This window comes from Myxine glutinosa, chromosome 1, assembly GCF_964187855.1.
Source record: "Myxine glutinosa chromosome 1, kmMyxGlut1.1, whole genome shotgun sequence".
Taxonomy (NCBI): Eukaryota; Metazoa; Chordata; class Myxini; order Myxiniformes; family Myxinidae; genus Myxine; species Myxine glutinosa.
This window is the reverse complement of record NC_136261.1, coordinates 276,564,683-276,797,371: the sequence shown is the minus strand read 5'-3', so window position 1 is coordinate 276,797,371 and position 232,689 is coordinate 276,564,683. Positions and strand designations below refer to the sequence as shown.

The 232,689-nt window shown below is 46.1% G+C and overlaps 3 protein-coding genes, 1 long non-coding RNA gene and 1 other non-coding gene across 7 annotated transcripts; 4 read left to right on the top strand and 1 right to left on the bottom strand.

Moving 5' to 3' along the window:
- The first annotated feature begins 30,232 nt into the window (after positions 1-30,232).
- DESI2 (desumoylating isopeptidase 2) lies at positions 30,233-72,270 on the top strand. 3 transcript variants are annotated; one of them, XM_068132820.2, is made up of 6 exons: positions 30,255-30,502; positions 55,419-55,491; positions 55,743-55,836; positions 63,649-63,790; positions 70,091-70,229; positions 71,373-72,270. In XM_068132820.2, the coding sequence occupies exons 1-6, from the start codon at positions 30,464-30,466 to the stop codon at positions 71,492-71,494; spliced, it is 609 nt and encodes a 202-aa protein (XP_067988921.2). In that variant the 5' UTR covers positions 30,255-30,463; the 3' UTR covers positions 71,495-72,270. The 3 variants fall into 3 exon arrangements, with proteins under 3 accessions (XP_067988912.2, XP_067988921.2, XP_067988902.2); XM_068132811.2 differs by lacking the exon at positions 70,091-70,229 and having other exon boundaries at positions 30,233-30,502; XM_068132801.2 differs by lacking the exon at positions 55,743-55,836 and having other exon boundaries at positions 30,283-30,502.
- Positions 72,271-73,393: 1,123 nt separating this feature from the next.
- CCDC97 (coiled-coil domain containing 97) lies at positions 73,394-103,192 on the bottom strand. The gene is made up of 6 exons (XM_068132681.2): positions 102,907-103,192; positions 100,445-101,073; positions 94,391-94,461; positions 91,907-92,223; positions 75,361-75,505; positions 73,394-75,158 (listed from the first exon to the last, which is right to left on the bottom strand). The coding sequence occupies exons 1-6, from the start codon at positions 102,959-102,961 to the stop codon at positions 74,996-74,998; spliced, it is 1,380 nt and encodes a 459-aa protein (XP_067988782.1). The 5' UTR covers positions 102,962-103,192; the 3' UTR covers positions 73,394-74,995.
- Positions 103,193-104,025: 833 nt separating this feature from the next.
- On the top strand, positions 104,026-111,074 carry LOC137437661 (uncharacterized). Its single transcript, XR_013620949.1, has 2 exons — positions 104,026-104,084; positions 110,881-111,074. It is a non-coding gene; the product is annotated as an uncharacterized LOC137437661 (long non-coding RNA).
- Positions 111,075-111,951: 877 nt separating this feature from the next.
- Positions 111,952-156,947, top strand: ZFYVE1 (zinc finger FYVE-type containing 1). The gene is made up of 12 exons (XM_068132128.2): positions 111,952-113,076; positions 124,580-124,861; positions 125,013-125,235; positions 125,472-125,695; positions 125,903-126,009; positions 131,979-132,087; positions 141,454-141,551; positions 141,668-141,785; positions 145,514-145,684; positions 150,231-150,411; positions 150,502-150,666; positions 153,782-156,947. The coding sequence occupies exons 1-12, from the start codon at positions 112,525-112,527 to the stop codon at positions 154,015-154,017; spliced, it is 2,466 nt and encodes an 821-aa protein (XP_067988229.2). The 5' UTR covers positions 111,952-112,524; the 3' UTR covers positions 154,018-156,947.
- An 18,141-nt stretch (positions 156,948-175,088) lies between these two features.
- On the top strand, positions 175,089-175,195 carry LOC137419698 (U6 spliceosomal RNA). Its single transcript, XR_010982997.1, has one exon. It is a non-coding gene; the product is annotated as a U6 spliceosomal RNA (small nuclear RNA).
- Positions 175,196-232,689: the final 57,494 nt, after the last annotated feature.

Sequence of the window (232,689 nt, the reverse complement as noted above, 5' to 3'; positions counted from 1 at the left end):
ATATAAAACACTGTGTGTGTGTGTGTGTGTGTGTGTGTGTGTGTGTGTGTGTGTGTGTGTGTGTGTGTGTGTGTGTGTGTGTGTGTGTGTGTGTGTGTGTGTGTGTGTGTGTGTGTGTGTGTGTGTAATATGTTACCGATAGACTCCGAAACGGAGAGGCTCACGTGCTTGATATTTGGCATAGACATGGCCATTGAGCCTGGGACGAACATGGCTGAGACCATATTTGACGAGATCCATATTTTTTATTCATATTTACCTCAGCGCATTTCAGCGAAGTACCCGCTAATCTCAGCCGGCGCCAGAGCTCGCTGATTCGCTCAGAGCGATCACATGATGTTCCATCCCGTCACACGTTTGCACGTAATTCAGGGCGAAAAGCGATTACGGTTTTTCACCTTTATGCGACCGTGTTTTGTGTCGATTTTGTGCGATATGAATTAAATTTTAATTCATATTTCGTGTTTACGAATTCTAATACGAAGGATTTCCCCTTTCCCCTTTCGATTTCGAATACGAATCAAATACGAGCTTGAGTCGAGAGGGCGAATGTACGGGTCTCCCCTCCCCCACCCGGCAATGCCGGGTACTTCTGCTAGGATCACGTGATGTTCCAACTTTGCCGCCATAATCTCACAGTTATGCGTTCGCACATAATTCAGTTTTTCCACATTTCAGCGAGGAGCATTGCCATTCACACCACATAGGTTTTTGGTCACTTTCATCTGATATTTGTGATTTATTTCAAACAAACTGAATTCCCATCTACACGGCCATGTATTCCTATTAACGTTATGTAAAGTACATAAATTGTGTGGATTACATCATTTCTGGATGTGATCAATTGCCAGTAACCATCTATATCCCTCCCCTCCCCTTCCCTCCTACTCCCTTCCCCCCTCCCCCTCCCCCTACCCTTCCCCCTCCCTTCCCCCTCCACCCCTACCCTCTCCCCTTCCCCCTCCCCTTTCCCCTCCCCCCCTCCCCTTTCCCCTCCCCTCCCCCTCCCCTCCCACCTCCCTTTCCCCCATGCCCCTCCCTTCCCCCCCTACCCCTTCCTTTCTGCCCTACCCCTTCCCCATCCCCCTCCCCTCCCTTTCCCCCCTACCCCTTCCTTTCTGTCCTACCCCTTCCCCACCCCCCCTCCCCCTCCCCCCTCTCCCCCTCCCCCCTCCCCCCTCCCCCTCCACCTCCCCCACGCCCCTCCCCCTCCCCCTCCCCCTCCCTCCCCCTCCCCCTCCCCCCTCCTCCCCCCCACCCTCCCACTCCTCTCCCCCCTCCCATCCCTCCCCCTCCCCCTCTCCTCCCCTCCCCCTCCCCCCTCCCCTCCCACTCTCCCTCCCCCCTCCCCCCACCCTCCCACTCCTCTCCCCCTCCCATACCTCCCCCTCCCCCCTATCCTCCACGTTCCCCTCCCCTCCCCTCCCCCACTCCCCTCCCCCCCCCCCACTCCCCTCCCCCTCTCCCTCCCCTCCCCCCATTCCCCTCCCCCCATTCCCCTCCCCTCCCCCATCCCCCCTCCCCGCCCCCTTCCCCCCCTCCCCCCCTCCCCCTCCCCCTCCCCTTCCCTCCTCCCCCTCCCCCCTCCCCTTCCCTCCTCCCCCTCCCTCCCTCTCCCCCTCCATTTCCCCCCTCCCCCTCCCCCTACCCCTCCCCCCTTCTCCCTCCACCCTACCCTCTCCCCTTCCCCCCTCCCCTCCTCTCCCCTCACCTCCCCCTCCCTTGCCCCCATGCCCCTCCCTTCACCCCTACCCCTTCCTTTCTGCCCTACCCCTTCCCCATCCCCCTCCCTTTCCCGCATGCTCCTCCCTTTCCCCCCTACCCCTTCCTTTCTGTCCTACCCATTCCCCCCTGCCCTCCCCCCTCCCCCACCCGTTCCCCTCCCCTCCCACCCGTTCCCCACCCCTCCCCTCCCCCTCCCCCCTCCCCTCCTCCTCCCCTCCCCCTCTCCTCCCCCCCTCTCCTCCCCTCCCCCCGTTCCCCTCCCCCTCCCCTCCCCCCGTTCCCCTCCCCCTCCCCTCCCCCTCCACCCATTCCCCCCCTGTTCCCCTCCCCCCGTTCCCCTCCCCCCCTCCCCTCTCTCCCCCCCTCCCCCCTCCCCTCTCCTCCCCCCCTCCCCTCTCCTCCCCCCCTCTCCTTCCCTCCCCCCCATTCCCCTTTCCTCCCCCCCATTCCCCTTCCCTCCCCCCCATTCCCCTCCCCCCATTCCCCTCCCCTCCCCCCACTCCCCTCCCCCTCTCCTCCCCTCCCCCCACTCCCCTCCCCCCACTCCCCTCCCCCTCTCCTCCCCTCCCCCCTCCCCCCACTCCCCTCCCCCTCCCCCCACTCCCCTCCCCCTCCCCCTCCCCCCATTCCCTCCCCTCCCCCCCATTCCCCTCCCCTCCCCCCCATTCCCCTCCCCTCCCCCCACTCCCCTCCCCTCCCCCCACTCCCCTCCCCCTCCCCCCACTCCCCTTCCCCTCCCCCCCATTCCCCTCCCCCTCCCCCCACTCCCCTCCCCCCACTCCCCTCCCCCCTCTCCTCCCCTCCCCCCACTCCCCTCCCCCTCTCCTCCCCTCCCCTCCCCCCACTCCCCTCCCCCCTCCCCCACTCCCCTCCCCCTCCCTTGCCCCCATGCCCCTCCCTTCACCCTACCCCTTCCTTTCTGCCCTCCCCCTCCCCCTCCCCCCTCCCCCCACTCCCCTCCCCCGCCCCCATGCCCCTCCCTTCACCCTACCCCTTCCTTTCTGCCCTCCCCCTCCCCCTCCCCCTCCCCCTCCCCCCTCCCCCCACTCCCCTCCCCCCTCCCTTGCCCCCATGCCCCTCCCTTCACCCTACCCCTTCCTTTCTGCCCTCCCCAGCCCCTCCCCCTCCCTTGCCCCCATGCCCCTCCCCCCTCCCTTGCCCCCATGCCCCTCCCCCTCCCTTGCCCCCATGCCCCTCCCCCTCCCTTGCCCCCATTCCCCTCCCCCTCCCTTGCCCCCATTCCCCTCCCCCTCCCTTGCCCCCATTCCCCTCCCCCTCCCTTGCCCCCATTCCCCTCCCCCTCCCTTGCCCCCATTCCCCTCCCTTCACCCCTACCCCTTCCTTTCTGCCCTACCCCTTCCCCATCCCCCTCCCCCTCCTCTTTTAACAGCTCCTCCCTTTCCCCCCCTACCCCTTCCTTTCTGTCCTACCTCCCCCTCCCCCTACACGGAAGCGGCCGCTACACGTCTTTCTCAGTCGCACGTTTGTGTGAAGAGTGTGCGCTGAATCTGTAACACGGAAGCGGCCGCCACACCCATTTCTCAGTCGCACGTTTATGTGTGAAGAGTGCGCACTGCGCACCGAATCTAACACGGAAGCGGCCGCTACACCTGTTTCTCAGTCGCTTTGCACACGCTGCCGTGTTACTTCGGATCCGCACGTTTATATATGACGCACGTTTTCACACTGCGTTCCGATCCGCACGTTTTCACAATGAAATCATAGTCACTTAAACGATTTATATTTCATGAAGCTCATTCTTACGCTCATTTTTTTTTTTTTTTTTTTTTTTTTTATACAAGATCGAGGCTCGTGAAAGAGCTAACAGTAATCACACAAAAAGTCAAACCGACACATAAAACACAAAAAATAAGGGGAGCGGCAGACAAGATGGGGAGAGAGGGGGAAGGACACAAACAACATTTGAGAGCAGGGACATCAGGAGAAATGTGGGAGGGGGAGGGCTTGGGGGTAGGTGGGAGAGGTATAAAACACATGAACACTGCAAGGACTTCCAGGAAAGAAGTTGGAATTTCCAAAAAAAACAAAAAAAAAAGTATCTGGGGTTTAGCGGGGGTAGAAAAGATCAAGGTTTTGGATTTATTTTTATTTTTTTTGTGTACAGAGTCGAGGCTCGTGAAAGAGCTAACATTTATCAAACAAACAAATCAAACAAACAAGCACACAAACAAGCAAACAAAGTATATAAAAAGGGGAGCGGTCGACAAGATGGGGAGAGAAGGGGAGGAAGCACACACACACAACATTTGAGGGCAGGGACATCGGGAGATGTTTTTGGAGGGCGAGGGCCTGGGGGGAGGCAGGATAGGTATAAAACGCAAGGACACCAAGGACTTCCAGGAAAGAAGTCAAAAGTCACCTCAAAAAAGTGGATTTGGGGTGAAATTAGCGGGGGTAGAAAAGTTCAAGGTTTTAGATTGGGGAAGATAAGAGATGGTGGTGAACAGCCGTTTTAAAGACCTGGAGGGAGGAGTGGGATTGAAGCGAGTGAGGGAGTTTGTTCCAGAGGCGGGAGAAAAGAGGAATGAAGGAGTGAAGGTGAACAGAGAGTCTTGATTTTGGCAGTTTAACCATCAGAGGGTTGCAGGCAGATCTTGTGGAATATTTGCAGGAATATTTGGGGGACAGAGCCCAAAGAGAGCTGGGGGAGCAAGGCCGGAGAGGAGTCGGTAGAAGACGGAAAGACCACCAACCTGCCTGCGGTGATTAAGTGAAAGGCCCCCGGAGATAGCGTCATCGCGGGAGATTCCAATGATTCTGAACGCTTTCGTTTAACAAAGAGCAAAGAGCAACAGCCAGAACCAAAGATGTCTTGGTTCTGGCTGTTGCACACTACGACAAGCTCTGCAAACACACTGTGATATACAGTCACATTAAACGTTCATTAAACATTAAACGTTCATTAAAGGATTACGAAACGAAAAACATTACGAAATTACGTTCACACCGTCACGTCAAACACTACCGTGAACACATACATCGTCACAACATCGTCACAATGAAAACATCATCGCAATGAACGTTATGCGAACGCGCATGTTATGCGGGAGTCCAAACCTGAGAATGCTGGAGACCAAAGCTGAAATTGGGAAAACTAAATAGCCTATTTTACTCCTGGAGATCCCAGGATTACCCACCGAAAATATCGTTGCATTCGGTTCAGCAGTTTTTATGGTACCTTCGAACGGACAGACAGACAGACAGACGGACGGATGTTTGGTGAATTATTGTAAGATGTGTTTTGTCAAGGTTGGCAAAACAACCAACGCGGTCAAGAAAAACTCACAAAGCACAAGATAACTGGAAGCTGCACTGACGACATGACGTTACAGATGACTCATGAACAGGATTCAGGACTATTGTACTATTGTCATTCAAATGAGGGAGACAAAAATAACGCAGAAAACGAACTGGGCCTTGGAGGCCCGTAGGGTGTTGTTACGGGGTCCTCCCCTATCCCCTGGTCTCGGTAAACCTCCGAACCCTGAGAGGGTCCCCGGCAGAAAGATATGTTATCCTTGGTTGAAATTAACCAATAATGAAACCACACCAAGGGTTATGAACAAACAATATATTAAAAGCACACAAAAAGCACCATACAACAATGGGGCAATCAACCCTGCAATCCAAGCTTAAGATGGTGCCCTAGCTCAGACTCACGGCACCCCCAGGGACTGAAGCAGAGCCCTTCTCAATGTCTCTAGAACACAATGGTGCTCCCGGCGAAGAGGCGATGGCGATGAGGTGGGTAAGGAGATGTAGTTAAGGCAGGGACCATCACGTCGTCCCAGCCAACCCAAATTGGCGGTGGAAAGAGGAATCCCAAAGACGCTATCCAAACGTGCACATACACCGTGCAGTCGCGAACCGCACCGTATTCTTCAAAGGACGCTGTCACGCACACACATCCTCGGCAAACCACCAGCGAACGCGACTAACCAAGAGTCTGCGAACGACGCGCAAGGTCCCCGAAATGGCGGTCGGTTCTTCTTCGGGCCGCAGCCGCTAGGCGAAGATTCTCTGGAATCTCCCACCTGTACCCAGCTTCGCAGGCTTTTCCCCGACACCAGCGATATCAACGATCGCACGGGATTCCTTTCCAAGACTCAAAGTTCCCTCTCCATGGACGCTCGACCACGCTGGGTGCGGAGCTGTTACCAAACGCCTCGTTTCACCTCTGCCTCACGCGCTCTTCCTCTTCCCGTGTCCTATCCGATTTCTGGCATCATTTTTGTCATGAGCGCTTTTAAACCTTTTAACCACAATAACCCTTACTGCGAACCAACAATAATAATAATACCAACAATAATTAGGGCCGAATCCATAACAGTGTGAATCAGAGGTCGTATTATGAATTCAACTTTTTTCTCGAAACCGAACTAAAAAATTTTTTTTACAAACAACATAGTCACCAACATAGTCAATGTGTCACCACTTCATAGGAGCTTCCAGAAAAGGTCATGCAGATCAACGTTTTCATAATAAAGTTATTCCAAAACAAAAAGCTGCAGGGCCTCCGAGGCCCATGGAGTGCATTATCGGGTTAATGTCATTTTATCCTAAGTTTATTTCAGACAATATAAAACAACAATTATAATCGTTTCGAAACACTAAAATTATCCAATGTGTTTGCAACAATCATCATCACATACTAAAATACGCCATTTAGTGTCTGTCCGTCTGTCTGATGAATTTTTGACACCAATACATTCTGTCGTTACTTATCCAATCTCAACCAAACTTGACAGGATGACTAAGGGTTACATAATGAAGGTTGTAGCGCATTCATTTCCCCCCCCCCCCTCCCCAAGGGGGTTTTCTCCCCAGAGTGGGTTTTCCCCACCAATGCCGCCAATGGGGTTGCATGTTGAGGTGTTTCGCCATATTAAGTTAGCTTTATCGTGGCGTTTTTCTAAGGCCGCTTCGAATAACAAAACTAACGATAATAGCATAATATTAATGTTATTACAAAGCAATATTAACACCAATAATATCTCACCTCCCCAAGGGGGTTTCCGGCGAGTCAACGTATATGAATAGCTTATCATGGCGTTTTTGTGGGAGCAATGGCTTCTGTCAGAAGTAATGAACATTAATGAACAGTGATGAATATTATGAACCACAAACACGTATGCTTAGCTTTTTAAAGTCAGTCACTAATGCTGTTTATAACACTAAATGAGGAAATTTGGAGGCATCCGACATGTGTGAGGTAACTTTTACTTACATAACTGAGCGAAGATCTACTGTACTCCATATACCCCACAAGTGTTGGGTTAATAACATGACCCATCCTGGTGCTAACATAGCGTTTTTTGTGGTGAACTTTTGAAACTCGCTCCTTCTGTTTAACATGAAACTGAAAGGGAGGAAGCCCGGGTTGTGCTCATTTACCAAGCAGCTAGCTAGCGCTTGCCAAGCCAGCCGTTCATTAAGGGTTTGCCAAGCCAGCCCCCCCCCCCCCCCGGCGACCGACGCCCTTGCACACATACACGTACAAAGAAGCGCCAATTCCAGAGACGCGATTTTCCGACTATTTCCGACTAAACTTTTAGACTATTAAAAGTGCCCCTTTTCTGTCCCGATGAAAATTTGCAATTATCTGTACCGTCTTAAAAAAAAAATTAAACGAAACTTCAAAGATAATCAAGATTCTGTACCGTCCTCACAAATAAATATTGACGGCTTTTGTTTAACTTTTGTATAATTGCAGATTTAAAAAAAATTGTCTATATTTTCGGACCATCAGGCCCTCTTTTTCTTTTTCGGACCATCGGGCCTTCGGACCATCGGGCTTCGGACCATCGGGCCCATTTTTTCTTTTTTGGACCATCGGGCCTTCAAACCACCGGGCTGCGGACCATCGGGCCCATTTTTTCTTTTTTGGACCATCGGGCCTTCAAACCATCGGGCTGCGGACCATCGGGCCCATTTTTTCTTTTTTGGACCATCGGGCCTTCAAACCATCGGGCTTCGGACCATCGGGCCCTTTTTTTCCTTTTTCGGACCATCGGGCCTTCGGACTATCCGGCTTCGGACCATCGGGCGGACACCATCGGGCCCTTTTTTTCTTTTTCGGGACCATCGGGCCTTCGGACTATCCGGCTTCGGACCATCTGGCGGACACCATCGGGCCCTTTTTTTCTTTTTCGGACCATCAGGCCGTCGGACCATCCGGCGGACACCATCGGGCCTTCGGACCATCGAGCTTCGGACCATCGGTCTTCGGACCATCGGGCGGACACCATCGGGCCTTTGGACCAGCTGGCCCTTTTTTTCTTTTTCGGACCATCGGGCCCTTTTTTCTTTTTCGGACCATCGGGCTTCGTTCACAACTTTTTGAGATATCCTGCTATGTATTGTTTTTGGCCCTATCTCCCAATGGTGAAGAATCACTTTTAAAATTCTAGTAGCCGGATCCGAATCCAGATCTTCACCAAAATCTAATCATTTCATCCTTGTCACATACGCTACATCTCTGCCAAATTTCGTTTGAATCCGTCCACAACTTTTTGAGGTATCTTGTTCATAGACAGACAAACAAACACAGACAGACAGATGTGAAAACATAACCTCCATCCACCTTTGGTGGCGCAGGTAACAATGGACAAATCAACATAGTAGAATACATAGATTTGGACCTGTGGTTCCTGCATTATGAGTCAGGTGCCCAGCTGGGAATACTAAACAGGCCAAACCAATTTGAGGATGACACCCTATTACAGAAAACCACACCTGACGGATGAATGGTGATAAACATCCTGATACTAGACCATCTTTGCATGGTGACACCCACAAACATCGATGTCATAAATGTGAAGGAATATGTCACATCAAATCTTGCTGAAGAAATCACAGGCTTGGAATCCTAGGATCCTGGGTTCGAATCCCGGCTGATCGCTGAAGAACAACCAGGAGGGTTGACTTAGCCTGTCATCCTTCCGAGGTTGGAAAATTGAGTACCAGCTTGCTGGGATGAATGATCACGGTGTGTACCCCGATTTAGAATAGGTACACCATATCCCTGCGCATTGTAAGAGGCGACTAAGGGTTGTTGTCAGGAAGGGCATCCGGCCATAAAAACATCGCCTCAAACGGAACCATGATTGTCATGGGGCCCGCAAGGCTAACCCCCGCTCCAGCGGGAAAAAATGGCCTTTTTATATATTTTTTGTATACAAGATCGAGGCTCGTTAAGGAGCTAACATTAATCACACAAAAAGTCAAACCGACACATAAAACACAAAATAATGGGAGCGGGAGACAATATGGGGAGAGAGGGGGAAGGACACAAACACAACATTTGAGAGCAAGGACATCGAGAGATCTGTGGGAGAGAGAGGGCTTGGGGGGAGGTGGGAGAGGTATAAAACATATGGACACTGCAAGGACTTCCAGGAAAGAAGTTGGAATTTCAAAAAAGAGGATCTGGGGTGAATTAGCAAGGGTAGAAAAGATTAAGGTTTTGGATGGGGCCTTAAATTTCGGACCATTTGATTTGTCCATTGTTACCTGCGCCACCAAAGGTGGATAAAGGTTATGTTTTCATTTCTGTCTGTCTGTTTGTTTGTCGCCTGGTGTTGGGCTAGCGGCTAGGGTGCCAGCTTAGGATTCCTAGGGATCCTGGGTTTGAATCCTGCGGTTCGAATCCCGGTCGATCGCTGAATTAACGAACCAGGGGGGTTGACTCAGCCTGTCAATTCCTTCCGAGGTCGGCAAATTGAGTACCAGTTCACTGGTAATTCCCTGCTTGTGGTAAAAGGTGACAAAAAGGGTTGGCGTCAGGAAGGGCATCCGGCCGTAAAACATTGCTTCAAAAAGGGGACCAAAAAACAACAACAACCACGGTCCCTGAAAAAGGCCAACCCCCGCTTGCGGGGAAAAATGGCCTCTAAAGGTGTTTTTTTTTTGTTGTTACCTTCGCAAAAGCGGAAGGTTATGTTTTGATCGCTGTGTATTTATTACCTTCGCAAAAGCGGAAGGTTATGTTTTGATCGCTGTGTATTTATTTGTATGTCTGTGTGTGTGTGTGTGTGTATGTTATTCGCATAACTCAAAAAGTATTCAACCGAATTGCATGAAATTTGGTGGGATGATTGGTTATTATACGGGACACCTTTGATTAGATTTTGGGAGCAATCGGGTCAAAGGTCAAGGTCAAGGTCACGAAAAGGTCAAAATCGTATTTTTACCATAGCGCGGTCAATTTTTATCCAATTGGCATGCAACTAATGCCAAAATGTTCAGAATTCAATGCCCGATCTTGTTTGTCATAACTCGGTCAATTCTTATCCGATTTGCATGAAATCAGCACCAAACTGTTCACTGTTCTGTTCCCTACACTCCCATGCCAAGTACAGAACAGTAGCTGCGGCGAAGGTATGCGCTCTACCGAGTGCCCGTTCTAGTTTGTATGTCTGTGTGTGTGTGTGTGTGTGTATGTTATTCGCATAACTCAAAAAGTATTCAACCGAATTGCATGAAATTTGGTGGGATGATTGGTTATTATACGGGACACATTTGATTAGATTTTGGGAGCAATCGGGTCAAAGGTCAAGGTCAAGGTCACGAAAAGGTCAAAATCGTATTTTTACCATAGCGCGGTCAATTTTTATCCAATTGGCATGCAACTAATGCCAAAATGTTCAGAATTCAATGCCCGATCTTGTGATATACGACATGACCCAGTGAAGACATTACCCTTGTTAGCGGTTGGGGGTCAAAGGTCAGGGGGGTCACGACCTTGCAAAATGTGCGTTTTTTGTCATAACTCGGTCAATTCTTATCCGATTTGCATGAAATCAGCACCAAACTGTTCACTGTTCTGTTCCCTACACTCCCATGCCAAGTACAGAACAGTAGCTGCGGCGAAGGTATGCGCTCTACCGAGTGCCCGTTCTAGTTGTTTGTTTGTTTGTCTGTCTATGAACAAGATACCTCAAAAAGTTGTGGACGGATGGGACCTTAAAACGATCATTCATTCATTCATTCATTCATTGGTGTGTGCTCTGTAAAGTGTGTAAAAGTGCAATTTTCACAAGCCGTATATGCTGGAAGGTTTTTTTTCTTTTTTTCTTGCAGATAGAGTAGTTTATTGGTAAATGTTTGGCTCAATCAATGACATCACTCTACTCTGATAGTGTGTCACCCTCTATGTAGCCCATGATGAACATATGTTAATATGGAGACACTGCAGGTATCTATGTGCGTTGAGTGTCTCGGTCCTTCCTGTTGAGTGTGTTCAGCAAAATAATTTCACTCCTTTTACTAAATATGTCAATAAATCCATAGAACGACTACAGATTTAATAATTCAGCGATAACAGCATCGAGGTGAATGGAGGTGTACATTAAGCCGGTTGTCCCCTAGTCTAGCTTGTACGTTGCTCCCTTTACAAACTTTGCATGTTCAAAAGAAGAAAATATTTACAAATGTATGAATGTTTAACCCTCCAAGGTAGGTGACGTCAACACCAGTGCGTCTGTCGCACGTAAACACGTTCAAAGAGTTCTTGCCAATGTTGCGTTTTCTGAGATTCACCTGTTCTGTGTTTTGGTTCACCTGTCTTGTGTTTTCTTTCACCTGTTTTGTGTTTCGGTTCACCTGTTTTGTGTTTTGGTTCACCAGTTTTGTGTTTTGGGTCACCTGTTTTGTGTTTTGGTTCACCTGTTTTGTGTTTTGGTTCACCTCTTTTGTGTTTTGGTTCATCTGTTTTGTGTTTTGGTTCACCTGTTTTGTGTTTTGGTTCACCAGTTTTGTGTTTTGGTTCACCAGTTTTGTGTTTTGGTTCACCTGTTTTGTGTTTCGGTTCACCTGCTTTGTGTTTTGGTTAACCTGTTTTGTGTTGTGGTTCACCTGTTTTGTGTTTCGGTTCACCTGTTTTGTGTTTTAGTTCACCAGTTTTGTGTTTTGGTTCACCTGTTTTGTGTTTTGGTTCACCAGTTTTGTGTTTTGGTTCACCTGTTTTGTATTTTGGTTCACCAGTTTTGTGTTTTGGTTCACCAGTTTTGTGTTTTGGTTCACCTGTTTTGTGTTTCGGTTCACCAGTTTTGTGTTTTGGTTCACCAGTTTTGTGTTTTGGTTCACCTGTTTTGCGTTTTGGTTCACCTGTTTTGTGTTTTGGTTCACCTGTTTTGTGTTTTGGTTCACCTGTTTTGTGTTTTGGTTCACCAGTTTTGTGTTTTGGTTCACCTGTTTTGTGTTTTGGTTCACCAGTTTTGTGTTTTGGTTCACCTGTTTTGTATTTTGGTTCACCAGTTTTGTGTTTTGGTTCACCAGTTTTGTGTTTTGGTTCACCTGTTTTGTGTTTTGGTTCACCAGTTTTGTGTTTTGGTTCACCTGTTTTGTGTTTTGGTTCACCTGTTTTGCGTTTTGGTTCACCTGTTTTGTGTTTTGGTTCACCTGTTTTGTGTTTTCGTTCACCTGTTTTGTGTTTTGGTTCATCTGTTTTGTGTTTTGGTTCACCTGTTTTCTGTTTCAGTTCACCTTTTTGTGTTTCAGTTCATCTGTTTTGTATTTTGGTTCACCTGTTTTGTCTTTTGGTTCAACTGTTTTGTGTTTTGGTTCACCTGTTTTGTGTTTTGGTTCACGTGTTTTGTGTTTCGGTTCACCTGTTTTGTGTTTCTGTTCACCTTTTTGTGTTTCAATTCACCTGTTTTGTGTTTCGGTTCACCTGTTTTGTTTTTCAGTTCACCAGTTTTGTGTTTCAGTTCACCTGTTTTGTGTTTTGGTTCACCAGTTTTGTGTTTTGGTTCACCTGTTTTGTGTTTTGGTTCACCTGCTTTGTGTTTTGGTTCACCTGTTTTGTGTTTTGGTTCACCAGTTTTGTGTTTTGGTTCACCTGTTTTGTGTTTCGGTTCACCTGCTTTGTGTTTCAGTTCACCTGCTTTGTGTTTTGGTTCACCTGTTTTGTGTTTTGGTTCACCAGTTTTGTGTTTTGGTTCACCTGTTTTGTGTTTCGGTTCACCTGCTTTGTGTTTCAGTTCACCTGTTTTGTGTTTTGGTTCACCAGTTTTGTGTTTTGGTTCACCTGTTTTGTGTTTTGGTTCACCAGTTTTGTGTTTTGGTTCACCTGTTTTGTGTTTTGGTTCACCAGTTTTGTGTTTTGGTTCACCTGTTTTGTGTTTCGGTTCACCTGCTTTGTGTTTCAGTTCACCTGTTTTGTGTTTTGGTTCACCTGTTTTGTGTTTTGGTTCACCTGTTTTGTGTTTCAGTTCACCTGTTTTGTGTTTTGGTTCACCTGTTTTGTGTTTTGGTTCACCTGCTTTGTGTTTCAGTTCACCTGTTTTGTGTTTTGGTTCACCTGTTTTGTGTTTCTGTTCACCTTTTTGTGTTTCAGTTCACCTGTTTTGTTTTTTGGTTCACCTGTTTTGTGTTTTGGTTCACCTGTTTTGTGTTTTGGTTCACCTGTTTTGTGTTTTGGTTCACCAGTTTTGTGTTTTGGTTCACCTGTTTTGTGTTTTGGTTCACCAGTTTTGTGTTTTGGTTCACCTGTTTTGTGTTTCGGTTCACCTGCTTTGTGTTTCAGTTCACCAGTTTTGTGTTTTGGTTCACCTGCTTTGTGTTTCGGTTCACCTGCTTTGTGTTTCAGTTCACCTGTTTTGTGTTTCGGTTCACCTGTTTTGTGTTTTGGTTCACCTGCTTTGTGTTTCAGTTCACCTGTTTTGTGTTTCGGTTCACCTGCTTTGTGTTTCAGTTCACCAGTTTTGTGTTTTGGTTCACCTGCTTTGTGTTTCGGTTCACCTGCTTTGTGTTTCAGTTCACCTGTTTTGTGTTTTGGTTCACCTGTTTTGTGTTTTGGTTCACCTGTTTTGTGTTTTGGTTCGCCTGTTTTGTGTTTTGGTTCACCAGTTTTGTGTTTTGGTTCACCAGTTTTGTGTTTTGGTTCACCAGTTTTGTGTTTTGGTTCACCTGTTTTGGTTCACATCACAGACTGGGCAAACAAGTGGAACATGTCTTTCAATCCTGACAAATCTCACACTCTTACGATGTCTCTCCGAAAAGACCGACTGGACAACCCTCCCATCTACTTTCTGAATAATCCTCTCCAAGAAGTTCTGTCACTCAAGCTTTTGGGTCTCACTATCTGCCATGATCTTTCCTGGGAAAACCACATTTCAAATCTGGCCTCCAAAGCCAGTCGCCGACTGGGCATCCTCCGTCGTGCGAAGTCCTTCCTTGGCACACCTGAGCTCCTCACCACGTACAAGGCTTTCATCCGCAGCTCAATGGAATACTGCTCTCCCCTCTGGGCTGGTGCTCCTGCCTCACACCTAGCTCGCCTTCGCGCTGTTGAAAGCGAAGCATTCAGAATCATTGGAATCTCCCGCGATGAAGCTAACTCCAAGGGCCTCTCACTCACTCACCGCAGGCAGGTTGGTGGTCTTTCCGTCTTCTACCGACTCCTCTCTGGCCTTGCCCCCCCAGCTTTCTCTGGGCTCTGTCCCGCAAATATTCCTACAGGTCGCACAAGATCTGCCTGCAACCCTCTTATGGTTAAACTGCCAAAATCAAGACTCTCTGCTCACCTTCACTCCTTCATTCCTCTTTTCTCCCACCTCTGGAACAAACTCCCTCACTCTCTTCAATCCCGCTCCACCCTCCAGGTCTTTAAAATAGCTGTTCACCACCATCTCTTATCTTCCCCCATCCAAAACCTTGATCTTTTCTATCCCCGATAATTTCACCCCAATTCCACTTTTTGAAATACCGACTTCTGTCCTGGAAGTCCTTGGTGTCCTTGTGTTTTATACTTCTCCCACCCCCCCCCACCCCCTTCCCACGCCTCCTCCCCCCAAGCCCGCTCCCTCCCACACATCTCCCTGCTCTTAAATGTTGTGTGCTCTCAAGTGTTTGTGTGCTTCCCATTCTCTTGTCTTCCGCTCCCTCTTTTTATATATTTTGTTTGTCTGGTTGATTTGTTTGTGAAGTAAGTGTTAGCTCTTTCACGAGCCTCGATTCAGTATACAAAAAAAAAAAAAAAAAATCTGTTTTGTGTTTTGGTTCACCTGTTTTGTGTTTTGGTTCACCTGTTTTGTGTTTTGGTTCACCTGCTTTGTGTTTTGGTTCACCTGTTTTGTGTTTTGGTTCACCCGTGTTGTGTTTTGGTTCACCTGTTTTGTGTTTTGGTTCACCTGTTTTGTGTTTTGGTTCACCAGTTTTGTGTTTTGGTTCACCTGTTTTGTGTTTTGGTTCACCAGTTTGGTGTTTTGGTTCACCTGTTTTGTGTTTTGGTTCACCAGTTTTGTGTTTTGGTTCACCTGTTTTGTGTTTTGGTTCACCTGTTTTGTGTTTCAGTTCACCTTTTTGTGTTTCAGTTCACCTGATTTGTGTTTCAGTTCACCTGTTTGTGTTTCAGTTCACCTGATTTGTGTTTCAGTTCACCTTTTTGTGTTTCAGTTCATCTGTTTTGTATTTTGGTTCACCTGTTTTGTGTTTCGGTTCACCTGTTTTGTGTTTCTGTTCACCTTTTTGTGTTTCAGTTCACCTGTTTTGTTTTTTGGTTCACCTGTTTTGTGTTTTGGTTCACGTGTTTTGTGTTTCGGTTCACCTGTTTTGTGTTTCTGTTCACCTTTTTGTGTTTCAGTTCACCTGTTTTGTGTTTTGGTTCACCTGATTTGTGTTTCAGTTCACCAGTTTGTGTTTCAGTTCACCTGTTTTGTGTTTTGGTTCACCAGTTTTGTGTTTTGGTTCACCAGTTTTGTGTTTTGGTTCACCTGTTTTGTGTTTTGGTTCACCTGTTTTGTGTTTCGGTTCACCTGTTTTGTGTTTTGGTTCACCTGTTTTGTGTTTCGGTTCACCAGTTTTGTGTTTCGGTTCACCAGTTTTGTGTTTTGGGTCACCTTTTTGTGTTTTGGTTCACCTGTTTTGTGTTTCGGTTCACCTGCTTTGTTTTGGTTCACCTGTTTTGTGTTTTGGTTCACCAGTTTTGTGTTTTGGTTCACCTGTTTTGTGTTTTGGTTCACCTGTTTTGTGTTTTGGTTCACCAGTTTTGTGTTTCAGTTCACCTGTTTTGTGTTTTGGTTCACCAGTTTTGTGTTTTGGTTCACCAGTTTTGTGTTTTGGTTCACCTGTTTTGTGTTTTGGTTCACCTGTTTTGTGTTTCGGGTCACCTGTTTTGTGTTTTGGTTCACCTGTTTTGTGTTTCGGTTCACTAGTTTTGTGTTTCGGTTCACCAGTTTTGTGTTTTGGGTCACCTTTTTGTGTTTTGGTTCACCTGTTTTGTGTTTCAGTTCACCAGTTTTGTGTTGCAGTTCACCTGTTTTGTGTTTTGGTTCACCAGTTTTGTGTTTTGGTTCACCTGTTTTGTGTTTTGGTTCACCTGTTTTGTGTTTTGGTTCACCTGTTTTGTGTTTCGGTTCACCTGTTTTGTGTTTTGGTTCACCAGTTTTGTGTTTTGGTTCACCTTTTTGTGTTTTGGTTCACCTGTTTTGTGTTTTGGTTCACCTGTTTTGTGTTTTGGTTCACCTGCTTTGTGTTTTGGGTCACCTGTTTTGTGTTTTGGTTCACCTGCTTTGTGTTTTGGTTCACCTGTTTTGTGTTTTGGTTCACCTGTTTTGTGTTTTCGTTCACCTGCTTTGTGTTTTGGTTCACCTGTTTTGTGTTTTGGTTCACCTGCTTTGTGTTTTGGGTCACCTGTTTTGTGTTTTTTTTTTTTTTTTTTTTTTTTTTTTTTTTGCATACAAGATCGAGGCTCGTGAAAGAGCGAACATTAATCACACAGAAAGACAAACAGACACATACAACAAATAACATCGGGAGCGGTAGACAAGATGGGGAGAGAGGGGGAAGGACACAAACAAAACATTTGAGAGCAGGGACCGAGAGACATGGAGACATCGAGAGATCTGTGGGAGGGAGAGGGCTTTGGGGGGGAGGCATGTGAAGGGGGGGGGAGGGGGCGGAGGGGGTGGGAGAGGTATAAACATCTGTACACTGCCAGGACTTCCAGGAAGGAAGTTGGAATTTCAAACAAGGTGGATCTGGGGTGAATTAGTGGGGGTAGAAAAGATCAAGGTTTTGGATGGGGGAAGATAAGAGATGGTGGTGAACAGCTGTTTTAAAGACCTGGAGGGAGGAGTGGGATTGAAGGGAGTGTGGGAGTTTGTTCCAGAGGTGGGAGAAAAGAGGAATGAAAGAGTGAAGGTGAGCAGAGAGCCGAGATTTCGGCAGTTTAACCATCAGAGGGTTGCTGGCAGATCTTGTGCGACCTGTAGGAATATTTGGGGGACAGAGCACAGAGAGAGCTGGGGGAGCAAGGCCGGAGAGGAGTCGGTAGAAGACAGAAAGACCACCTACCTGCCTGCGGTGAGTGAGTGAAAGGCCCTCAGAGATAGCTTCATCGCGGGAGATTCCAATGATTTTGAAAGCTTTGGATTCAACAGCGTGAAGCCGAGCCAGGTGTGAGGCAGGAGCACCAGCCCATAGGGGAGAACAGTATTCCATTGAGCTGCGGATGAAAGCCTTGTATGTGGTGAGGAGCTCAGGTGTGCCGAGGAAGGACTTCGCACGACGGAGGATGCCCAGTCGGCGACTGGCTTTGGAGGCCAGCTTGGAAATGTGGTTTTCCCAAGAAAGATCATGGCAGATAGTGAGACCCAAAAGCTTGAGCGACAGAACTTCTTGGAGAGGATTGTTGAGAAAGTAGATGGGAGGGTTGTCCAGTCGATCTTTTCGGAGAGACATAGTAAGAGAGTGAGATTTGTCAGGATTGAAAGACATGTTCCACTTGTTTGACCAGTCTGTGATTTTGTCCAGGTCTTCAGAGAGAGAGGAGGCTGCAGACTGCCGATCTGAGGGAAGAGGAATGGAGCGGCAGAGAGTGCCGCTCCAAAAACTCACCTGTTTTGATGAGTGGAGTCATCAGCAAAGAGATAGAGAGGATTTTCCAGAGAGTCGGAGAGATCATTGATAAAGACCAGAAAAAGCACAGGGCCCAGCACACTGCCTTGGGGAACTCCAGCCTGAACAGGAAGGGGAGATTAGAGAAATCCATTCAGGGCCACACGTTGACTACGACCAGAGAGGAAGTCCGCAAGCCATGCATGGAGATTTCCATGGATACCATAGGAGGAGAGTTTGGTGAGCAGAGCTGGGTGCCAGACCGTATCGAAGGCACGTGATATGTCAAGGGAGACAGCTCTGATTTCCTGTTTGGCATTGAGGACCTCCATCCATTGTTGAGACAGCAGAAGCAGCATGTCCAGAGTAGAGTGACCTGGTCTGAAACCAAATTGATGATCAGAGATCAAGCCATTGGAGAAGAGGAAAGATTTCATATCCGAAGCAATGATGGATTCCATGACTTTGCTGATAATTGGGAGCAGGCTGATTGGTCTGTAGTTGCAAGGATCTGTTTTTGCACCTTTTTTGTGTAAAGCGGTAATGTTAGCTGATTTCCAGGATGCTGGCAGATGACCTTGAGCAAAAGATAGGGTGAAAAGAACAGAGAGAGGGTGAGACAGAGCGGCAGAGCAGGATTTTAGGACCCGTGGGCTGATGCCGTCTGGTCCAGTTGCAGAATCAGAGTCGAGGTTTGACAAAAACTCCTCCACCTTGTCAGGAGAGAAGGACACAGATTCCAGGAGCAGTTGGGTTTGATTGGGAAAGGTGGGAACAGAGAGAGATGGGTTTGGGACTAAGGATTTTGAGGCAAACACAGAGTTGAGGCATTCGGCTTTGTCACGTGCGATGTCAACTGTGTGGCCATTTGAGGTAAGGGAGGGGATGGAGGGGGAACAAACACCAGAAACGGATTTGACCAGACGCCACCAGGATTTGGAGGAAGGAGACAGGTTTGAGAGTTCATTCTTGAGTGAGGAGAGATAGTGCTTCCTGGCACTCCTGAGGGTAGACACACACTTGTTCCGAGCTTGGTTGAAGGAACTGAGATTGCCTTCAGTTGGATTAGCCTTCCAAGAGGCAAAGGCAAGTTGTTTCAGGGCAACTGCCTCACCACAAGATTCAGTGTACCATGGACGGGAGGAAGGGTAAGACAACTGAAGGCGAGATGGGATAAATCTGTGCATGAGAGAGATCAGTTTGCTTTGGAAGAATTCCCAGGAAAAATTGATGTCAGAGGCAGTGGAGATGGGAGACCAATCCAGACGATTGATGGCTGCTTGAAGACCGTCCCAGTTGGCCTGAGTGAAATGCCAGACTCGTCGACGCTGAGGAGGCTCTCTGAGAATGGCCAGAGAGATGTCCACTTTGACAAGCACATGATCAGAAGAACCGATTGGAGCAGAAGAAGAGCAGCAGACATTAGCAGGGAAGTTTGTCATAACCAAGTCTAGAAGAGAAGATACTCCATTGGCTGAGATCCGGGTCGGGAAATTGACAGATTGTGTCAATCCCAGTGAGTCACAGAAGTCCTTTGCTGAGGTGCCATGACTGGTGAGAGAGGAACCCACACCCAACCAGCTGGCATGATGACAGTTGAAGTCACCACATATGAGGAAGAGAGAGTTGGGATGAGTGGATAGAAGTTGGTCCATGTTGTCAGACAGTGAAATGTAGATGGAGTCATCACTGTTTGGGGGACGGTACAGAACACATATGAACAAAAGGTGGGAGCGGAGAGGAAGCCGTAGCCAGAGGTACTCCTGGGGGTGAGGAGGAAAGAGGGCAGTGCAAGGAGAGTGAGGAAGAGAGTTTTTGATAAAGATAGCCACCCCACCACCAGGCCGAGGCTCAGGTCTATCATACCAGAGGAGGGAGTAACCAGGAAGAGATATTAAGGAATCAGAGACATTTTGAAGGAGGAAAGTCTCTGTTAAGCAGATCAAGTCTGGATTGTCAGAAGCAACCTGTATGGAGAGATCAGTCAGGTTTGAGCGAAGGCCCCGGATGTTTGAGGTCCATACCGTTAATGAAGAGAGAGGGGGAGCATCGGGTACAGGACAGGGATGGGGAGGAGTAGGGTAAGATGAAGGATGAGAGGGGGAGGTAGGGAGAGCAGTTGATAGTGTGTCAGATATTGCAGAAGAGTTCCAAGAAAGGGAAGGATGAGGAGGATGAAAGGTTTGATGGTGAAGGGATGAGGCACAGTGAGGGGTTGTTTGAGGGGGGGCAGAGGAAAGTAGAAGGTTTGGGGGGGTGGAGGTATGAGATAGAAGGGAGACGAAGTGGGGAGGAAGCAGCTTGGAGGAGGAGGGGGGAGGAGGGAGAATTGGAGAGGAATGGTATGGGGGGAGAATTGAATGGGAGGGGTTGGGGGGGAGTTTTGAAGGGGAGGGGCAAGGGGGGAGTTTTGGAGGGAAGGGGCAAGGGGGAAGTTTAGAAGTGGAGGGGCAAGGGGGGAGTTTAGGAGTGTAGGGGCAAGGGGGGGGATTTGGAGGGGAGGGGCAAGGGGGGAGTTTAGGAGGGGAAGGGCAAGGGGTTAGTTCAGGAGTGGAGGGGCAAGGGGGGGATTTGGAGGGGAGGGGCAAGGGGGGAGTTTAGGAGGGGAAGGGCAAGGGGGTAGTTCAGGAGTGGAGGGGCAAGGGGGGAGTTTAAGAGTGGAGGGGCAAGGGGGGAGTTTAGGAGTGTAGGTGCAAGGGGGGGGGGATTTGGAGGGGAGGGGCAAGAGGGGAGTTTAGAAAGTGGATGATTAATGAAAGACGAACATTGATAACAAATTGGGTTTGTTGTGATTTTCAAGTTAGCAATCCGATTCAGAACGATGGAGGAGGGATGGAATGAATGTGAATTTAGACCATGTAGTGAGGGAGACGTATAAGATATTGAATTTCTTTTTTTTGAAGTGGAATGAGTTGGAGAGGAAATTGAGAAAAGCCTTTTAAATAGGAAGAAAAACAGCGTGTTGTAATATACCACTGAATAAAACACAGAAGGGGAAAGGTTAAACATATTTAAATAATATTTAAACAGAACTGTGAACAATCTTATATGCACAAAATACCAACGGGGGGAGAGCCGAGAGGGACCACCACGAGTCACGTGAACAGGGCAAATGGTGGATGGCAAGGAGATAATGGGGGCGGGGCGAACAGCACACCTGGACAGAAAATACAGGATGAGACAACAGTACACGTGGAGGAAGGAAAATAAATGTTTTTGGTTTTTTTTTTGGTTGTTATTTTGGGGGGAGGGGGGGGGTGGGGATTTAGAACGTTAGACAGAGTATTATGTTCGGGGTAGAAGGGAAAAAACTAAGAGCCAAGCAAAACACGCTTAAGTTAAGAAAACACCGACGGGGGTACAACTACAAGGCCACACACGAGGAGCAGAACACGATTAATTAATTACGAGTTACAGGAAATTCAAACCAAAACTAACTATAATCAAACAATATCACATGGACGATAAAATAACGAGTTGAAATTTGACAATCTATCTGGGGAAATGGGGGAGAAACACGTGGTCGAAGAACGACCGAACGAATATAAATAAATAAACGAATGAGCACAGAGAAGGTAGTCTTTTTTTTCTGAGTTGAGATTTACATAAGGAAGTAGGCTATGGGGTGAAACGACTGGGAAAACAGAGAACGAAAGTTATTGGATCACAAACGACGGACCGCTGAGAGAAAAACAAAGCCTCAAGGTTGTACAGTGTACACTGTACAAGGCCTCAGCTCAAGACACGACACGAATTAACACGATTTTCAATACAGGTATGAAAGATTTGCACCGAAAATCTTCGTCGGGACAATATACGTACATACACCATAAAAGAAATACAGTTATAACGAAAATACAAATGGGAACAATTACTTAACTTCGCTTTCGATGGAGAGCGAGCAGAGCTGCGAATAAACGAAACCCTCGCCAGCAAGACCGGAAAAACCGTCAACCTGTTTTGTGTTTCCGTACACCTGTTTTGTGTTTTGGTTCACCTGTTTTGTGTTTCGGTTCACCAGTTTTGTGTTTCGGTTCACCAGTTTTGTGTTTCGGTTCACCAGTTTTGTGTTTCGGTTCACCTGTTTTGTGTTTCGGTTCACCTGTTTTGTGTTTTGGTTCACCTGTTTTGTGTTTCGGTTCACCAGTTTTGTGTTTCAGTTCACCAGTTTTGTGTTTTTGGTCACCTTTTTGTGTTTTGGTTCACCTGTTTTGTGTTTCAGTTCACCAGTTTTGTGTTGCAGTTCACCAGTTTTGTGTTTTGGTTCACCAGTTTTGTGTTTTGGTTCACCAGTTTTGTGTTTTGGTTCACCTTTTTGTGTTTTGGTTCACCTCTTTTGTGTTTCAGTTCACCAGTTTTGTGTTTTGGTTCACCAGTTTTGTGTTTCGGTTCACCAGTTTTGTGTTTTGGTTCACCTTTTTGTGTTTTGGTTCACCTCTTTTGTGTTTCAGTTCACCAGTTTTGTGTTTTGGTTCACCAGTTTTGTGTTTCGGTTCACCAGTTTTGTGTTTCGGTTCACCAGTTTTGTGTTTTGGTTCACCAGTTTTGTGTTTTTGGTCACCTTTTTGTGTTTCGGTTCACCAGTTTTGTGTTTTGGTTCACCAATTTTGTGTTTTGGTTCACCAGTTTTGTGTTTTGGTTCACCTTTTTGTGTTTTGGTTCACCTGTTTTGTGTTTCAGTTCACCAGTTTTGTGTTGCAGTTCACCAGTTTTGTGTTTTGGTTCACCAGTTTTGTGTTTTGGTTCACCAGTTTTGTGTTTTGGTTCACCAGTTTTGTGTTTTGGTTCACCAGTTTTGTGTTTTTGGTCACCTTTTTGTGTTTTGGTTCACCTGTTTTGTGTTTCAGTTCACCAGTTTTGTGTTGCAGTTCACCAGTTTTGTGTTTTCGTTCACCAGTTTTGTGTTTTGGTTCACCTGTTTTGTGTTTTGGTTCACCTGTTTTGTGTTTCGGTTCACCTGTTTTGTGTTTCAGTTCACCTGTTTTGTGTTTTGGTTCACCAGTTTTGTGTTTTGGTGCACCTTTTTGTGTTTTGGTTCACCTGTTTTGTGTTTTGGTTCACCTGTTTTGTGTTTTGGTTCACCTGCTTTGTGTTTTGGGTCACCTGTTTTGTGTTTTGGTTCACCTGTTTTGTGTTTCGGTTCACCTGTTTTGTGTTTCGGTTCACGTGTTTTGTGTTTCGGTTCACCTGTTTTGTGTTTTGGTTCACCTTTTTGTGTTTTGGTTCACCAGTTTTGTGTTTTGGTTCACCTGTTTTGTGTTTTGGTTCACCTGCTTTGTGTTTTGGGTCACCTGTTTGTGTTTTGGTTCACCTGTTTTGTGTTTTGGTTCACCTGTTTTGTGTTTTGGTTCACCTGTTTTGTGTTTTCGTTCACCAATTTTGTGTTTTGGTTCACCTGTTTTGTGTTTTGGTTCATCTGTTTTGTGTTTTGGTTCACCTGTTTTGTGTTTTGGTTCACCTGTTTTGTGTTTCGGTTCACCTGTTTTGTGTTTTAGTTCACCAGTTTTGTGTTTTGGTTCACCTGTTTTGTGTTTTGGTTCACCAGTTTTGTGTTTTGGTTCACCTGTTTTGTGTTTTGGTTCACCAGTTTTGTGTTTTGGTTCACCAGTTTTGTGTTTTGGTTCACCTGTTTTGTGTTTTGGTTCACCTGTTTTGTGTTTTGGTTCACCAGTTTTGTTTCACCTGTTTTGTGTTTTGGTTCACCTGTTTTGCGTTTTGGTTCACCTGTTTTGCGTTTTGGTTCACCTGTTTTGTGTTTTGGTTCACCTGTTTTGTGTTTTGGTTCATCTGTTTTGTGTTTTGGTTCACCTGGTTTGTATTTTGGGTCACCTGTTTTGTGTTTCGGTTCACCTGTTTTGTGTTTTGGTTCACCTGTTTTGTGTTTTGGTTCACCAGTTTTGTGTTTTGGTTCACCTGTTTTGTGTTTTGGTTCACCTGTTTTGTGTTTTGGTTCATCTGTTTTGTGTTTTTGTTCATCTGTTTTGTGTTTTGGTTCACCTGTTTTGTGTTTTGGTTCACCTGTTTTGTGTTTTGGTTCATCTGTTTTGTGTTTTGGTTCACCTGGTTTGTATTTTGGTTCACCTGTTTTGTGTTTCGGTTCACCTGTTTTGTGTTTTGGTTCACCAGTTTTGTTTCACCTGTTTTGTGTTTTGGTTCACCTGTTTTGCGTTTTGGTTCACCTGTTTTGCGTTTTGGTTCACCTGTTTTGTGTTTTGGTTCACCTGTTTTGTGTTTTGGTTCATCTGTTTTGTGTTTTGGTTCACCTGGTTTGTATTTTGGTTCACCTGTTTTGTGTTTCGGTTCACCTGTTTTGTGTTTTGGTTCACCTGTTTTGTGTTTTGGTTCACCAGTTTTGTGTTTTGGTTCACCTGTTTTGTGTTTTGGTTCACCTGTTTTGTGTTTTGGTTCATCTGTTTTGTGTTTTTGTTCATCTGTTTTGTGTTTTGGTTCACCTGTTTTGTGTTTTGGTTCACCAGTTTTGTGTTTTGGTTCACCTGTTTTGTGTTTTGGTTCACCTGTTTTGCGTTTTGGTTCACCTGTTTTGTGTTTTGGTTCACCTGTTTTGTGTTTTGGTTCACCTGTTTTGTGTTTTGGTTCATCTGTTTTGTGTTTTGGTTCACCTGTTTTGTGTTTCAGTTCACCTTTTTGTGTTTCAGTTCACCTGTTTTGTATTTTGGTTCACCTGTTTTGTGTTTCGGTTCACCTGTTTTGTGTTTTGGTTCACCTGTTTTGTGTTTTGGTTCACCAGTTTTGTGTTTTGGTTCACCTGTTTTGTGTTTTTGTTCATCTGTTTTGTGTTTTGGTTCACCTGTATTGTGTTTTGGTTCACCTGTTTTGCATCTTGGTTCATCTGTTTTGCGTTTTGGGTCATCTGTTTTGTGTTTTGGTTCATCTGTTTTGCGTTTTGGTTCATCTGTTTTGTGTTTTGGTTCATCTGTTTTGAGTTTTTGATCATCTGTTTTGCGTTTTGGTTCATCTGTTTTGCGTTTTGGTTCATCTGTTTTGCGGTTTGGTTCATCTGTTTTGTGTTTTGGTTCATCTGTTTTGTGTTTTGGGTCATCTGTTTTGTGTTTTTGTTCATCTGTTTTGCGTTTTGGTTCATCTGTTTTGCGTTTTGGTTCATCTGTTTTGTGTTTTTGTTCATCTGTTTTGCGTTTTGGTTCATCTGTTTTGCGTTTTGGTTCACCTGTTTTGTGTTTTGGTTCACCTGTTTTGTGTTTTTGTTCATCTGTTTTGCGTTTTGGTTCACCTGTTTTGTGTTTTGGTTCACCTGTTTTGTGTTTTTGTTCATCTGTTTTGCGTTTTGGTTCACCTGTTTTGTGTTTTGGTTCACCTGTTTTGTGTTTTGGTTCACCAGTTTTGTGTTTTGGTTCATCTGTTTTGTGTTTTGGTTCACCTGTTTTGTGTTTTGGTTCACCAGTTTTGTGTTTTGGTTCACCTGTTTTGTGTTTTGGTTCACCTGTTTTGTGTTTTGGTTCATCTGTTTTGTGTTTTGGTTCACCAGTTTTGTGTTTTGGTTCATCTGTTTTGTGTTTTGGTTCACCTGTTTTGTGTTTTGGTTCACCTGTTTTGTGTTTCGGTTCACCTGTTTTGTATTTTGGTTCACCTGTTTTGTGTTTCGGTTCACCTGTTTTGTGTTTTGGTTCACCTGTTTTGTGTTTTGGTTCACCTGTTTTGTGTTTCAGTTCACCTGTTTTGCGTTTTGGTTCACCTGTTTTGTGTTTTGGTTCACCTGTTTTGTGTTTTGGTTCACCAGTTTTGTGTTTTGGTTCACCTGTTTTGCGTTTTGGTTCACCTGTTTTGTGTTTTGGTTCACCTGTTTTGTATTTTGGTTCACCTGTTTTGTGTTTTGGTTCATCTGTTTTGTGTTTTGGTTCACCTGTTTTGTGTTTTGGTTCACCGGTTTTGTGTTTTGGTTCACCTGTTTTGTGTTTTGGTTCACCAGTTTTGTGTTTTGGTTCACCTGTTTTGTGTTTTGGTTCATCTGTTTTGTGTTTTGGTTCACCTGTTTTGTGTTTTGGTTCACCAGTTTTGTATTTTGGTTCATCTGTTTTGTGTTTTGGTTCACCTGTTTTGTGTTTTGGTTCACCAGTTTTGTGTTTTGGGTCACCTGTTTTGTGTTTTGGTTCACCTGTTTTGTGTTTTGGTTCACCAGTTTTGTGTTTTGGTTCATCTGTTTTGGGTTTTTGTTCATCTGTTTTGCGTTTTGGTGCATCTGTTTTGCGTTTTGGTTCACCTGTTTTGCGTTTTGGTGCATCTGTTTTGCGTTTTGGTTCACCTGTTTTGTGTTTTGGGTCATCTGTTTTGTGTTTTGGTTCATCTGTTTTGTGTTTTTGTTCACCTGTTTTGTGTTTTGGTTCACCTGTTTTGTGTTTTGGTTCATCTGTTTTGTGTTTTGGTTCACCTGTTTTGTGTTTTGGTTCATCTGTTTTGTGTTTTGGTTCAGCTGTTTTGTGTTTTGGTTCATCTGTTTTGTGTTTTGGTTCATCTGTTTTGTGTTTTGTTCATCTGTTTTGTGTTTTTCACCTGTTTATGTGTTTTGGTTCACCAGTTTTGTGTTTTGGTTCACCAGTTTTGTGTTTTGGTTCACCAGTTTTGTGTTTTGGTTCACCTGTTTTGTGTTTTGGTTCATCTGTTTTGTGTTTTCGTTCACCAGTTTTGTGTTTTGGTTCACCTGTTTTGTGTTTCGGTTCACCTGCTTTGTGTTTTGGTTCACCTGTTTTGCGTTTTGGTTCACCTGTTTTGTGTTTTGGTTCACCTGTTTTGTGTTCTCACCTGAAGCAATGGGTAATGATGTTTCGAACCTTGGTTTCAAATCTCGTATAAGGTATGTATTTGGCTGTTGTCCACTAATGTCCTGTATTTAACGATTTATTAAGTACACTGATGTTTCCAAACGTTTTTGTCCTGAAGGTGATGTGTGTACATGCAAGCTCCAAGGTTTTGTCCTGCAGGTGATGTGTGTACATGCAAGCTCCAAGTTTTTGTTCTGCAGGTGACGTGTGCACAAGCAAGCTCCAAGTTTTTGTCCTGCAGGTGACGTGTGCACAAGCAAGCTCCAAGTTTTTGTCCTGCAGGTGATGTGTGTACATAAAAGCTCCAAGTTTTTGTCCTGTAGGTGACGTGTGCACAAGCAAGCTCCAAGTTTTTTTCCTGCAGGTGATGTGTGTACATAAAAGTTCCAAGTTTTTGTCCTGCAGGTGACGTGTGTACATGCAAGCTCCAAGTTTTTGTCCTGAAGGTGACGTGTGTACAAGCAAGCTCCAAGTTTTTGTCCTGCAGGTGACGTGTGCACAAGCAAGCTCCAAGTTTTTGTCCTGCAGGTGATGTGTGAACATAAAAGCTCCAAGTTTTTGTCCTGCAGGTGACGTGTGTACATGCAAGCTCCAAGTTTTTGTCCTGAAGGTGACGTGTGTACAAGCAAGCTCCAAGTTTTTGTCCTGAAGGTGACGTGTGTACAAGCAAGCTCCAAGTTTTTGTCCTGCAGGTGATGTGTGTACAAGCCAGCTCCAAGTTTTTGTCCTGCAGGTGACGTGTTGTCCTGCAGGTGATGTGTGTACAAGCCAGCTCCAAGTTTTTGTCCTGAAGGTGATGTGTGTACAAGCATGCTCCAAGTTTTTGTCCTGAAGGTGATGTGTGTACATGCAAGCTCCAAGTTTTTGGCATGCAGGTGACGTGTATACAAGCAAGCTCCAAGTTTTTGTCCTGAATGTGATGTGTGTACAAGCAAGCTCTAAGTTTTTGTCCTGCAGGTGACGTGTGTACATGCAAGCTCCAAGTTTTTGTCCTGAAGGTGACGTGTGTACAAGCAAGCTCCAAGTTTTTGTCCTGAAGGTGATGTGTGTACATGCAAGCTCCCAGTTTTTGTCCTGAAGGTGACGTGTGTACAAGCAAGCTCCAAGTTTTTGTCCTGAAGGTGATGTGTGTACATGCAAGCTCCAAGTTTTTGTCCTGCAGGTGACGTGTGTACATGCAAGTTCCAAGTTTTTGTCCTGAAGGTGATGTGTGTACATGCAAGCTCCCAGTTTTTGTCCTGAATGTGACGTGTGTACAAGCAAGCTCCAAGTTTTTGTCCTGAAGGTGACGTGTGTACAAGCAAGCTCCAAGTTTTTGTCCTGAAGGTGACGTGAGTACAAGCAAGCTCCAAGTTTTTGTCCTGTAGGTGACGTGTGTACAAGCAAGCTCCAAGTTTTTGTCCTGAAGGTGATGTGTGTACAAGCAAGCTCCAAGTTTTTGTCCTGAAGGTGACGTGAGTACAAGCAAGCTCCAAGTTTTTGTCCTGAAGGTGATGTGTGTACAAGCAAGCTCCAAGTTTTTGTCCTGAAGGTGATGTGTGTACAAGCAAGGTCCAAGTTTTTGTCTGAAAGGTGACGTGTGTACAAGCAAGCTCCAAGTTTTTGTCCTGAAGGTGACGTGAGTACAAGCAAGCTCCAAGTTTTTGTCCTGAAGGTGATGTGTGCACAAGCAAGCTCCAAGTTTTTGTCTGAAAGGTGACGTGTGCTCATGCAAGCTCCAGGTTTTTGTCCTGCAGGTGACGTGTGTACAAGCAAGCTCCAAGTTTTTGTGCTGCAGGTGACGTGTGTACTTGCAAGCTCCAGGTTTTTGTCCTGAAGGTGACGTGTGTACAAGCAAGCTCCAAGTTTTTGTCCTGAATGTGATGTGTGTACAAGCAAGCTCCAAGATTTTGTCCTGCAGGTGACGTGTGTACATGCAAGCTCCAAGTTTTTGTCCTGAAGGTGACGTGTGTACAAGCAAGCTCCCAGTTTTTGTCCTGAAGGTGACGTGTGTACAAGCAAGCTCCAAGTTTTGTCCTGAAGGTGATGTGTGTACATGCAAGCTCCAAGTTTTTGTCCTGCAGGTGACGTGTGTACATGCAAGTTCCACGTTTTTGTCCTGAATGTGACGTGTGTACAAGCAAGCTCCAAGTTTCTGTTCTGCAGGTGACGTGTGTACATGCAAGCTCCAAGTTTTTGTCCTGAAGGTGACGTGTGTACAAGCAAGCTCCAAGTTTTTGTCCTAAAGGTGATGTGTGTACAAGCAAGCTCCAAGTTTTTGTCCTGCAGGTGACGTGTGTACATGCAAGCTCCAAATTTTTTGTCCTGAAGGTGATGTGTGTACATGCAAGCTCCAAGTTTTTGTCCTGAAGGTGATGTGTGTACAAGCAAGCTCCAAGTTTTTGTCCTGAAGGTGACGTGTGTACAAGCAAGCTCCAAGTTTTTGTGCTGCAGGTGATGTGTGTACAAGCAAGCTCCAAGTTTTTGTCCTGAAGGTGACGTGAGTTCAAGCAAGCTCCAAGTTTTTGTCCTGAAGGTGATGTGTGTACAAGCAAGCTCCAGGTTTTTGTCCTAAAGGTGACGTGTGTTCATGCAAGCTCCAGGTTTTTGTATTGCAGGTGACGTGTGTACATGCAAGCTCCAAGTTTTTGTCCTGAAGGTGACGTGTGTACAAGCAAGGTCCAAGTTTTTGTGCTGCAGTTGACGTGTGTACATGCAAGCTCCAAGTTTTTGTCCTGAAGGTGACGTGTGAACAAGCGAGCTCCAAGTTTTTGTCCTGAAGGTGACGTGTGTACATACAAGCTCCAAGTTTTTGTCCTGCACGTGACGTGTGTACAAGCAAGCTCCAAGTTTTTGTCCTGAAGGTGACGTGTGTACAAGCAAGTTCCAAGTTTTTGTCCTGTAGGTGACGTGTGTACAAGCAAGCTCCAAGGTTTTGTCCTGCAGGTGATGTGTGTACATACAAGCTCCAAGTTTTTGTCCTGCAGGTGACGTGTGTACAAGCAAGCTCCAAGTTTTTGTCCTGTAGGTGACGTGTGTACATGCAAGCTCCAAGTTTTTGTCCTGAAGGTGACATGTGTACAAGCAAGACCCAAGTTTTTGTGCTGTAGGTGACGTGTGTACATGCAAGTTCCAAGTTTTTGTCCTGCAGGTGACGTGTGTACAAGCAAGGTCCAAGTTTTTGTGCTGTCGTTGACGTGTGTACATGCAAGCTCCAAGTTTTTGTCGTGCAGGTGACGTGTGTACATGCAAGCTCCAAGTTTTTGTGCTGCAGGTGACGTGTGTTCAAGCTCTACCTTGATGGTTAATGTATCATTATCATGCTAAAAATCGGAAATTCTTTGTAATGTAAATCTATGTCTGAACTTTACAGAATGTAGAACGACCTGGCTGATCGACACAAAGGTTTGCACACGTGTTCGGGGTATCCAGGATCAGGTCATGTACATGACATAACCCCCCTGCCCCTTCTCCGTGAGAGTGAGGTGGAAGCGACTTGCAGTTTTCGTGTGTACACGTGTGACGCGTGGCACAGTGCAAGTGGTTGAACCTGCCGGAAGGTTGGAGCCATTACGAGTAAAAGTAAAAGTAGAAAAACACGGTTTGGAACAGTCACGTCATCCCCACCTGATCCCCACACACACACACACACACACACACACACATGGACTAATAATAATATCCAACCCAGGTGCGAGTTTTCCGTTGCCACAGGTTCCTGCTTTTGCTTACAAGTTGCAGCGATCCATTATTACCAGAAGATAGCGATATCCATGTTGTTGTCCACATACACCCAAAATATCCGGTGAGGGGAGTTTCCGAGGTAATGGGGTGAAAAGAGGGAGGAGAGGGAAAGGGAAGGGGGTAGTACTAGTAGTCGGAGAGGAAGGAGCCAGAGGGGGAGTGCTGGGGAAAGGGGGAGAGGGGTGGGTGTGCGCTGCTGCCCTTAGCGACATGCAGCGGTGGACAAAGCAGATGAAGCAGGACAACAAGCAATAGCGGGAAGAGGGAGTCCATCCGCATCATTAGGGAGAGGGGTGTGCGCGGCCCCCGTCCCGCCCGTTTGGTTCCTCTCGCCGCCGGCGGGGTGCTGGGCCAGAGTGATGGCGAACGAGCCGGTGGTCCTGAACGTGTACGACATGGTGAGTTCTGAACACGCGTCCCCACATTATACATTTGTCTGCACCTTGTCCGACGTTCGTCGTTTTTGTACAAGCTCCCTCGTCCTTCCCTCGGTTCACTCAGTGAGATTATCTCTAAATTGCTATTTCCGTTTGTTTCTTCTTTAATCGTGCTTCTTTGTGTCTGACTCCCTTCGGACGTGTACCGGTATCTATGTCGTCATTTTTGTCCGTGTACAGTGCCCTCGACTCGTCCGTCTCATCAGGCAGCTTCCTCTCCCTCTCCCGGCCCATTGTTTCCGCGCGGCTCCGAAACTGTACATTCAATCCGTACATGGACGTGGGACACACGGTGCCTTGAATTGTGAAACTGTCAATTAATTGGCCATTTATAACTGTTAATTATGTATTAGTATTACCCTGGGATCTCAGCACGTCGTGCTCCTTACGTGTTGTTTCTCTTTCTCACCATGCTTATGTCGTCTTGCCTTTTGCTTGCAGCACTGAAGACACCTGGCCATTGATCTCGTGTTATGTAGAGCGTGGACAGTGACACTGCTTCACCTGTTATTGTTAATGTATGTTATTGTTTGTGCACGTTTGTGTGACCTCTATATCGTTTCTCTCTCTCCCCCCTCCCCCAACCACTATATCTCCCCCCCCCCTCCACCCATTGTTCCACCCCCCCCATCCACTCTCCCACCCACTCTCCCACCCCCCACCCACTCTCCCACCCCCCACCCACTCTCCCACTTCCCCACCCACTCTCCCACTTCCCCCCATCCACTCTCCCACTTCCCCCCATCCACTCTGCCACCCCCCGCCATCCACTCTGCCACCCCTCCCCCCCCCACTCTCCCACCCCCCCCCCAGCCACTCTCCCACCCCCCCCCCCAATCCACTCTCCCACCCCCCCCCAATCCACTCTCCCACTCCCCCACCCACTCCCCCACCCACTCTCCCACCCACTCCCCCACCCACTCTCCCACCCACTCTCCCACCCACTCTCCCACCCCCACCCACTCTCCCACCCCCACCCACCCACTCCCCCCCCACCCACCCACTCCCCCCCCACCCACCCTCCCACCTCCCGACCCACCCACCCTCCCACCTCCCGACCCACCCTCCCACCCACCCATCCACTCTCCCACCCACCCATCCACTCTCCCACCCATCCACTCTCCCACCCACCCACTCTCCCACCCACCCATCCACTCTCCCACCCACCCATCCACTCTCCCACCCACCCACCCACTCTCCCACCCACCCACCCACTCTCCCCACCCACCCACCCACCCACCCACCCACTCTCCCACCCACCCACCCACCCACTCTCCCACCCACCCACCCACCCACTCTCCCACCCACCCACTCTCCCACCCACCCACTCTCCCACCCACCCACCCACCCACTCTCCCACCCACCCACCCACCCACTCTCCCACCCACCCACCCACCCACTCTCCCACCCACCCACCCACCCACTCTCCCACCCACTCTCCCACCCACCCACCCACTCTCCCACCCACCCACCCACCCACTCTCCCACCCACCCACCCACCCACTCTCCCACCCACCCACCCACCCACTCTCCCACCCACCCCACCCACCCACCCACTCTCCCACCCACCCACCCACCCACTCTCCCACCCACCCTCCACCCACCCACCCACCCACTCTCCCACCCACCCACCCACCCACTCTCCCACCCACCCACCCACCCACTCTCCCACCCACCCACCCACCCACTCTCCCACCCACCTACCCACCCACTCTCCCACCCCACCCACCCACCCACCCACTCTCCCACCCACCCACCCACCCACCCACTCTCCCACCCACCCACCCACCCACCCACTCTCCCACCCACCCACCCACTCTCCCACCCACCCACCCACCCACCCACTCTCCCACCCACCCACTCTCCCACCCACCCATCCACTCTCCCACCCACCCACCCACCCACCCACTCTCCCACCCACCCACCCACTCTCCCACCCACCCACCCACTCTCCCACCCACTCTCCCACCCACCACCCACCCACCCACCCACTCTCCCACCCACCCACCCACCCCACTCTCCCACCCACCCACTCTCCCACCCACCCACCCACCCACTCTCCCACCCACCCACCCACCCACTCTCCCACCCACTCTCCCACCCACCCACCCACCCACACCCCCACCCACCCACCCACTCTCCCACCCACTCTCCCACCCACCCACCCACTCTCCCACCCACTCTCCCACCCACTCTCCCACCCACCCACTCTCCCACTCTCCCACCCACCCACCCACTCTCCCACCCACCCACCTACTCTCCCACCCACCCACCCACCCACCCACTCTCCCACCCACCCACCCACCCACCCACTCTCCCACCCACCCACCCACTCTCCCACCCACCCACCCACCCACTCTCCCACCCACCCACCCACCCACCCACTCTCCCACCCACCCACCCACCCACTCTCCCACCCACCCACCCACCCACCCACTCTCCCACCCACCCTCCCACCCACCCACCCACTCTCCCACCCACCCACCCACTCTCCCACCCACCTACCCACCCACTCTCCCACCCACCCACTCACCCACCCACTCTCCCACCCACCCACCCACCCACTCTCCCCACCCACCCACCCACCCACCCACTCTCCCACCCACCCACCCACCCACTCTCCCACCCACTCACCCACCCACCCACCCACCCACTCTCCCACCCACTCTCCCACCCACTCACCCCACCCACCCACCCACCCACCCACCCACTCACCCACCCACCCACCCACCCACCCACTCACTCACCCACCCACCCACTCTCCCACCCACCCACCCACCCACTCTCCCACCCACTCTCCCACCCACCCACCCACCCACCCACCCACTCTCCCACCCACCCACCCACCCACCCACTCTCCCACCCACCCACCCACCCACTCTCCCACCCACCCACCCTCCCACCCACCCACCCACCCACTCTCCCACCCACCCACCCACCCACTCTCCCCACCCACCCACCCACCCACCCACTCTCCCACCCACCCACCCACCCACTCTCCCACCCACCCACCCACCCACTCTCCCACCCACCCACCCACCCACTCTCCCACTCTCCCACCCACCCACCCACCCACTCTCCCACTCTCCCACCCACCCACCCACCCACTCTCCCACTCTCCCACCCACCCACCCACCCACTCTCCCACCCACCCACCCACTCTCCCACCCACCCACCCACTCTCCCACCCACCCACCCACCCACTCACCCACTCTCCCACCCACCCATCCACTCTCCCACCCACCCACCCACCCACCCACTCAAAAACTCTCCCACCCACCCACCCACTCTCCCACCCACCCACTCTCCCACCCACCCTCCCACTCTCCCACCCACCCACCCACCGACCCACTCTCCCACCCACCCACCCACCGACCCACTCTCCCACCCACCCACCGACCCACTCTCCCACCCACCCACCCACCCACTCTCCCACCCACCCACTCTCCCACCCACCCACTCTCCCACCCACCCACCCACTCTCCCACCCACCCACCCACCCACCCACTCTCCCACCCACCCACCCACCCACCCACCCACTCTCCCACCCACCCACTCTCCCTCCCACCCACCCACTCTCCCAACCACCCACCCACTCTCCCACCCACCCACTCTCCCACCCACCCACCCTCCCACCCACTCTCCCCCCCCCCCCACCCATTCACCCACCCCACCCCCACCCACGCCCACCACTCCCCCATCCATCCCCCAACTCTCCCACCCACTCCCCCACCCACTCCCCCTCCCACCCGCTCTCCCACCCGCTCTCCCACCCGCTCTCCCACCCACTCTACTCTCCCCACCCACTCTCTCCCAACCCCCCCTCTCTCAACCCCCTCCCCCCCCCCCCCACTCTCTCCCATGTGTCAGATGCTGTCTTCACCACCACTGATGTGTTAACTATCTTTATCTCCCCCTACCCACGCCCCAAAGCACATATGCATATGTAGCATGCATCCGCCATTCAGACATACATGCACATGACACGCAGTCTGCCGTTTTCCAGTTCTAATCTATCTTTATACTATTATAAAAGGAGCCGTGTCTGTCTGTCTGTCTGTCTGTTTGTTTGTCGTGTTATAACTTGTGAACGGATTAACAGATTTCAATAAATCCAATTACGGTGGATTCGGGGATCTCCTAGGAAGGTTTGTGACACAAAAAGAATTTAAAAAAAAATCTTTTAATAAAGGTCGGTTTGTGTGTATGTGTACATGGGCACACGTGTCGAAACTGCAAACGCCTACTTGCAACGCTGATTTTCACCGCACGGAGTGCAGGATCTCCCAGGAATCCTTTTTTGTTCTTGCCCCATAGATTAGCCAGCGGAGCAAACATTGGCATTTCCGTCAGCGAAGCCACGGGTCTATATCCTAGTAATGCTTTACTAAGAAGCGTATGACATATTAAAATTTATGGTGATCTGATATCAGTAACTTTTGACACATTATTGTGGGCTTTGGTTAGATGGACCGCAATCCTGTATTTGTACACGTAACTGCTTCACGAATAGTTGAGCTTGCTCTCACAGCAATATGTTTCCTATTATCATTTCCAGATCAAAAGTAAGTCTGAAAATTAATGCAATTGCAGTGAAATGCATTCACTGTTAATTAGATGTCAATATCTGAATCGAGGGCCTGATTTTTTACATCATCCCCGAATGACTGGCACTGCAACTACATTTTCAGCCGACACAAGTACGAATGTCTGTACCATGCCACTTTTTGAGAAGACAAGACCACATTCCTTGGACCGTACGCATAGTGCAAACCGGGGTTAAGCAATTGCTTCACTCTGTCTGACACCTGTTAGACAGACAGTCAATGAGCGAGGAGCTACCTAATTTTAATTGAATTGTACATGTTGAACATGAATCGGAACATTAATCGGAACATTAATCTGAACACGAACCTGAACCTGAACACGAACCTGAACACGAACCTGCAGTTTCGCAGTACTTTGACTTTGAAGTTGGAAAATTGTATGGAGTCTCGTCCTGAGAGTGCATGTGCACAGCACGGTACAGCAATTGCTTCAGTCTGTCTGTCTGGTAGGCAGACAAAAAATGTAAATCATTCCAAACAGGAAACATTATTTTTGGGGACGTAATGAAGGACATGAACAACAGGCACGAATAACTAATTTAATGTGATAAATAAGGTGGTGGAAAAGAAGGTGCATGAGAGGCGGTAAACTTCCAATTAAATTTTCTGTTATCGCTGTTTTTACCTGCGACATGTCACACGCCTATAAGAGCTTCACAATCCTCTTGCTATTGGTGTTGTTACTGTTGTTGTTGTCGGGGTTCTTGTTGGAGTTGTCCGAGTGCAATTTCAACAAGTGAAACACTATTTCTCTCGGCCATTGTTTCCACGTGGCTTTGATTAAACAGATTTTTGTCTGTTTAATTTTCTCCCAGAATACTGGATTTTCAAAGGGATCAGGCATGATATTTCACCACTCTGCCCATATTGAAAAAAAGAAAGCCAATATGGCGGAACCACAGTGGAACCTTAGAAATGTCTGACATTCATAATGGACCACACCCATGGATGTCACTTGACTCCCACCCACCATAGCACCAAGACAAAATAATATGGCTGCCATATTGGTTTTATTCTGGGCCTAACAAATTAGGCCTATGGGCCTCTGTTAATTATACACAACCCAAGATTGTTGCATCACATTTCCATTGGCTTTGTTTGTGTCAAGTGTTTTTGATGAGGGCCCCTGAAAGATCTCTTGATATGTTGAATAATAGTAAGGTTTAATCAAGCTCGTTAGAACACACGGTAAACATCAGAACGCACGGTGAAGTGTCAAGTTAATCTTTTAATTGCGCATTAAATGTGTTTCCCAATCCGCTGCTCATCTTTTAATAGAGGATTAAATGTGTGTTTCCCCATAACAATGTTCATCTTTTAAGAGTGCTTTAAGTGTGTGTTTCCCAATCCGCTGTTCATCTTTTAAGAGTACATTAAATGTTTCCCAATAACAATGTTCATCTTTTAAGAGTGCTTTAAATATGTGTTTCCTAATCTGCTGTTCATCTTTTAAGAGTACATTAAATGTGTGTTTCCCAATAACAATGTTCATCTTTTAAGAGTGCTTTAAATGTGTGTTTTCTAATCCGCTGTTCATCTTTTAAGAGTACATTAAATGTTTCCCAATAACAATGTTCATCTTTTAAAAGTGCTTTAAATATGTGTTTCCTAATCCGCTGTTCATATTTTAAGAGTGCTTTAAATGTGTGTTTCCCAATCTGCTGTTCATCTTTTAAGAGTAATTTAAATGTTTCCCAACCCTCTGTTCATCTTTTAAGAGTACATTAAATGTGTGTTTCCCAATAACAATGTTCATCTTTTAAGAGTGCTTTAAATATGTGTTTCCCAATCCGCTGTTCATCTTTTAAGAGTGCATTAAATGTGTGTTTCCCAATAACAATGTTCATCTTTTAAGAGTGCTTTAAATATGTTTCCCAATCTGCTGCTCATCTTTTAAGAGTACATTAAATGTGTGTTTCCCAATCCGCTGTACATCTTTTAAGAGTACATTAAATGTGTGTTTCCCAATAACAATGTTCATCTTTTAAGAGTGCTTTAAATGTTTCCCAATCTGCTGTTCATCTTTTAAGAGTACTTTAAATGTGTGTTTCCCAATCCGCTGTACATCTTTTAAGAGTACATTAAATGTGTGTTTCCCCATGACAATGTTCATCTTTTAAGAGTGCTTTAAATATGTGTTTCCCAATCTGCTGTACATCTTTTAAGAGTGCTTTAAATGTGTTTCCCAACCTGCTGTTCATCTTTTAAGAGTGCTTTAAATGTGTGTTTCCCAACCCGCTGTTCATCTTTTAAGAGTGCTTTAAATGTGTTTCCCAACCCGCTGTTCGTCTTTTAAGAGTGCTTTAAATGTGTTTCCTAACCCGTTGTTCATCTTTTAAGAGTGCTTTAACTGTGTTTCCCAACCTGCTGTTCATATTTTAAGAGTGCTTTAAATGTTTGTTTACCAACCCTCTGTTCAACTTTTAAGAGTGCTTTAACTGTGTTTCCCAACCCTCTGTTCATCTTTTAAGAGTGCTTTAAATGTGTTTCCCAACCCGCTGTTCATCTTTTAAGAGTGCTTTAAATGTGTGCTTCCCAACCCGCTGTTCATCTTTTAAGAGTGCTTTAAATGTGTTTCCCAACCCGCTGTTCATCTTTTAAGAGTGCTTTAAATGTGTTTACCAATCTGCTGTTAATATTTTAAGAGTGCTTTAAATGTGTGTTTCCCAACCCGCTGTTCATCTATTAAGAGTGCTTTCAATGTGCGTTTCCAAATCGGCCCGTTTCCAGATTTTGTTGCAGGTTTTGACCACAGTGCGGTCATTCTTGTTTTTCTACAACCTTTAAAAGTTTTATTTTCAATTGAATAATATATTTTTGAACACTAGAATACAAATCACTTTGTTTGCACTTCCAAAACCCTCCAGCTTAGTAGTACTTGGGAAAATTATTTATGATGTCTCGACCAATCAAATTTGCTGTGCACTCTGAGGGCGGAGTAAAAGCGAGATTCAGATAAAAATGGTGGCACATAGGGATGCAACCACAGAGCTAACTTCGTACAAAATATCCGTTTGTTTAAGTGCATCTTTTTCTCAAATGTCGTTCTAAAATCGTCGGTTTCTCCTAGAAAGTTTCCATCGCACCTGTTATTCAAAATCCATGAACAAATCTAGTGTAGATCATATGCAATATTTTGTTGTTGAGTTGAAAACACTCTTCCCATGTCCTTTCTCTAAAGACTGCATAGGGTTAGGTTTTCTATGAACGGTCTAGTTATTTTTATTTTTTGCAAGAACAATGTACAAGTTCCATAACCCTGGCCATTGCTGGTAGAAGAGACATCCAATCTGCGACAAGAAAGTTACCCTCAAGTTCACACCCATGGTCTTTTGGAGATGGGATTTTTGGGTTATTCTCAAAACTTATTAAATGTATGGCAGCTTGGTAGTTGGCAGGGTGAATATGCTTATCACAGAGAATCCTTGTTTGGAGGCAAGAGCTTCTCTGCACAACCTCAGGTCTTGAACATTTTACATCAGGCTTTGTTGAACATCTCAGCATCCACTCTGCACATATCGTTCACAAGTGTATACCTCAGGGTCTTCACACCGGGATTGCCAAACAGTAAATGATATCCTGAACTTCTCAAAAGTTGGAACAGGGCATTTTGCTTACAATTATAAGGACCTCTATTACCTTAACGTTCCCCATTCTGTATGGAGCATTCACTATCTCAACCGGAAAAGCAGTGAAATCTAATGAGAGCAGCACATACATCTTTCCCAAAGTTGTCAAAGATGGGACAAACATAATCTGTGCGAGTGTTGTTTCCTCTGCCCATATTGAAGTAGAGGTTGGCATGAATGTCGTAGCAAAATGACAAGCACACGAAAAAGATATCCATGTCAGAACTGTTAATGATGATATGCCCACCAACATTAACATCATACGCACTGAGAGAAGTAGTTTTGTGTCTGCTTCTTCCTGGTTCTCGGATGGTATGACGTTTGCTTCCATGTCCATGAAGACTATGTTGTCATCAATCAGCTTCTTTCGAGACTTGCACCATTAGGCCATGGGCCGAACAGGCAAAATGTCTCTGTTCTGTGTCTATTTTTTTTTTTCTTTTGTGACCCACCTCTGGTATCAAGCTGACATTTTGCACATATTTAGTTTAAAAATCACTTATGAAGAATTCATAACTCATCAGTGCAAAACGTTGCACATCAATTAGTTGTGCTAATTAGCAAAAACTACAGCGCCATCTTGTGTCCATTATTATATAGCTGTATATAACTGAATGGGAATTCTAAATATAAAGTATGTAGTTTCTGTAGAGATGGGGAAACTGTCCAGGACTGTGGGTGATCGAGGTCCCACACCCACACCCACACCCACACCCACATCCACATCCCCATATACACATGCATGCACACACACACACGCACAGTCTTATAAAGTAAGGAAATTATACAATAATTTTTTTTTACCAGAAGATGGCCATTCTAATTTTAATATCAAACTGAATAACTGAGTATTAATTATCAAACTAGTTATCAAAGCTCTTATTAAAAAAAGAATTGGAATGTTATTAAAAATAACATTTATTAAAAATTAACTTATTAAAAATGTTATTAAAGAATATTTAAAAAATGGAATCACTCTGCTGTGCGTATTGATGACATGCATGATGCAAAATCCCCAAAAAACTAACATCAGAATCTCTTCACATTCCGTAGCTGCATCTGATGACATGCAAGTCGCCATGACAGCTGCACCAATACTGAAACGAAGCACGCGATTGGCTGATTACCGCTCACGACCGCTCTTGGCCTATGTTACACATGCTGTGATTGGACCATATTTATTAAAAAGATCGTCAACATTTTGTGTTTTTTCCACATTTTAAAATATGTGCAAGTTTTGTGCTTGAGGAGTTTCAGATATGAATTCTGTAATATTTTTACACAACATATTATGAATGCAGGTAGATATGCGAGGTGGGTCACGAAAGTAAACAAAATGGCTCTGCCCACGGTCTACATCTTTCATAGAGGAACTTCACAAGATTCTCCTTATTATCACCACCCAACAGAATTTCTTTCCATTGCTGTGGGATTTTTTTTTCCGTCAGGAGAGAATATTTTTGTGATTTTTGTTCCATCAACTGTCCTTCATCCTCGTTCACTACGTTTGATGCTTTTGGCCTTGTATCGGTCTGGAACAAAGTGTACCATTTTCAACTTGCCCAGCTCGGCTTGATTTAGAAGGCCATTTGGCTATTGGACTGCAAAATGCCCACATGTTGATGGTGGTTTCATGATTTGGATTAATGTCACAGCATCTCACATCCACGTTGAACCAGTTCTCAAGTATCTCAACGGTTGGTGGTGGATTCACAGAACTCTCAAGAAAGTGAATGAATTTGGCTTTATTGGTCTTAACAAGAGATCTGTCAGGGTTCGATTGTGGCATTGGCAATGGTCCTAGTGTGTGAGTCGGCATATCTTGAATGTCAACTTTTCTCAAAATTCCAACAACGACAAGTCTCACAGACAACTTCCTGTCTGTCTTCGGAGAAGTCTCCCCAATTTTCTGAAGTCGCTTCTGACAGAAGGCGATGAATGCTTTCTTTCCCATGTCTGCAACCACAGGTGAAGGTACAACTTCGCCAGATGTTTTTTTTGATATATGTCACAGTTGATCTGCCTCCAATGAGGTGTCAAAGGGATTAACCATATTTTGAATGGTGTGCATAACATTACTGACATCCCTCTCATCACGTACTCTTCGTGCCTTATCGAGTTCAATTTGAGGTCTAGTTGAGGTACTTTGACCAGCCATCTCTTAGCACTTTCTGCGAAAAGCATCTCTCTCTTGCGCTGTGACATGGTCCACCTTTGTACAACACATTTATTGAGAGCAAATCCAGTCGAACCACCTTTTGTCTTTGCTTCACGATTGTCCAATAATTTCATCACGTGCAGTTTGGGAGTAACCATACTCCTGCCGCCTCTGGGTGATAAAATGTGCTGCTTGCAATTGGCATTGATGTCACGATGGTTTTTGTTCACGTTGGACATCTCCAAGCAGTATGCTGAAAGGTATCTGCCATAGTTCACTCTGTTGTACATGAAGAATCATGGAATCATAGAGTGGACACTCGACAAATGATGTTCCGAGCAAGCTACTCGAGGTCCCCGGATAAACAGCAGCAACTTTTCAACCCTGGTGTTGGGCTAGCGGCTAGGGTGCCGGCTTAGGATCCTAGGATCCTGGGTTCGAATCCCGGTCAATCGCTGAATTAACGCCAGGGGGGTTGACTCAGCCTGTCATCCTTCCGAGGTCGGCTAATTGAGTACCAGTTCACTGGTAATTCCCTGTTTGTCGTTAACCTCTCCCACCGCCCCCTTCCCACGCCCCCCCCCCCAAAGCCCTCGCCCTCTCTCAGATCTCTCGATGTCTCCATGTCTCTCGGTCCCTGCTCTCAAATGTTGTGTTTGTGTCCTTCCCCCTCTCTCCCCATCTTGTCTACCGCTCCCTATGTTATATGTTTTATGTGTCGGTTTGTCTTTCTGTGTGATTAATGTTCGCTCTTTCACGAGCCTCGATCTTGTATACAAAAAAAACAAAAAAAACAAACAAAAAAAAAAGCGGCAAAAAGGGTTGGCGTCAGGAAGGGCATCCGGCCGTAAAACATTGCTTCAAAAAGGGGACCGAAAAACAACAACAACCACGGTTCCCGAAAAAGGCCAACCCCCGCTTTGCGGGGAAAAATGGCCTCTAAAGGTGGTTATTATTTTTATATAACTTTTCCACCACAGTGATGTAAATGCTCCAGGAGTGAAAATGTCAGGTTGTTCCTGTTATTGACCAACTTCTCCTATAACTTCAGATAACTTCTCAAATTGCTGACGAAGCTCCTTGTGTGTACGTCTATACACTTGGTTTCTATGTTGTATAAACTAGTAGAAAACTGTTTGTTATTGTTTGACTCCTCATGTTCCATGTGACGTGTGATGTTCCACCCTCCAGGTCTTTAAAACAGCTGTTCACCACCATCTCTTATCTTCCCCCATCCAAAACCTTGATCTTTTCTACCCCTGCTAATTTCACCCCAAATCCTACACTTTTTTGAAATACCAACTTCTGTCCTGAAAGTCCTTGGGCTCCTTGTGTTTTATACCTCTCCCCCCCCCCCTTCCCACGCCTCCTCCCCCCAGGCCCTCTCCCTCCCGCGCTTCTCCCTACTCTCAGGTGTTGTGTTTGTGTGCTTCCCCTCCTCTCCCCATCTTGTCTTCCGCTCTCTCTTTTTATATATTTTGTTTGTCTGGTTGATTTGTTTGTGAAATAAATGTTAGCTCTTTCACGAGCCTCGATTCAGTATACAAAAAAAATTAAAAAAATTAATAATAATCCAAAACCTTGATCTTTTCTACCCCCGGTAATTCACCCCAGAGTCCTTGCAGTGTTCATATGTTTTATACCTCTCCCACCTCACCCCCAAGTCCTCCCGATGTCCCTGCTCTCAAATGTTGTGTTTGTGTCCTTCCCCCTCTCTCCCCATCCTGTCTGCCGCTCCCCTTGTTTTTTGTGTTTTGTGTGTCGGTTTGTCTTTCTGTGTGATTAATGTTAGCTCTTTCACGAGCCTCGATCTTGTATACAAAAAAGAAAAAGAAAAAAAAAAGGCTTTCTTAATAGTTAAGGAGCTACAAAAAGTGTATTGTTAAAAGTTAAGATTTTCCAGTCAAACAATACCAGGTTTTCGGACTGCTAAGAGCAATCATTGTCATGATGTATTTGTGGAGCATTTGTTGATGCCTTATCCAAATACATGGAGTTGTTTCGGCTCGTAAGTCTACAAAACAACTTTTTCTCCATTTTCAGTATGAAAGAGAGGCTGTAGTAGACTGGTGATTAAGGCTGGCACCTTTATTTTTGAGGACGTTTCCATCTCCGACGTGGTGTGGTAGCTTTTATGATTCACAAGACACATGACCTTCTTGTCCCAGTGGGACCGTAGCAGTATATATTGTGTTGAATCTGTACCTATGCACTAAGTGGTTGCTGCCAACCGTCTGGCAATTGGTTTTGTGGAAATGTCTACTTGCTGAAAGTGAGTGGATGATAGAGGCTGGCTGAAGAGCCATGCACATTTTGGGTAAAAATGACAGCTTTGAAAAGAGGAAAGACAGTACTGGGGAGACTTTGGTTGTGGTGTGAATAACAACGTTTTCAGGTGTGCTTGTGTGTTTCTGCACCTGTTTATGTCTGCACCGATTAACACGTGCTGTCTTGTGTATGCATCCTTTCATCACTACCAGATAATTTGTATTCATTTCTTTTCAAAGCCTTTGGGAAAGTTGGAATTGCTAAAATAGAGTGCTGTATAAGTACACCATCTTTTCAATTACATCATTGGCAATACAAGTTATGAAATCGCTGACTGGTTTAAAGCATTTTATGAAGACCTTTGCAATATTCATTTTCCTTACAATGATTGTTCTTGGAAATACAATCGATGACAAATCCATGATAAAAGCCACTGAAATATCAGATGGTATTATTTTTTAGCTCACCTGGAACGAAGTTCAGGGGAGCTTATGCGATGGCGCGTCGTACGTCGGTCGGTCGGTCAACACTTGCAACTTATTCTCCGAAACCGTTGATGGGATTGCGACCAAATTTGGCACAAATGATATGTGTTGTGTTTCTAAGGGGGTCTACCGGGCGTCAAAGCGGATCCAGGTTTGACCCCCCAAAATAGGAATTTCTTTTTTCCTCTGAAACTACGCAAACTATTTTGATGAAACTTTACCACAACATTCACCACCCGTGATGTACCATAGTTTGTTCACGGCATTAAAAAAAAAAATCTGGGGGGGGGGAGTTGCCCCCCAAAATTGGTGTTTGCTATCTTCTCAGAAAGTACACACACAATTCCGATGAAACTTTACCACAACCTCCATCACCCATGATGTACCAAAGTTTATTCCTGGCATTTAAAAAATCGGGGTCTAAGGTGGTCTATTGGGGGGGCTTTTCCCCCAAAATAGGTATATGCTTTTTTTTCTCAGAACCTACACACACAAAATTGATAAAATATCACCACAACCTTCATCATCCCTGATGTACCAATGCTCGTTCAAGGCATTGGAAAAATTTGGGTCTGAGGAAGTACACGGGGTTTGAGGGGAGGGGGATTGCCCCCCAAAATGGGTATTTTTTGTTTGTTTAAAGTCTTATGATTATGTCTATGATTCTACATGCTGCCCTGTCTTCCAGCAACCATTGAAATTGGTTTAAAATACCTTTAGTCAGTGCATATACTGTTTATTCTACCAGGTGAGCCCCAGGGGTATTGCCCCTATGTTTTTCTTTTGTGGGACCTATTATGAGGAGGCATCTTTTAGGTCTGGCAGGATTGTTATGAGGTATGTGCCCTCGCCTTTGAGCAGCTCCCAGCATATCCTGGGTTAGAATCTCGGCCCAGCCATAAACTGTCACCCTGGTTTTTCACGTGCAGGGTGATTAATCTATATGTGCGCCGTCCCTTGGGTGGACGTTGAGCCTTGGTGTACTGTCTGCAAGCATTAGTTGATGGACATTAATATTAAGCGGTGTCATTTGCAAAGAGTAGTTGAGTTATTGTCGGCACCTTGAACAAATTCCGTATTCCTGCCACTTTCAGTTCAACATCTGGTCAGGCCTGGCCAGCTGGTTTGTGAAAGATCTGGGTCAAAAGCATTCCCTGGCCAACCCCACAATGTGGAAACAATACTAGTAGTAGTTGTAGTAACAGCAGTAGTAGTATCAGTAAGAAAAAAAAAAATCTTGCCTCTCTAAGCAATACTCGAGTGAGGTTGATGGCGCGTTATCGCAGATCCCTATGCTTCCCACCTAAAGCAAACTTGAAACATGGCAAAAATGGTCCACCAGGAGTAACCCAATATCAATTTTTGTTGAAGTTTTTTTTCATGTTGTGACCTTCCTGACCCTGGGGCATGAACTGGGGGTCAAATCCAAAAAAATCGTTACATATTTAATGTATCTCCCAATGTTTATTGTATGTACAGTTTCATTTTAAAATGTCCCGGCAATTGCATTTTTCGGCATTTGACCTTTTGACCCTGCCATAGTGGGCGGGGCCAACAATGCTACTGCTCTTGCACCATCTTGCCATGTGGTGATCCTACCTACCAAGTTTGGTGAATTTCTGCCGAAATGTTTTGGAGGAGATAGCGTGACGGATGGATGGGCGGATGGATGGACTGTCGGACGAACGGATGGACAGACAGACGGGGCCGATTACAATATCCCCCTGTTACTTTCAAAAAGCGTGGGGACAATAATTGACGACACATTTCAAGCCTGTATTTTAAGAAAAAATGGCATTGGGATGGATAAAATGATTTGTAAGAATAGAATTTGCAACCAATAAACAGATGAATTCCCCAAAGTAAATCTTCCAACTGGTTTTATTCCCAAAGTTACCTCTGAGACAATTGACTTACAGGAGTATTTCTAAATCCCGTCCATCAAGGTTCCATTTATTTAATTTGGACACACACGCCAGAGTCACACGTTGAAACACATTCGACACACACATTGAAATGCAACTTTTTTCAGAAATTCGATCTTGAAATTGGAATTCCGTGTTGCCTTTGAGGATTCAAAAGTTTTAGATTGTGCACATAAATGAAGCATTTTGCTGATACCTGCGTATTTTGCTTCTTCGCAATAACAATGCGCATGCTGACAAGTTATGACGTATGATTTTACTGTGGACACTTTGTTTTTGTTAGGAGCATGATGCTTTGTGATAATGTATGCACAGTGTTTTGATGGAAAGAAAACAAAAACCTGTTGCTATCTAAAACTTTATTTTATGTCACCTTTAAGTTGAGGGGTCATCTACATATGACATACTCAAAAATAGGGAATTTTGACCCCCTTCTGCTTTTCCCATTTGATGCTCTATATGTAAACATCTCAAAACGAAAACTGTGCTCAGCAGAACACATACCTCTGCCAGGCTGAACAGTCTACGTTTTGTCTCCACTGACAGGACGGATCTGGATCCAGACCTGAACCAAAATCTAATCAGCTTGCTCCTGTCACCGAATCAACCACATCGTTTAGTTTTGGCATAACTCGGCCACAACTTTTTGAAATATCATCTGTACTATAAGGTGTGTGTGTGTGTGTGTGTGTGTGTGTGTGTGTGTGTGTGTGTGTGTGTGTGTGTGTGTGTGTGTGTGTGTGTGTGTGTGTGTGTGTGTGTGTGTGACCATTTTTCTGAGATGGCTGAACAAATCTTCGTCAAACTTTGAGAAGTTCATAAGTGAGTGTCGAGGAGCGTTTTAGGCAAAAAGTTGGATTTTGGAGATTTTTCTTTTCTTTTAATCACTATTGCAGGTGTCGGGAAGTGTGTGGGGACCCAATTCCTTAATGGGTGTAGGGAAGTGCTTGGGGACCCAATTCCTTAATGGATGTCGGGAAGTGTTGTATGCCCTCACAAAAAATAGGCTGGGCAATACCGGGGCCCTTGCTAGTGCTTTCTATCGTTTTTGTCACCATCTCTCAATGGTGAAGAATCACTTGAGAATTAAAAATTTCTCAGATCCATATTTTCACCAAAATCAAATCAATTGGTCCATATCACACACTCAACCTGGCCACCAAGTTTCCTCTGAATCCATCCACAACCTTTTGAGATATCCTTCTCACAGACAAACAAACAGACAAACAGGGGTGAAAACATAAACCTCTGTCCACCTTCAGCGGCAGAGGTAATAACAACATGGCCAATAAAAGTACTTTGTAGATAAAAACATGGCCTGTAGCTGTTTAAAAACATAACTTTTTTTTTTTCTCTCTACAAATCTAGGCTCTTGGAAGAGCAAGATGACAGGGTAAATGGCAACGTACTGATAGTGGGGCAGTGGGCCAACCCCCTGGACAAAACAAGCAGATGGAACAACGAATGGGAAAAGATGAGAGAGATGATGGGAGGAAACATGGTAACCTGCAAGTAAGAAAGTTGAGCGAGGTAGGGTTAATGGGGGTAGAAAATATCGTGGATGGGCTGGGGGAGGGGTAACATGAGTTGGCGGTGCATTGCCAACTCGCAGCCTGAAGAGAAAGGTGGGATTTGAACCGTCTCTGGAAGCGTTGAGTGTGTATCCTGTTATATGAATGCCAAGGAAAGATAATCATGCCAAGGAAAGGTAGTCATGCCAAGGAACGGCAGTCATGCCAAGGAACGGCAGTCATGCCAAGGAACGGCAGTCATGCCAAGGAACGGCAGTCATGCCAAGGAACGGCAGTCATGCCAAGGAACGGCAGTCATGCCAAGGAACGGCAGTCATGCCAAGGAACGGCAGTCATGCCAAGGAACGGCAGTCATGCCAAGGAACGGCAGTCATGCCAAGGAACGGCAGTCATGCCAATGAACATCATACCAAAGATTAAGAGGAGCTTTGTGTAAGTGTCTTTTTTAGAGAATCTGTTTTCAACTGGCAAACCCTTTGCACAAATAAATGTGCATCAAGACGATTAAACTGTCATCATCATGTTCGAACACTGGAATGCATCTATTATTAAAAGGTAGACTTTTGAATGGAACTGAAGCTAAACTTCAGGACATTGGATTCGTCATTTGTGGTTAATTTTTTTGTTTCATGGTGGGATGATTTGGACAGATTTCCTCCTCTTTCCTGCAGCTCTTGGCATGTCAACTGGTACCTTTGACACCTTGTCTTAAACTTGATGATGGCAGGTTGACTGGGTAGGAATGTTGACGTACACTGTCCTCAATTTCTCTATTTTTTTTTTATTACCTCTGCCACCCAAGGTGGATGGAGGTTATGTTTTCACCAATGTCTGTCTGTCTCTGTCTGTCTGTGAACAAGATATCTCAAAATTGTGGACAGATTCAGACGAAATTTGGCGGAGATGTAGTGTGTATGGAAAGGACGAAATGATTAGATTTTGGTGAAGATAGCCGGATCTCCGCACATCCACCGAACCATTCGCATTTCCACCCTTACCAGCCTTCGTTGCTGCTCTACATTCATGACCCATGTCTCGCTCCCATAAATCATAACACTTCTCACACATGCAGCAGACACCTTTCCCTTCAGCTTCAACAACACTCCCCTCCTCATCAGCATGCCACTCAGTTCCCGAAACTTCTTCCATGCACATCTCACTCTAGCAACCGTTGCCGAGTCTGATCCACCTTCTCCATTCAGCATGTCTCCGAGGTAGCAAAATGTTTTCACACCTTCCAGCTTCACGCCGTCTCCAAGATCCAACTCAACATTTCCTCCATCTGCAGCTCCCTCTGTGCACACCTTACATTTGAATGTAGCTGCCACACTGGTTAATGACCCTCTCAGACCACTACATTTTTGATGAACCCACTCAGCGCACATTGTACATTGAATGGAGTTCACTCCGACACCCTTCCTGCACATAGCACATGGCCACTTCCCAGTTCTTTCCACCTCACCACATGCTTTACCACTTGCCTTCGCCTTCGTCTTTCCTATATTCACCTTCAGACCTTTTGTCTCCATACATTCCTTCCACGTGTTCATCTTTTCCTTCAGTCCATCCATACTTTCCGCAATCAACACCAGATCATCTGCATACAACAACTCCCACGGTAAACCCTCCTTTACGTTCTGAGCCAGCACCTCCATCACAGCTACAAATAGTAGTGGACTTAGTACCGACCCCTGATGCACTCCCACCTTCACCTCAAACTCACCACTGTTCCCGTCCTTCGTCCTTACAGCTGTGCGCGCTCTTTTGTACATTGCCATCACTACTCTGATCAACCATTCCTCCACTTCTAACTTCCTCAATGCCCATGTCAATACTTCGCGTGGAACCCCATCGAATGCTTTCTCCAGATCAACAAACCCAAGAAACAACTTCTTCCTCTTCTCCATGTACTTCTCCTGCAACTGCCTCACAATAAAGAGCGCGTCTGTCTTTCCTCTTCCTGGCATAAATCCAAACTGCATTTCGTCGATCTTCACGTTCTTGCTTATCCTCCTCTCCACCACCCTTTCCAATACCTTCATTCCATGCTCCAATAACTTTATCGCTCGGTACGAGCCACACTCCAGAGGGTCAGCTTTCCCCTTGAATAGAGGGACGAGGGTACTTAGTTCCCAATACACTAGAATGCGGCCTTCTTTCAACACCAGATTGCAGATCTCTGTCATTCTCTTCACACCCCAACTTCCTGCTGCCTTCAACATATCTCGCACAACTCCCGTCGGCCCTCCCGCTTTTCTGCTCTTCATTGTTTTTATCGCTTCCTCAACTTCCTTCTCAGTTATCTTCTCTGCCGGTCCTAAAACTGGGTTACTCTCTATGTTGCCATCCCATTCATTCTCTGTATTCAACAGCATTTCCATATAGCTTTTCCATCTTCCTTTAATTCCATCTGGGTCCATAACGATTTGTCCCACTTCATCCTTCAAGCAACTCACCCGCACCACATCACACCTGTCTTTCGCTATCTGCTTTGCAATCCTGAATACCGCTCTCTGACCCTCTTCCGAATCCAAGCGTTCTCCGAACATTTTCCTACATGCCTCCTGCGCCTTTGCCACCTCTTTCTTTGCAGCCTTCTTGGCTGCCTTATAACTTTCATGCTCTGCTGTTTCTGCTCCCGTATCCTTCGCCTTCTGCCACTCCTTGACCTTCTTCCTCTTCTCGTCAATCCTCTTTCCAACTTCATCATCCCACCACCATGTTTCCGAGTGCCTCGGTGGTCCTTTGGTCCATCCACATACCTCACCAACGGCTCCCAACAGACTATCTTTCATTGACATCCAACCACGTTCAAGCTTAACCACATCAGCCTTGACCCTACTCAGCCTCTCTTTTAATGCCTCCCTTACTGTCACCTCTTTCAACCTCCACACCTTCATTCTCGGTTGGTACTTCACCCGCCGAGCTCTCCTCGCACCTTTCAACCGTATGTCGCAGACAACCAAATGGTGCTGTGAAACAGCCTCCTTCCCCAGGATCACCTTTGTGTCCCGGAGGTGCCCCCTGTCTCGCCTATGCACCATCAGGTAGTCGACGGTTGTCGTCGACCCACCTGACGTGTATGTAACAAGCTTATTATCTCCTTTCTGGAACTGAGTATTACAAATCAACAAATCAGCTCCATCAGCAAACTCCAAAATCCTTTCACCTTCTCCATTTCTCACACCATATCCGTAACCCCCATGAACTCCCTCAAAACCGTCCATACTCCTTCCCACATGTCCATTTAGGTCTCCTCCTACCACAACAACTTCCTCGTCTTTCACGTTTTCCATCAGCTTCTCTATCGCACACCAGACCTTGTCCTTCTCTTCATCGCTCCGACCAACCTGCGGAGCATATCCCGAGATGACGTTCACCAAGAGCTTTCCAATCATCATTTTCACCAACATCAACCTATCACTCACTCTAGTCACACTCACCACACTGTCTACAAACTCCTCAGAAAACAGGACACCAACACCATTCACGCCCTCCGGGCACCCTTGCCACACAAACTTGTATTTCTGTCCCTGCCTACCCTTCACCATTCTCACACCACTTCCCTTCCATCTCGTCTCTTGCACACAACATATGTCCACTCTTCTTCTGATCTCCCTGTCATTGTCTCTACATTCCATGTCACAAACCTCAGAAAACGATCTCCACTTCGGGCTGTACCCTGCCCATATGTAGTTGTAATTGTCATGGTTCTCTTTGAGGCAATGTTTTTTATGGCCGGATGCCCTTCCTGACGCCAACCCTCTTAGTCGCCTCTTACGACACGCAGGGATACGGTGTACCTATTCTAACCAGGGTACACACCGTACAATATCACGTAATATCATAATGATGTAATATCACGCAATTTCATTGAAATTCTTTCTGTGCTCTCCAAAAGCTGGCAGTAAGTTTGAACCAGTGGAACACCTTTCATCAACGGTTGCAATAAACACAGCAACAACGACGACAACTGCAACAACAACAACAAAACCAGGGGTCCAAATTACGATCAGATTAACATTTCATGACACTTGAAGTGTGGAATAAAGGATTGGTTGGCAACTGAGCCGCAGTCAGGGGCACCAATTACATTTTGCAAAATTATGGCAGCTGCACTGACACCTAATTTGCTGTGCTGATTTCCGCAAAGTTATCTCCATCTCACAGCATTCGTCATATTCTGCCGCCAGTCATTGCTGTCTCCCCACAACTAAGTGGTGACTAATATGACCCGATCTTTATTGATTGCCACATTGCTATCTCCATTTCTCTGGAGTGAATTGGATATCATTTTATCACGTCATTGGTACAAAGAACGGTTTATATTCTACTTTTAAATCTCAACACATGATTGCAGACTTTGTTCTGGGTCAAATTTGACTTCACTTTTGAACAGATGATTGGAAAAAAAAACAACTACAAAGAACAAATCGCATCTGCACAACTCTTCGTCTGACTAAATTATATAGTATTGCTGCATTTTGGAAGATTTTTCATGTTTCTATCAAAAATTACTGAAATGGCATTTGATCATGTTCATATTGGTCACATTTTTTTCACAGCCAGGGCTGGCAAGATAGGCTAGATGTATGCGCACTTGTCTTTGAGCTGTCTAGTCTGGGTTTGAATCTCGACCCAGCTCTAAACGGTCACCCTGTTGTTCCACATGCGCGGAGTGATTCGTCATGTGTGTGTGCCGTCTATTTGAAGGACGTTAAGCTGGAGGACCCGTCTGCCAGCACTTGTCGTTTGTGGACGTCAAAGATATATTGGTGTCGTTCGTAAAGAGTAGGCGAGTTATCGTCGGAACCATGAACAAATTACAATTGCCTGCTACTTTCAGTCGAACGTCAGACCTGGCCAGCCGCTTCATGAAAGTCTTGTGCCCAAAACATCCCCCAGCTGACCCCACAAGGTGGGGATAATTATGGCAATTACAGAAGTAGTACCAATTTTATTTTCACAGGTAATATGGATTGTTCTTTTCTACATGCCAAACAATGTCTGAGATCTTGAAGTACCATGATGTTAAAGAGCATTGGTGCTGCTGAAGCAGTTTCCGTGCAAGGGTTGTGCTGGGCAGTTTGTCATGCCGTTCCCTGCAGTCAGCCAGGCCAGAAATTTGGAATTTGTTAAGGGTGTCGGCGATAGCTTGCCTATTCTTTGTGAAGGACACCGTTGGATCCTTAACGTCCATCAACTAATGCCGGCAGCCAGGAATCCCAGTTTAAAGTACATCCACATAACTTGGCACATGCATTGATGATTCACCCTGCCTGTGAAACACTGGAATGACAGTCTATAGCTGGGTCGAGATTCGAAAGGCGAGTGTAAATACCTCTAGTCTCGGCTATCCGGCCAGCCTTGCCATACAATATAGAGAAGGATGAAATTGTTTCATATTTTATGAGAATGAAAAAAAAACATTTTTGAAGTTCTCATTTGCACAGTTTGCATATCACCAGTAAACCTACAATCGTTTAATTTTGTGGTGAGGCAGTTGCCCTGAAACAACTTGCCTTTGCCTCTTGGAAGGCTAATCCAACTGAAGGCAATCTCAGTTCCTTCCACCAAGCTCGGAACAAGTGTGTGTCTACCCTCAGGAGTGCCAGGAAGCACTATCTCTCCTCACTCAAGAACGAACTCTCAAACCTGTCTCCTTCCTCCAAATCCTGGTGGCGTCTGGTCAAATCCGTTTCTGGTGTTTGTTCCCCCTCCATCCCCTCCCTTACCTGAAATGGCCACACAGTTGACATCGCACGTGACAAAGCCGAATGCCTCAACTCTGTGTTTGCCTCAAAATCCTTAGTCCCAAACCCATCTCTCTCTGTTCCCACCTTTCCCAGTCGAACCCAACTGCTCCTGAACTCTGTGTCCTTCTCTCCTGACAAGGTGGAGGAGTTTTTGTCAAACCTCGACTCTGATTCTGCAACTGGACCAGACGGCATCAGCCCACGGGTCCTAAAATCCTGCTCTGCCGCTCTATCTCACCCTCTCTCTGTTCTTTTCACCCTATCTTTTGCTCAAGGTCATCTGCCAGCATCCTGGAAATCAGCTAACATTACCGCTTTACACAAAAAAGGTGCAAAAACAGATCCTTGCAACTACAGACCAATCAGCCTGCTCCCAATTATCAGCAAAGTCATGGAATCCATCATTGCTTCGGATATGAAATCTTTCCTCTTCTCCAATGGCTTGATCTCTGATCATCAAATTGGTTTCAGACCAGGTCACTCTACTCTGGACATGCTGCTTCTGCTGTCTCAACAATGGATGGAGGTCCTCAATGCCAAACAGGAAATCAGAGCTGTCTCCCTTGACATATCACGTGCCTTCGATACGGTCTGGCACCCAGCTCTGCTCACCAAACTCTCCTCCTATGGTATCCATGGAAATCTCCATGCATGGCTTGCGGACTTCCTCTCTGGTCGTAGTCAACGTGTGGCCCTGAATGGATTTCTCTCATCTCCCCTTCCTGTTCAGGCTGGAGTTCCCCAAGGCAGTGTGCTGGGCCCTGTGCTTTTTCTGGTCTTTATCAATGATCTCTCTGACTCTCTGGAAAATCCTCTCTATCTCTTTGCTGATGACTCCACTCTCTGCCGCTCCATTCCTCTTCCCTCAGATCGGCAGTCTGCAGCCTCCTCACTCTCTGAAGACCTGGACAAAATCACAGACTGGTCAAACAAGTGGAACATGTCTTTCAATCCTGACAAATCTCACTCTCTTACTATGTCTCTCCGAAAAGATCGACTGGACAACCCTCCCATCTACTTTCTCAACAATCCTCTCCAAGAAGTTCTGTCGCTCAAGCTTTTGGGTCTCACTATCTGCCAAGATCTTTCTTGGGAAAACCACATTTCCAAGCTGGCCTCCAAAGCCAGTCGCCGACTGGGCATCCTCCGTCGTGCGAAGTCCTTCCTTGGCACACCTGAGCTCCTCACCACATACAAGGCTTTCATCTGCAGCTCAATGGAATACTGTTCTCCCCTATGGGCTGGTGCTCCTACCTCACACCTGGCTCGGCTTCACGCTGTTGAATCCAAAGCTTTCAAAATCATTGGAATCTCCCGCGATGAAGCTACCTCTGAGGGCCTTTCACTCACTCACCGCAGGCAGGTAGGTGGTCTTTCTGTCTTCTACCGACTCCTCTCCGGCCTTGCTCCCCCAGCTCTCTCTGTGCTCTGTCCCCCAAATATTCCTACAGGTCGCACAAGATCTACCAGCAACCCTCTGATGGTTAAACTGCCAAAATCTCGGCTTTCTGCTCACCTTCACTCTTTCATTCCTCTTTTCTCCCGCCTCTGGAACAAACTCCCACACTCCCTTCAATCCCACTCCTCCCTCCAGGTCTTTAAAACAGCTGTTCACCACCATCTCTTATCTTCCCCCATCCAAAACCTTGATCTTTTCTACCCCCACTAATTCACCTCAGATCCACCTTGTTTGAAATTCCAACTTCTTTCCTGGAAGTCCTGGCAGTGTCCATATGTTTATACCTCTCCCACCCCCCCCCCCCTTCACATGCCTCCCCCCCAAAGCCCTCTCCCTCCCACAGATCTCTCGATGTCTCCATGTCTCTCGGTCCCTGCTCTCAAATGTTGTGTTTGTGTCCTTCCCCCTCTCTCCCCATCTTGTCTACCGCTCCCGATGTTATATGTTTTATGTGTCGGTTTGTCTTTCTGTGTGATTAATGTTCGCTCTTTCACGAGCCTCGATCTTGTATACAAAAAAAAAAAAAAAAAAAAAAAAATCCTTGGTGAAACCCCTGTGTAATCCATTGGGAGTAATCTCTGACAGGGCAATCAAGCGGCGTATTTGGTCATTGTACATCGGAGGGACGGTACACACATATTTGGTCATTGTACATCATGTGTTCAGTTTTTTGGACAAGTACTATTATGTTCAATTCCAGCGTAAAGCTTCAATAAACAGAACGGATGCCCCACACTGATACTCACCATTATTAGGACAAGTGATGCAAGTACACTGGCCAAGTGGTCAAGATACTGGACAAATATATCCCACATATTGTGGGTTGAAATCCAAAGGATTGGTATTCAAAGCTTCTGAAAACATAATTGGCCTCAGAATTACCATTGTCAATGTGGGATTGTGGGTAAAACCCAGCCGGCTTTACGAATGACCTTCAGGGTTTACTGCTTCAGGCAGACTATGGATGAAAAACTGTTGATCCAATACCGTCTCTTTCATGATGTAACTTCTGTAAATGTTATCAATTTTTTTACTCTTTAAATTTATTTCCCTGGCAGTACTGGATGAACGAATACACATCAACCCTCGGAATCGGGATCTTTCATTCTGGAATACAAGTATATGGCAGAGGTGAGGGCAAAGGTTTCACAATTGGTGGTCATTTGAAGATTAATCTTGCATTTCATGGTCTTGCCCTTTTCTGGAATTTCTGTGCTGGCTTCTGCATTGTGTATTTTTCAGTGTTGGTGAAGTCCAGTAACATTATGATAAATTCCATTGAAATACTGTATTCACATTCTGCTTCGTGGTATCGTTTGCTACTTTATTTATACACCTGTTGGGAGTTTATAAAGGGGCGGCTGTATCATTCTCTCTTGCAGAGTTTGCCTATGGTGGGCATCCGTATCCCTTTAGCGGCGTCTTTGAAATCATTCCTGGTGATGTGCACGAACTTGGAGAGACATTCAAGTTCAAGTGAGCATAATCCTGTAGTAGTTACAACATGGTATAAAGAGTTTTGTGGTTCCCCTGCAAGTGCCAGATATTGTCAAAAGCAAGTAATTAGTTAATCTCATTTCAATTTTCGAAGAGATGACATAAAATGGTTCGTGATGTCTGTCTGTCCGTCCATCCGTTAACCTTTTGCTCTTTTTGCTACTTCTCCCTTATCACATGGCTGATTGTTCTGAAACTTGACACATGAATACAAGACAGCAGCCCCCACAATCGCTCGGGCTTCGATTTTTCAATTTCAGATCATGGGGGTTCCCAGGGAGAGGGGGTAAGGGGAGGACGGTTACCCCCAAAACTTTGGGGATCTCTACTCGTCCTTTATTTACCAACATGTTGCATGACAATTACAACTACATGTTGGCAGGGTACAGCCCGAAGTAGAGATCGGTTTCTGAGGTTTGGGACATGGAATGTAGGGACAATGACAGGGAGATCAGGAGAAGTGGTGGAAGTATTGGTCAGAAGAAGAGTGGACATATGTTGTGTGCAAAAGACGAGATGGAAGGGAAGTGGTGTGAGAATGGTGAAGGGTAGGCAGGGACAGAAATACAAGTTTATGTGGCAAGGGTGCCCGGAGGGCGTGAATGGTGTTGGTGTCCTGTTTTCTGAGGAGTTTGTAGACAGTGTGGTGAGTGTGACTAGAGTGAGTGATAGGTTGATGATGGTGAAAATGATGATTGGAAAGCTCTTGGTGAACGTCATCTCGGGATATGCTCCGCAGGTTGGTCGATGTGATGAAGAGAAGGACAAGTTCTGGTGTGCGATAGAGAAGCTGATGGAAAACGTGAAAGATGCGGAAGTTGTTGTGGTAGGAGGAGACCTAAATGGACATGTGGGAAGGAGTATGGATGGTTTTGACGGAGTTAATGGGGGTTACGGATATGGTGTGAGAAATGGAGAAGGTGAAAGGATTTTGGAGTTTGCTGATGGAGCTGATTTGTTGATTTGTAATACTCAGTTCCAGAAAGAGGATAATAAGCTTGTTACATACACGTCAGGTGGGTCGACGACAACCGTTGACTACCTGATGGTGCGTAGGCGAGATAGGGGGCACCTCCGGGACACAAAGGTGATCCCGGGGGAGGAGGCTGTTTCACAGCACCACTTGTCTGCGACGTAAGGGTGAAAGGTGCGAGGAGAGCTCAGCGGGTGAAATACCAATCGAGAATGAAGGTGTGGAGGTTGAAAGAGGTGACAGTAAGGGAGGCATTAAAAGAGAGGCTGAGTAGGGTAGAGGATGATGTGGTTGAGCTTGAAAGTGGTTGGATGTCAATGAAAGCTAGTCTGTTGGGAGCCATTGGTGAGGTATGTGGATGGACAAAAGGACCACCGCGGCACTCGGAAACATGGTGGTGGGATGATGAAGTTGGAAAGAGGATTGACGAGAAGAGGAAGAAGTTCAAGGAGTGGCAGAAGGCGAAGGGTACGGGAGCAGAAACAGCAGAGCATGAAAGTTACAAGGCAGCCAGGAAGGCTGCAAAGAAAGAGGTAGCAAAGGCGCAGGAGGCATGTAGGAAAATGTTTGGAGAACGCTTGGATTCGGAAGAGGGTCAGAAAGCAGTATTCAGGATTGCAAAGCAGATAGCGAAAGAGAGGTGTGATGTGATGGGGGTGAGTTGCTTGAAGGATGAAGTGGGACAAATCGTTGTCGACCCAGATGGAATTAAAGGAAGATGGAAAAGATATATGGAAATGCTGTTGAATACAGAGAATGAATGGGATGGCAACATAGAGAGTAACCCAGTTTTAGGACCGGCAGAGAAGATAACTGAGAAGGAAGTTGAGGAAGCGATAAAAGCAATGAAGGGTAGAAAAACGGGAGGGCCGACGGGAGTTGTGGGAGATATGTTGAAGGCAGCAGGAAGTTGGGGTGTGAAGAGAATGACAGAGATCTGTAATCTGGTGGTGAAAGAAGGCCGCATTCCAGTGGATTGGGAACCGAGTACCCTCGTCCCTCTATACAAGGGGAAAGGTGACCCGCTGGAGTGTGGCTTGTACCGAGCGATAAAGTTATTGGAGCATGGAATGAAGGTATTGGAAAGGGTGTTGGAGAGGAGGATAAGGAAGAAAGTGAAGATCGACGAAATGCAGTTTGGATTCATGCCAGGAAGAGGAACGACAGACGCGCTTTTCATTGTGAGGCAGTTGCACAAGAGAAGTACATGGAGAAGAGGAAGAAGTTGTTTCTTGGGTTTGTTGATCTGGAGAAAGCATTCGATCGGGTTCCACGCAAAGTATTGACATGGGCATTGAGGAAGTTAGGAGTGGAGGAATGGTTGATCAGAGTAGTGATGGCAATGTACAAAAGAGCGCGCACAGCTGTAAGGATGGAGGACGGGAACAGTGGTGTTTGAGGTGAAGGTGGGAGTGCATCAGGGGTCGGTACTAAGTCCACTACTATTTGTAGCTGTGATGGAGGTGCTGGCTCAGAACGTAAAGGAGGGTTTACCGTGGGAGTTGTATGCAGATGATCTGGTGTTGATTGCGGAAAGTATGGATGGACTGAAGGAAAAGATGAACACATGGAAGGAATGTATAGAGACAAAAGGTCTGAAGGTGAATATCGGAAAGACGAAGGTGATGGCAAGTGGTAAAGCATGTGGTGAGGTGGAAAGAACTGGGAAGTGGCCCTGTGCTGTGTGTAGGAAGGGTGTCGGAGTGAACTCCATTCAGTGTACAATGTGCTCTGAGTGGGTTCATCAAAAATGTAGTGGTCTGAGAGGGTCATTAACCAGTGTGGCAGCTACATTCAAATGTAAGGTGTGCACAGAGGGAGCTGCAGATGGAGGAAATGTTGAGTTGGATCTTGGAGACGGCATGAAGCTGGAAGGTGTGAAAACATTTTGCTACCTCGGAGACATGCTGAATGGAGAAGGTGGATCAGACTCGGCAACGGTTGCTCGAGTGAGATGTGCATGGAAGAAGTTTCGGGAATTGAGTGGCGTGCTGATGATGAGGGGAGTGTTGAAGCTGAAGGGAAAGGTGTATGCTGCATGTGTGAGAAGTGTTATGATTTATGGGAGCGAGACATGGGTAATGAACGTAGAGCAGCAACGAAGGTTGGAAAGGGTGGAAATGTGAATGGTTCGACGGATGTGCAGAGTATCGTTGAGAGAGAGGAAGACAAATGATGAATTGCGAAAGATGATGGGAATAGAGCCTGTGATTGATGCTGTGAAGAGGAACAGGTTGAGATGGTTTGGTCATGTGTTGAGGAAGGATGAAAGTGACTGGTTGAGAAGAGTGATGGAAATGAATGTAGAAGGAAGTAGAAGACGGGGAAGACCGAGAAAGACTTGGCTAAAGATGGTGGAAGAAGAAATGCGGGCAAGGGGGTTAACAAGGAGAGATGGAGAAGATTGTCATGGGGACCGCAAGGCTAACCCCCGCTCTCGCAGGGAAAATGGCCTTTAAAATGCATGTTGTTGTTGTTGTTGTATATTGCTCTGAAACCCGATACATCCCTTCTACTCGATGGTCCGGAGGATCGCTCAGACTTTGATTTTTCGATTTCGGATCAGGGGTCTTCAAAAATAAGCAGAGGTCTGAACTACAACCTCACAAGATGGCTGTTAGCCCACTCAGGGCTATTAAAAAAGAAGTCATAACGCATTGTTTGTTTCTCATCATAAGAAAGCAGATTAATTATTTATATTTGTGCTTATGAAGGAGCTTCCATCATTTTTTGACGTGTTTCAGAGATAAAATGAAGAATATTGCTGAGATTGTATTTTATAAGGCTTAAGTTAAATGTAATGGGCATTTTGGCTCAAGCTTCCAAATTATCCAGACATTGTGGAAATGTATGCAAGCAACACAGTAAATTTTACATGAGTAATAAATGATTGCAGGGCATGTAATATACGTTCCCTATGTGATGATCATTGTTGAACATTCAGTGAATTAGGACATATAAGGCAGGTACAAACGTAGATACTCAAAATACGTGGATAGGAAGGAGATACTCCAAAGAAAGTCCAATACGCTCATGTTTTGTTATTTTTCAACATCGTGCCCTTTGACCTTAATGCAGTTGTTCACACTTGTCCTTCAAACTGTCGATGTGAGTGAAACAGTTTTAGATTACTCCTTCAGCCATGTCTTGGTTGCTTCATTCATTTCCCAGTCATGGATAGCCACATATGTGGGACTTGTATGTCAAACCAGATAAATTTCACAAAGAGGCAGATATGGGATTTACAGGGGATAGGAAGGAGGAAATGGGGGTGGGGGAGAGGGGGTTATCCAGCTACTCGAATAAGTCATGAATGGTGGTCTGCATGACATGGGGCCTTGTGTACAGATGCACGTTGTCTTGAATGAGGAGTACACCTTTGGTCAACATTCCTATTTGTGGATGTCCTGTCACAGTGTTTGTATGAGGCTGGTGAAATATTCCCCTGTGATTGAATATTTTCAATCAGCAGGATTCCCTTGGCATCCCAGAAAATCGACACTATGATCTTGCCAGCTGAGGGTGGAAGTTTCATGAGTGGTGTTTATTCCCTATGCTTCCAATGCATGAATTTCAATGTGGTTTCAGAATCTCAGTCGTGAAGCCACGTATCGTCATCAGTTACCAGATTCCAAAAAAAGTAGGCTGGATCTGTTTAACAGCTCGAGAAGTTCATGACATTATGCCGGCCATTGCTGCCGATCATGAAGGCTTCGGCTTCGGGAGACTAATCTTACTGAGACCATGGACATGTCCAAATGCTCATTTCTTTTTCTTTCTCTGAATATTGTTGTGGATATGAGGATTGAGTTTTTTTTTATTGTGTTGTATTGTATAGTAAATGGTTGTGAATTATTGTTTGTCTGAGCCCTCCTTGCTCCAGTGTGTATAAAGGTCAAAGGGCGTTCCGGTAGTTAATTCCATAAAGCATACATTGAAGGACACTATAATATCCCTGTTCAGTAGTTTATTTCCTTATTCTGTGTATTAGGTTAAGGCTTTGTCTTCCATTAAAATGACACTCCATTGCACCAAGTGAAATAAGATAGATTCCCTTCATTCTTCATTCCCATTCCCAAAACCTCCATTTCCCCTTTCGTCATGGCCAAGCCTCGATTGCCAATATTACATCCCCTCCAAAACCACCATTGAACATGTGCTCGGGTCGGGGAAGAAAGGCGTGCCCGCCCGTCGTCATCAAGGGCGGAGCAAGAGGGTCGCGCGACCAACCAGGGCCGAGGTGAGCACACCGATGGGCGTGTCCTGAAGGCCGGCGGCTTGATCGCCGGAGGCGTTATAAAAGCGCGCGCGCAAGGTACTGCGTAAAGAAGATCCAGGTGAGCTTTAGAGAGAGAGAAGGTTCAAGGTCAATTACAAGCAGTTGCGCCAGAGACGGCAGACGCGCCCTGAGGTGAGCCAGAGAAGCAGCTTTGGCTCCACAAGCAGCGTTGACTCCACCAGGCAGCTTCAACCCGTTACCCCGCGGGAACCAGATAGCAGTGGCATCGGTGGCCGTCGAGGTCCAGCCGACGTCCCGTGCGGGATCAAGCCCGAACCATCTGCCCCAGCTGAACCTTCCCATTCCTCCTTCCAGCATTCATTCCTGCCATTCCATCCTTCTTGTGTACGTGAGTTTGTTCTGTTTGTTCTGTCCTGGGTATTTCATTAAGTTTGTATAAGCTAGTATTTTAACTGTGTCACCTGCTTTTTCCATGTTCCCTGTATATAACTTTGACTGCTCCTTTTGTTTGTGTGTGTAAATAATAAATCCCGTTATTCTTCTGTACGTCTTCTTCTTCCTCTTTACATTCGGTCGCTTTAGAGGTTTCCAAATTGAATATCTGTGGCGCGATCCAGCCAACGTTCGGGAATCGGGTTTAGTCGGGGAAAACTGTTCGGCCGCGGTGCCTCCGCTCGGCAAACAACATCCTTATCCGCGGACCGTAACAATATTTTTGTCACATTGATGCAGTGATCTTCCATGATTAATGCCTCGAGCTCTGCTGGGCAACAGCTTATGGGTCATCGAATCTACCAGCCATCCTGACGCGAGTTCATCCTTAATGGACTCACGTCCAGTTTTCATGTCAGCCACTCATTTGGCTGGCCTCTGTGGAATATGAGAGCACACTTTTGCCATACACCACGACCATGTGTTCATGGATTTCTTTGGAGCCAGAACCTTCGATTCTCAATTTTAGTAAGATCCATAACATTGTACGACTTGGTAAACTTCTGGATTATACTGTGAAACAACAGTCATATTAATTAAACTAATGGCATATGTTACGTGCTCCTCTCCAAACCCCGGTCACGGTGTACCTCCGAGCCCCGAAAGGAGTCACGGCAGAAAGATGTGCTATTATGTGTGCCAATGACCAATGGTGAAACCACACCAATCAGTTCTTACAAAACCCAAGTATTGTATTAAAATCACACAATAATAACAACTTGCGCAAATACAAGAACCTCAATTGCACAACAAACACCATATAATTCCTATGATGGTACCACCAGTTTCTTAACTCAATAACTCACGGTACTCCACGTGAGCGAACTGTAACACCCCCAAAGTCACTGTCACGACACCAGGTCAAAGTCGATCCACGCTCCGGGGATCACAAGAAAAAAGGTCGCACCGAGACCTGAACCCAGGACGGCCGACAGTCGACGCTGCCGAAGAGCCGCTTGGTGAGGTGTCAGGCCGACGTCGGTCAGGTAAAAGTTCACCCAAAAGGCGACTGGGAATTCACACCTTCGGTTCACCAGACAATGACGCTGACATGAACGAGCAGCAGTTCCCAAGCGGAGAACCACGAAATCCACGACACACACGAAAACCAGGCTAATGGCTGGTGCGAGGTGAAATGGCTGTTGCTAGGTGAAATGGCGGACAGGCCCGTAATGGAGGCGTACCTGCTCTCTAGCAATGATTCACTTTCGGAACCAAAAGCAAAACCCGTCACGCAGGTTTATCTGCCACAGCAATAACGACACTGTCACAGGAATCCCTTTCCCGGGGAAACCAATTTGCGCTCGTGACCAATGTCCACAAGCGTCCGCTCGACACCACGAAGCAGATAGGCCTTCCTTTCCCGATCTCACTTGATCCGCTCCATCCTCTTCTTCCTCCTCTTCCGGTTTCTCCCGATCCATTTCGTTTTTCTTTTGAAACACTAATTTTTACCTTTGAAGACAGTCATCTCCATTTCACACTCAAACTGTAACAATAATAGTATATGAAACTAAAAATGCTTCCAGTGGATGAAAACCACAAAGACGGAAGTGACGAATCCGTAACACATATAACAAACACACTTGTAAGTTTGTAACAAGAAAAATAATAAAAACACAGCTTTCAGGGGTGAACAGATAGGTATCCTTTTTCTTGCCCGTCTTATCGTAGTCACTCGAGCATGGTGTAATCGATCATAACACTGCTTTGTATTGGACCAAAATAGCTGTCGATGCCGTGTCCAAAGCTGTGCAATTATTTCTTAATTTCATTTTGGTAATGAGGAAAATTACAGTTGGGAAAGCCAAAACAGTTTCGCTTCTTGCAATCAATTTATCTTGTGACCTGACGTAGTGTGTGAAAGTTATATTCCAGTCGATGAAGGCTGCTTCGTGTGCAGTTACGTATTCTGGGCTTAATTTAACCCCGATGGTCATTACATGCGTATGCCTTGAAAGCCACATCGCTGGATGAATATGTCAAAGCCACCTTCTGAATCGAGGGTGGAGGGGTGCTACCGTCGGGTCAGTATGTGTGGTGGATGTGTGCCACGTGACGTGCAATGCCGTGATGGTGTGTGCAGGGAGGCGGTTGCTCTGGGGACGACGGATTTTTTGGAGGACGAAGTGGCACAGATTGTGGAGGAGCTGGGGAAGGAGTTTCGGGGCAATGCCTATCACCTCATTAACAAGAACTGTAACCACTTCACAGCGGCTCTCTCGGGGGTACCAGAACATTTGTTTTTTCTTTGCTCAAAGTTGTCTATTGTCTTCAGGAGAGCTGCTTTTGTGTTCCTCTGTCATCAGAGATTCTTAGATTTGATTAATTATTTAAAGCTGTGGTTATGGAATGACTGATCCTGCAACCCGACAATTCATTTTCCCAAATTACTGGAACTATTTCCATTTTATAGATTTTTTTTTTTTTGTAGATTTTATTCAGCAGAAGAGGAACTGCAATTGAAAACGACTAACTCTGAAACGTGAGCAACGAGAACGGCACTTGGTAGAGCGCATACTTCCGCCGGGTTGAACACTATACGTTCTATTTCCAACTGATAAGGCGGGTCTGGATTCAGACCTGAATCAAAATCCAATTTCCTTGTTCTGGTAACCTAGCCAAATCATCCACCTTGCTTTGTCATGACTCATACACAAGGTTTTGACATATCGTGCTAAGCATCGTTTTTGGCCCCGTCTCTCAATGGTGAAGAATCACTAAAAAATTGTTATATCCGCATCCGGATCCAGATCTTCACCAAAATCTAATCATTTTGTTGTCACACCGATCCTGTCCACCAAATTTTTAGATATCCTGCTCACAGACAGACATAAAGTGGTGAAAACAACCTCCACCCACCTTCGGTGGCGGAGGTAACTATAACGGCACTCAATAGAGGGCATGCCTCCGCCAGGCTTAACAGTTTACGTTTTGTATCCCAATGATAGACCGGACCTGAAACAAAATCTAATGGCTTGTTCTTGTCACCTACCCACTCATCCACCAAATTTTGTCATAATCCGTCCACAACTTTTTGAAAGATCGTGCTATATATCATTTTTGGCCCCATCTCTCAATGATAAAGAATCACTTAAAAATTATAGTATCCATATTGGGATCTTCACCAAAATCTAATCAATTTGCCCTTGTCACACACCCAACCTGTCGACCAAATTTCATCCGAATCATCCATAACTGAGATTTTCTGCTCACAGCCAGACAGACAGACAGACAGATGTGAAAACATAACTCCCATCCACCTTTGGTGGAGGTAACTACAGTGAAATCTTCCTGAGCAGTGTAGTTACACAGTTGCAGCTTCAATGAAGATGGTAAGACTTCAATATATTTTTCATTTTTAACACAAAAAAGGTTGTTTTTTTTTTTTTTTTTTTTGTATACAAGATCGGAGCTCGTGAAAGAGCTAACATTAATCACACAAAAAGTCAAACCGACACATAAAACACAAAATAAGGGGAGCGGCAGACAAGATGGGGAGAGAAGGGGAAGGACACAAACACAACATTTGAGAGCAGGGACATCGAGAGAACTGTGGGAGAGAGAGGGCTTGGGGGGAGGTGGGAGAGGTATAAAACATATGGACACTACAAGGACTTCCAAGAAAGAAGTTGGAATTTCAAATAAGTGTATCTGGGGTGAATTAGTGGGGGTAGAAAAGATCAAGGTTTTGGATGGGGGAAGATAAGAGATGGTGGAGAACAGCTGTTTTAAAGACCTGGAGGGAGGAGTGGGATTGAAGGGAGTGGGGGAGTTTGGTCCAGAGGTGGGAGAAAAGGGGAATGAAAGAGTGAAGGTGAGCAGAGCCTATATTTTGGCAGTTTAACCATAAGAGGGTTGCTGGCAGATCTTGTGCGACCTGTAGGAATATTTGGGGGACAGAGCACAGAGAGAGCTGGGGGAGCAAGGCCGGAGAGGAGTCGGTAGAAGACAAAGACCACCAACCTGCCTGCGGTGACTGAGTGAAAGGCCCTCGGAGTTAGCTTCATCGCAGGAGATTCCAATGATTCTGAAAGCTTTGGTTTCAACAGCGTGAAGCCGAGCTCGGTGTGAGGCAGGAGCACCGGCCCAGAGGGGGGAACAGTATTCCATTGAGCTGCGGATGAAAGTGTTGTATGCGGTGAGGAGCTCAGGTGTGCCAAGGAAGGACTTCTCACGACGGAGGATACCCAGTCGGCGACTGGCTTTGGAAGCCAGCTTGGAAATATGGTTTCCCAAGAAAGATCATGGCAGATAGTGAGACCCAAAAGCTTGAGCGACAGAACTTCTTGGAGAGGATTGTCGAGAAAGTATATGGGAGGGTTTTCCAGTCGGTCTTTTCGGAGAGACATCGTAAGAGTGTGAGATTTGTTAGGATTAAAAGACATGTTCCACTTGTTTGACCAGTCTGTGATTTTGTCCAGGTCTGCAGAGAGTGAGGAGGCTGCAGACTGCCGATCTGAGGGATGAGGAATGGAGCGGCAGAGAGTGGAGTCATCAGCAAAGAGATAGAGAGGATTTTCCAGAGAGTCGGAGAGATCATTAATGAAGACCAGAAAAAGCACAGGGCCCAGAACACTACCTTGGGGAACTCCAGCCAGAACAGGAAGGGGAGATGAGAGAAATCCATTCAGGGCCACACGTTGACGACGACCAGAGAGGAAGTCCGCAAGCCATGCGTGGAGATTTCCATGGATACCATAGGAGGAGAGTTTGGTGAGCAGAGCTGGGTGCCAGACCGTATCGAAGGCACGTGATATGTCAAGGGAGACAGCTCTGATTTCCTGTTTGGCATTGAGGACCTCCATCCATTGTTGAGACAGCAGAAGCAACATGTCCAGAGTAGAATGACCTGGTCTGAATCCAAATTGATGATCAGAGATCAAGCCATTTGGAAAAGAGGAAGGATTTGATATCTGAAGCAATGATGGATTCCATGACTGCTGATAATCGTAAGAGTGTGCTGATAATCGTAAGATAAGAGGGAGCAGGCTGATTGGTCTTTAGTTGCAAGGATCTGTTTTTGCACCTTTTTTGTGTAAAGTGGTAATGTTTGCTGATTTCCAAGATGCTGGCAGATGACCTTGAGCAAAAGAGAGGGTGAAGAGAACAGAGAGAGGGTGAGATAGAGCGGCGGAGCAGGACTTTAGGACCCGTGGGCTGATGCCATATGGTCCAGTTGCAGAATCGGAGTCGAGGTTTGACAAAATCTCCACCTTGTCAGGAGAGAAGGACACAGAGCCCAGGAGCAGTTGGGTTCGACTGGGTAAGGTGGGAACAGAGAGAGATATGGTGTTATAGGTAACTTGCACAAGCTTCTTTTAGTTTATGTATAGATTTTATTTTGGGTCTACCTAAACTGAACTCGAGGTTCCAGGGAACTCAACTGGTCTATATCAATATGGTTAGAATATGCATAATAGAACCACAAACTATATAGTTTATATGTGCTAAAGAGGTACAGTAACATTGAAGGTATCTCATGTTTAAACAGGAAACTAGAAAAAATTGAGTTTTAAGTGAGGCATGAAAAGTAAAACTACAATTACTTTTCTCAGATTTCAGACTTGAATTTATTATATGTGTTGAGGCTTGTTACATACTGTCTACACACCAAGTTTCAGCCTTCTAGCTACATTAGGAAGTACCAGATTGACAAAAATTGATTTTTCAATATGGCCGCCCTGCCACGACCATTTTTGGGCGTGCAACGCCCAAATGCAATCCCAAACTAGTTTATGTCTTAAAGATGCTGCATAACAAGTTTCATCAAATTTGATCAATATTTGTGACTTTTAGAGCGTAGACGTCGAATTGTTTACAGACAGACAGACGACAGACGGACACTGGGTGTCGACAAAAACTCAGCTGGACATAGTCCAGTTGAGTTAAACATGGACGTACCGGTATGTATCTTCCTATCCTCTTTTTAACTGCATGCTCCATTCATCCTCCTTCACTCCAACTTTCCTGCCCTCACTTTTCTACCCTATTTCCTTCCTTTATTAATTTGCAGAAAATCCTCCCACCTCCTTGCGCAAACTTATGTAGATGACTCCTTACTATTTTTGTTTAAATAGAGCGTTTTAAGGTGGGCTGACAGGATGGGTGAAAGCTAGATGTACGCACACTCGCCTCAAAGCTCTCTCGCCTGGGTTTGATTCTCGGCCCAGCTATAAACTGTCATCCTGGTGTTCCACAGGCAGGGTGATTCATCAATGTGTGTGCTGTCCCTTGGATGGACGTTAAACGGGGCGTCTACGTCTGCCGGCATTAGTTGGTGAATGTTAGAGATCTTACGGTGTCCTTCGCAAAGTGTCGTAGGTGAGCTATCGCCAGCACAATGGCAAAATTCCAAATTCCTGCCCGAAACACTTAGTCGAGCATCAGGCCTGGCAAACCCGTTTGTGAAAAGACTTGCGCCAAAAACTTCCCCCAGCCAACCCTACAAGAACGTCGGAATAATTGTAGCCATTAAAGGAGGAGAGGAGCATTTTGCGGCATTTAACAAGCAACCCCCAAATGAATTGCATTTCAAAATTTGCATTACATCATGTTTATTTGAAATGCAACTTGCGAAGAAATAACCCTAGTTTATGGCTTCCATGCTGAAGAATGACATATTTTCAGCGTCATGGTTGTGTTATGGTGAATCGCATTGTAAATTGTGATAAATGTACAGGGTGTCTCAAAATAGATGGAACCCATTAACATGATAATAATTTCTTACTCAGACAAGAAACTCCAAAAAAGATTACATTTCCTGGAAGCTGATATGATAACAATAAAAAAACTGAAGATTTGAGGTCTCTAGCTCAAAGGATACATTTATTAGAGCACATGTTCCAAATGACCGCCTTTGCGCCTTAGACACACTTGAAGCCGACGAGCGAAGTTGTCAATCACCCTGACACACTCTTCCTTCCTGATGGCACGAATCTTCTGGGTGATGGCCACTTTCAGTTCAGAAATGGATTGAGGACGATTCTCATACACGTGGTCCTTCAAGAACCCCCAGAGATAAAAATCTGGGGGGTTCAGATAGGGTGAATGCGGAGACCACTCGGGTTCGCGGCGCCTGCTGATCAGCCGATCAGGGAATCGGTGGTCCAGCCACTCCATCGTGATGTTGGCTGTATGTGGAGTTGCCTCATCTTGTTGGAACCATTGCACATCTCGATTCACGCCACAACGTCTCCCAAGTCCCCTCCAGAACTTGTTGAGCACCACAATGTAACGCTCCTTTGTGACAGTGACTGCCTCCTCGTCTGCGTCTTCAAACCAAAACGGTCCGATTATGCCATGTTTTGAGATGGCCACCCAGGCCATGCATTTCACAGAGTGCAAGGGCCTCTGAAGCACCTCGTCTGGGGCTAGTGTGCCCCAGAACACATTGTTCTTGCTATTGACATGCCCACAGAGCAAGAAGTGTGCTTCGTCGCTGAACCAAACATCATCAAGAAAGTCAGGATCCTCTTCGATCTTGTTCTTGAACCACCGGCACATCACAACACGTTTTTCCATGTCAGCTGGTGTGAGTTTATGCTTGATCTGGATCTTGTATGGGTACAGCTGAAGATCCTTGATCAAGATTCTTTGCACTGACGCACGTGAAAGACCCAGCTCTTGGCTACATCTTCGGATGGACTTTTTCGGGCTCCTTCCGACAATGTCTCACCGCATTCACATTGTCAGGAGATCTTGCAGTCAGCTTCCTGCCAGAACTGGGTGTTTCTGCCTTCTTGTTGAGGTTGTTTACTGATCCAGTGGCTTGAAATTTGTGTGCCCAACGATAAATTTGGTTTTTCTGGGGATAGTTGTTGAAGTTGAACTTCCTGCGAAATTTTGCTTGCACCGTTTTGAATGATTTCGTCTCCAAATAAGTAGTGACGCAAAATATTTTTTCCTCCTTTGTCCAAGGCATTTTGATTGATAATTATTAGTTGTTATTGTCTCCTCTCTTCAAATCTGAAAAAAAAGAACAAGAACATTAATATTGGCAGAATTATTAGCAGTGACATGGGTTCCATGTATTTTGAGACACCCTGTACTTGAAAGCAATTTCTTCGTCAATTAAATTGCCAAGTCCCATATCATTGCTGTCTTGCAGCACACTCGATAATTCAAAATAGATGTGTACAGATCATTCGAATAGAGGAAAATTTGAATGAGGAAGAATTTTGTTTTATTCGCCCTCTGCTCGACAGAGAAGTGAAGCTTAAATTCACACCATTCTGCAAAACCAGTAACTTAAATTCTTACTCATGCAGTGTCCCACACTCGCCAATGCACATGCCTAAAATGTTAGCATTAATTAAAGATGTGGAAGATGTCAGGTGATCGTTTTCTTCATACATTGACATGTCGCATCCAATGGTGTGTACGATGGTTTATGCAATGCTGTATCGCCACTTGTTTTACCATGTTTCTTCATCTAAATATAATGGAGGAAAGGTACAGGTAGTGGACCAAAATGGAAACACCAATGCATTAGTGTGTGTCACTGTGTGTCACCAATGTGTCAATAGGGTGTTAGGCCACCACGTGCAGCCAGTACGGCCTATATGTGCAATGGCATCAAGTCCACCAGCGTGTGGAATTCTGCAGGAGGGATGCGGCACCATTCTTCCACGAGAAAGTCAATCGACTCACACCTGTTTGACGAAGGTGGAAAATGCTCTCTCGGGCGTCGTTCCAGAATATCCCATAAATGCTCCATTAGGTTCAGATCTGGTGACTGAGAAGGCCATGACATATGGATAACATCAGTGTCCTGCTCGTTAAATCATTGGGCGACCACGCGTGCTCTCTGGATGGGGGTGTCACCTCTTGCAGGCATGCTAGCCATAATTATAGGCATCCAGGCCTGTGCAGCATTTTTAAACATGACCCTAAGCATGCTGGGATGTTATTTGCTTAATCAACACACCTGTGTGGAAGCCGTTGCTTGATGTCCCTCATTTACCCTCTTTCCATTTTTTTTTGTCCACTACCTGTATGTTGTATGCATGTTTCATCTATTCCTCCAAGAGAATTTGACCTAGGAAGCTGAAACTTAAGGATTAATGAGGCCAACCTGAAGTTGTGCATTTTACATTTGATTCCATCAATAATTTATTTTTCACGCATCTTGGCATTTTCTTCCTTAGGGGGAGGGGAGTGTGCAATTGGAATTATCTGAGCTATATAACCACGATGTATTATATATGTACATAAGCAGGACGCATATTTTTGCTTCATATACGGACGGAACCCAGGTTATTTTTTATGAACGACGAAGACAGCGGTCTGTTACTATTACACCGCCCAAATAAAGATGTGTCAGAAGAACATGTTGCATGCTTGGAAAGAGATTGCCTATGGGGTGGGTACTCCGCTATGGTATTGATAATCAAATATAATAACATGATCCCCTGGGCAGTCCCATAGGGAGCGGGTGCTCCTAGTATTTCCAATGACAACACTGCTTTGTTCAACAAGAAAAGCGTTATTGCAAATGTTTGGTCTTCTAGCGGAGTCCAATGTACAGTAAAAGTAACATAAGTGAATGGACACGGGCTGTAATTATTACACACATATGATACAGTATGCAATGAGTAAACATGTTATACTGTAAAAGTTATAGCTCAAACAAAAAGGAACTATTTTAATTGGTGAGAATGGTCTGTGTTGTACCGTTCTAAGTGCTGCAATCAAATTGGTCATTGTCAAAATGATTGAGCATCTACTCTACAAAACGAGTAACTGTAGTTAAAAAAAAAACTTTTACGCAAGTTGATACTTCATTGGTCTTGGCATTTCATTCCTCAGGTGCTGTGCGGTCGGGAAATTCCACGCTGGGTGAACCGCCTTGCCCATGTCAGCTCCTGCATCCCATTCCTGCGCAACTTACTGCCACGCGAGTGGCTCATGCCAGCTGCTTTACAGAGTAGCCTCTCACAAGGACATCTCTTTTCCGAACACCTGCCAGCCTCACCAGCCGAAGAAGCTACACCGTCGCTGGGACGGGTACAACCTCCTTCCCTGGGAGTGGGACGGCACGGTACGGAGCCCCGGCAAACGTCTGTCAACACACAGACATCGACGACTACTGGGACTTCAGGGACAGCCTCTCGGTCATTCCGCCAAACAAGAGTGTGACTTGGAAGTGAACTTCCACAGCTCCAGACTAACTTAAAAAATTTACATCTCCTGTGTAATGGGGGCTTTGGAGTGAAGATCGTTTCTCAAATTGCACTTTCGATGGCTTGAAGTGCTATTGATTTAGGGGTCAAGTTGTTTTGCCAACAGGCACTCCATTCTATGCAGTGGAACTAGAAACCTTGACCACTCTCTGGAAACACATCCCCCCACCCCAAATCCTTCCTTCCTTTTCACTTGTTTACTCACTTTTTGTTTTACAAAATGAAAATGTTTTGCATTTTCCTTATTTTGATAGTATTTTTAATACCTCGCCTCTGCAGCTGCTGATACACGAACAGCATATGATATTTTTAGCATGGAATTGCAAGCAGAACTCAAACTGTATTAAATAATTTTTTTGTATTGGGGAGGGTAATGTGGTTGAAATTTTGAAAAGTTTGTCTATTTGGCCAAGAGTACGTTTCTAAGGGATGTGAAAGTGGCATTTTCTTTTTTTAAATATAACCGTACATTCCTATACAATATTGGATGTCCTCAATAAAAATCGGCACCTGTCCAACACTGATTGAAATTAGTCCATCACTATTTTAATAATTAATCTCCATGCAATCTCCAACCTTTGAAAATCAGTGTTTCTTCTGGGAATTACATTATTGCTCCTGCGTGTCCAAATAAAGGTTATTTAAATAACATCTGTTAAAACCATGCACAGCCTATCAGATTCCCAATAAACCTGAGTGCTCCCACCCTTTCAATGCTGAATCTTGATGGGACAAATCAAATCCTAGTCATGGCTATGCTTGTTTCAGCGTTTTTGCTGCCTAAGCAGTCACTTGGCAGTTAACACACTGTGGTGTCAGGCCAATGATTTGTAATTTCAGTCACAGTGTTGGAAACCAGGTGTCTACTCGTTTTGGAAGGTACTACTGAACCTCCTAAAATAAATACTGCATCTGTATTGTAAGGGCAACCAAACTCTGTGGCGGAATGGTTAGAACGTCCGCTCTGAGTCTGGGACCAACCGTCGTGGTCGGTGGTTTAAACCCCAACGGCCAAAATACTTTTAAAATGTTACGTGCTGCTTCCTTGACGTTCAGCATTTAAGAGGATGGAGCATGGACAAACAACGCTGGGAAGGCAATGCAAAACCACCCAGTATAACGCTTTCCAAGAAACTGTTTCAGCAGCACCAACATTGTAAAGAAGATGGTGCATCAAATCAAAATTGTAAGGGTTGGGGGTTAATTTTTATCAATTTCAATCCATGTCGGGTGTAATAGCAATTAAACATCATGCGATAACGGTTTGTGTCCTGCGCCCATGAAGACAACTATGCACTTGCCAAAATGGGAGCAGGCTGAACATTGGATAAAATTTGATCTCAAACCCACATAGATGAGTTTGCATCATAATCGAGAAAAGGTGACGCCCAAAGTAACGGTTTCAGAGGACGGTGCATTTTGAACGTATTTCGTTAACATACACTGAACTGTAAACACAAATCGGAAAAACTGTTGGTATATCATTTCAACAAAATGCCTGGTGCTATGTTATTTGAGAATGTAATTATTTTCAGAGGTTACTTTTATCACTATTTTACAAAAGCACCAATGACTGGTTGCTACTTGGCCGAGAGCAAATAGAAGACACGTAACTGCTGTACATATTATTATAAAGCAGTCAATCAATTTACTTGTGCATATTTTTTATTCTAAATTTTAATGTTGCTCAGTTTTTGATGAGCAACAGAAATGGAAATGGCCACCTCACGATGGAGGCCCAAATATGGCGGATTTCTATTCCCGCATTCACGTTAGAACAATGTGCAGCATGTCGCTCAACTGTGCGGTATTATCCACTGTATACAACTCAGTCACACTCCTATAAAGAAATAAACAATGTTCCTGTACAAATGACTTTTGTATGCATTTTGTTTGAAAAGCAATTAACATTCCACAGAAGGTAAGACCCAGCAGAGGGCCATTTTGCCAATCCATGCCTACACATTTCCTGACTTCAAGCAGGAAATTGAACTAGGGCTGGCACACATCAGCCTGCTCTTTTGAAAAATGTGGGTACCTTGAACATTCACAACTAAAACGCACAGAGGAAAGTCGGCGATTTCCAGCTATAGTATGACATGCTCCAAGATGCAGTGCCCCCTCTTGGCACTAACTGCAGAATTCAATCTGAGTTTGAGCTCACCGGGAATTGGGCTGACAGGATGGCATCGAGGTACACACACTCGTCTCTAAGCAGTCCAGCCTGGGTTTGAATCCCGACCAAGCTGTAAACAGTCATCTGGTGTTTTGCACGCAGGGCGAGACATCAACGTGTGTGTCGTCCCTCAAATGGACATTACACGAGGCGTTCCATCTGCTGGCATTAGCTGGTGGATGTTTGAGATCGCATGGTATCTTTCGCAAAGTAGGCAACCTTTTGTCGGTACCCTGGCGAAATTCCAAATTCTTGCCCAAAGTTACAGGGGGAACGGCATCAGCAGCACAGCAAATGATGCAATGATGCAGGTATGGCTGCATATTAAAAAAAAGAAGGGTTAGAACCAATACAAGATAGGGCTACAGGATAGTTCATTTTGTAACATGCACACCATAAAGCTGTTGCCAAAAGCCGGCACTGCACATCAGAACTTGTCATAGAGGAGTTTAAAATAAAAGATGAAACAAATGTACTTAGGGCACATCATGTTCAAACTATGCAGCATGGCTGCAGGGACAACCAAGTAAAGTTTGTCTCCCGACAAGGCCGGCTTGAGACGTGTTTCGGTCACCAAGCGACCTTCAAAGACAATATTCACCACCTCCCTGTTGGAGGTAAATCAATGACTGAAATGTTGGACCTGAACTATGTTGGATGAACATACCGCATAGTACAAACGTGAGGTGTTTGAACTTCTCCACATTTGGTATTCTGCCTTTCGAATGAACAAACCTTTATGTCTGGAATTTCAGGTAAAAGATGAAATATCAAGTTAAAAAGGTAAGTTGCTGCGAGACCAAAATAAAAATAACCTTTCATGGTAAATCGGCACTTTTTTTCTGTCCCAGCCAACGTCACTGATTTACGATTGTTTACATCAAACTTTCCTCCAACTGGCATTGCTTTACAAAGACATTACTCAGTCTTCGACAAATAAACAACCTGCCATTTTTGACAAACTAACAACGGCACTCAAACACAGTGCACTGAACGAAGTGCACAATAACACAATGCAAGCTGACTTGCCTTCGCATGCGTTAAAATGGTAAAGAAAGTCCATTTTAAGGCTTCTAGTTCCAGAAGCTATTTCCTAGTTGCTGTTCATCATCTGCACTGGAACTTCTATCGCTCATGTCTTCAACATCCTCCGGCTCTTCCTTGTCAAAGTATCGCTCCTCCTCATCCTGAGCCTCGATGTCCAGGTTGTCATACCTGCTGCCATTGTCGACAGTGCTGGGGAAACAGACATTACGTATACAATGCCCTATTATTGCCAAAAGTCATTCTGCCTCAACATGCTACTGTTTGACAAGTAACATTCAAATATTTGTGAAGAAGAGCAGCTCAGTGTTCAATGGAAAATTCCAACAGCTATTTCATGTGAAAATCCAGGATTGGCAGAAATTAGGCACCAATAGAAAAGCCATGGCTGCACCTGTAGTCAAAATCTTCATCTTTGCCATCAAGGAAGCGCTGATGCATCTGACTGACTAACTCTTCATGCAAGAGGGCAAGTTCCTCTGTGCTGGGTGTGTGGCAGGTTGCCCTTCTTGTCATGCCCATCTCTCCCCAGAGTACACCTGGCAAGAAAAATATGGGACGCAGTCAACTTAAGATAAGGAAGGAGGGAAAAAAACATGGACGATAAAGGAAGTACATGTCAGAAGAGAAATGAGATGAAGAAACTAGAACGGTTGGTGTCAAAACACAATTAACACTTCATTTTCTTTTGGAATGCGTGTCACAGAATTTGAGAGATTGCTTCATGACAGGTACGTGGTGCACATCTCATGGGGTACAGTAATTTATACACAGAGAAAAAACAATTAAGAAAAGCAAGGTCAAGATAAAGGTAAAGTTTGGGAGGAGTGGGTGGGGAGACAAACTATGGAGACATATGACAAACTATGGAACTACTACTACTATGGAAACTACAAACTATGGAAACTATGGAACTACTACTACTACTATGGAAACTACAAACTATGGAGACAAACTTCCCCCTGGGATGTCACCACTAAAAGAGTTTCAACTCTATGCTCCAATAATCACATCCCTACAACACCCCAAAGCTAACTTCTGAGATGTGGTGTGCCATCCCCACCACAAAACCAAACTTCGAGTGGCTGTGTTTCAATGCTCAATTCGAGCCCATCTGGATTTCCAAGTCCGTAAACATGACCAATTTTTTTATATTTTTTTTTAGAGTATAAACAATCGCTATAAGCCATATTTTGACAGGCAAATGTTGATCTCGTCTGTGCACCATGTTGGGACCGCAACACTTTGCGGCTGTCTGAATGGGGTCACAGTGAGAAAAATGTTAGGAACCCCTGACCTGAGGATTTGACCGTGGTGCAGGGCCATACCCCATAACCATCATATAACAGCTTCTTTGCATGATTAGTGGCTCGGTGGTTAAATGGTTAAAGCCTTGCTACTTTACTCCACTAGTGTGGATGCAACATCCATAGACACCATTCGAGGAAGGCTTACACTCCTTTTGTTTCCGCTCATGTGTGGACATTAAAGATCTTGTGATACTTTTGTAAAAGTTCCCTGCCAGTTTGAAGGAAGTCTGAGGCCTTGCATTCTGGACTGAAGGAGCAGTCTATAGAACTGAACTAGTGAAGGCTTAAGGCCAAGCGTTTTGACTATTTGACTACTTTGACTATTGCCAAAGGCAGTTTTAACAGCTTATGGCATTTTTCTTTGAATCGTCATTATTGTGATTGTTGCTTCATCTACTATATAGCGATGTTCACTGTTTATAAACAAACCCACCATATCCACGCATGCGCAGCAGCCTGGTTGGCAAAAGCGCAGTGTTTTCGTTTTGCACAATGGCGTCGCTCGACAGACATGTGATCGTTTCGGAGTATTTTAATAGTCTTGACACTGTTGCAAAATCTCGGTACAAATCGAAGTTGAGTTATAGGAATGGTGAGGATATTCTTCCGGATCCATTTGCATTGAAAGGATGGCAAAACAATCCATCTTGCTGGCCAGATTTGACCTACGGCGACGTGTACACGTGCTTGATCGACACACCGGGTATCTACACAAGGGAGTCACTGAAGGCATTCAGGTCACTACAGGCATACAATTTTTTTTAAGTGGTCATGTGAAGCCACTGTGGTATCATGCGATCGGGAATGATGTACCATTCTGCTTTATCAAAGGCAAAGTCATACCATCACAGCGTCTCAACAACAAACCTCATGAGGCCTGGGTGTGTGTGGGGAAGAAGGAAGAACTGCCACTGCCACTCTGCCACTAGAACTGCCACTTTAGAACTGCTGGCATTGATGACCGGTTTACTCGCATCCACTTTTGATACAACCCCACTTTTGATACAACCTCACTTTTGATACAACCCCACTTTTGATACAACCCCACTTTTGATACAACCCCACTTTTGATACAACTCCACTTTTGATACAACCCCACTTTTGATACAACCCCACTTTTGATACAACCTCACTTTTGAAACAACCTCACTTTTGATACAACCCCACTTTTGATACAACCTCACTTTTGATACAACCCCACTTTTGATACAACCCCACTTTTGATACAACCTCACTTTTGATACAACCCCACTTTTGATATAACCCCACTTTCATTGGACATGCTTTGACACAACCCCCATGGATACAACCCCGATACACACACACACACACACCCCACCCCTAACACACACACACACACACACACACACACACACCAAACCCCACCCCCCCCCCCCCACACACACACACACACCCCTCCCCCCCCCCCACACCCACACACACGTCCACACGTCAATCCATGCACTGATTGCAGAAAAATCCATTTTTAAAATAAAATTAACCTGAAATTGCAGAGACAGAATTATTTATTTTATCTGAGAAGCCAAACGATTCTTCTTCTTCTTTAGTTTCTCACAACTTTGTGTGAAATGCGATCTAGTTAAAAAAAAAGTCAGAATTTGACCAAATCTGTTTCATTCGTTTGTTAATATACCTCACCTATTGACAAATCTTCAATTGGAATTTCATTTGAGGTCGAAATGACCGCGGGAGATCGTGTGATAGTGATCACATCCTGGAAGGACAAAATGGTGCGTTTCTTCTTCGTTAGTTGCTCACAACTTTGTGTCGAATGCGATCAAGTTAAAAAAGTCAGAATTTGACCAAATCTGTTTCATTCGTTTGTTAATATACCTCATCTATTGACAAATCTGCAATTGGAATTTTATTTGAGGTTCAAATGACCGTGGGAGATCGCGTTATCGTGATCACGTCCTGGAAAGACAAAATAGTGGGTTTCTTCTTCTTTCAACAATAAAGACATAGTTTCGAGACCCTACATGGAGAGTGGCTCTGGAATTCTATAGAAACTTATTCCCGAGTTCTTTTCAAATCTATTTGTGCAATTAACAACACAGCAGCTCACAGGCATTGTCCTTGAAATGATGTCACGTCAATGATCGTAAAACTTCACCACTTAGAGACGGCCAGCATGGTTGGTGTTTTGCCACCCAAAACAAAGAGCGCGGTCACGTGATCGGGTATGTGACGTCACGGTAAACATCGCTATAAGAGAGCCGTTTGTCTGTGCGTGTGCCGCCATTTTTCTCAGAGATGGCTGAACGGATCTTCGTCAAACTTTCAGAGGTTCATCAGTGAGTGTTTTAGGCAAAAAATAATAATAAATAAGTTCAGTTGAAAAAAGAGAAGAAAGTTAGTTTTCTTTGGATTTTTTTTTTTTAATCTAAGCCTTTTTGATTAATGACAGTTATATACAAGTACACATTCACATAAATAAATTCAAAACAATCACCAGACATTTGAACACAAATAATAAAACAATTCCGGAAGTGGTCGAAGTTGGTCGTAAACCTTCTTCTTCCTAAATGTCATCATACTTAACTCAGAAACGTGATGAACGGCACATTCACCAGCATATATTCAACGAAAAGGTGAAATGATGATTTCATATTTGTGATGGATTCTGATTTGGATGCAATTGCTTTTCCATTATTTACCCTCATTTCAAATACTAGGGCATGCCCGTACTATATTTATGCCCGTACTATATATCTATCTAAAATTATATCCCCCCCCTCTATTTACATGAAATGGTTTGGTCCATTCGCAACGCCAAAGCGAACGGCGAACGGCTTGCGAGTACAGTGACAATCCCCCCCCTCTATTTACATGAAATGGTTTCGTCCATTCGCAACGACCACAGAACCCCCCCCTCTATTTACATGGAATGGTTTGGTCCATTCGCAACGCCGGCACACGCGATCGTTCGCTGCTCTCTGATTGGTTGAATCGTTTTTTGGACATAGCTCGGTAAGTAATTGTCCGATTAATATGAAACCTTGAAAAGGCACATCCTCGGGTCCCCAGCAATATACCTGGCAAGTTAAAAGTATATCGGACCCGTGGTTGTCGAGAAACAGCGGTCACAGACAAACAAACGTACAGACAGAGATTACTGGAATTATAGATAGACTAGGGCATTGCCCGTACGTGGGTGCCCGTTCCTTGCCAAAAAAAAAAAAAAACGCTACCCGTACGCTCTACCCCGCCCGTACGCCCGTAAACAAAAAAAACAACGCTCTTCGCTTCCGCCCTTCGCTCTGACTGAATTGGGAGAAATAATGCGCATAAGAAATCGAATTACGTACCGTAATGGCGGTCAGCTCGTAACGCGCTCAGCTCCGCTCGTCTCACATCGGCCACGCCTACGCAACAAAGCGTTCTGTGATTGGCTGCCGGAAAGCGTGCTGCCGGACAGTCTTCACTGTCCGGAAGTTCGCAAATCGCAGTTACGATGAATCGTTTTAATTTAATCGCAGTTTGAATTCGTTTTAAAACATAGTTTAACGGCAACATAGTTTTCCAACGTGAAATAAATGAATACGCTGTCAAATGTGCCGTCCGAGGCAGAGTCTGATCGCCACGTTCGGCACACGTGATAGCTCGCTGCTCTCTGATTGGTTGAATCGTTTTTTGGACATAGCTCGGTAAGTAATTGTCCGATTAATATGAAACCTTGAAAAGGCACATCCTCGGGTCCCCAGCAATATACCTGGCAAGTTTCAAGTATATCGGACCCGTGGTTGTCGAGAAACAGCGGTCACAGACACACAGACACACAGACACACAGACACACAGACACACAGACACACAGACACACAGAGATTACTGGAATTATAGATAGATGTTAATGTTTCTATTTTGCTTGAGCAACGTCAGGTACTCCAGCTATAAACACTTATATACTTTACTCAGGATACAAATACAACTTTGTCTGGGGGGTAACATAGGCTATGTGGCCACGGCCTCATTCGGGGGTGTAGGGGACTGGGGTAGGGAAATAAATTCTCGATGTAAATGTGTATCACGTAGCACCACCTGGTGATGGTGGGAGAAGGTATTACAATTTCCTTTTTTACCTGGGCAACACAGGTTATGAAGTACTCGTTGCACGGGAACATTTTTCCTCCTTCCCTTCCGCCCCTCCCCCAAAACGTAGGAGCCTGTCAAAGCCACCCCACCCCCCAAAATATGTATATGTAGTACATGTTTCCCCTCCCTCTCCCCTCACCTCCCCCTTCCACTCCACCCACTCCTTTCCTCACCCATCTCTCTCCTGCCTCCCCCCACCCCCCTCCCGGAAACGCCGGGTACTCCTGCTAGTCATCAATATAGCTGATGCTATGTTGTTTTTTCAGGGCTTGCAGGAGGGCCCAGAGCTATGCACACTCATTTTTAAGCTGTCTAGCCTGGGTTGAAATCCTGACCCAGCGATAAACTGTTTCACAGTTATGTTGATTCATCATGGTGTGGTGTATACCATCCCTCGGATGGATTTTAAACTGGGTGTCCTGTCGTCTTTTAGTAGATGTTAGTTGTTTATAGTAACAAAAAAAAAAGAAGAGGTTTTCACAAATTAATTAAAAATGAAAAGATGACACGTCTTCAGTCAATAAGTATTCAACCCCTTTGCTATGACACCAAAATTGAGCTCAGGTGCATCCAATTTCCTTTGATCATCCTTTATGTCTCTCCAACTTGAATGGAATCCACCAGTGGCCAAGTCAATTGATTGGACATGATTCAGAAATAAACACACCTTTCTATATAAGGTCCACATTGGACAGTGCATGTCAGAGCAGAAACTCTACCATGAACTCCAAGGAACTGTCCATAGAACTCCGAGATAGAATTGTGAGGAGGCATAGATTTGGGCAAGGGTATAAAACAATTTATATCGTGTTGAAAGTTCCAAAGAGCACAGTGAGCTCCATCATTAAGGAGTGGAAAGCATATCGAATGACCCAGACTCTTCCTACAGCTGGCCATCGACAAAACTGAGCAACCGGGAAGAAGGACCAGATGAGAGTTTATAGCTTGGTGGTGATTCAAACCCAGGCTAGACTGCTGAGAGACGAGTGTGCGTACCTCTATGCCATCCTGTCAGCCCAATTCCCAGTCAGGAAGGTGACCAATAACCCAATGACCACTGGCCACTGACAGAATTACAGAGTTCTTTGGCTGAGATGGGAGAACCTGCTGGAAGGACAACAGTCTCTGCAGCACTTCACAAATCTAGGCTTTATGTGAGAGTGGCTAGATGGAAGCCATTCCTGAGAAAAAGGCACATAACAGCACACCTGGAGTTTGCAAAAAGGCATGTGAAAGACTCAGAGCATGAGGCAAAATATTCTGTAGTCTGACGAGACGAAAATTAAACTATTTGGTCTGAATGCAAAGCGCTACGTCTGGTGGAAACCAAGCACAGCTCATCACCTATCTAACACAATCGCTACTGAAGCATAATGGTGGCAGCATCATGCTTTGAAGATCCTTTTCAGTGGCAGGGGCTGGGAGATTTGTCAGGATAGAGGGAACAATTAATGGAGCTAAATACAGACAAATCCTTGAGGAGAACCTGCTTCAGAGTTAAAAGACCTTTGACTGCGGCTAAGATTTACGTTCCAACAGGACCATGACCCCAAGCATGCAACCAAAGCAACACTGGAATGGTTTCAGAACGAGAACGTGAAAGTCCTTGAGTTACCCAGCCAAAGCCCAGACTTGAATCCCATTGAGAATCTGTGGAAAAACTTGAAGATTGCTGTTCACCGAAGCTCTGCATCCAACTTGACAGAGCTTGAGCAAATCTTCAAGAAAAAATGGGAGAACCCCAAATACAGAAGTGCAAAGTAAATACAGACATCCATATAATAATAGTGTTACGGATCGCGGTTTAGATGTTATGATGGGCCGAGCGGATGGTCCAACCGCGACCGTTACAGGATCCCCAATTGGCCCGACTCCCCCAACATTGACCAGATCGCACCACAGATATTCAATCGGGAAACCTCTAAAGCGACCGAAAGAGAAGGAAAAGAGAAGAAGACAGAGTACGGAGGAAGAACAGATTTATTATACACACACAAGCAATGGATGGAAGAAGCAGTCACACAGTGAATCGTTAACTTATACTATTCAATTTACTTAACCCCAGGACAACATTCAAGACAGACGACGTTCACACTTACACGGGGGAAATTGCAGGCAGGGATGGCGGAGGTGGGTTGCTGGAGAGGGAGGCAGGGTCAGGTCCCTGCAACCGGCAGGGCTGGAGGTAGCAGCTCCCAATTCTTCGCGTTTTTGGCGGGAAAACCCTCGGTCGCGTCGACGCTGCTGATGCTGTAGACGTCACGCGCTGGCTCGGTCACACCTGCTCCTCTCCTTCTGGTGGAGCCGTCTCCCTCCTCTCAGCGCGTCTCTCCAAAGCTGGTTTCCTCTCCAAGTACCTCTCCTTTTTGGCTTGGAGCGTCTCTCATCTCACAGCTCACAGCTCAGCTCACAGCTCCTCTCGCATGTCATCGCTTCTCTCATCTCCCGAAGCAGTCCCTTCCAGTCGCTTTTATTACTCGGGGCGGAATCAAGCCGCCGGCTGCGAGGGCACGCCTACCGGGTCGCTAACCGCGGTGCTGGTTGGCTGTTAGGGCTGTCCGATTCCTCCATTGATCATGACGACGTGCCACGCCTGTGAGTTGGCGGCTCCTACCCCCCCTCTTCTCCGAGATGAGCACATGGGCAATGGCGGCTTGCGGGATTGAACACCACTCGCACCGCTTTTGAAAGGAACTTTGGAGAGCGGAGATGATTGGGGAAATTGAAAGGGGCCTACGCTTATTTCGTTTGATACAATGCAGAGTCAATCTAGTGGGAAACACATATTTAGCCTACATGGAATAAGGAAATAAACTATTTAAAAAGATATATCGTGGCCTGTGTGTAAGTTTCATGGAATTAACTAGGAGGACGGCTGCGACCATTATAGTCTAGTAGGAAGACTAGGTCCCCCTGCACCCCCCGGAGATATCCTTCTAATCAGTGTTTCTAGATTGGAAAAAATGTGTAGAAAATGACTAGCTATGGCCCCAAGCTGAAAAAATGTCCCACATACCATTTTTATGCAAATTACTGCTGCAAATTTTATGCAAAATTATGCAAATTTTATGCAAATTTTTGATGAGGAGTAGAGTTGAGGGGTCTTTGAGGGCTTCATCGAGGTGCTCTCGGTTGCAAGACTGGGTCATTCTGAGAAGCACAGCAGGGTCAGAGATCATGATGTTCTCCTCCTCAGTGAATCTCTCCATCAACAGCCTCTCCATTGCCTCACACACTGTTTTGAGGCAAAAGAGGGACTTTGCGTAGGCCTTTCCACTGAGAACACCTTTGAGAGATCCACTTGTTACTAGTTGTGCCTCAAAGAGAATCTCTGCATATCCAGAACCACGCATCTTGTGTCCAGTGAGCATCCCGATGTAGTTCATGGATGTGTGGAAGGGTCCAATCGTTACTACATGACTAGCAAATTCATTTGGCCAGCGCCAGATGATGGGAAGGGCTTTCATGCAGACACCCAGATCAAATGTATTCAGGACCCATCTCTGACCCACCTCAGCAGTTGCTGCCTCGGAACGCTTCAGTAGCTCACGAACAACTGCGTTGTCTGTGATCGGTTGGTGGATAGGCGTGCAGTAGTCGACTGTTGATTTGCTGGGTGGGGGAGAACCAGTTGCAGAGGTGAAACCCCCTAGCCCAGGCACAGGCTGCAGGCCATTGCCATGCCATGCAGGCACCAGGCACAGACCGATCACAGACAACGCAGTTGTTCGTGAGCTACTGAAGCGTTCCGAGGCAGCAACTGCTGAGGTGGGTCAGAGATGGGTCCTGAATACATTTGATCTGGGTGTCTGCATGAAAGCCCTTCCCATCATCTGGCGCTGGCCAAATGAATTTGCTAGTCATGTAGTAACGATTGGACCCTTCCACACATCCATGAACTACATCGGGATGCTCACTGGACACAAGATGCGTGGTTCTGGATATGCAGAGATTCTCTTTGAGGCACAACTAGTAACAAGTGGATCTCTCAAAGGTGTTCTCAGTGGAAAGGCCTACGCAAAGTCCCTCTTTTGCCTCAAAACAGTGTGTGAGGCAATGGAGAGGCTGTTGATGGAGAGATTCACTGAGGAGGAGAACATCATGATCTCTGACCCTGCTGTGCTTCTCAGAATGACCCAGTCTTGCAACCGAGAGCACCTCGATGAAGCCCTCAAAGACCCCTCAACTCTACTCCTCATCAAAAATTTGCATAAAATTTGCATAATTTTGCATAAAATTTGCAGCAGTAATTTGCATAAAAATGGTATGTGGGACATTTTTTCAGCTTGGGGCCATAGCTAGTCATTTTCTACACATTTTTTCCAATCTAGAAACACTGATTAGAAGTATATCTCCGGGGGGTGCAGGGGGACCTAGTCTTCCTACTAGACTATTATTTACATTACGAGGGTGTTACACACAACAAAACCATACTTTTCACATTCGTTACACTTCCTCCAAAATTGTTACACTCTTCAAAACCGTTACACTTCTCAAATTCGTTACACTGCACCCTCCTTTCTTCAGGCCCGTGCTCGGGCCTACAAAACTTTAACTTAGTGTGACACGTAGGTGTAATTCCCTCTCCAATTAACCTGACCCTGAGTGTGACAATCTTAAAACACAAATAAGTATGTCCCCCTATTGCATTGCACCCTGTCTAACAGACTCAAGCCCACAGCTAACCGAATTACGGGATTGTTCTCAAACTATACATTTACGGTGGGGAGCATTATTTACAATGACGTTATTTCTTATTTACAACGCAACCCAGGACCTGTGTTTTTTTCTTTTTCTTTTTAGGGAACAAGAAAAAGAAATTCCTGTTGGGAGGGAGGAGACAGCACGCATTGCATCGATGCACCAGTACCAATACCACCAAAGCACCCAAAAGCACCACAAAGCACCAAAAGCACCACTTGGTGCACAGTCACCACGGTTCATAATAAACACAACAAAACAACTGGTGGTGGTCTTCTCTTTCTCTGCTGGGCCGATGTTCTTCCCGACGTCTTCTGGCTTCATGCGGCCTACTTGGAAATAATAAAAAGCACAACTTGTGTTCATTTTTATTTAGGGCCTCAGGGGCCAACTAAGGGTGGTCCACCTGTTTGGCATAGGTGCCACCTTACCGAGGTCCGCAAGCAAGATTCCCTGGCCACTATGGCCGGTCTCCAACAGAGGTGCCCTGCCCCAGAACCTGGGGTCCATCAAGTGGTACTTGGCCGCAGAACAGCGGTCCATAAAGTGGTACATCAACGCAATGCATGCTGGTTCTGGGAATCTCGTGCGCACAATGGCCACCTCACGCACGCTCCCCTCGGCACCCAATGGCGCACAGGTCCTCAAGTGGGAGACAAAAGGGGGGAAGGCAAATGAGCGAGGGGTAAGGTCACAAGGGTACACGTCAATAAAGGCAATGCAGGGTGAAGTGCGTACGGAGAGCGAAGTGAGAAAAACTCGTCCCTACCGTACGTCACCCCCCCTGTCACCTACACTACCCTTGCCCTTACCCCATATTTACAACAATTTACACCTTTACAAATCCGTCGCTACTGTCACATCTTCCCCTTATTTCCCCTACCAAATTTGTCTCCACAATCCCACTATCCAAAATTTGCCATCACCCAATTCGTCATCAATCCTCATAAGGAGGAAGAGATGGAACATCAAGCACAATGTCACACCCACGTCATGATGCGTCTCACATTCCAAACATCTGCACAATAAAATAACAAAACATGGCATGGTGTGGAGGTACGTCACCTCAGGTGAGTGGATGCAGATGGTGCGAGGAGATCCTTCATCCTAACAATCCTCTAAATGATTTTAACACACTTTACACTACCCGGGGTCTTTCCCTGCCAATCCATTGGCCAACTTACACTATGGGTTCTAAAAACCAATTCCCATTGACCAAACTGTGGTGCTTCTCAATTTTGGGTCTCACTCCCCCGATTCATCTCCCGGTGCCCTCGCACAATTTCTGGGCTGTGACGTGTAGCTCTCCCAGCAGGTCGACCCACCTGCACACCTCCACCACTGTAGTTGCCTCCCGAGCTTACCTGCTCCTCACCCTAACCTAACTAACTGGGGACAGCCCCTCCTGGCTCTGTCACCCCACTCGGTGCCCTCTGGCACTGGGCTACCCGGGTCCGTCCTCCGGATCCTCGGGCCCCATCCACAACAACTACTACCGGCTCCCAGAGCCCACCTGCGGCCTCACCTGGCCGACATCCTCACAGTGGTGGAGCGCCCAACCAACTACACACACTAACAGGCTACACGCCCAGCCATTTCCACAACACTAATGCACCCATCCAATCACCATTCTTCCACCCGCACCACAGATGCCAATATCCAACCACAATTTACCTATACCCTCTACCTAACACTTACACTACCCGCCCCGGGTATCCGTGATGGGGGTCCACTCTTCCCCCATTCACACCTTCGCACCATCCACTCCACTCCACAATTTCCACCATACTCACTCCACGACCATCCATTCCAATACTCCATTTATTCCACACTACCATTTATTCCACACAGCCACATACACCTGTTGTTGCACACCTGTGCCCTCACACCTGGTGCCACCTGCACCCTCCTTTCTTCCTGGACCATTTGGTCAGCACAACACGCAATCACCACTACTCCCTCATACACTGCTCCATTCACCTGTTCAGTTGCACACCTGTGCAATCACACCTGTTCAATCCTCAAACACACGGCATCATCTCCTCTAACTACTCCCCTCTGATACTTGCGCTTCCCAGTCGCCCCTTTAAACTATTGCGCTCCCACGTCATTATCATCCACACTAAACTACCTGCGTCCCCACTACAGGTATCCTTGTCACTAACTAACCTTAACGTTACCTAATGTCATCTTCTAGGGCCCTACACACAATATCCTAACCCACCCGGGCTAGTTTTCACTGCCATCAACCCCATAATCTAGTGCTCCTTTGCCCCCCCCTGTGCTGTGAGGGATGGTGGATTTGCCATCCCACCACATCGGGGAGGTCCTACTATCAATTTCGCTCGTCCAAATCCAACAAATCAAAAATTTTCCAATTACTGCCAATTCTATTCACTTTTCTAAATTTCGTATCAAATCACTATCACTATCACTATCACCATCATCACAGTCCACTATATCCTAGCCTCGGTGCGTCGTGACATCATTAAACTCGGTTCGTAAAGCCGAGCAATGAATTCGGGTGGTTTGGTCACCTGCAGGTTGAATCCGTCCGGCTTTCGGTTCAAGGGAGGTGGTTTGGTTGGGCCGAGGTTCCACGCACCATCTCGGCGCGGCACCTTGCGGTCCCGGGCCCGATGGCTCAATCTCCCCCGGTCGGAACCCCGTCCCCACGAGGGGGCACCGTTCCGCTTCCTCCCACTCGCCCTTGAACCGGACCGGTCGCCTCGCCCGACAAAGCCCGGACTCGACCGTGCGGGGCGGGGCCAAGCCCGAATCGGCAACGACGCTTCGAAGAGAAGCGACGCAGCATCGACCCGCGCCGGGCCTCGCACCCAACAAAGCACACCGCACCCCGAGTGCTCGCATCGGCTATCCGTCGCCCTAACCGCTAACCCGGTTACCGTCGATGCTTCACCGGCATGCTCACACGCATACGCTACCCCTTTCACCCTCACAAAACCTGGCGTTCCAACGCCGTCCGTACATCCCATCAACGCACTCCCTGTTACAAACCACGCCTCTCGCGCACACTCGCCGCTCGCACACCTCGGTCCACACCTCTCCTCCGTTACGTCCTCCGTAACACTCACCATGGGCGTGCACTCTGGCATCCACCCACTAACGCGCTCAGATGGGCTCTCCCACACTCGCGCTACCACCAACTCAGGTGTGCTTCCTCGCACACCCTCAACCATTCCAAGCGTGCATTCTCGCACCCGCTCAACCACCAACTCACTCTCCGGGTCACTCTCACCCTCGCACGTACACTCCGTACACCCCGACGTGCATTCTCGCTCGCACTCGGTTTCACTCCCACACTTTATAACACACCCACTCGCCGACGCACACTTTTTTTCCACACGCGTGCCATTTCCACTCACACGGGACCCTTCACCAACGCCCGGATGCCTCCTCGATCCCAAGCGCGCGAAAATTCTTTTGTCGCCAAACATCCTCTTACAAAATCTCCCAGCACAATACACAGCACGTCTCACCTTCGGGGTTCTTCTTCCTCCCTGCACCAAAACCTGCAAACTCTTTATTTGGTTAGTGAGCACACCATTATGATTTGAGCAGGGATTTTGTACATATTCCATTTCTCCCTGCAATTCCCGGGCTACCTCCGTCATCTCTTCAATTTTAATTCCCAGCACTGCTTTTTCTTTATTCTCCTCGACGACCGCTGGCTTTAATAAAACACCCTCCTCTACCTCAGCGGTCGCCGGCTTTTCCAAACCCCGGGTCGCGATTTCTACCCCTGTCATTGTACCCGTGCTTTTCTCAACTTCGTTCAACCGGCGCTTCTCGACCCGCGTTACTTCCTCGTGCACCCCTGGGACCCTTTCGCCCACCATGCGATCCATGGTCTCCCCACATTTTTGCATGCGGTCACCCATTCTGTTGGTTATTGCTTCAATTTGGTTTCCCAATCCGTTCGTTATTGCTTCCATTTGGTTTCCCAATCCGTTCGTTATTGCTTCCATTTGGTTTCCCCATTGTTCCATTTTATCACTCAATTTTTTAAGACCGTCATTCTCCCGTTTCATTCCCGCCATGATTTGGGCCATAACAAATCGCATGTACTCCGGCATCTCTGGCTCGGCTGCCGCGACCACGGGCGCGGCTAAATTTGGTGCCGCATTAACCATGTGCGCGAGGACGCCATTTTGTGCGTCTGATACCCCCTCAACCACCTCCTCATTGCTCCCCTCCATTTGATCCTGGGTTACTCCTAACCCCTCTATCTCCCCCACCGACATCCGATCGCCTTGATTGTCCATGGCGCGATCTCAAAATTCGGGTTTTATAAAACAACGCAATTTCGGCAGCTCGTAATTTTGACCAAATTTTTTTTCTACACGTTTTAAAAATTTGGTTCGGGCCTCGTATCCCACTCCCAGACAGCAATTGTTACGGCCAATAGTACAATTGGTGTCCAAAATTTGGGCTAAATAAATTTAGTCCCAGGTTCGAATCCCAACTCCTGACTACCAATTGTTACGGATCGCGGTTTAGATGTTATGATGGGCCGAGCGGATGGTCCAACCGCGACCGTTACAGGATCCCCAATTGGCCCGACTCCCCCAACGTTGACCAGATCGCACCACAGATATTCAATCGGGAAACCTCTAAAGCGACCGAAAGAGAAGGAAAAGAGAAGAAGACAGAGTACGGAGGAAGAACAGATTTATTATACACACACAAGCAATGGATGGAAGAAGCAGTCACACAGTGAATCGTTAACTTATACTATTCAATTTACTTAACCCCAGGACAACATTCAAGACAGACGACGTTCACACTTACACGGGGGAAATTGCAGGCAGGGATGGCGGAGGTGGGTTGCTGGAGAGGGAGGCAGGGTCAGGTCCCTGCAACCGGCAGGGCTGGAGGTAGCAGCTCCCAATTCTTCGCGTTTTTGGCGGGAAAACCCTCGGTCGCGTCGACGCTGCTGATGCTGTAGACGTCACGCGCTGGCTCGGTCACACCTGCTCCTCTCCTTCTGGTGGAGCCGTCTCCCTCCTCTCAGCGCGTCTCTCCAAAGCTGGTTTCCTCTCCAAGTACCTCTCCTTTTTGGCTTGGAGCGTCTCTCATCTCACAGCTCACAGCTCAGCTCACAGCTCCTCTCGCATGTCATCGCTTCTCTCATCTCCCGAAGCAGTCCCTTCCAGTCGCTTTTATTACTCGGGGCGGAATCAAGCCGCCGGCTGCGAGGGCACGCCTACCGGGTCGCTAACCGCGGTGCTGGTTGGCTGTTAGGGCTGTCCGATTCCTCCTTTGATCATGACGACGTGCCACGCCTGTGAGTTGGCGGCTCCTACCCCCCTCTTCTCCGAGATGAGCACATGGGCAATGGCGGCTTGCGGGATTGAACACCACTCGCACCGCTTTTGAAAGGAACTTTGGAGAGCGGAGATGATTGGGGAAATTGAAAGGGGCCTACGCTTATTTCGTTTGATACAATGCAGAGTCAATCTAGTGGGAAACACATATTTAGCCTACATGGAATAAGGAAATAAACTATTTAAAAAGATATATCGTGGCCTGTGTGTAAGTTTCATGGAATTAACTAGGAGGACGGCTGCGACCATTATTTACATTACGAGGGTGTTACACACAACAAAACCATACTTTTCACATTCGTTACACTTCCTCCAAAATTGTTACACTCTTCAAAACCGTTACACTTCTCAAATTCGTTACAATAGCGTAAGGACTCGACTTTGTTATCCCTTTTACGCCGCACCCAGTGACCCGATGCCCACGGCACTAATGGATTTACGATCTACGAACCGCGCTCTTTGTTTATCACCTACAGCCATACTCGAAAAATCTGAATTAGCCGACGTTGGGGCCCAAAAGCATCCGATTAACTGCCGATACGACGCCATCGTATTGGCGTCTGCTAGGCGAAGGCGAAGCAAGCCGTCCACTGATTGGACAGGCGAAGGCGAAAGCAAGCCGTCCACTGAGTGGACAATCCAGAGCATGCATTTGTGCCGGTGTCGGCGATCGTTGTTCATATACGCACTCTTCATTCTCATCTTTCTTCCTAACTCTTACTCGGACAAGCAAATCCCCTGTGCCATCCATAATGGTACACTCTATCCATACACCACATCCTCCCTTCCGTGGATGTTCCACGGGTTTCGGCTAGTACCCAATAATACTCGAAGCTATAATCGCTGCCAAAGGCGCTTCGGCAAAGTGTTGACTCAGGGGGTTGAATACTTATGTAAATGAGATACTCTTGTATTTCATTTTTAATTAATTTGTAAGATTTTCTCAGACAAAAATCCACTTTGACATTATGGGGTATTATGTGTAGATTAGTCACAGAAAATCTCAATTTCATCCATTTTGAATTCAGGCTGTAACACAAAAAAAAATGTGAAAAAGTCAAGGGGAGTGAATACCAAAGAGTGTGACATAAATATGAAGAAGGACAAAATAGCATTTAGCCTGGCTGCACACCGAAGGATATATGAAAGACTGATGACTCAATGTATACATTCAGACAAGATGAGCAAACAGCCTGGTAGGATATTAGTCATGATGCATGTTTCCAAGAAATGATGATGGGAACAGTTGATTGTAGCTTTTAAAGTGCAGAGAACATTTGTAATAGTCTCATTTGTATGAAGCAACTTCCAGTTGTTCGCTCCAGCTGATATACGCATCGGAGCATTAATCGACGTTATGTCGCCCCCAAACATTAGTTGCACATCATGTACATCATTTAAAGTGAAGAGACACAGGAATACTTGCACCACACATCATGTAGAATGTTACATTTTCCAGTAAGCTCACCTTTTTTAAAGGAATCCTCAGTTCCATGAACATTGATCTCCTCTTCTTCATCCTCTTCTTCTATTTCCATCATGCCGTTCTCCTCATCTTGTTGCTGCTTCAGCCTCTGACGGATCTCAACCTCCTGGTAGGTGTCCAGTAGAACATCGGAAAGGAAGGCCGGCTGGCCATCTTGCCCACTTCTGGTTATTGCCACAAGCTGCTCATCTGAGAGAAAGCGTCCCACATATTGCTGGAAGAGCAGTGGGTCTCGTTCTCTCATGTTTCGCTCACTGAAGTAATCACCCTCGTTCACCAATGCACGCAGCGCTGCGTACCTGAACAGGATTATGATGTGCACAGAAAAAAGCAGCTTAACTGTGCTCAAATTGCTAACTATAAGAGCATGACCAAACTAGAATAGCACTCGGTAGAGTGAATACCTCCACCAGGCTGAACAGTTTATGTTTTGTAGCCCACCGATAGGCTGGTTCTACCTCTGGACCTTAACCAAAATCTAATAAACTTGTTAATTTCACCTACCCAACTCTTTCACCATGTTTTGTCATAATCCGTCCATGACCTTTTAAAATACCATGCTCTATATCGTTTTTGGCCCCATCAAAATGATGAAGAATCACTTGGGGGGAAAAAAAAAATTGCATCTGGGATCTTCACCAAAATCGACACAATTCGTCCTTGTCACATACGCAACATGTCCACCAAGTTTTGTCTGAATCCGTCCAATTCTTTTTGAGATATCGAGCTATGTATCGTTTTGGCCCTAATCTCTCAATGGTGAAGAATCACTTAAAGAATGCTAATATCTGGATCTGGATCTTCACCAAAATCATACTAAAATACGCCATTTGTGTCTGTCTGTCTGATGAATTTTTGACGCCAATACATTCTGTCGTTACTTATCCAATCTCAACCAAACTTGACAGGATGGCGAAGGGTTACACAATGAAGGTTGTAGCCATGCATTTTCCCCCCTCTCCAAAGAGGGTTCCCCCCCGCGAGTTTGCCCGCCATTGCCGTCAATGGGGTTGCACGTTGAAGTGTATATAAATGTTAAATTAGCTTTATTGTGGCGTATTTCCAAAGAAGATTTATCGTGGCGTTTTTCCAAAGACGCTTTTAATAACAAAATTAATGATAATCGCTATTGTTAATGTTATTACAAAACAATATTACTACTAATAATGTCCCACTTCCCCAAGGCGTTTTCCCCGCAGTGGTAACGTGTATAAATAGCTTATAGTTATAATGGCGTTTCCGTGGGAGCAACGGCTTCTACAGGAAGTAAAATATTATACGCCACAAACATGTATGCTTAGCTTTTTAAACAATCGCTAATGCTCTTTATAACACTAAATGAAGAAATTTGGAGGAATCCCGACATCCGTGAAGTAAGGTTTACTTACAGAACTGAGCGAAGATCTACTGTACTCTATATAACCCACAAATGTTAGGTTAATAACTTGGCCCTTTCTGCCGCTACCGTGACATTTTTCGTCATGAACTTCTGAAACTCGCTCCCGCTGTTTAATACGAAACTGAAAGGGAGGAAGTGCTCATTTACCAAGCAGCTAGCCAGCGCTTGTCAAGCTAGCCATTCCTTAACGGTTTTGAATGGAGTGCTTGCTCAAATGCTTAAACCACTTGGCGATCTCTTCACAAGAAACTTGGTAAATGAACACACACCCAATGTTCTTAAGACTCGCCCATAGATCGACTGTAATCTATATATCCCGAAGAATAATGACCCTTCCTGCCCCTCCCGGAGTCTGCGGGTATACTAGTCTAATAAATTCGTCGTTGTCACACACATGTTCACCAAATTTCGTGTGGATTTGTCTAACTTTTTGAGATATCCTGCTCATAGACAAACAGACAGGGGTGAAAACATTACCTCCATCCACCTTATGTGGCAGAGGTAACAATGGGTCAAATGGCTAATTGTACTGTCCAGTAAGAAAAATGCAAAAATGTAAGTGGTATACATGATCTGCATTGTAAAATACATCTTTCAAAATGGTTTAGCTAACTTAGGTTTAGCTAAATAGGTTGAGAGGTTTGTAGCCCGCCATCTTGCTTTTTACCAAGAGCCTTGGTGACATTGTTGTGCAACGACAGCTTAAAATCCTCCTGAAATGAGGAAAACTACATTTATATAAATTTTCCACAGTGATTGAAGGCTCTTGGTAGAGTTTGCACCTGTTATAAGCCAACAAGAAAACGACGAAACATCAGTATATTGTAATTTCACATGATATCACAAGGATATTAATGGACAATGGAAAAATCAACATAGTAAAGTATATATGAGATTCAGACTTTGGATCCCAGCATCAGAGTATGCTCAGTAACCTCTCGGCCTTTCCAGTTGATAGTGATGCCATGAATGAAGAAAAAAAACGTTTGAAATATTGATTAACATAGAGGGGGAAAAAGGTGAAAATCCACCAATTGGAACAAGTCTGGTACCTCTGTTAAACGTACCTTCTGTTTCGTACAGTTGTATGAGCACGCTGCGTGGCACGTTTTCTCATAACATCCAAGTAAAACTTCACCTGCACACCAAAAATAAACTGAGAGGTGTCTTGAACTTGAAGCAAGATGGTGGGCTACAAAATTGGATGGGGCTATCCTCAAAACACTTTTTTGACTTTGTTCGCGCCAAACTGTGTTCGAAAAGCATAAACCTGCTTTTCTTGTTGAAATACACATAGCCCATAGGGTGGGATTATATACATCATTCAGCAATTCATGTTTCACAAGCACAACACAGCTTTTCGGTTATTTCTCATATTTGGCTGAACTAGACGAGTTGAATATTTTCCTCAAATAAAGTTTGCGACTCTTGAGTAAAAAGAGATTACTTTGGCTGCACAGCCAAAGCAGGTTGAACTTGTATACCTCTGGCACTGCAAGTTATGATGTTGATCAAATAACAAATAAACACTACAGTTGCGAGCAAATATCAAGGCTTCCAAGAAATAACATCCGCAGTTGAAAGAGGGAACCACAAAACATTCAAATTTAAGCATTGTAAAAACTGGCAAAGCTATCAACTTGCTTTCTTGTTGAAATAGGCATCTCAGTTACTCTTAGTTACATCTAAGAAAGGATTCATAGGATATGTTCACAAATATTAATCTCAATCGCAATAGCCTATAACCTGTACACACCAGTTTAGTCTCTAACCAATTATACACACCAGTGGCATCTCCAACCAATTAAACATACCGGTTTAGTTTCCAGCAGATTATATACACCAGTTTATAGTTGTCCTATACACAGTTTAAATTTTAACCTATTATACACACCAATTTTGTTTCCAACAGACCATATGCACCAGTTTAGTCAACCTACACAAACAAGTATACCCATTATGGTTATATCCTAAACTGGTGTGCATAATGGGTCTCTAACCCATTACGCACACCAGTTTAGTATATAACCTCGACACACTAGTTTAGTCTCTAATATATACACACCATTTTTCAAAATCCCGATGTCTAAAATTGAAGTTCGATTGGACAGTAACTGCCATTATTATGTACACAGACACACATATTCTCTATAAACTTGAAACGTCTCTGATCAATATGATACTTTAGGTACATCATCAATGGGACAATCAGTTCAGTATGAAACTTCCGATACATCATCGATGGGAACTGGACAGTCCAAGTTGGGAGGTGTTTGAAAAAAATTCAGAAACCCAAAAATGATTACCAAGCCATTGGACCAATCAGCTTCATTGAAGGACATACATGAAATCTTGTGACTTGTGACAACCCTGTGAAGTTTCAAGTTTCTCAGCATAGCGGTCTCTGAGAAAAGGTGTCACAATATAAGGTGGAATAATAATAATAATAATAATAATAATAATAATAATAATACAGGGTGATTCACATACGACGTACTATTTTGTTTTTGAATAACTCTGTGTTGTGTGAACCGATTTACTTGTAATTTGCAGCACTTATAGACAAATGTTCCCCATTTATTATGTGAAAATTTCATTAAAAAATAATTGATACAAATTTAGTTATTAGTCTCGATATGGCGGCAGTCATTTTTGATGATGGGAAACAGCCTGACCTCTTGCCATGACATGACATGTCGATTAACATGTCGATGAAATTGCTCTTAAACGTTGATAATTATGGAACTGGTCTTAGAGTCAGCTTTAGACTTTTTAGCAGCATAATGTAAAGAAAAAATCAGCAAGAATGGCAAGTTACAACAGTCAGGAGCGTGCAAAAGTGCAACCTGGTATGAGGCCACAAAAAGCTTAATCAAAGTGAAACGACGTCTTCGAACGGAGTTTGGTCGAAGCTGGGTGCTGCCATGCAATGTCCAAAGTGTACACGACTCGACCAAGAGACTTGCTGGAACTCAAGCACCGCATCAGGAATGCCTTCTAGGAGATCACCGATGAAATGCGGCAGAAAACCATGCTCGAATACAAGCAGAAACTGTTCCGAGTGTTCTAAAATGACGGCCGCCATATCGAGACCCATAACTAAATTCGTATCAAATATTTTTTAATGAAATTTTCACATAATAAATGGGGCACATTTGTCTATAAGTGCTGCAAATTACAAGTAAATCGGTTCACGCAACACAGAGTTATTCAAAAACAAAATAGTACGTCGTATGTGAATCACCCTGTATATTTTGAATGGAGGAAGTGTATTTGTATGTATGCATCATTTACTCTGAGAGGATTTGACATAGGAAGCTAAACTTTCAGGGATCAATGAGGGTGCCCTGAAGTTGTGCATGTGCAAGTTTCATTTGATTCCATCAAGTTTTGAAAAAAAAAAAAATCCCTGTCCCCCTCACCCTCTCAACATCATTTCCTTCCTTTTGGGGGTTGGATGGGTGCAATTCGAACTAGAATGGCACTCTGTAGAACACATACCTCCGCGAGGCTGAACAGTTACATTTTGTATCCCACCGATAGGCCGGATCTGGATTCAGACCTGAGCCAAAAACTAATCGGCTTGTTCTTGTCGCCTAAACAACTCGTCCACCTAGTTTTGTCATAATCCATCCACAACGTTTTCTAAATATCATGCTGTATATTGTTAATGGCCCCATCACTCAATGGTGAAGAACCATTTAAAAGTAAATTTGTCCTTGCCACACAGCCAACCTGTCCACCGAGTTTCGTCCGAATCAGTCCATAACTTTGAGATATCGTGTTATATATTGGTTTAACCCCATCACTCAATGGTGAAGAACCATTTAAAGCATTCTCTGATCTGGATCCAGATTCGAATCTTCACCCAAATGGAAGCAATTCTTCATTATCACACATTCGACCTGTCCACAAAATTTCATCCGAATCCTTCCACAACTTTGAGATATTCTGCTACATATCGTTTTTGGCCCTATCTCTAAATGGTGAATAACTACTTTAAAAATTCTAGTATATGGATGGATCTGGATCCCAATCTTCACCAAAATCTAATAGTTTTGGCCTTGTCACATACACAACCTCTCCACTAAATTTCGGCCGAAACCGTCAACAACATTTTCAGATATCCTGTTCACAAACAGACAGAGGTGAAAACATAACCTCCACCCACTTTTGGTAGCGGAGGTAATTATCTGAGCTATATAACCACAATGTGTTATATACGAGTACTAGCAGAAGTACCCGGCATTGCCGGGCGGGGGAGGGGAGGGGAGGGGAACGGGGGGGAGGGGAGGGGAGGGGAGGGGAACGGGGGGGGAGGGGAGGGGAGGGGCGGGGAACGGGGGGGAGGGGAGAAGAGTGCGAGGGGGAGGGGGAGAGGGGAGAAGAGGGGGGGGATGGAGAGGGTGAGGGATGGGAGGGGGTGGGAGGGGGGAGAGGGGGGAGGGGGGAGGGGAGGAGGGAGGGGGAGGGGGGAGGGGCCGAAGGGGGGAGGGGGGAGGGGCCGAAGGGGGGAGGGGGGAAGGGGAGGGGGGAAGGGGAGAGGGTAGGGGTGAGGGGAGGGGAGAAGAGGGGGGAGGGGAGAAGGGTGGGGGAGGGGAGAAGGGTGGGGGAGGGGAGGGGGAAAAGGGAGGGGGAGGGGAGAAGGGGAGGGGTAGGGTGGAGGGGGAAGGGAGGGGGAGGGGGGAGGGGAGGGGGGAGGGGGGAGGGGGAAGGGGGAGGGGAGGGGGGAGGGGGATGGGGGAGGGGGAAAGGGAGGGGGAGGGGTGAGGGGGAAGGGGGAAGGGGGAGGGGGAAAAGGGAGGGGGAAAATGGAGGGGGAGGGGGAAAATGGAGGGGGAGGGGAGAAGGGGAGGGGGAGGGGAGAAGGGGAGGGGTAGGGTGGAGGGGGTAGGGTGGAGGGGAAGGGGGGACGGAGGGGGGAGGGGGAAGGGGGAGGGAAGGGGATGGCCAGTCAACAATGACGTTGCAGTTCTCATGGTCGGAGAGCAGCACAACAATCGGACATAGTCCTGCATATTCGCAACAGCACGAAGCGGATTTTGGAGACTCACCGATCCTGTGACGTCCTCCAGTACCGGCGTTTCCGGGCGGGGGAAGGGAGACCCGTACATTCCCAACCCGTAAATTCGCCCTCTCGACTCAAGCTCACTCGGACAAAAGCCTCGCACAAATTACACCGTGAAGGCCCAATGGTCATGTCTATGCCACAAATCACGGGCGCACTGAATTGAAAATATATAGAACGCTCATACTCCGTGAAAAGTGAAGCCGCCGTGTCACCATCTTGGTCAGCACGACTCGACCAACTCGCTTCGCGTGCTCCAATCGGTTACGGAAGGGTTGTGGAAAGACGTTTCACAGCTGTTTCAAAGACATTTAATTCATATCGCACAAAATCGATACAAAACACGATCGCATAAAAGGTGAAGTGACGTGTGACGGGATGGAACATCACGTGATCGCTCTGAGCGAATCAGTCTGGCGGCGGGAATGGAACATCACGTGATCGCTCTGAGCGAATCAGCGAGCTGCTCTGGAACCGGCTGAGATTAGCGGGTACTTCGCTGAAATGCGCTGAGGTAAATATGAATAAAAAATATGGATCGTCAAATATTTTGAGTTCGGCCATGTTCGTCCCATGCTCAATGGCCATGTTCGTCCCATGCTCAATGGCCATGTCTATGTCAAATATCAAGCACGTAAGCCTCTCTGTTTAGGAGTCTATCGGTAACATTACACACACACACACACACACACACACACACACACACACACACACACACACAAACTGTGTTTTATATATATAGATATATGAACATAAGCAGTACACATGCTTTCGCTTCATATATGTATAAATAAATTTAAAAAACACCTTTAGAGGCCATTTTTTCCCCCGCAAGCGGGGGTTGGCCTTTTTCGGGAACTGTGGTTGTTGTTTTTTCGGTCCCCTTTTTGAAGCAATGTTTTACGGCCGGATGCCCTTCCTGACGCCAACCCTTTTTGCCGCCTTTAACGACAAGCAGGGAATTACCAATGAACTGGTACTCAATTTGCTGACCTCGGAAGGATGACAGGCTGAGTCACCCCCCCTGGCGTTAATTCAGCGATTGACCGGGATTCGAACCCAGGATCCTAGGATCCTAAGCCGGCACCCTAGCCGCTAGCCCAACACCAGGGTTAATTTTATAACGTTTTATAACGTATACGGAGTTAATTTTATTTTCGGAAGTGATTGAGGCAGCAGTCTGTTGCCAATACACTGCTCAAATAAAGGGACGTGTTGAAATAACATGTTGCACGCTTGGAACAAGATCACCCATAGGGTGGTAATGTTATTACTAATCATAAAGATAATAACATGACCCCTCTGATGGCTCCCGTAAGGAGCGGGTGCTTCTCGTAAGAATAATAATAATAAGAAGAATAATAATAACAATAATATGATTAAGAAGAAAAAAAGAACATCAAACTTCCAACCACACTGGTTTGGAAACCTCAAATACAAAACAAGGAAATCAATGTTATCGTGCCCTGTGATCTTAAATTATTAAGCCAAATGATAGTCATGCAAAGTATTCGGTCTTGAAGATGATTATAAAACAACTATCACATTCAAAAGAAAAGCTATTTATTAGTCTATTTTTCATGCAAGACAAATTCCTGACAAATGTTATTTCCCATACCAGTTCAAAAACAATTACTTTGCTGTATTATTACACTTTTGTTAAACAGAAGTTTTTAAGATTTGAATTTTGACAGGACTATCTGATAAGATGTATTTAAAACATGTCAGTGTTCTTCTTTATTTTATTTTTCTTCTTCTTCTGTCTGTCAGTTTCTGTCTGTCTTCTTTCTGTCTGTCTGTCTGTCTTCTTCTGTCAGTTTTATTCTTCTTTATTTTTCCTTTTTTTCCACAATTGTATCAAAATTATAAGACACATTTCATAAATAATTGTCATCACAAAATTAGTTTCTAGTGTTAATAATCTTGTCTGAGTGTGAACTGACATGTTGGGAGTAGCAGCAAGACCCCTGGATACATGTAAGGAGATATTGTGGACAGAAATAAAAATATAAAGCATTAAAAGTGAGGAATGCAGCAACAGGTAGATATATACCTGAAATGAATCAGCAGATGGGTGCTCAATGAAACAGGCAGCATGCTCATTCCCAAGTACCGTGTGGTAGCGCTCCAGGAAAACGCCTGGGTGCGATTTGTACAAGTCCCGCAGAGTGGCCTCTGCCTCATCCATCGTTAGATCTGGCTCACCTCGCTGCTGACTCCTCACAGTCAGGCCTGACTTCGCCACCGTATGAAGCATCACAGTAACAAGGTCGGTCGATGTAGGAGTTAAACAGTCAGGAGAGGCAGTGTCCGGGGAAGTGCTCTGAAGTGAAGATCCATGCGAGAATCGGGAGTCCGAAACGCATGAGTCCATGGGAAGCTCGAGGTCCGCCGACTCAGGTAAAACATTACAGTTCAATGGTGTTTGTGCATTTGAACAATCGGAGCTAGCTTTTGGTTCAATAGATTCTTTCGAGATGTGATTGTCTGTGAGAGTTGTTGAAACAAAGACATCGAGGGACGCAGGTGTATGTAAAGAGTTAGAACATTCTCCACTTTCTGCTGGAAGCAAAGGGGGCAAAGGCCGCCAGAGTGTTGAGGGTGTCTTAGCCGGAGGTTCAGCGTTAGCTTCCTGGCTCTCCTGAGCGTCTTGGGCTTCTTGTGCCAAACTCAGCACATTATCTGTATGGGAAACAGGAAAATGCACACTTCTTGTCCAGTGAATGCTATTGTAGGCATGTTTGGTGGATATCATAATGGAGAACACAGATAATATATTCTCTTCCAACACCTATAGTCATTACAATTGAATCACAACGCTGATTTATAATGTTAATACGGTTTTCTACAACAGTCTGCTATACAGATCTGTCAACTCTCATAGATACATTCAGTGCAAGACACATTTAATTGTTTTATCATAGAGACCAGACCAATGATTATTATCGAACATACGATCCTGTCAGCATAAGCCAACCTGCTATCCCAAAAGCATCGTAAATGGGCCTAAAGAGGAGGGCCCAAGTGCGCGATTTCACACCAGTCCAATCCGGCATGCGCTGCGCAAGTCAAGAGCAACACATTTCCGATCACATTAACTCCATGTGCCTCTTCAGGTTCCTCACAGGCATCTGATGGCACGTGGACACAGCTACAGAAAAGGCAGATTTCATAGCTGCCAACAGCCTCGGTTCCTGCTCGTGCCTCCTGCAAGTCCTGCGGCGTCCTCTTTGGCATCACTCAATATTTCTGTCCTGTGAATTCCCTCTATTGTCTTCTCTACAGTGGTATGAATGTGAGCCTAGGTTAAAGCATAAATACTTAAGGTTCCCGTTTGTCTTTTGGTCCGTGGGCGTAATGCGTTTTATTTGTTGATAATTGTTATTGGTTGCTTCTTTGTATTTCCTCCCCCGTGACCATTCTTGTTGTAATTAAATATACCTGGTCTTGGGGTGAATTTGGGTTGTAGTGGTCACTCATTAGTAATTGAGGAAAGCCCGGTGAGGGTGAATTGGCAACGGCTACCAACGCTGTATATGAAGTCCGTATCATGCTCCCCTTGGCCTCACTTAGCCTAATTAGAGATGAGACGTATGGCACCCATTAGCATAGCGCTTGGCTGATTTGACGGTCCCACGGGTACGGTATGGAAAGTGCAAAGGCCATAACCCGACCCGGGACCACCAACTCAGCTGACCATTGCGGTTGCATTGAGGCGACTCTCCGGACTCGTACCAGGCAACTCCAACGAAACGCACGACTATAAGTTTATTCAAGATTTGTCTGTCTGCCATTCAGCATATTCTAGATCTGGCTGCACTAATCTTACGCAGTCTGCTCTTCAAAATAAATGGAGTTACGATAAATGAAAATGTACAAACAAAAATAACCACGATGAAAGCATCAGCATGCTCCCTTGTTGCATTACAAGGAACTTGGACACAAGAGGAGACCGTTTGGCCCATCAAAATCATCATCGATGTAGCATACCCTCTACATACCCTCATCGATGCTGCAGAAGCAGGCCCAGAGCGAGGGTTATGCTATGTGCGGTTTGCTTTTGCTTTCCCAGCAGCCAATCAGGGAAGCAATTTGTAATAATTTGTTCAGGGTGCCGATGATAACATGGTGGACTAGCAACACCTGGAAACCAGACGAGGTGAGACAGGTACATTCTCCTCAACTTCTACTGTATGTAGGTTGTTACAGAGCCAGCTGGGTTTTATTGATAATCCAATAGAGACAGCCGACAGGGCAATTCTCTCAAAGCTTAATAATACACACCGATAATATTTCTACCAAAAGCTGGATTCGAACCTCTGAAGTCTGAGCTATCACTATCACTATCAGTATCAGTCCAGTATCGATATCCTCACCATTAACTTTAAGCAACCACCGTTTAACATCCATAGATGGATATTTGATTTGTTGACGTCAAGCCATGTTTAATACACGACGGGCCCCCTCAAGGACTTCACGATATATATTTAGAGGAACGGAGCGGACTCAACGTACCTGTCCCACTTGCCTCGGCCATGGGAACAACGTTTGGAGCAGGATACAGGAACATAACATTAAATACTTCCGGGTAAATGTCTTCTCAAGGGGGTGAGAGGGAGGGACACGTTAAGGAAATAAAAAAAATAAAATCCTGCCATTGTGAACCGATAAATAAAACAACGTTGTAAAACAAATACAGGAATAAAAAGAAAGCGAGAAAGCTTGGGGTCCGACTCGAGTGCATTCCGTTGGTCATCCTTTGAACTTTGTTTCCATGCTCTTGATTGGTCGGAATGGTGTCACGTGCTTGCAGTGTGTCATATGAATATGTGAGTGGAGGGCGTGGCCTAGGCGAAGGAGTGCCGAGTGGGGACTGGAGGCTGCTGGCTGGAGCCTGGAGACGCCGGATGGGACTGGGAGAGGCCGAGTGACGTTGGTTGCTGTGCTTTGCTGTGCTGTTCAATAAAACTGGTCATCACCTAAGTTGAGACTTGGATTCATCATATTACAATCATAAGTTCAGGAATCTCCTTCAATCAAGTTGTTTATTAAAGACGATACCAAGCTCTCACAGAACACAGCGCCATCATGACGAGCAGCAAGCAACCACCAAAGCAGCCATTTTTGATCCAATTCGGAGCGCATTAGCAAGGACAAAGCTGGAGTATTTCGAACTTTGCTGAAATTTGTTCTCTCATGTCCGTAACCCGAATCTATATATTAAAGTAGCGGCATTTTTCTGTCCGTCGATTTCTCTTTTTTTCTGATTGGTTGGGCAGCTGGCCTGACTCCTCCCACACTACGTCATTAGTAGGAAGGCTGACTCCACCCACCGGCGTTTTGAATTTCAGGCTGTTCAGGCCGAACACATCGTCGTACCTGTCATATTCGCAATCACCACGCGCCCCCTTTACATTTGCTAAAACGTAAACTTCCGGGAGAATGGGAGGCAGCGTTTCTTTGCCTATGCACCGCTCAAACAAACGGAGCAGTGTTCCACGAATCTCTGTTAGTTATTAGTAAACAGAGGCTAGTTAAGAAAATAACCCGGTGAGTCAAAAGGCGATAACGTTGAAACGATATGGCCTTTCAAAGGATATGATGATGATGATGATGATAATCCTCTTCTGCCTAGATAGAAGACTCGTTGACACTTGTTGGATTCAATCACATGGAGCAACCTTTATTAGCTGGTACGGTACACGTCGCTCGACAAGATGGAGCCCACGACCCCGACACACACTCGCTCTCTAAAGTGCCCTCTGGAGCTATCCCTCATTTCATTGTAGAGACCCGGCCATATGTATTTAACAAATCCAACATTTAACAAATACTAAATTCATACAGTATAGACAATGGTTACTCCAGTATGATATACTACACATTACTATACAGTATGATAACTTTCATTTTCTACATTTAAACGTCAAAGTTTTCTTCACTCTTGCATATAATCCATGAGATACTTGGGTTGATGGACTTCTCTCCCCGATCTCTTTGGCATTGGCTGTTGTCCTCCAGAGGGCCCCTGTTGATCTGCCATGTTTTTTTTAATATCCTGCTAGGCCTGTGGTGTAACCTGTGGCACCCCCATCATCTGCCTCGATCTGACAAGTCGTTTCATCCGTCTTTTTCAGATATCTTCTGTTTCTCCTGTACCTAGCGCCCTCCTCGGTCATCACCTCATATGACCGTGGTTGTGAGGATTGCCCAGTTACTCCTGCTTTTTGCCTTGTCTGATGTCTATCCGATGTTGGCTTCACTGTCTCCAACCCTCAGTGGTGGTGGGTCTTTGGCACCTCTTTTATAATAGTATGCTTATCTGCTTTTAGTTAATCGAAGTAGACCTTCCAGACCTTTCTGCACTTCAAAGTTTTATGAGCTTTACAGAAATTGGAAGTAAGGTCCTGGTTCATCTGTTCATCAGTCTTTGCACAGGACTGCTCAACATTTATTTTGTATCAGTGTTGCGGGGGGCTAGCATGCTCAAGTAGGGATCTGAATTTGCTGCCGTTGCCTTCCTCAGTACCAGTAGTGACTTTGCCACCTTCACAGCATTCTCCATTTTTCATTGCTCTGAGGAAAATGAGTTGACGATGTACGGTGATCAAATTGCTATTTCGTTGAGAACCTCATAAGATGATGTCGAGTCTCCTAGGGCAATGATGGCATTGCCTTTCTACGGCTGGTACACACAGGTAAGTGTGTGGTATGAACGGGGGGTCGCCACTCCTCTCCGTCTCTTTGGAGTCGACTGGACTCTCATCCACCAGATGTGCAGAGCCATCTGCCATTTAAACAGCATGTCTGTGGACCGTTACCCTGGCAAGGGGGGCTGACAGGTGCTACACCTTGCCCACAGGTGACCTGGGGTTATGCAAGGCAGGGGCATCCAGCTTCCTGAGGTATCAGAAGACACCCGCATACCCAAAAGCTTGTGGCGTAACCACATTATAATTATGATTATAAAAATCTGTATCCGAGCTAGATGAGAAAACATCTCAGTATCCGAGCAGCGTGCTGAACCGTAACCACATTAGAACCTCATAAACTCCTCTGCTGTGAACTGTGGCCCATTATCTGTGATCAGCATGTCTGGAATTCCATATCTCACTAATTGTCCTTTAAGTTTGTGAATGATGATTGATGAGAGGGTGTTTTCTCGGAACTTTATCCCCCAGAAGCTTGAGAAGTAGTCCACTGTCACTTGATACATGTTCCACTCTAAGTAGAAAAGGTCTGCCCCCACTATTGCCCATGGGCGCTCTGGAATGTCATGGGGTTCAAGTGTTTCCTTTGGCTGGTCTCTCTCTAGAGACCTGCAGGTCTCAGACTTCTGAACAAAGTCCTTTATACACGAAGAGTCGGCAAGCCTTCGCCAGCACCATGAACAAATTCCAAATTCCTGCCCTAACCTACAGGGGGCACTGCATCAGCAGCGCAGCTGCGTCCTCATCCAATGATGCCACTACATTTTGATAAACGAAAGAAGGAGAAGACCTCAGCCCCACAGCCTTGTGCTCATCCATACGGAAGAAGAATAAGACCTCGGGCCCACAGACAAAGTGCACAGTCCAGAAAGGTTGTCAAACCAGTGCACAAAGCATCTTGTCAAACAAAAACATAATACATCCCAGCCCTATCAGGACCAGAATGCATGGTCCGATAGTAACTTTGGATACCACCACCTGCCAGCAGACGTGGATTATTCTCAAGAGTTGAACTGGTGAGCTGCACCATATTAGACCAAGAGTTAATTTTCAAAAGAGGCCTAGATTATCGGTTTCATTCATCACCCACTACACAGATGGTTTGTCACTTTAGGCTACTTGGCGGATGTATCTGGATCATTTCTAGCCCCGATGTACCATTTCATTGTGGTAACAGTAACATTTTACAACCAATTTTCCATTAGGGAGTTTGGCGGCCAAGGCTCAAATCTTTAAAATCCCAATTTTTTGGTTCTCGTCAACTCACATAGGCCAGATACATTACTGACTATTACAAATTGTATGAGCATGTTGCTATGATAGTAGTTGTTGTATTGTTGCTCAATCGGTCAATATTTGAATGAGCTATGGTATGTAATGTTAACAAGATCGACGGGTTTTTCATATATTATATTTAAATCACCTGTTTTGTTTATTTTTAAGCGACGAAGCTGCTTCAATGTTTGGCTATGTCCTTCCTTCCATCCGTCCCTCAAAAATGACAAAAACGTTTCTAGGCCACCGTGGATAATTCTAAAGGTTCTAAAGTGTAATTCTAGAGGGTTCGAAGGAGTTATAGAGGGTAATTCTAAATTGTAATTCTAAAAAGTAATTATAATGGGTTCTAAAGGGCAATTCTCATGGGTTTTTAAGGGCAATTCTCATGGGTTCTATAGGGTAATTATATAAGATTCTAAAAAGTCATTTTAATGGGTTCTAGAGGATTATTACAAAGACTCTTTTTACCGACTCCTCTCCGGCCTTGCTCCCCGAGCTCTCTCTGTGCTCTGTCCTCCAAATATTCCTGCAGGTCGCACAAGATCTGCCAGCAACCCTCTTATGCTTAAACTGCCAAAATCAAGACTCTCTATTCACCTTCACTCTTTCATTCCTCTTTTCTCCCGCCTATGGAACAAACTCCCTCACTCTCTTCAATCCCACTCCTCCCTCCAGGTCTTTAAAGCAGCTGTTCACCACCATCTCTTGTCTTCCCCCATCCAAAACCATCCAAAACCTTCTCGCTCGCCTTCAATTGTCTTACCCTTCCTCCCGTCCATGGTACACTGAATCTTGTGGTGAGGCAGTTGCCCTGAAACAACTTGCCTTTGCCTCTTGGAAGGCTAATCCAACTGAAGGAAATCTCAGTTCCTTCCACCAAGCTCGGAACAAGTGTGTGTCTACCCTCAGGAGTGCCAGGAAGCACTATCTCTCCTCACTCAAGAATGAACTCTCAAACCTGTCTCCTTCCTCCAAATCCTGGTGGCGTCTGGTCAAATCCGTTTCTGGTGTTTGTTCCCCCTCCATCCCCTCCCTTACCTCAAATGGCCACACAGTTGACATCGCACGTGACAAAGCTGAATGCCTCAACTCTGTGTTCGCCTCGAAATCCTTAGTCCCAAACCCATCTCTCTCTGTTCCCACCTTTCCCAGTCGAACCCAACTGCTCCTGGACTCTGTGTCCTTCTCTCCTGACAAGGTGGAGGAGTTTTTGTCAAACCTCGACTCTGATTCTGCAACTGGACCAGACGGCATCAGCCCACGGGTCTTAAAATCCTGCTCTGCCGCTCTATCTCACCCTCTCTCTGTTCTTTTCACCCTATCTTTTGCTCAAGGTCATCTGCCAGCATCCTGGAAATCAGCTAACATTACCGCTTTACACAAAAAAGGTGCAAAAACAGATCCTTGCAACTACAGACCAATCAGCCTGCTCCCAATTATCAGCAAAGTCATGGAATCCATCATTGCTTCGGATATGAAATCTTTCCTCTTCTCCAATGGCTTGATCTCTGATCATCAATTTGGTTTCAGACCAGGTCACTCTACTCTGGACATGCTGCTTCTGCTGTCTCAACAATGGATGGAGGTCCTCAATGCCAAACAGGAAATCAGAGCTGTCTCCCTTGACATATCAAGGGCCTTTGATACGGTCTGGCACCCAGCTCTGCTCACCAAACTCTCCTCCTATGGTATCCATGGAAATCTCCATGCATGGCTTGCGGACTTCCTCTCCGGTCGTAGTCAACGTGTGGCCCTGAATGGATTTCTCTCATCTCCCCTTCCTGTTCAGGCTGGAGTTCCCCAAGGAAGTGTGCTGGGCCCTGTGCTTTTTCTGGTCTTTATCAATGATCTCTCTGACTCTCTGGAAAATCCTCTCTATCTCTTTGCTGATGACTCCACTCTCTGCCGCTCCATTCCTCTTCCCTCAGATCGGCAGTCTGCAGCCTCCTCACTCTCTGAAGACCTGGACAAAATCACAGACTGGTCAAACAAGTGGAACATGTCTTTCAATCCTGCCAAATCTCACTCTCTTACTATGTCTCTCCGAAAAGATCGACTGGACAACCCTCCCATCTACTTTCTCAACAATCCTCTCCAAGAAGTTCTGTCACTCAAGCTTTTGGGTCTCACTATCTGCCATGATCTTTCTTGGGAAAACCACATTTCCAAGCTGGCCTCCAAAGCCAGTCGCCGACTGGGCATCCTCCGTCGTGCGAAGTCCTTCCTCGGCACACCTGAGCTCCTCACCACTTACAAGGCTTTCATCCGCAGCTCAATGGAATACTGTTCTCCCCTATGGGCTGGTGCTCATGCCTCACACCTGGCTCGGCTTCACGCTGTTGAATCCAAAGCTTTCAAAATCATTGGAATCTCCCGCGATGAAGCTATCTCTGAGGGCCTTTCACTCACTCACCGCAGGCAGGTAGGTGGTCTTTCTGTCTTCTACCGACTCCTCTCCGGCCTTGCTCCCCCAGCTCTCTCTGTGCTCTGTCCCCCAAATATTCCTACAGGTCGCACAAGATCTGCCAGCAACCCTCTGATGGTTAAACTGCCGAAATCTCGGCTCTCTGCTCACCTTCACTCTTTCATTCCTCTTTTCTCCCGCCTGTGGAACAAACTCCCACACTCCCTTCAATCCCTCTCCTCCCTCCAGGTCTTTAAAACAGCTGTTCACCACCATCTCTTATCTTCCCCCATCCATAACCTTGATCTTTTCTACCCCCACTAATTCACCCCAGATCCACCTTGTTTGAAATTCCAACTTATTTCCTGGAAATCCTGGCAGTGTCCATATGTTTATACCTCTCCCACCCCCCCCCCCCCTTCACATGCCTCCCCCCCTTCACATGCCTCCCCCCATTCACATGCCTCCCCCCCAAAGCCCTCTCCCTCCCACAGATCTCTCGATGTCTCCATGTCTCTCGGTCCCTGCTCTCAAATGTTGTGTTTGTGTCCTTCCCCCTCTCTCCCCATCTTGTCTACCGCTCCCGATGTTATTTGTTTTATGTGTCTGTTTGTCTTTCTGTGTGATTAATGTTCGCTCTTTCACGAGCCTCGATCTTGTATACAAAAAAAATAAAAAATAAAAATAAAAAAACCTTGATCTTTGCTACCCCCGTTAATTCACCCCAGATCCACCCCAGATCCACTTTTTTGAAACACCGACTTCTTTCCTGGAAGTTCTAGCAGTGTCCATGTGTTTTATACCTCTCTCCCACTTCCCCCCCTTCCCACGCCTCCTCCCCCCAAGCCCTCTCCCTCCCACAGATCTCCCGATGTCCCTGCTCTCAAATGTTGTACTTGTGTGCTTCCCTCTCTCTCCCTATCTTGTCTCCTGCTCCCTTTATTATATATTTTTTATGTGTCCGTTTGTTTTTTGTGATTAATGTTAGCTCTTACACTGGCCTCCATCTTGTATCCCCCAAAAAAAAAGAAGTTCTAAAGGGTTATAAAGGGCAATTCTAAAGGTTAATTATAATGGGTTATAAAAGGTAATTCTAGTGGGTTATAAAGGGTAATTCTGAAGTGGTTAAAGGGTAATTATAAAGGGTAATTTGAAAGGGTTCTGATGGTTAATTCTAAAAGGTTTTACAGGGTAATTCTAAAGGGTTCTAAAGGTTTCTAAAGGGTAATTATATAGGGTTAAATAGTGTAATTCCGAAGGGTTCTAAAGAGTAATTATAAAGGGTTCTAAAGAGTAAAGGGTTTTTCTAATGGGTTTCATTCGTTTCTCGGCTTCACCTATTTCATATTAAAAATCCCAAACTGAACCGCTTCCTTCAGACACGGGTGCAATTTTAAAATATAATTTGACAGTACTGCACATGGATGAACTACAAGTTTAACAATGCTATCAGAGCTACATGTATCTAATCCTGAATCTTCAAACATCTTTCCAATTACTGCCAGGTCGTTGAGTGCAATATGGAACCCACCCATCCTGATCACTGTGCCCTCAAATTCATTGGGGTTGGCACAACTGTATTTCCTGTAGATAGCTAAATCGAAAGTGATGACTGTTTTTGGCCAAGGCTTGACACCATCTTTTGTATTGCTTCATCACTGTGTACACAGTGCTGGCTTCAGTCGACGAACAGTTGATCATCAGCCAGTACCCTACTTCAGTGATGGAAGGTGATGTACAGGACACCATGGCGTTGAACCCACGCCAATTTGGTACTGTCTGTTGATGAGCTTTCATGGGACAGAGCTCAATGTCAAATAGTTTGGTTGGCAGCATATGTACCAGTGCCCATGCAAGATCTATTTTGCTGGCACTGTCATCCAATGAACTGCCACTGGTGTACCACTCTTGCTTGCCTAGATTGAGGAACTGTGTGACTGGTGGTTTCTTTCCGAAGGTACTGCATTCAGGCATGGATGGGCCTCTCTCAGTGCATGTGGGCCAAACGGTCTCTTCTGGTACAGAACAAGCGTTGTTGCATATGCATTATGTGCTTGCCATCTAATGTTTCTTCATTAATGTCATTGTTGTCTGCAGCTGCTTGTACAAACACACCTGGCCAGATGTTGGATGGAGTGATGACACCCAGCAGATTGGACTTGGCAACAACTTCCATCGCCAGGCTGGTATCAACTGATTCAATTCAACTTCCTCACATGAGGAACAGTGCCCCTTGCGATTGAGTATGTTGATGAGTTGTTTCAATCCAGTAAAGTGGCACAATGACATGACGAGGTTGATATGTTTGGGTGTCTTCACCCTTCCATATTTCGTCTGGGTACCATGGTGTGTGGGGTCAAGCGACAAATGTGGGTGGAGTCTGGCACTGTCCGATCAACATTTCAAAAATCCAACAAGACCACAACAACAACAACAACCATGCGGAGTTCTTGTAGACCTGCGACATGTTGCAGGTAAAAATGCTTGGAAAGATCGTGAAAAAAAAATAAAGATTAGCAGACGCCGGTCGGTGTTTCCTCAGTCTGCTCATTCCACAATCTAAACAATTCAATCCGTGCAGCATGTGGGTGCTGGTTCCATCATCGATGGGAGTACAGCTGTGCCATTGATGCAGTGTCCCTGTAGATCATGATGATGGTAATAACTTTCCTATTCTTCATCAAAAGTCACCTTTAGATCTGTAACAAACATGCATCAACAACCAATGCTGGCAGACGGGTCCACCGGGTTAACATCCTTTCGAGGGACGGCACACACATTAGTTATTGCCCTCAATATGAAACACCAGGATAACAGTTTACAGCTGGGTCGAGATTCGAACCCAGGCTGGATATCTCAGAGGGAAGTGTGCATTCCTCTGCCTTATTCTAACAGCTCCTTGAAGATTGATCCAAACAGGACAAATGGATCAAAAATGGCTGCCAGTGGCATGATTGACCGAAATGTCAACGAGGGCTCATGCTGTGTAGCGCTGCGTGCAACTGATGAGACCAGTGTCCAGGGGAGGTGAGAGAAATAATGAGAATACAAGGAAAGGCGTTTTGGAATGATGTGTATGTTGTGAATGAACCAAAAATTCCTTTGTCCATCCTGCATGACGTCATTGCCCTTCTGCGAACATCAAAACAAAGCACCGGTATGAAGTGAATTCGTCACAATTTAATTTCACACAATGAAAGTTTGTGTTCTTAATGGCGATTTGTTATACTTTTTACGTCCATTAAATTCGGATCAAAAACGGACGTAATGATAAGGTTTTATAATTATATACAGCACTGCCTAACAATTCACTATATAATACTGTACGTGCATGACTACAATAATATTAATAAATGTAAATCTCATTATAATTACGATCATTGTTAGGCCTGATATAATACATTACAAAGAACGGACTACAAATCAAAGTAAATAAAATACAATCCACCAAAAGTAATTTTTAAAATTGAAAACAATACCTACGTGTTTACGTCATGACGTAGTGCGCACACATTACGGATCGCATCGAGTACCGGCGTAATGGCGTCAGTTTACATTGTCGTCAGCTGACCACGTCGGATGCCGAAGAAATAACATGATTTAGACTGGATATGAGGTCTTAACCTTCGGGACAGTAGTTTATACTCGTTAATTTCGACAAACTGAGGAAAAGGAAGGAAGCTGAAGACGCGCAAGGTCAAAGAGAAGGGGAAACTGCGAATCTTTTTGTTATCGTCTGCCATGAACAAGCAAGGCAGAGACAATCATTGTCACAATGCTGCCGTGGTGGCGACTCTTGGCGTCGAGGCAGCTTCTTCGTTTCCTTCGAACATCTCTACCGCCTCACAGCAACAAAAGCAGAGTCAAGAGGTCTTGATGGAGCGTCCTCTGAGGAGGGTTCTTTGCCAAGAGCGTTTCAGGTGCAGCGGCTCTCCGGCCGAGTTCGAGTGCGATGAGTGTTGCTCCCTGCAATGCGTGGACTGCGAGCGGGATCTTCACCTGCAGAGCAAGTTCTTGGAACACGACCGTCGACGCCTGGGCTCCCCCGGCCTTCAGGATCCCTGCGAGTCATCGTCCAAGGGCGGGTGCCGACCCCGCTCCCGAGCCGAGCTGAGGTGCGAGCCGTGCTCGCTGAACCTGTGCCAGTTGTGTGCCAAGACGAACCACCCCAAAGGGCGCAAACACCGGCTGCAGCGCTTGGGGACGAATGTCGAGGCGGCGACTCGAGGACCTATGGAACCTGCAGTGACGGCTGTCAGCTTGTTATTGGTGGATGAGAGCGAGGAGTTACAGGTGAGGGAGGAAGGAAGAGCAGGATGGATGTCGGCGCAGTTTGTCTCGAAGAAGCTAGGTGGATAAAGGGGGCGGAGGATGGGAAGGGAGACATCTCCACAAAGGGTATTACTATTGGTATGGATTTGTTGTGAACATGATGGGGATGTGATGGAATAAGGGGAGGAGTTTTGGAAGGATGAGAGGTAGGAGAGGGATGGAGTAGAGGGAGGAGATGGATGGAGTAGAGGGAGGAGAGGTAGGGGAGATATGGAGTAGAGGGAGGAGAGGTAGGGGAGAGATGGAGTAGAGGGAGAAGCCAGGGGTAGGGGAGGGATGGAGTCGAGGGAGGAGAGGTAGGGGAGGGATGGAGTCGAGGGAGGACAGGTAGGGGAGGGATGGAGTCGAGGGAGGAGAGGTAGGGGAGGGATGGAGTAGAGGGAGGAGGGGTAGGGGAGGGATGGAGTCGAGGGAGGAGGCGTAGGGGAGGGATGGAGTAGTGGGAGGAGGGGTAGGGGAGAGATGGAGTAAAGGGAGAAGGAGTTTTGGAGGGATGGGGTAGAGGAGAGATGGAGTAGAGGGAGGAGGGGTGAGGGAGGAGGGGTAGGGGAGGAATGGAGTAGAGGGAGGAGGGGTAGGGAAGGGAGGAGGGGTAGGGAAGGGAGGAGGGGTAGGGGAGGGATGGAGTAGATGGAGTAAAGGGAGGAGGGGTAGGGGTGGGATGGAGGACGGGTAGGGGAGGGATGGAGGATGGGTAGGGGAGGGATGGAGGATGGGTAGGGGAGGGATGGAGTAGTGAGAGGAGGAGGAGGGAGGGATGGAGGAGGGGGAGGGGAGGGATGGAGTAGAGGGAGGAGGGGTAGGGGAGGGAGGGAGGAGGGGTAGGGGAGGGATGGAGTAGAGGGAGGAGAGGGATGGAGTAGATTGAGGAGGGGTAGGGGAGGGATGGAGGAGGGGAGGAGAGGGATGGAGGAGGGGGAGGGGAGGGATGGAGTAGAGGGAGGAGGGGTAGGGGAGGGATGGAGTAGAGGGAGGAGGGGTAGGGGAGGGATGGAGTAGAGGGAGGAGGGGTAGGGGAGGGATGGAGTAGATGGAGGAGAGGGATGGAGTAGAGGGAGGAGGGGGAGGAGAGGGATGGAGTAGAGGGAGGAGGGGTAGGGGAGGGATGGAGTAGAGGGAGGAGAGGGAGGAGGGGTAGTGGAGGGATGGAGTAGGATGAGGATGATGAGGAGGATGATGATGAGGAGGAGGGGTGGGGTGGGGAAGGATGGAGTAAGGGGAGGAGGAGGCGGTGGAAGGATATAATAATGAGAGGAGGAGGAGGGGGTGTGGAAGCATAGAATAAGTAGAGGAGGGGGTGGTGGAGGGATGGAGTAAAGGGGGGGGGGGAGGGAGAGTGGGGGAAGGATAGAATAAGTAGTGGAGGGATGGAGTAAAAGGGGGGGGGGGGAAGAGTGGGGGAAGGATAGAATAAGTAGAGTAGGGGGTGGTTGAAGGATAGAGTAAGTAGAGGAGGAGGAGCTGGTGGAAGGATGGAGTAAAGGGGGGGGGGGGGGGTGGGGAAGGACGGAGTAATGGGGGGAGGTGGGGGAAGGATGGTGTGTAATGAGGAGTGGGTGAAGGATTGATGGAGGGGTTAGAGAAATTTGATTGACTCGGGTTAATATTCTTTGTCTGTGCAAAAAGTGAGTTGAGAGATCGAAATTTCATTTGAAAGGAGAGTTATTTTGGTGGCGTGCAAGAAATGTGAAATGGTAAGAATGTTCGTTAAGTTCATGTGTTTTGAAGTAATGATGGAGTGAACAATTGAAAAACGAAAGAAAATGCAATTACCAAATGTACATTTGATGCACACATATTAGTTGAGGAGGAGGCGGGGAGTGATGAGTGGGAGGGCTGGGGGGCTATCACATCATTTAAAAGCAGTATGACAGGGGTGGTGCTCAAGCTACTGGTGAGCAGGGTAGATTTTGATGACTGCACCTATTGCTTACAATATTCTATCTAGCCTCAGAGTTCATGCATGGTGCACAGGTTTTGTTCTGAAAGGCTCTTACCATCATTCCCCTGAGGAGGACCCACATCCCACTCCAAAAGTGGAAATTATAATTTCTGACCGACTCCACATTATGTGGGAGACAGTATAGTATACGAGTCTCTTTGGCAAAACATTATTGGCGCTGAGGAAGCGCCTCTAGCGATTGACTTCCAGCCAGTGTAACGCTAATTCCTGTCACAGGAATTCTGAGATCATATAAGTGGGCGTGGCAGTTCCTGATTGGTTCGTGTTGGGGAATGCCTTCTCGCTGCCGACGTGACGTAAATTCGCGCACGCGCACTGGTGATTGGCGCTGAGGAAGCGCCTCTAGCGAATGACTTCCAGCCAGTGTAACGCTAATTCCTGTCACAGGAATTCTGAGATCATATAAGTGGGCGTGGCAGTTCCTGATTGGTTCGTGTTGGGGAACGCCTTCTCGCTGCCGACGTGACGTAAATTCGCGCACGCGCACTGGTGAAGCTTACTCGATCTTACTCGATCCCATATTACATGTACTTTCATTGCATACAAATTATACTTCCTCCTAGAAATTCCATGCCCGAACCTCAGCGCAATCCAAGAGGATTCACTTGTTTATCTCCGTCTAGTGTGGAGCCCTTATTCAAAGTGTAATTTTCTTCAGATTTTGGGGCTGCTTTGTTCAATTGCCACAAATTTTGGTGAAAGCCCCTTTGCAAATCGTTTTCAATCCATCCTTGTGCGAGCATGTGTTACAATGCAATAGATACAAACAGCGGTGAGATAGGTCCTCTGGTAGCGTTGGTAGCGTGTTTGCCATTGAGCTGTCTAGTTTTGGTTCAACCACCGACATTGTTGGACTTGACCATCAAGGAGGTGTTGCGTCTCACAGCGTTGTGTGCTTTCATTGTGGATTTAAAGCCTGCTGTCCCATATGGATATTTACTACAAAATACTAAGTTTCACTAAGCTATCTCCTCCCGTTTTGATTCAAATTATGTTGCCCATGGCTTCTCCTGTGCCCCAATTTCATTCTTTCTTTGATTCATTCGTTTGTTCTCTATGGGCACTTACTCCATCCATGCTGGCTCTCATTCGTTCCTCACGCTCCTTTCGAGCATTCATATCTCCCATCTTCAACCCATCAATTTTTTCACTCTGGGCATTCATTTGCTCACTCATCCCCTTCATTTGTTCCTTTTGGACATTCATATCTCCCTTCATTTCATTTGTATTATTACTCACTGCCATTAATAATTTAAACGTGGCCTGGAATTCCATCGGATCCGTTCCCATTGTCCTTGACTCCCTCATAGGAGAGGAGGGTGAGCTAATGCTCGGGACGGGGGAGGTTCCAAGTCTATCCTCTAATCCCTCTATCTCCGGCTCGCTTCCATACTCTTCTGGATCCCCCACTCATTCGGCCATGCTGTTCACGTCTGCCATTATGTGCTGACAAAGCGGTTTTTTCCCCTCGCACGTAATTTACCTCAGATTTTTTTCCTTTTCTTTCGAAAACGCAATATTGCGCTTCGCACACCAATTTACTACAAAATTTGGACACCCCGGTACTACAATTACCTCACCCTCGACGAGAGAAAGACAATCGTTCAAAATTTGGATTCCAAATGCTGGGCGCATTTTTTTACGCAGCGGGTGTCGATCTCACAACCCCCGAACACAGAGTGTCCTTCGAGTCTGAATCCCACTCCTGACACCAGTTGTCGTGTGCCTGCCCTATGGTAAACACCGCAGGGTGACACAGATGACCAAATGAGCTTTAACTCCGAGGTGTTCAATTCAATATGACGGTATTCGTTATACGCGAGGGAAAGGGGGATGATGAACTTACCTGGATGGCTTCCACCCGACTTCTGCGCACCTGGATAAATTAATTCAAACTACACAGAAGTAAAATGTACAACAAAAATACTGGATTTATTATAGAAAATGCCGGTCACAAAACAATGCACGATAAAACGATATTCCTAATTGGAGCGCTCCCATACAGACCCGAATACAGACAAGGGATAAAATAACCGAAAAATAAATATGTAGTTTGTGGCACTTAGCTCGAATCGGCTCTTGAATCATCAGGAATCGTCAAAACCCCCTTTCCTTGGCAGGAAACTGCAATCGTTGTCGTGAACTAGGCCTCACTGCGCGTCCGCTCACTCCTGGCTTCGTCGAGAGCGCAGCAAACAAGCCTCGCTCATCCACTGGTCGTTCTTGCTTGGGAAAATCGCAGTTCTTCCTCCTCACGATCCCTATGAAGATGTCGGAACATGACCGTTCGTGATGAATCTTCCTTGCGCAAGAGCAATAGTGATCCTTCGCCATGGGATCCAGAACAAGAAGCCTGAGAAGAAGAAATGTCTGCCATTCCAATTATTTTGTACTTAAGGCTCTGACGTCATCCCACGACGTCTCCGTGTCCACTCCTATCAACGAGTCCCATCTTACCAGTCCTTGTGTCAGTCAAATCCCGGAACAATCGCTGCTCTTCGAGGCGTGGCCTCAGGAACCTGCCTGTGCATGTGTGCTCACCAAGTCGGTGTTATCAGAGATAGTGTTCAATGTCTTGTTTCCGGTTGGTTTTTATTTAGCATTATTAATTATGGTGTTGATTGCTTGGCTTGGCTATGGTGCATAGTACGGTGTCATAAGGAACACAGGAAAAGCTTACAGAGGCAATTACATACAGGGGATTAATTACTCATAATCCCTCGCTAATTAACAAACCCCACCCCTCTCATGGGTCCAAGATACAGGCTCTTCCACGACATACGCTCTACACAAATTTCCTACTTATGAATCATCGAGGTTTCTTCTTCTTCATCGTGACATACGTAGCATGGTAATCTATACACTCTACCTTGCTCTAAGGTAATCATTGTCTAACCCCTACAAACGTAATAGTATCATGCCCGCTCGGTTAAGCTGGCACCACAAATGGTCCTGGCAATGGTCTGGTGTCCAGACCCCTCACACTCTGCTCTCGGCCCCGCCTCGTCATTGCGTACACGCTGCATTCTCGAGGTGTTATGGTGGTTCAGCTCACAGCGAGAACTGCATGTGCGTTATTGGCAGGAAATCCCGTGAGGTGTACGAGGTGAAGCCGGGATGATGGTCTATTCAGGCATCACAGCTTAACGAGCAGGGCTTGACACAAAGGTGCGAAGGGACAAGCGGTGTTGGAAGTGCAAGAGGAATAAAGCAAGAGAACGAGAGAAAGTGAACAATAAATGAAAGAAGATGGAAAGCAGAATGATAACACGAAAGGAAAGAAGAAAGAAGAACGAATCGGATGAGAATATGCAATAGTAGAATTTGCAAGAGGCTCAAGGTTGGTGCGTGACTCGTAACACTCACTTCACTCGTCCCGCTGGCTCGCTCATGGCTTTTATTGGAATCTGTCTCCCCCCCCCCCCCCATTGCATCCCAAACAACCTCTTCCCCCTACCCCTCACTCTGTAGGAGGAGTTTGCCCACTGACAGATCCTTCCCCCAAGTACCTGATTGGTCTTCCAGTACTCGGACCCATGGTGATACCTGGTAATTGGCCCTTACAGTTCTGGTGTGCTGTCTCCCTTGAGATGATTGATCGGTCCCAGGTGTTCACCAAACCATTTTGGGGCAGCTATGTATAGTGTTGAGACCTGGGGTGTCTGAACGGTGGGCTGGGTGTGTAATGACGCTTTAGCAGAGGGATTGTAACTGGTGCGTATTATGTGACAAATGATTGTGGAGAGCTTGTGGAATAGGAAAAAGTACATATAGGATCTCTAATTAAACACTAGCAATGCATATCTGCTCACATGAATAGAGTATACAGCAATACCCCGGCCTACGTCATTAATGGGTTCCATAAGCCGTGACGTAACTCGGTTTTTGACATAAACTGGGCGTAATGCCTTAAAATGAAGACAAACACCGTAAAACTAAAGTAAATAACTCGCGAAAGTATATAACTATCGCTAAACCGAGTTGTTATTAAATTACGACGGTTACCCATGCCTTCATATTATTCATCCAAATGACGGGAAGAGACGCCTTCGGGGTGTTCTTAAGTGCCCGGGGGTTCGCCGCATGATGCACCAAGAGCGGCTTCAGCTTCAAGTCGCCGGTGCAATTACCCCCAAGCATTAGCATTAGCCGCTCCTTCGCGACTTTGTAGCCTGGCATGGTCTTCTCCTCCTTCGAGATAAAGGATCTGTCGGGCATCCTCTTCCAAAAAAGGCCTGTTTCGTCGACGTTGAAGATCTGCTCGGGCAAGAATCCCTCGTCCTCAATGATCTTCTTCAATGTGGCAGGAAATTCCTCGGCGGCTACGGTGTCGGCAGCTGCGGCTTCGCCCTGAATCTTGACGTTGTGCAAGCTGAAGCACAGTTTAAAGCGTGCAAACCATCCAGAGCTTGCAACGAAGGTTGTATCCTTATCCTCCGGGTACTTCTTCAGAAGATCCTGGAGCAAAGACTTCGCCTTCTCCTGTATCAGCAGCTGGCTCGTTGGTATGCGTTCATGGTTCATGGGGAATTTTTTTTTTCACGTCCTCCTATTATGATGTAGGAGTGACGTAAAGTCGTACATAATGACGTTCGCTGAACTGAAATTTACTCTAGAAGAGTGGCGTAAAGTCGGATTTGACGTAGGTCGAAATGGCGTAAAACGGGGTATTGCTGTATACTTAAAAGCTAAATCGAATGCTGTGATATAACTAGCTTTATTATATGGGTATGTGCTTCGTTCTCTCTGTGGGTACTAACCTGCAACAATATGTAATAGATATATGCTGGTACTGCAAAGTACAGACCATGAGACATGGAAGTTTTTACATGATGGTAATTTTGCCAAGTTACTAGATACAGCACTCCGTTTACAGCTATAGATCCAGACCATGCTCTTGAGCATGAGCACAAGATGAAGAAGATCAAAGGAGGTTACATAGACATCACAGGCAGCGAGTGTGCTTTGGGGAAGTACTTCATCATAGCTCCCACACTTTGTGGACTTTTGCAAGAATTCAAAGTCTATGCAGGAATTGAAACCAGCAAGGCACACTCACTCCATAATGAACTTGTTGGAGGAAAGAGTAGGAAGATGATAAAAAATACAGCAAAGATTGTCAAAGTCCTCACTAACCAGAGTAACCCATTTTTGAAAAGTTTCATTTTTAATGTTGACATTTGCTGTTACCCCGAGCAATGTTTGCAGTGATATTGAAGACTGTGATAATTCGTGGTGAAAATCCTTGATAAAGTTGGTTTCCTCTGGAATAGTAGACTTCATCATGAGCTTGTATGCATCAGTTGAATGTAGCTTCACCTTCCATCCAGATGGATCCATGATGATGCCCTCAGGCAAATCACAGGTCGTTTCATCATTTCTCAACTTACATTTTTTACAAGAAGGCACAGTCAACCCTAACTTAGAAGCTGACGTTCTTTCAGTTATAATCAAGTTATAATCATCTATCTATAATTCCAGTAATCTCTGTGTGTATGTGTGTGTGTATGTCTGTGTGTTTGTCTGTGACCGCTGTTTCTCGACAACCACGGGTCCGATATACTTGAAACTTGCCAGGTATATTGCTGGGGACCTGAGGATGTGCCTTTTCAAGGTTTCATATTAATCGGAGAAGTAGTTACCGAGCTATGGCGATTTCTTTACCAAACTCCGCAAGCCGTTCGCTTTGGACCAAACCATTTCATGTAAATAGAGGGGGGGGGATTGTCACCGTACTCGCAAGCCGTTCGCTTTGGCTTTGCGAATGGACCAAACCATTTCATGTAAATAGAGGGGGGGGGGGGGGGGATTGTCACCGTACTCGCAAGCCGTTCGCTTTGGCTTTGCGAATGGACCAAACCATTTCATGTAAATAGAGGGGGGGGATATAATTTTAGATATATATATAGTACGGGCACGCCCTAGTTCATGAAATGCACAGAGTTAATATAGTACCAAAAACCCTGGATATGTCAAATGCTATGTGCTTTGCTGGAAATTTATCGACATTGTGGCTTGAATACATCTTCTGGTGAAATCAGTTCCTTTGACCACTATCTCTTAGGCACTTTTGGAGAAACGACCCATGGCAACAGAACATCCAAGATAACACCAATTCATTATCATATCAATAACGATACTGAAATCGACAACCTTAAAAACCTTCTTTCACGTATCAGTGCTAAGGCCGAACTCACTAAATACATATCGGAGAAGCTCATCAGTCAATACCAGGGCAAGTCACAAAAACTTGTGTAGTCATGCATCACACAACAATGAAAGCCAATTGCCCCCTGTCTGGGGTTATCGGCATACCAGAGATGACAGCTGGTGAATACAATCTTGAAGAGGAGCCCAATTTGTTATTACCCTCGCCTGAGGAGAGGGTATTGCATTTGAGCCCGCTTGTCTGTCTGTTTGTGTGTCCGCACAGAATAAATATGATTTTCTCTGCAACCGTTGGTCCAATTGACAGGAAATTTTCACCATAGGTGCAACTCCACCTGTATATTTTTAAATGATAATTATGACGTCATAGGTCACGTGGTTTGGCCGCCATCTTGGAAAAACCGAAAAACTTTGCACCTCTATATCTCCGAAAGCGCTGAATAGAAAAAATTGAGACATGACTCATTGTGAAGAACTCTCCATGGGGAATAAAATATGTTAATGATGATGTCATAGGTGCCTCCATTATGACGTCATAATTTGTCAAGTATAAAACTTGATCCGATCAAGATGAAATTTCTTGAGCATAATCTATGAATAAATTAGTTTTGGGGAAAAAAAATAATGATGACGTCATCGGTCACGTGGTTCGGCCGCCATTTTTTAACACAAAAGCCTTAAGAAACACTGAAAATACATCCTGGCGAGGTTTTGCAATCTCTGATTGCTCTTTCTTGTTCAAAATACATTTGATGTAATACACACGGATCCACAATCTCTATGTGGTTTTTTTCAGTAGATACAGACCTGTTTGTTCTCCTAACAGGTCTCTATCCTTCACATCGAAAGTCAACAACTCTACTTGGAAAGAAGAGTGAGAGAATACACATCCAAGATGGATACCTAAGGCTGGGAATAAAGAGAGCTGAAGCTTTCATCGTGTGGTATGCTTTCAAGGGAACAGATAACACCGGATCATTTGCTGCCAAAGGTGTGTTCAGCCATGTAAAAGCATTTCTACAAGCCGGTGATTATATTGTTACAGCGGAGGGTCGTCCCGGTGTCCCAGTACGAATTCCAGCGGATCGCATCATTTTCAATGGCTCCGAGCTGGATCACATCTCCACTGTCACATGGCCATGCTAATGGCCAACCAATGTGTTGTGCTAATTTGGTGCCTTGCAACAGATCTCTGATGAACGGCCGAGCGGAGCCAATGAGCCTCACGGCGTGGTCTTTTATTGAGTGCTGGTCAGCCATAACTAATTAGTCTTTATAATTAAATGGGCTTGCCAAATTGCAATGATGATCACGACTGCCCGAACTCACCCCAAGACCAAGTATATTTAACAATAATTGTGGTCACATGGGAAATGGGAATACAAAGAAGCAAAACACAATAATGATTCAATAAAACCCCTTACCCACTACCGTGTATCGCACCCACGAAACAAACAATCGGAAGATTATTTAATTATCGATCTTCGGCCCTCAGTGAGATAGAAAACAGAGTGACAAGACAGAAAATACCCAAGCTGCGTCGTGAGACAGCTTGGAACCGATGCAAGAGGGTAGCTCAGGCACGTCCATGCAGCTGTCTGGCCTGTGAGGAGAGGTACGACTGGTTGGCTGGGTGAGAGTGTGGCTTTCACGCGGCAGCTCTGGTGACCGAAAGCAGCCTTCAGTACGGTGCTTCCTGGGTTTTTCCTCACTTCCTCTGACTGCACGCACATTTATATTCTCTCTCGTCCCCACCTTCTGCTGTGACCTACAGCGCCCTTCCCCGCTCACCCGCCATTGGGCCGAAGCGCAGTCTGTGGTGGGGCGACCATTCCCTACCTTTCAACCTGGTGGTGCTGGTTTTGTTGAGGTTGCTGGGATGTGGTGGCAACTTTTCTCGCCTAAACTATCGGCTGATGGCTCACCCAAACGCTATAAAGCACATAAAAGACAGATTACAGAGGGGCGAACATTAAATAAAGGTTCAAAGGAAGAGTGCCTTTTAGACACATTAGAGAAGGTTTACGCAATCTGTCTATACATAAAGCGACATATCTAATATCACGATTAAATTACCACACCCTTACCAGATATAACTAAACGATGCTAAGCAATGTTACCCCCTAGAAGTCATTTCCACAACAATATATTCCATGCATTTGCTAAATTTGGACGAACTAATGAGCTGCCAAATTGGATCTTTGGCGAAATGGAGCAGTATCTGTGCTTACTTTACAGGGCTGGTGATATCAGTGTAATGGGCAGTTGGAGATCTAAGGGTGGAATTAGTTTCACAGAAGGGAAAAGAAGGCCAACAACTGCCTCCAACTTTGGGAATATTAACTCCACACACATGCAGAGCTCACTGTCTGGCTCTAGTTTGGAAATATTCACAAAAGAGGTTATGTTTTCACCACTGGCCGTCTTCTGGTTGTTTGTCGGTGAGCAGCATATCTCAAAAGGTTATGAGTGGATTCGGCCAAAAGTTGGTGAACAGGTTGGGTGTGTGAAGAGGATGAATTTATTTCATTTTGGTGAAGATCCCGATCCTGCCTATCGGTGGGATACAAAACATAAACTGTTAAGCCTGACGGAGGTATGTGCTCTACTGAATGCTGTTCTAGTCAAACATGTGCTAACATCACCAAGAAGAGTGAACCTGTGAACCTGTGTAGCTTAGTTTCTGGGCCCAGCGATAGACTGTCATACAAGTGCTGCATATACAGAAATTTGAATGGTGTTGCATCAGTGAGTGTGCCATCCTTCAGAGGTAACATTGAGTCAGCTATATTGACGTCTAGCATTCATTGGTTGAAATTCGTGGCCAAAGTCGAAATTCCTGCTCTAATCTCTATCATGGGGGCACCGCATCAGCAGAATTGCTGTGCACCTAAAGTACAACACAGCAGTCAGACACTGCATATGACCACCTTTAGAGGCCATTTTTCCCTGCAGAGCAGGGCTTGGCCTTTTTCGGGCACCGTGGTCCCCTTTTTGAAGCAATGTTTTATGGCCGGATGCCCTTCCTGCCGCCAACCCTGTTGGTCGCCTCTTGCCACACACAGGGATTACCAGTGAACTGGTACTCAATTTGCCGACCTCGGAAGGATGACAGGCTGAGTCAACCCCCCCTAGCGTTAATGCAGCGATCGACCGGGATTCGAACCCAGGATCCAAGGATCCCAAGCTGGCACCCTAACCGCTAAGCCAACACCAATCAGACACTGCATATACATGGAAGTAATGAAAATAGACAACATTTAGCTTAGAGGGTTGATGGTCAAGTAAAGTATAAAACTACGTTTGTAATACCTTTTATTTATTTATTTGCAGTTGAACAGTGATAGTGAGATGATGAGTCGGCTTGGCTGCCAGCCAGATGATTTGATAAAGGTCGTGTCCATCATTGGCAACACAGGCGATGGGAAATCCCACACCTTGAACCACACGTTCTTCAATGGCCATGAGGTGTTTCACACCTCTGCTGCACAGCAGTCATGTACTGTTGGGGTGTGGGCTTCCTACGACCCAATACATAAGGTCATTGCCGTGGACACAGAAGGCCTGCTTGGTGTCACTGCAAACAGCAGTCAGCGGACAAGATTACTCCTTAAGGTTGGACATGCTTACTTTCGCATTTTTAACACAAATCACTTTGACTTTTTGTTTTAACGATGGTCTTGTATACAATGTAGTTCTCTTATGTAGTTTTTGTGTAAATTCCATGCAACATGAATATCAACGTTATCACCTGCCATATTTTCAGGTGATGGCCGTGTCCGACATAGTTATCTATCGAACGCGGGCAGAGCGGCTTCACAGTGACATGTACAAGTTCTTTGGACACGCGTCACAGGCTTACCTCAAACATTTTGCTGGAGAACTGAAGAACATGTCTGTGCGATGTGGACTGAAAGGTCCACTTTCTGTTCTGGGGCCGACGGTGATCATTTTCCATGAGACGCAGCACACCATCCTGCTGTCTGATGGTGAGGGTTTATAGCTGGATAAAGAATAACCGTCTAACTCCACATTGGAAATTTTATTACCCTGTTGTTATTTTTCAATGATTTTAATTTTGATATTGGCAGACTCAAAACGCCATTTAAATGAACCACAAACAAAATACTTGCAATATTGTCATTGGCAAGACCAAAAAGGTATTGTCTTGTTTTTCCACTTTTAAGGAATATTCCCCCCATTCCATTCTCCCCAAAATTGTCAGGTGAGGGAAAGAAAAAAGGAGAGACAGCAGAAATGGCTCTTCAAAGAAGTTTTCAAGAGCTCAACTGCGTCCCTGAAGCCTTCAGTTCGATCCAGTATGTGGGTACACGCACCTTTAACCCACCCACAGACTTTGGAGGCCTTTTGTACATCATAGAAAAACACCTGGAGAACAACAGCACACGAGCTCCACGACACCCTTCAGTGGTCTATAAAGCTCTTGAGGTAGACTTTGCAGTTTACACCAGGCCAGAAGGCACTGCTGATTTGTAGAACACATTTGTAATACAATTATCATTTATTGTGGTGTCTTGTATTTGATGGTTTTATATTTGATTTCAAGGCTATTTGGCTTTTAAAGATCTCCCTCCTTTATGAGTGGCTTTTTCATTACATTTTCATAATTCTCTTTGTCCTTGTGTGGATCTGCAGGCTTTAAGCGAAAGGTTCTGTGGGGAAATTCCTCTAAGCCAGATGTCCCAAAGCTCATTTTTTCCCGATGAGTACTTCAGCTGCCCTTCCTGCTGTCTCAGTTGCGAGTGAGTATTTTGCTGAATGATATTTTAAAACATTTCTTTTTTCTGGATATCCATCGTATTCTCCATCTGTCCTTACAACAAACAATTTATTCTGGCAGGTTATAGCTTCCTCTCTCTCTCTCTCCCGAAAATATTTACATGCTAGCAAAAGTACCCGTCCCCAGTGACGGGAAAGGTTTAAGTTAATGTATCAATTTAGGTTATTTCATGGACTTTATTATTATTATTCACACCATAGCCGCTAAAAGCGGCTGTTGGTGATATAAAGCAGTCTCTTAAAATAAGGAGCCCACCAACAGCCCAAAACTTGAAATTATCCATCCAGGTTATGGCGGGACAACCAATCCTGTTCTTCCCCTCTATCAATCCTTCAATGGAAGCTAACACCAAACTGCCAGGTCTTCTCTTCCAATAGCAGTATTTTGTCATCTTCCTCCTTTTGATGTGTGTCATGGACTTGAGAAAGGTTAATTGTGTTGCACTCTTGGTTTCACTCCAAGCCAAAGCTCTGAGCTATTTATGCCACCCACTGTGAAATGGTGGTGCAACATCAGGCGGCAGGGGTTGGATTTGACTTAAAAGAGTGTAGAATATAATTATATTTTTTAAATTTCGGTGCTCCATGAAGATCTGTATTAAATCTACTTTAATCCAGATGTTCATGTTGATTTTAATGATTCCTGGAAGGTGGGAAAATAAAGTGACTACCGGCAGATTTTCAAATGCACCGCGGGAACGCATGGACAGACACCACAGTTTGCAATATATATATATATATATATATATATATATATATATATATATATATATATATATATATATATATATATATATATATATATTTTTTTTTATGAACAGGAATCAAATTCCTGCGTGGGGCCAAGTGTGAAAAATTCTGACAATACGGGACTCCAACCACAGACCTCCATTGATTTATGCATCAACAGCCCACTGCGCTATTGAGCCAGCCATGATCTCCTCAGAACTTTCGACACAACACTGCGAGCTTTATAATGGCCGATGTCTTACGTGCCTGCGAGGCAGACCCCAAATGTTGGCGTAAGTATATATATATGCGTATGTATGTGTGTACATGCAGAAATGCATTGAAGATTAACTAAATTTTTATGAACAGGAATCAAATTCCTGCATGGGGCTAAGTGTGAAAAATTCTGACTCAATATGGGACTCGAACCACGGACCTCCATTGATTACACATCAACAGCCCACTGCGCTATTGAGCCAGCCATAATCTCCTCACTGTATTAAATTTACCTCAAGATCTGTATTAAATCTACTTTAATCCAGATGTTCATGTTGATTTTAAATATTACTGGAAGGTGGGACAATAAAGTGACTACCGGCAGTGTTTCAAATGCACCGCGGGAACGCATGGACAGACACCACAGTTTGATATATATATATATATATATGTATATATATATATATGTATATATATATGTGTATATATATATGTGTATATATATGTGTATATATATGTGTATATATATATGTATATATATATGTATCTATAATTGCCGGTAAGAAATAAAATGCACGATAAACTAAAACTATAATTCCTAAACGGGACGTCCCCACACAGACTCGAATACAAACAATGGGATAAAATAACTAAAAAATAACTGTGTGATTTATTGGGCACTTAGCTCAAATCGGCTGGTGTATCGTCAGGAATCATCCAGGCCCCGAGAACGCTATCTGGACGCGGCTCTGGCCTTGGTGGGAAGGCCTCAGTGCGCCCTCGTTCACTCGGCCGCGCGAAGCGAACGAGCAGGCATGCAGCTCGCTCCTCCAGCGGTGCCCGTCCTCACGAACTCTGCACCGAAAAACCGCAGTTTCCAGCCTCCTCACAACGACGAGCAAGATGTTCTAACACGGCCTTTCGCGATGGTGTCCAAAATCAGAAGGGGCGAAAGACGTCGGCACACTACCGTTCACGATGAGATTGACGAGAGAAGAACCAGAAGGACGTCGATGCCAAGAGGATAAAATGTCGGCACACGACCGCTCACCAACAAAGTCCAAAACGAGAAGGCGCAAGAGGGGCAATAACGACCGTTCGCTATGGTATCCAGAACGAGAAGGGGCAAGAAGGCCAAAATATCGGCCGGAGCATTCTTTTATCGTCCAGGCTCTGACGTCATCTCAACACGTCTCCGTGTCCGACCCTATCAGCGAGTTCCATCCTACCAGTCCTCTGTGCCAATCAAATCCTTCTTTGGGTGTGTCTCTGGGCGTTGGGCATGCCTCCACGGAGCTGCCTGTCCTGTGTGCTCACCAAGTCGGTGTTATCCACGACAATGCTTCATGCCTGGCTTCCAGGAGGTTTTTAATTGGTGTGTTTAATGGGCGATTTCTGGCTAGGTGTCTAGTGCGGTGTCATAAGGAACAGAGGAATAAATTAGAGGCAATTACAAACAGGGAATCAATTACCCATAATCCCTCGCAAATTACCAAGCCCCACCCCTCTGATGGGGATGAAGATACAAGCTTACCCGACATCCGGTCTACACGAATTTCCCTACTTATGATACATCGAGGTTTCTTCTTCTTCACGACAGTCGGAGCACACCAATCTATATACTCTACCTGGACTAAGGTATCCCCACCCCCTACAAATGTAACAGTATTATTATTTTTCTGCAAATGCAGGCCGTGTACTGTCTTCCCGCGGAAGGAGCTTAACAGCCATCCACTACCGAGATTTTTACTTCATCACTCGAATCTCATGACGCCTGGATGTTATAATCGAACACTTATTTATCAATCAATTATTAAGAGCCCTCATTGATCAGGGTCAAGACTGTGGTTGGCTGCAGGTAAAAAAACCAAGTCTATTGCAGAACATGAAATGTCCCACCTTCCAGTAATCTTTAAAATCAACATGAACATTTGGCAGACTCAAATGTTTATGTTGATTTTAAACATTAGGATTAGCGTCTTCAATCCTACCTACTGTAGGTAATAATACTTATGACTGTAGGTAATAAGTTTCTCTTCGTGGTTGAGGAGTGTGGAAAGGTAGAAGCGTAACCCAGTTTCCCTGAGGATGGATGATCCTTGTCACACCATCAGACGCAACGGGATGTGGAGGCAGTTTCATTGGCACAGGTTACAATCCTGGACGGTTGCCACTCCGACACGGGGAAGTCAGGGAAGGAATGTGAGAAACCCAGTTTACTGGCCATCTGAGGGATGGCACACACATTGATCAATGACCTTGCTCAGGACAAGACTCATGACGCCTGGATGTTATAATGACCACTTATTTATTAAAGAATTATTAAGAGCACATCGTTAGCTGCAGGTGCAAAGTGCATTACAGAGCAGGGAAATGGTCACCCCTTCCATCCTCCAAGGTGTGTCTTCTGTCTTCCAGAGCATGGCTTTGCAGGGTGCAACCCAAGCTCGCCTCTATAACTGGAGAATGTCAACTTAGAACAGTAATATTCATAGTGTCTGGTACATCTGTTGCTTCCTCTATCTTTATACACTGTATGTGTGTGTGATAGCAGAGTAGCCTAGCCACCCTCTTGATGGATTGAGTTTGTGCATTACTTGCTGAAAAGGTATAGTCTGTGTTTTGCAAAAAGACGATAGATGTATGTGTGCTGTATGCCTAAAAGGTTCGAGATGGTCTAGAATCTAGATTGTCTAAACTCTAAAGGGTATGTTCCAATAGCAGTTATGTTCTAAGGGGTGGAAAGGGTCTAATCTTTCAAGCACGTAAAATGTCTAAAGCTCTAAATGGTTAAGGATCCAAGCTGTCTAACGTGTTTGTCGGGTGAAAAGGGTCTAATTGGTGTTAAGATCAAAGTTGTCAAAAGGGTATAAAAGGTCTAAAGGGTGAAGGGGGTCTTAAAGTGTTGAAAGTGTCTTCAAAGGTAAAAGTGGTATTAGGGTCTTGGGGGAGGAGGGTCTTTAGGGATGTTTGGGAGTCTTGAGGTTGTTGGGTGTCTTGATGGTCTTGGGGAGCTTTAATGACCTTAAAGTTTTACAGGGTCTATGGGGTCTCAACTTGAGGGGTCTAAAAGATGTAAAGTGGGTTGAAGGAAACGAAGCGCTTACCTGAACGGAAGCACACGGGTTTATTCCCGAACGCACAATTAATAAACAAACACAACAATTGAAAAATGCCACACAATGAATTTAATGAAAGTAAATCAAAGCATAAAATAAAGGCCGATGTAAATCTAATATTTCCGACTGTGAGACTTCTCCACTCAGTCACAAATACAACACACAAGGAAAAGACAATGAAAATAAAATGTTTCTTTTAGACGGCCGGCACTCGGCTTTGGCCTCAACGAGGACTTTTAGGAGCTTGGTGGTCATTGAAGCTCGAAGCCCCACAGGCGGGAAGCGTGCAAGAAGGCCGCGGAGTCGCACTCCTCGGCGCCACGAACATGAGGTACTTTGTGAGGGTGGTCCTCTTTCTGGTCCCTCTGTCGTCCGGGGAAGCATAATGCGGACCCAGTCCACTACGACCTCAGCAGTGTCCGAAAAACCCCTCACAATCCTTCCGACTCGGCAAAAGTGATAGCTTTCTGAATGCACTGTAGATTTGTATATTTTTGTGGGTGTGATGTGCTTACCTTACTTCATATTCTCCCTTGCGTTCCTTCTGTGGCAACTTTTTTTTCCACATATGCAGGCCCAGCTCTCATGATATGTGCAATTGATTCATTCCAAACAGCTTATTCTGCTTCATATACAGTGCATTCAGAAAGTATTCAGACCCTTCACTTTTTGTTATGTTGCAACCTTATGCTGAAATCGTTCAAATTCATATTTTCCCTCATCAATCTACACTCAATACCCCATAATGACAAAGAGAAAACAGGATTTTAGAAAGTTTTGCAAATTTATTGAAAATAAAAAACGGAAATATCACATTGACATAAGTATTCATACCCTTTGCTATGACACTTGAAATTTAGCTCAGGTGCCTCCCATTTCTCTTGATCATCTTTGAGATGTTTCTACACCTTGATTAGAGTCCACCTGTGGTAAATTCAATTGATTGGACATGATTTAGAAAGGCACACACCTGTCTATATAAGGTCTCTCAGCTGACAATGCATGTCAGAGCAAAAACGAAGCCATGAGGTCGAAGGAACTGCCTGCACAGCTCAGAGACAGGACTGTGTCGAGGCACAGATTTGGGGAAGCCTACAAAAAAATTTCTGCTGCATTGAAGGTTTCCAAGAGCACAGTGGCCTCCATAATTCTTAAATGGAAGAAGTTTGGAACAACCAGGACTCTTCCTAGAGCTGGCCGCCCGGCCAAACTGAGCAATCGGGGGAGAAGGGCCTTGGTAAGAGAGGTGACCAAGAACCCAATGGTCACTCTGGCTGAGCTCCAGAGATCCTGTGTGGAGATGGGAGAAACTTCCAGAAGGACAACCATCACTGCAACACTCCACCGATCTGGGCTTTATGGCAGAGTGGCCAGACGGAAGCCTCTCCTCAGTTTTGTCTTTATGGGGTATTGAGTGTAGATTGATGAGGGAAAAAATGAATTTGAACGATTTCAGCATAAGGCTGCAACATAACAAAAAGTGAAGTGGTCTGAATACTTTCTGAGTGCACTGTACCACCTACCCCTCCCTTCCACCTTCTTTGTGAGATATGTTTCTGATAACTTTTGATTGTGTGTACTTTCGCGTTTGTTTGTTTGTTTCACTGTTTTCCCAATGATGATTACCTAGCAGCTAGCAGGCCACCAACTTGCCAGTTAGCCAGATTTTTCTTATACCAGATATATAACCAGATATGTTTCTTATACATTCTGTGCTTGCCCTTTAACATAGACCTTTGGAATAGCAAACAATATAAAAGTGTTGGAAAGCAAAGGGCAATGTATCAAGGGCTTTCTTTGGTAAAGTACAGAATGTGAAGTTGCAAATGCAATGTTGTACGTACTAACTGTATGATCTTTTTGTGTAGAGCTCGCTGCCTTAACAGCATGAACCATGGCAAAGATGGTGTTTCACATTCCACAGATCATCGCTGTAAATACACCCACCAGTATGACAACAGAGTACTGACATGCAAGGTGAGTTGCATTCAAAATGGTATCCCCCATTTAGGGAATGGTACAGTCAAGTGTATCACTGGAAAAGCTCTCAAGGAGATTAAAAACGGGTATGTGTCTATTTTTGTGCCTATTGTCAGTAATACTAATAATACTTATGACGGTAGGTAATAAGTCCACTCCATGTGTCTTCCCCCTACCCCTAATTTTTCCCCACATTCCCAATTTCTTCAAGTTTCCCTCTATTTTGTCCCCCAAGCTTGCTGTTGGTTGACAACCAACCCTGGTGTTGGGCTAGCGGCTAGGGTGCCGGCTTAGGATCCTAGGATCCTGGGTTCGAATCCCGGTCGATCGCTGAATTAACGCCAGGGGGGTTGACTCAGCCTGTCATCCTTCCGAGGTCGGCTAATTGAGTACCAGTTCACTGGTAATTCCCTGCTTGTCATTAAAGGCGGCAAAAAGGGTTGGCGTCAGGAAGGGCATCCGGCCGCAAAACATTGCTTCAAAAAGGGGACCGTAAAACAACAACAACCAAGGTTCCCGAAAAAGGCCAACCCCCGCATTGCGGGGAAAAATGGCCTCTAAAGGTGGTTATATATTTTTTTTAAAGCTTGCTGTTGGTGTGTTTCCCTCCTCTTTCTACATAGGCCAAGGGCCAGTGAAGCCCACTGTGCACCCCTCTCCACCCCCACTCCCCACCAGGACAATTTTTCATAGGTACTAAATTGTTCACTCGGATCAAGTGAATGAAAAACTAAATGTTCCCAGAAAAATAACTCATTTGCACTACAGTACACCTTGACCCCACTATTTGCGGGTGATATGTTCCAGGAAAGTGCCGCAAATTGCGAAACCGTGAATCGTGGGGCATTGTTTCAATGGAAAAAGGGGGTATTGGTTCCCGAATCACGAAAATCCGTGAAAATCCTCCAACTTCTCATCGATGAGCAGGTTCATGGAACGGTTCAGCATCATGGGTTTCAGCATGAAGTCCCCTTTTGTGTTTGTGCGAATAAGAGGTCCACTCAAAGGCATACTCTTCTGTGTTGTCCTCGATCCATATGCTGAGAGCCTACTCCATTCTTTCTATGTGGACATCCTGGACATGGGTGACAACCATCGTGCTTGATACAGCGCTCGCTGCAACACTTTCACGAAACACCTCCTTCTTCCGTATGTAGCGTACGGTGGATTCGTTGACGCTGTAATGTCTGCCCACAGAGCCCGCACTCTCTCCTTTCGAAAGCCGATCAGCTCCAATTTGTTGCCCAGGGACATCACATTTCTCTGCCTCTTGGTAGTCGACGCATCTCCGGGTGATTCTTGCTGCCCTCCCCTTTCCTTTGGAGAGACTGGAGCTGGAGCTTTGTTGAGCATATTACCCCACATGTGTCCACTCTGAAGTCACAAGAGAAAGAATTGATTAGTTCAAATGTATAAATAGGTGGGCTTAATACATGCGTGAGGACATAAATCCATAAACACAACTTCAATGAAGCAGGATCAGATAAAATGTGTGTAATCACTCCAACACTTCTAGAAATAAAACTACATGCAGCAATCTCAAGCACGAGTAATATCCCCATCTACAGTGCATTCAGAAAGTATTCAGACCCCTCCACTTTAATCACATTTTGTTATGTTGCAGCCTTATGTTGAAATCGTTTAAATTCATTTGTTCCCTCATCAATCTACACAATACCCCATAATGACACAGAGAAAACAGGATTTTAGAAAGTTTTGCAAATTTATTAAAAAGATAAAACTGAAATATCACATTGACATAAGTATTCAGACCCTTAACTCAGTACTTAGTTGAAGCACCTTTGGCAGCGATTACAGCCTCGAGTCTTCTTCGGTATGACGCGACAAGCTTTGAACACCTGGATTTGGGGATTTTCTGCCATTCTTCTCTGCAGATCCTCTCAAGCTCTGTCAGGTTGGATGGCGACCGTCGGTGGACAGCCATTTTCAGGTCTCTCCAGAGATTGGGTTCAAGTCAGGCTCTGGCTGGGCCATTCAAGGACCTTCACAGAGTTGGCCCTAAGCCACTCCTGCATTGTCTTGGCTGTGTCCTTAGGGCCATTGTCCTGTTGGAAGGTGAACCTTCGGCCCAGTCTGAAGTCCTGAACGCTCTGTTTCAGGTTTTCATTAAGGATATCTCTGTACTTTGCTCCGTTCATTGTTCCCTCAACCCTGACTAGTTCCCCAGTCCCTGCTGCTGAAAAACACCCCCACAGCATGATGCTGCCACCACCATGCTTCTCCATTGGGATGGTATTGGGCAGGTGATGAGCGGTGCCTGGTTTCCTCCACACATGACGCTTAGAATTGAGGCCAAACAGTTCAATCTTGGTTTCATCAGACCACAGAATCTTGTTTCTCACAGTATGAGAGTCCTTTAGGTGCTTTTTTTGCAAACTCCAAGCGGGCTTTCATGTGTTCACTGAGGAGAGGTTTCCGTCTGGCCACTCTGCCATAAAGCCCAGATCGGTGGAGTGTTGCAGTGATGGTTGTCCTTCTGGAAGTTTCTCCCATCTCCACACAGGATCTCTGGAGCTCAGCCAGAGTGACCATCGGGTTCTTGGTCACCTCTCTTACCAAGGCCCTTCTCCCCCGATTGCTCAGTTTGGCCGGGCGGCCAGCTCTCGGAAGAGTCCTGGCTGTTCCAAACTTCTTCCATTTAAGAATTATGGAGGCCACTGTGCTCTTGGGAACCTTCAATGCGGCAGAAATTTTTTTGTAGGCTTCCCCAGATCTGTGCCTCGACAAAATCCTGTCTCTGAGCTCTGCAGGCAGTTCCTTCGACCTCATGGCTTGGTTTTTGCTCTGATATGCATTGTCAGCTGTGAGACCTTATATAGACAGGTGTGTGCCTTTCCAAATCATGTTCAATCAATTGATTTTACCACAGGTGGACTCCAATCAAGGTGTAGAAACATCTCAAAAATGATCAAGAGAAATGGGAGGCACCTGAGCTAAATATCAAGTGTCATAGCAAAGGGTCTGAATACTTATGTCAATGTGATATTTCAGTTTTTTCTTTTTAATAAATGTCCAAAACTTTCTAAAATCCTGTTTTCTCTTTGTCATTATGGGGTATTGAGTGTAGATTGATGAAGGAAAAAATGAAATTAAACGATTTCGGCATAAGGCTGCAACATAACAAAATGTGTAAAAAGTGAAGGGGTCTGAATACTTTCTGAATGCACTGTATACAATGCTGTCTCTCACCCGATAGGCTACTTTGAGGAAGTGCTGATACAGAGCGTTGCTGCTTGGAGGAATGTGCTCGAAGTCTCTTCCTTTGTGGAGGAAGAGGAAATTGGACTGTCAGGTTTCTTACATCTGTGTCCAACAGAGTTGAAGATGATCTGCTGCCCAATAGATGTTACAACCTTGGACTTCTCAGATTCAGGAGGTGGCTGATCGATACCTGGTCCATCAAGAAGCATGTGCAGAAAGAGGTTTGTGTGTGTCCACCGTACGCAATTTTATCAGGAGGTTTAAGGCCCATGTAGCCAACCTCGCTGGACGTGGCCGCAAGAGAAAACTTGATCGAAGATTGCAGCAAAGGATTGTTCGAATGGTGGAGAAAGCAACTCAATCCAATGCCAAACAGATTCCAGCTGACCTTGAGACACGAGGTACGACAGTTTCAACTCGCACCATCCATCGCCAACTCAATGAAAGGAGGTTCTATGGAGTACCCCACTGCTGAGAGAGAGAGACACAAGAAAGCACGACAGAAGTTTGCCAAAACACACCTGAACAAGCCAAAATCCTTCTGGGAGAATGTCCTGTGGACAGATGAGACCAAATTAGAGCTTTTTGGTAAAGCACATCATCTCTATGTTTACAGAAAACAAAATGAAGCCTTCAAAGAAATGAACACCTTCCCTACAGTCAAACATGGAGGAGGTTCAGTGATGTTATGGGGTTGCTGTGCTGCCTCTGGCACTGGGTGCCTTGAATGTGTGCATGGCATCATGAAATCAGGAGATTACCAAAGCATTTTGGACGCAATGTTGAACTCGGTGTCAGAAAGCTGGGTCTCTGTCGAAGGTCATGGGTCTTGCAGCAGGACAATGACCCCAAACACACTTCAAAAAATACCCAGGAATGGTTCAAGACAGCAAAGCGCTGAACTATTCTGAAGTGGCCAACAAGGAGTCCAGATCTAAATTCCATTAAACACCTGTGGAGATATCTGAAAACAGCAGTTGGGAGAAGGCACCCTTCAAATCTGGGAGAACTGGAGCAGTTTGCACAAGAAGAGTGGGTGAAACTGCTAGTAGAGAGGTGTATGAAGCTCATTCATGGCTACAGGAAGCGCTTGACTGCAGTTATTTTGTCCAAAGGCCGTGCTACCAAATATTACATCGAGGGTGTCAATAATTTTGTCAATGCTATTTCTTTTTATTTTCTGATTTAAAAGGATTTAATAAGTTCTGAATCAAAAACAAAGGTTCTGTAATGTTAACTATGAAATAAATAATTGTGGAGACCAAATACGTTTGTCAATTTCAACTTATTTTTTGAGAAAATTGTGAGTTATTTGAAAAAAGTGCAAGGATGCCAATGTTTTTGGCCACAACTGTACAAATGACATGTACGCACGACATAACAACAACAACAACAACATGCATTTTAAAGGCCATTTTCCCTGCTAGAGCGGGGGTTAGCCTTGCGGTCCCCATGACAATCTTCTCCATTTTGCCCTATTTTCTGCATCTCTCCTTGTTAACCCCCTTGCCCGCATTTCTTCTTCCACCATCTTTAGCCAAGTCTTTCTCGGTCTTCCCCGTCCTCTGCTTCCTTCTACATTCATTTCCATCACTCTTCTCAACCAGTCACTTTCATCCTTCCTCAACACATGACCAAACCATCTCAACCTGTTCCTCTTCACAGCATCAATCACAGGCTCTATTCCCATCATCTTTCGCAATTTATCATTTGTCTTCCTCTCTCTCAACGATACTCCGCACATCCGTCGAACCATTCGCATTTCCACCCTTTCCAACCTTCGTTGCTGCTCTACGTTCATTACCCATGTCTCGCTCCCATAAATCATAACACTTCTCACACATGCAGCATACACCTTTCCCTTCAGCTTCAACGACACTCCCCTCATCATCAGCACGCCACTCAGTTCCCGAAACTTCTTCCATGCACATCTCACTCGAGCAACCGTTGCCGAGTCTGATCCACCTTCTCCATTCAGCATGTCTCCGAGGTAGCAAAATGTTTTCACACCTTCCAGCTTCACGCCGTCTCCAAGATCCAACTCAACATTTCCTCCATCTGCAGCTCCCTCTGTGCACACCTTACATTTGAATGTAGCTGCCACACTGGTTAATGACCCTCTCAGACCACTACATTTTTGATGAACCCACTCAGCGCACATTGTACATTGAATGGAGTTCACTCCGCCACCCTTCCTACACACAGCACAGGGCCACTTCCCAGTTCTTTCCACCTCATCACATGCTTTACCACTTGCCATCACCTTCGTCTTTCCGATATTCACCTTCAGACCTTTTGTCTCCATACATTCCTTCCACGTGTTCATCTTTTCCTTCAGTCCATCCATACTTTCCGCAATCAACACCAGATCATCTGCATACAACAACTCCCACGGTAAACCCTCCTTTACGTTCTGAGCCAGCACCTCCATCACAGCTACAAATAGTAGTGGACTTCGTACCGACCCCTGATGCACTCCCACCTTCACCTCAAACTCACCACTGTTCCGGTCCTTCGTCCTTACAGCTGTGCGCGCTCTTTTGTACATTGCCATCACTACTCTGATCAACCATTCCTCCACTCCTAACTTCCTCAATGCCCATGTCAATACTTTGCGTGGTACCCTATCGAATGCTTTCTCCAGATCAACAAACCCAAGAAACAACTTCTTCCTCTTCTCCATGTACTTCTCCTGCAACTGCCTCACAATGAAAAGCGCGTCTGTCGTTCCTCTTCCTGGCATGAATCCAAACTGCATTTCGTCGATCTTCACTTTCTTCCTTATCCTCCTCTCCAACACCCTTTCCAATACCTTCATTCCATGCTCCAATAACTTTATCGCTCGGTACGAGCCACACTCCAGAGGGTCACCTTTCCCCTTGTATAGAGGGACGAGGGTACTCGGTTCCCAATCCACTGGAATGCGGCCTTCTTTCACCACCAGATTACAGATCTCTGTCATTCTCTTCACACCCCAACTTCCTGCTGCCTTCAACATATCTCCCACAACTCCCGTCGGCCCTCCCGCTTTTCTACCCTTCATTGCTTTTATCGCTTCCTCAAGTTCCTTCTCAGTTATCTTCTCTGCCGGTCCTAAAACTGGGTTACTCTCTATGTTGCCATCCCATTCATTCTCTGTATTCAACAGCATTTCCATCTTCCTTTAATTCCATCTGGGTCAGCAACGATTTGTCCCACTTCATCCTTCAAGCAACTCACCCCCATCACATCACACCTCTCTTTCGCTGTCTGCTTTGCAATCCTGAATACTGCTTTCTGACCCTCTTCCGAATCCAAGCGTTCTCCGAACATTTTCCTACATGCCTCCTGCGCCTTTGCTACCTCTTTCTTTGCAGCCTTCCTGGCTGCTTTATAACTTTCATGCTCTGCTGTTTCTGCTCCCGTACCCTTCGCCTTCTGCCACTCCTTGAACTTCTTCCTCTTCTCGTCAATCCTCTTTCCAACTTCATCATCCCACCACCATGTTTCTGAGTGCCTCGGTGGTCCTTTTGTCCATCCACATACCTCACCAACGGCTCCCAACAGACTAGCTTTCATCGACATCCAACCACTTTCAAGCTCAACCACATCATCCTCGACCCTACTCAGCCTCTCTTTTAATGCCTCCCTTACTGTCACCTCTTTCAACCTCCACACCTTCATTCTCGGTTGGTACTTCACCCGCCGAGCTCTCCTCGCACCTTTCACCTTACGTCGCACCTTACGTCGCAGACAACCAAGTGGTGCTGTGAAACAGCCTCCTCCCCCGGGATCACCTTTGTGTCCCGGAGGTGCCCCCTATCTCGCCTACGCACCATCAGGTAGTCAACGGTTGTCGTCGACCCACCTGACGTGTATGTAACAAGCTTATTATCCTCTTTCTGGAACTGAGTATTACAAATCAACAAATCAGCTCCATCAGCAAACTCCAAAATCCTTTCACCTTCTCCATTTCTCACACCATATCCGTAACCCCCATGAACTCCGTCAAAACCATCCATACTCCTTCCCACATGTCCATTTAGGTCTCCTCCTACCACAACAACTTCCTCATCTTTCACGTTTTCCATCAGCTTCTCTATCGCGCACCAGAACTTGTCCTTTTCTTCATGGCTTCGACCAACCTGCGGAGCCTATCCCGAGATGACGTTCACCAAGAGCTTTCCAATCATCATTTTCACCATCATCAACCTATCACTTGCTCTCGTCACACTCACCACACTGTCTACAAACTCCTCAGAAAACAGGACACCAACACCATTCACGCCCTCCAGGCACCCTTGCCACACAAACTTGTATTTCTGTCCCTGCCTACCCTTCACCATTCTCACACCACTTCCCTTCCATCTCATCTCTTGCACACAACATATGTCCACTCTTCTTCTGACCAATACTTCCACCACTTCTCCTGATCTCCCTGTCATTGTCCCTACATTCCATGTCCCAAACCTCAGAAACCGATCTCCACTTCGGGCTGTACGACATATAGGTCAGAATTTGAAAGCACATATTGTGAATTCCAATGCACATTTTTGAATTTGTGTGCCCAAATACCAACAGCTGCTGACTTAAGTAAAATTGAATGCACTTCATGCGGCTTTTAAATTGACTACGTGTTTAAGGAAATCAAATGCTGAGAAAATGAAATTTAACAACTATTTCTGATATTTGAATCATCGCATCGAGGAGCATTCAATTTCAAATGAAATGGAATGATCATGCGGTCAACTTGAATGCCAAAATATGAAAATGTCCAGGAAAACGTATCAAAATTTAGCCAGTCACAGCTACTTGTAAATCAAGATGTTTCCTTTAAACACAGCCTCCCTCGCTCCCTCCCAACATCCCCTCCCGTCATCAAACCCCCCGACTCACCTCCCTCCAACCTACTGAACATATTTTTTTAATACATCTCGTGCACAGAACAGATGATTCCAATTACATGCTTGGTGGCATTCCAATTTAGTCATTGCTGCAGCTCCATTTCTTTTTTTCGTTTCATAATTGATCATGCTCTTCCCCGATTAACAGACTCCATAGTTCCTGTTCCTGAGTTTGTATTTATCAAAGCTGGTGATCAGATGTGCCTATCGCCTAAGCTGTTCTTGAAGAGAGCATTTTGCTGTTGGACGCGTTCAAACTTTCTTGATTTCGTGCCGCTCTTTGTATTTTAATAATTTTGAATTTGGATGTACCATTAAACATTGAAAAAAAAATGAAGTCGGTTAATCAAAGGGTGAAAGTTTACATTGTAACGATAGCAATTTTAATGGCTTCATGACTTGATTACATTTTTTTTTCGAGATTGAGAGTCTTGGAAAAGCTAAACGACAGAGGGGTAACAATCCAACCCAACAACAATGGACTAGAAGGGAATGGTTGAATAATGCATGTCGACGTGTTGGACATTGGGCAAGAAATAAGTAGGGATGTATGGACAAGACAAGGGAACAGTTGGGGGGGTGGGAGGGGGCGGATAAGTAGAGAGAAGGCATAGGAACAGATAGTTGAAGGTTCAAATCAGGTTAAATGTGTTGCCTCACCATTTTAAAGGAGTGGAGGGAAGAATGTGACTAGACAGCTTTGGAGTCGATTCTACAATTGGGAGACCATTGGGACAAAATAGTCAGAGGTGAACAACTAGCTTAAATTTGGAGGGTTTGGGGAGAGGGGTAAGAAGCTATAGGTCGTTAGTTGAGTGAGGGTGACTAGGTAGGTCCCATGAGGGACAAATGGCTAAGAGATCAGGGGTGGACAAATCCCAGCAATGAAGCAAAAGATAAATGATATACCACCGACTTGTTTGCAATAAGAGTGAAACGGGCCCTGCACCTAGGTCTTCTGTTATGGGACACGATTGACCCTTCAGCGTATTTGATTGCACAGTTTCCAAGGGCGTAATGTGATATCTAGTGACACCAGCCTCCAAAGAGCCAAACTCCATGTAGCTGTATATAAAGGTCTTGTACAGAGTATTAGAGAGTGGAAAAATATTGACTTGGCTCAACAAGACTTCTTTCTCCTGGTGACTTCTGTATTTTATTGACGTCCAAGATTGCTGAGCTACATCAATTTTTTTTTGCATGTATGATTCTTTCACTCAACACATGCTGACACCATTTCATTTTGTCCATTGCAAAGCAATGTTATGAAAATGGGCAGGAAGTGATCGTGGTCCCAAAAACTTCTGCCTCGTGTGACTCTCAGTGGCTGGCTCTTGCCAAGTATGCCTGGTCAGGGTAAGTGTGTCATGTTCACGTCTACCTAAGAACCTTCTTTTCCCCTATATCTCTCGGCTATTTGGTATATATAAAAATGCAAATCGCCCTGCACTCATTTATTTTCCTCCTTTTAGATTCGTCCTTGAGTGTCCCAAATGTGGTGTGATCTACCGGAGTCGGCAATTCTGGTATGGGAACCAAGATCCTGAAGACACGGTGATCAGAACAGAAATAATTCACGTGTGGCAAGGGGTATGACACACAACAAACAACCTGGCCTGCTCAAACCCAAATGCATTGGTCTACATGCACATTTCCTCTCTAGTTGCAACAACATTTTTCTTTAAGTTTTTTCTCCTGAACAATGGATTTTGTGATAAGTATGTTTACCACCACGGGAAATGAGGTGTAGACATTTCGATCATTAAAACCGTCGGAACAAAAGTGTCAAGTTTTTTCTTGTTTTTTTTTTGTACTTTTGCTTAATAAGTTTAAATTCTTAATAAGACTTGCAATAATGGTCGACAAAAATAGGGATTCAGACAAAACATTCATGTAATTTACTTGGTGGATTTGTTAACTTTAAAAAGCTTCAAATTGACCTTTTTTTTCAAATTCCCTAAAGTAAAATTAAAGTATGTAGTTCTCATGGATGATGATGTAGTCCTCATGGCAGTCCTAGTCTGAGGTTGTGTTCTCGAGTCTAAGTTTGGATTGAGCAAAAATCTCTGCAACGAATTGTTTTTCTTCTCGACCTTGATTAATGGGAGATCATTTTGGTATTGCATTGTACTGTAGTTTATACCACACTTGAAATGGAGAGGGGTCGATACGTCCATGTTGTAATTATTAATCAAGCTAAGCTAAGCTGTTTGAAAATGCTTCCTGTTTAATGTTGTTGTAGCCGTCAGACCGTTACGGTTGCCCAGTTCCATTTCGGCGGATCGCATCAAAATGACCAGTGGTCAACCTCTTCGAAGACTACCTTGCTGGATCATATGTCCAGAAACCATGATACCATGCGAATGGGAAGTTCCAAAACCCCGCCAGCATTGGCATGACACAGCTTGGTTCCGGTCCGGGAGGGGGAAGGGGGGGGGGAAGGGTCGAGGGAGGCAGAATGCCATACTGTACGGAAAGCACATATTTCTAGAGAGACGGCCCTGATCTCATGTCTGGCATCACGGGGCTTCATCCATTGTTGGGAGGGTAGAAGCAGCATGTCCAAGGTAGAGTGACTCAGTCTGAATTTGAATTGATGATCCTGGATGAAGCTGTTGGAGGAAAGGAAGGATTTCAAATCTACTGTGATGATGGATTCCATGATCTTGCTGATGATTAGAAGTAAGGCAGTAAGCTAATAGGTCTGTAGTTAAGGGAAGTGGTATTTGCACCTTTTAAGAAATGCAGTGATGTTTGCTGATTTCCAAGCAGATGGAAGATGATCTCGTGCAAATGATAGGGTGAAAAGAGCAGAGAGGATGTGCAAAAGCAGCAGAGCAGGTTTCAGGACACGTGAGCTGATGCCATCCAGTCCAGTTGCAGAATCAGGGTTGAGAGTTGCCAGAGACTTCACCTTCTCAGGTACAAAAGACACATTCTCCAGGAGCAGTTGAGTACGGCTAGGTAGGAGCGGGGGTACAGAGAGTGAGGGCTTGGGGGCACAATATTTGGATGCAAACACAGAATTGAGCCATTCAGCCTTCTCATGAGTGGAGTGTGCTGTGGTGACATTTGAAGTGAGGGAAGAAATGGAGGGGGAGTATATCCAGCTGCAGACGTGGCGAGGTGCCACCAGATTTTAGAGGAAAGAGACAAATTTGAAAGTTCAACCTTGAGGTTGGACAGGTGTTGGCTTCTGGCTTTCCTGAGAGTGGACAGACCCTTGGGATGCGGGCTTTGTGGAATGATCTGAGCATTATCATGCATAAAGATGATTCCTGGACCAAGTTGGTAAAGGGTAAGCAACACATGTTGCTGTTAGATCTCTTCAATGTATGGATCTGCCATTAGATTGCCATGAATATGACTGAAGTTGGTGCAAAGGTCTCAGCAATGCAATACCATTCGACATCATGACGCATCAACATCCAAAACTTACAGCTTTCTGGACAGAGACTGTGGCATATCGCTTATTGCATCTTCTGCAGACCCATGCATGGCCATCATGCCTTTCAAAGGAGAAACCTTTATTTGTCATTGAACATAACACTTGCCCATTGCCTCCTTATTCATTGAATGTCCTGATTTGACCAATACAAGCATGCTTTGCTATGTCACGATGCAAGTCTAGGCCTCTGAACAGGACGATGAGCATGGTCCCTGCATCATGGAGACACCTCAAGATGGTGTTGACATTTGCCTTGCGAAGTCCAGGGAGTGTGTTTACAGTACTCTGGTCAGTTTGAAACAGATTGCGTAGATGGGTCGTACAAATGTATTGGTTTAGTGGGAGTCGTTATCCTAGGACGTCCACATCTTAGCATATCTTTTGTTCATCCAGTGGCTTGATAACATTTTCTAAGGTCATAAACAGTTTCTCTCCTCATATTAGAGTCTTCCAACATGGCTAATGGAAGACCTGCTTCAAGGTGTCCAATGATTTGATTCCTCATTTTCTGACGGACATGGGAATGGATTGTTACCCTCGCCAGAGGAGGGTATTGCATTTGGGTCCGTCCGTTTGTTGGTCCTCACATAATTTTTACACGTAGACCACAATTTTTACATGTTATCCTTTTTTTCAACCGAGTACCTCTATAAACTATGTAAATGCCATTAGTATGTGAGTACGTCTGTAAAGTATGTATGGTACAATTAGAATGCAACTGTCTATAAAATACGTACTATAAAACTACACAAACAAGTCCTGGCAAAGGTCTGCAATCTTTGATTGCTCTTTCTAGTTATTTAATGTAATCAGTGTGTTTTTAGATGATCAATGCACTGGTGTCTTAGAAAGACTTTCAAATTTGCTCAGAATGCCTCGTGTCACCTCTGAAACCCAAGGTTGCATGAGTTAACGTGCAATCATGTGTTCTGCACATCCCTCGTGCCAAAAAGGCACTTGGAATGAACGCTTGTACAACCCTTCAACAATTACATTATCAATTCTACATGTTCGTTTTTTTAATGTCAGATAGTGTATGTCTACCTGATAACGCAGCACTTGTCGTAATGTAGTATGCAAGTTTTTTTTTTTCCCAATGAGTTAATATTTATCATTTTGACTATGCAAAGCTTTCTCAAGACAAACATTTGTTTTGTGCTCTACATTTTGTTTATTTAACAAGAAAAAGAGTTGTTTTCACTTTGGTTTCTTATTTCTCGTCAGGAATAATGCTTTCATTGATTGTTTTTCGCATGTAAATGTTATCTCTGATTCCATTTAAAAATGCAAGTGGGAAAGAATGGCACCTGCTAGAATAGGTATCAGTACCTCAAAATTGTCACATTGTTCAGTCCTTTATATTGGGCAGCATGTAACTGTGGTATATTCTTCATTGCAATTATTTTAAGTCTCAGCAAATGATATAGAAGGGGAGCATGTATTTATAAATGTACATGGAGGGGTGATGCATGGTTAAATTGAGAAAAATGGAAGAAGAGATGATAGATGAAAGAACAGATTGTAGAGAGAAAAGAGAAGGACGTTTGGGAGGACATTAGTGTAATGGGAGGGGAGGGGAGCAGCATATTTGGCCGATGGCAATTGGGGTCGGGGGAGGGCAGGACAGTATCAAAATTTACACTGTACATGGAGCTTCCCGTAAAGATGAATGCTTCTTGATAAGTTGAACAACACTTGCACTAACTTAGCCATGTTAAATCGAATATTTGTTAATCTGAATGGTCTGCAGATCGTCGTCGTCTTAGTGGGCCTCCACTGCAGATGGCTGGATTTGCTAACATTGTGCTTGGTCAGAAGTTAATTGTTCTGGTGTGGTATAGACCAAGGCGATTTGGTGTACTGTTTGCAGGTAAATGGACTTATCCGGGAGAACCACAATGCTGCTCAGCGGTTGTTGGATGGTGTGAACCTTGTGGCACAATCTGTGTCGGACCTTAGTTCTGGGCCCACACGTATCATGACCGACTGGCTTACAGACCAGATTGCTCCATCATACTGGAAAGCAAATCATCTTGTCATGGTAAGAAAAAACCCCTCTCTCCGTGCAAGCTGGGTTTGGTTAATGCACTGTAAATTGAGAGTTGAAACTGGGAAACGTCATGGTGGGACGTGCTGTCACAACCTTTTAAAAGTGACTGAGTTGCAGGATGTCATAGCAGAGAAGTGGAGGCCGTTCAGGTCTGGTACACCAGCGTGTGGTTTTATGTGTTAAGGCTCGGAACTACCCCCTTCGTGTTCTGCCGCATGTGGGAGAGCATGCACGGGACATCCCATTTGAAGCTCGGAAAGAGCGCCTCAGAGAGGGAGGCCACCATATTGCATCGCATTGTATGTGCTGCGGTTTTCGAATGCACGACATTAGTGTGCAGTTCGGCACTTTAGGGAGGCATCATCTGGGAAAAAAAAAAAGTGGATGACGAATCGGATCTGCTCTATTGTAAATGCCAAGAAGGTCAGTGGAGGATACAGGGGTCTAACGAGGCAGCAGCATTGACCAAACTTTCCGGGAAGGGCAAGGCGCCTGTACCGAGTCCCGTTGCTACAGACTTGGCTTTCTACTGTCCGGCGAGGGTGGAAGTGTCAGCGGTGAGATTGGCGGCGGCCCGGCCTGCATCCAGCTGGTGATTCATTGGGGATTCCCTTGGGTCCCGACAGCGGGTCTGGGCACGGCGTCTTCAGAGCAGCAATCTGGCTCTCATCCCTATAGGCCATGGGCCCACAGGGCAAAAGGCAGCTAGAAATCGATTTTTGTGATGACCATGATCGAGGAACTACTCAAATTTTGGATATACTGTAGCTGAATAGTTGCTGAATCTTTAATGACTTGTTGTTACTTCGACAATCCTGCAGTATTTTTTTTAGACCACTTTGATCAGGGCCTTTTGGGGTCAAAAAAGCATGTTTTTGACATGCCCATTTTTGCGAATTTGCTGTTCCGTAATTTCAACTCTTACCACAATGAAACTCATTCATGACAGAGTGCCGATTACTTAGTTCCAATAGATGAAGTTTCATGATGCTGACATTATGAGCGGCTGAGATATAGGTCATGAAAATAGCTAATTTACTTTAATTGGTCTCATTCACCAATAGGTCATTTAATTGGTCATGTATATCAGTCTCATCTATCTATAATTCCAGTAATCTCTGTGTGTGTGTCTGTCTGTGTGTTTGTCTGTGACCGCTGTTTCTCGACAACCACGGGTCCGATATACTTGAAACTTGCCAGGTATATTGCTGGGGACCCGAGGATGTGCCTTTTCAAGGTTTCATATTAATCGGACAATTACTTACCGAGATATGTCCAAAAAACGCTTCAACCAATCAGAGAGCAGCGAGCTATCACGTGTGCCGAACGTGGCGGGCACACTCTGCCTCGGATGGCACATTTGAGAGCGTATTCATTTATTTCACGTTTGCAAACTATGTTGGCGTTAAACTATGTTTTACAACTAATAAAAACGAATTTGCGTTTCATTCGCTTTCCTGCGCGTTTGTGCACGCGATGGCGATTTCTTTACCAAACTCCGGAAGCCGTTCGCTTTGGACCAAACCATTGCATGTAAATAGAGGGGGGGGATTGTCACCACTCGCAAGCCGTTCGCTTTGGACCAAACCATTTCATGTAAATAGAGGGGGGGGGATATAATTTTAGATATAGATATAGTACGGGCATGCCCTAGTCTATCTATAATTCCAGTAATCTCTGTCTGTACGTTTGTACGTCTGTTTGTCTGTGACCGCTGTTTCTCGACAACCACGGGTCCGATATACTTTTAACTTGCCAGGTATATTGCTGGGGACCCGAGGATGTGCCTTTTAAAGGTTTGAAATTAATCGGACAAGTACTTACCGAGCTATGGCGATTTAGCCGTTCGCCGTTCGCTTTGGCGTTGCGAATGGACCAAACCATTGCATGTAAATAGAGGGGGGGGTTCTGTGGTCGTTGCGAATGGACCAAACCATTCATGTAAATAGAGGGGGGGGGGGGGGGGTTCTGTGGTCGTTACTGCCACGTGGTTTCAAAGTTTTTTTTTGTTGTTGTTGTTTGCACGCATGTTTTTTTGCACCCACGTACGGGCACGCCCTAGGATGTTTACACACACACACCCCTACACAAATTTTTTTTTTTTTTGGCAAGGAACGGGCACCCACGTACGGGCACGTCCTAGCTTATATATAGTACGGGCATGCCCTAGTAATTGGAATTCTCATTGCATTTTTGCAGAATTAGCAAAGCTGCCACTCCATGAATGTTGTTTCTCTGGATATGAAACATCAGCATCATGGAAATATAAACATCTAGTTCATGTATATGGGATTTCATGCATCGATGGCACCCACCTACCAACAAATCCATTGTTTGATGCGTCCAGCAAGGGTGACGGGGGAGTTGATATCGTAAAGTTGACGCTTCATCTTGTCTATCACTTTTGCGTGTTTATTATCAAAGTACAAAGCTATATTATTTTCTGTCAATTGTCTGAGGCGGGCGGTTATCTCGGACAGATTTGGGATGAACTTTACCAAATATGTGACCATGCCTAAGAATGTTTATATCTCGGTCTTGCTAGGGGGGTATGGCATGGTAGGCACTGAGCTGACATGTTCAGCACTTGACGATAAGCCCTTGCTCGAAATGACATGCCCAATGTATTCCATTTTATCAGTTGGCATGACTGATTTCTTCAAATTCAGTTTCAGTTCTGACACCCTGACCCGTGCGTGGAGTTTGTTATTCATGTACGTTTTACCTGGCGCATGGGGTGGATGGCTTTGGAGGGAGGAGTTAGTTGGGAGGTTAGGGGTAGTATTGGGTATTGAATGGGTAACTTGCCAGACACATACATCCCTTTGACAATCTTCTCTCACAAAACGCTCACAAGTTTGCTTACCTAGAATCGGTTTCACTCACCTTGCACAATTTAAAGGTCAAGTGTGTCTTTCCTTACCAAATGTAACATGAGCCCATGTTTGTCCAATAGGTCTCATTTGATGCACTGAGTACGATTTCAACATCACATTACTCTTATCCACAACCAAAGCAGTCTTCTCAATTATGTATTCCAGTATAATGTCCACTTGGGACCTGAGTCCAAGTTAAGGTTCAAGGGGATATCACCAATGAATCCTATCTGTGTACAATATAGGTCAATGACCCTGCCGTTGGTGAGGGCATCCATGAAGAGCTCCTCAAAATTCAACCTTGCTTGCTCATCACTGCGATGATCGGCGAGGCTGACCGCACTAATGTGATGTAGTGGTGAATGGTGCTGTACATCAACCTCTTGCACATTTCTTGCTGCGGTACAACGGCCCGACCTCATGATGTGTCCTGTCTTGCCACATGCCCGACATTTTTCAAACTCTGCGGGGCATCTGCTGGGTGGGTCTTCATAGGTACATTTCTCGCATTGATGACTGTTTGTCTGCCGGTGGTTTTGGCGTAGTCAGCAATCACCGAATGATGTGTGTAGGTTGTCCCCAGGGTGGGGGCCTCTGGATCTACCAGCACTCGGAGGTGGTCATGCCCGCTGGACCTCATGGATGTCGGAAGACGTGGCCGGGGTGATGGCTTTCATTTGCTCGGCACTGAATTCTCTTATCTTGCAAAGTTCAATGCAGTTCTCCAATGTGAGCTTGTCTGCTTGAAGCCATGTCGGCTGTCACACCACACCCAATTAATTCTGTCTGTGATGAATGACTTCTCCAGTTTGCCATAGTCGCAGTTTTTTGCTAAACAGCACTAGTCCGTTAAGAAGCTATCAAGGTTCTCTCCCTTCCACTGGGCAAGGGAGTTGAACTGGTACCGGGACACACTACCGTTCTTTCTAGGCGTCACAGAAGGTATGGAACTTCTGCTTGAGTGGGCTTATCTTGTCAGTCTTCTGGGGAAAACATCATCATCACACACATCCCCTGTGCCTGCCAGTGGAGGAATGTGGCACATTGATTGAAAGACGTATTCCAAGTGTTTGACCAGCTTGTAATTTTATTGAGGTCTAAAGAGAAGGAACAGGCTACAGCCTGTCTATCTGAATCATGATGGATGTCACAGCAGAGGGTGGAGTCGTCAGTGAAGAGATAGACGATTTTCCAGAGTCAGAGAGATCATTGATGAAGATTTGGAATAGGACTGGGCCCAGAACACTCCCTTGGGGTGCTCCAGCCTTGACAGGGAGAGGAGATTAAAGGATTCCGTTGAGTGCCACATCATGATTGCTATGAGAGTAGAGGATGTCAGTAAGCCATGTGTGGAGTTAGCCTTGGATGCTATACTTGATGCTCATGTCTGACACCGAGGGTCTTAGCCAAACGTGAAAGGTCTTTTAAATACAATGTGACAACTTTTTAAAAAAATAGCTGTGGAAAACAGCAATATGACATTGGATAATAGAGAAACACAATAACAATTCTTTGTTCACAACATGTAAAAAGTGTGCGTTTCCCAAAATAAATGATTATGCAGCCATGATTACCATTGATGCCATTTTTACACCAGTTCTCTGCCTTTGATTGTTCTCCTACCACTTCCCGCAATATTCTCAACATGCTGATACAAACAGGAGTGCCATAAATGCAAGCGTCCATTTCAAGAAAAAGAGACAAAGCACCACTGCCGTGCTTGTGGGGAGGGTTTCTGCAGTCCTTGCTCCTCGCGCACACGACCTGTTCCAGAGAGAGGCTGGGGAACGGCACCAGTGCGTGTGTGTCAGAACTGCTTTCACGATCGCTCAGCTGGACAAGGTAAGTCCTGGGAGTGTTTTTCCCCCAACAGTAACTTAACAAATGTATTTTGAATCTCGCAGAGTGAAACTATTCTTTCCGGGCAAACAGCACCGGTAACTTCCGGAGCGGTGCGGCTGTCTGCCGTCGAACCAGGCCCAAAGGTTAGCGACCCTGGTGAAGAGGACGAGAGCTCCGCTGTGATGGCACGGAAGGTTGGGGAGGCCGTGCAGAGCACCTTGGGTGTCGTCGCTACAGCTATTGACTACCCTCTAGGTAATAACAGCATGTAACGTTGCAACTCCTCAAATAATATTATTAGTCGCATCATTTATATATCCTACAAGTAAAATAATGTTTATCCTCCCAGCTACAACCTGGTCATTAACTGGTAATGGGTACCTACACAGGGTGGATGTGTGTCAGGAACCCCCTGTTGATCAGGAGCCCTGCATCAATTTCTGGTGCAGCACAGGGGCAATTGCAAACAGGTTACTTAGTACAAACTCACTCACTGGATGGCAGTCAGATCCTTTTCTGCTGTGAATCTGCTCTGATGATAGTCAGGCATCCCCTACGTTTATGCTATGACCAAGCATTCTAGCCCCAAGGTTGAACTGACAGTGGGGTGGCAGGGGGTGACAATTGGAAACAATCAGCAATGGAATAAATAGAGGAAAGGAAGATGGACAGGAAGAGGGATGGGTTAGGATGGATTAATGGGGGTAATAAAGATCAAGGATCAGCCTGCTTTGAAGCCCAGGAGGGAAGAATCGGTGAGAACAGCCACTGGAAGGCAGTTCCATGGACAGATGAAGCAAGAAACAAAGGAGTTGAGGAGTGACTGGATTTTGAAAGTTTAACCAGAAGTGGGTTACTGGAAGAACATGTGCATTTAGCCTCAATGGGTGGAGATTCCAATAATGTTGAGAGCTTTAAATTCCACAGAATCCAGGAGAGACCGATGTGATTTTACAAGGAAAGACAGACGGAGGATGCCCAGTCTGAAGATGGCTTTGGAGGCCAGTTTTGCAAAGTGATTGGCCCAGGAGAGATCATGGCTAATGGTGAAGCCGAGAAGTTCAAGACGGAACCTCTAAAAGTAGCAACCTTTTTAAGCTGAATTTTTAAGGTTTACTATACTTTTTATTTCATTGACTTTTTTTTGTGTATGTTCGTTTTATTTTATTATTTGTATCACTTTTTAAAATCGCTTTAGTTTATCAAATCTGTCACTTGTTTTTTCCTGTAATATTTTAACTTTTCTCCGAATCACCTTGACTAGTAAACCCCCGAAACTCTGGACCATCCCTGTAAAAATAGGACCACTGGACCTGAAGCTTATCTGGGCCCTGGCCTGATGTAACCCAAATGTGGTAGCATTCTGACTGGTGGGTCTGGAGAAGAGGATTTTTGAAGGAATTTACTGAGCACCATTTTGATATACTTAGTCACATGACCAGAATGAGCTTTGCAATCCCCGTTAACAGTCAGGAGCAGAACCTGCTGCCAAATTTCAGCCGGATATGCCAGCAGGTTGGCCAGAGAAGTTGCCATAGGAGATGGACGGACGGACAAATTATTTTATATTAAGGCAAAGCCCTAGAAACAAATGAAACCCTTTAGAACGCTCAGAATTACACTTTAGAATTACCCTTTAGAATTATGCTTTAGAACCTTCTAGACCCCATTAGAATTACACTTTAGAGATCTTTAGAATTAAACACGATGGGTTAGAAAGGTTCTTCTTCTTAATTTTTGTTAGACGAATGTACAGATTGATGGACATAGCCAAATATTGAAGCGGCTTCACCGCTTAAAAAAGACCCACCCCCTATCACTTATCTCTATTTTGCTCCAACAAAGCATTAACACCTTCAACACCAGATTCTCTTTGCTTCCCACTGTTAGCATGCCTCGGTCAATGTTGTGTTGATTTCATCCATTGTTTTACCTGTTCACCAACAAGACTATTTCTTCATTCTACGTGGAAATAGTTGGGTTAGTTTTACAATCCGTCCAGAGTGACGGTGAGACAGTGAAAATTTCCTGGATTTAAGGATGTTCCCCATTTATCAGAGCAGCATCTCATGAAATCCAGATCAGCAGAGAGTGACGCAGCTGCATTCTGCCTATCAGTGGGATGGATAATGTACGACAGAATGTGAAGTCCGCAAAAAGGAAGAGTGGGGTTTTCGGAGTATCGGAGAGTTTGTTTGCGTCAGTGAGGAAGAAGATTGGCTCAGACACTGCCTTGGGGAGTTCCAGTCTCCACTGAGAGGTGAAGGTTCCATTAATAGCACCATGACTGCACAAGTCAGAAATCCAGGTGACCATGTATGCCACAGGCAGAGAATAATGCAAGACTGATCTAAGGAGATGGTCCTGACCTCTTGATTGAGATTTAGGGCATACAACCCAATTTTAGGTTGTTTTTGGGATTAAGGCAAATAGAGGAAGAATGGCAGAGCAGGATTTGAGAACATTGACAATGATGCCATCTGGGCCCGTCGCCGAAGCAGGTTCCTGCTAGACAGAACTCTCTACCTTCTCTGGTGCGAAGAATACGAAGTCCAATGGACAGTGGGCACGAGGGGGTGAGATGGAAACAGAGCGGGTTGGGTTGGGTTGGGTTGGGTACACGACATTTGGAGGCAAATAGAGTTATTGGCATTCTATCTCGGGCAGTCAGCCGGAGTGCAGTTTGAGGTCAGTGGAGGGATGTAGGACACCAGAGACAGATTTGACACGGCACAACCATGACTTTAAGGAAAGCGGGCTGGTTGGAGAGTTCAGCTTCGAGATTTGCAAGATGGTGATTTCTGGCACCACTTATCGTGAGCCTAATGGAATGAATAAGAGTTGCCCTCAGTTGGATTAGCTTCACATGTTGAGAAAGCAAGCCGTTTGACCGCAACCACCTTTCCACAGGATTAGGTGTACTAGGGCCTAGATGATGGACAGGATTGTCGTGGGTGGGATGGAATAAACAGTTGCATGAGAGAAAATAGGCTTTTGTGAAGGTATTCCCCAGTGGAATCGATATCAAGTGCTGTACAGGTTTCAGACCAACCTTGTGTGAGAGGACAGATTGCAATCCCTGCCAGTTTACAGATTGGGTCGGACCCACAGTCATAGGTCTTTGCTACAATGCTATGGCTGGTATCAGGACCCTCGCAGGGTTGGGTTGGGTTGGTGTGGCATAGCGGTTCCATTACAGTTGAGAGGTGCTAGAATTATATATGCAAAATGGCAAATTGTGATACTGTAGCTCATGATTACATTTAGCATTTTGTAAGAAGCCTTAAATTATTTTGGATATTTGACATTCTTTGTATGCAGCAAGCTCAAAGCACAAGTTAATGCTCTGATGGACTGTGTATCAATGCAGGCCTTGTTAAGGACGTAGCACGTCCTTCGTACTGGATCCCTGATCAGGATATCATGCAGTGCACCAGATGCAAGAAGGAATTCGGCCCCACAAAGATGTCAAAACATCATTGCCGGGCCTGTGGTCAAGGCTTCTGCGATGCCTGTTCAGCCGCCCGCCGCCCTGTACCCACTCGTGGCTGGGATCACCCTGTCCGTGTTTGTCTGGACTGCAACAAGCGCAAGTGTGACCTTTAACCTGCTGTCACCTCTGACCTGCATATCGTGCTTTCTCTATCTGGTATCATGCTAAAATTTTGCTTTGCAGAATTCTAACCTTGGGCTGCCCAGTTTGAAGGCTTCTTGTAAATATTTGATACATTATGTGGTACTCTGGGGTACCAGAAAATATTCAGCCATTTTGTTGACTCCCTCTGCTCCCCCTCCCTTTTGTAAGTCTCACGATGACTGGGATTGTCTGTATATCAAGAGATGCTGGACCTTTTGCACATGAATAACTAAGATCTGGTCCACACTTATTGAATGCATCTGCCACATGGTATTCGAGTAGTTTTAGCATCGGTGAAATAAATTGGTCCCCTTTCCATGAATATGTGGCCCCGGAAAATACACTGAGCAATTTAGAGGTTGAAATATTCATCACATTGTTCAACCCGTTTTCGACGAGCTTTGATTTGAATGGCATTTTCTTTCAAAAATAAATAAATATGCAGGTATCGAGATTTGTGGAAGAAGGGAAGGACAGAAGGCAAAGAAACAGCCGCGAAATTGTGGCAAAGAGGAAATGGTGGGATGACAACAAAAGGATGCACAAGGAAAGGAATTGGAGAAGGATGAGAACAGGGTCTCAGCAGGTGTAGTTCATCTCAGTAATTGAAATGGGAGAGACCATGAGGTGGGGTAGGCATCTGATTTGAAATCTTGCAGGTAAGGGTTTGAGAGGGCAGACTGGCGAGTGACATTTACGTAATGTGGTGATGTCGCATTTCTGAGATGCTTTATACAGTGAGCGAAAGGTGGTTGAGGGATGGGAGTCTGTGCGTTTATACCATGACACTACTTCCCAGTACCATGCAATGCATCGTATACAAAATGTAAATTAAAATGGTGCCACGATGACGTGCTATATTTGCTGCTTATGTCCGTGTTTCATTGCAAACCAGTTTTTTGTTTGTGAAAATGAGGATTATTTTGTTTATTCAGACAAGTAGTTCCAATTATTAAATAATTGTAAGCAAATTGGAAATAACTTATTTCCTATTTTAAATTGAGCCCTTTTTGTTTGCCGATTGTAACATTTAATGTTGTAAAGATTGAGGGATAGTCAATAAAAAAAAATGTATTTAGCTTTTTTTTTCTTTTTCGTTTTGCTCTTAAGATGCTTGTTGGGTTTGGGCAAAGGTGCAAATTGGATCATTGTTAATATTAGGTCTTGTTGTTCGAGGTCTTGCCAACTGTTGCACATTCATCTTCCATTGGTGACCACCTGCAGCTAATTGACAACATGAATCGTCCCTTCTTTGGTGATTCTTGTTTTATCCAATCACATTATCTTCAAACTCTACCTTAAGAATGATCAGCCACAATAAAAAGGGAGAATGAAAATGAATGAATGATCGTTTTAAGGCCATTTTCCCCGCTAGAGCGGGGGTTAGCCTTGCGGGCCCCATGCCAATCATGGTTCCCTGTTTGAGGCAATGTTTTTATGGCCAGATGCCATTCCTGACGCCAACCCTTGGTCGCCTCTTATGATGCGCAGGGATACGGTGTACCTATTCTAACCCGGGGTACACACTGGGATCATTCATCCCAGCAAGCTGGTACTCAATTTGCCGACCTCGGAAGGATGACAGGCTGAGTCAACCCCACTGGCGTTAATTCGGCGATCGACCGGGATTCAAACCCAGGATCCGAGGATCCCAAGCCGGCACCCTAACCGCTAAGCCAACACCAGGACCGAATAAAAACAACAAGGGAGATACCTGTTTATATAATAGTCTTTGTACCAACCACCCCCCCTTCACCTTCCCTCCCGACACTGCCAACCAACTCTCATTCATACATGTTATATAGATTATTGAGGTTTTGAGATCATCGCAACAATATAATTTGTATTCCCTTATTTAAACCACAATCCTGAATTAATACTTGGACTCCAATTGCATATGATGAAAGCTCATGCTTGCGTCAATAAATTTTTGTGTCCGATTATTTCCCTAACATTGTAAATGTATCACCATGTCCAGGCCGCCGTTCCTAAAATGTATTTATACATGTGTGTTTTAAATCAAAACAAACCACTTCATGACGTAAACATGCCAGGCACACGCTCTACAGACGATGCACCCTTCATGATGGAAGCGGACACTCGGTATACAATGGTTGTATCGCAAAGCCAACGTCGTCGCACTTGATCTGAAGATACAGGCGACCGGCCAGTTGGTTGTAAAGGTTGTCGATTGTGGCGGCTGCAACAGCTTATGTAACCCTCGGGACTAATTTATTGTTCGTGTGTAATTCAATGACACAGTAACAACGCAACGCTTTAAATACGACTCTTTCCCATCCTTGACAAAATGTATGACTGGTTGTAGCGTTTCAGTGCTAGATTAATACCTATGGTTAAAGGTGCAATCGTATAGTATGCCCATACATTTTAAAGGTCGACTAGACGGCTGGGTTTTTTTTATGCATCTGGCTACGTCACGGCCTTGTGAGCACGAGTGATGGATTGTGAGCCGCAATCAAATCCAATAAACATGTGTGCAAGTGTAATTGTCATTCCTGCATCAGTATAAATGAAATTGATAACGACTTGTTTTGGTTGAGGTTCTTATTGTGATTGTCGACATGATAAATATGGATGTGTATGTATAGATGAATACCGAAAGCTGTACTTTCCCAACGTGTCACCTGTCGGAAATGTTCAATACGTATAAAGACTTGTGTTTTGGGAAAGATTTTATGGCGGATCAACGGTAAGTGACGCAGGTGTAAATCTGTCACCTTGCCGTGGTCTTGAGTTCATTGGAATGACGTTCTTCGTTTGTTTTGCCTTTTAAATGCAAAATATTTGTAACAAAATTATGTCGCAGTTATTGCTGCATTATGAAATACTCCAGCATTATTAAATTGTATCTTTGTAGAAAATAAAAACTTCCAATTAAGATGTTCGTGTGCTGACGATGAAAAACTTCTTTTTTTAGCAGGTGCACTAACACCTCGTGTATCGCTGACAGCAGCGAATTGCTCCGTTAGCTTCAATAAAGTATCAAGGTTTATTTTCATGAATTTCCAACCCCTTTTAGTTTAATTTGATCATGGATGAGCTACTGCCCAGGTAACAGCCACACTGAGACAGCAAGTATTAGTGTGAGCTGTGTCCAAAAAGAGCAGAACACTTAAGATGCGCTTCAGGCAGGAATTTGTCATTTGTTTCGGGGGTCAGTGATAACTTGCCTATTCTTTAACATCTCCCCCCAATGACCATGAGTGTTAACAGAAAGAAAGGTCTTCTGGCTTAACGTTCTTCCAATGGACGATGCATGTGAAACACCAGGGTGACAGGATATAGCTGCTTCAACATTCAAACCCAGGCTAGACAACTTGGAGGGGAGTGAGAATTAAAATGACCAAAAAAGTAAAAAAAGAAAAAGATCTTTACAGAGTGCAAAAATCACTGCCAGAACCGTAGCGTGCAGAAGGAGCCAAGTGATAAATGTGCAGTCGTGGCCAAAAATATTGGCACCCTTGCACTTTTTTCAAATAACTCAATTTTCTCTAAAAATAAGTTGAAATTGACAAAAGTATTTGGTCTCCACAATTCTTTATTTCACTGTTAATATTACAGAACCTTTGTTTTTGATTCAGAACTTAATATATCCTTTTAAATCAGAAAATAAAAAGAAATGGCATTGACAAAATTATTGACACCCGAGACTTAATATTGGTATCACAGCGTTTGGACAAAATAACTGCAGTCAAGTGCTTCCTATAACCATGAATGAGCTTCCTACACCTCTCTACTGGCAGTTTGGCCCACTCTTCTTGCACAAACTGGTCCAGTTCTCCCAGATTTGAAGGGTGTGTTCTCCCAACTGTTGTTTTCAGATCTCCCCACAGGTGTTCAATGCGATTTAGATCTGGACTCATTGCTGGCCACTTCAGAACAGTCCAGCGTTTTGTCTTGAACCATTCCTGGGTGCTTTTTGAAGTGTGTTTGGGGTCATTGTCCTGCTGCAAGACCCATGACCTTCGACGAAGACCCAGCTTTCTGACACTGGGTTGAACATTGCGCTCCAAAATGCCTTGGCGATCTGATTTCATGATGCCATGCACACATTCAAGGCACCCAGTGCTAGAGGCAGCACAGTAACCCCAAAACATCACTGAACCTCCTCCATGTTTGACTAGGGAAGGTGTTCTTTTCTTCAAAGACTTCATTTTGTTTTCTGTAAACATTGAGATGATGTGCTTTACCAAAAAGCTTTAATTTGGTCACATCTGTCCACAGGACATTCTCCCAGAAGGATTTTGCCTTGTTCGGGTGTGTTTTGGCAAACTTCTGTCATGCTTTCTTGTGTCTCTCTCTCTCAGCAGTGGGGTACTCCTTGGATCTCCTACCGAAGAACCCCCTTTCATTGAGTTGGCGACGGATGGTGCAAGGTGAAACTGTCGTACCTTGTGTCTGAAGGTCAGCTTGAATCTGTTTGGCAGTTGATCGAGGTGCTTTCTCCACCATTCAAACAATCCTTCGCTGCAATCTTCAATCAAGTTTCCTCTTGTGGCCACATTCAGGGAGGTTGGCTACAGTGCCATAAACTTCCTGATAACTGTGTACGGTGGACACAGGAACATCAAGGTCTCTGGAGATGGACTTGTAGGCTTGAGATTGTCTGTGCTTGGCTACAATCTTGTGTCTGACCTGCTCAGACAATGCTCTGGTTTTCTTTCTTTTCTCCATGCTTATTGTGGTACACACAGTCACAAAACATCAGAATGACTCCTTTTCTCTATTCAAACTGGTTGAATGAGTGATTTTTAGATTGCAGGCACCTGCAACTCACCACAGGTGAGTTCAATTCCAAAGTAAAGGAAAATCACCTGCTCGAAATCGAATTATTTCTAACAACTTCTAAAAGGTGCTAATAATATTGTCCGGGCCATTTTAGGATGTGTGTGTGGAATAAGCTAAGATTTTGTAATTCTTTCAGCTTTTTTTTGTTTTGTTCCACTGCAAACCAAAGAAATACATATGTGAATACCAAAATATTTTTTAATTTCAACAATTTTCTGGAAGAAATGCTGCATTATTTGAAAAAAGTGCAAGGATGCCAATATTTTTGGCCACGACTGTACAGAACATTTAAAATATCGTGTAAAAAGACCCAAGAAAGAAACCGTCCTTTCAGATGGGTTAATTCCCCCAGAATTAACTATTTTAGTATGACATGATGAGGAGGGAGGGTGTAATAGCAGACAAAGATTTCAAGGACATTGAAAGGGAAGGTTCTGATGTCGTGTGTAACCCTGGCCTACTTTTACGGTCTGGAGATGGTGGCACTGAGAGACAACAGAGGCTGCATGTTGACGAGAACTGGGAAAGGAGGATTGTGGGAGTGAAGAGGGTGGATAGAAGGAGAATGGATGAACTGAGAGGAGATTGGTGTGCAGATGAGCTTGAGGGGGGAGATAAGTGAAAAGCCGGCTGAGATGGGCTGGACATTTGGTGCGGATGGGGGAAGACAGAATGGTAAAGAGAGCGGACAGGTTGAGGGAACAACGTAGGAGGAAAAAAGGTATATCACGGTTGAGATGGCAGGATTGAGTGAAGAGGAATATCAGTAAGGTGGAAGGGCTGGAGAGTGGAGAGAGTTGGCTGAGGAAAGAGGGAAGTGGAGGAGTATTGTGGTCAAGTTAGGGCAGGAGCTCGGTACTATCGGACCCTCACCCCTTATAAAGTGAAAAGGAGGAGAACAACAACAAATGATATCCCTTCACTGACTGGGAGTGGCACCACCTTACATATTTATGTAGGGGGAATTGGGATCCTCCCCCTACCCTGAACCCCGATAACTGTGAACCCCGATAAAGGTTCAAAGGTCAGTTTGCTCTTCCATGAAGCTAGATCTTGTATACAGTACTCTACACAAATGAAATTAAATGCCTGGGTTGAGCAGTCTAATAAGATTGTGGATGGGGTTTTTACACCGCATCATCAAGGCATCATAAACACTGTATGCCAATGCCAGGAAGAGTTCAAGAGCAATAATTTGACATGTTTACAAATAAAATGAAGCATCATAATTATTGAAGTGGTGATGTTTGATTAAAAAGAGGAACCCACACAAAGTGATACTGAGATTAACTTGACCTGCATTATGCAAGTCGGTGTCATTGTAGGTAGTCAGGTGCTCATGCACAACTGTTTGCATGCTCAAGCGCTGCTTCATTAATCCGAGGACCTGGAGAATGGGAAACGAAATCTATGGCAATGAATTTACCAAAAACGACATCATTCAAATGTGCACGTCGCTTAGAGCTGATGTTACTGAATGCGTAAAATAGGCAAATTGATCAACTCCTGGATCATCCATGATGGGTGGATGCACGTCAGGATAAGCAAAATGACCTGAATTATGATGCCATCCCAATGCAAAGGGACAACATGCAAAAGACGCATTAACTCTGGCATTCTCAAAATAATTAATCCACAGCCAAGACGACAATACCAAAAAAAAGAAGAAAAAAAAGAAAAGTTGTACACATCATTGTCCTTCAACCTCGAGGGTCAGCTAAGGTGGGTCAGCAGGGGCACATATACCTCCACATGCAGCAACTACACTCGGAACAACTATCAGAGACGCCTCTTTGCGGTGGTTGTACCCACCAATGCAAGTCTGGGGTCATATCTTCACCATTCTTCGCTGTTGCCCAGATTCTTCAGGGCAGTGGCCACAGTCAGAGTGCTGATTGATCCCCATGGCCCAGCCCCTTCCCTCTCGTCTCCTCTCTCTCTCAATAACTGTAATGGCCCTGACTTTGTGAAGGCGGGGATACACGGTCCTGGATGTGGGGGATCGTTGGGTTGCTCCTCGGAGATCGGTCGGCTGTCTCCGTGCCATGGGCTTGTTCGAGAGAACTGTCTGGGGCGAAACAACAATAACAACTACACTTGGATGCACATGTACCTTCACCCCAAGTCAGTGAGAACACAAACTACACCAACAAAACAGCTTCCACTCCCGGAATCCACAACATCGAAAATATATGCTGGAGCAACCATCCACAAACACCATTCACGAGCAAAATACATACAAAGCAAAAAAAACAACACAAACAAACAAACCACCAACACAAACACAAACACACCTCCATTTCTCTTCCACATTGTCATTACCCCGTTGGGGCTCAAAGAACCACCACCCAATCAACCTGAACCAACACCATTCGATGTGCTTCCATAAACTTCCTCCAAATCTAAAGTGAACCTTTCAAGGCAGCCTGGGCCACTCTCTCCTACAGTCATGTCCAAAAATATTGGCACCCTTGCACCTTTTTCAAATAACCCACAATGTTTTCGAAAAAAATAAAGGAGTAGTATGGATGGTTTTGAGGGAGTTCATGGGGTTTACGGATATGGTGTGAGAAATGGAGAAGGTGAAAGGATTTTGGAGTTTGCTGATGGAGCTCATTTGTTGATTTGTAATACTCAGTTCCAGAAAGAGGATAATAAGCTTGTTACATACACGTCAGGTGGGTCGACGACAACCGTTGACTACCTGATGGTGCGTAGGCGAGATAGGGGGCACCTCCGGGACACAAAGGTGATCCTGGGGGAGGAGGCTGTTTCACAGCACCACTTGGTTGTCTGCGACAGAAGGGTGAAAGGTGCGAGGAGAGCTCGGCGGGTGAAGTACCAACCGAGAATGAAGGTGTGGAGGTTGAAAGAGGTGACTGAGGGAGGCATTAAAAGAGAGGCTGGGTAGGGTAGAGGATGATGTGGTTGAGCTTGAAAGTGGTTGGATGTCAATGAAAGATAATCTGTTGGGAGCCGTTGGTGAGGTATGTGGATGGACAAAAGGACCACCGAGGCACCCGGAAACATGGTGGTGGGATGATGAAGTTGGAAAGAGGATGGACGAGAGAGGAAGAAGTTCAAGGAGTGGCAGAAGGCGAAGGGTACAGGAGCAGAAACAGCAGAGCATGAAAGTTATAAGGCAGCCAAGAAGGCTACAAAGAAAGAGGTGGCAAAGGCGCAGGAGGCATGTAGGAAAATGTTCGGAGAACGCTTGGATTCGGAAGAGGGTCAGAGAGCAGTATTCAGGATTGCAAAGCAGATAGCGAAAGAGAGGTGTGATGTGATGGGGGTGAGTTGCTTGAAGGATGAAGTGGGACAAATCGTTGTGGACCCAGACGGAATTAAAGGAAGATGGAAAAGATATATGGAAATGCTGTTGAATACAGAGAATGAATGGGATGGCAACATAGAGAGTAACCCAGTTTTAGGACCGGCAGAGAAGATAACTGAGAAGGAAGTTGAGGAAGCCATAAAAGCAATGAAGAGTAGAAAAGCGGGAGGGCCGACAGGAGTTGTGGGAGATATGTTGAAGGCAGCAGGAAGTTGTGGTGTGAAGAGAATGACAGAGATCTGTAATCTGGCGGTGAAAGAAGGCTGCATTCCAGTGGATTGGGAACTGAGTACCCTCGTCCCTCTATACAAGGGGAAAGGTGATCCTCTAGAGTGTGGCTCGTACCGAGCGACAAAGTTATTGGAGCATGGAATGAAGGTATTGGAAAGGGTGTTGGAGAGGAGGATAAGGAAGAAGGTGAAGATCGAAATGCAGTTTGGATTTATGCCAGGAAGTGGAACGACAGACGCACTTTTTATTGTGAGGCAGTTGCAGGAGAAGTACATGGAGAAGAGGAAGAAGTTGTTTCTTGGGTTTGTTGATCTGGAGAAAGCATTCGATAGAGTTCCTCGCAAAGTATTGCCATGGGCAATGAGGAAGTTAGGAGTGGAGGAATGGTTGATCAGAGTCGTGATGGCAATGTACAAAAGAGCGCGCACAGCTGTAAGGACGGGAACAGTGGTGAGTTTGAGGTGAAGGTGGGAGTGCATCAGGGGTCGGTACTAAGTCCACTACTATTTGTAGCTGTGATGGAGGTGCTGGCTCAGAACGTAAAGGAGGGTTTACCATGGGAGTTGTTGTATGCAGATGATCTGGTGTTGATTGCGGAAAGTATGGATGGACTGAAGGAAAAGATGAACAAGTGGAAGGAATGTATGGAGACAAAAGGTCTGAAGGTGAATATCGGAAAGACGAAGGTGATGGCAAGTGGTAAAGCATGTGGTGAGGTGGAAAGAACTGGGAAGTGCCCGTGTGCTGTGTGCAGGAAGGGTGTCGGAGTGAACTCCATTCAATGTACAATGTGCGCTGAGTGGGTTCATCAAAAATGTAGTGGTCTGAGAGCGTCATTAACCAGTGTGGCAGCTACATTCAAATGTAAGGTGTGCACAGAGGGAGCTGCACATGGAGGAAATGTTGAGTTGGATCTTGGAGACGGCGTGAAGCTGGAAGGTGTGAAAACATTTTGCTACCTCGGAGACATGCTGAATGGAGAAGGTGGATCAGACTCGGCAACGGTTGCAAGAGTGAGATGTGCATGGAAGAAGTTTTGGGAACTGAGTGGCGTCCTGATAAGGAGGGGAGTGTCGTTGAAGCTGAAGGGAAAGGTGTATGCTGCATGTGTGAGAAGTGTTATGATTTATGGGAGCGAGACATGGGCAATGAACGTAGAGCAGCAACGAAGGTTTGAAAGGGTGGAAATGCGAATGGTTCGATGGATGTGCGGAGTATCGTTGAGAGAGAGGAACACAAATGATGAATTGCGAAAAATGATGGGAATAGAGCCTGTGATTGATGCTGTGAAGAGGAACAGGTTGAGATGAGTGATGGAAATGAATGTAGAAGGAAGTAGAGGACGGGGAAGACCGAGAAAGACTTGGCTAAAGATGGTGGAAGAAGAAATGCGGGCAAGGGGGTTAACAAGGAGAGATACAGAAAATAGGGCAAGATGGAGAAGATTGTGATGGGGACCGCAAGGCTAACCCCCACTCTAGCAGGGAAAATGGCCTTAAAATGCATGTTGTTGTTGTTGTTGTTGTTGTTTTCGAAAAAAATAAGTTGAAATTGACAAAAGTATTTGGTCTCCACAATTTTTTTATTTCACTGTTAATATTACAGAACCTTTGTTTTTGATTCAGAACTTAATGTCCTTTTAAATCAGAAAATAAAAAGAAATAGCATTGACAAAATTATTGACACCCTCAACTTAATCTTTAGTAGCACGGCGTTTGGACAAAATAACTGCAGTCAAGTGCTTCCTATAGCCATGAATGAGCTTCATACACCTCTCTGCTGGCAGTTTGGCTCACTCTTCTTGTGCAAACTGCTCCAGTTCTCCCAGATTTGAAGGGTGCCTTCTCCCAACTGCTGTTTTCAGATCTCCCCACAGGTGTTCAATGGGATTTAGATCTGGACTCATTGCTGGACATTTCAGTACAGTCCAGCGTTTTGTCTTGAACCACTCCTGGGTGCTTTTTCAAGTGTGTTTGGGGTCATTCACCTGCTGCAAGAACCATGACCTTCTATGGAGACCCAGCTTTCTGACACTGGGTTGAACATTGTGCTCCAAAATGCCTTGGCAATCTCCTGATTTCATGATGCCATGCACACATTCAAGGCACCCAGTGGCAGAGGCAGCACAGCAACCCCAAAACATCACCGAACCTCCTCCATGTTTAACTGTGGGGAAGGTGTTCATTTCTTTGAAGGCTTCATTTTGTTTTCTGCAAACATAGAGATGATGTGCTTTACCAAAAAGCTCAAATTTGGTCTCATCTGGCCACACGACATTCTTCCAGAAGGATTTTGGCTTGTTCAGGTGTGTTTTGGCAAACTCCAGTCGGGCTTTCTCTGCAGTGGGGTCCTCCTGGGTCTCCTACCATAGAAACCCCTTTCACCGAGTTGGCTTTAGTTAATTTTCTTCATTTTAAAGATTTAGTAATTTCATAATTAAGATTTAGTATTTTTTTTTTCAACTTTTTTGTTTTGTTCCACGACAAACCAAAGAAATACATATTTAGATACCAAAATATTTTTAAATTTCAACAATTTTCTGGAAGAAATGGTGCATTATTTGAAAAAAAGTGCAAGGGTGCCAATATTTTTGGCCACGACTGTGCATCCTTCTTTCTGTTCCACCCACTACAAGTCGAGCAAGAAATGCGTTGAAGAAATTGCCAATATATCCGACACCCCACCTGAAATGGCTGACAATAAACTTGTCAACCTTTCTCCTGACATTCTGCCTCCAGCTCACTTCCTCTCGTGCACCTCCTCCCCATGTTCTCTTTTCAAGGTACTGACAATTCCTCCAAGATGACCTGCCTTGTACCTCAGCAGATGACAATGTCAGGCGGCAACCATGTCACAGATCTCCTTTGGGAATACCATTTGCAGGTTTAGGTCTGCCACCACCTGCCAATCACAAGCATTTGACAGACAATACTTGACGCTGACCCCTTGCATCGATGCAAGGATTTCAAATTCATTCCACCCCTCCTCTATCGTTCTTAAACGGATCGCTAACTTGAAAATCACAATAAACCCAATTTGTTATAAATGTTCGTCTTTCCTTAATCATCCACATTCTAAACTCCCCCCTTGCCCCTCCCCTCCAAATCTCCCCCCTTGCCCCTCCCCTCCTAAACTCCCCCCTTGCCCCTCCCCTCCTAAACTCCCCCCTTACCCCTCCCCTCCTAAACTCCCCCTTGCCCCTCCCCTCCTAAACTCCCCCTTGCCCCTCCCCTCCTAAACTCCCCCTTGCCCCTCCCCTCCTAAACTCCCCCCTAACCCCTCCCCTTCAAAACTCCCCTCATCCCATCACCATCAAACCTTTCGTCCTCATCTTCCCTTTCTTGTAACTCTTCTGTAATCTCTGACACACTATTAACTGCTCTTCCTACCTCCCCCACCCATCCTTCATCTGCCCCTACCCCACACCTCCCCTCTCCTGCACCCGATGCTCCCCCTCTCTCCTCATTAACGATATTGACCTCAAACATCCGAGGCCTTCGCTCAAACCTGATTGATCTCTCCAATCAGGTTGCTTCTGACAATCCAGACTTGATCTGCTTAACAGAAACTTTCCTCCTTCAAGATGTCTCTGATTCCTTAATATCTCTTCCTGGTTACTCCCTCCTCCGGTATGATAGACCTGAGCCACGTCCTGGTGGTGGGGTTGCTATCTTTATCAAAAACTCTCTTCCTCACTCTCCTTGCACTGCCCTCTCTCCACCACACCCCCAGGAGTACCTCTGGCTACGGCTTCCTCTCCGCTCCCACCTTTTGTTCATATGTGTTCTGTACCGTCCTCCAAACAGTGATGACTCCATTTACATTTCGCTGTCTGACAACATGGACCAACTTCTATCAACTCATCCAAACTCTCTCTTCCTCATATGTGGTGACTTCAACTGTCATGCCAGCTGGCTGAGTGTGGGTTCCTCTCTGACCAGCCATGGCACCTCAGCAAAGGACTTCTGTGACTCATTGGGACTGACACAATCTGTCAATTTCCCGACCCGGATCTCAGTCAATGGAGTATCTTCTCTTCCAGACTTGGTTATGACAAACTTCCCTGCAAATGTCTGCTGCTCTTCTTCTGCTCCAATCGGTTCTTCTGATCATGTGCTTGTTAAAGTGGACATCTCTCTGGCCATTCTCAGAGAGCCTCCTCAGTGTCGACGAGTCTGGCATTTCACTCAGGCCAACTGGCACGGCCTGCAAGCAGCCATCAATCTGGACTGGTCTCCCATCTCTACTGCCTCTGACATTAATCAATTCTTCCTGGGAATTCTTCCAAAGCAAACTGCTCTCTCTCATGCACAGATTTATCCCATCTCGTCTTCAGTTGTCTTACCCTTCCTCCCATCCATGGTACACTGAATCTTGTGGTGAGGCTGTTGCCCTGAAACAACTTGCCTTTGCCTCTTGGAAGGCAAATCCAACTGAAGGTAATCTCAGTTCCTTCCACCAAGTTCGGAACAAGTGTGTGTCTACCCTCAGGAGTGCCAGGAAGCACTATCTCTCCACACTCAAGAATGAACTCTCAAACCTGTCTCCTTCCTCCAAATCCTGGTGGCGTCTGGTCAAATCCGTTTCTGGTGTTTGTTTCCCCTCCATCCCCTCCCTTACCTCAAATGGCCACACAGTTGACATCGCACGTGACAAAGCCGAATGCCTCAACTCTGTGTTTGCCTCAAAATCCTTAGTCCCAAACCCATCTCTCTCTGTTCCCACCTTTCCCAGTCGAACCCAACTGCTCCTGGAATCTGTGTCCTTCTCTCCTGACAAGGTGGAGGAGTTTTTGTCAAACCTAGACTCTGATTCTGATTCTGCAACTGGACCAGACGGCATCAGCCCACGGGTCCTAAATTCCTGCTCTGTGGCTCTATCTCACCCTCTCTCTTCTTTTCACCCTCTTTTGCTCAAGGTCATCTGCCAGCATCTTGGAAATCAGCAAACATTACCGCTTTACACAAAAAAGGTGCAAAAACAGATCCTTGCAACTACAGCCCACTCAGCCTGCTCCAAATTATCAGCAAAGTCATGGATTCCATCATTGCTTTGGATATCAAATCCTTCCTCTTCTCCAATGGCTTGATCTCTGATCATCAATTTGGATTCAGACCAGGTCATTCTACTCTGGACATGTTGCTTCTGCTGTCTCAACAATGGATGGAGGTCCTCAATGCCAAACAGGAAATCAGAGCTGTCTCCCTCGACATATCACGTGCCTTCGATACGGTCTGGCACCCTGCTCTGCTCACCAAACTCTCCTCCTATGGTATCCATGGAAATCTCCACGCTTGGCTTGCGGAATTCCTCTCTGGTCGTAGTCAAGGTGTGGCCCTGAATGGATTTCTCTCATCGCCCCTTCCTGTTCTGGCTGGAGTTCCCCAAGGTAGTGTTCTGGGCCCTGTGCTTTTTCTGGTCTTCATCAATGATCTCTCCGACTCTCCGGAAAATCCTCTCTATCTCTTTGCTGATGACTCCCCACTCTGCCGCTCCATTCCTCATCCCTCAGATCGGCAGCCTGCAGCCTCCTCACTCTCTGCAGACCTGGGCAAAATCACAGACTGGTCAAACAAGTGGAACATGTCTTTCAATCCTGACAAATCATACTTACTATGTCTCTCCGAAAAACCGACTGGAAAAACCCTCCAATCTACTTTCTCAACAATCCTCTCCAAGAAGTTCTGTCACTCAAGCTTTTGGGTCTCACTATCTGCCATGATCTTTCCTGGGTAAACCACATTGCCAAGCTGGCCTCCAAAGCCAGTCGCCGACTGGGCATCATCCGTCGTGCGAAGTCCTTCCTTGGCACACCTGAGCTCCTCACCACATACAAGCCTTTCATCCGCAGCTCAATGGAAAACTGTTCCCCCCTCTGGGCCGGTGCTCCTGCCTCACGCTGTTGAAGCCAAAGCTTTCAGAATCATTGGAATCTCCTGCGATGAAGCCAACTCCGAGGGCCTTTCACTCACTCACCGCAGTCAGGTTGGTGGTCCTTCTGTCTTCTACCGACTCCTCTCCGGCCTTGCTCCCCCAGCTCTCTCTGGGCTCTGTCCCCCAAATATTCCTACAGGTCGCACAAGATCTGCCAGCAACCCTCTTATGGTTAAACTGCCCAAATCTAGGCTCTCTGCTCACCTTCACTCTTTCATTCCCCTTTCCTCCCACCTCTGGAACAAACTCCCCCACTCCCTTCAATCCTACTCCTCCCTCCAGGTCTTTAAAACAGCTGATCACCACTATCTCTTATCTTCCCCCATCCAAAACCTTGATCTTTTCTACCCTCGCTAATTCACCACAGATCCACTTTTTTGAAATTCCAACTTCTTTCCTGGAGGTCCTTGTAGTGTCCATATGTTTTATACCTCTCCCACCCCCCCGCACCCCCAAGCCCTCTCCCTCCCCCACAGTTCTCTCGATGTCCCTGCTCTCAAATGTTGTGTTTGTGTCCTTCCCCCCTCTCTCCCCATCTTGTCTACCGCTCCCGTTATTTTGTGTTTTATGTGTCGGTTTGACTTTTTGTGTGATTAATGTTAGCTCTTTCATGAGACTCGATCTTGTATACAAAAAAAAAAAGGCAGGGTCAAGTTTCTGGATACATCTGATGCATTCGACAGCTCAAAGCCTGTCCTCGTTGGCAGCTAAATGCATGTGGTATACAAGACGACTAATTTTGCTAGCCTCCATTCATGCGGAAGATTGATGATGGTTTATCGGTTAAGGCAGTTGGCTTAAGATCTTAAGGTCCTGAGTTCAAGCCCCAGCTGTGCTAGAATAAGACCAGGTGAGTTGACTCCGCCTGTCATTCTTCTCAGGCGGGCAACATGAGTACCAGGTTTCTGGGAGTGAGCCATTCGAGTATTCTGGCAGAGTAGCGTGCCGTCCAGGATTGTGCCCCAAGCCAATGAAACTGCCTCGGCTGCCTTAAGTGCCTTACGGTAGGAGGATCGTGCATCCATTCATGCAGTCAGGACATAGATCTCAACAAACTCCTCTAATTTCCTCTCCCAGTACAGACTGGAGTCCCTAAAGGTAGTGGGTTAAGGACCTGTACCAGTATTCGGCACAGTACGTTTCCTAATACAACATTAATGGCCACTCCAATGCTCTGGAAACCCCTCCTTTCCTCTGCTGTTGACCCCACATTATACTGTAGAATTCCACATCCCACTGTCAGGCCGGCAGGAACAGCTTTCCTCTCTACCGACTTGTAAATTATCATATTCTGATTTAGCACTTGCAGCACGTTTTTCAATCCAGGCAAATATCTATATGCAAGGCTCTCAATAAAAGAAGAAAGAACCACCTTTAGAGGCCATTTTTCCCTGCTGAGCGGGGGTTGGCCTGTTTTTGGGCACCGTGGTCCCCCTTTTTGAAGCAATGTTTTATGGCCGGATGCCCTTCCTGCCGCGGGAATTACCAGGGAACTGGTACTCAATTTGCCGACCTCGGAAGGATGACAGGCTGAGTCAACCTCCCGGCGTTAGTTCAGTGATTGACCGGGATTCGAACCCAGGATCCGAGGATCCCAAGCCGGTACCCTAACCGCTAAGCCAACACTCAACACTCAACACTCAACACTCAACCTCATGTCTGCTCTCAATGTAACCTTTATTTTAAATGTACCTTTATTTAAATTATAAATTTAATGTATAATGTATAATGTATGTGCATAATATCCTTTATTTAAATGTATCATGTACCTTTATTTAAAATATTTATTTTTAAATGTACCTTTATTTTATATTTTTACTCATCATGGCACATAAGAGCCAATCCCCACTCCCCAGCCAGCACCATTACCATTGTCATTGTTATCAGCTTCATCATCACCATTAAAGGTACAATGATTTGCCTCTGATCTTTATTTTAAATGAATGATATGGCTCTCAATTCTCACCCTGTCTATATGCAAGGATCCTCAAATGAACTCACTTGTCCATTTCCCCCAATCAACCACTGGAATGAGTTCATGGTCAAACTTCAAGGATGCCATGAAATTCAAAGCGTTCACTATCAGTGGCATCTTCCACAACGAAGCAGAAGCACAACACCTGCTGCTTTCACATCACCGTCAGACGGTGTCATCTCTGTTGTCGACTGCCTCTCAAGTCTTACTCCTGTTCTTTCATCCCTCAGCACCTCCACAATCCCCTCCCCCAAGTTGCCCACACCTCTCGTTTTAAAAGTCCCAAATCCCAGCCACCAACTGTTGTTCACCAATACTTCTTTCTTCTTTTCTGTGCAACCACTTTCCACAGTATTCTCAACCATGAGCCGAGACTTTATATAAAATTAGCAGGAGTACCTGGCGTTGCTCGGTGATGTTCTAATCCTGTTGGCATTTCAAAGAAATCAATTAGGTTTTATTATATATTTTTTGTCGGTGCCGAAAACACTCCCCTACCCTACCTACGCCCAAAAAGAAAAATTTATATGATGACTGTGACTGACTGGCTGACTGACTGACTGACAAACACACAAACACACGAGATATATGGAAATGCTGTTGAATGACGAGAATGAATGGGACGGCAACATAGAGAGTAACCCAGTTTTAGGACCGGTAGAGAAGACAACTGAAAAGGAAGTTGAGGAAGCGATAAAAGCCATGAAGAGTAGAAAAGTTGAAGGCAGCACAAAGTTGTGGTGTGAAGAGAATGACAGAGATCTGTAATCTGGTGGTGAAGAAGGCCGCGTTTCAGTGGATTGGGAACTGAGTACCCTCGTCCCTCTATACAAGGGGAAAGGTGACCCTCTGGAGTGTGGCTCGTACCGAGCGATAAAGTTATTGGAGCATGGAAGGAAGGTATTGGAAAGGGTGTTGGAGAGGAGGATAAGGAAGAAGGTGAAGATCGACGAAATGCCGTTTGGATTTATGCCAGGAAGAGGAACGACAGACGCACTTTTTATTGTGAGGCAGTTGCAGGAGAAGTACACGGAGAAGAGGGAAGAAGTTGTTTCTTGGGTTTGTTGATCTGGAGAAGGCATTCGATAGGGTTCCACGCAAAGTAGTGACATGGGCATTGAGGAAGTTAGGAGTGGAGGAATGGTTGATCAGTGGTGATGGCAATGTACAAAAGAGCGCGCACAGCTGTAAGGACGAAGGACGGGCACAGTGGTGAGTTTGAGGTGAAGTTGGGAGTGCATCAGGGGTCGGTACTAAGTCCACTATGACACTACTCACAATAAGTTAGGGATATTGGCAGGTTCTTCGGTGTGGTTGATTTTGCGTATTAATTATGTTGAAAAAAGTTGTTGGTCCTCATTCTATGGTTATTAATGAATGATCGTTTTAAGGCCATTTTCCCCGCTAGAGCGGGGGTTAGCCTTGTGGGCCCCATGACAATCATGGTTCCCTGTTTGAGGCAATGTTTTTATGGTTATGGGCTATGGTTATGGTCTATGGTTATTAATGAGTGTGAAAAAACAGCATTCTTGATTTCAATATCAAGGTTCTTTCATGCCCCTATAAACCCCTATAAAAAATAATAATAATCAACTCATTCCCACAATATCCCTAACTTATTGGGAGTAGTGTATTTGTAGCTGTGATGGATGTGCTGGCTCGGAAGGTAAAGGAGGGTTTGCCATGGGAATTGTTGTATGCAGATCTGGTGAGTGGAAGGAATGTATGGAGACAAAAGGTCTGAAGGTGAATATCGGAAAAACGAAGGTGATGGCAAGTGGAAAAGCATGTGGTGAGGTGGAAAGAACTGGGAAGTGGCCGTGTGCTGTGTGCAGAAAGGGTGTTGGAGTGTACTCCATTCAATGTACAATGTTGGCACACCTGAGCTCCTCACCACATACAAGGCTTTCATCCGCAGCTCAATGGAATACTGTTCCCCCCTCTGGGCCGGTGCTCCTGCCTCACACCGAGCTCAGCTTCACGCTATTGAAACCAAAGCTTTCAGAATCATTGGAATCTCCCGCGATGAAGCTAACTCCGAGAGCCTTTCACTCACTCACCACAGGCAGGCTGGTGGTCTTTCCGTCTTCTACCGATTCCTCTCTGGCCTTGCTCCCCCAGCTCTCTCTGTGCTCTGTCCCCCAAATATTCCTACAGGTCGCACAAGATCTGCCAGCAACCCTCTTATGGTTAAACTGCCAAAATCTAGGCTCTCTGCTCACCTTCACTCTTTCATTCCCCTTTTCTCCGGCCTATGGAACAAACTCCCCCACTCCCTTCAATCCCACTCCTCCCTCCAGGTCTTTAAAACAGCTGATCACCACCATCTCTTATCTTCCCCCATCCAAAACCTTGATCTTTTCTACCCTCGCTAATTCACCACAGATCCACTTTTTTGAAATTCCAACTTCTTTCCTGGAAGTCCTTGCAGTGTCCATATGTTTTATACCTCTCCCACCTCCACCCAAGCCCTATCCCTCCCACAGTTCTCTCGATATACCTGCTCTCAAATGTTGTTTGTGTCCTTCCCCCTCTCTCTCTTGTCTACCGCTCCCCTTATTTTGTGTTTTTTGTGTCGGTTTGACTTTTTGTGTGATTAATGTTAGCTCTTTCACGAGCCTCGATCTTGTATCCAAAAAAAAATGTGCGCAGAGTGGGTTCATCAAAAATGTAGTGGTCTGAGAGGGTCATTAACCAGTGTGGCAGCTCCATTCCAGTGTAAGGTGTGCACAGAGGGAGTTGCAGATGGCGGAAATGTTGAGTTGGATCTTGGAGACGGCATGAAGCTGAATGAAAAAATATGAATGATCGTTTTAAGGCCATTTTCCCCGCTAGAGCGGGGGTTAGCCTTGCGGGTCCCATGACAATCATGGTTCCCTGTTTGAGGCAATGTTTTTTTATGGCCGGTTGCACTTCCTGATGCCAACCCTTGGTCGCCTCTTACGATGCGCAGGGATACGGTGTAACTATTCTAACCGGGGTACACACCGGGAAGATGGCATGAAGCTGGAAGGTGTGAAAACATTTTGCTACCTAGGAGACATGCTGAATGGAGAAGGTGGATCAGACTTGGCAACGGTTGCTCGAGTGAGATGTGCATGGAAGAAGTTTCGGGAACTGAGTGGCGTGCTGACGAGGAGGGGAGTGTCGTTGAAGCTGAAGGGAAAGGTGTATGCTGCATGTGTGAGGAGTGTTATGATTTATGGAAGCGAGACATGGGCAATGAACGTAGAGCAGCAACGAAGGTTGGAAAGGGTGGAAATGTGAATGGTTCGGTGGATGTGTGGAGTATCATTGAGAGAGAGGAAGACAAATGATGAATTGCAAAAGATGATGGGAATAGAGCCTGTGATGGATGTTGTGAAGAGAAACAGGTTGAGATGGTTTGGTCATGTGTTGAGGAAGGATGAAAGTGACTGGTTGAGAAGAGTGATGGAAATGAATGTAGAAGGAAGTAGAGGATGGGGAAGACCGAGAAAGACTTGGCTGAAGGTGGTGGAAGAAGAAATGCGGGCAAGGGGGTTAACAAGGGGAGATGCAGAAAATAGGGGAAAATGGAGAAGATTGTCATGGGGACCGCAAGGCTAACCCCGATCTCGCAGGGAAAATGGCCTTAAAATGCCTGTTGTTGTTGTTGTTGTTGTTGTTGTAGACGCACACATATACATACATAAGCATATACACATGCAGAGACACACATATACACACGGCTCTCTCATAGTATAGATTTTAAAAGAGCTGTAATTTGTAAATCATCCGTTTTTGCCTATCTAATATGTATATGGCCATCGACCGGCTGGTTTTGGAGGGTTTTTGGATTTTCAAATTTGGATCGCCAAGTAAATTTTTAGAGACTTTTTATTTCCACGAGTACCTAATTCTCATGCACCTGATACACAGTACTAAAAATGAGCAGCGACATCATACTGTATACGTCCAACTATTGCCATTTACAGTCAATCCACCTTGTACTGTAGTTTGCCTCAGTTCGTTGCTGCGGTTGAAAATCCGGTTTCATGATGACATTCAGTTTCTGTTCAAGCTTCCACACAAATTGTTCACATCCTCGCTCTTCGTCATTGCTGTGGTGGTCTCCAAACTGAAAAGGAAACAAAAAATGAACAATTTCCAAATATCCAGGTTCGGTGATAGCCCTGAGAGTAAAGTCAACACGAATGCCGTCCTGTAGCACGAAGCACTATTAAAACCCTCGATCGTCCGACCAAAGGGCTGTGAAGCCCCTCACAACACAAATTATTTGCAAACACATGGTCAATGAAGTAATGTGCTAGTTGAAGGAAGTGAATGCGTCATGTTTAACTTTCCCTGTTTCAGCGGTGTATGTGCAACATACTGGAATCGTCGGTCTGCTTGAGCAGTGTTGTGTGTGAGAGAAAAAAGTCCGCTTCCTTTGAATTTATCAATGGGAAATTAAAATGACTATCAGATGAGGTCAATTTTAATGACAACATAAAGTGAAGATCATATCACCCTCTCTCAGCTGTTACCAAACATATCAGTTCCTGATTGAGGTCCCAAGATGTATTGCGTACACGATGTTCATTAAAATGCATTTTAACACGCTATTTCAGTGAATACTCAAACGTTTTACTTTTGAGGTATAAATAAATGTATCATAAGAACAAGTTAATAATTCTCACAGTGACATAATGTGATATTATATATTACAGTCTCCCTTGCTGTTCGGTTTGGAGCTCATGACTGGTATAAAAGGGAATGCGACACCATCATGAAGTGTACTCGCTTCGGCAGTACATATGCAAAAATTGGAACGATACAGAGAAGATTAGCATGGCCCCTGCGCAAGGATGACACGCAAATTCGTGAAGCGTTCCATATTTTGTTTTTGCAATTATTGCCATTGATTGTTGCTCTCTACTTTGGCATTGAAAATCTGAAGATTGGCAACATGGACCACAGACTGCAAAGGCTCTTTATCTTCTTTTTCTTGGCAATAGTGACACACAGGCAACTCAATGCAACAAGAACCATAGCCATACTCAGTACATCATGATTAGAGTGTCCACTCTGGAGTGTGGAGGTTTGATTCCAACAATCCAACCCTGAAGAAGTCACACCAAACTAAAAACAAAGATACAGATACATTCAAAGTACACTACCCCCATGCCAAATAATTAAATATCCTCCAGCGCAACATTGCCGGGGCGCCTCTGGCGCCCGGCAATACCACCGTGCAGCTCATGGAGACTATTTGGAGGGAGAGGTGCACAAGAATTGATAAATTGTATAATTAAAATCAATAAAAGTCATAAAATATTTTCTAAATCAATTGCCTCAGCATAACTAAACCACTAGTGCTTCATCCAAAGATGTAACTTTTAGAAATTTAATTAAAGTCATTAATAAAAAAATTAAACAATTAAGTAATTAATCAAAAAATAATTGATCGATTAATTGATTAATCAATAAATCAAATACCCTTTACAGCCAAATCACGGTCATCGTCATGTCCAAATATCAGCTTCCGAGCTCAAAAGGTGCCTGAGATATTGCCTAGATGAGAAAGAAAATAAATAAATGATTAATAATGAAAATAAATAAATAATAATCATCAAAAAATTAAATAATTAATCAATTGGCTAATAGAACACATAAATCGCCACCATTACATCCGAAATCTGTAACTGAAAAAAAATAAATTTTTTTTAGTCATTAATCGAATAATTACATAATCAATTAATTGATTCATCAATAAATCAAAAATAGCCTTTGCAGCCAAATCACTTGGTCATTGGCATGTCCAAATATCAACTTCCCAACTCAAAAGGTGCCTGAGATAATGCCCAGAAGAGAAAGGAAATATATAAGTACTTAATCGATAATAATTAAGTAACTCATCAATTAATTGATTAATCAAATAACAAAACAAGTACAAATACATTCAAAGTACACCGCCCCCACACCAAATAATTAAATATCCTACAAAAAGGAAAGGAAATATATAAGTACTTAATCGATAATAATTAAGTAACTCATCAATTAATTGATTAATCAAATAACAAAACAAGTACACATACATTCAAAGTACACCGCCCCCACACCAAATAATTAAATATCCTACAGCGAGGCATCGCCGGGGTGCCTCCGGCGCCGGGCAATACCACAGTGCAGCTCATGGAGACTGCATTGGGAGGGAGAGGTGTACAATAAATTGATTGATGAATTGCATAATTAAAATCGATAAAAGATTGTCATAAAATATTTTCTGAAACAATTGGCTAATAGCATAACGAGGTTTAGTTATGCTATTAGCCAATTGATTAAGAATATGATTCTAATGCTTCATCCGAAGATGTAACTTTTAGAAATTTAATTAAATAACCATTAATAAAAAAATTAAATAATTAATTGATTAATCAATAAATAATTAATAGATTAATTGATTAATCAATAAATCAAAAATACCCTTTACAGACAAATCACTTGGTCATTGTCATGTCCAAATATCAGCTTCCAAGCTCAAAAGGTGCCTGAGATATTGGCCAGATGAGAAAGAAAATAAATAAATAATTAATAATGAAAATAAATAAATAATAATCGTAAAAATTAAATAATTAATCAATTGCCTAATATAACACATAAACCACCACCATTTCATCCGAATCTGGAACATAAAAAAAACAAAACGTCATTAATCAAATAATTAATCGATAAATCCATAAATCAAAAATAACCTTTGCAGCCAAATCACTTGGTCATTGTCATGTCCAAATATCAGCTTCCTAACTCAAAAGGTGCCTGACATAATGGCCAGAAGAGAAAGGAAATGTATAAGTACTTAATTAATCGCTAATAATTAAATAACTCATCATTTAATTAATTAATCAAAAAACAAAAATACTGTTTTTGACAAAGTACTTGCTCACCATTGTGCCCAAATTTCAGCTTCTTAGTTCAAAGGATGGCTGAGAAATCGCCCAGACAAACAAGAAAAAAAACAAGAAAACAAGAAAGCAAACAACCAGAGTGAAAACGGAGTACTCACTTTCAGCGTGCGTCACTGCCGAGCCCCCTTCGGTGCCCGGCAATGCCGTTATGCAGCGCCTGGAGATGGCATAGGAAAGCAGCGGTGTACAACAACCAGAATGAAAACTGAGTACTCCCTTTCAGCGTGCGTCATTGCCGAGCCCCCTTCGGTGCCCGGCAATGACATTATGCACCGCCTGGAGATGGCATAGGAAAGGAGAGGTGTACAATACATGCTGGACAATCGCCACGGTGTAAGTTTTGCGTTTTTCCTCGTTAAAGTAACTATTTCGCAGAAGATCCAGGGTCGTCTTCATTCGCCTGGCAACGGGGACATCATGCGCAGCAGCAAATAGGAAATCCTTAATATTTTTCCCAAACCTAGTCAATGCCTAAGTCTGGTGAGAGATATATGTGTCCCAATGGACTTGATGAAATGATTGACAAAGTACTGATTTGTCAGCTTTCTAGTACTGGTTTGGTATCAAAAGAGGTTGACAGCTGAAATGAGACCATGTTGTGGGCGAAGATCACATGGATAGGGTGAAGATCACTGGCAGCAGCAATTAGGATACCGCCACCATGCCTATTAGGGTCTCTCCGAAAGATACTAAAATCAGGATTAGAGAGTATTTCACCATCATCCAGTTTCATCCAACCAGGTCTCTGTAACAAAGGCCACATCAACAAACTTGGCATTTAATATGGAATATATATTTTTTTCTTGACTTGGGTTTACTTTCTGAACTCAGTCTATCAATCTGGTGAGTTTCTTTTACCCTTCGGTGATGTCTTTGTTGAAAGAACCATGCCACTGATTGTCTTTCGCAGCAAGAAGTCAATAACAGGATTATATCACAGGTGGCGTGACAAAATGTAAGGACAGGTACATTTGACGATTGGCTTCACAATCGGGTATATAAGGGTTGTTGCGTTCTGTATTAGTGGAAAACAACTGCTGCACGTCTACAAAAGTTATTGCCGCTTCCTCTGGAGATGGTCCGTCAACTTGACAACGCTGTTTGTCATGGAGTGGTGGCTTTACGAAATTCTGGCATGAAACAGCGTGCTATTGCTCGGCAGTATGGCATCACTCAAGGTCAGGTGTCAAAGATCCTGAAACGAAATGCTCAGAGGGGTGTCCCTACTCCAATACCGAGGCCAGGACGTCCACGCAGAACCACAAGGAGAGATGATCGCCAGCTGCACCGGTTAGTCTGCAATGGCCGGTCCAAGTCAGCTAATCGGCTTAGGGCTGAGTGACAGCAACTGACAAATGTGCCTGTATCCAGAAGGCTAGTCAACCAACGACTGGTTCAAGCCGGCTATCTGCCAGGCGTCCCCTGAGAAAGCCATGCCTGACCAGACAACACAGCCAGCGCCGATTGCAGTGGGCCAGAGAGCACCGTCAATGGCAGCCAGGACACTGGAATCACGTGACCTTCAGTGACGAGTCTAGATTTCTGGTCTATCGTCAAGATGGCCGCGTCCGAGTGTGCAGACAAGTGCATGAAGCCCACAACGAAGATTGTATAGTGCCAAGAGTCCAAGCTGGAGGTGGTGGGGTGACCGTTTGGGCTGCTTTTCATGCAGGGGGCAAAACTGACCTGGTTGTTCTGAATGGAAACCTGAACCAGTTCAAGTGCAGGGTCATTCTGGAAGAAACATTGCTTCCATTTGCTCGTGCAGCCTTTCGAGGAAACTTTGTCTTCCAAGATGACAATGCACAGCCTCATCGTGCTCGCATGATCCAACACTTTCTTGCTGACCGTGGTGTAGAGCATATGGAGTGGCCTGCCATGTCCCCGGATATTAATCAGATAGAGAACTTGTGGGCAGAATTAACGCGTCAAATCGACAACTTGGACCAGCAGCCTACCTCTGTGCATGAATTGCAGCAGACTATTGTCACTGCATGGCAAGCGATTCCTATCCAAACCTTGGCAAATCTCATGAACAGCATGCCTCGACGTGTACGTGCTCTCCTGAATGCTCGTGGGGGTTACACGAAGTACTGAACTGTAATTTTCCTGTCCGTAATCCCAGTCATAATTTAGCTTTTGTTTTTGTTGAAACAAAAATTGGCTAATGTGCAAAATAAAGAGATACTTCTGGAAAACGTACAGAAGTTTAACACAGTACTGTCCATGAATTGAGTTCGATATCAGTTTACATCACTTTCAAGGATCAATTTATTTGCTTCGAAATGTTAAATGTGGTTTTTGTTTCTTTTAAAGGTCACATTAACAAAATCTAGAATAATTTCAACATAATTCCAAGGAACTTTTGGTTCTAAGATATCTTGAAAAGTAAGTTCACCCCCACAAAAAAAATATTCCATATTAAATGCCATGTCTGTAGATTGGTAATCTCCAGTAGTTCAGATTAGAAAAGCAAAAGTTTGTTGACTATACCTCTAGCATTAAACAGAACGCCTTTAATTCCAGAAGTGAGGGTCAGTAAGTTGCCTTGGGAGACAGTTGAACTCAGAGATGTCTGCTACTAGAAACCCAGGCTTGGGTGAATGCATAGAGGCATCGTCAGAGATGAGGAGTGAGTCAGAGAAGGCGGGAATCTCACCAAGTAGACAACTGCTGCAGAACCAGGGGTATGTGGAGGTATGTAGCTGTTGATATATTCGTAAAGACCAACGACACCACACCTGGCAAGAGTCCACAAGTTACATGTATCACAGCAGATACCTCAATTGGTTGGACTTCACAGGCTTCTGAAATTTCAGGGTTAACCTTGATGTCAGCAAATAAAACAATATTGGGTGCCTGATGAAATGTTGAGCAGACGATACGAGTATGGATTACCACCGATGACCAACACAACTGATGATGATGCTGTTGGTTGATAGTTATTAATCAAACATAAAGTGTAGAGTTGAAGTGATCCTCTGATAATGATGAGCATGTAAGATACACAGAAAGTGTAATATTTGTCAGGCATGAACAGTAAACGAGGGTTACCATACGTCTGGTTTTCCCCAGACATGTCCTCCTTTTCAGTTCGGGATTTCTTCGGTTTTTTTGCTTTTGTATTGTTATGTTTGTGGGGGGTAGGCATGGAATACCTTAGGAAAGTTAGAATTGTGTAGGTTTAGAATGCTCCATATGCCACGAAGAATCTCGATGTAGTAATTACTAAGTAGGCCGTCTGTCCGGGTAAGAGCGTTTGCATGTCGCCATAAGGGGCGTGGCTTCGTGCTAATTAATTCTAGGACTGAAAGATTAATTCCAGTGTGTAATTTGCCCCCTGTGATCTTCCCTCTGTCTTTATTACAATTAAAAGCCCGCCAAACAACAGCGATGTAATGGACTCATTCGCTCACAGCGCCGCCAGGGATAACCAACAACCAGCATAATTCGCGAACGACGACTGGACTCTGCTTCCCCCGCCCCCCCTTCTTAACAAACAGGAATCACCGTAATCTTTAGCTCACATGGAACAATGTTCCAGGGAGCTTATGCAATGGTGTGTCGACCATCCGTGAACACTTGCAACTTCTTCTCTGAAACCACTGATGGGATTGTGACCAAACTTGGCACAAATTATATTTGGTATGTTGTGAAACGTTTGTTCATGGCATTAAAAAAAATCTGGGTCTAAGGGAATCTACCGGGGGTCAAAGTGGATCCAGGTTTGACCCCCACCCCAAAATAGGTATTCACTTTCTTTTCTGAAACTACGCACACAATGTCGATGAAACTTGACCACAACCGTCACCACCCGTGATGTTGCAAAGTTTGTTCACGGCTTTAAAAATAGTACAATGCAACTGTGTCGCCAATATGCCTCCACATAGTCCCACAACGGGTAGATGCCATCGTGGATGGTCACAGAGTCAGAATGCCTGCTCAGAGAGGCCACTCTGTCTTGCCTCTCGAAAGCTGGTCCAGCAGCTCCAATTTCTGGCTCATCACGTTCTTCTGCCTCTTGGTAGTTGACGCATCTCCGGCACTGGTCTTGCGCTTGGGAACCGTGATTGAATGACGAGCAGAGCGAGGGTCAAAAACGCAGGTCAAAGCAATGGGACGAGAAGAATGATCGAGACCCAAGACAGTCGGTATATGTAGGAATGCAGGCATTGTGGGTAGCTGCGGGAGGGGTGAGTACTCTGCACATTGTTTGTGGGAAATGTTATCGGATGAGCCTCGCTGCTATTTAATGAAGATTTAATGAAGCGTTTTCATTAAATCTTTCAATAATAGATTTAACTAAAACGCCACTCAGTAGAGCGCATACTCCCGCCGTGGGTCAAGTTGGAATAGTACGATTTCACAAAAGTTTGAGGGAATAGTTCAGTGACAACACAAGACAGACACTGCACAGATATATATTTAGAATATATAGAAGATAATGTAAAAAAAAAAAAAAAGGCAATTTCACTTACATTTTCGGATTCAGCGTTCAATTCTATATAAGTGTGTATTTTGAGGCATGTGTGACTTCAAATAAAATTGTAAGCCAGGAAAAACGTTCGTTTCATTTCTTAGGGATACAACATGTAAAACTGGCCCAAAAGTCAAAACAAAACTCGCTCATTTTAACTCGTACAAGCTAATGCGACCACTCATTCTTCTGGGAAGAATCCCGTGCACATGCTTGTCACACTTATAACTCACCTAAGTCTTTATAAGTTCATCAAATACTGACACCACGATTGACATTCGCTGAGGTAAATGTTGATATCTCTCCTGAGGTAAAAAAAAACTCCCCCAAAAAACAGTTTTAAAGCATTATACGTATCAAACGATACATTTTATGAAACGGGGAAACCTAATACACACTTTGGTGGTTTTAAAATGACAGAATATGTCTTTATTAGAAAAAAAACAAAACCTTGAAGACGACGCTGCTAACAAAATACACCGCTCTAACGCATAACCACGAGTTTAAACTACATTTACAACAAATATGAAAACTATTTTCATATCACAATGTTAAATATAGAATATATAGAAGATAAAAAAAAAGAGCCCCATCTTCCAATGGTAAACAATCCTTCAAAAAATTCATGGATCCAGAATAATATCCTGAGCTTCACCAAAAACTAATTCTTCCTTATCCCAAGGGCAATCATCCCACTAACTTTCATCCAATTCCGTTCAGACCTTTTCCAGATATCTTGTTCACAAACACACGAACACACACACGCACACACAGACACGATCGAATGCATTACTCCCTGACTTGAAGCTTTACTTTACTTGACATTACTTGAAGCGTTTTCATTCCATAACTCATGGGGTTGACTTGTTTATGCAGCTGATGGGATATCCCACAAAGCGTTTACATTGTGCAACATCTCTGATGCTTTACTGTAAATTGCAAACTGTAAAATATTTAATGAAGCATTTTCATTCTATAACTAGCGAAGTTGACTTGTTTACGCAGCTGGTAGGACATCCCGCAAAGCTCTCGATTCGAGTGCGGCTAAAATTTGCTGCCTCAAAAGCCATGAAAACTCAAAGCACCTGACAACGAATGTAGAATCAGGTCATGCTTGCGGCCCGAAGAAGATTTTTTTTGCGTATGTCCAGCAACTTTGTACATCACATCATTCAATGGGGATAGAGGCACTGTTATCTCGAATCAGACTAGTTAACCTCTCCCAGCCCTTTTTGTTGTTGTGTTGTGGTTTTGAGAACCCACACAGGTAACATCATTAAAGGTTAAAGGTTGCACCATATAGTTAGGCCACAAGCAACACGTAGGTCACCTTAGAACGTTAGTTATTTCTTAGTATATGTGAGATAAGGCCATTTCCAATAGTTATCATCTGCGTTGTGTAAAACAAATAAGAGTAGGCCCCGTTCAGTTTTGCAGCCTCCCTCCAATCGACTCCATTGAGCACTATCCAGTCTGCACCCCATTGCCCCTCGCAGTTTGTTACGCGTTGGGCCGGCAGCGTTAGCTGCCAGTTGCTCGCTCAAACCAGCCAAATGCCATGAGGTAAGGCCTGGACAAGGGGCAGAGCGCAATGGTGGGGGTGTGGCCACGTCAAGCGGACATCAAGGGCGGAGCCGGTAAGACCCCATCAACCAACCAGGGCTGAGGCGACATCGCCTGACAGGGTGTGGCTGGACATTCCAGAGGGTTCGCTGAGTGTGGCAATAAAACCCTTCGCGCGAGACCCCCACCTCAGTTATGAGCCGGGGTCCTCTGTTGAACGAGTTATGATAGGAGAGGCGCTCGTGAGTTCGCAGTGACAAGTTATGAGCCGGGGTCCTCTGTTGAACGAGTTATGATGGGAGAGGTGCTCGTGAGTTTGCAGTGACAAGTTATGAGCCGGGGTCCTCTGTTGAACGAGTTATGAGCCGGGGTCCTCTGTTGAACAGTTATGAGAAGGGAGAGGCAGGCGCTCGAGTATTGAGAAGGACTGCGTGAGAAGGACTCGTGAGGAAAGCCAAGCATTGGCAGGACTTAAGTGCATCAGAGGACTTTTGTGGAAGGCGCCAGTGTTGAAGGACTCGTGTGAAAGGATTGTCACGTTTGGCATTCGTGCAGAAGAATTGGGAAAGGCGCTTTGGTGACATCATTGTGGGAGTGGCGCATTGAACTGAGAGATACCGGGAGCGCGTATAAGGCGCCGGTACAACTATTACATACGCGAGTATAATCGCCAGCCTACCATCCCCCCCCCAGTATAATTGTCCGGTCCGCGCCACCGACACGGGACGATCTCGCCTGCCGTCTACCATCACCAGCTGCTTCGTGGTACGAGTCGGGGACCGGAGCGAGCTGTGGACGCCATCGGTGGACCCTCAACCCGACCATCTACAACCTTGTGTGAGTCTGAGTCTGAGTGCGAACGGGCCCGTGTCCAGGGATAAGTATAAGACTGTATAAGGCTGCCCTGTGTATCTGCTTCTTCCTCTTCCCTGTACATTGCTTCTTTTTCTTCCTCTTCTTATTTGTACAAAGTGTGAATAAATTACCTGTTCTTCCTGTTTTCCTCTTAATTCGACCGTCTTAGTGATTTCTCAATTGGGTAAGCATGGCACGATCATAACCGCTCCAATCGGGTTAATACCTGTTAACGGCCCGAATCACGGCTCGCTTCGCTCGGTGTGTCCACTAACGCCGTGGTTCGGGTGGGGTTATTTCCTTGCTTCACGGCCGGTGTTAATACTTAGGTAATAAGACTAATTCGGCTTACAACCCAATTTAACACCGACTGGAAGGAACGTGATAGCCCCGGGATCACGTCGGCTAGTAAAAAGACAAGGGGATTAATCCCCCCTTGATAAGGGGGAGGCCGACGTTGGAGATCCGCAACTATATATATATACAGACTTGGCATTTAATATGGAATATTTTTTTTGTGGGGGTGAACTTACTTTTCAAGATGACTTAGAACCAAAAGTTAATTGGAATTATGTTGAAATTATTCTAGATTTTGTTAATGTGACCTTTAAAAGAAACAAAAACCACATTTGACATTTCGAAGCAAATAAATTGATCCTTGAAAGTGATGGAAACTGATATCGAACTCAATTCTTGGACAGTAGTGTTAAACTTCTGTACGTTTTCCAGAAGTATCTCTTTATTTTGCACATTAGCCCAATTTTTTTTTTTACAAAAACAAAAGTTAAATTACGACTGGGATTACGGACAGTAAAATTACAGTTCAGTACTTCGTGTAACCCCCACGAGCATTCAGGAGAGCACGTACACGTTAGACATGCTGTTCACGAGATTTGCCAAGGTTTGGACAGGAATCGCTTGCCAAGCAGTGCCAATAGCCTGCTGCAATTCACACACAGAGGTAGCCTGCTGCTCCAAGTTATCGATTTGACGCGTTAATTATGCCCACAAGTTCTCTATCGGATTCATATCCGGGGACATGGCAGGCCACTCCATATGCTCTACACCACGGTCAGCAAGAAAGTGTTGGATCATGCGAGCACGATGAGGCCCGTGCATTGTCATCTTGGAAGACAAAGTTTCCTCGAAAGGCTGCACGAGAAAATGGAAGCAATGTTTCTTCCAGAATGGCCCTGTACTTGAACTGGTTCAGGTTTCCATTCAGAACAACCAGGTCAGTTTTGCCCACTGCATGAAAAGCAGCCCAAACGGTCACCCCACCACCTCCAGCTTGGACTCTTGGCACTATACAATCTTCGTTGTAGGCTTCATGCACTTGTCTACGCACTCGGATGCGGCCATCTTGACGATAGACCAGAAATCTGGACTCGTCACTGAAGATCACGTGATTCCAGTGTCCTGGCTGCCATTGACGGTGCTCTCTGGCCCACTGCAATGCACTGGTGGTGTTGTCTGGTCAGGCGTGGCTTTCTCAGGGGACGCTTGGCACCATAGCCTGCTTGAACCAGTCGTTGGTTGACTAGCCTTCTGGATACAGGCACATTTGTCAGTTGCTGCCACTCAGCCCTAAGCCGATTAGCTGACTTGGTATGGCCATTGCGGACTAACCAGTGCAGCTGGCGATCATCCCTCCTTGTGGTTCTGCGGGGACGTCCTGGCCTCGGTATTGGAGTAGGGACACCCCTCTGAGCATTTCGTTTCAGGATCTTTGACACCTGACCATGAGTGATGCCATACTCCCGAGCAATAGCACGCTGTTTCATGCCGGAATTTCGTAAAGCCACCACTCCATGACAAACAGCATTGTCGAGTTGACGGACCATCTCTAGAGGAAGCGGCAATAACTTTTGTAGACGTGCAGCAGTTGTTTTCCACTAATACAGAACGCAACAACCCTTATATACCCGATTGTGAAGCGAATCGTCAAATGTACCTGTCCGTACATTTTGTCACGCCACCTGTGATATAATCCTGTTATTGACTTCTTGCTGTGACAGACATCAGTGACATGGTTCTTTTAACAAAGAAATCACCGAAGCGTAAAAGAAACTCACCAGATTGATATACTGAGTTCAGAAAGTAAACCCAAGTCAAGAAAAAAAAAAAATTCCATATTAAATGCCAAGTCTGTATATATATATATTTACGTATATATATATATATTTACGGTTTTTAGAACCTTCACTAGTAAATTTTAGTAAATGCATCCCTTATAAATGTCCCCCTGTAAATATTCCCATCAATTGGCTTGTTAAAGACCGCACCCTAGTTCGTCCATGAACAACACGTAGCGAACCATAGGATCTCTTCGTAGTTATTTCATTATTATGTGTTTCAGTTAAGGATCTGTTCCCAGTAGTTGAATCTGCATTGCATTAATGAAATAAGAGTAGGCTCCAAAGTCCCTTTCAAAAGCGGTGCGAGTGGTTTTCTACCTCCCCACAAGACGCCATTGCCCATGTGCTCCATCTCGGAGAAGAAGAGGGAGGAGCCGCCAGATCACGGGCGTGGCACGCCGACGCACCACCCGAGGCGGGTCGAGCGAGCCCCCACCAGCCAACCAGGGCTGACGAAGGACCACCGCGGGCGTGTCCATGAAGCGCGCATTGATTTGGAACACGCGTAATATAAGCGCGGGCGCGAAGCCTTTTTACAGAGAAGGTACGAGTTGGGTTAGAAGGTGCAACCTGAATGAGAGAGTCGGGAGGAAGGCGGAGAGAGACGTGATCCGGAGTTGGAAGACGAAGGCAAGGGAGAGAGGAGCATCCCATCCCATCGCTGTATGCAACGACCACTCGCAGTGAACGATACGTGCTCGCTGCCTGCCAGGGTTTCCCGCCACGCCGCGAGTCGACTCCTGGAGCCGGACCTCGACGCCACCGTCTGCCCGGGCCTTCTCATCCCTTCTTCCAGTGATTCCTGCCTGCTATTCCCTTGTCGTGTTAGTCTGTTGTGTGTTCTGTTTGTTGTCTGAGGTATAATATAAGATTGTTTTCAGGTTTGCCCTGTTTATCTGCTTCTTCCTCTCCCTGTACAGTCTCACCTTTCGTTTCTTCTTCATTTCTTGTTGATAGTAAATAAACCTGTGTTCTTCCTTTACCCTTTTCGGTTCTTTGGCTTCCTCTCATCCGATCGCTTTAGTCCCTTCTTTCGATTGAGTACCTGTGGCACGATTTGGCCAACGCTTTATAATCGGGTTTAGTCTCTTGATAACGGCCCGAGTCGCAGCTCGCTTCGCTCGGCGCAATCCAATCACGCTGCGCCTCGGGTGGGAAGTATTTCCTCGCTTACGGCCGGTGGTAGTACTTAGGTATTAAGACAAATTGGGCTTACAACCCTACTTACCATCGACCGGAAGTGCAGTGACGTCATACCCCCACGACCGGTCGGACGGCCAGCTTAACAGGACAAGGGGATTAACCCCCCCTTGCTAACAGGAGTGCCGTCCCCCGAGATCCGATCCGTAAAAAAAAAAAAAATATATATATATATATATATATATATATATATATATATATATACATATATATATATATATATATATATATATATACATATATATATATATACATATATATATATATGTATATATATATATATATATATATATATATATATATATATATATATATATATATATATATATGTATATAAAATAAAAAATATATGTATATATATATGTATATATATATGTATATATATATATATATATATATATATATATAGTCGCGCAACCGCCGAAATTAATATCTGGCGGTCGCGGATTGCCGATTACAAAGGCTTTAACCCCGAGGCGGAAGCTCAATAGCGGGTTCCAAAATCTAATCTAAAACCCTGAAACGCACGGAATGGCGGGAAGCAGCGCAAGTCCCCGCAGCCTTAGCTATCAAATCAATCAGGCGGTAAACTGCGTTCAAGTATGTACAGAAAATAATGCAAGGGTTTATTCGGGAAAAGCAAAGACAGTGAAACGCACGCGCCGATAATAACTAATAAGAAGCCTAAATTGGGATCCCACACACAACAGATATCAAACACGATACGAGGGAGATGAATTAAAGAAAAGAACACGTCACGTCGTGTACAGTGTACGCGGAGCTCTGGCTTATCTGTCTCGTCGTCTTCTTCCCGGTCTGGGCGAATCCTCCGTCCGCCTCGCACGCTCCGCTAGGCCCGAGCCAACACCCTGGCCACTGCACCCGAGGTCCCGCTCCAAGCTCCGATCCTCTCGCCACCAACGAGGTCCGTGCACCAAGCTCCAAAAGCACCAGCACCGCTCCACTCGGGCTACAACTCAGCCCAATTCGGGTCGGGATCTCTGAATGACTCGACTGGGAATCCAACTGCTTGGGATCAACTACTGAACTGCGCAATGGCGTTCGGCAACTGCTCGCGCTCAACTCTCGAACTGCGAACTGCCAATTCTGCTTGGGCTCTCTGCGCTCAACTGAACTGCTTACTCAACTCCTGCTCAAAATGCGCACACAAACTCTCGATCCAACTGCCAGCAAAGGCATCCGGTGCTCACTCAACTCAAAATGTGCACACAAACTCTTGTCAGATCTCACTCAACGTGCTGAACTCTCTCCTCTGGTGAACTGCCCGAAATGGCGTCCGCCCCCCCCCCCTCCCGTTAATATCTCTGGCCGATGACGTCATATTGGCGCACTACTCTGCCAATCAGAGCCTCCACCGACTTGCTCAAGTCACGCCCACTGCGTCACTCCCACTCTCCTTCTCCTTGGTCACAGCACGTGCTATGCGAGGTGGGTAGGCCTCTCGGAGGTGTAAATGGTGGCGGCCAATTGTGGCGGTGTTCTAGTCTGATTTCTTACTAAGTCATGTCAGGGGGGAAGGCATCATTTAGTGTTGTACTAAAGGTCCTAACTAATGTTTAAGTGGTGTGCAGTGCCAAAATGGACAAAGGTTTGGCTACCAGGTGAGACAAACAAGGGCTCTACTGATTATTCCCTACACTAACTAACACACGAATCTCCTGGTAGATTCACAATCATACATCTTTACCTGACAAACGCCTACACATGACTTATTACAGGTAGATTCCCTATCGGGACATCTCGAAGCATGTTACCTACTCAGATCTACTCTGCTCTAATATTGCTCTACCAAATTCGTAACTATATATATATATACATACATACATACATACATACATACACACACACACACACACACACACACACACACACACACACACACACACACACATATATATATATATATATGTGTGTGATGGCAGCGATCAGCCCCCCGGTCCCCCAGAACCCCTGGAGGCATTCCGAACTGTGGTACAAGAGGTTTATTATATAAATTATTAATTAACGTGCACGGCAGATTTCCAGGTCCATGCGCCAGGCCGACAGCTCCCGGCGCACGGCAGCACGACCCACACTAGCAAGAAGCAGGTCGCGATGCGTACAATGCACAAGGAAGCGCCTCGAGGCCATCCACCGAAAATCTGAGAGTTCTCACTGTCAAGTTGGTTATTATACATGGTCCCCCCCCCCCCCCCCCCCCGCCCACCTCCCCTCATCCCATACTGAGAAATCAAAGGGGTGGTCCTGACAGTGAGGAGCCTTGCTAAGGGGACAAGGCCACAGGGAGAACATAACATGGCTGGGCTGACATAACACGGCTGGGACGCAAGTAGTGGAAATGTCATTTATGGTCTTAGACTGCCCTCCAGAGGTTTGGGAGGGTATAGCGGGGGCCAATACTCAGTATTCTAAGGGAGAAGGTGCAAGATATATGGGTGCCCCCCCAATCATTGCCACGACACTCCTCTATCTGTCACTACAACATCTTAAAGATCGTTTTAGTTATCACCCTGGATCCCCCTGGGGATATCATTGGAAGTACTTGGCATTTACCCTCAATTTACCTGGTTCACCATGATGGTGCGTCGGGTCTCCTATATCCGTCAAGAGTACCTCGACACGTGCAATGAGCTGGAGGCACACCCTAACCTACCATGGAGTGGGGTCAGTAAAGTGGGGGCGAAGTCCAAGTACCCCAATGGGCCCCCTCTCCCCTTAGGAGCTGGCTAGACCTAGAGAGGAAAAAGGAGAATTACCACATCGTTGTATTCGGGGGAAACTTTACCCAACATGCATTGGATTATTGAGTCAATGCCCTACCGGAAAATCAAAGGATTGATCAACATTACAGGACTCTATGCAAAATGACATTACCGGACTATAATGAAATCACAGGATTATATAACGGACGATAACATCACAGGAAAATAACAAGGGAAATCATAGAATAAATCAACTTACAGAAAAAAAGAACACAGAAAATCACATTATTAGCAGTTGGTAGTTAAATATCAAAATAAATCAACTGGTATTCTCCCTTTGAAACCTCACTCTTATCCTATCAATACCTGGACATACTCATCTTTTTTCTTTCCCTGGACAAGCAAATTTCACACCAGTATAAACCACTGGAAAATTATCTGAAAATTACGAAATCGTCTCCAAGTTCTCTAGCTACACTCTGTCTGCAATCACCAACTCTACCCTCCTTTTGCACTTGGTTCTAGAACCTAGAGTCAACCATCAAACAACAGGCATTTTAAGGCCATTTTCCCTGCAAGAGGGAAATCCATCACAATCTTCTCCATTTTGCCCTATTTTCTACATCTCCCCTTGTTAACCCCCTTGCCCGCATTTCTTCTTCGACCATCTTTAGCCAAGTCTTTCTCGGTCTTCCCCGTCCTCTACTTCCTTCTACATTCATTTCCATCACTCTTCTCAACCAGTCACTTTCATCCTTCCTCAACACATGACCCAACCATCTCAACCTGTTTCTCTTCACAGCATCCATCACAGGCTCTATTCCCATCATCTTTCGCAATTCATCATTTGTCTTCCTCTCTCTCAATGATACTCCACACATCCACCGAACCATTCGCATTTCCACCCTTTCCAGCTTTTGTTGCTGCTCTACATTCATAACCCATGTCCTGCTCCCATAAATCATAACACTTCTCACACATGCAGCATACACCTTTCCCTTCAGCTTCAACGACACCCCTCCTCATCAGCACGCCACTCAGTTTCCGAAACTTCTTCCATGCACATCTCACTCGAGCAACCGTTGCCGAGTCTGATCCACCTTCTCCATTCAGCATGTCTCCTAGGTAACAAAATGTTTTCACACCTTCCACCTTCACACCGTCTCCAACTCAACACTTCCTCCATCTGCAGCTCCCTTTGTGCACACCTTACACTTGAATGTAGCTGCCATACTGGTTAATGACCCTCTCAAACCACTACATTTTCGATGTGTCTATAAACATAAACCGAGAGTCAACCATGCAAAGTAAAACATTTCTTTACACATTTTCCTAGGGGAATTGCCCCATCAACTCCCCTTATGAGCAATAATTTAATTGATGTGATCCCAACGTACCTGGTGGAGTTCTGTTCACCTGGTCTGCAGAGCTGTGTTCCGATCTGCACCAGCACCCAACCACCTCTTCAATTGGGGTCAACCTGCATGTAGCAATCTAGCACAATTTTGTTAAACAAAATTCATAACTTTCCATTCATTGGCGCACTCTCCCCCAGTGCAAGCTAACCACTTTTATCACTTTCTTATCACAAAAACAACAGCCCATAACCACTTTTCCTTATTTCCTGCCTTACCATCAACTTTTTACAACCTTTTCCCCTACTTCCTCAGCAAATCTTGCAAAGTCACTTGTCATTGACAAAAAATCCGTCTGATTCGACTTTCCTTTGTCATCTCCGCACTTTCCCAAAACATTATTCACACTTACTCCAACCCCATGTCTTCAGACACAACCCCCACGAGTTGTAAATACCATTTCCCGTTACAGGCGCATCTGTCCAGCCATTCACGGATTGTCCACAGGACAACATCACCATATTTCACACTTCAGCTCTCGAGACCACCCAAGGGTCCCTCGAGAGATGCATCCTAATGATAAAATCACCTCAGCTCTCGGGAGCTCGATTTTGGCACATGAGCTCGCTCCATGGACTTCATGAACACACACCGGACAGGCAGGCAGGGGGTAGGGTGGAATCACCAACAACCACCGTTACCTTCTGCCAAGCAAGAGGCAAGAGCAGTATCACTCCATCTGCCTTCTGCCCAACTCCAGTCCAATTTTCTGAGTTTCCATTCACAGACAGACAGACAGACAGACAATCGAGACAAGTCACAAGGCTTCAATTTCCATCCGAAGGACATTACTTTATTAGATTGGTGTAGTCTCTTGGTCCGCTCGATTTAACGAACTACATGCAAACAACTAGTTTGTCAACAAAATAATTTGTCCCTCAAAGGCAAATTCTGCCATCTCATGCAGACATCAGTATCCCACTTCCCCCGTTGCCTTTTGGCATTGGGCAGCATCCCAATGCTCTTAAACAAACAGCTTCAACAACATGAAACAGTGAATTTAGTTCTCCTGCTCCTTTCCCTTACTCAGGAGCCATCATTTTGATAAAAAATCATTTGAAAAATACCCAATGGCAATCCATTTTGTTCAGGATTGCGTGCTCCTAACATAATACTGGATTATAACCTTCAACCCAGCCACTGTTTCCCCGAAACAGCTTCAACAACATCAAAACAATCCAAGCCTGCAACGGTAAACATAGATATCTCAACACACCGTGGCCTTCACAGTCTCCACCGAGCCAGCATTTCCAAAACAAAACATTTTGGTCTCTTCTTTTTAGTCCTGTAAATCAAAGTACACTGTTGTCTGTACATTCCCTAACAACGATTATATGAAGCTTAACACTCGGACGGCTCCCTGGAACTCCTGGAGCAGTCTTACCTCACCCCCTCACCTCATCCAATCACAAACGAACCCCCAATCGATATGAAAAACAATTATTTTTAAACCCTATGGGATGTCTTGCTTGCAGTCACATCACAGGTGAAGCCATAGCCTTCACTCACATTTGGTGGGGATTAAACCCACAAACTCCCATAAAAGCAAACAATTAATATATTGCCAGCATTCTCTCCTCCCCCATCTTTCCACCGGGTCATTATGACCTAACGGCCAGAACTATCGCGACTGATACAACGGCCCACCAGTCAACACATCCGGGAAAAAGGGGGTGGGTGGAAATAGGAGGGGTGGAGGATGGGGGGGTGAAATCGGGGGGGGGGGGGGGGGGTTATGACAGAGGGCACAAGGCCACCAACAGGCCAGATCCAACTGTGGACCTTGCCAGCACTGAATAACACCAAATCTTTATTGTCCCATTTCCAGGGAAATCATCCCCCGGTGACACCGCAAGTCGACCACCATCAAAGCACAAAACACAGAGGGAAGTAAGAAGACCATATAAAACGATATAATATATAATATGAATATACCATATGGAAGACCAACTAAAGAATTTACTAACCTCCTCATTACACGAGAGCCACTCGACCCACAGGTGACCCGATAATCAAGCAGACAGACAGACAATCGAAACTGTCTGTCGAAACTGTCGAACGAGACAGACAAGTCTGCAGACACTGAGGGAGTGACATTCGACATCCCCAATAGACACCGCGGACACCACGTTGGTCCGCACCTGCAACTGCCAGACAACCCCAGACGGACACACACACCCAGATCATTCCCACAATATGAGCAATTAAAACATCATTTCAGAGACAGTCTACCAGAAATTCAATGCTGAACCATGCAAACCTCATTCGCGCACCCTGTGCTCATTCAACACATCACTCCAACTCAGCCCCCACATGTCACACGACCAAAAACCTCAACCTCCGAGGTTCGCAATGCAGCCATCTCATCAAGCCAGATGCTTCGACGCTCCCTCGTGTCTCCGCTCCGACGCACCTCCGAGATGCATCACGCAACCCATCCACACATCATTCACACGGCGTGAGCCACACCAATATCGACAGTTGAAAACCAGACCGTTTTTATCCCTCTGATGAGCGTTCAACCCACATTTTTCTTCTCAAACTGTCAAATCTCCAATACTTTCCCTCCTTTGCCTGTGGGGCAACTTGTCACGCATTATCTGCCTTCAGAACCACATGCATTTTCATAACTATACCACCATCACTCGCCTGCAAAGCCTTTGTCAGGCGCATCAATCAAAACAGATGCACCAACGCATCTTGCGTCTCCCAGCTGCCATCCGGATCACATTCGTACCTTGACCTTGCAACTGTCATTCCATATTTCATCCGCTCAAGACAACTAAACCAGCGCTCCATCGTATTCCCGGCACAGCGAGAAACCCCGTTCACACTACACCATTCACTGTATGGGCAGGGCTTCCCCGGCGAGACCGGAAATTCTCCTCTCCACTATACCAACCGTTTATCATTCCAATGCATTATATATACTACACCGTTGCTATCGACGTTTATTCAGCATCCCCCTCATAATTCCATTATAAACAACATATTTCTCATGGCATTGCATGGCAGGAGTCACAGGTTCCCATTACACCGACATGGCATCTAGCACATTGCATGAAACATCTTGCTGGCAAGGCAAGAACGACTCGCGTGTCGCAAAGTCGAAGTGGCCATCTCTTTAGATGGCCCACAATGCATTTGGGCACACATCCTCCAAGCAACCTCATAGCAGGGTCCTTCCCCATACTCACGCATCATTCTGTTTCAAAATGCACCTGTGCCCACGATCGCGGAAACACCACGCACCAGTTCGCAGGTTTCCCGGTCAATCCATCCCGAACAAGGGACGGGCTTCTGCCGGCATTCTCCTCGCTCACCATTCCAGGCTCACGGTGTTCATAGAGGTGCAGCTCAACAAACGCCTGGCTGCATCATTTTCTTTCCCTCATTCTGAGCCCTTAACTTCAGTTGTTCACAAAGGTGCAACCACCCGACGGCTGGTTGCATCAATTCTTTCCATATCTCACTCGCTCTAATCATTGTACCTGGCTCATTATAATCCTATTTTCGTTGGCTTCGGCCACCCGAGTGCGTCCAATTCCCGTGCACGGCATCGGATGTACGCGTTCCCTCGTCCCGCTTCGCGATTCCCCGTGCGGTCGTCATGGCGACTAGCCTGCACGTCGTGGTTCGCGCTATCACGGCAGGGTTACCGCAACTGTCATTGTTGGACATTAAATTTAATGCGTTGGACATTAAATCATTCTAGTTTTTTCAGATCTGAATAACAAACCCCGACATACATTAATCTTTATTCCCACGATACTCGCCCCGATGATTTCGTGTCGTATTTTCTCTCTTCGCAACCCGTTAGCTTAAACGGGGGGCCTTCATTGGCTCCCCAACTGACGGGTGCACGTCATTCCAAAGAGGAAACGCGTCTTCCCAAGTTCTCCGAAGAGAGTGCTCTCGACTTTCTCACAAGTCGACTTACTTCCCTCTTTTCGGTCTAAGCAGAATGTCCCGAACTGACTGCAACATTCTGCCGGACTCTAACAGCGCACGAGCGTCCAGGTTTTCTCCCAAACCTCCCCACCTGAACGCTCCCAGCGCACCGAGACTTGGTATTCAGGCTCTCAAAGCCTGAATGCCCGCACTGCTGTCTCTAACCATGCTCCGCAAACCGTTAGCTCTATGGGTGGCCCTTTCCCGGCCTTCCCCGCTAACGGATGCCTTTCCCGACGATACCTTTGTGTCGTCGGGCTAGGCCCTCCAAGGGAGCATTCCGACTTCCATTCAGGTCGGCCTCCTTCCCCTTGTACCATGGACGAGGTGTTTGTGGAGCACGTACCCAAGTACGCCACCACCCAACACTCTCGCCGGGCCTACCGATGTCCGAACGTGGGTCGCGTCCGGCCACTTCCCAACGTTCGTGACATGTCGAGTGTCCAAGCCATTGGCCTCCTGGCACACTCTCCCCCCTGCTCAGGCCTAAGCACTTTTACCTCCCATAACAAACCTCAGCACACAGTTCGCTCCCCTTACTCTTAGTTCTTGGATCTGTGCCGTAAATTAGCCAAGACAGGCCCCTTCCCTCGGCGGCAGCAAAAAGTCACTGATACTGCGAGAAATCTCACCTTTTAGGGGGCCCCTCAACCTTGCTGCCACAGAGTCAAAGAACCGTCTCTCTCCCCTCCGGACAAGATCCTGTCCATGACGCCAGCTGTGGTGGCAGCGATCAGCCCCCCGGGCCCCCCTGACCCCAAGAAGAACCCCCGGAGGCATTCCGAACTGTGGTACAAGAGGTTTATTATAGAAATTATTAATTAACGTGCACGGAAGATTTCCAGGTCCATGCGCCAAGCCGACAGCTCCCGGCGCACGGCCCACACTAGCAAGAAGCAGGTCGCGCGATGCATACAATGCACAAGGAAGCGCCTCTAGGCCATCCACCAAAAATCTTAGAGTTCTCACTGTCAAGTCGGTTATTATACATGGTTTCGCCCCCCCTCCCCTCATCCCATACTGAGAAATCAAAGGGGTGGTCCAGACAGTGAGGAGCCTTGCTAAGGGGACAAGGCCACAGGGAGAACATAACATGGCTGGGCTGACATAACACAGCTGGGACGCAAGTAGTGGAAATGTCATTTATGGTCTTAGACTGCCCTCCAGAGGTTTGGGAGGGTATAGCGGGGGCCAATACTCAGTATTCTAAGGGAGAAGGTGCGAGATATATGGGTGCCCCCCCAATCATTGCCACGACATACATACATACATACATACATACATACATACATACATACATACATACATACATACATACATACATACATACATACATACATACATATATATATATATATATATATATATATATATATATATATATATATATATATATATATATATATATTGTTGCGGACGCGGTTTAGATGTTATTTACCGAGCGGTGGTATTGCCGCGACCGAACAGTTATTCTCCGACTAGACCCCGATTCCACCCAGACGTTGACCAAATCGCACTATGCCAAATCAATGATAGAAAGGACACGACGACTGGGAAAGAGGAAACGACGCAAGGGGTACAGTTCTCAAGACCTCCGGAGGAGGGTATAATTACAGTGGTGGAGAAAAGGGGGTAGATTACAAGGCAGAGTGAGGTAAAAGACACAGAAGAGATGGGCACTTAAATACAATCTTATCTTATCCCAGACAGACCACAGACAAACGGAACAAGGCTGACTTACACAGGGATTGATGGGCAGGAAGGGACAAGCAGTCGATAGCACAAGGTGCACCTTGGCTCGGGGACAGGATAAAGCACGGTCCAGTCCAGAGGATGCAGGGAGGCCTCACAGCGCTCGGAGGGTACGTCTTGCTTGCTCCAAGCTCAGCGCGCATCTGACGTCACCTCCCCCTCCCTGCGCATGCTCAGCGGGGAGTGACACGCCCTCGGCTGGTTGGCTCCGCCCCACTGGGGCCGGTCCGCCGCTTCCATTGGGTGCGGGGGTTACCGGGCTCCGCCCTTGACGAGGAGCTGACAGGGAGCCCCTATTTGGTAACCCCGTCGAGCACATGTTCGATGGCGGCTCGTTGGGGAGGCCTGGTGCCCTCCCAACACCCCCTACCAACCAAGCCGGAGTGAGGACGTGCACTCCCCGTGCCCGCCGCTGCCGTTGCTGTTGTTGTTGTTGCTGAACCGTGAGGAAGAGCTGCGGGGAGGTATTGGGAGGTCCTAAACTTCCTAACGGTGCCATACAATCACATTCTGGTGCAACGAAGGGTCAGAATTAATGGAAACGAGTCCTTAACTGACATAGACTAAGAATAACTAGCAAGATGTCCTATAGTTGTCTTACATGAGATGCGGTGAACCTGGGCACGACATTTAATGGGGGAAATAGGGGGAGGTCGGGTCTACAGAGTGTTGTTTACAGAAAATGGGACTAGGGAATGGGGGATTGGGGATAGTTGGGAAGTATTGAGGAAATAGGGGAATATTTACAAGCGGATATGGATGGATGCAAATCCCATATCCGCAACAATATATATATATATATATATATATATATATATATATATATATATATATATATATATATATATATATATATATATATATATATATATATATATACATATATATATACAGACTTGGCCTTTACTATGGAATATATATTTTTTCTTGACTTGGGTTTACTTTCTGAAGTCAGTATATCAATCTGGTGAGTTTCTTTTACCCTTCGGTGATGTCTTTGTTGAAAGAACCATGTCACTGATTGTCTTTCGCAGCAAGAAGTCAATAACAGGATTTTATCACAGGTGGCGTGACAAAATGTAAGGACAGGTACATTTGACGATTGGCTTCACAATCGGGTATATAAGGGTTGTTGCGTTCTGTATTAGTGGATAACAACTGCTGCACGTCTACAAAAGTTATTGCCGCTTCCTCTGGAGATGGTCCGTCAACTTGACAATGCTGTTTGTCATGGAGTGGTGGCTTTACGAAATTCTGGCATGAAACAGCGTGCTATTGCTCAGCAGTATGGCATCACTCAAGGTCAGGTGTCAAAGATCCTGAAACGAAATGCTCAGAGGGGTGTCCCTACTCCAATACCGAGGCCAGGACGTCCACGCAGAACCACAAGGAGAGATGATCGCCAGCTGCACCGGTTAGTCTGCAATGGCTGTACCAAGTCAGCTAATCGGCTTAGGGCTGAGTGGCAGCAACTGACAAATGTGCCTGTATCCAGAAGGCTAGTCAACCAACGACTGGTTCAAGCAGGCTATCGTGCCAGGTGTCCCCTGAGAAAGCCACGCCTGACCAGACAACACAGCCAGCGCCGATTGCAGTGGGCCAGAGAGCACCGTCAATGGCAGCCAGGACACTGGAATCACGTGACCTTCAGTGACGAGTCTAGATTTCTGGTCTATCGTCAAGATGGCTGCGTCCGAGTGTGCAGACAAGTGCATGAAGCCCACAACGAAGATTGTATAGTGCCAAGAGTCCAAGCTGGAGGTGGTGGGGTGACCGTTTGGGCTGCTTTTCATGCAGGGGGCAAAACTGACCTGGTTGTTCTGAATGGAAACCTGAACCAGTTCAATTACAGGGTCATTCTGGAAGAAACATTGCTTCCATTTGCTCGTGCAGCCTTTCAAGGAAACTTTGTCTTCCAAGATGACAATGCATGGCCTCATCATGCTCGCATGATCCAACACTTTCTTGCTGACCATGGTGTAGAGCATATGGAGTGGCCTGCCATGTCCCCGGATATGAATCCGATAGAGAACTTGTGGGCAGAATTAACGCGTCAAATCGACAACTTGGACCAGCAGCCTACCTCTGTGCATGAATTGCAGCAGAATATTGTCACTGCATAGCAAGCGATTCCTGTCCAAACCTTGGCAAATCTCGTGAACAGCATGCCTCAACGTGTACGTGCTCTCCTGAATGCTCGTGGGGGTTACACGAAGTACTGAACTGTAATTTTACTGTCCGTAATCCCAATCATAATTTCGCGTTTGTTTTTGTTGAAATTTTTTTTGGCTAATGTACAAAATAAAGAGATACTTCTGGAAAACGTACAGAAGTTTAACACAGTACTGTCCGTGAAGTGAGTTCGATATCAGTTTACATCACTTTCAAGGATCAATTTATTTGCTTCGAAATGTCAAATGTGGTTTTTGTTTCTTTTAAAGGTCACATTAACAAAATCTAGAATAATTTCAACATAATTCCAATGAACTTTTGGTTCTAAGTCATCTTGAAAAGTAAGTTCACCCCCACAAAAAAAATATTCCATATTAAATGCCAAGTCTGTATATGTATGTATATATATATATATATATATATATATATATATATATATATATATATATATATATATATATATATATATATACAGTGGAACCTTGACTTACGAGTGCCCCAACTTACGAGTTTTTCGAGATACGAGCCGTCGCTCGGGCGGTTTATTGCTTTGAGATGCGAGCCGAGATCTGAGTTACGAGCTTTCGCCACCCGGTCACGTGGTTATCTTGCCGTGCAAGTACAGTATCTCTGTCGTATAGCGCTGCATTTTTGTTTTCGCATGTTGGTTATTTTGAGTTTACGCCACCAGGTGGGTTCTGGTCACGTGGTTATCTTGCCGTGCAAGTACAGTATCTCTGCCGTCAACTTGTTCAGAGTGCCGGCGATAGCTCGCCTTCTCTTTGTGGAAAACACGGTACTGAGAAGAAGAAGAGGATGATGTGCTTGGATATAAAACACGCAATCGTCGAAAAACATGAGCGAGGTGTGCGTGTTGTCGACTTGGTGAGGCGGATGTGAAGGCAGCTGAAGATTTTATTATAACTTTTGCCGAACTGATAGAAGCCGAACGATACATCCCCCAGCAAATCTTCAACTGTGACGAGACAGGGCTCTTCTGGAAAAAGATGCCGAGGAGGACGTATATAACGGCAGAGGAGAAGAGCATGCCAGGCCACAACTTGTTCAGAGTGCCGGCGATAGCTCGCCTTCTCTTTGTGGAAAACACGGTGAGATCCTTAACATCCAACAACTAATGGGACGCAAACGGGGCGCCCAGTTTAGTGGTACACACATTGATGAATCACCCTGCCTGTGATTCACCCATGACAGGTTATAGCTGGGTCGGGATTCAAACCCAGGCTGGACAGTTTAGACTTTAGAGTCAAGTGTGCGTACCTCCAGTCCAGGCCATCCTGCCAACTTGTATGCTGCATACAGGTGAAATATAAAGCGCGAGATATTTCTATATATACTGTATATTTAAAAAAAAATTGGTGTGGTTTTTGGCGGGCTGGAACGGATTAATAGCATTTCAATGCATTTTAATGGGGAAATTTGATTTGAGAAACGAGCAATTTCAGTTACGAGCTCGGTCACAGAACGAATTAAACTCGTAAGTCAAGGTTCCACTGTATATATATATATATATATATATATATATATATATATATATATATATATATATATATATATCTATATACTCAAAGGCAAAAGTTATTGTGACACACAAACAACAAACGGAATCAGTGTTAAACTTTTACTGCCGCGAATGAAATGTTATTACATGGAAAGACAAATGTTTCAAGGTATGGTAACGATCAACAGTCCATAAGAACAGTGCACCTGGCATATGCAAATGAGCCACAACACAAGAGGGGGTTCACAAGCAAGTTCACACAGTCAGTCGCGAGTGTGTCCACCTTGTGCATTGATGCAGGCCTGGCACCTTCGCCTCATTGAGGCCACTAAACGTCGATGAAAGTCCTTGGGAAGATCATTCCATATCCGAGGAAGGATTTGGTGGAGTTCCTGCAGCGTTTTTGGAGGATTCGGATGACGTCGTAAACGTCGCTCCATTTCATCCCAGACGTGTTCAATGGGTGACAAATCAGGGGATCTTGCAGGCCAGGGTAACACATTAACATTGTTCTGATTAAGATACTGCTGTACAACTCGAGCAACGTGTGGTCTGGCATTATCGTGTTGAAACGACACTCTAGGGCCGTTCTGTTGCAAAAACGGTAAAGTGGCCATTTGCAAAATCTCGTCTCGGTACCTCACAGCATTCAAGTTCCCCTTAATCACAATCATTGGCGTTCTTGCTGCAGCTGTTATCCCACCCCAGATCATAACGCCCCCACCTCCAAAACGATCCCCTTCCAGAACACATGGCCTGATGTAACGTTCACCTGTGCACCTGTAGACACGTGTCCTACCGTCAGCTCGGTGAAGCTGTGCCAAATGGTGTTTCTATGGACGTTGAATCGACGAGCAACATCACGCTGCGAGGTACCAGACTGAAGCATACCTATAGCTTTCCATCTGTCATTTTCCCCGAGGCGTGGCATGTCGAACTTATTCCAGAACGATGAATAGAGGTGTTTTTCTGACTTCTGCACTTCTTAAGACTGCATTGAGTGGAAATGATAAGCGTCTGGTTGTCTGGCCTTTTAAAGTGAACATTGCTGGCCATTTTTCTCGAATATGTCATGCTTCTTGCAAATTTCATGCAATTCGAACAACAACTGCTTGGTTGCGTTTCTTCGACCATTTTAACACACTCTTTCTCTGGTTCAAATCCAAAAATTCATTCACAAGATTACCAATGAAAAAATTCCATGTCACACTAACTTTTGCCTCTGAGTATGTATATATATATATATATATATATATATATATATATATATACACACATACACAGTGCATTCAGAAAGTATTCAGACCCCTTCACTTTTTTCACATTTTGTTATGTTGCAGCCTTATGCTGAAATCGTTTAAATTCATTTTTTCCCTCATCAATCTACACTCAATACCCCATAATTGCAAAGAGAAAACAGGATTTTAGAAAGTTTTGCAAATTTATGAAAAAGAAAAAACTGAAATATCACATCGACATAAGTATTCATACCCTTTGCTATGACACTTGAAATTTAGCTCAGGTGCCTCCCATTTCTCTTGATCATCTTTGAGATGTTTCTGCATCTTGATTGGAGTCCACTTGTGGTAAATTCAATTGATTGGACATGATTTGGAAAGGCACACACCTGTCCATATAAGGTCTCACAGCTGACAATGCATATCAGAGCAAAAACCAAGCCATGAGGTCGAAGGAACTGCCTGCAGAGCTCAGAGCCAGGATTGTGTCGAGGCACAGATCTGGGGAAGCCTACAAAAAAATTTCTGCTGCATTGAAGGTTCCCAAGAGCACAGTGGCCTCCATAATTCTTAAATGGAAGAAATTTGGAACAACCAGGACTCTTCCTAGAGCTGGCCGCCCGGCCAAACTGAGCAATCGGGGGAGAAAAGCCTTGGTAAGAGAGTTGACCAAGAACCCGAAGGTCACTCTGGCTGAGCTCCAGAGATCCTGTGTGGAGATGGGAGAAACTTCCAGAAGGACAACCATCACTGCAACACTCCACCGATCTGGGCTTTATGGCAGAGTGGCCTTTTTCTTCCACCGTTGTCGAAGGTCCCCTCTGACGTCACTCTCGCTCCAATCACCGAGCGCCGTCGAATCGTCCCAACCAATCGTTCTTCGGGGCGTGGCCTCACAGCCATTCTTGACGCCCATCGAGAATGTTCGGCTGGACGGGGTCGTAATGTCTGAGTACTGTCGGTGATTATGGCAATGTGCCGACTGCATGGCTTGGAGTGAATGTTATAAGAACAAAGGGAAGAATCACAAGGGCAATTAACACTGGGAATTTATCCTTATGCCCTACCTAATTAGCATAGCTCCACCCATCATATGAAGACACAAACGCTTGCACGGACATTTGGCCCTAACTTAGATACATGAAGGTTCTTCTTCACGACATGCTAATCTATACAATTCTGCTGCAAATACTAAAGTATTTCATTACCAAACCCCACAACGTAACAATATAATATATATATATATATATACATATATACATATACATATACATATACATACATATCTATATATATATACATATCTATCTATCTATCTATATATATATATATATATATATATATATATATGTCGGATTGAGACTTAGAACTTGGGACTCAGAAGACTCAGAGAAAGGAGCAACGGATATATTTATTAGAACTCGTTTACACAAGCTTGCAGACAGCACGATGTCGCAGAAGGTTCACATGAAATGACCAACACTACAACAAGATGCTCTGAAATAATTCGATTTAAACTTGCTTTATATAAGGAATATCGGGTGTGGTTTTAGCTCACAAGATACAGAGACAGAATGGGCTCATTGGCCCTCCCACCATAGTCCCATCCTGTTGTTCAGTTAGTTAGAGGAAGCTCATCAAGGCCACTCATAGTTTAACTCAGATAAGGAGATGGTCAGCCATATGTGGCAACATGTTTACAACTTTCTGTATAGAAACCTTGGTTGGGAAAGTACAAAAGGAGGGGACACTCGTAAATGTGTCAGCCCACAGGATATTGGCAAAGTCTAGAGGGAGGCTGAGAGATAACAGCTGCCACCAAGGCCAGGGAAGGGGAACAAGAGATTGTGTGTGCCCACACAGGCCAAGAGCTCACAAGCACAGAACTCCTTATTAGGATATTACACATCCTCAATGCATAAGAAAGGACTAAGTATTATGAAAGAGTACAGCAATCAGTCAAAACACATATAATTGGTTATACTTGGTAATTGGTAAAGCAGCAAGGATATAGATATACAAAGGGGGAGGGGCATTACAGCTCCCTACATACCGCCCTTTTGGATCTAAGATACAAAGTTATCTACGAGCCAATCAAAGGCCTTTATTTCAACCAAAGCAGAAACAAAACCAATCAGGAAAGTCATTCAACATATCACGCGAAGGCAGCCCAGTAAGCATGTCCCGTACCCAAAGCACCACACATACTCAGTAGGATGATTCGCGTCTGTATGTGAGTATACAAAGTATACAGTGTATAAGTCCGTAAAAGCAGGGTGATCAAATGGCATGAAAAATCCACCAAGAGAGGTGAGAGAGACAGTGTAAAGGGTTCACTAAACGTACCACGCGAATGCAGCCCAGTGAGCATGTCCCGTACCCAGTACCGCACATCGCACTCAGCAGGATGATCCGCGGGTGTGTGGGTGTAAGTGGGTGTAAGTGGGTGTATGATGTAAGTCAGGTGTAGATGGGTGTATGAGGTGAGACCGTAGAGGCATGAAGATCGAATAGCGCGTCAAATCCACAACGAAGACCTCTGGTTCCACCGGGGTCCACACCCAGGAAGATCTCCCGACCCACCCTTGGAGCACAGAGGTGCGGCCAGGACTCCTCCCCAACTGGAGCTCGCCCAGGCTTCCCCAGGTGAAATCCTTGTAGATCTTCAGCGCTCAATCGATATTCATGTTCATGAGGTCTCTTACATGCTGGTGATCTGGGGAAGACACAACATCGTCAGTATCAGGTGGCTCAAACCTATGGCCATAAAATAAAGCATAACGGTCCAAAGGAGGGAGAGCGACTTCCTTTGGGTCAAAGTCGAGATCGTCCGAGGCGATGCTGCTTGCATCGCTGCTATCCCTGGACGAATTCGTAAAACAATCAGATTCGGAACTCAGAGTATCTCCACGATCGAGTTCCTCTCCATCCGGGCTTGGGGTTGCAGCTGGGTCCACATCCCGGACTGGGTCAGTGGCGTTTGACTCACTGTGAGCTTGTGAGACATAAAGGTGAGCTCGTGAAACATAAAGAGGCAAGGCCTGCATTGAGACATAAACATCAGTCGGGGACCCTTGCAAGTGGCCCACATCATCATTGGTAACATCATCAGTAACATTATTCTCAGGTGGCGTAGGCCTGCGGCGACGGCGGCCAGCAATAGTCATAGCCTTACACATCGAGAAGAAACGAGAGGAGTCCCTTAGGAACTCGTTGACGTCTGCATGCGACGTGTTGGGGCCCAGAGTAATCGGCCTCCTGGCAGCCTGAAATGCTTCGAGGTCCGCAAAAGTGTAATCAACATCATTATCGGTAATATCAACAATGGAAGAACAATCTTCGGAAGCGGAGATCTCATTGTCGCGGCCCAGTGGCTCGTTCGGGTCGTCGTTCCAGGATCCGCGGTCTGCAGTCACGTCGACGGCCGGTGTGTCATCTGGACCTGCGATCAGCTTGTCGATCATCACCATGGCCTTTTCTGTTGTCGTCTTCAGTGTCCATCCTGTGGAAAACTTTCTCACACACGCAAGGACTAAAGCCTTGATTATTACACAGCTAACCACGATTCCAAGGACTATTGCCAAGGCGGTCAATACCCACTTTACTATCGTACCTGTCCACCCTTTGAACCAGTCGGTAAGCCACTGGTGGGAGGCTTCCCGATCCATTCGATCCCTTGTCAATATATGGGCACTTTCCCTTAACCTTATAATAGCAGCACTGACTCCCTGTGAGGGATCAGGAATAAAAGTGCAACATCTACCCTCAATTATCCCACATACCCCTCCTCGTTCTGCCAATAGCATATCTAACGCAACCCTATTTTGCATAACCATTGTACGCAGGTGGACAACTGTGTCCAACATTTCGTCATGTGCTGTAGCGGTGGCGTTGGCCACACTTTCTAAGATTAACGCAATTTTGTCAATGCGGTAACTGCTCATGACCATCCCAGCCCATGGGAAGAAGAAACTAACGGCCTTCTCCCAATCAGCGCCATGTAAGGTGGTGGTGCCGTCGTCGTGCCAATAGGTGCTTCGTTGTGTCCTTATGAGTGCGGGGGTATTATGCAAGTGTTGTCGCATTTCCATTTCTGGGAAAACTGATCCTAAATAGCAAATTCCTCCCCAATTATCAGGTAAATACGGGTAAGCCTTGTTCCCGCATACAAACATGGTTCCGTGTGGAGCCACTAAATGAGTGGTCATGCAAGTGCGAAGGTCTGCGATAGTGTTTGTTCCGTTTTCCCCTTCCCATGCCAACTGGAGGTGTGTGAGGTTATGTAAGGGCGAACTTGTAACATTGACCAACAGCATGTGTTTCCCTTCCCTAGGGTCCGCGAGGAGGGTATCTCTACACACGGATTTACCTACCATTATTTGGCCCTTTCCTTCTAAGCAGAGGGCCCCCTTTGCCGGCTTAACCCAAACCGGCGCCGGACGTTCCTCAAAGTGTCGGGGCTGGATGGGGGGCGAGTACTGGAAAACTCGTTTACACGCGGTTCCGTCAGACCCTTGGCTTGTCAGGGTTGTACTAAGGCATTTGGTGTCTAGTGGCTTCGAGCACAAATCATTGAGTGATAGGGGTAACACTACCATTGGTATTCCTGCTGTGCTGGTGCGGGGAAGGTGCATACACATCCAACACCGTGTCCTGTTCTGTAATGTGGCCATATGCCGTGCGACCTTCCAGTATGTGTTCTCCTCTGGCTTCCTTCTTACTTCCTGGGCAGGCGGGGTTTGAATGACGTAGGCGGCGCAACTAGGTCGGACGTAGGGTTCAGTTCCATTTGGGATTATTGTGCGAGGGGGCCATATTCCGCATTCAAGAATCATTGTTGTATCCGGGCCAATGGGGGTGTAATGCAATAGGAGGGTAGTATTCTCAATGCCCTTGCCCCATCGATATCCTGGGGCATATCGGCTGCTTATGTCCCCAGTGTATGTTCCATTTTCCACTTTCCTAACCTTAGTCAGGACTAGGCGTGGTCTTGTCATGCGTGCCTGTGGTGTCTTATTGTGTACCACTATAGCTTCCACCCATCTTACAGATAACCACTTAAAGCTCGTTTCCAAGTTACAGCAATTCACCGCTATTTTGTCTCCCCAGCGAGCCGTTATATACTTGACGGGGTAGAGGGGAAATGCTGAATAATTGTCGGGTCCTGGGTACTTGGGGAGGTCCTTTCTCGATAGCTCAAAGTGCAAGAGCCTATCTTTGGCAGGGGGTTTGCGGCAGCTGCCCAGAATTCCCATCATCATGACCGTCATCGCCGCCCTTAGGAGACTGTGGTGCCCTAGACGGTGCATTGTCTTCAGCTGTGTGGGGTGTAGTGTCTTGTGTGGCTTGTGGTGCGGGGATGGACAACTTACAATGGGTGGCGTGGATCCACGACGGTTTACCCTCGCAGAAGACTGCCGTCGGTGTGACCAGTAGCACCTGGAATGGTCCCTTCCACCGTGGCTCCAAAGCAGCCTTGCGGGTGAAGTGCTTTACGAGCACCCAGTCGCCGGCCTGGAAGTCGTGGATGGCGTGGCCTATTGGTTCAGGCAGCGCCTCTCGTACTCGAGCATGGATGCTGCGTGCCACATTGGACAAGCCTATGCAAAATCTCAAAAGCATGTCATCCATTACTGGCAAAGCAAGGGTGGACATGTCTGTTGGTGCTGAAACGGGCAAGCTCATAGGTCGTCCCATTAATATTTCGTGGGGGGAAAGGCCCGTAGTGCGACCCGGGGTGGAACGGATGCTCATCAACGCAAGCGGGAGAGCCTCTGGCCACCTCAAGCCTGTGTCTGCGCAAAGTTTCGCTAGTTTATTCTTTAAAGTCTTATTCGTTCGTTCCACAAGTCCCGATGACTGTGGGTGGTAAACGCAATGGAAGGACTGTTTAACGCCCAACGCCTTTAGGATGCCCTTGACCACCTGCGCCGTGAAATGACCCCCTTGATCTGACGAAATTATCTGGGGAATGCCAAATCTGCACATAAAATCCCTTACGAGGCGCTTCGCTACTGTCGGGGCATCGGACTTGACGCATGGGTAAGCTTCGACCCATTTGGTGAACGTATCTACGATTACCAACACATAGCGAAACGACATGCTTGGTTCCAATTCTGTAAAATCGAACTCGATAGTTGCGAACGGCCCACTAGGCGGGGGCCGTCCCCCATCATGTGCATGTCTCGGCGGCGCCCCTCTATTGTGTTGCTGGCAGACCACGCACGATCGGCACACTTCGGATACAATCCGTGACAGTCCTGGCGCTGCCCAAGTGTAGTTTATCTGTCCCATCACCCCCCTCTGGCACACATGACCATTCTGATGAGCCATGCGTGCCAGCCAAGGCAGTAAGGCCTGGGGTGTTATAGGTTTCTCGTCAAGGGTCCATATTTCTCCTGGCCCGAGGCGTATCGCCCCTCGCTTGAGCCAGTCCTCGTGTTCGGCCGTTGGTGCAGCGTTCTGCAAATTTATGATATCGTCCTTAGTTGGTGTGGCGGGTGGTCCCACAGTCGGTATGTCAGCAATCTGTGCGGATGTCGCCTTTGCTCGTGTCACCATCGGCATGTTGCGTTCTATCTGTTGGTTGGCGGCCTTTCCTGCCGCCTCGTCCGCCCTTGCATTGCCCCGGGCAACGTCAGTGTCCGCCCTTTGGTGGCCACGACACTTAATTACCGCGATAGCGCGGGGAAGTAAAATACTTCGGAGGAGCCCTTCTACCAACGCGCCATTTTTTATCACTGAACCGGCAGATGTGAGAAAACCTCTCATCTTCCAGATGGCCCCTTTATCGTGGACTACGCCGTGAGCGTAGGCCGAATCTGTGTAAATGTTGACGGCAAGGCCTTCCGCCAAGCTGCACGCTCTAGTCAAGGCGCACAGCTCCGCCTGCTGTGCGGAAAATGTAGGTGGAAGACGCCCGCTTTCTACCGTTTCGCTATCCGAGCACACGGCGTACCCGGACAACAGGGACCCGTACCATGCGCGCCTAGCTGATCCATCGACATAATATGTACAGTCGGGGTATTCTAAGGGATTGTCCTTTAAATCCGATCGCACCGTGGAGACTAGCTGCACAACGTCGGCGCACACATGGGGTTCGCCCTCCTCAGGGGTGGGCATCAGTGAGGCTGGGTTGAGTGTCGTGCAACGTTCGATCGTGATGTTGGCTGCAGTGATCAGTGCGGATTCGTATTGCATTAATCTAGTGTTAGACAAATGCTGTGTGCTTCGCTGTAACAACAGCGAAGTGACGCAATGCGGTACCCGTAGCGTTACTGGGTGTCCCATAACGATGTCCGCTGTTCTTTCTACTGCGTACCTGGCCGCTGCCACGGCTTGCAGGCACACCGGAAACCCTCGTTCGACCGGGTCTAATTTTTTACTAAAGTAGGCTACCGGCCGCTCCTTATCCCCATGGGTCTGTGTCAAAACTGACTGGGCGAAACCCCCCACGGCGTGAGTGTAAAGGGTAAATGGTTTCGCATAATCCGGGAGTCCTAATGACGGTGCCGTGACCAACGCTTGTTTCAGCCCGTCAAAACATCGCCTCAATTCCTCCGTCCATACCAATTCGTCCGAGGCGTTTGATTTGGTCGCCTCGTATAGTGGCTTAGCCAGCAGCGCAAAATCAAGTATCCAAGTGCGGCAATATCCCGTCATACCTAGGAAGCGCAGCAGTTGCCGTTGTGAGCGAGGGCGAGGCAGCTCCATGATAGCGGTCACCCGTCCAGCATCCAATTCGCGTTTTCCGTGCGAAATGGCGTGTCCCAAGTAAGTTACAACCTTCCGCACAAACTGAAGTTTTGGTCTGCCTACTTTGTGGCCTTTGGCCGCCAAGGCCTTTAATAGGGCCATGGAATCCATTTCGCACGCCTCCTTTGAAGGGGAGCAAATCAACAAATCGTCAACGTATTGCAGCAACACTGACCCTCCCTTCAATTCCACATCTGCCAGGTCGCGGTGTAGCGCCCGGGAAAACAGAGTGGGGCTATCTGAAAACCCCTGAGGTAGTACTGTCCAAGTATACTGGTGCCCCCTATGGGTGAAAGCGAACAAGTATTGTGACTCAGGCGCGATGGGCACAGAGAAAAACGCAGAACAAAGGTCGATAACTGTGAAGTATGTTGCGTCCGGCGGGATTGACATCATGAGGGTTTCTCCGTTTGGAACTCGTGGGTGTATGCCCTGTATCACCTTGTTCACCTCCCTTAAATCCTGTACAAACCTCCATTTGTCCTTCGACGGCTTTTTTACTGGCAAAATTGGTGTATTACATGGGCTGTTAGTTTCCACGATAATTTTCTGTTCCACTAGGGATTGAATTACTGGTGCTATGCCTACGTCGGCCTCAGGTCGTAGCTTATACTGTTTTACATTTGGCAAGCGCATCCCCGGCTGCACTGCTATCACTAGAGGTTTGGCGTCTCGCATCCGTCCAACCTCACCGTCGCTCTTAGGCCATAAATTGTCTGGCACCTCCGCTAGGAGGTAATCTGACTCACCCGGGTCCGTCAGCACTGCCCTCATGGCATAGGTGCCCTTAGGAGGCAACTCTGCTACTTCGAACACTCCATCCCTCCGTTGTGTCTTGAAGTCAATTGAGAACCCTTCGCCATTTTGGAGCCGTTTCAAAGTCCAGCGGCCTCTCTTACTCCGATAACCTTGTAAGGGAACTTCTCGTAACCTCCCCACCATCCAACCTACACTTTCCGGCGGCCACCCCTTGGCAGTGGTGAGGGTAACATGGGCGGCCGCTCCTTCGGGGTATTGGGTCAACGCACGCTGACTCGAGGTTAGGACTGCCTCGATTCCTATTCCCTCACGGCCGATCCACATCCGTGATAAGTGTAGAGGCGTGCGCTCGCCCAGCTTTTCCTTAACCTTTTCTCGATAATTCTCGTCCTCGCCCGTTGCATCGTAGTACGCAGTGCAATGGGGTGGATTATCCTTTAAGTTTTTTATCGAAATTTGGTGCAGTTGTAGCCAATCTCGCAGGACTGAACTGTCCAAACACACATTATCTATGATATGCGTCCAGGTAGCCAGAGCCCCGTCATCCATGCGCCACCAATACACGGTGGGGCCGGGCCGAGACAATGCCGTCATTACCAAGTCGCGTTTAGATTCCGCGACGTCTACAAAAACTCCCTCCTCTGTACATGAGATTTGACAGCCCAATCGGCACAACAAGTCCCGTCCCAACAAATTTGTCGGGGCGGTAGTGGTAATCAGGAACGCATGTTTAGCCTCCAGCGGGCCGCATGTTACTCGCACTTCCTCTGAAATAGGAAGCGCTTGGGGTAAGCCCGAAACACCCAGTATTTGAACGTTCCTCGCCGTGGGGCGCAAAGAGGGCAATTGCCCCTTGTTAATTGTGCTGCGAGTCGCACCCGTATCGACGAGAAATTCTAATTGTCTTCCCTCCACGTCCAACGTCAAGGTCGGTTCCTCTGCCGGTGTCATGGTCAAGAGAGGACACTCCTTGGGCGACCCGCCAGCGTCCCGTCAATAGGCCCCTCTATTGTATTGGGGCGGAAACCCCTTACGAGCCTTTGGGCAATCACGTATCCAGTGTCCCATTTGCTTGCAATAATGGCACGGTTCCTGCGGAACCGGTGGTGCGGAGGGCATAAGTCGTCCCTCTACGGCGCCCCTTCCGCCCAGCCGGCGTTCTGGCGGCCCCCACTGTGACTGGTTTACTGGTTCCCATTGCGGCGGACCCCGAGGCGGGGCCCAGTTCCCCCTTGGTCCATTCTGCATCCCACTATTGGGGGGTGGTCCAGGGGTTTGGAGAAGGGGTCTTGGTGGATACCAATTTTGGGGAGGGGGCCCTTGCACAGTCCAAGTTTGAGGGTTTTGAGGAGGAGGGGGAAGAGGGGGTGGTATTGTCCATTGTTGTTTTATTTCGTCCATATTAATTAGTCCAAAGTCCTCAGCAGTACAACCTTCGCAGAGGTTACCTTCGCGGTGGATCCACTCTCCGTTGGGGAATTGGCCCCTATAGAAAGGCAAACCGCTCCTCCCAAGGTCCTCATAACCCCGGACAGGCCCCCACTTCTGGCACTGTTCGCGTATGTAGTTCTGACTCTGATCCCCCTTTTTACCTTGATTAAATTGAGCCCGTTTCTCCTGGACAAACATTTGCAATATTTCCTCCTTAATATCCTTCTTCTCCTCTAAGGAGGAGCCCGGGCATTGTTCCAGCTTGTCGCATAATTCGTTGGTTGTCATTCCCTTCCAGCCGAAGAGGACGGACTGTACCTGTTTCTTTAATATCGGCCGAAGCCCCTCGATTAGATATTGATTTACCAATGGTTGGGGCAGCCCTCCCAGCTGCATCGGACCCAGTCCTCCCCAGCGCGCGATGGCCTTTTCCAACCTTTCTCGGTACTCTCCAATTGGTTCTCCTGGTTTTTGTTTTATGGCCCCGATTTTTCCCCAATCCGGACCCCCTGCTGGCAACAGCGCATGTTCGATGGCACCCAGCAGCCGGACCTTCAGTGCGTCCCATTGCGCTGGTGTTATCTGGCCCGCTCCTGCTGCCCTTGGATCGTCGTGCGGCCAGTGTGCTCTTAGTCTAGCCCTTTCCCATACTTTGGGTGGGAGCACGGATACTCCCATATGAGTTATGTCTCGATAGTCGCACTCGCCAGCTATAACCCAATTCGACATGGTTGGCACTATCTGTCGTGGATCCTCAATAAGCAAATGTTGAATCCTTTCCCACATTACCGTTAAAGAGGATTCTTTCCATGGTACCCTTTCTCGAACCCCATGACCTGCTACGTCAACTCCGATAACTTGTAGGGGGCACAATGTTTTCCTTCCCTCTATTTCCTGACATTCCAATGGGGTAGTTTGTGAGGTCTCTTTCCCATTACAGCCTACCAGTGAGGGGTATAACCCATCCTGTCCTATCGGTGGCGGGAACCCTGCGATATCGGTCCCGTCATCTATTCCGTTAGCCCCGAGTTGTGCAAACGGTCTTCCCTGGCTCGGGTGGTTCTGGGGTATCTGGGGCGCGATGGTAGCGGGGTTATAGGGAGGTGGTGGCGGGAGCGCAGAAAGGATAGGTGGTGCCTGAAACCCCGGGACAGGGCTTAGGTCTGGGGCTGGGGAGGGTAGGTTGGTCACTACTTCCCCTACCGCGGGGTCTGGGTTTTCAACGAGCGACATCAGTCGCGCGTTGGCCTGCCTCTCTATTTCCTTAAGCGCTTCATCCTGCACTTTATTCGCCTGTTTCCTCAGACCCTTGAGTTTTGTTACCTCACCGGCCAAGCTGGCCTGTTTCGACTTTGCGTGTCGCTTCATCGCTTCTTCCTTCCACCAACCAAAGACTTTCCAATAGTCGGGCGGGAAGTGTTTCGTGGCCTGTTCCAACTTTTCTAATGCCTCATACAACGCGTCCAATTTTTCCAGCGCAAAAGACCCTCCTTCGGGCCACGGTTCACCTAAATCCTTCGTCAGCGCAACCCATGACTTCCCTGGTCTCGCAGCATCATAGCCATACCTCCGAAACATGAAAAATGCTGGGGTATTTCTAAGCGGTTCACCTGCCTTTACAATCTTATTACCCATCCTAGGAAAATTTAGTTTACCGACGTAGCCTTGTACCCGTGAGGATCGCCCGCCTCGCGGTACAGCCGTCTACCTAACTCTGAGAGGCTCGCAGCCTTGTACCCGTGAGGATCGCCCGCCTCGCGGTACAGCCACGCTACCTACTCTCCTGAGAGGATCGCCCGCCTACTCAGCCGTCTAACCTACCCTTACTATACTCTCCTGGCGTCCTACGCCCTTATAATACTTCTAACCTTACTTATAATTCCAAAGTCTCCCGGGTAGGCCTCGGATCGGGACGCCGCGCTTATCCTTACCCTCACAACCCAGAGATCTATTACTCCTTATCCACAGGCGCCCAACATGGGGCACTTCCCCTTACGTAACGTTACCCTGACGAGTCCATAAACAGTCAGTTGCTCCGGGACCCAAGCGGTCCGTATTTAAATTTAGGTTCGTGGATCAGGTTTGAGCAGGGAACGGAACAAACGGCACCCGAGCAAGAGAGTGGGTTACAATTTGGACTGACCCCCAGGCTACAAAGAAAAAACAAAAGAAAACCACAGCTCACCTGACCCGGATCAATTGCCAGCTGGTCTCACCACTCACTTGCCTGGGACCGCGTCCCGGACTGCACAGACTGATCCCACCGCTGCCACCACTTGTCGGATTGAGACTTAGAACTTGGGACTCAGAAGACTCAGAGAAAGGAGCAACGGATATATTTATTAGAACTCGTTTACACAAGCTTGCGGACAGCACGATGTCGCAGAAGGTTCACATGAAATGACCAACACTACAACAAGATGCTCTGAAATAATTCGATTTAAACTTGCTTTATATAAGGAATATCGGGTGTGGTTTTAGCTCACAAGATACAGAGACAGAATGGGCTCATTGGCCCTCCCACCATAGTCCCATCCTGTTGTTCAGTTAGTTAGAGGAAGCTCATCAAGGCCACTCATAGTTTAACTCAGATAAGGAGATGGTCAGCCATATGTGGCAACATGTTTACAACTTTCTGTATAGAAACCTTGGTTGGGAAAGTACAAAAGGAGGGGACACTCGTAAATGTGTCAGCCCACAGGATATTGGCAAAGTCTAGAGGGAGGCTGAGAGATAACAGCTGCCACCAAGGCCAGGGAAGGGGAACAAGAGATTGTGTGTGCCCACACAGGCCAAGAGCTCACAAGCACAGAACTCCTTATTAGGATATTACACATCCTCAATGCATAAGAAAGGACTAAGTATTATGAAAGAGTACAGCAATCAGTCAAAACACATATAATTGGTTATACTTGGTAATTGGTAAAGCAGCAAGGATATACAAAGGGGGAGGGGCATTACAGCTCCCTACATATATATATATATATATATATATATATATATATATATATATATATATATATATATATATATATATATCAGTCACTATGCGACCCCCATATCATCAGTGGAGAAACCGCCAGCAAGGTGTCGCATAATGACGCACTGCTAGATGGTTCCTCTGGAGCTTTGCAGGCAATGCAGACATGCATGGCGATGACGTCATGCTGTCCGCTCATTAGGTTGGAGAACCAGATTACAGATACCATATATATATATATCTATCTATATATATATATACACAAAGAATTAAGTTAAGCACCCCCCCCCCCGTTTTTTTACAACCTCGCACATTACAAGTTTGTTGTCGTCAAAACAGTGTAATATACCCATGATATTGCTATATTTTCTGGAGAAGTGATATTATGGTCACATAAAAACATAACAATCATGCCGTTTTCAATATTTTATTCTGAATAATTTAAGGTGAAATTTTTTGGCAATTTTAGGCATATTTTCACCTCAATTTAAGTATGGAGCTATAGGTCCATCACGGACAGTGTGGATGACGTTTATGTTTTCTAACGTACAGTCATTGTTCTGAGAAGACCTGTAGCGATCTTTGCGTCAATAACGTGTGTAGGACCCACGTGATCGGATCACTGACTCAACCAATCACTTTTTTTCACTTTGATCACTCAATTTCATCAATGGATAATTGCTAATGTCATACCAATCATTATTTGATCTCACATACCTTAGAATATATGCCAATGTATACATATACACAAAGAATATATATTAGGGGGTGCTTACCTTAATTCGTTGTGTAGGGGTGCTTAACTTAATTCTTTGTGTATATATATATATATACATACATACGTGGCGGACACGAAAGCTCACTGGCGTGAGGGCATCATTCCACGCACCAAGTGGGCGGCGGCCACGCCCGAGGGGTAGGCGTGGCCGCGGGATATACACCGGGCGTGCAGCCCGGAGCGCTCCAGTGCTACAGTTGAGCTCTCATAATAAAGACTTAAACTTACCGCGTTGTCCGCTTCCTTCTTGTTGTACAAGTAAGCGCGCGTAGCACCACGCTTCATTGGTGACCCTCTGACGTTCTGGTCAGCCGTCGCTGACCACCCGAACCTGCCACAGCAATGGCAACCAACGCGGTCCAAATGAAACTCCCCGAGTTCTGGGAGACGCAAGCCGAAGTCTGGTTCCTGCAGGCAGAAGCCCAGTTCCGACTTCGAGGCATCACGGTGGACGAGACCAGGAACTGCCACGTGGTCGCCTCCCTCGGGCCCGGCACGGCCGCCCGTGTCGGTCCTGAGGAACCCACCGGCCGACGGCAGGTACGAGGCGATCAAGCGTCTCCTCCTTGCCACGTTCGGCCTCATGGTGGACGCACGGGCCGACCGCCTCCTGGACCTCCCCGAGCTCGGTGACACGCGACCGTTGGTCCGCATGGACCATATGCTGTCGTTGATGGGCGACGAAACCCCAAACGTTCTTTTCCGGGCGTTATTTCGACGCCAGCTGCCGGCACGATTCCGCCTCGCGTTGGACGGTTCTGTGACAACGGAACCCCCGAGCTCTCGCTGCCGAGGCCGACAGGTTCTTCGCGGCTTTGGACGCGTAGGCGAGTTTTGGCGCGGCCGTCGCGCATCCCGAGGCTGACCCTGATGCTGATGCACCACACCTCGGGGATCCCGAGGCTGATGCGCGTGGCCGTGTCCGCCGCCACGCCACGCCCACCACCACCGTGAAAACCGCGGCCTCCGCCTTCGCCGCAAACCTGGTGCGATTTCCACGCCAGGTTTGGCCACAAGGCGAGGAATTGTTGCCCGCCGTGCTCCTTCGGCAAGTCGGGAAACTACAAAGCTGGCGCTCGGTCGCGGCCCTGAGCGTCAGCCATTCCGGCAGCCTTCTTTTTATAATGGACACCTTGTCCGGGCACCGTTTCCTATGCGATACGGGGGCACAGGTGAGCGTTATCCCTGCCTCTACGTCCTACAAGCACACCGCGGGCCGGGGCCCCACGTTGCTTGCCGCAAACGGAACACCCATACGCACATTCGGGAAGCGCTGCCTCTCCCTGCGGTTCGGAAGGCAACGCTTCGCGTGGACGTTCGTAACCGCTAGTGTCCCCATGGCACTGCTCGGTGCGGACTTCCTCTGTGCACACGGGTTGTTGGTGGATGTGAAGAACAGACGTCTCCTCCAGGCTGAAACGTTCAGCTCGCTTGCTTGCGCGCTGAGCAGCTCGTTGAGCGGCTCACTGAGCTTGCTGAGCTCAGCAGCTTGCTGAGCGGTTCGGTCCCGGCGAGGTTAGTTTGTACGCTTCCGGCAGCGGACGACTTCAACGCCTCCTCGCCAGCTTCGCGGCCCACCTTCTCGGCGGGGGCCGTCAAGCACGGGGTGGAACACCACATCCCCACCGCCGGGCCACCGGTCTACGCCCGTGCACGCCGCCTCGAGCCGACGAAGCTCGCGGCAGCTAAAGCGGAGTTCGCTACGCTGGAGCGGCTCGGCATCGTGCGGCGCTCCGAGAGTGCTTGGGCATCGCTGCTTCACATCGTGCCAAAGCCCGGCGGGGGATGGCGACCGTGCGGGGACTACCGGCGCCTCAACGACGCCACCACCCCCGACCGCTACCCCGTCCCCCACATCCAGGACTTCGCCGCCCGGTTGGCGGGCATGTCCTTCTTTTCGAAGGTGGACCTCACACGCGGCTACCATCAGGTCCCCGTCAGGCCGGAGGACATCCCGAAGACGGCGGTCATCACGCCGTTCGGACTTTTCGAATTTCTTCGGATGCCCTTCGGTTTGAAGAATGCGGCTCAGGCGTTCCAGCGACTAATGGACAGCGTCTTGCGTGACTTGGATTTCGTGTACGTCTACCTGGACGACATCCTCGTCACCAGCGCGTCCCGCGAAGAGCACCTACACCACCTCCGCACGCTTTTCGAACGTCTGGGCCAGCATGGCCTCATCGTGAACCCCGCCAAGTGCCGGTTCGGCGTCGCCGACATCGACTTTTTGGGGCACCGCGTCACCAGGCACGGGGCCGTCCCCCTACCGGCCAAGGTGGAGGCGGTGAAGGGGTTTCCGTGCCCCCGCACGATCAAGGGGCTCCAGGAGTTCCTGGGCATGGTAAACTTTTACCATCGGTTCCTGCCCCGCATCGCCCAGCTCCTGCGCCCCTTGCACGAGGCCCTCCGAGGGAAGCCGGGCAAAGGTGACGTTACCTGGACCGAGCAGATGGACACGGCGTTCGCAGGCGCGAAGCTCGCCTTGGCTAACGCCACCATGCTCGCGCACCCGCCGCCCGATGCACCGATCACCCTCACCACCGACGCCTCGGACTACGCAGTGGGCGTGGTGCACGAGCAATGGGTGCGTGGTGTTTGGCAACCGCTGGCGTTCTTCAGCCGGCAGCTTCGCCCGCCCGAACGCCGTTATAGTACCTTCGACCGCGAGTTGCTCGGGCTTCACCTGGCGGTCAGGCACATCCGACATCTGCTCGAGGGCCGTGCGTTCACGGCCTTCGTCAACCACAAGCCACTGGTCTTCGCGATGGGCAAGGTCGCCAAGCCGTGGTCGGCCTGGCAGCAGCGTCACCTCTCGGCCGTGTCCGAATATACAACGGACATCCGGCACGTCGCGGGGAAGGACAACCCAGTGGCGGATTGCCTTTCCCGGTCCGTCGCCCACGCAGTCCACCTTGGCATCGACTATGCCCGGATGGCAGCGGACTAGGCCGCCGACCCCGGCGTCCAGGCCTTGCGGACCGCCGTCACGGGCCTCCACGTCACCGAGGTGCCGTTCGACGGCGCGGCCCTCTTGTGCGACATCTCCCTCGGGCGGCCTTGCTCCATCGTGCCCGCGGGCTGGCAGCGCCAGGTTTTTGACGCCATCCACGGTCTGTCCCACCCGGGCACGAAGGCCTCCCAGAGGTTGGTCGCCGACAAGTTTGTCTGGCATGGCCTCCGGAACGCCGTCCGCGGCTGGACCAGGACGTGCCTCGCGTGCCAGCGTGCGAAGGTGCACCGGCACACCCAGGCCCCATTGGCCCCGTTCACGGTGCCGGAACGAAGGTTCGACCACGTACACGTGGACCTGGTGGGACCTCTGCCCCCCTCGCGGGGTTTCACCCACGTCCTGACAATGGTGGACCGCACCACCCAGTGGCCGGAGGCCGTGCCTTTGGCGGCGACGACGGCGGCGGGTGTCGTACAGGCGTTCATCGCCACCTGGGTCGCCCGGTTCGGCACCCCCTCGGACATCTCATCCGACCGCGGCCCCCAGTTGACCTCGGAGCTCTGGGGGGCGGTCGCGTGGGGGCTCGCTCGGGGTCCAGCTGCACCGAACCACGGCCTACCACCCCCAGGCCAACGGCCTGTGCGAACGGTTCCACCGCTCGTTGAAGGCCGCGCTCCGGGCCACCCTCCGCGACGGCGGCTGGGTCGACAGGCTCCCCTGGGTCCTGCTGGGCCTCCGGACATCGCCGAAGGACGACCTGCGCACATCCGTGGCGGAGTTGGTCTTCGGACAACTGCTGCGGGTGCCGGGCGAGTTCCCCCCGACCCCACGGCACCATGGTCCGCGGCGCAGGAGCGCTCTGCGCTGCAGGAGACAGCCCGGAGGTTCGCCCCGGTGCCGACGGCGCACCATGGGCACCCGCCTACGCACGTCGCCCCGGAGCTTCGCACTGAGGAGTAAGTCTTCGTCCGGCATGACGCCCACCGGACACCACTGTGGCCCCCGTACGACGGGCCTTTCCGCGTGCTGGAGACCCGGGTGAAACATTTCACCTTGGATATCGGCGGTACTCCCGACCGTGTCTTGGTGGATCGCCTCAAACCGGCCCACCTCGACGTGGACCACCCACCGCCGGTGGCTCGGCCCCCGCGTCGGGGCCGCCCCCCTGCGGGCGGACCCCCGGCACGCCGCCCCCCGGTCCTGCACCCATCCCGGGTGCAGCCGGAGGCATCCCAGCTGGCATCCCTGCACCCCAGACGCCAGAGGGCGCTTCGGCCGGGTCATCTGTTTGCCCCGCAAACTGGCCCTCCAGGTGTGCGGGAATTCTGGGGGGGCGCGTGTGGTGGACACGAAAGCTCACTGGCGTGAGGGCATCATTCCACGCACCAAGTGGGCGGCGGCCACGCCCTAGGGGTAGGCGTGGCCGCGGGATATACACCGGGCGCGCAGCCCGGAGCGCTCCAGTGCTACAGTTGAGCTCTCATAATAAAGACTCTTAAACTCACCGCGTTGTCCGCTTCCTTCTTGTTGTACAAGTAAGCGCGCGTAGCACCACGCTTCACATACATATATATACACACTAGCTTGGCTCGGTTCGCTGCGCTCACCTCACCACGCGTCGTTACTGAGGCACGGGCTGATTTTAGCTGAGGATAATGACTGTCCCTGAGTTGCTGTGTCGTCATGATTTACACTAATCATAATACAAACAATTATTTTGCACAAATTTATTTGTAGTGTTTGATATTACATTTTTATAAACAATTTAGGTTGAAAATATATATAAAATTCAAAAAACAACCCCTCAGCACATCCATACGGGAGAGGTAGGTGCAGACTGGAAGTTTGGGATGATTGCACCTCACCCCGACTTAATTTAAAACACCTCACCCCCACCAAACTAAAAAACACCTCACCACCACGTAATCCAAAACACCTTACCACCACATAATTCAAAACACCTTACCACCAAGTAATTCAAAACACCTCACCACCAAGTAATTCAAAACACCTCACCACCAAGTAATTCAAAACACCTCACCACCAAGTAATTCAAAACACCTCACCACCAAGTAATTCAAAACACCTCACCACCAAGTAATTGAAAACACCTCACCATCACGTAATTCAAAACACCTCACCACCACGTGATTTAAAAACACCACCACCACATCATTTTAAAACACCTCACCACATAATTCAAAATACCTCAACCACCACATAATTCAAAATACCTCAACCACCACGTGATTCAAAACCACCACCACCACGTTATTAAAAACACTTCACAACCACGGAAACAAAAGTTTCAGGGAGTAGTTCAATGACAACACAGATACTACCCAGATATGTAGATATATAGATAAATGACTGTACCGGAGTTGCTGTTTTGTCATGATTTACGCCAATCATAATTCAAACAATCATAATGCACAAATGTATTTGTAATATATGTGATATTACATTTTATAAACAATTGAAGTTGAAAACTTAAGTTGAAAAAAAATAAATAAAATTCTCCCAAAAAAGAAAAACAAATAGGAAAATTTTTCAAAAAAAAAATATCCTGAGGACATACCGAAGGGAGAGATAGGTGCATCCCAGAAGTTTGGTACGATTTCACAAAAGTTTGAGGGAGTAGTTCAGTCCACACCACACACCACACCACACCACACCACACACACACACAATTTCAGGACTGCTGTTTTCTTTGGCCTGCCAGTCTTTGCATTGCCATTCCCAAGCTGGTGCAATTACAGTAATGTTGAGTAAAGAATGAAGTTTAAGAAAAAGTTACAAGTACTGTCCTGTCATATTAACATACGCAATTTGGTGTCTGTTTGCCTGTATGTCGGTGTGTATTGTTGATCATGATACATTCGGTTGTTACTTATCCATTCGGTTATTACGGTTATTTAAACGCCTCTCCAGGTGTCTTGTGGCTCCTCAAACATGTGTGCGTCTGCCGGAGGCTCCTTGGACGTCGGAAGCCGACGTGCCTCAGGGAGCTCGATAGAAGCACACATGATCCCATATGGTAAGGTTTTACCATGTAAGCAAATCCTCACTTCAGTTATTCAAGCAGTCTTCTTGTACCACCTCATGAGCGTTGTCATGTTGATACTGGAGAACCAGGTTAGTGCCCTCCAGCAAAGCCTCACTGTGCAGGAGATGCTGCCTTTTGCCATTGTCGGACAACAGGATGAGCTTCCATCTGGACACATCGCTTGTGTGACAGGTACACACAGCCAAAACGTGAACACGGCTGACGCAGATAGTCTCCACAACGCGACTCTTTGATGGACTTGAAGCAGGAGAACCAGCTGAGAGAAAACACCTGGAAAACAGACGCATTCACAGGTATTCTTTTTGCTTCCCGGTACAAAACATTCAACATATAATTCTGACAATCTCTTCCATGCATGCATGCACGATTAAAATCATTTGAGCTCACAGAACCCAGAGAATTAATTATTTCCACTGTAAATTATGTTGACCTAATTTAATTCTTCAACAATTTGGCGACAAGGATGGGATACGGAGTCTAGCGGTGCGGAAGTGAATAGTGTGCTGCTGACGAGGTGGCAAACAAGGGTACCCACAGAGACTAAGCTATGAGCATCTTTTGAAAAGCCCTGATATGGAGTACCAGCTGTCATGACAGCAAACACCTATCTCCACGAAGATGACGTGATTTAAACCGAGTTCAAACCATTTTATCATAAAAATAAAGAAACAGGATCTATTGCTTTAACCTGCAGTTGCATGTCCAATTTGTCCTGTTGCACTCACGAAGTGTTGATCTTGGTACTGAAGTTTCTAACCAGCAATTCGAAGAATAGATAAGGAATTTGTTTTCAATTAGGAGTTGAAGTTCTCGCCTGAAGACGACCTAAATTCCTGAAATTCGTTATCCTCGTTGCCAAATTGTCGGAGAATTAATTATTTCCACTGAAATTTATGTTGACCTGACGTTGATGTAATTTAATTCTTCAACAAACCACTTCATATTACCTTTTAACAGCTATGACACCAAAGTGTCCACTGGAACCTTTCAATCTCACAAACTGTCCTGAGGGTGGATTACTGACTCTGGCCTTGAAAAATCAGAGGCTTGGTGTCAGTCAACCAACTGGCCAAACAGGCTCTTGATAAACAGGTCATTGGTGACACAAAGGCCACTCAATCCGACAAGGGCTTGTGCGAGCGAGTCTATCCACCTTGTCCTGGCCTGGTATGCCTTTGGCATCAACTGATTCTTCACTTTCTTCTTCCACCTACCTCATCAGCATCCTACAATAGAATGAAAATATATCATATATGCTGAGCAGGCCTCAAAAAACAACAAAGAAAACAGGGATTTATAATGGCATCAAAGAAAGTTATTTATTGAGGCAAATAGTGAAAAGACAACCAACCGCATTTTTTTATTATCACAAAACGAGAATGGAAAAGATAGTGTTATAAAATTGTGAACATACATCCTCATTTGGTGCAGCAGATGTTTGGAGGTCCTCGTTTTGAAAAGCGAAGGAAGTTTGTTCTTTTTCCTCTCACACCAAAACATGAAATTTCTCAAATCCCTCATCAATCTCAGAGTTGATCTCCTCTTCATCTTCAGGGAGGATAAAACCAGACTGGTGTAAAAGGTACTCCATGCCAATTTTTTCATCAGTCGATTTTCCAGGCTTCACATAATGAGGGAAAATGTCCTTCTGGTGTACGTCCTGGCTCAGTTCATCGAGCTTGTTCTGCAGCCTGGTGTCAATGGTCCTGAAGCCAAAGGGATTTCAAAGAACATCAATTGCGGCAGCCGCTCAGGCTGCATTCCACCGAGTCACCCAATCCAACAGGTATGCTTGGAAGTTTACAGAATTTGCAGCTGCTCCAGGTATAAAACATGCCAATGAAGGTGAAAGTTCGAGGGAGGTGGACCCTCTAGCACAGTGAAAGACTGGCAAGCATCTCTGGACCTTTGGTGGCGTGTCCAGTTATGGTGTAGAGAGATATCTCAGACACGTCTTGAATGCAAGCAACATGCCGCTTTTGCACCTCTCAGATGGTCTTTCATCTCTTCCTTCAGTAGACAAATTCCAAGAGAGAGAGTCTGTAGCACCAGACAGAGTATCAATCAATTCCTCTACAGCCTCAGTTTTCTCAGCACCTCTGGTCTGCCTCCAACAGTGTCTGAAAGAGAGTGAAGAACATTAGGTATATGTATACAGCACGTGAGTTTGTAGATATAACTGGAACATTTCCACAGAATGATGTTCTTCAGATAATAGTAATAATGACCTACCTGGCCAACTTTTCCCTTGTAATGGCTTTATGAACTGCAGACTCACTGGGGTTAGAGAGGCCCATTTTCACCGTCTCACTTTTCTTGGCATGTGCCAGCGTATCAACATCAGCTTTGTCCCATTCAAATATGCAATGGGAGAGGCGAGCCATGAATGTTCTGTACAATAGATGGGACTCCATTGAACATCTGACGGCCAGACGCATAAAATGTCAGATGTCTAGACACACCTCCAATTTGGATGGGCCAAACGTACTGCAGCAGTCTGTCAGTATATAAGAGTTTTGGTGGCTCCTTCCTTGCTTTTTGATAGCGATCCATCAGTCCATCAGCCATATCCTTCAATGCATGTCAAGCCTCAGATGTTGTGATAATTGAGAGAATAATCTCTCCATTTTCATTTCCGACGTTCATATACCAAGCTCACTGAATTAGCTACCTCTCCTTACAACTTCTTGCATACCTGCACGGTATACTGAATGAATGAATGAATGATTGTTTTAAGGCCATTTTTCACCACTAGAGCAGGGGTTAGCCTGTACAGTATACTAGAGTTTTATTTATTGCACAATGACTATAAACATAATTATATAATTGTCATGTGTTGAATGCAAATGCAAAGAGATAAATACTTATATAGGACATACACACGTCGACACCTTTTTTGTGGCGACAAGACAGGCTCCTCTTAATACCTCGGTGTTTGTATGTGCATGCCTTGCAAACCCTTCATATATTGCCTGCAGTCTGAAAGATAGTACATTTGCTTTCGAAGCCATTCTTCGCTGTGCAACTCCTAGAGATTATGATGGAGTGCAGTTGGAGAGAAGGTCTGTTTGGTCACTTGGGACAATATAAGTTAATGCTCCACATCTTCCTGGGGGATCCAGAGGAAGAGATGCCTGTGGAAGTGCACCACCACACGTGGCTGGGTGGAGCATTCCCTTTTCAGTTCAGGTGGCATGTTCCAGTTGGACAAAGAGTCTTTCAATCTGCCCTTTTCCATGGAGAGTCTTCCCGATCCACTCTTTGTCCCCTATGTCCACATTCTGCCCCCAACCGGCAGGCAGATGCTCACCGGCAGGCAGATGGTCGTCAACCCCCCTGACCTTGGTCAATGTGGACACTGTACACCCCTCGGAGAGCGTGTGAAAGAGTGGAGCTCCTGCACCAAGTGGAGCTCCTCCTTTTTATCTTTGCCCCGATGATTGTTGGGGAGATTTTAACATAGATGTGGACAGATTGGTCCAGGACTCATTGGCTCAAGCCCTTAAAAGGCCTGTTCAGGATTTTAGATTGAGGGACACAGTGAGCGAATGAGTAATATAACCTGGTCCAATGTGGCTGGGATCAAACTTCCTTTTATCATCAAATTTTGGCAACCTGGACCTGGTACTTCATGTGGTACTGGTACCTGGTATTTTACCACCTCAGTCAAGGCGAGGACAATCATCTTCAGAAGCAGAGTGCGGGTATTGAAGGGGAACGAAAAGTGTACCAGATTCTTCTTCCAATGATGTGACAGGCATAAAGGTGTTTTGACAAAGGTCTAAATGGGGGGAAGCCATGTTTCAGACTCTGACCAAATTACTGAAGCAGTGGAGGATTATTACTCCAGGCTCTTTGAAAAGCTACCGGTTGATCAAACCCGGAAAGCCGAAGTTCTCAGCCATCTGAGTAATCATTCAAGCCTGGAACAGCTGAAGCGTTTGGAAACACCGGTCGCTGAGCCTGGAGTAATTTGTCCTCCGCTCTTAGGGATGTAGCCGTGAATAAACGCCCGGGCAACGACGACCTGCCTGTGGAGTTTTATCGCTGCCTTTGGTACATCCTTGGGAAGGACTATCTGCAGATAGTGTGGGAGTTAGTCACCTCACCTAGGCATCTCCTATTCTATCACCATCGTGACATGATATTCTGGGCCCCAGAGCAAAAGGGGCATATTTCACATGCAGTCTTTAAAAGCCCCATCATACAAAACTTTAACTCATCGGTATGTTACAAGTGCATACTGCATTTCCGGTTCCTGGTCCACTGGCTTGAACGTTTTGCTGCACGATGCCTAAGTCCAGCATTATTTGGGATTATTTTCAGATTCACCCAGTTGAGAAAACTTTGGCTACGGGCTTGCAGTGCAACAAAGATGTGCTTTGAGGGGCTCCATCAAAAACTTCACGACTATGAACTTAGTCCAGCATCTGCAAGGCCACTATAGAGTAGAAGTTGCACAATATGCTGAGAAAAGGAGGCATAGGGAGTCCAAGGAAGGAAGGAACTGCTGCTGGACCTTTTACATAGACTTGTGTGAAACGACCCTGGCAGACCACGTTATGGGAACATAAAGTCATGAAGTAGGAGAGGTACAATGAAAAGTCTATCATCGACCGGCTGTTGGAAGATATTATAGTGATTGATACTCAGCCATTCTTCATTGTCGAAGATGTGGCTTTCAGATGCCTCCTGGATTGTATCGAGCTGCGATATCAACTTCCATTCAGGTCTCATTTATCGAAGATCATTCCAGATGTCTATGACAGTGTGCGCACACACGCACACGCATGTCAATAAGCAACCTTGAAATGGCAATATAAATTCAAGAATGTAATGTACACTGCTCACAATAAGTTAGGGATATTGGCAGGTTCTTCGGTGTGGTTGATTTTGTGTGTTAATTATGTTGAAAAAAGTTGTTGGTCCTAATTCTATGGTTATTAATGTGTGAAAAAACACAGCATTCTTGATTTCAATATCCTAACCCTAACCCCTATAAAAAAAATAAAAAAACACTCCCACAATATCCCTAACTTATTGTGAGTAGTGTATGTAGTTGTAGACGACATATGTTATATCTATGGCTAAGAGTCATGTTTTGCCTGTTTTAGATCTCGTGACATTGAGCGTATGACGTCAGTAGAGCAGTTCCAAGATGGCGGCTCCCTTAGAAGCATGCACCAGGGAGAAGCAACGTTCTGTGATGTTTCTTTGGAAGTGAGGGTGTGAATCCCAGTGAAATATTTTGCAGAATGAATATGCAATATGGTGACGCATGTTTATTGTTGCAGCAGGTGTCCGACTAGGACAGGAAGTTTAAAAGTGTGGCAGACCTTAAAATATTTGGAGTGTTCAGTGTGGCAGACGCTGCTCGCTCGGGCCGGTCTCACACAGCCGACACACCAGAAATGGTTGCAGAAGGTGAGCACGCGCTGAGGGAAGACCATCACATTACGCTGGATGAAGTGGTCTCCGAATTGAATATTAGCCATGGTTCAGCACACCATATCATTCACAACGTGCTTGGGTTCCGCAAAGTGTCTGCAAGGTGGGTGCCAAGACAACTCACACCCGAACTGAAAGAATGGCGAGTTGACACATGTGAAGAACTTCTGTGACGTTACGAAACAGAAGGCAACACTTTCTTACAGCGCGTAGTGACTGGGGATGAAAGCTTGGTCCACTACTTTCAGCCAGAAACGAAGAGGGCAAGCAAAAGTGGTGTCATTCAATTTCACCGAAGCCCAAAAATTTCCACACAGCCTCCGCTGGAAAAGTGATGCCGACGTTCTCCTGGGATAGCCGAGGCCCACTTGTAGAGCATTACATGTCCAGAGGGACCACAGTCAGCAATGCATCATACTGCAACCTCCTTAAAATAATCTGAAACTAGCAATCAGATCAAAACATCGGGAACAACTATCGGTGTTTTGCTGGAGCAAGACAATGCTCGGCCACATACTACCCGCGCTAAAGCTGCAACGATCGAGGACCTGCATTTTGAGTGTCTTCCTCATTCACCCTACTGGCCAGACCTCGCGTCTTCGGATCACTTAAAGGCGCTTCATGGAACCACTTTCCAATCCGACAAAGAGGTCCAAGAGGTGGTGCACGAATGGCTACACAAGCAGCCAAAAGATTATTTTTCAAGAGGAATCTGGGCCTCAGTAAAGCACTGGAAAAATGCATTGAACACAATGGAGACTATGTTGAAAAATAAGTTACACACATACAGGCAATAAACAAGTTGTGAAAAATATTTTAAGGTTACTTATTGACTGCAGTGTGTATGTATTATATATACCTAACACTAACACACACACTAACACATGGGCATTAATATGGAGTGGGGACCAACTCACCGTCTTTTGCTGCTATAACAGCCTCCACTCTTCTCGGAAGGCTTTCCACTAGATGTTGGAAGATTGCCGCGGGGATTTGCTTCCATTCAGCCACAATAGCATTTGTGAGTTCGGACACTGATGTTGGGCAATTAGGCCTGGCTCACAGTCAGGGTTGCAATTCATCCCAAAGGTGTTTGATGGGGTTGAGGTCAGGGCTCTGCAGGCCAGTCAAGTTTTTACATCGATCTCAACAAACCATTTCTGTATGGACCTCGATTTGTGCATGGGGGCAAGGTCATGTGAAAACAGGAAAGGGCCTTCCCCAAACTGTTGCCACAAAGTTGGAAGCACACAATAGTCTAGAATGTCATTGTATGGTGTCGCGTCAAGATTTCCCTTCACTGCAACCAAGTGGCCGAGCCGAAACTATGAAAAACAGCCCCAGACTATTATTATTCCTCCTCCACCAAACTTAACAGTTGGCACTATGGATCCAGGCAGGTGGCGTTCTCCTGGAATCCGCCAAACCCAGATTCGCCCATCGGACTGCCAGAGGGTGAAGCGCGATTCATCATTCCAGAGAACGCATTTCCACTGCTCCAGAGTCCAATGGCGGCGAGTTTTACACCACTCCAGCCGATGCTCATCATTGCGCATGATGATCTTGGGCTAGTGTGCGGCTGCTCAGCCATAGAAACCCATTTCATGAAGATCCCGACAAAGTTGTTGTGCTGACGTTGCTACCAGAGGCAGTTTCGAACTTGGTAGTGAGTGTTGCAACCTAGGACAGACGATTTTTATGGGCGACACGCTTCAGCACTCGGCGGTCCCATTCTGCGAGCTTGCGTGGCCTACCTCTTCACTGCTGAGCTGTTGGTGCTCCGAGATGTTTCCACTTCACAATAACAGCGCTTAGTTGACCGGGGCAGCTCTAGCAGGGCAGAAATTTGATGAAGACTTGTTGGAAAGGTGGCATCCTATGACAGTCCCACATTGAAAGTCACTGAGTTCTTCAGTACGGCCCATTCTGCTGCCAATGTTTGTCTATGGAGATTGCATGGCTTTGTACTTGATTAATATAGACCTGTCAGCAATGGGTGTAGCTGAAAGCCGAACCCACTAATTAGAAAGGGTGTCCACATACTTTTGGTCATGTAGTGTAGGTACTGTTGGAGCCCGCTATTCACGGTTTTGCCATTCGCAGGTTCTGCGGAGTCGCGGTTTATAAAATGCAACCAGTTTCTCTATTCGCAGAAAAGTGCCCAGCGAATTCGCATTTTTTTTTTCTTTTTGTGGCTGTTCCGCAAAATCGTGCCCCCGCCCCCTCCCCCTCCTATTCATGGCCATGTTCCACGAATTCGCAGTTTTTAAGGGGCACCAAAAAAAATTCACGAGCCCCCAACTTGACACATTTATAAAACCCATCTTTCACCAGCCAGGCATAAAGCAGCTGGACATGCGCAAAAAAACATCTACCAGCCACGAGCATGACCTGCTTATACTGTACAGTACAGTACCATACGTTCACTGCTGTGTGCTTTGCATTTTCATGGCTTTCGCGGCCAATAATTTAAGTGCACTTGAGGCAAGCTTCGCGGGATATCCCACCAGACATGTAAACAAGTCAACTCCGCGAATTATAGAATGCAAACACTTCATTAAATCGATGACAATTTGCAATTTACGGCAAAGCATCAGAGATCTTACACAATGAAAACACTTCAGGGCGATGAAAACATGTCAACCCCTTGAATTATATGGAATGCAAATGCTTCATTAAATCTATCATTGAAATTAGCAGATAGGCTCAATACGGCATCATCCAATAACATCCCCCACAAACAATGGGCAGAGTACCTCCCGCAACTACCCACAATCCTACATATACATAGTGTCCTCAATCCGAATCATTGTTCTCGTCCCATTGCTTCGACCTGTGTTTTTGACTCTCGCTCTGCTCATCGTTCAATTCTGGCTCCCAAGCGCAAGGCCAGTGCTGAAAATGTGTCGACCACCAAGAGGCAGAAGAAAGTGATGAGCCTGAGCCAGAAAGTGGAGCTGCTCAACCGACTTCCGAGAGGGGAGAGTGCAGCCTCTGTGGGCAGGCATTATGGCGTCAACGAATCCACCATTCATGACATACGGAGGAAGAAGGCGATTAGTGACTATTTCAGCGAGCGCTGTATCGAGTACGAAGGTGGTCACTCATGTCCGGGATCTCCACATTAGAAATGATGGAGAAGGCTCTCAGCATATGGATCGAGGGCAACACAGAGTATGCCTTTGAGTGGACCTCTTATTTGCGCAAAGGCCAAATGGATTTACGATAATCTGTCTGGTGCGGGTGGAGCCAGCACGAGTGATGCCCCGATCAATGATGGTACAAGCAGCGCGACTTTATTCACTGCAAGCATGGGATGGTTCCATCGTTTCAAGGAGCGGTACGGTCTCAAAAATGTGAAACTCACAGGGGAGCGTGGATCTGCGGACCACGAGGCGGCAAAAGTGTTCCCTGCTCAACTCGCGAGGCTGATCCAAGAGAAGGGATACCTCCCAGAGCAGGTGTTTAATGCTGACGAGACAGGCCTCTTCTGGAAAAAAAAATGCCCACGAGAACTTTCATCTCGAAGCGCGAGGAGACAGCATCGGGATTCAAGGCTGCCAAGGACCGGGTATCTCTTCTCCTCTGAGCAAACGCAAAAGGGGACTTCATGCTGAAACCCATGATGTTGTTCCGTTCCCTGAAGCCGCGTGCTCTCAAGGGCAAGAACAAGCAAACTCTGCCCGTGTTTTGGAGGACCAACAGGAAAGCCAAGGTGATGGCAGCAATCTTCCTGGACTGGTTCCAGAATTGTTTCGTCCCTCAGGTGGAGAGGTACATGGTGGACAAAAACCTTGTGTTCAGGGTTCTCTTGCTCCTGGATAACGCTCCTGGCCACCCCACGGATCTGGACGTGGCTTACCCGAACATAGAGGTGATCTTCCTGCCGCCTGCCACTACCTCCCTCATCCAGCCACTCGACCAAGGTGTGATTTCAACGGTTAAAACGTATTACACCCGTAGCACCTTGGATGCGATGGAGTCCGACCCAGGGCTCACCGTCGGGCAGTGTTGGAAGGATTTCAACATTGCCCACTGCATCTGCGCCATCAAGGAGTCGCTGGATGACGTGAGAGCCTCCACCATAAACGTGGGCTGGCACAACCTGTGGCCACAGGCAGTCAGAAACTGAACTGGCTTTCCCAAAAACATGGAGGAGAGACGTGATTGTCGGGTTGGCACTGCAGTTGGGAGGGGAAGGATTTGATGGCATGCAGCCTGAGGAGTTGGAGGATCTCATTGTTGTAAAACCAGATATACAACATTCTCTCAAGTAGAGTTTAATCGTGATCGATCTCAGACAGCATCTATAAATAGAATCAGCAATCATAATATTAGTATTAATACAGGTCATACAGGTCATACAGGTCATACAGGTAATCTCTAGTCAAGCGAGCATGTCGCGCACAATGCAGAATCCTTACCATTCTACAGGAGCCCGGAGGTGCGAAAGAGTTACATGGCACAGAACTGCCCTCTGCGCGGATCGGCAGTCTTTATAGTCAGCTGCGGAGGAGTCACATAGTGGCAACGCGTCGAATAACATCTGGGTCATAACTTAGCTTGACAATTTCATCACATTCTCCCCACATTTAGAACTTTACTAGCAGGCCAGGAACAGTAGACACATTGATAAACAGCAGATGAATATTGTAACGAATTTGAGAAAGTGTAACGAATGTGAGAATTATGGTTTTGTTGTGTGTAAATGTCACCCTCCGTAATGTAAAGAAAGGTCGACAGTCGTCCTCTTAGTTAATTCCATAAACATACACGCAGGGCACCATATATCCTTTTAAATACTTATTCCCTTATTCTATGTAGTTTACGGCTGTGTTTCCCAATAGTCGACTCTCCATTGCACCGAATTAAATAAGATTAGGTCCCATCTTCAAAGTGCCAGGTTTTGATGGTTTTCGCCGCAAATGGACTCCATTGAGCACGCGGTCGGTTGGGAGAAGAAAGGCGTGTCTCCGCACCTCGTCATAGAAAGGAGGAGTGAGTCGGCCCCGCTCAACCAATCCAGCACGAAGGGGTTTGGCTTGAGCGGGCGGAGAGAGAACGATCTGGGGGGTTCGCGAAGGTTCAAGGGTGGGGCTTATATAACCCGTGGGAGACGCCCCCACGGCAGATGAGTCCAAGCAGATGAGCTACGCAGATGATATACGTGCCGCGCTGCAGATGAGATACGTGCCGCGCTGCAGAGGAGATACGTGCCGCGCTGCAGATGATACGTGCCGCGCTGCAAAGGAGATACG

Excerpts from the sequence above, each read along its gene's own strand:
- DESI2 (XM_068132801.2), top strand. The coding sequence starts at position 30,464 with ATGGCGAACGAGCCGGTGGTCCTGAACGTGTACGACATG. Across the intron at positions 55,492-63,648 it reads AATACAAGTATATGGCAGAG|GGAGGCGGTTGCTCTGGGGA; the intron begins GTGAGGGCAAAG and ends TGGTGTGTGCAG. Across the intron at positions 63,791-70,090 it reads TCACAGCGGCTCTCTCGGGG|GGTGTTAGGCCACCACGTGC; the intron begins GTACCAGAACAT and ends ATGTGTCAATAG.
- CCDC97 (XM_068132681.2), bottom strand. The coding sequence starts at position 102,961 with ATGTTCCTGTATCCTGCTCCAAACGTTGTTCCCATGGCCGAGGCAAGT. Across the intron at positions 101,074-102,906 it reads GGCCGAGGCAAGTGGGACAG|ATAATGTGCTGAGTTTGGCA; the intron begins GTACGTTGAGTC and ends TTTCCCATACAG. Across the intron at positions 75,159-75,360 it reads GATGAAGATTTTGACTACAG|CACTGTCGACAATGGCAGCA; the intron begins GTGCAGCCATGG and ends CTGTTTCCCCAG.
- ZFYVE1 (XM_068132128.2), top strand. The coding sequence starts at position 112,525 with ATGAACAAGCAAGGCAGAGACAATCATTGTCACAATGCTGCCGTGGTG. Across the intron at positions 132,088-141,453 it reads ACAGAGTACTGACATGCAAG|CAATGTTATGAAAATGGGCA; the intron begins GTGAGTTGCATT and ends TCCATTGCAAAG. Across the intron at positions 141,552-141,667 it reads GCCAAGTATGCCTGGTCAGG|ATTCGTCCTTGAGTGTCCCA; the intron begins GTAAGTGTGTCA and ends TCCTCCTTTTAG.